This window comes from Astyanax mexicanus, chromosome 7 (assembly GCF_023375975.1).
Source record: "Astyanax mexicanus isolate ESR-SI-001 chromosome 7, AstMex3_surface, whole genome shotgun sequence".
Classification (NCBI taxonomy): Eukaryota; Metazoa; Chordata; class Actinopteri; order Characiformes; family Acestrorhamphidae; genus Astyanax; species Astyanax mexicanus.
Window position 1 is genome coordinate 39439959 of NC_064414.1, and position 288358 is coordinate 39728316.

The 288358-nt window shown below is 38.9% G+C and overlaps 6 protein-coding genes across 10 annotated transcripts in view; 4 read left to right on the forward strand and 2 right to left on the reverse strand.

The window, feature by feature from the left end:
• Positions 1-1145: 1145 nt before the first annotated feature.
• Positions 1146-10475, reverse strand: LOC103045242 (L-threonine ammonia-lyase). The gene is made up of 11 exons (XM_007248505.4): positions 10200-10475; positions 8209-8563; positions 7602-7718; positions 5821-6062; positions 5431-5596; positions 4750-4849; positions 4495-4570; positions 4229-4354; positions 3125-3292; positions 2022-2079; positions 1146-1819 (listed from the first exon to the last, which is right to left on the reverse strand). The coding sequence occupies exons 1-11, from the start codon at positions 10301-10303 to the stop codon at positions 1721-1723; spliced, it is 1611 nt and encodes a 536-aa protein (XP_007248567.2). The 5' UTR covers positions 10304-10475; the 3' UTR covers positions 1146-1720.
• Positions 10476-14545: 4070 nt separating this feature from the next.
• Positions 14546-27181, forward strand: LOC103045848 (uncharacterized). The gene is made up of 4 exons (XM_015605672.3): positions 14546-14714; positions 15379-15464; positions 24892-24983; positions 26289-27181. Exons 2-4 carry the CDS (start codon positions 15404-15406, stop codon positions 26439-26441), a joined length of 306 nt encoding a protein of 101 aa, XP_015461158.1. The 5' UTR covers positions 14546-14714; positions 15379-15403; the 3' UTR covers positions 26442-27181.
• Positions 26708-146692, reverse strand: LOC103046448 (serine/threonine-protein kinase 32C). Its single transcript, XM_015605671.3, has 12 exons — positions 146207-146692; positions 111425-111480; positions 77212-77363; positions 55287-55460; positions 46174-46211; positions 45470-45559; positions 42915-43018; positions 41768-41884; positions 34684-34809; positions 34312-34440; positions 31924-31991; positions 26708-29159 (listed from the first exon to the last, which is right to left on the reverse strand). Exons 1-12 carry the CDS (start codon positions 146286-146288, stop codon positions 28955-28957), a joined length of 1341 nt encoding a protein of 446 aa, XP_015461157.3. The 5' UTR covers positions 146289-146692; the 3' UTR covers positions 26708-28954.
• Positions 146693-148889: 2197 nt separating this feature from the next.
• LOC103046151 (leucine-rich repeat-containing protein 27) lies at positions 148890-158817 on the forward strand. Its single transcript, XM_007248507.4, has 10 exons — positions 148890-149408; positions 150923-151053; positions 151213-151271; positions 151807-151962; positions 152984-153224; positions 154239-154367; positions 156151-156256; positions 157393-157502; positions 157885-158011; positions 158204-158817. Exons 1-10 carry the CDS (start codon positions 149211-149213, stop codon positions 158300-158302), a joined length of 1356 nt encoding a protein of 451 aa, XP_007248569.3. The 5' UTR covers positions 148890-149210; the 3' UTR covers positions 158303-158817.
• A 967-nt stretch (positions 158818-159784) lies between these two features.
• pwwp2b (PWWP domain containing 2B) lies at positions 159785-198338 on the forward strand. 4 transcript variants are annotated; one of them, XM_049481644.1, is made up of 3 exons: positions 159785-160412; positions 163277-164924; positions 198031-198338. In XM_049481644.1, the coding sequence occupies exons 1-2, from the start codon at positions 160102-160104 to the stop codon at positions 164922-164924; spliced, it is 1959 nt and encodes a 652-aa protein (XP_049337601.1). In that variant the 5' UTR covers positions 159785-160101; the 3' UTR covers positions 198031-198338. The 4 variants fall into 4 exon arrangements, with proteins under 4 accessions (XP_049337601.1, XP_049337602.1, XP_049337600.1 ...); XM_049481645.1 differs by lacking the exon at positions 198031-198338 and adding an exon at positions 191836-191859; XM_049481643.1 differs by lacking the exon at positions 198031-198338 and adding an exon at positions 166889-167294.
• A 32613-nt stretch (positions 198339-230951) lies between these two features.
• The window catches only part of LOC103037390 (inositol polyphosphate-5-phosphatase A), a 210562-nt gene continuing 153155 nt past the window's right edge, over positions 230952-288358 (forward strand). The window contains exons 1-2 of one of the 2 annotated variants that reach the window (XM_022684630.2): positions 230952-231488; positions 287110-287151. In XM_022684630.2, the coding sequence (XP_022540351.2) occupies positions 231414-231488; positions 287110-287151 (117 nt within the window). In that variant the 5' untranslated portion in view covers positions 230952-231413. The remainder of the gene's footprint in view (positions 231489-287109; positions 287152-288358) is intronic. The other variant, XM_022684631.2, reaches the window with a different exon arrangement.

Here is a 288358-nt window from a genome sequence, read left to right on the forward strand (position 1 = left end):
AACTAAACCAGGATCTGGAGCTGAGCAGCTGAGCCCTAATGATTGAGTGTTTGCAGCTGTGACTGCAGCTCCAGAGACCCATCTAGCGGTTAGATAAGGTGCTACAGCCCCTGTGACTCGCTGTTAGTTCTAGGGGGCGGAGCCACAGGGGCTATTGGCTCCAGCTGAAATCTGATTGGCCCCCTGAAGTGCCCCTGTCCTGTCACTCATTTGTCCTTTGCCTGAGAGCAATGATCAGATTATTGGTGGATGCAAGTCTATGCCCAAACACTAGTGGCACTAATGAGATAAATAAGAATGTCCAGCATGATTAAAGCTTATATAGGATAGCTTTGTTATAGCTTAGTGCTTTGTTACTGCTGCCCCTGCGAGTTGTAGTGAAATAAAACCGCAAAACAACATTAAAATAAATATCAATGTTTCATTCTGAGAGAAAAAATAAAAACATTTTTATTTTATTAACACAGTTTTTACTTTATTAACCATCAACTGTTGCTTTACAAGAGCATAAAAATGTAACCATACCATGATATTTTTTAGCATTGTTTGCGAATTTTTAAAATCAAAGCACCTTTCATTAATATTTATTGTTTTATTATTGCTCTCTTATCTTTATTGCTCTTGTATAGTGATAAACCAGAGGACACTGTGCTATTTTAAGGTGGTTTCACACCCTGCGTGTTTGCTTGTGGGTGTAACTAAGTGTGGATGTGGCTGAAGGGGACAGAATGACCTTAACTAATGGACTTAAAGGATTAGCCAGCACTAATCACCTGTCTCACCCAACGGCTCTTTTCTGGTCCTCACTCAAGAGCATATCATCCAGTCTGCAACACTTACATTCGGCTATCAATCCATCTTCACACTCACCTCTCTCAGCGGCAGAAGATCAGAACATGGGTCGTTTTAGGCTGTAATGCAGCTCAGAACTGGTGTGCAGTCACCCGGATAGGAGCCAAAGTATGTTTAATGGGTGGAATGATGAATGGAACAGATGATAAAAAGTGATGGAAGATGTTGGCGGGGGGCTGTAGGGCAGCAGTGAGCGGGTCTATTTATCAGACAGAATTAAGGGGTCATTGTGGAGTGAGTGAGCGTCGTAAGCGTATTATTGTTAGGACAAAATACACAGTCAGAACACAGTCTTTCAGAATAAAACAGTATATTATCTCAATACTACAGCTACAGCTAGGTTCAACAACAACCGTACACTGTTATGAACACATATTTACAAGTGGTCCAATGTATCAGTCAGTATTCACTGGCATAGTATTATGACACTGTCTAATTGATTTAAATGTTGATACACATTTTTGTACCAATGCAACTGAATACAATATATGGAACAGTCAATGATTAGTATTAATACTTCCCAAAAAGTCCATACATCAGAGCAGTGCTTGAATGATTTATTGAATTCAATCATTATCCAAAAGGGGGAATTAATAAATTTGCTCCTTTCTACAGTTTCTATCACTGTACTGACTGAAACAACTGTAAGTAAACACTGACAGATATTGAACATTAATTTCTTACAGCAAAGAGTTCATTCTTCGTATCATTGAGTCTTTATCAGTGAGTGTTTGTGTATGAGTGTGTGTGTGTGTATGTATGTATGTATGTCTGTAGGAGGCATGTACAATATGTTATACAAGTGTATGTGTCTGTGTGCGTGTGTTTGTGTGTGTGCAAGATCAACATGGCAGTAGTCTTGCTGAGTTCACCGGTCCAGCCAGCGCAGTGTGGGATAGCGGTCAGACAGCGTCCGGCGGAGCTGGCAGTTCTGAGTCTTATCCCTGGTCTCCACAACACACTCAACCTGTTCAAACATGGCAACATAACACAACCTGAGCCAAAAACCTCTCAGACAAAGCCAACTCCAGCATTAAAAAACCAAGAATCTGCTGTTCACTTCTACAAAGTGATTAATTCATTTAGATAACGAGTCATTACGTAAGAACACTAGAAACAGTCCTGACATCTACATTACACAACCCAGACAGGGGGAGGCCATTTCTCACCTGTGCTTTGAAGAGTTCTGCTTTGTCACTGTACCGACTGTGGCAAACATCCAGCAGCCTGAGGAGGAGAGAGGAAATGGGTAAATGTCAGGGAAGAAAGGTGGAGGATGACACTCACAGCTGATTCCCAAGTCTCTCAGAGCTAATCAATAGCGCCTTTGTAATCATGAATACAAAATAAAGTACAGTGTTTCTGTGTTGTTCCTACATTCTGCTTTTTATATGTTATTTACCTCTATACTCTGCGTATTATTTAACAAAAATAGTCATAGTTCATTTTACATGACCAATTCCAAATCTATCTTTATAATTATTAGAAATTAATTGGCTATTTCTTTTTGCCCATTACAGAAGTAGTAGTAGTAGTAGTAGTACTGGAGAAGTATTAAGGAATTAATTTTGAATTTTCTTTGTTTCTCTGTGCCATTATTTTGCCTTTTAATAAGATCAGTGAAGACTGGCCCCCAAGTTTAACAAAAGTGTATACAAAAGTCAAGGATATTAGAACCTTACAATAATGTTTTAGATTTGATTTAACTGTCTGAATGCAATGCTAATAAACACACAAGTGTACAACTTTGTGGGCCTTTGATAAGCAATCCCTGCATTAACAATGTTAACAGTTAGCTTTGGGCCATGCACTTCTCTAGCATATAAACTATCTAATAAAGCTATAATTGGCACATAACCACTGATCTGCATTAATTTGCAATGAATCAGAGATGGAGCATGACATATCTGAATCTTCTCATGACTGTGATGAGCTTTAAACATGGAAGATGGGCTGTCTCATTAGAGCATGAGCGACTGTCACTGAAACAAAGATGTGATTACGGGCCTTACATAAAGAAAGGCTACCCTTCTCTTTGGAAAATGTCTAATGGGATATCATTACACAGTGTAATTCATGCCATACATAAATTTCCAATAGCCCTCTGGTGTGATATAAAATGGCTTGCCAGTGATGGAGTATCTCCTGCTCTAAATGCCCTCTTGCTTTGTGTAGACTACAAATACTTTGCACTGAGATCACTGTGCACTTCCGTTGTAATTGGGATTATCAGTAAAACAGGCCAAACACACTTTATCTCTTTCCAATTCACCTGACATCCTCCCTGGCGAGCATGTCCAGTAGTTTAGCCATGTCTCCTGGCCAGTCTCCCAGCTGAACAGTGAAACGGCTGACACGGTCGTCCAACACCAGAGCTCTGTCCACACACTGCCTCACCAGGTCCAGCTCCATGTTAGCACTGCTCACTAGCACAGCTACCCTGTAGAGATAAGTACATATCCAGTCTTAGAACAATAGATAACCATGCATTCTTTATTTATCTACAAAATATGTACAGATTAATTTGAAGTTAAAGGCAAAATATTGAATACTTAAACATTATGCAAATTCTGCAGACATACACCCTATCCTTTTAGTAGTTTTGGTGGTTGGTGCAGCAAAGTTGGCAACAACACTGTGTTTCACATGCCTTTCTTGTAGCAGAGTCAGGTTTAATTTTCCTGGCTGGGCCTGCACCATCCTACACCATTGGCCGAAACTCCAAACGCTACATTACAATTGATTTATATTTATCTGCTCTAGAGGGTCATATTGTATTAGCCATACTTCTCTACAGGGACTAGACAAGCTGTAGCTGTGTGTGCATTTGCACAATTGTGTTAGCAATAAATACAACTTTTACTAAATGATACTGGTACCCACAAATACTTGGACATATAGTGTAACTTGGTATTAGAACTAAAATGCATTCTATTATAAAGTATTTTAGTGTCTCAGCCCTGAACACTGCTTCAGCTATTCAACACTAAACAAAAGTAAGCTTTAAATTCAACCTGAAATCGCTGAAATTGCTGTTAGTTAGGTGTAAAAAGAAAAAGTCAAGATTTTTTCCTCCCTGAGACTGCAATTTGTATCATGCTACACTTCTTAAAAATTACAATTTATTAATGTTATTTTTATTATTTTGACAATTTTGTTAACAATTCCACTTTCTTACACCACAACAATTACTACAAAATGGCTAAAGCAACCATTGTTGTTATTTTAAAAGCCTTTTTTTCTATAAAACAATAACATGTTACACAATAACATGTTACCCTGAGCAAAAGAACTTTAATTGACTGGCTTCTAAAAGCCCAACAGGTAGTAAAGTTAGTGAGTCGAATAGTGAACGGAGATGATGATTTCAGCTCACCTTTTACCCTTTAGCTCTGGCAGCTGGCCAGCCAAGATGGCCGCCAATCCCATGGCTCCTTCAGTGTCTACAGTTGTGTGCTCATACTCCTGAAACCTCAGCATGGCCACCAAGGAGTCCTCCTCTCTATGGTGAGAACAAAATCACTGATTATGTCCTCTAACCAGAAACCTGTCAGCCAGCTAATCTAATATTAATAATGACGTTAAGCAGGCTATTGCTCCTGAGCTCTGACATCTCTTAAACAGCTGTGAAAAATGATATACCTGACAGAGATTACTTTATCCACCAGTTTCTTGGCCAGCTTGAAAGTGTGTGTTCCCAAAGAGTGCTGCACCAAATCTGCAAAAACAAAGCAGGCACATTTCAACCTCACGTCAAAGCTGTGTCTAAATATAAAACAACCCACCGTAGCTGGATAAGGATGCCAGGATAACGTTCATGCAATATTTGGGACACAATGTGACAAGTCAGTGTGGGATAAACTGGGGGTGGATGCTAAATGTAGATAGGTGCATTACCTCCATAGAGTTTTCTATTTGGGTTGCAGTAGAGATCCTTGATTGGAGAGTCTGTTTTAAAGGACTGGAGCAGAAGAGGAAACTCCTCTGGTTCAACACCCTTTTTGAAAGAAAAAAAAAAACAATTATCAGTTATATATTGTGCTATGTATATAATGTTGAAAAACAATTTAAGGTGGCTGTTTGCTACATTAGAACTGTAACTTAACTGTAATATAATCTAACATAATGTCACTTATAGTAATTTTGAACTTAAAACTAAATTGCTACAGCTAAAATATTTCCACAATGTAAATTAAAGCCCAATATAAATTAGTTTATTTACACAGATTAGCCGCAACATTAGCACCACCTGTCTACCAATGAGTAGGTCTCTCTGGTGGCACTAAAACAGCTTTGAACTGTCAAGGAAACAAAAGACCTCTGAAGGTGTTCTGTGGTATATGGCACCAACACAATAGGGTGCCATATAGGATTGTGAGCCTTAAGTGCTCATAATCCTGTTGCCATTTCATTGGTTGTCCTTCCTTGGCCCATATTTGGATCCTTTGGGCATCCAACACAAAAAACACCTAGTTGTTTTAATGTTATGTCTGATTAATGTTTGATATACAGGTTTATGTGTATTTAGACAACTATATATAAAGTAAATAAAGTAATTAATTCCTCACTGGAACCTACTATGACTGAGATGCGAGGATTGAGATGTTTGATGGCGGCCGCAGTGGCAGCCAGCACTGCGCACTGTCCCCCAGCAGGCACAATGACTGCATCCAGCTTGGGCACCTGCTCATAGATCTCAATGCCTACTGTACCCAGACCTGCCAGGTATACTGCACTGTCGTCCCTGCAAGGCAGAGAGGAGGACAGATGGAGATACATGGTGGATGGTTTAATGCATGGATGAACAAAACAAAAAGTGTACTGTGGTACTGTGTACACTGAAGGCATTTGGATGTTGTATATTACACAATTGTTACATGTGGATGCAGGCATGTTTATAATGTGTATTAGTAATGTGTGTGTGCATGCAGGTATGCAGGTGTATGAGGAAAACAGTAATGCACTCACTCCTCCAGGCACAGGTAGCCGTTTTCCCTGGCCAGGTGGCGAGCATGGTTCTGAGAGTCACGTGCCGTGCTGCCGTAAGAGATCACCATCGCGCCATAGTCCCGGTACATGCGCAGCCGCGGAGGAGAGCTGTATGCAGGCATTATAACAAAGACTGGAATCCTCAGCTCCACTGCATGATAGGCCACTGCCATGGAGAAGTTACAGTCTGTGGCCACGATCACACCTTTCTTCTGCTGATCCTGTCACACATGCACACACAAAACATACAGAGCTCTTTTTATAAGCCATAATTTTTTCCTGTGATTTCAAACCTATTAATAGTGTTCCACTCTAACACTCAAATTCCAGTTAAACAGGTTTAACCGTTACTTTTTTTTTCTAAGTCTATGATTCATAACAACTGAACTCTTTATATATTTAGTAATGTCAGGCTAATATATATTCAGATCTTAATGTGGGACAGTGTGGACAGATGAACAGTACAGACACTTTTTACTATTTGGCATAAAGGGACCAGGAATTAGGAGAGTCAAACTCTACAAGAGATCCAATCAGAAACACACAGGGCTAAAACACACACAAAACATTGACTCATTCATTTAGACAATTATTATTTCAAAGCTGACAAAGGCTGTTTAACAAGGCATAAATGTAATATGAATCTAATTTTCAGTAGAGATGGGACTGATTCTATCTAATATCGGTATTAGGTCCAATATTAACATAATTAACATATCAGATATCAGACAGACACAACCAATCCACTTACCGATTAGCAGTCTGCAGCATGGGACAGATCTGTATTCCAGTTCTACATCATACACATGCAGCAGTTCCAGCCTCAAAATAACCAGCTTTTGTTGCTTAGACAAATGTTTGGAGATATTTTAGTGCAGAAACGTTGAAGAGCAGCACAGTCACTTATAATGTGAGTGAAGCCAGCAGGCCTGGGGGCTGGAGGTAAGACTCAAATTAATCAAGCACCTATAGACATTTTCTGTGAAATTATCAGGAGTTTAGCTAACAACATCTCAGCAGCTTTAGTCTGTAACTGAGTCAGTTAGCTTAGTGAAATTAGCGGTTGTTTCGAATGAAACGATGTTTGGAGATATTTTAGTCTAAAAAGCAGAAAAACAACAGTAAGCTGAGGGGAGGAGGTACAGCTGTCATATAAATTACCCATTCAAGCACCTACAGAGACAAATGTTCTTTCATGCTTTCCAGAATCTTGCTAATGTTAAGCAAATGGGGCAGTGCAGAGTGCTGGCTGCCACTGCAACCGCCTTCAAACACCTCAACCCTCGCTTCTCTTATCTTATTTCACAGCTTGTTGCATTTACATTTACAGCCCATATTGTGTTATAATAAAGTTATATAGAATGCCTTTAAATTCAGTGTATTTGTATATTTGCTCTCTTAATAAGAAGTGCTGTGTGCTTTATTACAGCATCATGATGTGACCTTAAGCACAACACCAACAATATGAATATTGCTATAAAAAATTATAATGTTAAATAAGTAAAATAAACAAACACTACTAATATGAAAAGAAGAGCCATTGTTTCAAAATTTGTATTGGTAATAGAAGTTGTGTTCTGGAAACGGATTGGATCAGCCCATCACTAATTTTAAGTCATTTCTAAAAAGTGCAAAATAACATGTAAATAAGGGGAGCACCAGGTTTGTTTGATCCACCATAAGCACAATATATATTTAATGTAAAATAGTAATTATCAAAATGATACGCAAATATTTTGAGCACAGTATTAACCTGTTACCTGTTTCAGTGTGGAGAGCAGATACAGAACTCCTCTTTCCTTCAGAGATCCTGTGTAGTGGAGGTGTTCTTTCTTCAGGTAAATCTCCATGCCGTATAGTTTGGAGAGTCTGGAATACTGAAAGGCAGAGGTAGAACCAGGTTTGGACTGCAGTGAAGCTGGATGATAGATTGCCTATTTTAGACCACTGAGTGTTATCTTACTGAATAGTTCTCATTCTTTCTAAACTCAATCTCCTCAAGATATTTTGGTTTCTGTCCCTGTATTCCCAGCAAGACAACCAGGCAAACAAAACCCCAGGCTAAACTCCTCCTGGGCCTCCTGAGAAAACAATAAAATGTAAGCTTTGAAGTAACTTTTTTTCCTTAGTAAATCAAACTTTACAACACAATACATTTTTGAAACAGCAGATGCTGGCTTCTCTTTATGTTTACACTGTGCTACTATGTTTAGATAAAACTTTGGGTGTTGGAAGGATATTGTTTGGCTGTTGATTTTGGGCTAATACTTGCTATTTCAGGCTGGAGAATATTCTGTCAGAATGTTTGTGTAGAGACTGACTGATATCGGTGGCCAGATCCCAGAATAACGGTTTAGATGAACATACTGTGCAGGGAGTCTTCTGAATTCCTGCTTGCTGTATTTTTAATGTCGCTGTACTGATGTCCTCAAACCGGAGGTACTCCACAGGAGGTCTGGCTGATGGCTTGTACTCCTTGCTCCTCTTGACAGAAGGTTTGGGTGGAGCCATTAGTTGGACCTCAGGTCCTCCTACAACCCTGGTCTCAAATGTCTTCACATCCCCATTCAGATACTCCTCAGCACCAAAGTCTCTGAGACGCTCTGGACAAATGAGGGTAGGTCGACGGCCAACAGCTCCATTGGCGATGGGGCCGTCTTTATGGTATTGCCCATCAGGAGTTGAGTGTTTCTTTTTGGTGCTGCTTAAACGTTGCTCTTCACTGTTGTAGAAAAAAAATACACAAAAAGATATATTATTCTTTTGCTTTCCTTTCCATAAATGTATTTTCTTTGCATGCTTACATACACTGTACATACACTTCTCTGTAGAGAAATTAGCAAATGTGCAAGAAATATAAAAATAATTTAGCTTTTTCTTAGAACCTCTCCTTAAATGAGATTAGATTAATCTGTGAAAAGTCTGCCAAGAGATGTAAGCCTGAAGAAAGTGATCTATGGTGACAATGAGAAGAAGAGAGAATCCCATCACTGATGCCTGCCAGATGCCTTGGCTGAATCACCAAAGCCAATGACTGAGGGTAAGCTAAGCATGTGCTATGTAGATTATGTCGTCTTTGCTTTGCCTTATCCTTGTGTAAAATAGCAGATACCCCACTCTGGAGCCTCTTTATCAAATACCTGTGTAGCTTTGTAATGAAAAACAGCTGAAGAAAAAAGTTACTGGGGTAATTGGGTTCAATGTTTACTTGACTCAGTTTGACTGGTTGAATTAGACTGACGGTGCATAATATGAATATATACAAGATTAATACTGCAGGACTACTGAATGGTACACATTAAACTTGCCAGTGTTAGATCAACACTGAGTCCTAAACATTGGTAATTTAACATTTAAGATTGTACTGTGTATTGTGTAAATAAAGTGTGCAGTAAGTGCTATAACCAAATATGGGTTATATGCTTTGGTCATGTGCTCACAAAAAAAACGAATCCTTCACAATTCCTAATCCACTCAAGATCTCAGTTTGGCTCTGTTGCCCAGCCTTTCTAAGCTCTAATAATATACCAGCCTAGATTTGTTCTCAGAGGTGACCTCTTACCCCATTCCAACTAGCCTGACAGTCATACCCAATGCTCCGCCAGTGCTATACTTTTAATATTTACTCATTGTTATTTTCTTAAACTTGTTTTTCTTTGTATGATTTACTTTCAACTACCATCTTACCCTTCTGTGATAACTCTATTTACCGTGGCAGGAAGAGGAGGATGAAGGAGAGGAACAAACGGAGGAGGAAGCATATTACTGTGTGGAATTCAGGCAGGAGTGTCCTCCTCCTGGGAGCATTAAGGAGGTGCGAGGATGAAGGTACAATAGGGAGAGCTGGAGAACCTTGAGGTGGAGGAGGTGCAGATGCAGGAGGAGGGTCAGAAGAAGCTTTAGACTTTGAAACAAAAGATGCCTCAGAAGATATCTTCTTTAGGGTCCCAGCATTAGATCGTTCAGCTTTGTCTGAACTGGTTTGAGAGTTACAGTTTGTAGGTTGAAGCTTTTTGATGGATAACCTCTCTACTGCATTGGTAGATGGTAATGATGGAGGATCTTTTGAAGATATTTGGGAGGCAGAGGCTACTGTGGAGGGAGCAACCTTCCTAGAAGTTTGAGTCCTAGGAAGCTTTGGGGAAGACACAGCTGAATGGTTGGAATGAGCCAGGGTAGGACAAGCAGCAGGAAAAGGGGTTTGAGCAACTACACAGTCTTTAGAGGAGGTGCTAGGTTCAGAGGAATGTTCCAAAGCCATTACATTATCTGAGCTGACACTTGTTGACTCAAGAAGACACTTGGTATTTTTCACATTAAGAGATTCTTTAGGGATTTGAGATTCAGACTCCTCCCACCTTTGCCAGAAGGGATCGTACTCCTCGTTGTCACTGTATCTCCTTCGAGGTGGCGTTCCCTCCCCCGTGTAGTTTGCGTAGAAAAACTGGGCCGCAAAGTTCATCCTGGATCTTGGGTTGGTGCTCTAGGCAAGTTCCAGGATCTCCTTTAGTAAAGAGTTCCCTCTCCTGTAAATAGGAATGTGTTCAGCCTGCACAAGAGAAAGAACTAGAGTCCTGTTCTCCTCCACCTCTACTTCACACAGACGTACTGCAGAACCCTGGCTTGCCTTGTGAGGCTATTTAAGGAGGGATTACCCCAGACAAATGCCAGCCTCTTTCCCAGCCTCCCCACCCCTCCTGGCCAAGCCCTGAACTCTATTCCTGTCCCATACCTGGTTTAAACTGCCCTGTGACGTGGGCTAATCAGACGCTCTAACGGGATAGATGGAGACTTAGTGCTTATCTAAGAAACAATCAGCCCGGGCCTTGGGTCTGGGAGGCAGACTGGGCGATCACGGGGAGAGGCCACTGTACCCCAGGACCTGTGTGGCTGACCATCAGGCCAGGCCAAATCCTCTTCAACCAGGATCAGATGTGAGGAGTCACCTCTACTCCGAGCTCTCTGACCACACCAATTACTCAAAGTCCAGAGTGATTTGAAATTACTGGATGGTGTTTGTTTATATAGTTTGTAGTGTTATTGTTTTTAGCTTTTTTTTTTACTAAAAACTTTTTGTAAAATCAATGATATGTTAATCAGTTAAGATAGCAAAGCTCCAGAGGCAGGAAGCTGTGGGTTCCATTCTTGCTCTGATCACTGTCTGATTGGTGTTCTCCCGTGTCTGCACAGGTTTTCTCTGGGTACTCTGATTTTGTCCCACCTCCAAAACAAACACGTGGTAGGTGAACTGGCCATGATAAATTGCCCCCTAGGTGGGAGTGTGTGAGTGATCTTTAGTATATTTCAGGGAAAAGAATACTGGTGTCCTGTCCAGTGTGTATTCCTACCTTGCATACAATAACCCAGCTCTGGTCATGCAACCACGACAATGGAAAAGTGGATGTGAAGATGAATGGATTTCTATTCAAAGAAATGCAAACTGGTTGTTTCAGTTACTTAGGCTATTTCTGGGCTGAGTACCACACGCCGAGTCTGAGTTGCATCAGCCCAGCAATGGTTTAAATCTAGGCCCGATTCTGGCCTCAAGTGCTAGGCTCAGAAACTGGCAGAGTGTTGCCTGTACTAACACCTCTGTTTACAGAGTATAATACAGCAACTGGCCCAAGCCACATATGCCAACACACCGGTGGCTGTTAGCTGGGTATGATAATCTGATTGTGAAGTCCAGGGAGAGTTGAGGAGAATGGATAAAGTTCAGTCAACAGTGTTTATTTGCAACACCCACAGCTTAAGTATGTTCCTAACAGCACAGAAATAAGGCAAGCATTATGGTTCTTGGGATCACACAGGACAGTAAGAGTGGACAGCCAGCTTAAGCCCTTCTGAGCAGTCAAGACACGTCACTGGCCAAAGAACTGAGCTGAGGTGTGACCCTGAGGGTGAGTTTTTTCCACATAAAAAACTGTAGGTTTAAACATTTACATTTACATTTACATTTACGGTATTTAGCAGACACCCTTATCCAGAGCGACTTACAACAGTGCTTCAAAGTTACTTAAGATATCCAAAGCTAGTTTGTAGACTAGGATCAAGAGATACATAGAGCTTAGTCATGTTAAGAACTCTAGGAACCTTTTTTTTTTAATTTTTTTTAATTTTTTTTTTTTTTTATTTTATTTTAATTTAGTTTAGGAACTCTTTGAAAAGATGTGTCTTCAGTCGACGTTTGAAGACCGTGAGTGACTCTGCTGTTCTGACATCCAGTGGAAGTTCATTCCACCACCTTGGTGCCAGCACAGAGAAGAGTCTGGATGTCTGTTTTCTGTGTGTTTTGAGTGATGGAGGTTCGAGCCGAGCCGTACTGGAAGCTCTAAGAGCTCTTGGTGCAGATCTGGCTTTGACCATCGCCATCAGGTATGAAGGTGCTGGTCCGTTTTTTGCCTTGTAGGCCAGCGTCAGGGTTTTGAATCGGATGCGGGCGGCAACAGGAAGCCAGTGGAGGGAACGCAGCAAAGGAGTCACATGACTGAACTTCGGAAGATTGAAGACGAGTCGTGCTGCCGCGTTCTGAATTAACTGTAGTGGTTTGGTGGCTCGCAGTGGAAGACCAGCCAGTAGAGAGTTGCAGTAGTCAAGTCTTGAGATGACAAGAGACTGCACAAGCACCTGAGTGGCATCCTGAGACAGAAACGGTCGAATTCTTCGGATGTTGTACAGGAGAAATCTGCATGACCGAGTCAGATTTGCAATATGGCTCGAGAACGATAACTGGTCATCCATTACTACACCGAGGCTTCTTGCTTCTGCCGATGGAGTGACCAGTGAGTTCTCGAAGGAGATGGAGAGATTGTTGTGAGGGCTTGTAGTTCCTGGGATGAACAGAAGGTCAGTCTTGCTGGGGTTGAGTTTTAGGTGATGATATAAACAATAAACAATTTCAGTCTCAAATAGCCAACTGCTCTGAATCTCCATTCTTTCAGCTGTTTTATCTGCTCTGGAAAACTTTTCATTTGCTGGCGGGTTCGAAAGCTCTCTGGCCTTACTACAATTCCATTTCCCGCACAGGCTGCTGGTGGGGTTCCCCATCCTCCTCTTCCTCTTTATCTGTGTCCCTTTTGCAACCACACACTGCAGGTGTGAGGTGTGTATGAGGACAAGGAGATGAGCACACAGCAAGTGTCCACATGATTGTGTGTGTGTGTACACTCAGATTAAACAGGCTCAGGTAGGGAAGCAGCTCATCCACAATTTTATGACTCTAAGGCTATTTTTTTGCTTGCTGAATAGGCATGCATGGATTGTCCCTGTATCAACTGCTGTGTGTTACAAATTGTGCCATCAAAACCACTGTCGTCTTTTACTGACCCGGCAACACAAATAATGGCATAATATGAATTTTTAGGCTAAACATTACAAACATTTAAGTTCCACGAGGCATGCACACTGTTCTGTACCTTTTTAGTGACCCTTTCCTTCCTCTGCTTATCCTTTCTGCCTTTCAGGATTATGGGAGCAGACAGTGCTTGACCAGTAGACCATGCCAAGTACTGTCGGCCTAATATAGATGGACATGTTTACACTGCAAACTCTCTCTCTTGCAGGTGCTCACTCTCTCTTCCTTTTTCTCTCAGTGTGTTCATTAGCTGAAATAAACAGAAGAAAAAAGAAAACGTTATTAAAATGACACACAAAACCATGAATCCCCATTTTTGCTGTTTTGCACTTTTGGACAGAATGTAAGCGGTGTGCCATATCCTATCTCACACAATAATATGGTCGATTTTTGTAACAATAAAAAAAAAACATACATTGTGATAATTATGCTACTCTGTCTTAAAGCAGTCTACTTTGTAAGGTGTAAGTGTATTTTTTGCATAATTGTTTGGTTGCTGTTTATATGCAGAATATTTAGTGCATAAATATAGTGATACATTTTATGTAAAATGTATTTTTTGTATTCAAAATCAGAATCTTATCTTACAAAATAGACAAAAGATTGCATCGTTGTTTCTACTGAATGTTAGAAACTTAAAATTTAATGCTGAACGGGCCAATAGAAATGCTCCAAAATTAATTGGGATAAAATCCCTTTACAGTGACTTTCATGTTGTTTATGCCCATATTTGGGGTTTTGTGTGTATTTATTTTGTCTCATTTACCACTCTGTGCTTCGTCTACAGTAACCACCTACTGTCCTGTGGCACACAGGTCCACTGAGAACACAACTCATATGACTGATCAACACGAACTAACTCCAAAAAGACCCAGTTAACCATTTTACACAAGAAGTGCGCTTGCTCTATGAGCCTCAGCGGATGACTACTGTGGTCAATGAGAGCAGGGAATACAGACACCACGCCACGCCACGCCACGCCACAACATACTGACATGTTGGATCTTTGACTTATGGATAAATCTGTCAAACAATCTTGTATTTTTTAATATTACAATGCAAACAACAAACATACTCCAGTGTTCAAAATTGTGCAGCACTAGTACTGATCGCATGGCTATGTTCAATTTATTAGATTACTACTTGCTCCAAGCAAACATATGCTTACACACACGCATGCATGCACTACTTGCATGTGCATACTTCCTGAGGTTTGCTGGCTTGGCTTCAGCTCTGTTTCAATTCTGCTGGAGAAAAAAAAATAGTCCCACCCCACAGGCCCACTGCTCAACTTCACACACACCCAGCCCCCCCACCCATCTCTCTCTCTCTTTTTTTCTCACTCTCTGTCACTCTCTCGCTTTGCCCTCCTCCAAAAAGAGACCACTCTTGTCCTGCGCTGAGTGTTTTCATTAGGAAAAGAGGCAAAACGCAGAGTGAAAAAGAGAGAGACAGAAAAGCAGTGACTGAGGAGGGAAAGAGAGTCACGAACAGCTAGAAGCCCACCACAAGTTTTAAGGTAAACTCATCTCACTTCCTCTACTTTTCCTTCATGTGTGCATGAATTACTTTCCTGTTCTGACTGTGTGTTGAAGAACCTCAGAAGTTTACAGAGCTCCGATTTTTAATCTGGCTCTGGATTAGTGTATAGACACACTGTATGCCTGAACACTAATACACATACAGTTATATTAAAATCTGGGCATCTAAGGTAAATTATATGTGTTGGATCCCATGATTTTGTCTCTTTTTTCACTTGTATGTTTATGTTTATGTACGGGCAGTTCTAGCCAGACACTGCCAGTCACAATCATTTATCATGATTCCCTATGCCATAAGACATACTACCAGTAAGCATGTGACATTAAGAAATACCTACTATAAGGTTTTGCTCAAACTCTGATAATTCATAAGTACACTGGACAGTGTTCAGAGTCACTCACAAGGTAACATCTCACAATTTATACAGTGTTTGCAAACGGCTATCCCATTAATGTCAGTGTATTTGTAAGATATTCAAAAAAAAAAAACTAATCTGACCAGTGTTTCCAAGCTTTTGCATAACTCTATACACATAGCTGTGTTCAGTTGTGTTTTTGTGTATTTACTGTATAGTCTGCTGTATTTGTGCTGTATTTTGTCTGTCAAACAAACAACCAAACAACCCTCTTCTTTCCCTGTAGCTGGATTTTGTATCAGCTCTGAGTCATGGCCCAGTGCTCCACCTGCATCAGCCTCTTACTGCTCCTGATTGGTCAGATTTCTGCAGGTAGGCACTCATAAAGTGTGAAGTGGAGAATGTGGGCTTTCGAAATCTATATAGGCAAATTTGGACTCACCAAGTCACATATCTAAACAGCCTGCAATTCTGACTCTCTGTGAAGAAGATTTCCAGAAGAGTGATTTGTGTAAAAACAAGAGAAAAGAATCAAGAAATACTGTAGTAATACTGGAGTGAATATTAGATTCATGAAATTTAATAACGTGTGTGTGCGTTTTACGGAGCTGGAACATCTGGTTCTGATTTGGCTCTGCTTAGCTCGGTTCTGAATGACAGGGCAGTGTAAGCTCACAGTGGACATGCACATTTCATGCATGATATACCATAGTTAACTTCAGCCATTATAGAGCATTTACACCTAGCAACCAAGCAAACTGAGCTAAGATATTCTCTGCAGGGCTAAAGCTTGTGTAGCTTGAGTAGTTCTGGTGACTTCACTGGCAGAGAAATTTGAAATAATTACGGGAATGTTTTTGTGTGTGATCTCATTTCCTAAGAATGGAGAAATATTCTCATTCACTCCCAAATACAGAAAGGCTCCCTCTGTCTCTTTCTTACGCTCTCTAAATTTTTTCCTGCTCTTGCTGTCTCTTTGCACTTCTATTGATCTGGGAAATACTCCACCAAGCACAGTTAACTGAGGTTAACAAACACATTACAGTTACACACATTTTCCACTGGCCTGCTCAGACCCACTATTATTCAACAGCAAAGAGAGACTGAAGCCCAATTCTGTTCTCCTTTATTTTACTAACCCCAATCTGAGGCGGACTCTGTGTACTGCATTATGGTGCTGTCGCTACTCCAGGGGCCTCCAGCTGTTGAATAATGGGTTTGTGAGTGTGTGAGATGAGTGGGGCATATTTTTCAGTTGTAACTTGTTGCCTTTGTGTATGATTATTTCTCCGGGTGATGTCACAGCCGGTCCAAAACTCACACATCATTACCAACTGCATTTTACGTGGCCAAACACACTCACACATTGCTTGTCTAAACTGTGCTGTTGTTTTTGACACACACTCACAAGAAATATACAAAACACTTATTTAAAAAACTGATCTGCTTTAGTACTACAACTTTTGTTGTAATTTAGAACTACCCACTGCTGTAATTTCTGGTCCACATCAGGGCAGCAGGCCTGAGTCATTGTGCTACATCATTGTGCAACAATTGGGGGCCCCTTGTGTCGCAGTGTTGGCTGGCTCCCAACTAACTCACACAGGCAGCACAGACTAAGAGTTGCTATAGAATCCACACTAAAATCGTATACAAAACAACATAATTTACCAATGAAACGTAAAGAGAATTAGTGCCACCAACCTAATATAAGGTAGGTCTCAATTGTGCCACCAAAACAGATCTTATCATTTGAGGCATGGATTCCACACAACCTTTGAAGGCACCCTGTAGTATCTTGCAAGATCAGTTTTATTTGTTGGTTTTTGTTTATTTGTAGTTTTTTTTTTGTCACATTGCAGATTTCATGGTGGCTAATCGTGCTTTCAGCCGCTTAAAAAAAGATTAACCCAATTAATTGCATGCTCTGTAATTAATTCATTCATACACATTCATCATTAAATATTTTTAAAACGGAGAGTTCAATTAAATGTTAACTGAGAATGAAGTGAGTAAAAGAATAACTGGCATAGACTTAATGAAATTCAGTCAAGATAGATAGACAGATGAGGTAAATACTGTATCTTTCTCACAGTCCTAGATCAATTTCTATAGATACTTAAACGTGACACAACAATTATTGTAGATGCTCACACATGCCTGAGAAAATTTTCAGGTGATTTTAGACTACTCAACCACACTCTAGAGTAACTACACTCTAGCACAGCTGAAATATGTTTGTGTAATTATAAAATATATCAGCCCTGATTAAAATGTTTGAAAATGAGATGGTATTATTAAATATTAACAGAATTTAGACATTTCATTATATTTTGATCAATTTTTTTCTTAGTAACAAACAAATATTATTTTAAGTCAATAGTAATTAATTTTAGTACATATCTTTTCATTTATATTTTCTGCCCTGGGGCTCTTATTTTGAAAGCAGAAACAGCAGATTAGCCTATCAGCTAACCGGTGATGCCAGCTGTTCCCAAGCTGAATTAATGGCTGGTGTTTGATAACAGATGGATGGCACTGTGCTGGTTAGATTGTTAGGTTCTGGGGTTTGGTATTATACATGGTTTATGGTTATACGTCACTCCAGTCTTTAGTTACTGACCTCAGAAAACCAGAATGCAGCTAGTGGCTCAATGCTAGGTAGAACTCAGCAGTAAGGAATTAGGTTGCACTGCTTTGCCTTATTTCCCTATTAGTTGTAATACTTTAGAGAACTTTAGCTATAGTAACTAAAGCTAGGAATTAGAGAGGCTTTAGCATTACTGGATGGTGACGGGGTGCTATTGGTTACTTTGAAATATTTACTGTAAACATGTAAACAAGGAAAAAATTACATTTATAGGACTTCAGACTGGGGGCTTCATGCCTGTTCCTCAACCCAACAAAGCAGTTATTTTATAACTCCACTTCATGCAGCTCAGTTCAATCAATTACTGGATTAGTGAGCTGCAGCTGTTCTCTCTCTGAACATGACAGGTTTTTATCTCGCTTAATAAAAGTTGTTTCCCAGCTAAAATGAAGATTTTATATAAGCTGCTAATGGAACTTAATGTTGGGGTAATGTTGAGGTAAATGTAGAAAGTGTGCCCAACAAAACAAAACAAAAAAACAATACAATGCTTAATAACTACAAAACTAATTGGAAATGATCTTACTAAGACTTGTATGTTTAAAATCAAGCTAGTGGGTGAAACTAACTGGCTTTACCCACATAGACCTTCTGATCAGTGAATTAAATAGAATTTTTAAGCTGCGTTTTATTATATCATCTTTTTAATTTAATTTTCTGGATGCTTAATATGAACAAATGGCCTGTCATACAAATGTGTTTCATAGTTTATGTCCACTTAGACTTTAGGTTTCTGCTGTTAATTCTTTGTTAGCTTTTAGCTTTGCTACAGTTCTCTACCACAAGCCTGAGTCCAGCAGAGACAGTGGCTGACCATACTAACATTCTGTCTGAACCCACAGACCTCAGCCAACTGTGTCCACATGTGCTTCCATGTCTTTGCAACAAATACAAGACAAGCCAAAACACTGTTTACCCAAACCCAAAAATCCAAAAGAAAAAGTTTCCCTGTTCCATGTGTTCACACTGAGCAGGCCTCAACAGACTGCACAGATAAGAATAGCTATAAATGGTTACTTTTAGAGAAGAATAGTGCTGCGTCCTTCATTTATCTTTGTGATTTCATTGGATTTGGTCCTGGATATCTTTGGCTCGCTTATTGAAGGACTAATGGTGCTTAAGTTGCACCCTGGGACGGCAGCGTAGGAGTAACAGCAGGGATAAATCACAGGCGAAATCCTTCACGGGACACCGGGGAGCAGAGACTCTTGGCTGGAGAAACGTAAACCTCTCTTATCGGGTCATGTTTCTGACCCGCACCGCACAGATGACTATTAATGTGAGGAGAACAAAATTGCTTATGCGTGACGCTCTGAGGTGGAGGTTGTCATTGTGTGTTTTCAGTCTATTTTCCTCTGCTTAAATCTTATGGTTAAGCATTGCAATGCAGCACAGTGAGATGATATTACATCATCCTGAGCTTTGAGCACAGGGAGATCTGTATATGTTGCCTTAAATTGAGTCCGTTCATTGTGTCCAAAATTTTTTATATAAAAAAAAAAGGTTTTGACAGCTAACAAATGCATACTATGTTATTCAATGGTCAGGAGCCCACAGGACCACCACAGAGTAGCTATTATTTGGCGAGTGGGTCATTCATACTTAGCACTGCAGTGTCACTAGCATAGTGCTGTATGAGGTGTTAGTGTGTGTGGTGTGCTGGTAAAGTTTTTAAATACAGTGTCCTCTCACTGTCCTCCACTCTATTATACACTCCACCCTAGCTGCTCCACCTTGTAGATGTAAAGTCAGAAATAGAAGCTCTGATCTGAGCTGTTGCTGTCCAGTTTGTGGTGGTCATCTCCTAGCCCTACATCAATGTGCACAGGATGCTGTGTGCTGACTAGTTCTGGCTAGTGGTCTATTCTGAATCTAGCAGTGAAGTTGTAAGGTGTTTAAAAACTCCAGCAGCACTGCTGTATTTGACCCACTCATACCATACTCATACTCATACCACTCATACTAACACTCAAGGCCACGCCAGTGTTACCGCAGTGCTGAGTATAATCTGCCACACAAATAATAGCTGCTCTGTGGTGGTCCTGTGGGGTCTTGACCATTAAAGAATAGGGAGAAAGGAGGAAAATAAAGTTTGTAATGAAAGAACTACAAAGTGCTCTTATATTCTCATTGAAGGTGAAAAACTACCAGAAGAATGGTTGTAAAAATAAGGTACATAGCAAAGAAGCACTGTATACATGCTTATAAGGCCTTATAAGGGCTCCTGTTATGCACACTTTCAAAGTTCAGGAAGGGAGAGACAGCAGTGTTTTCAGGTCACACGTGAGTAAGACACACTTGTGTATGTTTTTATCTCAGTGTGAGTGAAGTGGGTTAATGTGGAGCAGTCTTAGCTCTGCTGAACAGTGATGTCATGGAAACCATCAGCAGTGAGGCCGGTGTCTGGTTCAGTAAACACTGCCCTCCTGCTGTGTTTACAAGGGAAAACCTGCAGCAGTGTTGATCAAACACACAGGTTACCATCAGCAAACACTTCACACAGCATCAGATTCTGATACTCAGATCCATCAAAGCCTGAGACTGAAACTGGAGCAGGTCTTAAAAAGTCTCAATAATCTGGCACCACCCAGTCTAAAGCATTCTTACTGCATGAGTAAACTGCTTAGCCGGACGTTGCTCAGCTGTGTGTGTTGAGGGGATTTGGCTATGCAAGCCACACCCAAATCTCTGCTCATTTTTATGTGTGTAAGTAATGACCAGGAAGAAAAGAACATCAGGTTTTAATTTTATGATTTTTTTTATCTTACTTACACAAGATATCCCACAGGCTTTTAATGTGTGAGACAGGAGATGGAGGAGAGAGTTGGATGGAGGATGACACAGTCAGTCAGTGATGACAGTTGACATGAACCGGGAAATCTACAGTGACAGGCCTTAATGAACAGAAAAAATATCAAGAGCTTTGTTTGCAAGAAGAGCAAATATAGAGCATGTTCCAAAATCAGCAACGTGGATTATTGTCCAAACATTTTTGGCCACTCCTTCTTATGAATGCATATAGACACTTAGACACATATGCGCAAATGCATACAGTTGTCTAGTCCCTATTGAGAATTACTGCCAATAGAATCAGATCTCTAAAAAAGATAAATATCTGCAGGCACCATGTCTATTGCCAGGGGTGAGGTAGACAGTATAATGTCCCCCAATATTTAACTGTGTTCTGGAATAATGATGCTTAACCGAACACTTTTGGGATGATTTGGGTGGTTGGAATAAGATTGCGTGGTAACCATACAACATCCTAAAATCACTACCACCCTTGTCACTAAAGGCCATACACTTTTTTTTCCTCAGCAATTCTTCAAAATCCAGAGTCTAGTAGAAAGTCTGCCCTGAATAGTAGTTAATACCATTACTCCTGTTACTCCAACAAAAAGAAGCAAAAAGAAGGTGTACATAAATTCTGCATTTTCATCAGAATATTATAGTTTGAAGGTTGTCTTACCTTTGAATGGCTGGTGTAATCATTCTTGCCAAAAATAGCTGCGCTAATGATTTTCCCTGACATTTCCTGTGTGTTTAATATCAGTGCCGGAACATAAACTGAATGAATTATAGCTGACCACCCAGACATACCTTATTAGAAGAACACTGCAGAGCTTGTAGTTTAGGATCCAAACTCACTAAACCCCTTTAAAAAAAGTATATAATTAGGAAATACATATTTGGTGTATACAGAGTTTTCACATAGTGTAGCTTCATACTGGAGCTGTGAATTGTGTCACACTTTAAAAGTCTAAGTGTCAGTATACAGCCATAACTGGCTATAGTTTGGCAAAAACATAGATGCATGTTGCAACTGGGCCAAAATGTCGTTTGGCAACTAAAACTGGGCCATATTTGCTACATATTTTAAATCATGGTCAGATGCTAATGTGTGCAAAATGTAGACAACAGTTTCACTGCTGTTTCCAAGGCATAGGACACCTAAAAATCTAAATCTGTCAATATTTTTTTGGCCTGTAAATAAACACTGCTCATCTTTTAAAATAATTATTAAAAAAAATAAACATAAACTGAATTTTAAGGTTAAACATCAGAGTATTGATTGCATGATGCATGAATACTTGGGCATCTGCTTTTCTTTTAAAATTTGATATGCAAGTTAGTTTTGCTTACAATATTGTTTTATTAAAAATACTATAATCACAAACGTCTGTAAACGTAATATTGGTGTCTTTTTTGTTAGTAAATTGAATTTCCCCATACATGCAGATAACCTGATTTAGACTAGAACACTAGAACTACTCATATATGAGCATATATAATTAACTTATATATAATTCCTCATTACTAATGGCACATTTTCAATTCCACCTTAAAATGGCACACACGTTAGGTTACATTAATCCTGTAGTAGATGGTAAGCAGATATTTCTGCTTATGTTGTGCAAAAGTCACAAACAGTCTACATATGAATGTTCTGTTCCACCTTAAAAGCTGAAGACGTTAAATTCAAGGCCACAGCAGCATTTAAGGTGGAATAGTAAATTCAAGCAGTCTAAAATCTTCATGTGAGTGATTTACTGAATAATGGCAATAATGTGTGTTTAAGAAAACTAGATAACAGATATGTGAACGTAGTGCAGGTGCTACCTTAATGAAGACCCATTCCCAGGACTTTTCTCTCCTCTGTGTTTTGTCGGCGGTGTTTATGTTACTGTCAGCGTGCAGCGCGTGGGGGCTGTAGGTGAAGAAACAGGCTGTGTCCCTATAAGCCTCTGTGTGCCTCGTTAACACCGCGCGCCCTTGTAGAAGTCTTTAGAGTGGAGCAGTGCAGTCAGCAGGGAGTGATTTGGGACGGGGTTGTTAACGCGTGGCGTGGACTCGGGACATGAGCTCGTCAATTACGTTTTGCCTCAACCAAATAAATTCTTCCTCTTAGCCGTCAATCACATTTTGCATTGACCAATTGCAGAGTAGATCAACCTATCCATCATTTATTTTACATCAGCCAATCAAGATGTTGTTTTTTAACACCGAAATTAGATTCTGGTTGTTTTACCTGTGTTTTTACCTAGGTAGGCTTCTTATGCTTATACTTTACACGAATCTTCGTAATTATTCAGCATAATTAGAAGAGAAAATGTACATTTGAATGTGTCAAGCAAATGTTAAGCAATAAATCTCAGCTAAGATATAGCTGTGCATTCTTACATTGACCAGCAATTTCTATCTGGTAAACATGTATGGCTTAATGAAAGTTTAAATCCCCTCTTTTTTACATTGCATCTGCTAAAAAATATTATATATACAGCGTGGCCAAGTTAATAATGTTCTCTTGATCTGAAAAGGCGACATTTAAGGCACTTCCGCTTACATGAGAAATACCTAACGCCTTTTTCCAAATTCCTTTAAACAATTGGCTGATGCACAAGATGACAGACAGGTACTTCACACTGGATTGGCCAATGCACAAAATGATTGACAGTGTCCCCGCCCATTCTTTAGGCCCATTGGTTCGCCGAGCTGCAGTCGGAGTTGCCAGGTTCGCTGTTTTCTCGCCAAATTGGGCTTGTTTGAAAATTCAGTCGAAAATTCAGGGGTGGCTTGGTGTGTTTTTTTGGGCTACTTTTAAAAATTACCACGGACACCAAAACAACAAAAAAGTGGGTGTATATATATATATATTTTTTTTTATGTAAATAGTTCATTGTGTTGTTCTTGACTTGGAAAGAAATGGTTTAAAAGAACTAAAACAACACTAATGTTACCATATTATTCATGACTTAAAGATAAATAGCAATACTGATAATAAATCTACCCTACGGTGGCCGAGAAAGCCCAACGCAGTGCAAATTGAAAAGCGCTGCAAAAGCACAAAACACATCCATCAAAATTACAACACAGGCGCAGCAAATAGAAAAACGCGCTGCAACTAGAAAAACGCGCTGCAAATAGAAAAACGCGCTGCAAATAGAAAAACGCGCTGCAAATAGAAAAACGCGCTGCAAATAGAAAAACGCGCTGCAACTAGAAAAACGCGCTGCAAATAGAACCACAACACAACGGAAGTGAGTCACAACAGAATTTTCCCGGGGGACCTTAAAAGATACTGTACCAGCTAAGCTGCGTCTTCAGTAACGTCTCGGACTTCACTATGTGTACAAAGGACAATAAGTGGCAAACAAGGCGTTTTGTGAAGCAGAACTTTTAATAATATGCACACAACCGTGGTAATCACAGGTAATAAACATAACTTACTTTTCAGAAGCTTGTTTGCCACTTATTGTCCTTTGTATACAGCTGGTACAGCATCTTTTAAGGTCCCCCGGGAAAATTCCGTTGTGTTGTGACTCACTTCCGTTGTGTTGTGGTTCTATTTGCAGCGCGTTTTTCTATTTGCAGCGCGTTTTTCTATTTGTTGCGCCTGTGTTGTAATTTTGATGGATGTGTTTTGTGTGCTTTTGCAGCGCTTTTCAATTTGCACTGCGCTGGGCTTTCTCGGCCACCGTATAAATCCCTTATAAACAAAATACAAATTCGTACACTCATAGATGTTTTGCAATTTGCTTCAAACGTGTGACAGACATATATTTTGGGCTAGTTTAAGTTTCTGAAGGGTGGGGTTTTTTTTACTTTGGGCTGGATATTTCTGTTCGCCATGGCAACCCTGGCTGCAGTTACACATACTACTCTGTGTGAAAAACTGAATAGCAGCAGCTCTAAAGAAACGCACTAAGAAACTAAACGTTACAAAAGAGTAACCTTTAGTTACTTTACCAACGTTGTCAGTATGTTAGTTAAAAATATTTGACATTTTGACATCCTGAGATTATATAGTATTATGCACATCAGATTATAATGGAAACTTGTCTACAACAATGCTGGACAGTACTGTGTACAACTGATTTAATAAGACACAAGTAGACTGAAGTGCCAATATACTGTCTAATACTATACTGCTTTTATTGCTGCTGATGACATCTTTGATTCTGAATTCGAGGTTGGAGACCTGTGGGAGCATCTCAGTTTAAATTTCCTCCTTAGAACCTGAAAATACCAACTGGAAGGCAGCACTACAGTAGCTTCAGTGTAAAACTAGCAAAAATGCACATCTAGCACATAAATAGGGGTAATGAGAAACATTTAAGATGTTTAACAGCTGATGGTTTTGTACTGCAGAGACTCAGTCTGATCCAGCACGAAGAGACTCCATCACAGCAACCTGCAAGGACCAAAACTCACTCAGCAACAGACTGGATGCAGTGGAAAAGGTAACCCTCCCTCTCCATTTCTGTCACAACATGTAGATCTCTGGTGAAATTCTAACTGCCCTGAACAGTGTGAAGATTTTACTGCATTGCTGACATTTTACTGCAGTCAGTCCCAGGGCAGGATGAGGGATCAGGTGTTGGCTGCAGGCCTTAATTATTTTTTCTCTGGGCAGCAACACTGACTGATACCCTCAGGTCTCTATCAGCAATTAGTGGCTCTTAGCTAAATTAAACTCTGTTAGAGCAACCATGGGAAAACTCAGTGCCTGTGAACCATTCCCCCAGCACTTCTCCTTACCTCTTATTGGGGTAATCATCCTCTAGCATACATTTGGGCAAGTTGTAGTATTGTTACCATTGACTGTAGATGGGCTTGGACAGTGCAACATCTCTCCACAGGTCTAGTGCCTCTGCTGACTGGTTGCAGTGTTACATGTAGCTCTGACCATCAGCATATGCTTCAATGATAAAGCCAATCTTTAATTTAATTTTTCTCTTATATAAACCACCATATGTCCATCTCCAGTGTCTAATTCCAATACTTACTGTACTGATGTTGTAAGAAGGTGAGGTTACACATAGAAATTAAGTGATTAAGACAGCCTTGTCTGGAACAAACCTGCAGGACCTTTTTGTTCAATACAGGGATCAAATGTCAACCAACTAGCCCCTTAATCCTAACATTATTGATAATGTGGAGTTGTGTTGGTAGTTGCATTAACAGACACTGTACAAAGTTTTTTTTTCGTTGCATTTTTTTCTCTAGAAAGTTTGGTGTTAAGTGTGAAATGTCCTGTGATCTTAGAAGTTGTTAGCCAGCCACCTAACTAAGCTAGCTAATGGTGTGCTGACTTTCTCACAGCTTGTGGATTAATCTGGATCACAGTAGCTTAATGTTTTATACAGTTCATTGCTGTAATCCACCATGCTGCATCTACCGCTAGGACATTATCTAATAAACAGGGAAATACATTTGCACGCTTTTTTTAAAGCCCAAACTGCTTTAATGTTTTTTACATTCTCTAAATTAGGTTTTATTCACCACAGAATTACTTCAGATTTGTATTCAAATTTGATTTTTCCCCCTCTGTGGCCTTCTTTTTCTGTCATCTGTCCTTTATGTTTCCTTTTTTCATATATAAAAAAATCACTCCACCCTTCCTCTTCCCCGGCATTGCTTCTTCCTTCCTCTTGTTATTTGTATTTTTTTCTGCTGTATTCTATTGTTAATCACTCACTGTAATCTAATCTAGGAGCTCTGTTCTTCATCTGTCTGATGTTCTGTCTCTGTGTGTTTCTCTTCAGCGGGTGGAGGACACAGTGCAGAAGCTGGAGGAGGAGCTGGCCGGCCTGCTGGATGCTATTGAGGGCCCTGAGTGGAGCTTTCTATTGAACTCTAACAATGTTGGACCTACAGTGCACATCCTAGAGGAGAGCAATCCCAAACCACAGCCATGAGACTCTCTCTCTCAGATTGAGAGAGAGAAAACAGAGAGAAGACAGGAGGACTAGAATATTGCTGAGTTCTTTGCCATGAGCTAGATATCTTAGAAATCACATTCCCCATAATCTCAATTGTATTACAAAATATTATACCCATTTATCTGTGAAATGGTCTGCTCTCCACCTCCCCCTACTGTCCACACAGGCGTGCACCTTAGATCACCTACCAAGCACAGATTCCAGATGCATGCAGCTGTTGTATTATAAATCAGACAGAGACAGAGCACTTAAACATTTTATTAATATTTTCAGTATCATCAAAACAACCTATGGGATGCCAAAAGTTAAATAGAATCTATTCATACGTATCATGCCGTCCACATTTATTTGGAGACGATGCTTTGCTTTGTACAGTCAAACATCTTCAATTGATAAAGCAGTCCTAGAGAATGGAAAACAGAGCAGTGATGGCACTGGCGGAAGAGCCGCTTAAGAGTAATAAAGTTTTCATGTCAGTGGCGACGAGGTGAAGACCGAGCCACGCAGCTACGAACGTGTGCCCTTCCGCAGGATACCAATGTAATTAGTGGTACATGCAGAAATTGAGATGTATGCAGTATGCTATGGCCTCAGTGTCATCAAATTACAGTGTTTCTTTTCCATCTATGCTCACTTGAGGCTAATAGTATGTTTAATTATTTCAGAAACATTCCATGTTTTCACTTACCACAATAAATGCTTGTTTACAAATGTTACATTGGTCCTACGCACTACTTACACACTCACTAACTCGCGCACCCTCACACACTCCCATTATCAATTAGACAAAAGCAGACAGACAGACAATCAGACAGACAGACATACGCACACATACGTTAGACAAGTACAAACATCCACAGGCACTCATTTTTTATTTAGAAATGGCTATGCAAATGGTACAAAAGCTTTGGCGTTTTGCCTACAAGTTGTGCCTGCACACTTGGAAACAGAAGATCGAGGTCACCGTATGAAGGCATGGCTTCACACAACAGCCTCTTATTATAGTTTTGTTTTTTCATCTCCATCTGTTTATTCTTTATACTTTAACTTTAAGTTAGTTAGGTAAGCGCACCCACATAAAACTGTGGAGAAAAGGTTCTGCTTTTAGCTATGTACATGTTTTACAGAGTTAAACAATACAATTTAAGGTGGAGAATGCTACATGTTCCCACATGTCACAACTGAGATAGATGGCACCACCTTAAAACAACCACTATCATATTCATAAAGTACGCAAACAATGCTACTCTAAAGAAAAGCCCCGTTCTTGTCCACTAGGGGGAGTGCTTAAGCCACATCAACGCAGAACAACAGTCCCCAAATGTAACACAGAAAACTTACTGTCAAATACCTTAATCAAATAGCATAATTAAATGGTGTCCTATAGAGGTAAATTTAAGCCTACTCCCCTGGTGGAGTGAATATCAACAGTAGTTCATAAGCAGCAGGAATGGAAGGGTGCTGGAGTACATACTGAAAGCACACTGTGGTGTGACGTGTGACCTACACTGACCCCTCCAGAAACAAACGAACATCTTAATAAACTCTTTAACAGTCAGAGGGAGAAACACAAACCGACTTGGCAACAGGTCAGCAGTGAGCAGAGTTCTGGCCAGAAGCAGCTAGCTTAATAAGACAGAGAGTTACGAAAAAAACGAATCATCCACGTTAACACTATCCACGTTAACAGATACTGACGTAAGTAAGACATAAGAAAGTGACTCTTCAGTTAGAAAGTCACTCTTGAGGTTAGACTCCTTGGATATAATTACTTAAACAAGAATCTGCATTCAACGTTTGCTCGCGACAAAGCATGGACTTCTTTAGCACACATTTGAGAGACGGGACAATTATCAGTTGGTCAACTTTCCAGGTGCCAAGCGATTTATCCTCCTACCTGTCCAAGGACTATTGCCTCTATAGAAACAAACTGAATGCAAAACCATTAGTACCGTAAATGGCAGCCCCCTTTCAGGGGCAGGAGCTGAAAGAGCAAACAAAGCTAGTCTAAAGTTCAGAGAGCTTTCACCTATTCAATAATTAACTGCTCTCTCCACAGAAAACAGCGTTTGCTCATCCTCGATCTGCTGCCCTTGTCACATGAACACGAACACTCCTACAGCAGAGCTCTATTGCTCTGGGTGTCGTCATGCGTTTCTCAGGCAGCATCTGTGCGGTTTGTTACCTCTAAAATGTCTACTTTACATCATGCTGTACAGTTATGTTGCATAGAAGTTTGAGCTTACTCTAGGGGCCATGTAGAAAGAGACATAAAGAGAGAAAGAAGAGGCCGTGTTGCTGATCGTACAGGCATAACCCAAAACTGTACTGTGTTAAATGCTACTGGGAAGGAGTATGGAGCAGTGTGTGGCTCTAACTCGGCCAGCTCTCCGTGCTGCGTGCAGTCAGAGGGCCGCACTGAGGGCTTTATAGGCATGGTGAGCGTGCTGACGCCTGAGAGACCAGCAGGAGGTGCTGTGCCCGGGGCGCTAGGAGCTGCCTGGAGAGGAGCAGACCGAGCCGCACATGCTCAGCTTGGAGGTCTCGGGTTCGGCCTCGGTTTCCTCGTCCTCCGTGCCGCCCTCTGCCTCTTCACCCTCCCTGTCAGGGTCCCCGTCCCCTTCTCCCTCTCCCTCTCCCTCGGCTCCTTCCCCTTCTCCCCCCATGCAGCCTTCCTCCTGTCTCCTCTTCAACCTGCACACACAGATAAACAATACGTTTTGGTACAATCTGTAAAAAATACTGCAGACATGTGCACTTTACAGTGTAAGCATGGATTAGTGCAAAATAGTGTTTCTGTTACACAAGCATTGGAGTCTTACAAGACCCTGACCACCTTAAAAATAGGGAGGTCATTTAAAAGAGGTCAGATCACAGCGAGTCTCTAAGGCACTTATTATACAATTTACAATAGTGCTAATTTGTACTGCATCACTTAAAATGCATATTAATACCAGGTATAAACAGCAGCCTAAAAAACGATTATCACAATATTTATGTTCTAACAGCTGGGAATTATCAGTTACATCACCAACCATGTGGAAAGATGTGCATTCATGCGACGCCGCGCTGGCAGGTTCATAGCAGTTCTGTCCTTTTAACAGTGTACAAAAACACAATCTCATCAATCTCAGATGCTCTGCTCACAGAGGTACACAGACCCACTGAATATCTGAATCTGATCACTTAATCTCAGTTGGCTTTATGTGCCTTTTTAATGTTATGTTTTCTGTTAGTCTAAATAGGAAAATTCTTGTAAAGCAAACATATTTTACAATACAATTAATCTAATATTTATTATCAGTGAATGTTTCTACATGCACTCAATAATACAATTGGATTGTAGTGAATTGGTAGCATACTTTAATTTCTTAGATCGGATAATGGCCTAGACCGCTAGATTTTAGCTCAGTAATCAGATTTATCAGCACTTCTCATTGTTTTCGCAGTCTTGATTGAGACCCGAATTTGACAGTAAAGTGCAGAATAGAAATCTTATTACTGTCTGACTCATGTATACCAGCTTATCTGATTTATTAATCTCATTCAAATAAAAAATCTGATTAAAAATATGTAAATGTGTTGATTTGAATACTGCCAAAATCTGAGGTTCTACGGTTCTACGGTTTATGGTCATGTGGTCATGTGATCAGAATGTTTTAGGAGTTTTTTTTTTTTTTTTAATTGTCCACACAAACATTTTCCTCGAGATTTTAAACTAAATTCAGCCTAGCTGCATTTCTACATTTCTGTTTTGGGAATAAAAAAGGTTGGATCAGTGTGGATGGCAGTCAGAAAACTTGGCAAAGTAATGTAATTTTTGTATTATTGTAAAAGTCAGATTTTATGCTGGACAAACACGAAAAAGTACTAAAAGCTTCACTTTGTAAAGAAGCGACAGCATGTCTCAGTCTGGGAACTCCACAGCAGATACTGTGTGAGACAAATTTGCTCTATTACAGCCTAATGGCTACTGCCATCACAATCCTTTGTCACACAATATTATATAATTAGCTTTTAAATGTTTAAACAGAAAATTAGGCCTATTCAGTTCTCTCTCAGTATAATTTCCCAACATGGCCTACCATCACCTCTCCTGTATCAGCACCGATACCGGCTTACATCACCCAGTTCTAAATGTAACACACACATTGTGAGCTGTGCAAGCATGAAAAAGCCTGGCACATCCACAAATACTTGTGTGTACAAACAACCTGAGCAGCCAAAGCGGGATGAATGCACCTGAGATCCCAGCACTAACTCACACACACTCACGGAGAGACAGTGGAAAATGTGTTTGGCAATGCTGTGGCACAGACTTGCGTGCCAGGGATAAAGAGCCATAAATAATGTGGTAGAGCTAAAAATAGGACTAGAAACACGAAACACATAATTTACGGCTGAGAGAGAGGGGGATTGAGGGAGGGCACATTATGCAGCGAATACAGACACTGCTAAATTATAAATGAGGTAATAATTTAGAGCAGGGACAAACCAATATCCTCTCCCTCAGAGGAGAAGGCCATACTGTAACAGCTTCCCCTGCCAGTAAACATCAGCTAAGCTAAAGCACAACTCGAGACTAAGCATGCTGCTGGAATTTATTTATAGTGTAATTATAAAGGGATACCTTTATATAGAAGAGAGGCTAAGCTATAGGAGGAGACATAATGAGTACAACACACAAACACACACACAAACTGTCTTTAAACTATGATAGGAAGTACTTAAAAAAATATTATGTTTTAGTCTTTAGAGCAGAGCTGCTTTTAAACTCTTTGAATGAAAGAAATTCAGTTTTTTACCTGTGGAACATTTAGTGGACACTTTTATCCAAAACGACCAGTTTCATCTATTTTCTTTGTTGGAGATGTATCATATGATGTAGACATGTGTCATTGCTTGAATTACTCAGTCACAAACTAATATCTCCTATGAATGTAAACTTTTCCATTAATGGCTGATACTCAAATGCAAAGCGTCTTACATGTGAATCATTAAAAAAAAGGTCAGTGAACATAGTGTTAGAAGTCTTGTTCAAGGGTCCTTATGCTGAGTTCACACTACACAAATTCAGGCCAAATTTTCCAGGCACTGTCTGTTTTTGGAAATGGCTGACAGAGGCCTTGGATAAGGTTTGTGCTGTGGACCAGTGATGTAGTGTTCAAATCACAAACACTTAACAGTCCTGATTACAAGACAACAGTACAATGATTTGACTACTTTAAAAGTCATATAATGTGAACTTGGCGTTAATGGTATAGCTTTATGTGTTTGGCCCAGCCAAATAACCAAACTCTAGTGTGGTACATAAAAGATGGCATTATTATTATTATTGCTATCAGTTTACCTATTTGCTTCTCAAAGTTAGAATATGATCATGCAGCTCACAGTGAAAAGCTTTGTATCTGGTCTGAAAGGGTTAATATGTACACAGTGTTTCTCAGTGTTTGCTCACTTTTCTCTGTTGAAGATCATGAACTCTTGCTGTACGACTTCAAGGCACTCCTGTAGATAGTCGTTCTCCTGCAAAAAGCACAGAAAATGTCGTAGGTCGTACAGTATATACACCATATACACCGCCCAAAACCAATCAGCACTTCCCAGTTTACAGAAACTCTCTCTCTCTCTGCCCCTGTGTTTGGCCCGCTTTGGTTCAGACTGGACACTGTTATTGTGGTTGGCTTGCCTTCGCTCGTATTGGATGCTCCGGGCGGCCCAAAAATAGTGCCTCATATTTCCAAAAGCGCTGGAGGGCTTGACAACAGTACTGAAAGCTTCATAATTTAATCATCCAGGTAATAAAGGAGGAGGAAGCTCTAGCTCCCGAGGCTGAGGAGCCTCTTGTTAGTGAAGCTAGAACTCCTGTACTCCTGCATTAGCTCATGAATCAGGGACAACATTGGAAAAGACTACATTTAATAACACATATCTGCATAAGCAGCCAGCAGAGCAGAAAGCTTTGTAATCTAGGTTTGTCTGAAAAAAAAAAAAAACACACAGGGTTAAAAGTTTAAAAGCAGTCCAATTTAAACTCAAAAGTTCTCCTATCTTAAAAAAAAACATATTTTAGTTTTCCATCTGAGTTGTTTGAGTTGAGCTGATTGAAATTTTTATTAAACGAGCTACAGCTAAATTAGTAGAAATCATTTGCAGGATTTGTTGCATGTATCCTGCAGTCTTACTCACAAGAGAACACCTCATAATGTATATAGGTGACATCCTACAGCCATCCCCTGAGGTAACACTTGATCAGTTGCTTTACTGTTATTTCATGGTGTTAGCATGTCACTGTAATTCTAAATCTCAGCACGGGCTCAGCACTCTACTGTCAAAAAAGTCCTTAACTAAAGATGCAAATAAATAGCTAAGAAGTTGTGGGATATAATAAAAAAGTAATTTTAGCTGAAGCACATTTACAATGCTGTTTTTTGCAACACATTAAAATACAGATGTGAAAATGTTAGTTAGGAGAATGTTTGACAAAACGAAGTAACACAAACTAAAATCTGCTTTTAAAGTTTATACAGTGAAAGTACACTCAGGGTAAGTGAACCTGCACGTCTTTGCTCAAGGACAGAACAATAAAACTGAAAAAGAAAAATACTTTCTCAGACAGGAGAAAAACATAAATAATGAATGAATACATGTCATTTTCTGCCTTCAAACTGGGATAGAGGATGTGAGACTGCAGAGCAATGCTTCTAGTGCAATAAATCTGAAAAACTCAGTTATGTGCAAGAGAATATATCTGTAGAGTAATGAGACTGGAATCTAGTATTAATACAATAATCACAAATCCTTGTGGTCACACACTTTATTCAAGTTGGGGTCAAACTTGGTGCCGTAATTATTTTGCATTAAAAAAATAATAACATTACAGCTCTAATTACAGCTCTAATTTCAAAAGTGCATTGCATTAATGTTAAAGTTTTTTTGGATTTAGGGCAATTGAGAATGGGTAATTGCTCTGAGCATGTGGAGGAATCATTGTAAACATGGCAGGTGTGATGTGGTCTCCTTTCAGAGCGGATGAATCCGAGTTTCCCCTTCTGAAGTCTCCATTGCTCTTCCAGCTGCTCACGTTCAGTAAAACCGAGCCAGATCCTCTTTCAGAGGCTGTAAATGTGACGTAAGTACGTAAAGACGCGTGACGTGGCCAGGAGAACTCTTGCAAATGTGACCCAATACTCCAGTTTTGGGTTACCATTAAACACAGTATTTTATCCCTTCTCCATTCAGAAATGCTTCTGCTTTTAGTTTAGAAAATAAAAAATACGGAATGCCACTTTAAATAAATTCATTGTCCATTTTCAAATGGATTTTATTAATACATTTACATTTCATTTGGGATCAAATATGATTCCTCTACCCACATGGAAAATAGATATATCATCACTGTCCATGAAAAAACAAGTAACTCTATTTTTGTAGATTTTTAGTTTACTACAAAATTTGAACTCACAAACTGTCCCTTACACTGTGCAAAAATTTCTGGACCAAAAGAAACACTTCAAAATGACCTGAAATAAACTCTTTTTACATGAACTTCTATTGAATGTTTAGAAGGTTTTTTCTCTCTCTACTTGTTTTTCATTGGACAGCGATGATATGGGAATGTATTTCTTTATGAGTGAAATTCATTTCAAATATACAATATTTTAAACTTTTTTTGCTATTATCATTATTTTTCTATGTAGGCTTATTCTATATCATTGCTCAGAACATTGCTCAGAGTGTGTGGTGCTTTTTCCTTTAGTTAGTTTGAATATGACACTCAGGTACTTGAGGTTAGAAGAACATATACAACATAGAGAAGAAAAGCTCAGAGGTGAAGCTAACTCACAGACTGGGAATCCTTGCTGTTGTCTCTGGATCTGTTCTTGGCTAGACGCTTTTTCTTCTTATGCAACGGGCGAGATTCTAAAATCATCTCTTCCAGCTCAAAGGTAGGGTCACAATGCAGACGGCCTTTCTGTTTCCACCCACACACACAACAAACACACAGCAAACACACAGCAAACAATGCTGAACAATAAGGAACACACTCAGCTGTTCTGTAACCATTAATCCATAACCCATGAAGAATGGGTACACATGATGTGGCATTTATCTTCGTGTGTTCTTTTACTAATCTGTGCAAGCACAGCATGTATCTTGTTTACACTGAGTGTGTATGTGTATGTGTAATGTGCTGATGTGTTTAATCGGCTCCTACATTGGGAACAAATCCAGCCTCCGTCTTTTTCTCGTAGACGGCGTCCCAGTTGACATCTGAGAGGTAGGGGGCTGTCTGCATGTGAGCCAGACTGCTGAAGCGGTGCTCTGGGTTTACTGTCAGCAGCTGAAAAACAAACACACAAGCTTCTATTCACTCCACTTCTCTGTTTCATGCTGCTCCTACTCATACATAAACAGATTCACACTGATGCATAGCCCACATGTATATATGTACATATGAAAATACAGATAGCACATGTTTAGACCTTGTTGTAATAAAACATGAAGCATTTATATTCATGAGATACAAACCAGGTCCTAGATTTGTTTAGCTTATGTCAAAAAATGTATTTAATAAATATGTGTGGTTGGTGTGGTGCAGTAGACTACAACACTGCATGCCAGTGAGCTACTACAGCATATGGGAGACTGGGGTTAAATTCCCAATCTGGGTGAATTTATTGCTCTATACCAATAAGAGTCCATGGGCAAGACTCCTAACAGTACATTGGGACCCCTCTATAATAGAAATAAACTTGTAAGCCGCTCTGGATAAGATCATCAGCGGAATGCTGTAAATGTAACTGTACCATATTACATTTTTGGTCATACTTTGGAAAAATACTTTTGATGAATACATTTGTAAAATACATTTAAAATTAATTTGTATAATACACATAAACATACATTTTACCCATTTCCATACAGTACCTTTCAAAAGTTAGACACACCTTTAATTCAGTTGTTTTCATTATTTAAGTTTCTGCATTATAGATTAATACTACAGTATGAAGTAAAGCATTTTTATTTTATTTTATTTAGGAAACAAAAAAGTGCTAAACAAACCGATATGTTTTATTATGTTTTATTATTTTAATTATTTAAAGTGGCACCTCTTGCTTAGATGGCAGATTTGGCTGCATTTTCTCAGCCAGCTTAATAAGATAGAACCACCTGGAATTCAGGCTTTCAGTTAACAGCTGTGCTGAATTTGTCAAGAGTTAATTACTTAAATTTCTTGCCCTTTTAATGTTAGTTTGATAGCATCAGTTTTGAAGTTGTGAAGAGGCAGATTTACAGGTATACAGTGGCAAAAACTACTCAGCTAAATAAAGAAAAATAGAAAAAGAAATGAAGGTCAGTCAATCTGAAAAAAAAAGAAGATTAAAAGTATGTTCATGTGCAGTTGCTAAGACTTTATGGTGAAACTGGTTCTCATCAGAAATGCTTCAGTAGAGGAAGAACACGAGTTACCTCTGTTGTACAGGATAAGTTCATCAGAGTTACCAGCCTCAGAACCTGCAAGTTAACAGCTCCCCAGATAAGAGCAATTTGAGTATTTTGGTTTGTTTAACACTTTAAGTTAATACATGATTCCTTATGTGTTCCTTTATAGTCTTAATGAAATGTGTCCTAACTTTTGACTGATATTGTATTTGGGAAAATATGTTTTTGCAATATGTTTTTGTACTATCCTCCCGTATAAGTGCATGCTGATGGCTTAAGCCAAAGTCACTAAATCCATTTCCCCACACTTCTTATCAGGAAATACACCATCATCACAGCAAACTGTTTTGAATGCCGTTTATGAGAGGTCTATGAATAGCAAGTGTACACTTCATACAGGGGGTAAAACATGCAAACATGCAAATAATTCTTGTTTATGGATGAGCAGACATGAAGAGCATCCTCTTCTGCTGCATGCAGGTAATGCAATTTGAGTTTGCTGTTAATCATGGTATTAGTGCAGCTCTTTAATTGTGTTTTTTGTGAAAACTTGTATCGCATTAACAATTTAAAAAAATCGGACCTCCCTATTAGGTAGAAATACAGTATAAAGTACACACACATATACGCATAAACATACACTCCTCATCTATTCGAGCCAAATTCAGAAAATATTCAGTGAAAACTGCACAAAGCTACACATGACGTGAAATTTAAATTTAGTTCATGCTATTTTTCAGGGCCACTGGTTAGATTACCTGTGTTTACAGGCCTGTCCTTGGACTGCACCTCTATTTGTGCATGGTTTCTTTTTCTAGTATATAAATTGCTTTGTAAATACAACACACAGAAATGTTGCAAAGCTCTTTCTTTTCTTTCCAATGATCCTATCCTTGTATTCTTTGTATTCTTAAGTAGATGAACCAGCATTCCTTTAACCTCTATTTCACCCTGCTACCACACAATTAGACTGCATTAGAAGTGTTTTATGCGGTATGCTGTTGCACACTGTGATGTACTGCTTGTATAATGGTCTATAAGTCTGTGCCAAGATGTATGTATGTGCATGAGGTGCAGATTTAAGTGGATTGTGAACTCAGGTGGGTTGTGTGCGGGCACAGATATGCTGCACCTGCTTCAATGCAGACAATATGACATCACAGCACAAATTGCTGCACATTTTCCATCTGTGGAGGCCTAGAGCTCCGTCTCTTAGGCATTCCACCAAAACAACCCCATCCTTTTACCTTCAAACAGCAGCTGCTTATATAATTCTGCATCTTTCCATCCGAATGTCAGATATACCGAGGAGAATACATACCATCCTGTAGAGGGTTGGAGACAGGTGTTGTGTGGTTAGTGGAGCTGCAGCACCATTGGCTTATATAAATGCCAGGTGGAGCCTGAACATGCAAAGCATTTCTAACAAAATCTTTGTGAATTTAAATTAATTTGATAAACCTCACTAATAGGAAGCTGAAGACACCTACACTCACTCCCCTTAGTGTGAACAGATTATTAAGAAATTTAATAGGCTAACTAGCAGACGTGTGTACTCAATTCCCCAGCTCAAGTCGCAAATTTGATTACTCGCAATTAACTTAATTGACTTAATAAAATAAAATAAAAAACTTGCAACTCAACTTTGACTTTACTTTCTGCCTTAAAACTCGAAAATACTTGACAAGTCTATTATTTAGCACAATTTATAGAATAGAATCACATAACTGAATAATTTTGCATTGATTGCATGATGCTATATAACTGTAAATAAATTAAATTAATATTAAATACTGAAATGGCCCTGCATTTGGTGATTTGACTAGGACTTTGACTTGCATGATTTGTCTTGGTATTCAACTACACATACAGATGATTACTGTCAAACCTTAGCCTGTGTCTGTATTTTTTCCTCTTTTGGTTCCATGAGCTCCTGTCCTCTGTTTTCCTGCCTCTTTAAGAACATGCCCTTGTCTGTGCCTGTGTACAAATACCCCTTGTGTTCCTTTCTTCGTGGTTGTGCTTATGGTTTAACTGTGTCTTGGTCTACCCTGCTTTATGGTGTGATTTCTGTTAGTTTTAGCCTCAGTGGTGATTGAAATTTGTAAAACCTTTAGAATGGTCTCTGTTTCTGCATAAATGCTTTAGTAAAATAATAGTCTTTTAAATATTAAGCAGATCAGGAATATAATCTTGGCCCAGACTAGACTAGTAGCACCACTTCACAAATTTATTCTGCTGCTCAATGGACGCAAGTAAAGTGATTTTATAATTCGATAAATGTGCTCTGCTCTCTTGGTTCTGGTTAAAACTCTTGCAGCAGTGTTTTATATCAGCTGGAGCTTTTTAATGTTCTCTTTGGGCAATTTAGTTAAAACAGCATTACAGTGATCAAACCTGCTGCAGGTAACAGCCGGCATGAACCTTTGATTCTGTTTGGTTTTAGATGATAAAAGGCTGTTTTGGTCACTGTTTTGATCTGACCGGTGAGGGTGAATAGAGAGATTTCAGATTGGGTCTTTAGTGTTCAGAGCCCTGGGCTAAAGTGTGCAGTCATAGTAAGTTGTTTCTCTCTGTTGACAAGTACAATCATTTATATTTTGTACTTATTTAATGGGTAAAAAACAAAGCTAATTCCAACAAATCTATAGAGCCATAATCATCCAGTCAGGGAATTGTATATGTCTGTGTCAACTGCATAATTATAATAAGCAATTGTGTTGTATTGGAGGACCTGGTCTAACAGGAGAATATATAAATTGAACTAATGTGGCCCAAAAATTGATCCTTGGAGGATTTTGCATGAAAACTAATGATTGGAAAGAAGCTGCAGCCTTCTAATTAAGACATAATCCAATTTAGGACTGCTCCAGATTGTCCTACGCATTTTTCCAGCCTGACTAGGTGTATTCTGTATCACACAGGGATGAGAAATATAGCAATGTGTTATTATAGCTTGTTATAAAATACATCACAATACACTTCTGAGCATAATGTGGATATCAGCACTTAATGGATTAAGGTCATGACAATACATTGTCATTGTCAATATTATTTCACTATGCAAAAAGTGCATTGTTGAGGTGTGAAATGCATTATTTATTATATACAATGTGATTGCTTTGTTGAAATACCAAAGGTTGCAAAAAAGTGCACTAATCAACAATCATTTTCAATATGTTAATGTCATCCCCTACACTTCTCCAACCCTAGACTATGTTTAAAATATTGCATAAGTATTGAACTATGAACCCTGTATTGCAAATCGCATTTTTTATTATTGTTATTTAAATGTATTTAATTGAACTATTGTTGTTTAGGTGCATGTCTAATAAATAAATCAGGCTTTGGCAGATACCAGAAGAATGCAACCTATTGCACTGGATTGTGTACTGTTGAGTAAAGGTTTGGAGGAGGAGGGATAATAAATAATCTGGGATGTTATTTAGGGTTTGGGCTCTGCACCTTAGCTCTAGTAAAGGATCAAATTCAAGATGCAATCATTTTGCGAAGGTCTGTTTGCTCTGTGACTATATTCCATAAATAAATCCCTGTGCACAAAGCAAGGTACCATATTTTTCGCACTATAAGGCGTACTTAAAATCCTTAGATTTGCCAAAAATCTTTTAATCCAGTGCACCTTATGTATGAATTTTACCGCTCAGGTTGTAAGGAGCAGTAAAGCCACTCTGCTGACGTACAGCATTAAAAAGGAGTTTTCAGTTTAGTTTCTCCAGCACCGAGACTGAAGCAGTATTAGCATTAGCCGCTAACCACGCTAAGCGCTAGAGGTGAGTATATCAGACTGTAGTGTGCGTGTTTATCCTGTTAAAACAAGCTATATGGGACAAACCGCTAGCTAAAATTGCCCTGGATTACCAGAACACTCAGGGTTCTTCAGTGTAGCGCTGTTAGGCAGTATTAGCCGCTACACCAGCTAGCTCAAGCAGCAAGTTGCTAATGATAATTCTGTTCTAGTTGAAATCTGGAAATCTAAACTTACTGTAAATAAACGGAAGCGCTTTACTCACCCAAATAAACAGTTTTCAGAAAAGAAATCTGTGTAGATTAACATCCAGTGCTCGTTTGACTTTTTTTTTAAGAGTTACAGTTTTGTTTACTAATGCTGAATAATGTGCAACTTACATATGAAAATCAACCAGACGTTGATTGATAGTGCGCCTTAATCTGGCCGCCTTATAGTGCGAAAAATACAGTATATAAAAATGTGTCTGGAGTTTAGTGTGAGGAAACTCCTGTCCTCCTTTCTATGGTTCTATGGTCTTACAATTAATGACAAATGCTTTTTGGAATGTGTCCAACAAGCTAACAGAGGTGTTCACCCAGGTAAAATCTGCAGCATATACAGTAGAGCTTGGTTATAAACCTCATCCTATAAATGGATTTAGAGCTTCTCTCTCAGGATTACAAGACTTGCTTTGGTATGCAAATACCAAAACTCACTTCTTGCCACTCCACAGCCATTAAATCCAATCTGTCTACAGTCATTTGTCCATAGGGGGCACTGTCGAGCTGGTATTAGTGAGGCATCAGTTTTCAGGGCCAATTAGTTTTAAATAAGTGCAATGGAGTGATGAAGCTCAGAGATAACATGGGCTCATCTGTCTGGGGAGTGATTATAAAAAGTTATTCTGTTATTAAGAGTCTGATAGACTTATAAAAGGATGACAGCTGTCCGGGCTTATCGAGAGACTGTGTCACATGCCAACGATTTGGAGACAGGATCCCCTGCTCGTCTGTTGGGATGTTCTCGGTTGTCAGGGAAACCATATCTGTGGAATTTTTGGCCACGGCGGTGTGGTATTATCTGCTGACGACTGGGTCTGTCTCCGCCGAGTCCAGACAGCAGTAATCGATCTGAGCACGCACGGACGAAACAAATGAACGTCCCAGTCGAGTGTCAGGACGGACCCGGTCAAGGAATACAAGGGTGTGGCTTAGATTTCAGTGGTGTATGGATTTGCGTGTGTGAGTTTGTGTGGGCGGGTGAGAGAAAGAGAGAGAGACAGAGAGATACTGCTAGTATACACCTTGCCCTTATTACTGACCTCTTCAGCTCAATCGACATCTTCTCTGTACATCTGACCTCTTCTATGATGACCTCGTCTCCTTTCTCACTCATTATTTTTCTCTGTCTGTTCTTTATCTCTTTTTTTCTTCTCATCCATTCACTCGCTATCCTCCATGAACTCCTATTCTCTGTAGGTTTCTGCTCACAGTTGGCCTTAACGGTGCCTTTTGCCCTTTCGAAGTCTGGCCACATTCCACTTATTCCCCTCCAATTATATATCAGTCTTCCATCCCTCCATTCCCTCTCCTTCTCTCTCTCTCACTGCCTGACTCCTACATTCCCTCATTACATCCCTCCTTCGTTCTCTCTCTCTCTCTCTCTCTCTCTCTCTCTCTCTCTCTCTGAGAGTTTCAAACCCACTCGTTGTGTTCTACGCCCTCCACTCAGTTCTCATTCTCCTCCTCCTCCTTCCTCAGCTCTAATTATTTTCCTCTTTTTCCTTTTCCTCTCCACTCTTAGATGTTCCTGCTCCCCTTCTTCTTTTTCTCGTTTTTATTCCCTTTATTCTTTTATACAGCCTCATTCTCTTCATATTTGGCCTAATAATCTGTGTGAATTTTCTCCACTTTTACTTTTTGATGCTTTTTATTCTATATGCACACATCCTTAAGTCCCAAACATGTACTACCATACCTTAAGTCTCAAATAATTGCTATATAAGTCCCTGTCTCTTTCCTTCCCTCTTTCTTCTTTCTTCCTTTCCTCCCCCATTCACAGACACATGGAGCACAGATTTCTTTCATTCTTTCTCTCTTTCACTCACCTTGCGCAGCAGGGAGACGAGGTCTTTATGCCAGGAGGAGCAGTACTGCACACTGACTGTGCTGAAAAGCTGCAGCAGAGACTCCACTGAGTTACTGGCATGGATGTCATATGGCCTCTAAAAAGGATAGAGAGAGTAAGAGAGATAGAAAGAGAAAGAAAAAAATCACCTTACTGTTGGAGAAATTACACAAACAGCACAATGGAATACAGTTTCCCTGGCCTATTATCAATGCTATCTGACACATTCAGTGAGAGTTTGAATGCACTGTAAACAATCATACTCCTTTCCATAAATACAAAAATACAACACTTACGTAACAGACTGCATGTAAATGTATGTATAGTTTAATCACAACTTTATTCACAAATGTTTTGTTTTGTTTAGGACTTGTTCTCCTTCTTAAGACCTAATCAAGTAATAGTGTATATTTAAATGTAAATAATAACAAAAAATAAGTTAGATTTAGATTAGTGGTGTCAGTTGCTTTAAAACAATAGCAAAATATTTTGTGATTAATCAAGGTTGATTGTATTTTTGAGAGGGAGACAATAACAAATACTGAAGCCTGATATGCCTTGCAAACAGACTAGAGCCGTTTTTACTACAGAGACAGACAGACAGAGGGAAAGAGAGAAGAACAACAGAGGGGTAGATAGTGTTAGATGAGATTTAATCCATATTTTAGCATAAATACACAGTACTCTACATACTCTCTGAACTTGATAGTAGCATCACTGTGTTAACATCCCTTAATAAAACCCTGAATACATCATCAGACTGTAAACTTGTTAATGTGATTTTTTTTTTTACATTTGACCAAATTAATAACATGCAGTAAAGCATTGACAGCACTAATAATATATAATATATCAATAATATATTGATATTACCACTAATCATATTAACTGTTCTATAATTTTGTGCATTTTTTTAAAATGAAAACTGATTCCCAGTTAAGCTATTTGAATTTAACCAAACTGAACAAAAAGAGCAAAAGCAAGATAGTGGGAAAGAGAAAAAAATTAAGAAAAGAGTCATTAAAAGATCAAACATATCTCCCCGCAATATAATGTGAATAAAATGGGTGTAATAGGTCCATATATCTCCAGTGACATGACCTCACTGAATGCAAGCAAACACTCACCCAACCACGCAGGACCTCAAAAATAGTCACCCCAAGTGACCACCAGTCTACTTCAAATGCATAGCCAGTGCCCCCACTCACAAACGACTGGAAAATCTCAGGAGCTGTGAAGGACAAAAGTACAAAGTCTCAGTAAAACAGAAACTATAAATGTTTCATTTCACCCTGCATATAATAGTTAATACACTGTAAAACCAGACTTTACTTAATACCAGACACTAATCCAATCCAAACGTACACACACGTCAAGCCAGATATTTCCTGTGCGGCTCCTGCAAAGCCTCCATCCGACACACTTGACTGAGAGACGAATTTATATTCTGGAAGATTTGTAGGGAATGCCCTACAAAACTTGAATATTGAGTTGAATTCATGAAGAATGTGTCTCTTGGTAACAAAATATCTGTGAGAAAGCTGGCGGAAGCATAAAAAATTCCTAAATCAAGTGTGGAAATGTACTGAAGCAGTGAAAAGAGAGAAGAAGTGTCTCTTCAGAGAAAAATCTAATAAGAAAAATAATCTAATAAGCCTGACTGAGCTTCAGTTATGCAAACTGACCAAGTGTCAGCCAAGCAGAAATCAACAAAACAGAATACTAAACTGAATGAATACAAATTGCTGTTTTTCACACTAAAGCCCATTTTTTAATAATCAATGTATTTCTGAATGTAATTTAAATTCCACAACAGTAAGCTACTTGGATTTGCCAAAAGTCATGGGATAACAGTATGTCAATTCATTGAGAGTTGTTACCTAAGGGAATGTAATGAGGTATTATCTAGTTTGAGTAAAGGCTGATAGTGGCTGCCAGATGTATTGGACATTCCATTTTCCTAAGTTTTCAAAGTGTCGGCATTTAATCTCCCACCATACATACTGTACAGACAGCACCGTAGGTGGTAATGACCATGACATCTGGCTCAAATTGTCTTGTCTGTGTGAACAGACAAGCAATTCTGGCAGAAATCACATCCACATTAAATGCAGGAGCCCCCACACACATATTCCACACACAGGTCAGTGCAATATTTTTAGCTTCAATGGAACATGAAAAAAAAGGCATAGGAAACAATGCTATTCCCATGTCTCATGACATTTGGCATATTGTGAACAAAACAGAAAGATACTTCACAAATCCATAACTAAACTATGCAAAAATAAAGAACTTTGCCTGTGTGTTGCAACATGTTTCTGACGCATCCAGAGTGAAGTAACAGGTGTCACTGAAGGTCTCCTTTGTACTGCATTAAGCAGGTATGGTAGGCAAATTTCTTTACCTACCTATCTTAAGTTTTTTGCTTAATAGAGATGAATATCAGTTTGAATACTAAGCTGGTTGTTAATGTTCTAATGCACAGAGATAATAAATAAACGCAATTATTTCCTGTACATGTGTTTTCTGGGTGGTTATATTTCAGAATAGTGTGTAGAATTACTACTGGTATAATTTCAAGAGGCAAAAATAGAACAGAACAACCTAGTCAACACAAGCTAATTCCAGTTTTTAACCCTCTGGGGCTGCCGAATGCGACGGTGCATTAAATTGTATGCTTCTGTGACTATCTGCAATTATACAGCACAGAAATATGGTTCAAACCTAATCTGAATCTGTAGAGTCTGCCCTTTTAAATGCATTTTAATATGAGATCATCCGTGACTCACATCCGGAGTTACAAGGCTATGGAATTCAACAGTTAGACATGGTTTGAGGAAGAAGCTGAGGGTCTCAAATGCACTGTATTATCGCAAAAATATGAACAGACACATTGATTTTAAGGTATAAACATGTTCATGATTTGTTTTTTTGCGTACAGTACAGGCCAATAAAAAGAATGGGTTCATTAACTTAATCGACGTAATGTAAAGATCTTGTGATACTGTGATATATGTGGAAAACATTCAGGCATTACATTTCATCAATACCACCCAGCACTAATCTGTGCAGACTAGGGCTGCACGATATTGGAAACATTTTAAATAGCAAATGTTGTTTTTGTAATGATATATATTGTGATATTAAACAATGCAGGGTCCATGACGTCACCAGCCCCACCCCCATTTGCGCGTTGTCTCGCGTCTGGACCAATCGAGAGCTGAGTCAGTGAGCAGTGTCAAAACCCGAGAAAACAGCTAAACAAAAGTAATCTGCCTTTTAATCAGTTATTTAAATGGCTTTTTAAAATGTAAATAAGAGCATATTTCTGGGATTAAAGCGTGATTTCAGCTGTAACTGGAAATATCTGTGCAAAACTGTGCTGAACTGAGGTGCACAGCTTTCGATGCATGCATTTACAAGCACGTGCACAGCCATGTGAATGGAGGCCATGCGGTTACCTCATGATTACTCCTGCAAACCCACCCCCCCACCCCTCATGCAGCAACAGCCTGTCACTTTCACAGACACAGAGACAGTGCTGTGTATCACCTTCTTGTGTCAAGAATCAAAACATTGCAGCATGAAGTGTTTGATTTAATCACGATGGCGATGCTTAAACGATATATCGTGCAGCACTAGTGCAGACAGCCTGGGCAGCAGCTGTGAGATGTGCTCTTACCCATATATGGCTTGGTTCCAGCTAAAGCTGTGGCTCTCTCTCCATCCTTGATGATAGTAGCGATGTTGAAGTCTGTCAGGTGGGCATGACCTGTGTGACAAAACCCATGAAAAACATCTCCTGTGGAACAGCCACACTATCAGCAACTGAGGACTGGCTTAATCCCGAGTGACTCTACTACATCCAGTGAATTGTGCAGGTTCATGTCTCCGACACAGACGGACACAGCTCTCCGGTAATGGCTTTAACGCATTAAAAAGCACGCCTGACATCTCAACTCTGTAGTGAACCATTCATTGAGATGGTCAGAGACTAGAGAATCAGAGGCTTTATTCCTGAGTGCTCAGAGACTAAGAGCACAATGCTATGAGAGAAAAAACAGCTAAATAAACCCCAGTGAATAAATTCTGAACACCTGTGGACATTCAATGAAAAAACACAGCGTGTTGAGGAGAGTTTTAGTAGAGCAGCTTGTCCTTGAGCCTGGGTTTGTCTTTGAAGTATTATGGGGTGTCCGACACTGAGACCGGCTTACTGCATGGAGACAGACTGTGTTACCGTGGCAATGCCTGCCAGCCTGCGGGATCACATCTCCTACATGTCACCTTGGACCACTTCCATATGTCTGCTGAGAGGCTATGGAATCATAGTGAATATAGACACACTAACGCATGCACATGTACACGTGAGTGCAGAGTCCTTACCTTGTTCATCCAGCAAGATATTGTCTGGTTTAATATCCCTGTAGAGGAGACAAAAATCATCATGTATACACATGAATTTACACCTTGACTTTTTTAGTATTTTACAAGGATTAACAGCATTTAGATTTTATATGATGCAGTAGTATAAATCAATACAACACATTCACATTGTTTTAGTCTATTAAATTAACTCACAGTTCAATACTTCATATAGCAATATGTTTAATGTCAGTCAAATATTAGTGATGAAGTCATTTAACCATGATGTCATTTAACTATATCGAAATAAGGTACTGCCAATAGAATAGGAATCTCAGCAGCAGATATGATGTGAGCTGGAGTGAAATAAACATGCAAAAAACAAACAAAAAACAGCTTTGAGCTGTGGAGCAGTGGAACTGTGTTCTCTGGAATGATGGTGATCCACCCTATACGTTTGAGATGAGTTTGGGAGTTGAGATGATTTAGAGTAACAATGATCCAACATCCTAATCTCACTGATGCTCTTGCCACTAATTGCAATCAAATCCTTACATCCTTAATGCTCCAAAATCTAGTAGAAAGACTATCATCCAATAATAGCAAACTCTTGATTTCAGAAACAAAACGGTAAGCAAGCAGGTGCCCCAATACCTTTATCCTCATAACTGTATTTACTGTATACATCCAAGAACAAGTTAAAATTTTTAACCCATGCATTCTATACCACCATTAAGGCGAGTGTATTCTCATGTTAAGCACAGTAAAATGGAAGACCATGAAGAATTGGAGCTTCCTGTGTGCTAGTACTAGTGATATTTAAAGTATGTGTGATAGTGACAGTCTATCACTTTTTCCTACAAGCAAACACTCAAGTTTAGAAGAGTTAATTGTGGGACTGTACAATATATGCTAAACCAAAGAACAATAGTTTAATTAATCTGACTAATGAAAGCAGGATGTAAGGGGTTAATCCGAGAAAAAAAAATGTATGTGTTATTTAATTTATGTTAGTTTTCCTGCTGGGAAAGGGTGGTTTGTGACACACTCAATAACAATGTAACAACAGTCACTGAAGCTATTTACATATTAAAAACATGCAGAAGCAATGAAACATGAAATGAAAGAAAACGAGCAGATTAAATAGCTAATGGTAACATTTTGACTTCAAAGGGTTAAATCATTTATAATTCATGGCAATTCACTTTCATTCAGCGTTGGGAACAGCAGCATTAAAGACCAAACTATTCCTTTAAGAAAACTGCCAGAAACGCACTGATAACAATCCTATTTAAACAGTCTTTGGAAGCTGTAATAGAGAAGAAAGGAATGTGATGAAATGTCAGAAGTCCTGGGGGTTTCCATATCTCTGATCTCTTCTACTGTCACTGAATAAGGCTTGGTTTAAAGCTGTCATATGAAGACGAAGAGACATGAAAGTTCTGCTATTTGGGCGAGGGTCTATTCTACACTGTACTGTCAGTTACTGTAGAGCGTCTTTGGTTTCTGCTCGGCACCACAAGTTCTGACACCAAAAGGCTTCTGTATAGGTACAAACAGCTGACAGTGAGCTTCTACCTGCGTACAATTGTCTGGTGTGAGAATATCAGAGGGTCTGGGGGTCTGTGTGTGTGTCTGTCTGTGTGTGTGTGTGTCTGTCTGTGTGTGTGTGTGTGTGTCTGTCTGTGTGTGTGTGTGTGTGTGCAGTGTTATAAAATTAAACCGCCTTGTTGCCCTTTTCTGGTGTGAATGTTCAGCTCTCAGGGGGCATTCATGGATTTCTCCACGCCTGCTAATTGCCTAGGACACACATACATGCCTTCAGCACACACACCAGTGCCTCACTGTGGGGTCTCTCGCACAAATACTCACACACACTCACACACAGACACACACACACCAGTGCCTCACTGTTTACAGCCAACAGCCCCCATCATGCTCCAACACACACACCACTTCCCCCACAGCTAATTAACACAAAGAGCCCACACTGCTGATGGTCATCCAAGATGATTGGATTAATGCACAACACTCATGTTCTCCTGTTCCTACTGCCTGCGATATACTGACTGTTACATATACATACACAGAATAGATATGATAGAATAGATTTTATTTAACATGAAAATGGTCAAAAGTACATTTTAGAATGAGTAAATAAACAAAAACAGAAAAGTTATGACATGAATAAAAAACATATACGTTCAGGATTCTACTTAACACAAAGTTCTTCCAGAGTTTCTTAGTAAAAGCCCTAAAGATACTATGATTCTACATAGAATCATGACAAATCAAATAACAATTCAGAGGCACGAAGGATTCTCTGGATTGGAAAAGCTTGGTTCCTTGTATTATTGATTTGTTAGAGATTCTATATTCACGAAACCTGTGTCTGAGTCAAAGAACACCATTTTATTAGAGTCTTAGAGTGTATTTACATGTAAGAGACAAAACCCTTGGAACAAAATGTTTTTTAGCCTCATGCTTTCCACTGAAGCTTGTGTTCAGATGACTCTTTATTGCTTTTGCCTTTTCAGATAAGTTGAACCAATTGCTGACACATATAATAAAAATACCTAGAATAAAAAAACATGAAACATTGTTGGCACCACGCCAGCACTTAGCTGCGGAGCAGTGGAACTGTGTTCTTTAGGGATGATGGTGCTCCAACCAATGCTTCTGGGATGAGTTGGGGCGCCAATGTGCCCTGAGGAAAGCACCAGATCCCCAGCTCTAACACATCAGCTAACATCCCAATGGAAGTGATGAGGGCCACCCACAGAGAGCAGGGCCAATTGCTCTGTCTCAGGGTCCAGCTGCTGACAATGTTTTGTTGTTTGTTTTTTTTATCAACACACATATGATACTTTTTTATATTTTAATACACAATTACTAAACATACTGTACAACAGCAAAATATTATATAGTGATAAGGGCACATTTTATGTCATGTTTTTATTTTTGTCTCCACAGTACATTTAATTTAGCACAGTATATATAGCTCTCCCTCTCTCTCCCTCTCTCTCTCTCTCCCTCTCTCTATGTAATGTTTGCCATGTCCCTAAATGTCAAAGGATTTTCTGGCACATCAGAAATCTGAAAGCAGTAAATTGTCCAAAGCGAAATACCCCTAATCCCTTAACACCACTGAGTTGGAAAGAAAGGAGGGAAAAAAATACCCCTTCTTAATTTCATTCTTTCAGGATTTCTTTGCTTGGGCTAATTTTACCTCCTTGGGCAACATGATGACATGGCAGTAGGACTGTTGCTAGGAGACACTTCTCCCCTAGTTGGTGCAACAAAATAATTGCACGGTGCGGCCGCTCTCCTGTCAGGAATCCAGGGTGTGGAACCGGCTGGCGCTGCCAGAGTCGGCACAGTGGATTCCACAGGGCCGGCCTCAGTCCAGCCAGGCCAGCTCCCAGCAGAGCCAATGATGTCCATGAAGAGGAATACTAACGACAGTGAGAAACCTAACCACCCTAACTAATCCGCTGCTCATGAATCCTGGGTGGCATTAGAGGTTGTAGAAAAACAAGCGAATCACACGCTGCATAAATAAAATCAATATAAATGATCAATCCCGCGTGTGATGTGGATCTGAGAGTACCGGTTTCTGGAACGACCTAATGTGCACAGGCTGCAAAATGTATCTTTTGAGGCAGCGTATGAAAGGTCATAATGACAGCAGCGGCAGGCTTTGCCTGGGGCTTGAGTCACAACTTTACATATCAGCGAATCCCTGAGGATGACGCATGCATTGGCAAATCGCTGAGTGACAACTCTGACAGAGCAGATGCCTCATTCCACAGAGTTTAACACAACTAACAGGTCATCATTACACAGCACTGGTTTAGTGAACACTGATTTCAGGACTGGGCCAGTGCTACATTGTGCCTTTAGAAATAACACTTAAAAATACGTCAGCAAAAAATACAGATGAGCCGTTCACGAACCAGTTGATTTGCTCATATCAGTCACTGTTTATAACTCAGAGTAACTAGAAAACAACAGGAATATATAAAAAAAATACTCACATGTAACAAGTGTCTGTATAGAAAAATATATAATTTGCTGTAACATGATAGAATAGTATAGTAAGAGAAAACAATCTGTCACAGCTTAGCCCATGTCTGCCTTGTGTTTCTCCCTCATTTGGTCTCTTGTGCTCCTGCCCCTCTGTTTACCTGTCATGTTTCCCAGCCATGTGCTTCTGTTGTGTTTTGGTCCTGTCTCCACCCTAGCCCCACCCTGTCATCAGTGATTTGTAACCCCGCCCCCTCTTGATTGATCCTCAGGTGTTTCCAGTTTCCTGTTCCCTCCTCATGTATATAAGCCCCTTTGTTTCAAGCCTTCTTTGTCTAGTCTTTTGTTAGTTTGTTTGCTGTCCGTGATCAGGTTTGTTTCATGTCTCTTGATGTTTGTTAGCTTCCTGTTTTCAAGTTTAGTGTTTTGTAGTTTTGTATTCAGTGTAACTTTGGTTTATTTTGTTTGTTTGTTTGTTAATTTGTTTTAGTTTGTTAATTTAAATAAATATAATTATTCTGCACTTACGTCCATCCCCTCACTTCTGTAACACAATCTATGTTAAAGCATATGGAAAAAAAGATTAGAAATTCACTCTGCTAAAATATGTCTATCACTTCAATTACAGCCTTATAAACATGTCAGAGTAAAATGCAATGTTTGTAGTGACCTACTGTCAGGTTGGAGTAGGGAGGAGATGTGGAGAGCGAACGCAAATGCGAGTATTTATTAAAATGAACACAAACAAACAAAAAAAACAAACCAAAAACTGAAGAAACAGGAAACACAACAAGTATATAGAGAAATGATAACAATGGGCCCACAAAATCTGGCCGATGATAAACGTTCAATCACAGACGAGGGAGACAGGAACAAAGGGAACTATTTATACATACAGAAGGGGACAGGAAACAGGAAACACCTGACAACAGGTAACAAGGGGGCGGAGCTTACTCAAAGCAAAAGTTTAATTCGGTTAAACAGGCTTTACCATGGAATATCAAAAACAAATGAATATAGTCCCAGCTTAGGGCTTTCTCTAGATCTATATTACATTTACATAACCTAATAACTAATCAAGCATGCACATACACTTACAAACCTATTTACATATGCATACACAACCACCCACACACCCACAAACCCATCCAGGCACACCGCACTGCTTCTTAAGAACTCCAGCGATTATAATTTACTGCATGTTTGCTTTAAAAGTGGCTTTAATGGAGGAGTTTAATAGTTGCTCTCAACTGTGGCCCCGGCGGAGTCTCTGCAATATCTAAAGCTGAGCCTGGACCTTCAGCTCCACTCAGCACTTTCTCTACTTGCACTCCACCTCACAATAGAGGAGATGGATGAGAGTAATTACAGTCCCAGACATCTACAGCGTCTTTGCAAAATGAAGAGTAAAAAACGGTGGAGGGAACAGGACCTCAGCTGGAGCCTCGCTTCAGTATAACATCCCTAATGACGGGTGACACTAATTATAAAATCAGCCTGAGCGCCGTAATTGACCTTCTGTGGCCTTAGGAAGAATATGGCTCCTTGGATTTTAAACTAGTTTACTTAGAGAGGAAATACAATAGAGGAGATATAAATGTGTGTGTGTGTGTGTGTGTGTGTTTGTGTGTCTGTTTGCCAGAAGGCAAAAGAGTACCAGGAAAGCCACCAGTGAAAAATGCTGTTAGAGAATGGAGCTGAAAGTTTGATTAGAAGTTGATGATGAGTCATTTAAGCTTTCGGGTCCAGGTTATTTGTCTCTGGTTTGTGTGAGGGGTATAAGTTGTGTGCGTGTGTGTGTATGTGTGTGTGTGTGGCCACCGTGGAGTGTGCTGCAGGGTCAGACAAGGAACTAGATGGGGAGAGGCTGTAATAAAGAATAGGTGGAGCATGAAAGAACACATACAGATTGTCAAGTCAGCTGCTGAGTAATGAATATTGAGCCATAAAAAAACTCCGTAACAAATCAAAATTAATTTCTGTAAGCAGAAGCTTGTACTTACTGTGACATTCACATTGTAAATGGGATGTTTTTAAATTATGAATATAGCAATAGAAATGATCTGAAATGTCTTTACACAAAAGGTAATGATTATATGTAGAACTTTTTGAAAGTATAATTGTCTCTTCTTCTGGTTAAAGAAGTCCATTGTTGTAAAGATCACACTTTAAGCACTTCCTAAACAAAAACATGCATTCACATGCATTCACACATGCATTTGTTGATAAGTGTCAAAGAAGGCTAGGAACTCTTTTTTAATATTATATTAGGTCTCTTTGCTTGATCATCTGTTTTAAGCACAGGTTCGAGGATACACTAGACAGTCAGTATAGATTTTTGAGTTGTTCACACTGTCTGATTCCTTGTGTCTCATACATTATAGAGGGCACTGTATGCACATATTTGACAATCAGCCTCTAACAGTCACTTGTTTTAAACTCTGAGTAAATAACAGCAAGGGTAAAGTACAGTAAGCGAATGACATTTAGCTTTATGGCATTTAAAGCTTTACTGTTCACTCTCTAGCTAGTGCAAATAGGCTGGAGTCCAAAGACACCTCTAAGCTTAACCACAGTACATCCCCTATACTGTGCTTGAATGTCAAAAACATCAAAGTAAGACATTTAAGTGAAACTACAATTCTTTAATAACTGTAGAATTAAATGAAACACCAAGGGTTGGTTTCTCAGAAAGGGATAAAGCCTAGTATTGGACTACACAGCTTTTTGAATGGATATTTTAAGTTGGTATAAGGAAAGTATAGTCTATGATTAGGCTTAACCCCTCTCCGTAAACCAACTCTAAATAAATCAAACATCATATAAGAGATATGCGATAGGCAAGACAATAAAGGATATACTGAATCTATACTTTACTGCTATCATAAAAATATCAACATTTAACAGAAATGTGCTTATTTCCATATAATTAATCTCTTTTACATCTATTCACCCCTCACTGTACAAAAACTCCAAGACTAAACTCAGCACATTATATAATTTATGCCTGAAATAAGAAATCATGCTAGATAAACCAAAAGATAAAAGGCATATGCTGTGCTAAGGCTGTTTTCCATTTTTTTTTTTTGCAAAAATAGTGCATGTTTACTGAAATTCACACAGAGTAATGCAGTTATCAGAGGCTGATAAAAAGTAGCATTTTCCTATGATAAAAATAAATATCTGGGATACCTCCATTTATTTGTTCAATTTACAAAATTAATTAACTTATTGAGTATGTGTCTTTGCAAAAATAGGGCACACACAATATGCACAGTGAACAGGGTCACAGTGCAAAGATTTAGTCAATTTAGAAATTCTTCCTAAAATATTATGAGGTTATATGTTTTAATTAAAATAAAATAAAAAACTTCTATAAAGAACAATACCCATAACAAACTCACTATTTTTAATTATTTTTAAAAAATTATTTTGTTTTTTATTTCTAATTTTGTCCCATTTTCCACACAATTCACAAGGTCAATTATCCAACACACTCATTAGGACTTCCCTCATCACTAGTGATGCCCCAACTCCAGGAGGGTGAAGACTAAATTCTAACTGCTGCTGATGCATCATTGCTGCAATAATATAATTTAAAGTCTTTTTTTTCATTTTACAAAATAAAAAAGTGTCAGAACTTTCACTGACGCAAAACTGAGGATGCTCAACTCTCTCCCTTCTTTTCTTCCCCTCCAGCCTTAATCCATCTCAAGCTTTTATACCTCTATAAAAGCGTATAAACTATTGTATATACAGGTTTTGTTTATACTTGTACTGTCAATCCCTCTTTAATCCACCCATCACTATTGCACTATTGTGTCTCTTGTCTCAAGTATGTCTATATCTGTGACCTTGTTGTATTGTAGTTACATTTAGTGTCTCTCATTTTTTTGCAGGGGTTGGACAATGAAACTGAAACACCTGGTTTTAGACCACAATAATTTAATGTCCTGACGGACAGTTCTGGTGGAAACAGGACAGTTGAGGTGCACATTAAATTCTGACGTGATTTGAGCAGCCGTGGTTTTATGTTTTTTGGATACAATCCGGGTTTAGCACTTGAACATCCCTTTCAGACAGCTTCCTCTTACAGCGTCCACAGTTAATCCTGTTGGATGTGGTTGGTACTTCTTGATGGTATGTTGACATTACCCTGGATACGTGGCTCTTGATACATCACAAAGACTTGCTGTCTTGCTCACAGATGCGCCAGCAAGACGTGCACCAACAATTTGACCTCTTTTGAGCACACATAATGTTGTGTGCATTGCAATATTTTGAGCAAAACTGTGCTCTTACCGTGATAATTGAACCTTCACACTCTGCTCTTACTGGTGCAATGTGCAATTAATGAAGATTGGCCACCAGGCTGCTCCAATTTAGCCATGAAACCTCCCACACTAAAATGACAGGTGTTTCAGTTTCATTGTCCCTGTATTATTTCTATTTTTATTTTGCTGCACTTGCTGTAATGTATAGGAAGGACAGTAAAGTAAATTCAGTCCTCTGTGTGTACTGTACATACTGACAATAAACTACCTGACTGGGATTGAGAATGTGTAGTACGCAAACAAATAACATGATGCAATCAGACAGGACAAAAATCACTGAGAAACTCTGGTATTGATTACATGACACCCCCTCCTAGTGTAAAACAGAATTCCCTTCAAATAAAGCTAATGTATTTGTTAACTGCTTTCTTGTGAGGTTATGCCGTATTCTGAAGTCAAGAAGTACAAGTATCTAAGATGTATCTCTGCTAGTTGCTGCATGATGAATATTTAACAATATTATGTAATAATAATTTCTTTCAGTAGTCAGAAACACATTGTTTGTACTGCCAGAAGCTGCCAAGTAATCTGATCATTTTATACAGCCTTCAAATATACTACAGCTAGTATTGCTCACTTTTGTTAAAGTGAAAATAATATACCTGTCAGATTTTCCCATCAGCCGTAACCAGAACTTTCAAAACACACACATTTTAGTGTACGGCTGTATACAGTGTGTGTGTGTGCATGAATGCATAAAGCAGTTGGAAACAAGCTGACAGCATACTATGTCATACTATGTAATTTATATTACACTGTAGATCATATACACACCTGTGTATGATGTGCTGGCTCTGCAGGTAGTCCAGTGCCAGGGTCATCTCACACAGGTAGACTTTGACCGCCTCCTCCGTGAACTGGACGTTCTGCTGTAAGTGATAGCGCAGATCTCCTCCCAGCAGCAGGTCAACTACCATGAACATGTCCTCCTCGTCCTGGAACGAGTACCTGGGACACAGGGGTCAGAGGTCAAAGAGCTCAGTCACACCTGACAGGAACTGCAGGTAACTGGCCAACATAAGCCGTGCACTAAACACCATGCACTGCAGTCTGCATGCAACACTACATACAGTACATACACGCAGTACACAGTACATGCTGCAGTCATTGCTCCAAAACGAGCAATTTACTGAAATCCTTCTGTGTGATTAGGGTGTGAGACATGTGTGTCATGTGTGTGTTTGCTTGTGTTTGTTGTGTCTTGTTTGTTTTGTCATCATCTCCGACCTTTCTTTATGAAATCAAAAATGGAAATTAAATCTGCAGAGATGATCAGAAATGATGATAAAGCTCCAATCTTTTAATTAGAAGCGACTAAATGCTTATATTCACATGTCAATCATGATTACACAGATATTAATCAAACCCTTCACTCCCACAACGTCCACACAGCACACAACACATCTCCCTTTCAGCTTCTTCAGCAGCACAGGAACATGGTGAACTGTTTAATTCTTAAAAATAAAATAATGTGTTCAGCAGCTGCGATAAGTTCTTTTTCATTTTGTGGAATCCATCCTGTTTTCAGTTTCAGCTTTATAAAAAGATGGCTTAAATTTTTTATCCAGGATTTGCTGGTATTTTGTGGAATTTGTTTTTTCATCAATTTCGTGGAAACACCATCCCAAAGCATGATAAATCAGCCTCCATGCTTTAAAGCGTTCTTTTCATAAACTCAAATTTTTCTTTTTTGTCCAAAGGCACTTTGTTGCTGGTAATGGCAAAATAGTTCTACTTCTCTTCATGAAAGTGACTTTGAGGACATTTCAGCACACAGCATGAGGTTTCGTGACAAAGATACAGTTAACGTTCTGTGTTATGGCTTTTTTATGAAGTGTAAGTTTTAGCAGGCAATGCTGCACAATAGAAAAGTGCACCTGGGTGTCTTATGTGTTAAATGTCTGACCTGCATCCATTCAATACATTGTCAAAATAGATAATTTAGTGCATTTAAGACGGCAGTAGGATGGGGGTGATGTGGGAGCTCATTGATTGGTGGTGTCTCTGAAATCAGACACCCACTGTAGTTGCAAATTAAACAACATGCTAAGTAGACAAAGCAGCCTAAAAGATGTGCCTCATTTGATTTCATGCTCTCAAATATGTGGATTTCTCTTATAAACATGAGTGATTTGAACCTGAGTTAGTTAATCCACAACCTGTGCTGTGGTACTCAGCCCGTTAGCTAACTTATCTATGTCTAGTTGACAGGCTGTGCATCCAAACACAACATAATCTCTCCAATTTAGCCTTTCTGTTACTCTCAACAGCAGTATTGATCATCAATACTCAAAGTCAGTTTGTCATCAGCAGCTGCATTGTGCTGTCTGATAGTCAGTGAAGTCATATCTGGGTTTTGATTTGTCTTTCTTTTAAGCATACTAGTCATTCTGTCAGAGACTTTTCTTGGTCTTCCAGATCTAATGTTGACCTCAACAGTTCTCCTATGGTGGCATTTTTTTTTTTCATTTTCACCCTAAAAACACATGGCTATTATCTTATATATGTCCTTCGTCCTTGTGGACATATATTATTGTTTCCAAACTTTAGACAGCTGCTTATAAAGGCTGCTTATAAAGAATTTTCACACTGGGACACACTGATGATTTAGATTTTAGAAGTTATAAACCATAAATGTGCATTGTTCAAGTAATATGCAGTAAATAATAGTCCAGTTATCTATGGATCCTTTTTTTTACACAAAATATCACTATGTTCTCTTATTTTTCTATCTTCACACTACTAAAAAAGGAAATTAGTTCCCTGAGGCCTCTCATGACCTCTCTATCACTGGACACATGCCCTTTTTCTCACCCACAATATTGTTTGGCAGGACTAAACAGTATTATGCATGTGTGTGGCTAAGTGTGTCCCTATCTCTGTCTGTCCGTGTGGGTGTGAGGGCTCTCCTACTGGGCAAATCCAGAGCTCATTTCCTGTTACGAAAGATGAGAGGTCTGAGAGTGTGGCGGCAATCAGAACATCTATAAAACACATCAGCTACACACAGCCAGCCACTGTCGCAATACTGACCCCATCAAATACATCAGATGCACACAGCCAGGCTCCATCATAATGCTGACCATGACAGCCCACACAGCTCTTCTCCACACCCGAGCTCTTTCATCAAAGCTGTGGCCACGGGAAAGAAAAAGGACAACAGTGAATGACAGGAGCCCTATTGTGGAGGGAAACTGATGGGGTGGAATTAAATGACATAAAAAGAATAATTTATCCTCATGCTTTCAGAAGCTCTCATCTGTCAAACTGTTTCTTTTCCTTGGGAGGTCGCACCATTATTCTTCCAAAATCAAGGACATTAATATTCAGTTTGTCCCACTTCAGTGACAGCCTGTACTATTGGATATATATTATATATTGCTAGGCAATTTGAGCTCATCAAATTGCCCAGCATCAAATCATCAGAAAAGACAGACATATCGATTGTTTTTGGTGCAAGCTGCTTAAAGTGTTCAGTTGGCTCAATGTTTGTATGTGTTTCTACATCTCCAGTTCTTCCAGGCATGTTCAATCATTTTTAATAAACCACTGCAGTGTTTGTTTGTGTATAGATTGAGACCACCTCATCTTAAGCTGGACTTTAAGCAAAATGCATATTTTTTGGGCTGTAGGAATCGCACACAGAATACACGGTACAGGCAGTCAATGAATGCAACGCAGAACCTGGAAAGTGTAGCTGTAGCACTGTTGGCACTAGCAATTCGCTAATTTTAGCCTGAGAAGTTTATCTCTGAGCACACGGGATGAGTATGGATACTGGAAACAGTGAACCCAAGGGTGGAAAAGGACACACAGGAGCTAGAGGACCCGCCTGTTGCTTTTAAATCAACTGTGTGGAAATACTTTGAGTTCCGTGTGGAACTTCAGCGTGATGCAAAGCCATTGTAATGTGCACGCAGAAGTATAAACTCTCGCTGAGACGTGTAGGCTACAGCATAAGTTTGATGCAGAAGTATAAATTGGGTTTAACATGGTAACGCAAATTTGACGGCATCATCCAGACCTACCAATAACCAGAACTAAAAAAAAGTAACTTCATATTTTTTTCACCAACCTCACCGAAAACGTACTGGGGTACTGGGGTTTATACCGTGGTTGAACCGAATCATGAATTCTCTGTACCATTGTGCAGAATCATGTAACTACACATAAAGTACTCATAGATAATGAGCAAAGTGTTAACAGTATTATCTATTAGTTCTGGACCACAAACAAACCACTTCGGCTCATTGAAAAGTCCAGGATAGAGTTCCATCCCTCCAGAGAACACAGTTCCAATACCCAGTCCAGTGCTGAGGGTGGTTTTTCATAGGGCACAGAGCCATGGGCTCATGTGTGGATGCTTCAGAGCATGTTGTTCTATTGACGATGCTTTTCAATGAAGATTATACAAGCTCTCCATGTTGAACTGATTCCCTGTGCGAGCAGTGGGTGCACAGTAGTAGAGCAGCTGAATTCACTAATTAAATGGGCTTTCTGGACACAGTATATGAGCTGGAGTGGATATTCACCCTGCAGCAAGTCCAACATGGTATTTGCTATGGTCTAGCCCTTCATCAGTGGCCAGTTTCTGCCACAGAGCTGCTCTTGGCTGGATATATTTTGGGTAGTGGACCATTTTCTATCTAGAGTGTAAAAAACCCAGGAACTATGCCTACCCTGATATGTCCATGATACCATGCCATTATCACATCAGTGTCCCTGCAGTCCAGATAGCAATATATTAAATAATATCTGACTAATATCCTGTTTGTGAAGACTGACTAGTGATGGCTGAGGGTAGCTGACCAATTGTGCTTGACAACAGATGGTCTACAGTAGGGGTAATCAGTTCCGGTCATGGAGTTTTTATTCCACACTCACACAGCAGTTTCGCATTCAAAAGTCTAATATTTATGAAAGCAAAAACGGAAAAAACAAGCAAATATGGCCTGTCCCGATAACTATTCTTTGTTTGGATGAAATATTGTAATGAATCATATTATTCTTATTTTAAGACCATTTTGTGCCATTGTTCTACCCTGTACATTATACCCATATAATTCTTGTTTAGACCAGAAGTAAAAAGTAGGAAGTCTATGGGTGCATTCTAATTGCTAATACAAATCACTAATATTATCTAGTTTGAGTATGAAATAAGCCGTACAAGTAAAAGTTAAAAAATGACTCAAAAATCCATGACACATACTTAGAACTGGTTAATTTTTGAGTGTGGATATGATAGACACTATTATCCCACAATGCAATGCGAAATGGAAAAGGAGAATCTGCTCATTTTTGGAACAATATTTGAAAAAAAAAAAAAAAACACATAATGATGAAAGTGCAGTGTTGTCACACTTCCTGGACCTATTTCTTCCACTTCGGACTGCATTACCCAAAGTCCCACTCCCTCTTACACTACAGTCACAGCCCCCTCTTCAACCAACCATGAACAGCTTCCACGCTTATTAGCCCTATCCAGACGGGATTAGTTTCCCAGGGGGTCCTGGGGTAATTTTCTCTTTTATGGGGGTCCTCTTTGATTTTATTCCCATCCGGAACAAACATGTACGTGTTTTATTAGACGTCTTCTGAGAAAAATACAGGCTGAATTATCTACTGTTTTTCACTGAACTTTTTCACTGTGGTCGTCCATATCTCCGAGTTTCATTACCTCGTGTTTAATAAAATAGCTATTTGTATAGTGCCACACACCGTAATTACACTTCGGGCACGTGTTTCCACAGAGATCCATGTAAACACAACAGCGAGTGGAAATGGAGGAGCTACTGAATGCGATGTCACATGACCGAGAAAGCCAAAAAACTCACTGGTCCTCCTGCTTTTTCATTTGCAGTCCAGGTGCAGGAGTTTTATCACTAGTAGAGTAGAAGTGGTTAATGATAATGAAGATAATGGTTTTAGTCCCCTGACTTTTTATTTCCCTGCAGCTGTGAATAATTAGCGATTCCTTTCACCTGTACCTGATTGTCCGAGTATGTATTTAAGGCCTGTTTGTTTCACTTGCCTTTTGAAAGGTATTGCCAAAAATTCTGTCAAGCATACTAAGCATTTATATCTGTGTTTGGATTTTGTGTATCTTTGACCCTTTTCTGTTTTTTTGGCTTGACCCTTGCACCTTGCACCCTTGCAGTTATTGCTGTTTTTTGCTTGTTTGTTTGTTTGTTTTTTTCTACCGTGTCTCTGCCTGATTCCTATGTGCATGTTTTTACTGTTAGAGTTTTTGACCTGGCCTGGCTTTTTGACCACTATTTTGGATTAGCCATCATATTTTAATCCTGTTTGCTGGTTTTACATTTGCGAACGTCAGGTTTGTCCTGAGAATCTGAGAACGTAACAAACTGTGTCGAATTGCAGTGATATGTGTTGGCATATCAATGCTTGATTACTCCATGTAAGTACATAACTGGTTAGTTCATTAATATGTTGTGTACACACCTGCCAATCATGCAATACTAAGGTTAGTGTATAGTATGTACCTTATAGTATTAGTATTAGAATAGTACACAAATTGGGACGCAGCCTAAGTGGGTGCTTTATGATGCTCAATAAGACAATCAATGAGTCACATTTTCACACAGTGCGAGTCAGACGTGTTTCCTAGTAATGAATCAAGCCTAGTCCTAAAATATGTTGTCCTATCAATCCAGGGCTAGGCTTAACCCCTGTCTGGAAAACTTCCCTAGTGAGTCTACAATAATTTAAGGAGCTAAAGGCTATCCTCTGATTTCAGTGTCACGTTTACAAATTACAACACTGTATGCCCTTTTAGAAAACAAAGTTTTTTTTTCAAACTTAATAAAGTGTAAACCTGTTTAAATATATTAAATTGACCAAATCTATATAAAATAAAACCACTGTTTTTAGACAGATATGACAAAACTTTATAGAATCACCTTGCTAACAAAAATATAATGGGAATAATGAGGGCAGCAAAAATATATGGATCATGTCTGTATATTGGATGATAAGATAAGATAATAACACAATTATCATGACAGGCCTAAAACAAATGACTAAATAAACTAAAAAAAATCTAATTAAATGGCAAACATGAAATCTAAAATCTGACCATCTCAAGACTCCAGTACAGGTTATTACTCCAGTACACTTGATTCAACTTATCAGTGTGATTTCCAGAACCCCCCTGTAAAAACACAGCAATGATTCTTAAAGTGTGATCATCATCACACTGACCACTCTCTATCTCTCTCTCTCGAGACTAGTTAAGATGATCTTAGAAAGTTAAGATGCTTTAAGGCCCTGTTAATTACTAGGCTTCACAGAAGTATTAGAACAAATAAATCTGGACTCTAGCCCTTCAGAAGGGGAACTGATGACCCCTGGGCTTCAGTCCATAATTGTTCACCTACACAGTGAACCTATAAGATCCATACGTGGACTTTTATAAATTGGCCAGTGAGTAGACGTACATGCTAGTGATTCTATTAAAGTTGACTATGTGTGTAATTGCAGGATTCTGGCTCTTGAAGGCTGACGTCCAGGCTCTTGATCCTGTGTGATCTAATTAAAGGATGCTGGTCCCGTGTGGCAGGCTGATCTCTCTCCTAAGATTCTGCTCATTAGCCAGTCACGTTTCAGCGTGGATCAGCTCTGAGATGAGAACTGAATTACGTAAAGTCCTTTCCCTTGCTCTGATTACCACATTGCACATATCAAAGACATTTTAACATTCACTGAAACACAGAAACCAGTGAGAGACTGAAAGAATACTATCAAATGCTTTACTATAAGATTCTGTCCCATAAGATTTACCTATACTGGCGTTATACAGTACAGTATATATTATGCAGTATATATCATACTACTGCAAACTTTAAAATAAAGGGGCTTAAAATGGTCATTTGAGCAATGTCATAAAAGAAACAATCCTGGAAACATAACATAGTTACATGAGTAGGCTAAACTCTGGGCTTATTTCAAGATTTCTTTAGCTATTATAAATGATTCAGTATCTACTATAAATGATTCAACAACTAGTATATACTACAACTGACTGAGTAACTACTTAACAAATTCAATGAATATATGCTTAATGCTATGAATCAGAGGTTCTTAACCTCTTTTATTTTTAAAGGTTCTTCACACTTGCACCCTATTACTATCATGATTCTCTGTAGAGAAGGCCTGTCACAATAATTACATTATCAATTTATTGTACAATAAATGAGCATGAATGTAATAATATTTGATAATCGTGATATTGTCTATTGTGCGTATTTGTATGTTAGTTCACACACACACATATATATATATATATATATATATATATATACACACACACACACATATATATATATATATATATATATATATATATATATATATATATATATACATATATATATAACAGTGAACAGCATTTTAGCCAATTCTGCTTCAAAAACTGACCAATGCTTCAATAACTGTGACTCCCGTACACAAACTGTGAACTGCAGTTGGCGAAGAAAAAAAAGTGTCATTCCCAAACTATGATTTATTCCAATTTTGTTGTTTTTAAAAGGGTATAATTGCTTTTTTACGCTATTGTCATTATTTCAGTTGTGCTTAATAATCTTAAAATGATTCTTAAAAAAATATGTTTCACAATCATTTCTGCTACAATATATAATCCAAAAAATCTTATTGTGACAGGCCTACTGTAGAGCTAAGAGTGATTATTTTCTGGCATCCCTCAAAGAATCATTTGAAGTATCTTTATTTTTAGTAATGCAACTTTGTATTTTCTTTAATTCATATATATATTTAAATGTTTTTTTGCAGCATGGTCTGTTGCTGGTTTGCACAAATACAGAACCTTTTTAGAGAGAATTTAAAGATTTTATTGTGTGTAGCTGTTTTTAGGCATCAATTACTGAACTGCTTCCTCTCTGCTCCTCGGCGGAGGTGCACGTTCTTGCTGTCAAGCCACCCACGTAGAGGAAGCCAGCTAAGCCATAATGAACAGCTATACTCCAGAATGAAGCAACAACACAAGCACTTTCCAAGTCTGGGAAAGTGAACATGATGCATATTTTTACTGAAAAAAACCCACAAAAATATCACAAATAACACATTTATAAGCTTTCCTCAACCCTTTGATACAGCACACTCATTAGCATGTATGAACTATATGCCACTTGTTTTAAAAATATAAAATATATTTTCTTTTGTTTGGTTGGTCTGTTGTTCACCGCTGTATTCCAGTCTGATATCAGCATGACAGGCATTTTAGAAGTCATTACACTCTCTGTACATTTGACGCATAAATGAGTCATTATCCGTAAAGCTCAATTCTGCTGATGTGCAGCACATTTCCTCCGGGCCGTGACAACAACTGCTAAACCGCTCCAGCTCTATTGTCTCTCTTCTAATGCCGAATGCAATTCTCAAATCTGGGTGACATTTGAGCAGCTTTCAGTGTCACTCACACACATTTTTCTTGCTCAGCGAAAATACACACAACTCCCAGATCATAGAAACACACACACACACACACACACACACACACAGGTCTTGCGGCAAAAGGCCGCAGTCAGACACTCACCTGAGACTCAAAGTCATCTGAATGAGAGTATGAAATGTTAAAAGCACATTCATGTAAATCACAAGAGGAAAAACAATAAAAGAACTGATGACTTTCATTGACTTTTATCTAAAATATCCTCACAAGAACCTAAATCTACTGCACACATTAATTTTACACATTTATCATATTTATCATAGCAAACACATTACTGTATTTAATCATAAGAGCTAGTTTAATCCAAACCTAAGGTGGTCCACCCACACACGCTATTTTGTTCAACAAAAGGTAATCTTACAATGTCAGAAATTTACTTTATATAGCTCTGGAAAAAAAGAGACCACATCAGTTTCTGAATCAGTTTCTCTGATTTAGCTTTTTATAGCTATATGTTTGAATAAAATGAACATTATTTTAAATTTTATAAACTACTGACAACATTTCTCCCAAATTCCCAATAAGAATATTGTAATTTAGAGCATGTATTTGCAAAAAATGAGAAATGGCTGAAATAACAAAAAAGATACAGAGCTTTCAAACCTTTCAGATAATACAAAGAAAACAAGATAACTGTTCAGATGAAACAATGAATGGGCACAAGCAATTATTTTGGTATTACCAACCGTATCTCCCTGTGGTCTCCATGTGAGTCATTATATTATTCCACTTTGTTTCATGTGAGTGCAGTAAATTAGTGTATCATTAGTGTAAAAGCAGCAGCAGCGACAGACATTATTCACTCCAACATAGATATATATTATATATTATATTTGTAATACCCATCAGTGTCAAACTAACGCAGTCTGAGAAGCTATAACACTGTCACTGAGTGATGTTTAATCTGCCTGCACTGGCAGTATATCTGCTCCACAGCAGTGTTATAATGAGCTCTTTAGGTGTTGATTTAGCGCTGCTGATTTTACAGTGCTGCTAAATTTGGGACAGAGTTGAAGCTGGGTTTATATTAGGGCTTTTACTGCATTCTTAAGGGTGCTAGGAATGCAGTACCTTCGTGAAAGTCGGTGTACAACACCCTGAGGTGCGCTTCAAGGACAAATGAGCCCATCTGAGACTGACCTTCCCCTTCAGCACAACTCAAACAGACAATCTCAACTACTCCTGCCCTCTCTCGCATTCAGGCTGAAATTCCAAAGTCCCAAAGTTTAGAGATAAGTGGGCTAAACAGGGACAGTGTGGGTCTTGGGGGACGCTGGAGTGACCCTCGAAGGTCATGTTCTAGGCCAGGCTTGAGGGACAGTGAGGCCTGAGGAGGAAGAGGGCAGAATGGCTCTTCTCCAGCCAAAGAGACATAGAGACATAGAGAGGAAGAGAGAGATAGATAGATAGTTAGATAGAGAAAGAGAGAAAGAGGGAGGGAGGAAGAAGAAGGTTACTAGCTTGGAAAGAGTTTGAAAGGCAGGCTGAAATAATCAGGCTATGATGACAAATGAGCCAAGGGAAGCCGAGGAAGTGAGAGAGAACGAGGGAAAGTGGGAGAGAGAGGATGGGAGGGAAAGAGAGAGAGAGAGAGAGAGAGAGAGAGGGCACTGAATTCGCCTGAAAATTTTCGCAGTGCCCCAGATAACAGTCCAGAGAAAGCTTGGCAGTGACCATGTGAGCAACTCCATCTAAAGGCATATATACACACACACACACACATAGTACCAGGTCTTTGGTTATTCCCATCACAATACAGTAGGATCGCTCTGCCACTCCTCTTTCTGTCCCCAAGCCAGTCTCCTCTCCTTCCCTCCTTTCTTCCCTCATTCCCTCCCTCCCTCCCTCCCTCCCTCCTTCCACTGGCCTTATTTCACAAGGTGCACTTCCAAAGCAGTGTCCTGGATGAACTTCAAAAAACTAAACTATCTGCTGCAAAGTTAGCGAGTCCTGTAGAATTGGGAGCAGCGTTCTCTAAGGAGTGGCCGAGCTTCGCCTCGCTGACCGGCTCAGGTGCACACACACAGACACACACACACACACACAAACACATGCTGATAAAGAAAGATGGAGGCTTGTGTCAGCACAAACTGGAGCTGCTCTGAAGGTCCGCTGCCTTTGTGATTGGCGAGGGAAGTAATCTATCTGTTTGCACTGAGCCACGCTTTCACCCTCTGTCTAGCAAACCCCACAGCCCGGCCTTATCAATACCCCTTTCAGCACAGACCCTGACATACTTGGATTGAGTGAGAATATGTTTGTGTCTGTGTTGATGTGTGTGTGTAAATGTGCATGTGTGTGTACTGTATATATATATGTGTGTGTGTGTGTGTGTGGGTGAGTGTGAATGTCTGAGAGGACACACATGCTGAGAAATTCAGTGTGAACGCCACTGATGACTCACCCCGAGAGAACGTTAAACCCTCTTAAAGGAGAGTTTTACAGTGCGACACACACACAAACACACAACACACACACTATGGATGCATTTCTATGGTTAATAAGATTATACATAACAGCACTAGTTTCATGTCCCATTACTTTTGCCATGTCCCACTGACAATGCAGACTTGTGGTGTATGATAAATATGAGCATGGGGTCTTTATCATAAAGTGGATGCATGCCCATTCTGAAGAATGAGGAATGTTAAATTGTAATTGCTATTTATAGGTAAATGTTTGAGTAAAATGAACATTGTTGTTTTATTCTACAAACTATCGACATTTCTCCCAAATTCCCATCAAAATATTGTCATTTAGAGCATTTATTTGCAGATAATCAGAAACAAAACTATGCAAAGAAAACAAGTTCACATTCATAAAGATTTAAGCGTTCAGAAATCAATATTTGGTGCAATAACTCTGTTGTTAATCACAGTTTTCATGCATATTGGCATGTTCTCCTCCACCAGTCTTACACACTGCTTTTGGTTAACTTTATGCCACTCCTGGTGCAAAAATTCAAGCCGTTCAGCTTGGTTTGATGGCTTGTGATCATTTATCTTCCTCTTGATTATATTCCAGAGGTTTTTAATCTGGTAGGATCAAAGAAACTCATAATTTGTAAGTGCTCTCTTATTTTTTTCCAGATCTACTGCCAGGCATGGACTAGAGAGGTATAAAGGCCCCAAGAATTGAGATGTGGAGCAGTGGAAGTGTGTTTTTTTAGGGAACTTTTGGGATGAGTTGGAGATCATCTAATATCAAGCCTAAAGTAATGTTTTAGTAGTAATTCTAACAGCAATTTTCCAAAATATAATATTTTTGTGTATAGTAATAAAGTACAAACAAACCAGCCAATTTTTTATCACGTAAATGCAGCACTTGATTTGAGTGGAATGTAAGTGAAATCCATTCCCCCAGTACAATATAACAACAAATCTCTTTCTCCTATTTTAAATCAACAATTCTTATCTTTTACTTGGGTTAAATCAGTGGACTTGATATGATTGGGCCCAACAGGTCAAGGCCCTCCCATTTTTCTAAATTAATGGCCATCTTAATTGACTAATCAAGACTTTTTATCATGTATACATTAAGTGTTCTGATGTTTGTCTATGCTAAACCCAACTATTATTGAGTGGGGATCCATTGAGCCCCCACCTTCCTGTACAATTCTTGTAGATTTGGCCCCCAGCAAAGTTATTGATTACATCAGAAGCAAAACCCTGTGACCATGCAGCCTGCGATACAGGCCTGCTCTATCAGACCTGCTCTACTATGACTTATATCCTCATCTGGCAGTAAATTCATTTCTGCTGATAGGAACAGAGTGCCTACTCTGCAGGTTCCAGCTCCAGCCATTAGCTTCCTGGCACCATAAACCATTCCAGTATTCACGTGGAGATGCCTAACCGATGCTGCGTAGTTAAGTATTGCGTTTTCGGCTATGTGGACATCAAAGCTTAAAATGCCATACACACCTAATTCAATACCTGCGTGTGATGAATAGGTTTATTATGCTCGATGGAGGGTCCTATGTTTTCAACTTAACAAGCTGTTTTAGAACAAACGACGGCTCCCTGTCACGTCTCCGAGCGCAGTGAATGGATGCAGTAATTATAGCTTTCGGCACACTTGACATTTTCAGAGCTTTACGGCATGCCGTTTCCTGCGGAGGAAAACAGAGACAGCCGACTCTGCCTGGCTGGAGCATAATGAAGCTCCTCCGAGGTAAAACCATGGAAGCTCTTCAAAGCAGTGCTTCAGGACAGCCGAGGGAAGAAATCAAGCTATCAAAAGCATTGAGGAAAGAGCAAATCCCCCTCATGCTAAACAGCCCAAATCAGCCGACGTGCTGTTTAGCGGAAACACGTTCAGTACCCACACACTGTTACTAAACATGCCCTGGCGGTGTGAACTTCTACACAAAAAAATCAAGATTTCTAAGTGGCACTTAGGGTGTTACGTTAATTTAGATGTATAGTTTCTTGGAGAAACCTTTGATTTGTATACTTAGAAAGTTTACATGACATTAAGTTTCGTTAATCTCAGAAAAAGGCTCCTCACACATCTCACACATCTCGATAATTGGTTATGTATTGGTTCCTCAATGGCACTGCTTCAAAATAATTTCTCGCACTTTTATGTGTAACTGTTTAACAAAAGTGCACTACTTCTGCTTTCCAACTACTTTGCCACCCAACAAAGCTGCGTGTTTTATTGTGCTTGGATAAAAACGTCCAACACTCCACCACCTACATAAGAGTGGGTGCATTACCCATGAAGTTTTAGTTATTAAGCTGCAGAAATAATAAAAGCTTGTTGCAATTTTACATTAAATTATTTCTTATGTGTATCATTAAGGTTGAGATGGAATACAAGTATGGAGTTATGTACAAAACACCTATGAAATATATATATATATATTATATTATAAAAAGGATAATTTTAGGATACATTTACTGTTTAAAGTTTTAGACATGTCTTGTTTGTCTTTAACTATAATTCTAAAATATAAATAAATATTATGTACTTTTACCTATATGAAAAAAGCTGTATGTCAAACACTTATCAGAGAAGGTCAACAAACAACTTATTTCTATAAGCAGTACCATAACATCCACAGCATGAACCGACTGATAAATGAATGTGCTGATCTGTTATTTATCTCAGTGTTTCTGAGCTCAACTAAAAAGTATGTGTAGACTGATCAATCACTGTGCTGATCAGTTAAAAAAGCATGAGTCAAAGCTTATTCCTTTCAGATAGTTGGGACTTCTTACATCATAATATGATCAGATCAGACACTTGATCCTCTTAGAAACGTAAATATTTCTGGAAACTGATAAAATAGGCGCACAAAAACAACAGCAATTAAATGCTGTGTTTATTAAGCTAGCAGTTTCCTATGATCCTATTTTAGTTGTAACTGTGCTGCCATTAGATGTGTCAGGTGGAAATTCAGGGAAAAGCCTCTTTTTTCTTCATATCTGACAGGCAAGGACAACTAAATACGTATGACACACACACACACACACACACACACACTTCTTTTTCAGTCTCTGTCATTCTTGATGTTGATTCTAATCAAGGCTGATAGTCTCTTAACCCGACTTCTAAAATGAATAGGACAGGGTTATGCAGGACGCTCGACTGAAACTGCTGTGAATCTATTTCATATTGTCTGAGGTTACAGAAAATTCCATTTCCACACATCCTGAACTGAATACATTTCTATATTTCTAATCCCACAGGATTTTCCTCGCTGTCCACTCTCCTTCTCAGAAGAGCTTTATTGCCCATATACTGCTGGATACAGAGAAGAAATAAGTTCCACCAGTATAACAACTGCTGTCTTTCTACATTGTAGGAAAGTACTGAAATGATCCCAACAACACAATAAGTTTTATTGTTAGGAACAAAAAAATTAAAGTTTTGAAATTTACATATTGCTTGCAGCAAAGATAAGCTGTGATCCGCATCTGATTATACCGTAATTAGTTCCAAACCCATGATGTGATTGGCTGAGAAACACTCTAAGTGTTCCAATACTGTACTATTACAGCACTGTGACTAAAGTTTTACTGCATCAAATACACTCGTAACACAGAAATGAAGCCATCACTTACAGGACAAACCAGAAGAAGCATGAGCTGTTGCACTATTTAAGATAGAAATGATAATTTGAACAGATTAAAATGTGGGCAAATTTTAATTAAATAAAGTTCAGTTTCACATAAAAGTATATTTTTAGTATTTATTGGCTTTGGCAGTGTGTGAGGTATGATATAACCTAATGTTTTCAAGATTTCTGGTAATCCAAATAGATGGGTGCCAATATTTCACTTTATCTCTTTATTGCATTCCTTCTTGTATATTATTGCTTAAGTCTTTAGTTTAATTTACGGATTTGTCTTGATGTTTTAAACATATGTGAATGTATTCATTACCAGCAAGCCTACAGCACAATACCTAGGAAAATATTTCTGTCTAAAGCTCCACTTAAACTTTACTTAATGTGAGACTCAGTATCAGCTGACAGCTCTTTAGCAACTCAGCCATTCTGAACGGAGCAATATGTTCACCTCATAAAGTGAATACCAGTAACAGGCAGGAATTCTTATATAAGGTAACTCAATGCTCAGCTCTGGATGGCTGACTTTTTCTGTCAAGCCAGCACTCCAATATTTGACAGTTTTGTATTGCAGTCAACTAATGATTACATAAAGTTAAACCTCGTAAAATGAGGTGATATAACTGTTAGAGATTTTCCTTCAGCTGAAACACAGTGTCTTACATCTTCTTTTGAACAGAATATTATGCCTTGGCTACATTCACCCTCAGATTTAGAGCCATTGTTTTATAGAGAAGAAAATGATAAGATTGTCCACTTCTGATCCATCAACACACCCAGGGAAGGGGAGGGGGGCGGTAGGGGGCAAGGAAGAGTGAAGGGGGACGGGGAGGGTGAGGGGGGCGGGGAGGGTGAGGGGGGCGGGGAGGGTAGGTTTGTTTGCTGTTTGTTTTTTGTTTTTTTGTGTTGTTGACTCATTGTAAAACTAACAAAAACTCAAAACTAATAAAAAATTTATCACAAAAATGATTGTCACTTCTGCTCAATGTGAGGTGCACAGTGTGGATGACAGCGCCAAATATACAAGTTAAGTACAAGTACTTAAAAAAAAAAAAAAACTCTGACTGTAAGCACTGATGGATGATTGTTATCATACAGCTCACAAAGTGGGACTGGCAGTGAGTCATGGGTTGTAAAGCTCCAGCTTTTATCAAAAAATGAACCCGTCTGTTATCAAAAATGTCCCTGTGGCCAAATGAACAGATATTTAAAGTACTTTCACACAGCCAGCACATTCTACTGATTTTCAATTTAGAGTTTTTGCATGAACTCAGTTGGAAAGCCTTTTAATATGAGTTAACAGAACAATAATCTCAATATTCTGAAATACTGTTAACTTTAAAAGACATTTTAAAACAGATACTTTTAAAAACAATTTAAGTTTACAGTATGGCCTGTGGAAACTCCATGGGTCATAACAGCCATAAAGTATAAGTTCATAAGTTCATGTTTTTTATGAAAAAGAGCACATACTCTACATTTAACAGAAAATCGTCCACGGTTTAGAGAACACTGTGCCCACTGTTTACCTTACTGCAGTTTCTATTTTTTTTTTTTTAGGAAAGTTTTTAATAGTTTCAGTTTTTTTTCACAGAAACCTGCAGGCAGACTCTTGTGGGGTCAATACCAGGCTAAAGTGACTCAAATTTGGTCCGAATATTACACAGATTTGATTTTTTACAGCTGTGTGGACATGTCTAATCCAATCTTTTCAGATCGGATATTTATTCACTTTGTGGATATGTGTTATGAATGTAAATGATCAGACTTTGATCAGATCAGATTTCACTTGTCTTTTATCTTGTACACATGTGCTGTGTTGTGCCAAATTCTGTCTTTCTGACACAATCTGACTGTCTTTTACCTGCAGGTTTGTCACAGAGCAACATGGGCACAACATATTTTGCTTGACTTAATATTTATCACAACAAAATAAAGAATATTGCTTAAGCCATTCCTGATTCTGCCGTGTGTGGGTAAGAATCTCTGTTCGCTCTCTGTTTTCCCTTTTATTCTGGCAATAAGCACAGGGTACAGGGAAGAACAGGGAATGGCAACCATCCATTCTCACGCCATGCTATACTGTAAAACTGGTTACCACTGCATCCCAAGGGGGTTGCAAAGGAAATGACCACATTTACCCAAAGAATGGTTCGCAACCACTCTAGATGCACACCCCAGCTCCGGACCATCTGCACTGCATCTGCTCCATGCTTTAAGCCACTGCCTTGGCAACCACACACTTTGGCATTTTTTGATAAGCTATAAAAATGACTCATTATTTTTTCATTGAATTATTATTTTTTTTTGTTGCATCAAACTGCGACATCCATACTCTGATGCTTCAGTTCCAAAACGCATAGCATCACACTGAAGCATCACACCGCTAGGATATGGTGCATTATAACACTTCCCACAACCACGTTAGCAGGAACACAGCAGTGTCCCCAGACTACTATAATACCAAGCAGCCCTGCAGCTACACAATGAGGCTAGCCTGATTGATACACTCTTTAAAAAAGTCTAAAAGTCTCTACTTTCTTTTTACAGCTCTGAGTGTATCTCTCTAGCTATCTCTCTCTTTTCTCTCTCTCCTCCCTCCTCATCTTGCTCTCTCTCTCAGTGTCTGGCAGGATCCCAGAAACAAACTGTCTGGCAGATGTTCAGGTCTAAAAGGCCCTGACGTCTTCTTCTCTGTTCCATTAGCAGAAACTTTGCTGATTTGTGCTCAGTCTTACTGCTCCTCCACGGTTCTGCGTTTTTCTGACAGCAGCAACAGCTGCGTGTGGAGCAGGAGGCGATTGGATGGTGGTCACTCGTGCGGCTAACGCCTTCTTTCCATCCAGCCTCACGTCTGGTCAGCGTGGGGAGAGACAGGTGGACGTTTGATTACAGCCTGACGGACGCCGCTAAGCGCTGATGCTGACGGCTTTTTTTTTCATCCTGTGCGGCTGAGACAGCTCTGTGCATATGGTTTTATGCGAGCAGGGCTGCATCCCAAACAGAGAGGGTGAAAATGATTGAAATGAGCGCTGCTCAAACGACACACACAAACAGATGGGAACTTCCCTACAGCTGTCACACTGGCGTATTGGAGAGAGATGGGGGCGTGTGAACGTTGAAATATTCATGGAACTTTCATATTACTCACTCCTATGAGGCAGACAGGTGTATATGTGTGTGTGTGTGTATGTGTGCTGATCTCCAGGGCACAATAATATGCTGTCTGGATCCTGCACATCTCAGTAGCTTCTTCATGCTCATGTCTTGCTGTAGGAACAGCTGCCATTAGAGAGATCTTTCAAAGCGGCCTCTGGAGTTTTAATGGATGAAAAACTTAAGAAGAAGAGAAGTGTAGCTTGTAAATTGAGCATCCTGGGAAAAGGTAGACATGTTTTGTACTGTGGAGGAATTACTCTATCATGCTTTCAACGTGAAGCATCACACAGCACTGGGAAACTGGAAATCATCTACCTGGTAGCAACACTTCAAACACCAAAGAACTAAATAGTCCACTGTTTCTCAACCTGATGGCCATCTACATCAGTTGTAACATTCAGCTGATTAACAAATTTAATCTGAGGTGTTCCCTGAGCTCCCACTCACTCAACACTCACTCACTCGACACTCATTTTAGTGCCAGTCTTTTCAACAAAATTAAGGATGACCATTCTTATTAGGGGTGGGCCCTAAAATAATATCACGATATTTCGTGGTATTTGACCGATAACGATACTTTTGGCGATATGAGAAAAAACACTGAATTTAAAAATAAGAATACACTACTGCAAAACAATTCTAATTAAATTGTATTATTGCATCCGATATGATATGGCACACCCCTTATATTAAATAATATAAGACTTTTATCAGATTTGTAACAGATTTGTAACATGTCACGATACTAATAATGCACTCCATATATCTCCATATATCCAGGATTAAAGTAAAATAAATGATACTGGACAGATTTAATCTGTCTCAATTAGATATATCATAGAAAATGTGAATTTTTCTTTTGCTAAAAACAGCAAAAAAAGTATTATTCTGCCGTGATAATTAGGGGTGGGTGATATGGCACAATAATTCAGGGTATAATATCACTCACGATAATCAAAAATGTTGGCGATATTATTGCATACGATACAATATGGCAAACCCCTAATTCTTACTGATAAAATGTTATCATGATTCAATCTAATTTCTCAGTATCCTATTAAAATATCTAATAACAGACAGATCCTAACAGACATTATTCCCACAGCTATCAATGTTGGCTCATTATTTAACTGCTTCTTATTGAGTTTTTTTAGTTCTGGGCTGTTCTCTTTTCTGAGCTGTTTGGAGATGTCAGTGTTTGCCACCTTGGTTCCCTGTTTATTTTTTATTATTGGATATTAATAATGTTGCAGAACTCTTGTGAGTGTACTCATGCCCGTGGAACTGGGTTTTATGTTGACCCAAATAAAGCCAGTTCATGCTCACAGCCTGTCTCCAACCCCCTCCTGTTACAGACAGTCTGTACAGCACAGGTTGTGCTGCTGCTCTAGAGTGTCTCTATTAACTAGTGTACAGTTAGCTTATAAAATGTATCATTTATAGCTGTCCTGGGTAGGAACAAACAAAATATATTGCATCAAATGATTTTGTTAGTATAATTTACAATACTTTCTACAGGATTAATCACCACTAACCAATGCATATTTGCTCCAGGAAGCTAGTGGTACAAGTGATGAAATTATTCACTGTTATAACCATTTTAAATATAGTTTTTCAGTCTGTTTCAGTGAATATATGAATACTTTATTTCCAGTAAATGGTTGCTCTATGATAAAACAGAGGTTACTTGTTAACCCTGAGTTATTTGCATTGAAAATATTCCCAATTCTCATTAATAAGGCTACATAATTGTAATTGAGCACGCATACACACCCAAAACCCTTACAAATGATTAAATTACTAAATAAATTAGTTTTTTTAATTAATCAACTTATTAAAAAAGCATTCTAATATCCAACAAAAGTACTTTTTACATGCTTACATGCTGCTTCATAATCTCTATTTTTATATCCCTTAATAATCCCTTACAGTTGTCATCATTGTTTTATGTGTTTCATATTTTCTTAATTTTGAACCTCAGAAATAACAAAATTACAATGTTTACTAGACAAATACTTATGAAATAGAAATATGTACTGACAGGAAACAGGTTTCGCGCTAAAACTACTGCAGTAAAGAGACTTGTACTGATGTAGCAGATATACATAGGGATGCACTGAAATGAATAGTTTTGGCTGAAACCAAACAAAATGAAACAATTAGCCAAAGGCTGAATATATAAAGGTTTTCATTCAATTTGCCACTTGTTTCAGATAAATCAGATAAATTCAGATAAATCAAAACAACATATTTACTGAATTCTGAAAATTCTTCAGATCCCTGCTGGTTGTGATTTGAACGTGTAATCAGAAACGTTATTGTTTGGTATAAATCACGTGTTCAAGTGAACACCATTTTCAGCCTCATAAATTAACTTTCCAAAAATATATATACATCCCTAATAAACATTGTTGAAAATGCTATATTAATTTAGTGTGATATTATTTTAAAGCATTATTTGAAGGTAATTACCCAATAAACACACCTGTTAATCACTGCAGACTGTGTGTTATAAGGGACAGAACTACAGCAGCCACTGTGCTGGAAGCTGACCAGAAACCGGAAGAAAACCGAGAACAAAAATAGTATACAGCACCTTCACTTCAATTCACAGTGTGTGTGTGTGTGTGTGTGTGTGTGTGTGTGTGTGTGTGTAGTACAGAAGCACAACTACTCAGGAGAGATAAGCACTAGCATTAGTCTGACGTTGCTGTGCAGCAGTTTGCATAAAGCAGGCAAGTCACTTCCCTAACCTCATCTACAGAGCATCGTCTGCAGCGGACAGCAGAGTAATGAACTGTGCATGTGTGTTCATTTGTGTGTGTGTGTTCCTGTGTATTTGCGCCTGTATGAGATGAAGATATATGAAAAGACATGTGCAGTGTGGATCTCAGTCTCTATGGCAACAATGTGAGACGACCTGGAAGTAAAACAGAAGAGATGACTTGCACATGTGACCAGTGCGCACACACACACACACACACACACACACACAAACACACACACACACACACTCACACACACACAGAGATGCACAGAATGTAATCCCAGCTCCAGAAGTTGCTCTAAGTGATGTAGGATTATTGATGCTGATATGGGTAATATTTATGTACAGGAATATTAGATTTAAGAGTGAAGAAGAACTGTGGTGTACATCATCTGTACTGATGCTTTTCCTAATGTATGTCCTCACATTACAGACACACACACACACCTACTAATCACAAAACCACAAACACTGCCAACACACCTGGACTCTCAAAATACACAGGGCATGCAAACGGAGCACACTGTATTATGAAAACAGACAAGAGTAGAGAAAGAAAAAAAGGTCACGAGACAGGAAATAAGAATAAAAATAAAGGAAGAAGAATAAAAATAAAGAGTAAAAGAAAGTAAGAAAGGGAAGAAAGATACTAAGAAAGAGAGCATGAAAGAGAAAAAGAAAAGGACTGATTTAAAAAAAAAAAAGTTAGAAAGGAAAGAGAAAAAGTGAAAGAAAGAGGAAGACAGGTTAAGAAAGACAATGAGAGAGATTGAGAAGGAAGAGAGGGCAAGAAAGAGAAGAGAGAGAGAGAGAAGAGGAAAAAGACAGAAAGAGAAAGAGAAGACAAAAAGAGGATACTTAAAAGGCAGAGGGACAAAAAGAGCAAAACTGAGAAAAGAAACAGTAAGAAAGAGAGAGAAAGAAAAAAGATTGAGAAAGGTATAAAAAAGGGAGAGAATGAAATGAGTAATAAATTACGAAACAGAGAAAAGTGAATGACAAATATATAAAGAGATAAAACATCTGAAAATGAGAGACACTGAGATAGTGAGAAAGAAAATGTAAAGAAATGTTGAGTGTTGTTATACGATGGTCGTAAAGGGTGATCAATCAGGCATGCATTAAGCGGTGCGCTCTGATTGGACAGTAAGCAGCGTGTGCAGCGTGCAGAACACAAACAAGGAAGAAGTGAAAAACACAGGATAGTCACCAGAGGTTGACTAAAAAAACATGTTCAATGTCCTGTAGGATCTCTAGCTCTCTAAAGACGTTTCGGACCTCATCTCGCTCTATGCACTGCTGCTTGTTCATGTACTTCATGGCGTACATCTTCTCCGTGTCCCGCTTCTGCACGATACACACCTGCGGAAGAGAGAACACACACACACACACACAGAGTGAGGAACGTCAGGACGTCTTAAGCAGCATTAATCCAGTGTTTCCTGATTACATGTACAAAACAACCAGGATCACGTGTGTGTATCTGTGTATCTGCAGAAGATAAGCAGATTTCTCTGTAAGACAGCTGCAGAACTGCAGAACTTTAGTCACGCTCCTTTTTCTAAAGCATCCGTCCTTCTGTGCCAACAATTACATCATCAGTGTCCTCTTAAGAGAAGCATTATAAATCTACTGTCACATTATCCACAGCGTCTGCAGTCTGTTATGTAACACAATCACAAGCTCTTTCTGCGCCAGCCTCTATTCTTTATTCAAAGCTTAGGAATGTGTCAATTTAGCCTCCAGTCTCTGAGAGACCTGTGGCTGCTGCTCATTTCTTTTTTTCATGATTTTCAATCTGAACTTCGGCAATGACTTTTTGAGTTATCGACACCACTGGGATTTTGAAATTATATTGCTTTTTATATTCAAAATTTCTTCATTTTGTTGCACTTTATTTAAATGTCAGAGCTGAGAACATTGATCCTGAAATATTTAATCTACTGAACATTTCTCCCAGACTTTTTATTGCTGGGACAAATGAATCAGGGACGACGCACTGGCATACGACACACATTACGTGGCATACTCCAATAACAGTAAAATTAATTCACAGCGTAGTCTGTATCAGCCTGGACTATAGTGATAATGTTACATGTATGCATTGCTACTCTAATATACACTGACCTGGCACACTGACATGTCCCATGACTTTTGCCATGTACCATGGAAGCTCCAAAACTTTTTTGCCAGATTTTACCAGTCAGTCATGATCATTATCACTCAATGCACTGTCAACTGTGGGTGGGAATGCCTTCTATGATGTATTACTGGTACACATGTGACCCTATGGATCGAGAAGGAACTTTTAATATAAAATGTCAATTTATCCAGCTCCCACTATCAGGCCTCAATTTAATTACAATAATTCACATCAACTTGCCATGAACACACTGGCCAGTGTTCAACCTCACTAACAAGATATACAGGGGTGGGTGTTCCCAAGCTGTACCCTGAGGTAACATTTAATGTCCCGTGACTTTTGGCATGACAGAGTTCTAGTTTACATCTATGTATAATCCACATCTAACTTATATAATTCACTTACATATGTACTGTATTTTTTGCACTAAGGCGCACTTAAAATCCTTTAATTTTCCCAAAATTTGACAGTATGTTTTATAGTCATTATGTATGAATTCTACCAGTAGAGCATTATACAGGAGTTTCAGTTTAGTTCTTCATCACCAAGGCTAGCGTAGCATTAGCATTAGCCGCTAACTGCTTTTTCCCCATTCAGAGGTGAGTATTATCAGCCTGCAGCCTTCTGCTAACACGGCTAGCACTGCTGAAACTAACCGCACTAGCTCCTTCACCCTTCAGAGGTGAGGATATCAGACTGTAGCCTGCATTTCCCGCATTAAAACAAGCTACACGGGATGAACCATTAGGTAATATCGCACTGGCTTACCAAAACAATCAGGGTTCCTCAGTGTAGCTCTGTCAGGCGGCATTAGCCGCTAAACGCTAGCAGTTAGCCACTAATGCTAATGGTCTAGCCTTAGTGCTTGAGAAATTCGGGAATCTAAGGTTACTGTAAATAAATAGAAGCGCTTTACTCACCCAAATAAACAGTTTTCAGGACAGAAGTTTGTGTAGATTAACATCCAGTGCTCTTTTGACTTTAAAAGAATGTTTTTCTTTTACAGTTTTTTTTTACTTAGCTTAGCTTTACTTAACTTAGTAAGCTACCCCCCTGCACAACCCATATTATATAGTATTAGAAGTCCCTTTTAGTGTATTTTAAAATGCGTTTTAAAGCATTTTACTTCATGCATGAAAATAGACTAGAAAATAGACATTCCTTGATAGTGTGCCTTACAATACGTTGTGCCTTATAGTGCAAAAAATATAAATAATACTAATAATAAATACTACTTTAAACTATTTACTAATTTGTGTAGCGCACAATGTTGAAAAACATGTAAAAAAAAATACACACACAGCTTGTTTTGTCCTTACAGAGACGTACTGCCAGTAGAATAGTACTCTCAAGAGCAGATACACATACAGTAAATCTATTGGCATCGTGCCTAGTGCCAGGTGTGCACTTAACGGTTATAGAGCCTCTGATATAGTTTTTTTGTTGTTGCTGTGAACATATTGTACAATCACAGGTGTTTGAGTGGGTGTTTGGATGGAATAAGACATTTACTTTATCCAATAAACAACAGCATTAGTTTAAAATTAACCACATAGGCAATTCAATATGTTATTATTCAACATGAAATGGTTCCTGTGTTTCGAAAGGATGGTATTTCTAAATCATATTAAAATATCTAGCAACATTACTGTCAGTATGATATGGCTGAATCCTGCAGCACTAGCCAGAAAAAAACACATTTAAACTTGAATTTGCTAAAGTGATAATTAATGTGTAATTTATGAACAGCATATCTAGGTAAATCATTTTTCCAATCTCACATACTGCAAAAATCCACAAATATTACACTTTTGACTTTCTCTCTAGTATCATTCAGCCCCAGGCTACAGTTTTCATTATACTCCCAGAATGGCTGCACTGGAATCGTGCCACGCTGAAATGTGGTCTTGGATTACAAATCTGGTCTTGGATCAGCGTTTTCTGGCAACTTCATCCAGGAGCTTCCGAGACAGACTACAGCCATTCCCCAAGATCAGCAGAAGGCCGTGACTGGACACTGATTATATTTCGGCGTGGCGTGAATCCAACATCCTCTTGATTAAAGTGCAATGAAGACTATGCGCTTCTATGAAAAAAGCAATGATGCACATTATATGGATTAAAGCAATGTTCCATCTGCTATTTCATTGTTTCTTCTGAAATTAAGAGGATTGAATTGACATGATTGACATGTTGTCAGTTGAACAGTTTTGTTTCTAGGTTTTGTGCTGAATTCTGCCTCCTTTTGAGCTCACACTACAGAATAAATACAGAATATTTTTCATTTCTGCTTATAAATAATCAAATGTACCCATACTGCCTCAGACAACATTGTATCTTTTTCTTCTTTTATTGTTTTTTTGTGTAATGTTTGGCTTCCTCAACTTCTTAGAGTCTGAGCAACTAACAAAATGTTTTCACACTGCAAAGAAACTGAACCATGATTTAGTGGATCTGAACCCATATCACTTCATATCACATCTCTTTTGATTTGAATCTGTTGGTTTAGGACACCTTTTACACCCGCTATTTTGCTTGGAACTAAACTGACAGGGCTGAAGGTCGGTTCCCTTCAGATCTAACATGACATCTTCTCCACACAGGCTAACAGCGCAGAAAAACAACAACTGAAGCTTTACAGCAGCGTGTCTTTAAAAGCGAGTCCGTTGTGGGTTGCGTCTCTGGCATGAAAACAACAGAGACGATTGTCAAACAGTTACATAATAACAGTGAACATAAGGGCTGAAAATCCTTACACACAACCTGCATGATTTATTATTTGGCGGCGTTCTCAGGAACCTCCAACTCAAGCTTCTTCCACACACGAGGCTTGTTTAATAACCTCCTCTCTCTCCTTAGAGGACTTCTTATTTTCATTTTTCATATTTGTCTCATATTTTCATTTCCTTTCTTCCCTTTAGTCACTTTGTCTCCTGCTCTTTCAAGTCATCTGCAGGTTCTGGGTATTCAAGCACTTCTCAGCCTAGCTTTTTCCTTGATGTCTGAACGACTTTCTCACACACTCAGTGGAGCTCACTGAACAGAACAGAAACTATACAGTATAGTCAGAGCACACTGCAGATTCACTGTAGCAAACAATCCACACTATCGTATTTCACACACGCCTGTGTGTGTGTGTGTGTGTTTGTGTGTGTGTGTGAACAGTACTGGATCAATCCCTGACTGGCTACAGAGCTGGCTGGTAACCTGAGATACAGAGTAGAGTAAAACAGAGGCAGACTCCTCCGCTGTTTGTATGAATCCTTTTCAATAGACTTGTTTATCATGAAAAATGTCATTTTCTTCACTTGTTTTTACTTAATTCTTTCGTCTTTTTCTATTGTTTACTAAGAGATTATAGTCTGCTTCACTTCATGTAATATGTCTGAAAGTCTGAATAAAAAAAAAGAAGTGTTTTTAATTTGTCACCATTTTTATGACAGGAATAGGCCGGTCATCAAACTGTTTTATTTTGAATGATAAATTGTCCCAAAAACTGTTGCGATGATTAAAACTACTGATAAAATTAATCATTAGTCATTTTAGGGCCATTTTATATAGTGGAAATACAATAGTAAAATATTGTAATTACACTATTTTGAAGCACAATGTACTTCAAATAGTTATGAGTGTTCAGACATTGGAATTGGAAAATTAATTAAGTAATTAATAAATGTTTAAACAAAAATATAATACACAAAGTTGGCATACTGGTGCAGACTAGCTTTTTCATATTAACCCACTTTTGTTTACTGATTCACTTTGGATCACAGAACTCTTAACTATTTAGAAAAAATAGCTGTTTTTAAGTCATAAATAATTTCAAATCAATCACACAAAAAATAGATAAACTTATGAACTTATAAACCCTGAGCTTAGCCCCGCCCCTCTCTCCCGCGCCCTACCCCATATTTACAGAGCAGAAATATAAATATAAAAGTGTCTTCAGTGTGACACAAAAACAAACTCACTGAATTTAACTCACACAGTCTCAGTCAGTCACTCACCTCCTCCACAGTGTCTGCCTCTTTGTAAAAAGCTATTCAACAATTTGTCTGTAACAGGTTTGAAAATAAAGAAAACTTAAGAAAGCAAAAAAAATGTTAATAAAATAAAAAAACTGCTCTTATAATAACATTTAACAACAGGGCAAAAAACTGATTTATGTAATTTACGTAAAAATAAAGTTATTTTGAGACGTGACTGCCTATTTAAAAAGCAGTGGAGTTCATTTGTATCATTTCTAACATATTTAGAGTGTTTTTTTACTCATTTTTTCTCTTTCACAATGTTAATCCTTTACAGCTTCAAAAACATGTATTATTCAAACTAGTCGATGACGTCATTTAGCGACTTTCAGGAGATTTTAGTAGGGAAAAAAAAAATTAATCGAAAATCTGATTTTTTTTTTTTTAAATCGAAGAATTTTTTTTGGGCCATATCGCCCAGCTCTAAATCTGCTTTTAGTAAAGATAAGTTAATTTAATACATTTTACAGTAGCTCTGGCTGAGTTTTAATTAGAAAACCAGCAAAATCCAACACTGCAGTTCTGACAGCCTAAAACCCTTTGCTGAAAAAAACAAAAGGGGCAATACAGAAGTCTGCAAAAATATTTAATGCTGTGTGATACATCAATAATGTAATTATCACCAGAGCCTACAGGCCTAGACTGTAAAACAATTTTATTCCTTGGTCTGAGGCACTTTTACCACCTGCAATTTAGGCACAGATCAAAGAAGGAAAGTCATGAAAAAACCTTAAACTATGTTTCAGCCCTACACTGGGTCTATTCAGCTCAGATTTGTCTGGCTAGCCTCTGTTAGAAACATTAAATCCAATCAGAGCAAGGTGGCAGAAAGATGTGCTGCACAGTGGCTCCTTCTCTGAAGAGTGTCATGGAAATTTGTTTTTGTAAGGTTAAACGAGAGTAAAGTGTTTTATGAGGTTTAAACTCACTAAGAGGATCCTTCAAACCTCTTGTGCCAGTAAAACAAGACAAAACAACCATTTACAGAGAGAGAGAGAGAGAGAGAGAGAGATAGAGGGGGAGAGCGATCAGAGTGGATTGGATTGGTGGTGATAGCTCAGGTCTCCTCATTAAGGCCAGGCAGATGGCCTCTTCACTGCATTAGAGCAGGAGCGACAGCAGGAAATCTATTACTACCGCAAAAACACAGCAGCTAATTGCCTCCTTCCTCTTCTCATCTCGCAGGAGCAGACAGGCAGAGCCGCGGCGTGAGTCAGAGAGCGGTGTGTTTTCTGCCTCTCGTACTTTCTCAAACCCATTACTCAGTCTTCCTCTCTCGTTCTGCTCTTTTCCCTCTCATCTCTTCACTCAGGGACCACCCCTTCCTCACACTCTCTCTTTCTCTCCTCAACTCTCCTGTTGTTCTTTACCTCCTCCTCCTCCTTCTCCTCCTCCTCCACTCTGTTCCTCTCCTCTCCCTCTTTTCCCTGCCCAATCACGAGCTGTCTGCTCTTGTTTCTCGGAGCTCTTTTCCCTTTTTTACGTTTTCAAATGGTTCTATCTCTCTATGTCTGTCTTTTTTCCGTTTCCTATTCTATGTTTCTTTTTTGTCTGGTAAAGTCTAGTATGGCCATTCGTCCCTCTCTCTCAATGGATGTATCTTCTCCTACCACTTATCCTTATACAGGTCTGGTGGGGTTAGTTCATGCTTTACTAACTACACAGATTTCATATTAGATTTATAATAGTATTTATAATAGAGCAGGGCTAATTTCAATAGATATATTATATATTGCTAAAACACATGAGCAGGTAATGAAGCAAAACAAATGCTGATCAATATCTTAACACTGTTAGTTGTATATTATAATAGTAAAAGTATGTGCAGTATTTTCTTATATTGTATTTAGTGCATTCAGTTAACATTCACTATTCACTTTTGATCTAGGCTGCACTCCCCAAAATTGTTTGCAATATAATTGTAGTTGTTCAAGTTTTACGTAGTTCTTAGTTTTCTACACCTCTGATTTACATAGGATGAATTAAGGGGATTGCAATTAATAGAGCAAATTAAGCAAACAAATGATGAGGCAAAAAATTCTTTAATACTGTAGATTCTTGCTTTGATTTTGTGGTTTCACATCTAGGCCTAAGAAAAAATATTTTGTTTTTGTTTCGTCCCTTCACAAGAAAATAAACCCCGTATAGATAAATGGTCCTTTTTGACTTTATGTCCCAATCACCATTAATTCAGTCTATATTAACATGAATTAATAATCAATTAGTATTTAAATTACTGGTGTCCAAGCCTATTTTTAGGCACACAGTTAACCATTCATGTGTCAGTAGAGAAAATTGGCATACTGACTGCGCATATGGAATTTTTCCTTGCACTTGAACTAAGGATGTTCATAGTGGGAGGCTGTAACTCTACCCAGTACATCATGAAACATAAAGCTGAAATTTATGTTCATGCATGGGACATTCCAGCTAAATAATGCGAGCTAGTAGACTTCATTTTTTTCATAGAACATTTAGCAGCTTCTGTCTTTTTTTGAGGTAGAACTGCACATGAACTTTAAGTTAAGCAGTGAGTCACAAATAGGACAGAATACTCTTGAATTAACAAAGGAGTTTAATTCCTATGTTTATTATGAATATTTTGGAGAAAACCTTATAATTTTAATTAACAGTGTATTGTTCTGAACTCGTTGTGAACTAGTTGTAAATCAGTTTTCTAAATTCACACTTTACACAGTACAACAAAAAAATATAGCATTTATAAGTGCACAGTCTGCTGTTCTAGAAAACAAAGCACATCATGAAATGTCACCAACTACTCAACTAAGCTCAAATCCTACAATTTAATCACTACAAGTTTGATTCCCATATTATGACTTACTCCTAGTAGTCTTAATATTAATGATTAATATTAATAATATCAATGAGTAATTGCTCTTGCATTGATTCATCATTCTTCTCTATTGGTCTCTGAAATTTCAGAAACTACCACAGTGCCTCAGATTATTCCAGCTCATCTTTCAGCCTTTATACACGGGAAAGCTTCAGTCCAGCAGGAGGCAGAGCATTCAGACTTCCAGCTCCCTGATCTCCTGATGAGACCTACTTTCCTCACTGCTGCAATCTAGAGTACCTAGAGACCCACTCCACCCCTCACACTGCAGCTCTGAGAACTAAAACTGGCCTTGAGATCTTTAGCATCACTTCCAGTCCTGTAGGCCTGCAGTTCTGACATTTCCCTGCTAAACCCGGCGAGTTGAATCAGGTGCATTTGAGCAGGGCATTCACCGCACTGTACTGGACAACGATGCGTCAGGAGCAGGACTGATGACCTCTACTCTACCAGTCCCTGTTGATTACAATCACAGGAACAGTTCCTACATAGAACAGACCTCGTTAAGAACCTCTCCACTCAGGCCTGAAAGGGGAGCAGCTGCAGCCTGACCAGAAGAGCATGACCCGAGGAGAGAAGCAGTTACACTGAAATGGTTCACTTCCCAAACAGCTCCTGAACGGCAAAACTGCAATCTGCAAAACTGTTTACGCCAGTTCATGGCATCATTTCCAGAAGCTAATCTAATATTCATTTTGCATGGCAGCTTATAACACAGTTTGGATGGAAATGACCCACACTATTTTCCAGACATACATTTGGAGCCAATAATAAAAATATATTCATTTGATATCCAAGTCCTTCATAGTCATATAGCGGCTTAATCTAGCATGCAGTAGTGCTACAGCTACATTAATCTACCATGCAGGAGCACTAAACTGCAGGCTACAGAATGGATTAAAATGACTCACCATTTGAGGCGCTGCCTGGCCCAGCAGTGATTTAGCAATCTCTCAAGCAATTCACCCCAGACAAAAACAACGGCGTATGATTTTCACCTCCTCTAACACAGATAAACACCTCACTTACAGGCTTAAACCTTCTAAGAGGATACAGAGAGTTACGCTCAGCAAAGAGGTCTCATCAGTTTACAGATAATAGGGGGGTGCTCAAAATGACGCCTAAAAGCACAGTTTGGAATATTATTGGGTACACTCAGAGCTTTAGGGTTGGAAAAAGGATGGCCTGTATTTTGCTGATCCATTCTAATGAATTTTAGCTTCTGCTCCAGACTCTAATCTTGACCTAAGGCTACTTCCACACTTTTACAGATATTTTTTTTTACCGTTTATCTAGACGAAAGCGCAATCCTTGGGTCCTTAAAACTGAGCTTTTAAAAAATGATCTCTAAAGTGTAGAAAAACAAACACCTTTATAGTCTTCCCGTGTGGACAGGAAAAACAGAACTACATAAAGTATAAAAACTTATAGTACTTAAAGATAGCTTGGTTTTAGGCTTACATTCATTACATATGAATAAAGGTAAATGCAGTTCTATTACAAATCTGTAGCTTCATGACTTACTACAGAGTGCACTACTTAAGGAGTGTGTGATTTGATATTAAAATTTAAAATGTTAAAACAGTTTTGTAATTGCCTTGATTTAATGTCTTTCTTTGTGAGGTACTATTGTCCCATGTTCAAGCAAGCATTTGTGTCTATGTGTGGTAACTTTCTGTTAAAAAAAAGGATATGTGTGGACAAATGTCCTCATTCTTGCATAATGGAGCTGTTAAAATTAACACGCCTACACAATATACATCTATACATTGGGCACTATATACAACACACACACTCCATGTTTTTGGACTGTGAGAGGAAACCCACATGGACACAGGTAGAATATGAAAACTCCACCCAGATAGGGAATTGAGCCCAAGATCCCAGCGCTGGTGGTGAAAGGACTAATCATCAAACCACCAATACCAATGCTAATGGCAATTCTAATGTTAGTTAAAGTAGCAGTCCGTATTATTTTGTATCTAAGCTGAAGGCAGATGCATTTCTGAGCGGAGAAGGGACAAAATATTGTGTTTAATGGTACTAATATGCTGGAACAACCATCCCTGCTAAACCTAATATATTCATTCTAAAAATTGGGATGTTAGGTCGCTTTTCGAGGGAGTTCTTCTGGCCACGTCACACGTCTTTACTTACTTACATCACATGTACAGCCTCTAAAAGAGGATCCGGCTCAGTTTTACTGAATGCGAGCAGCTGGTGGAGCAATGGAGACTTCAGAAGGGGAAACTCAGAGCTCAGTAGCTCATGTACTCATTGTAAACCAAATTGTGTAAACCGAAGTGAAGATTCTGACTAAGTGTGCTCTCTCTCTCTCTCTCTCTTACTGAACATAACCTGGAATCGGACTCATCTGCTCTGAAAGGAGACCACATCACACCCACCCAGTTTAAAATGATTCGTCCAAATGCTCGGCGCAATTACCCATTCTCAGCAGAGAGAGCCCTAAATCCCCCAAATTCCCAAAGTTTACAGACATCAGCTTTAACACCATGAAATTGGAAACATCTGGAAACTAAGGTGCCTTCAAATTGTCCACAACCTTATTTGGCCCTTTTCAGGGGTTCACAGCATCAAAATAAACATCATCAGAACTGTGATAAATGATCACAGCCTAATTTGCTGTGGCTGGAGTGTGTGGCTGAGCATATGGGCACCCTATTAAGAGGGCAGAGATGTTTAACTAGACTCATTCACAGCAGCAGCAGCAGTGTGAAAATTTTATATTCTTATTAGTGCGCTCATTGTTTTTGTTTCATTTTTCTGACAGGCAGATGGATGGACATTGAGCCACGTCTCTCTGGGTGGATAATAGACACCAAAGAGCGAGTAATTAATTCCAAACAGTTATCACCAAAATGCTAATGAACAGAGCCCGGTCCAGAGCATTAGGCTCCTGCTGGAGGTGTTTCACTCTCAAACATTCATTATGAAAACCTGCTTCTCAGCCCTAACCACAGATTAAATGGGACGCTAAAAGGTCAAGTGTTTCAAAAGTAGAGCTCTGTCCTGCTGTTTTACTGATTGGGTACAAAGGATGTTGCCAGTGCACACACTGCTGGGTGGCTAATGATGACATTCTGGCAAGCGAAAGCAATGAAACCCTGCCAGTCAGCAGTCTAGCCGGAGGTGAGTAAAGCAGCATAAAAGCATACTCAGGTAGATGTAGTCTTAGGCTACTTTAATTAGATAGTGTCTTAAACAGAAGTAAACGTAGCCTAGCAAAAATATAAAAGTCCCACATTTCTACATTTGTAATGCAATTTCATTATTACATTATTATTTTTCAACTTAAGTCACACAGACTATGAAGGAACACATAAAGAATCATGTAGTAACTTAAAATACTCTGTGAAGCATTTAGGTGGCTCTTATCTGGGGTGCTGTTAACTTGCAGTTTTTTGTGGCTGGTAATTCTAATTAACTTATCCTGTGCGACAGAGGTGGCTCTTCCTCTTCCTTTCCTGGAGTGTTTCTGAAGAGAGCTAATTTCATGAAAACATTTCTGATGGTCTCTTTGACTGCACTTGAGTATACTTTCAAAGTTCTTGGTATTTTTCAGGTTGACTAACCTTCATTTCTTAAAGTATTTTTTGTCTTTACTTGTTAAGTATGTGTTGAGTAGTTCTTGCCATAATATGGATTAGAACATTACTCAAACTTTACCTCTTTACAACACAACTGATGCTCTCAAACACATTAAAAGGGCCAGAAATTCAAATGATTAACTCTTGACAAGTTTAGCACAGCTGTTAACTGAAAGCCTGAATTCCAGGTGCCTCTACCTCATAAAGCTGACTGAGAAAATCCAGCCAAGATGTGCAAAACTGTCATCTAAGCAAGAGGTGCTACTTTGAAGAATCTAAAATATAAAACATATTTTGATTTTTAAATGCAATTCTAACCACAGTCAAATGTGGTTTTGATTGAATTAGCAAAAATCTGATTTCATGTGGTTTCTGTCTGTTCAAACAACCAAAATGTCAATCTGGATACAGTCTAGATATGCCAAAAATCTGATCTGTGCTAACAGTCTAAATATAGAACAATAGACCCAGATTGGGCAAAATAGCCTTATCAGGACATCCCTAGAAAAATATAATGATCTGAAGAAATCCATTAAAATCCATCAAAAACATGTTTGAGTAAAGGTATTTACTACCCACCTCGACAGCACAAGAATTTCAAATCTGGAAGCACCATATTGTGTGTGTATTTTGCTACCACTGGGACAATGCTGACACTACGTTAACTGATCTGAAGCCAGCTGCACAACACACCTGCTTATCTTCCCCAAAGAGGGACTGGGTGGCAGGAGAGCCGTCGGCTCAGGCTGATCGATCCGTCCTCTTTTCACAGAACCATGAACCAGTCTCTACTGCACGCTAAACGCTGCCAGCTGTAACGTCCACACACTTGACTGACTGTTAGAGACGAAGAAAGTGAATGTGATAACAAGACTTCCCCACCTGAACCCATTTCCAATCGCCTGTGACTGGCTTTTAACTATTGACTTTTTAAAAAACTTCACAGAAGCTTTCATTTCTCCTGACAGCACTGAGTCAGTGTGTGCAGAATACCAACAACCAACACTTATCCATGACCCTGCCAGAGAAAAGCAGCTGAGGAATCCGTTATTCAACTCACACAAGAACTCATATTCACCAGTCATGGCCAGGAGGCCGACCGTAAAAGCTATTAGCAGGCTGAAATCCGGAACAAATGGAAACTTAATCATAGCACTGCTGATATAACTTTAATTCAATGCTGTAATTAGGGCTAAAACATTCAATTACATTCAGTATATACAGTATCAAACGATTTATTGACCAACAGTGTTGGGAGTAACGGCGTTAAAACTAACGGCGTTACTAACGCCGTTACTTTTTTCAGTAACGAGTAATCTAACTAATTACTCTGACTGTAACTATAACGCCGTTACCATTTCCGACACCCCGTTACTGCACGTTACTTTAGCCGCACTTTTTTTTACTTCGCTTTGCCCTGGTTAACCCCTCCTCTGTCCGGTGAACTTGAGCTTCTGGCCGCTGTGCCTGTGGTTTGGCGTGGTGAAGTGAGGCACAATTGTGACGATTTGCGTGCTCTAATTAATTCAGTGATTGCCGTGGACAGCCCAAGTTCCGAATTAAGGACTTTAAGCTCTTTTTAGCTGCTCCGGTTTTTGTGGTGCTGCTGCTTTCTCTTGTAGAGAAAGCTCCTAATAGCTCCTATTTTTTATTGTATATAAAGCTTTGATGTGATAATCACAATGTTGCTAAGTAACCAATTATTATTGTTCACTACAGCGAACGAAATAGCGAAAACTGAAAGTGAAAAACTAATAAACTAATAAAAAAGGTAATTAAAAGGAAAAAACGTAACTATCTCGAACTGTATTTTGTGTTTATAAAACTAACTAAAACGAACTGAAATTACTGATAGAATACCCTCATTTTCGTGTTTAATTTATTTATAAGCGCTGTTGTACAGCGGAGTTGTACAGCGGGCGGTGTTGTGCCGAGCGCGCGGCACTCGTGGTCCGTTAGTTCTTGTGTAAAGCGCTCGCGCTAGCAAGCCCACCCTAAAAACTTACTGAACAGAAAAAATAAAAACAACATAAAATTAAACTATAATAATAATGAAAAATGTAATCACGTAGCTCTGGGCGCACGTGAACGCCTCCGCGTTTGACTTGCAGCATTGTGTGTAGCTGTTCTTAAAAATCATTTAAATTAAATAATAGTTCTATGCTTTTATGTTACAGTGTTAATTAACATAATTCTGATTATATTTCGCTCATTCAATCAGCCCGAAAACAGACAGTTTATGGGGCGGATCGGGTCCGGCTCATAATGACAGTTCATGGTTCAGGCTTGGGCAGAACGTGCACGGGCTAGGGCTGGGTCGGGTCGGATTTTTTGCACCCGATCTAAGCTCTATTCCCTTTTGGTGAAGCTGTTATATTAATACCATTTTAACGGTCATTAGATTGTTGTTTTTGTCCGTTATTTTGTTTTGTTTATATATACATATTTCCTTTGAGTGTGGCTTGGTTTGTTTAATTTCATCCCCAGACGCGTTTTTCATTTTTTTCAGTTTTTTTCAGTATTACAAGTTCATTTTCTTTGGTTCTGTGGAGAATTTCGTTTTGTTTTTTTGAAATTCGTTAGATTATATTTTTGTCAACATTTTGGGTTTATTTTCGTTTGTTATTTTTCTAATAATAATAGTAAATGCATAATTGATTTCCTTTTTTTGACGGGCGAATAATAAAAAGTAACGCGATAGTTACTTTTACTGGTAACTAATTACTTTTATAGTGGAGTAACTCCGTTAGTAACTCAGTTACTTTTTTGGAGAAGTAACGAGTAACTATAACTAATTACTTTTTCAAAGTAACGTGACCAACACTGTTGACCAATATAACAACTATAACAAGCAATCAGAGACCAAATGACAAAAACTTTAGCTCAGTTGAAGCACATTAAACCAACACAAATTAGTACCCTAAGAACTGCTTCAGTGCCAGTCTCTTTAACTCTATAGGAGGGACAGATCACCATCCTTTCAAAACATATTCCCTGTACTGGTGATCTGATGATGGTGGAAGGGAGTGCTGTCCAACACATCTGCATGAAATATCACACAGGTGTTCAAATGAGTTGAGATCTTGTGACTGCAAAGGTCACAGCATATGATTTACATCTTTTCCATAATCATCAAACCACTCACGGATCCCCTCTACCCTGTGGAAGGGGCGCATGCAGCCTGGAAGAGATTCAGCATCAAATGTGCTTTATTTGTTTTTATTTTTTTATTTTCTATACAATAAAATCGTGCATCCTGCCTTTTGGAATCAAGTCCTATGGACTGAAGGAGTTCAAACCGACAAAAAACAATGGTAGTTTGGAGAAGAAAAAGTGCTGAATTTCATGAAAAGAAAGAATTCTTGAGCTGTTAAGCATGAAGGTGGAAACATCATGCTTTTATTTTGATTTCACTGGTAGAAGAATGGGTTAATGAATGGATTAATTTATGTGGCAGCACATTCTGATACATAATGGATAATGCATGTAGTGGCTAAGGATGACTAGTGATGCATTAAATATTTGGCAACTGAAAAAATCCGTCCAAAAAGGGCAAAAACAGCATAATTTATACCACTTAACGTAGGATTTTTAGCAGCCAATTAAATAAATTGAAATAAAGTGTTCTACATTAATTATCACACCCAGAAGGAGTTTACCATGTTTGACTCACCTGTTACTTGAGTAGCATGATGAAGTAGCATGCTAAAGTAAATTTACGACTAAAATTGCTAAAATTGGTAGCTAAATGTATCATGACAAAAGCACTACTGAATTAAATTCATGATAAGAATAACACTGTGTGTACTTTGTTGGTATGTCTTTTAGAATATTAAAATGCTACAAATTTAAAATTTTAATTTTGATACCGCTTTGTTCAATTTCACCTTAGAATTTAAATTTTGTTGCATCACTAATGTAAGATCAAGAATCTCACAAACCAAAAGGTTTGTAACTAAGTATTGATAATCACTGTCAATTAACTGTTAATTAGTTAAGATAAATATGATCAATGCCATTTGTAAATGAATACCTAAGTATTCAAGACTTATTTCTTAGAGAAATAATACCTATTATTTCCTTCATAACATGCCACAGTGCCTCACAATGTATGCATATCCCAGAATAACCTGTCAGGTCTTTTATTTAGAAATCAGAGCTCATTTGCAAGAGTTTCTGCAGAACACATCCAGGCCTGTCAAGCCTCTCTGAGAAATGGTGACACAACTGAACAATAAAAATATTCTTTATCTGCTCTGACAGGTGCAATGCATTACCTAGCTCAATTTGACACATCGATTCCATCAATAACACCTAGCGGTGTCTTCCTCTCGCTCTCGCTCTCGCTCACTCTCTCTCACTCTCACCTTTGGCCTCCATGTTTTATGCATATGTTCACAGCTCTTGAACACATACGGAATTATTAAATGGGCCTAGGAATGGAGAAATATATTGCAGAGGGAAAGGAAAAGACAGCTAAAAAAATAAATGTAACAATCCCAAGCCCTATACTTCCACAAACTTCAATCCCACTACTACAACAGTATAGAACTGTAGAGTCATTAAACACCTCAACTTTCCTTTAAAAAAGTAAGAAGACATACAAATAGCACTGATCAGCCTTTTGAAAGAGAAAGTATAGAAATAAAATGTTACTAAATCTTCAGCACACAAGTACAAAGAGAAGAGAGTCCTCTAAGGTGCCACGTTTTTTAGCTTTTTACTTCAAAGCTTCTCTTTCACAGCTGCCTCTCTCTCAGCCTCTGAAAGCAGCGGCTTGGCTTGTGAAGATTGACTGGGTAAAAGCATGTAAAGGCAGTGAATACGTTTCCCAGCCATTTACAGGTCAGCCTGTTACTCTCTGTCAAAACAGCTTAAAGACCTTCAACTCTTCAAACACTGTTTTATATGAACATTAATATTTAACACAGCACAATAGGGGAAAGACAGACAGGAAGGCAGAAAGAGGGAGAGAGAGACAGAGTGAGAGTGACAGAGAATGAGAGACAGTGACAAAGACAGACAAAGAAAGCTTGAGAGAGAGGGAGAGAGACAGACAGAGTCAAGAAGAAGGAAATAAGAGAGTGTGAGAATTCATGGATGGATGGATGGATGGATGGATAAATGGATGAATAAATGGATGGATGGGTGGGCAGATGGATGAGTGGATAGGTTGATAGACAGAAAGATAGACCAAGCGAGAATAAAGTTGGATGGACAGACATAGATAGGTGGACATAGATGGATTAATATAAAAATAGTGAGAAAGAAACATACAAAAGGATACTGAGATGAATGCATAATAAAAATAGCTAGATGGGTATGTATAGACAGATGAATGGATGGATGGATGGATGGATGGATGGGTGGGCAGATAGATGGGTTGATATTTTGATAGACAGAAGGATAGACTAAAGTAGAATAAAGTTGGATGGACAGACATATGAATTAATGTAAAAATAGTGAGACAGAAACATACAAATAGATACTGAGATGGATGCATAACAGAAGTAGCTAGATGGGTAGGTACAGACAGATGGATGGATGGATGGATGGACTAATGGATGGACATAAAGAGAGAGAGATAATTAGAAGGATGGATGGATGGATGGATGGGTAGATGAATGCAAGGGACTGATAGATGAACAGAGATAGACAGATGGATAGATACATATAGACAGACAGATGGATGGTGGATTGATGGTTGAAGGAATGGATTGAAGATAGGGATGGCAAGATGAATAAATGAATTAATGCACAAATAGATGAGGGATAGACAGATGCAGAGTTAGATAGAGACAAAGAGAGAGAGAGATAAACAGAAAGACAAATTGCCTGCCGTCCAAATTACATTAAGCCCACAAGTGCAATTGCATTATGTTAAATGAACGAGCTCCTCCTGTATTTTGTAATGAGAGAAGAACAGACACTGAATCAGTGATAATAACATCCTCTCTCACATATATGAGCTCCACTCAGGGCGCCCCCACTTTTTACACACATCACCCCGATGTTAACATGTAATTAAATGAAAATAAAGCAAGACATGAGAATCTTAATGGTGGAACATGTGTCCATTAATCTCTGTGACAGGTTACACAGCGTGATCCTCCACGTTCTCCAAGTATTAAACACAGCGTTACACATTATTATGCATGAACACAAAATGCTTATTAACGTAAGAGCGGTTTTTGGGATGTACTTTCATGTTATGCTTCAAAGCGTGGCTGTCATGGTTATGAATGAGCGGGCCGCAGTGTTCGGAGGGGCTGATGGCTGTTTTAAGCCCTCCCTATCCCCTCGGTTCCGCTATACTTAGCAGCACTATCCATTGTTGTCACAACGCGCTCCTCGTGGGACGGCCCGGCCCGCTGAAGGAAAGCGAGCGCGGCGTGTTAAATCTAGTGGAGTCAGAAAGCGAAAGGATTTCTTTTCTGGGTCATGGAACTTGCTGAGTGGAGCAACAGCCTCCGTGAGCTGTAAAGAAACAAAACATGAGATGTGGGAATATGACCTAACTGCTCTGCAACTACAGCTGCTTCGGAAATACTTCACGCCACATCAATCCGGAGTGATCTGACCGGACAGTTTAGCCCGTATTCTCACTCTCGGTGACTCTAAATTAATAAGAGCTGAGTAAGACAGGAAGACTAATTGTTGTGGAATGCATTACACACACTCACGCTCAAGCAAACACACTCACTCAGATGTGGCGAGTAATGAGAAATCCAAATACGTTTTCAAACCCCAATAAGCTTGTCAGCTGAAAAGAGAAATAATTTCCTCTTATTTAATTTGTTTTTTCCCCCAACGGCCTACTCTACATCTTCGGTGACAGGCGGGAGGAAATGAAAGTGTTTCTGGGACTCAGATGCCATTTGCAAAGCAGTGAGGCACAGTATCCAGCCACAGTCACATAAACACACAGTTCCAATATTAATAAGAAAACAAGACACAGCCTCCAAAAACAGTTACAAAATCGCCCAAAGACAAGGAGATCATATAAAGAAGAATATAAAATATTCAGAATTCTGCAGGCTTTGCCTTTGTGTAACCACAGTGATGCGTTCTGAATACCTAATGCTGCATGACATCTTAGTAAAATCGCAAAAGAACAGTTACATCAGTTATTTACTCATATATTCTACTTCTGAAGCTTTAAAATGTGTACAGGTTGTAAACTATGTTGGTTGTAACTACGCTGTTATGTTTTGATCTTCAGAATATTTTTTTCCAAATAAAACCAGTGGTGATTTAGGGACTCAAGGGGTTGTCCAAGGCAATTTTAGAGGGTCCAAGGTCTGTGGAAACATGTAATTACCAAAAATGACCCAGACAGGTTTTGGCTTAGAAACAAAGTAGATATTAGATGGTACTGGTAATTCAACAGAGGCTATTTTTTTTTTACAAACGCATGAACACAAGAATTAGAGAGAATTACTTCACCCATGTTTTAAATAGGGGTGTACAATATTGAAAAAATATAATAATATTTGTTGTCTGATATGCTGTATACCATGTACAGTAATTGGGTAAAATGGTCTAAAGGACCAACCAGTAGTTACGCAAGCAGATGCTGGGCAAAAGCTAACCAGCCAACATACTACAAACTCTTTAGTTAAAACATTGTTTCAAGAGAGTACAGGGAGGACAGCAAGACTAAACAAAAGACATGCACTAAATTCCTTTCTCTCAGATGAGAGGAGTTTGTTTCAGTTGTTTAAATACATAAAAGTGTGTATAAGTACAGGTAAAAAGGGTGATTAAAAGTTATGCTGAATTCCATTTCAACTGGAGTGTTGGGGTTTTCTAGTTTCAAGTAGGAAATTTTAAATGGAACACCCCACACAAGTTCTACTCATCAGAATTATTACACAACCTTTCTATCTCCTGCTTTTTTCCTTTCTTTCTTTTCTGTTTTCTCTCTGTTATCTCTTTTACATGTATGAAGATACCCTGTTCCTGTTGTTCCCAGCCTGGCTCTCCACTGCCCGCTGTGTTGTACTCTGGCTCTGCAACCCTGCACTGATCAACATTAACACACTCAGTATCTGTTTCTATATTAGCCATAGCTCTATAGTTGCATATCACATTTTTATATTCATAAATTATTACCTTTTATTTTAGCTAAAGTTCACATTAATTCTCTGTTCTGTTGTTTTGTTCTGTTGTTTGTTTGTTGTTTGTTACTTGTTTGTACTAAGCAGTTCAACCCGAGTAGGATGGGTTCCTCGGACTGAGTCTTGGTTCCTTCCAAGGTTTCTTCCTCTTAAAGGGAGTTTTTCCTTGCCACTGAGTCACCATAAAATTGGCATCTCCGCTGTGCTGCTCATAAGAGGCGTGGACCTGTTTTTCTTTGTAAAAAGCGCTATAAAAATAAAATTGAATTGAATCGAAAAGTTGGACTGCCTACTAAGAAAGCTGAGAGAGCCTGACCAAAACTGAGATTAAAATCCAAGATGGCTGCACCGCACTTTAACATTAGTAAAAAATCAGTGCTTTTACACAGTTTATTATCACTTCTATCAATTATGTATATCTCATTAAATTAGTCGTACACATAGTACTGTCTAACTTCTATGGTGTTTAGATGCTCAAAATACAATAATATAATATAAATAGTTGTTATCTACTACTATTGCTAACAATGCTACAAATGATAACACTGGATGTAGAAAGAGGGAAGTAGCCATAAAACACTGTTTAACAATTACCAAAATTACCAAAAACCAAAACCAGTTCTAGTAAACTCCGACTTTAGCTAATGATTTTTACAAATATTTAAAATAGCATACCGGTCCACTTATCTAAATGTTTCACTGGAACTAGGGGTGGGTGATATGGCTCTAAAATAATATCACGATATTTCAGGGTATTTTTGTGATAACGATATACTTGGCGATATAGGAAAACTAAAATAATTAATTAATTTCAGGAATATAGTATAAAAGTATCACAGAATAATCATAATGTGGCACAGTAAATAATATAGCATAAGATAATATAAAGCAGCAAATAATATTGCAGAATATTTAGTGCATGCATATAAACTGCAAACTAAAACAATTATACAATAAATACACTTAAAGCTTCACAGTTAATAATAGACTACTTTTAAGACAGAACAGCCTTATTATCACGATATGGATTTTTAATATCACGATATTTCTGTGCCATGATATATTGTATACAATATAATATTGCCCACCCCTAACTGGAACACCATCAACTCAGGTGTGACATAATTCCCAGCTCTGAAATCAGACATGTGAGGTAAATGGAATGCAGCGTAATGCAATATTCAGTGCATATTGCATGTGAATTTCTCCCATACAACATGAAAGAAACAGCATGCATAATGCTAAAACTATGTTCGTGGACGTGTTCAGAAAATCAGGTCAAACAAGCTTGCTGTTTACTCTTATCAGCGCACAAATGGAGGGAGCTGTAGACCCACAGGTTGCCTACGGCCATAGAGCAACATATTTCTCCAGGGGAACTTCCTCAGCCACTATCTCTTGTTTGGAACTGACAGCAAACCGCCTGCAAGTCTCAAAGGTTCGATTAGACATCTCTGGCAAGAGCAAAGACTCCTTTCTCCTGATGCTTCCGGAAAAGGAGAAACACTACGGGGTACGTCTGTTGATATGCTGGTGAAGCTTTGGACCAGAGGTGTCAAACTCCAGCCCTGAACACTGTATCTGATTCAACTAGGGATCCACCAAAATGAAAATGCTTGTCCGGAACCAAAATGGAACAAAATAAAACATATGACAGAAGGCTGAATACCAAATATCTAACACATTTTTTGCAGGTTTTTATTCATTTTGCCACGTTTTCAGAATAAAATAGAAATGAAAAAGTCTAAATGTATTTCTATTTTGCTTTTTTTTAATTAAGTAATTAGGTAAATATTTATTGAATATATTTACTTCAGCAGTGCAATTCTAATTGTAAATGTGCTTCAGAAGTGCCATTCTAATCATAAATATACCTCAGCAGTGCCACACACGTCTTTTAGTTATTTTTAATAGCTCTCCATGCCGGCTCTCTCCCTCAGTCCCTGTATTGTACATAGCAGCACGACTGGGGGTGGGAGTACGGGCCTGTTGCCACTGACTAACAAATTCTTGCATGATCTGCGTATGACAACTCAGCTAGAGGACAAACCTATTCACATAATCAGTTGGACACTACTAGTGTTAAATAATATGTATCATTTAGATTTATACAACTACTGTGGTGGAGTCAGCTCTCCTTCTTTCAGAATGTCTGCCATTGTTTTCCAGAACGTCCCAACAATAAAAGTCTCAAACTCAAATGATTCAGGATGGCTCATCTAATATCAAATATCCTACATAACTCTTGATACGTGATGACTGATGGGATGACAAATGTATTGTCTTTATCACTCATTCTGATATTCCATCGGAGAATGTTGCTGTAATTCTAAAACAATGGCAAGCACTGCTTACAAAATGCATTATTTATTGAATTCAGATTTTTTTAAAATAAAGACAAAGAGCATCTTCACATCTCGTTTGAAAGCTGTTCTAAAAGCACAAATGATGAAACTCTGCCAGTAGCAAACCACAACTGTTGAAATTAGGCATTTTAAGTTTAAGTAATATAAAAATATAATAAAAAAACATGATAATTCTAAGACAAAAATACAATTAAGCTATTTAATTTATGCCTCAATGACAAAAAGTGAAGAAATGATTAAAAAAATAAAAAAACAGGTTTGTGGTTCAGATTTTCATCTAGTTTTTTTACACTCACTATGTGTTAAGCCTTTAGTATAGGTCATAAATATCAGAGTTAAGTCAAAAATAAAGAAAGAAACTATAAAACAATAACAATGCTAATTTTATCTTTAAATTGTATGATGCTGTACACTATTGTCCGTTCTATTGTAAATGCAGTCTTCAGTAAAGAGATGCTGCACAGACTTGCCACAGCTGTTTTCCATTCCTAACCTGGTTAGAGCACATCTCATATTTACAGTCTGTGACGTATCTGGGACTTTCAGGTACTCAAGAGTAATGTTTGTTTCCCTCACAATGCTGCTTCCACCCATTAGAAATCAAACGTGATTAAATCCTCTGTCACTTCCTAATTATGTTGGTGGGTAATCCAATAAGTTAGGTCTTCAGTCCAGCTCCTAATGTCTTTACTGGTGTGAGAGATTACCTTGATGTACCTACCTAGATCCCAAAGGGAAAAAAGCAAGCATGATGATACTGTTTATAGGGTCCCCGTCATATTTTTCTTGTATTTAGTTTATCCATTTTTATATGACCATTTTATGTCTATTTCTCCCTACTTTGAAAAGCAAAGTATCAATCACGGTTAATATGAATTCTCCCTATCACTACTCTAAGATGGTGAAGACTTGCACATGCCTCCTTCCATATGAAGTCAGAAACCCATTCTTTTTTAACTAGAACTGATCTGGGTAGCCAGTGCATTTGGAAGGTGCCTTTTCTGACCAACATCACACTGGGACTGATGTGGGGATAGAGTGTCATATATCCACCCCTGCGAGTGCTTCAGCTGCTATAGGCAAGCAGCATGATCCGAGATCCAGAGATCATAGTGACAGCGCCTCAGTCCACTAGACATTTACTACATCTAGTTATCCCTTATGCTGCATGTTGGAGTTCAAAAAGCAGCTCAACATCCCTTCAAGCAGCACATGGTCTACTCCAGCAGGCATTTTCACAATATCAATGCAATAGCTGGGGTGGGGTTGGCTAGTTGTGAATCTAGTTGTGAATAACTGTTAGTTGTGTGCAGAATGGAGCTCTTAGCTGCAGCTAGGCTAAGATCATTCAGTGCTCATGTCACTCCTTGCAAAATGTTACTGTTTCATTTACCGCTGGGGATGTGCTGCCAACTTTGCTTGCAGTAGAGCAGTTTTCACCTGCAGCCTCATTATAGAATTGTGATTGTCACCACAGTCTCGTGTAACCCTCCATGTACACAGCAAGTGATAAAATTGCTCAACATTGCCCATGCAGCAGGTGATGAGTGGCTGGCAGATGGGTACACCAGGAAGCAGGCAGGCTGCGTAATGGACTTAACTGTGGTCAAGCAAACCAGAATAAACAAACAAAGCCTACAGAATTCAATTTTTCACTAAATGTCCACAATCTTAACATATCTGTTTGAAAACGGTTCAAACAGTAAACTGGTACATGTTCATTTACTCAAAATCTCAAAATATGTTTTTAACACATAAGCAGGATCTGAGCACAAATCACCCTGAAAAAATAGACTACAGAAAAAAATAAGGACCTTAATAATAAAAGTATTTATTCCCTTTTAGATAGAAGAGAGCTTATGATGTAGATTGAGGGTGAAGCAGAAATAAAAGACGATATAATGGTTCTGAAGAAATAGTATTTTGATAAGTAGTGGCCGGTGTGCTATTTATATGCATAAATCCGATTGGGTCACTGAATTTCCCCAAATTACACTGTTACGGTAACTAACTACTGACTTATTGGAAATGGATGCTGTTCAGTTTTTTTGTTTTTGTCATGCACATATGGCAATTAGGGGTCGGTATCGTCACTGATATCCCAGTTTGATTCGATTCCAATTCACAAGGTCCCGATTTGATTCACAATCGATTCATTAAGGGAAATTTTAGTTACAATAAAAATTGTAGTTTGAATATGACCATTGTAACTATCCAAGGAACACTTAAACTTTCATTATTAAAAATATTAGTGTTTATATAATATAAACTTAACACAATAGTAACATTCTTTTTTTAATATAATTTAATGTAGCTTAGTTAATTGTGACACCGTGCTTCACATCTCTATACAGGTCTGGAATGGCAACTTTAATCAAATGTTTACACATGGATAAAATATAACATGGTTCCAAAACAATAAAAAGGCTTCAGAAGCCATCGTTTTCAACAACGCTGTATGAACATATTTGCAATTAAAAGTGTGTAATTTAACCAGACTCCCTAGTTTAGATGTGATACTACACCCCGGCCAGAGGGCGGTGCTCGAAAAAGAATGGTCTCACAAGATAAAATGCGAGACGTTCAAACTGTATACATATAAAGGGAAAATAGGCTAATTCTAAAGATCAAGTCGGGTTTATATGAATCGATATCGAATCATTTTAACTGAAGATCAATTAAAATTTAAAAATCTTTTTTTGTTACACACCACTAATGGCAATCTATAACTTTCTCTTATTTTAAGACCATCTGCCATATAATTTACAATATAAAGTAATTAAGTAATGTGAAAAGATCTAAATACATTCACAAATTTAAATGCAGTATACACATTCATATACTATCTGGCTAAAGGTACTGAGACAACTGCCCATTCCTTATTTATTCTAAACATATCTATATATTTTTATTCTAAAAAACGGCATTTACTGTACATGGAAGGCTTTCAAGTAGTTTAAATTTGATCATTTTGATAGGTACACACAGTCGGCAATACTGAGGTGAGCAAAAAATATTTTTTTCCAAAAATAGTATGTTTAGTTCAGCAAAAAATATGCTAACCTAATCTAGGTCTATTCTAACTGGCATCTTATTTTCCTGTTTTTTTAAGGCCTGAAGTCTTGGTGTGAGATGCTGTTCTTACTCAATGTTTGGGAATAAACATTATTTTTAAATTTTTATTTTACATTGATATTTCATGGCAGCTTCTATAATCCATCCCTAAGCCTTGAATTCCTCCACCTTTTACTGCCTCTTATTCCAGCAATGGCTTTATTCCATTCTTCATATCGAAGCTGATAGGAATCTCATGCTGCTCAGTGAGCAATCTTTTCCGCTGCTCTGTTTCTTCCCGAGTCACGGTGAGCTCACGCCGGCCGCTCTGAGGAGGAGGAAGACTATTAATCTGACCCGCCCTGCTTCTTCAGCCTGGCCACACTCAGAAAGACATGTCACCGCTGTCTGGCCGGTCTGATCTGATCCTGAGAGGCCTGAAAGAGCACAGGCAAGTCCCGGCTGTGGACGTCTCGGCAGGAAACACATCATGGCCCATCCATCGCAGCGGGGCGTGCACACACACATACACACACACGCGGCCGTGTGATCAGCTGCGGATGATGGCTGAGGGAAGGGGAGAGGAGGGCTCAGCAGGAGAGAAAGAGGCTAAAAAACACCACGCATGCTGAGAGCAGCCCTTTTAACACTGCAGGATAACATGGCAACCTACACTGCTTCCTGTGCATACACACTCGCACACACACAAAGGGACATACAAATTTGGGAACAACCAAAATTAATATTTGATCACAAGCACTGATACACATGTTATACAGTGATAAAATTTCTGATAACTTACCATGATAGCCAATATAAACAATGACACAGATCATTAAATTGTGACGGTAATAAAGGTTTTGATTTTCTAATGTGTCTAAAGTCTAGTGTCTAGGGAAATCCCACTTTTCTGGATCCCTAAAAGGTCTTACATTTATCAAGGCCTTAAATTGTCTTGAAATGTATTTTAGATCTAAAACTTGCCAGATAATAAAATCTTAGATTTTTTTTTTTTCAAAATATTTTTATATGTTGGCTCACTATTTTAATGGTAGACTGAATTAAGGAAAACTGTAGCTGTGGTGAAGTTTATTTAAAACAAAAACAGGTTGGATATCCACAATTTTCAGTGTAGAAACAGTTCCATTCAAGTTTGTGCAAAACTGTGAATTAATGTGGCTTAGTGTACAGTCTGTAAACTATAAAACTTGAAAATATTGGTGTTGTGTGATTTTTGTCATTTTGTTTTTTGCAAAACTGGTCTTAATTGTGCATCTGAGAAGTTTTAAAATTCTCATATTTTACTACCCCAGCATAAGAGAAGCTAAAATATCACTTTTGATTAAATCTTAAGGTAATTTTTGACAGAGGAGTTGAGAAGTAAAGAGTACACAAGTCCTACACAATTCCTGCTGAAGCCAATGTACCAGAAGAATCTTAATATCAGCTTGCAGATTCATTAGGTACAAAATATTGCAATATTCTGTTTTGCAATGTTATATAGGTTCTCAGACACAGTATTGATTTGTATTTAATATTTTAAACGTAAAAATTTGTTTAGATTTAAAATCAGAACGCAGTTAGCAGTGCTGTACTCTGTCTACAGATCTCACTGTTCTGACTGCATAAAAAGTAAAGTTCTCATTTACCCAAATCATTTTAAGCAGCTTCAGCAGGCTCACACTCCTCCCCTGGTCTCTGCTGGCACTGCATGTCGGTGCGCTGCTGTACACAAGGCAGGGAATATGGGAGAGAGTCTCCAGAAAGTGGACAAGAAAAGCAATATATAAACACATGTAAACTATTTAATTTATTTAGTGGTTAAAAAGTGGATGAATGAAAACCTGCAAAAAATGTTTTCGTTTTTGGTCAAACGTTTTCATTTCGGTGCATTTGTAAATTATGTGATATATGTTATATTTGTAAAATATAAGTTACTTCTAAATTTTTATTTAAAAGTGCAATCATTTGTGGGGGTTTCAAGTGGTCCAGTGGGCTAAGTGCTGACACTATGATCAGGAGATCGTCGGTCCAAATCCTGTTAATGTAGCTCGCCATCAGCTGCCGGAGCCCTGAGAGAGTACAATTGACTTTGTTCTCTCCGGGTGGGTAGATGGCCCTCTCCCCACATCACTCGAAAGGGGGATGTTGCTCAGCACAAGGCGTCTGTGAGCTGATGTATCGAAACCAAGTCGCTGTGCTTACCTCCGAGTGCGCTGTGATGCTACTATGCAATGCTGCATCAACAGCAGTTGGAAAAGAGGCGGTGGCTGACTTCACATGTGTCGGAGGAGGCATGTGCTAGTTTTCACCCTCCTGATGTTGGAGTATCACTAGTGTCCTAATGAGTGTGTTGGGTAATTGGGGATAAATAAAGTGGGGATAATTGGGGAGAAAATGGGAAAAAAATATAAATAAAATGAGATAAAAAATGCTATGTATCATATCACCAGGGTCTTTCCAATACACAGCCCTATCAGTCAGGGTTTCAGTCATAATACAAACATACAAGCATTCAGCTGCATCCACACACAGCCTGTTCAGCTTTAGATTTAATGCACAGAAGGCAGATGTAAGCTGGTTTCCTCCCGAACACACACCCACACCCACACCCACACCCACACACACACACACACTCACAAATCACACTGATCACACATGTTAACATAATATGATTCTCTCATACAAGAGAGCGCATTAGATTATTGGTACATAGCCTCACATACATATAAATCACATGCCCACACATGTCAGACACACAACACACACAAACACACACAGGGCATAATCAGCAGAGGTTGTGTCCTCTAATGACACCTGTCCCGTGTGTGTGTTGTGTTCAGCCCCCCCGCTGTGGAAGGCCCGGGCTCAGAGATGAGCTCTTTCACAGGCTGCTCTCTCTCTCAGCTGGAGCGCTCCTCTGCTCTGCTCAGTGTTCCTCCGCTCTACACTGCTGGCTGGGGGTCTCTCTGACAGACCACTCTCTCTCTCTACAAGGACATCATACATTATTCAGCCGAGCTCCATCCACACTGATCACCACAGCGCAAACACTCGTGTTCAGACCGTCCCCCTGCATGTGAGATTTGGCCTTGTATGAAAAGTTTGAGTTAATAGCAGCATTGTGTTACAAGCTTCTCATCATTAATCATCCTCTCTCTCTTTCCTTTTATTTTACTCCTTCTACCTGTCTCTCTGCCTTTTACATTTCTTTCTCTCTCACACACACACTTTCTTTTACTGCTTCTCCTTATCTCTCTGCCTTTTACATTTCTCTCTCTCTCTCTCTGTTTCTCTAACGCACTTTCTTTTTCTGCTTCTACCTGTCTCTCTGCTTTTTACTTTTCTTTCTCTCTCACACACACATTTTCTTTTACTGCTTCTACCTGTCTCTCTGCCTTTTACTTTTCTTTCTCTCTCTCTCACACACACACACTTTCTTTTACTGCTTCTCCCTATCTCTCAACCTTTTACATTTCTCTCTCTCTCTCTCTCTCTGTTTCTCTAACACACTTTTTCTGCTTCTCCCTGTCTCTCTGCCTTTTACTTATCTTTCTCTCTCTCACACACACACACACACTTTCTTTTACTGCTTCTCCTTATCTCTCTGCCTTTTACATTTCTCTCTCTCTCTCTCTCTCTCTCTCTCTCTCTCTCTCTCTCTCTCTCTCTCTCTCTCTGTCTCTCTAACTCACTTGCTTTTACTGCTTCTCCCTATCTCTCTACCTTTTACATTTCTCTCTCTCTCTCTCTGTTTCTCTAACGCACTTTCTTTTACTGCTTCTCCCTATCTCTCTACCTTTTACATTTCTCTCTCTCTGTTTCTCTAACGCACTTTCTTTTTCTGCTTCTACCTGTCTCTCTGCCTTTTACTTTTCTTTCTCTCTCATACACACATTTTCTTTTACTGCTTCTACCTGTCTCTCTGCCTTTTACTTTTCTTTCTCTCTCTCACACACACACACACACTTTCTTTTACTGCTTCTCCCTATCTCTCTACCTTTTACATTTCTCTCTCTCTCTCTCTCTCTCTCTCTCTCTGTGTCTCTCTAACCCACTTGCTTTTACTGCTTCTCCCTATCTCTCTGCCTTTTACATTTCTCTCTCTCTGTCTCTCTAAAGCACTTTTCCTGCTTCTCCCTGTCTCTCTGCCTTTTACTTTTCTTTCTCTCACAAACACACACACACACACTTTCTTTTACCGCTTCTCCTTATCTCTCTGCCTTTTACTTTCTCTCTCTCTCTTTCTCTCTCTCTGTCTCTCTAACGCACTTTCTTTTTCTGCTTCTCCCTGTCTCTCTGCCTTTTTTGTCTTGGGATTCTGTTATGCAGGCCAGTTTTGCCCAGTCTCTTTTTTATAGGAGTCATGAATGCTAAAATAAACTGAGGCAGGTGAGGTCTGCAGTTCTTTGGATGTTGTTGTGGGGTCTTTTGTGACCTCTTGGATGAGATTTTTGCTTTGCTGTTGAGGTCATTTAGGCTGGCCTCTCCTGGGAAGGTTCACCACTGCTCCACTGGATACTGGCATGACTGGCATCTAGTTTTTGAGTACCTTTTGATCTACTTCGCTTTCTCCTTGGGGGGTAAAACATAACTTTTTTTATAATCTTTCTTAATAGTAAAAACTTTTAATTTTAAAACTACATTTTGCATTTATGTGTTTTTATTTAAATGTATTTGATGATCTGAAACACAAGGTGACAAACATGCAAAAAATAAGAAAACATAAAGGGGGCAAACACTTTTCACACCACTGTAAATCTCTCATTTGTTTTTATGCCATGTTTATGCCTAGTTATTTTTATTTTTTCTCTTCTATCTCTCTCTTAATCTCTGAGTTTGACTCAATTTTACATCTCTTTTCCACTTTTACTGTTCTGTCCATTACCTTGCTTCCTCTGCTTTCCTGTCTTTCTCTCTCATTTTCTCTTACTCTCCTTTCTCTTTTTCAATCTCTTATTTTACTTCTGGTCCTCTTTCTTTCTCTGTGTCTCTTTTTTTACATCTTTTATTATTTTTGTCTCTCACTTTTTCTTGTGCTCTCTGTCCCTCTGACTCTCTTTTTCATTTTTTTCTTTCTGTCTCTCTCTCTGTTTATCTCTCTATTCCAGTAATCCTAACAGAGTGGCTGAGTAGAAGAGGGGACCCACAAAAGGCCACAGGGCCGTTTAGCAGGATTTTAATGGCTTGTTGCTATTGTGAAGAAAAGAGTAGACGCGGGCCGCCAGGAGGAAGGAGGAAGAAGCTGTGATGAGGAAAATTAACATACATTCAAATGGTAATGTATTCCATCGTGGTTGCCGGTGCGTCATTCGAAAAGAGCCACTTGTTTCCTAAAAGATTTTGCACGAGAGCGAAGAAATAGAGCAGAGAGAGAGAGAGAGAGAAGAGGAGGAGGAAAATATGAAATATTGCCTGATAAAATGAAGGAGCAACAGAATCAGTCACATTACTGCAGTACAGCAGGGCTCAGGACCCGTCAGAGAAGCAAAATTAGTCATAAAACCACAGCGCTGCATACATTAGCACTGCAAAAAGAAACCAGCACGAAATAGAAACCAGTGGGTCAGGAGCAAAAATGGCCTTTTCAAAACAACATAATGAACCTGACATTTTCAATCTAAAGTAATTATATCATAACAAAGCAGAGGTTGCTGTTCCGTGATCTTTGGCTCTGTGTCTTTTTTTTTTTTTTGGTACCTTGGTATTATGAACACTGACTGGGAAAGGGCAGCCTGAACTATGAAAACTTACTGAGGACAGTCGATTCAGCCATAAGTAAAGTTAAACAGTGCAAAACCGTGAGATTATTGAGTCAGTTAGGGAGAGTTTTTAAGAGCAAATCTTTGGAATTTTTTACTGAGTTACTGAGCACAATTCTAAATAGAGTTGTTAGTTTGAGAAGGAGATTCCCAAATTGAGTTGTTTTTCTGAGCTGGATTTCTCACTGATAATTGTTGAGAGGCCGAGATCACTCATTAGATCAAGCAAGTACTGCTGCTGTTTTCTATTATATGTGTATGAATTCTGAAATTTATTCTGAGCCTCTGTTTTGAAGCCTAGAATAGTGGGTTAATTGCGAAGCTGACAGTTGGGCGTGGCCAGGTTAAATCCACAATGCTGTTAGACACAGCAGAAGGCCTTGGCAGTAGTCGAACATTTAACTGTAATGCCAACAGCCAGTCTAAGCTATGTTGCAAAAAAAAAAATCTTAAAATTAATTTCAATTTTTTATCCCATTTTCTCCAAATTTACACAGCCAATTACCCAACCCACTCATTAGATCTCCCTTCATCACTAGTGTTTCCCCAACACAAGGAGGGTGAAGACTAGCACACGCCTCCTCCGATACATGTGAAGTCAGCCACCGCCTCTTTTCGCACTGTTGCTGATATAGCATTGCCGAGTAGTAGCACAGCACACTCGGAGGAAAGCACAGCGACTCAGTTCTAATACATCAGCTCACAGGCGCCTTGTGCTGACCAACATTACCTTAGGAGGAATGAGGAGAGAGCACCATCTACCCACCCAGAGAGAGCAAGGCCAATTGTGCTCTCTCAGGGCTCCAGGAGCTGACGGCAAGCTGCATGAACAGGATTTGTATTACTTTTATGGCTTTATACAGCAAGTCTTACAGTTTGCTAAGATTTCCTGCAGATCAATTCAGGAAAAACCAAAAAGAGCTGGTGGTGGACTTCTGCAGGTCCAAACATTCACCTCCGGTGAGTGTGAACATCCAGGCATTGGACATTGAGATAGTGAAGTCCTACAGCTACCTGGGTGTTCACCTCAACACAGTGGCACTCTACAGGATCAGGTCAGAGCTGACATCAGCCATCTTTTTTGGATTGGTCTGCTGGAGCAGCAGCATCTCTACTGCTGACAGGAAGAGACTGAACAAGATAATCAGGAAGTCCAGCTCTGTCCTGGGGTGTCATCTTGACCCAGTGGAGGAGGTGGGAGACAGAAGAATGAGAACTAAGTTTAAACCCATGTTGGAGAACATGTCCCACTCCATGCCCCACTCTCTGACAGCACTGAGCACCTCCATCAGTGGCAGGCTGCTGCTGCTGCTTCACCTGAGATGTGTAAAGGAGAGATACTGAAAGCCCTTTCTTTCGCCCGCTGTCAGACTGTATAACAGTATTACTATCTTTAACTATGTGCAAAAAAACTGTTCACTTGTTGCTGCTGCAGTGATCTACAATGTGCACATCTGTCACCATCACTATGTGCAATAATACTAATTATTTACTATTTATTTGCTGTTTATTTACTATTAACCTATGTGTAATATCATTCATACATAACGGGGGACCATGTTTCCTCTTATTTTACTTTTTCTTGATTCATATATTTTTAATATGTTGATATTCTCTTGTATTTCTTTTCTTGCATACAGTATATATATTTTATATATTGTTTGTATATTTCCTGACACTTCTTATGCTCTGTCCTCTGTGCTGCTGTAACTTAGCAAATTTCCCCACTGTGGCATTAATAAAGAATTATCTTATCCTAAGGTCTGTGCAGCATTTCTGAAGGTTATTCTGAGCCTGTGTTATTAAGCCTAAAATAGCAGGTTAGCCACGTTACTAATAGCCGGGCTTAAATTTTGAGTTATACCTCCCAGATCTAGTTCACGGTGTGATAACCATGCATTTTCTTACCCTCGTCATAAGTGAAAATAACTGATACGATTCCCATTTGAGAGTTTGCATCCCATTAGTGAGAAATGCTCTCTTTCATTTGCATTTGACAAAACACTGCACAGTGCACAGACGCACCGGGACGCACTCTGAATGTATACAGCACAACAGCACACTCAATCATTAGCCACTTTCATATTCATTGTACAACAGAACTCCTCTTCGCCCGCCGAGACGCACTCGCAAACACACTTAGAGCTCGGCGAAAAAGGCAAAAAGCAAAAATACCCTCCATTAAATTAATTAACCATTATGGCTCAGATTAATGAAAAATCCACATGTAATTACATAAAGCCCACTTAAGCGGGCCATCTCTCAGCGTCCTCATTCAGATAACAAGAGCACCGAGGTAATTAGACACTGGAATTCCCAGCGAGCCGAGCCGGGGTGACGTTTTCCATCTAACTTGCCGTACCTACATCTAAGGTGAAGGTGAGAATAGAGACTTGATCGTGAGAGACTCCTTCCCAAATCACCTTCTGCCCCCTTCCATTTTTAAGTGACACTGAGCACTGAGTAATAATGTGTACTTTGTTTCAGCTTGTACTGTTCAATAATTTATAATGATAAAATTCCAGTGGTGCATCAATCAAAACATTCTACCACAGACTAATAAATAGTGATTTATATGAGCTGTTATTTTCCCAATAAAACATTAAAATAAGATCATTGTTACCTACAGATTGGGTCTGTTGAGTGGAAAGGGTGTCAATTTATTGGAGAAGGTTGTATTCACAGCAATGGCATAGACATTAGGTTAACGTCATCGTCAAAAGGTTTACTGCTTCATAACATAAGCATCTATTTACTAAAGTGACAAAAGTGCAGTGTTCTTCTATAAACCTCCAAAGATATTCCATCAGGAGCATTTGTCTGGCTTTTTGTCAGATTGGGAAGCAACTGGAAATGACAAATGACTAAGTTTGGGAAAACTGTTTCAAAACATTTGCTGTGTGTGTGTGTGTAAGCAAGAATGTTTTTGCTCCCTTTGCCAGACTTTTATTTAATTTATGTACAACAAATATACTAAAAACAGCACAAACATGATTAAGCTTATTTTTTAGCTCAATTAAGTGTTGAATGAATGAACTGGGTAGTAAGGAAGTCGAGTTGTATATTCACTTAATTTGGAGGAGCCGGAATTAAGTCAAATCCAAGTTAAGTTGTTAGTTTGTAATAAGCAAATCAGAGTCAGCTTTTTAGTAATTTATGGCTAATTTTAAGTAGAAGTGTTTATAAAAAATATTTCTGAGATGAGATATCTGAGTTATGTTGTTAATAAGTTAAGGGCAAATCTGAATTGATTTTCTAATCTGTTCAAATGAATTCTTAGCTGAGTTAACAGTCTTTGTCGAGTTCATAGATTATTAAGAAAAACATATTTTTTAAACATATTTTAACTCTGAGATGCAAGTCAGATAAGGCAAATCTCAGAAAAGGCAAGTCTGTCTGTATTATACACATATATATTCCCAACCCACTTATAAACTGGTGAGTTCTTGGTGTGTGTGTGTGGGAATAAGCTAGGTATAGATTCTTACCTTCCCAAAACTGCCCTTGCCAATGGCTCGGAGAATCTGGAAGTGATCAAAATTCACTGCAAAGAAAGAAAGAAAAGATGGTGGCCAGTTATTAATACGCATAATGTTTGTAATTGTTATGCTTCATTAGTGACAGCATATTTATTACAAAAGAGCAAAAACTATATGACTATATTTATGATTCATTAGTGATAGCACAGTTATATTATTCAACATAAAGACTGCATTGATTATTTAATAGCGAGTCAATAAAGCAGTGTTTGAAAAGTACAGAGAGTAGTAAAGGTGTGAGGCTGTGAATGCTTTTAGAAAAAGCTCTGTTTGATTTTGTAAGCACTGCTCTGTGCTTTGCCCCATTAGGTCTTGGAGACAGGAGGATGAGTCAGACACTTTTGGTAAGACCTTCACAAACATTAGAGTAATCATAAAGACGGATGAGACCAAGTGGCCTCCTGTGCACACACTCCACATCGGCCTCAAGGCGCTCCGTGCTGACCTCTTCTGAATGCATGAGGAGGCTTGAAATGTTCCACTGATTCTGTCTCTTCCACTGAGTCATAATGAATGAGGCACTTGTCTTAAGTGCATACTTCTCTCTTACCCCCAAACCCCCCCTCCCTTTTCACGAATCCTCAAACTGCTCTTATTGTTAATATAATAAGATGTGATATGTTGTCTGTTTTTCAGACCCTATGCTCGCTGCACTTCTGTGCTCCTGCTCACAGAAGACATGATTAAGTTGCTTCTCCACTCGCCTCAAAAAAAGCCTGCATTACTGATGATAAGGCTCGACAACAAAGCAGATGTACCACAATTGTGCATGGCCTGTGTGCATTTCCTTTAATCTTGGAGGTCACTGTCATTCAGCAGCCATTCTCTATAAATCGATGCTTCATATTAGAAAAGTCCAGCATCAAGGGAAGCAGAGAAAAAACACACAGTGGAAATACTCATCGATCTGACCTTTTCTCTTTCTCTGTCAACACCGTCAGTACTTTCTTTCTTTCATTTCTGGAGCAAGTAAAAGTGAATGTCAAAGTACGCAGCAGCATTATTCCTCAAACCATTGCGTCTGCATGAAATGAATAATGCTTCACTGCATTAGAGCAATATTCTAGCATTTTATGCTAAATTTTATCTTCAGAATCTTTACCAGGCAGTCGATTACCAAAAAAAACCTCAAAGGACACATATAATACAAACCGATTGGCAAAAGAAACATACATAAAACTCAAGCCAACAGGCAGCGTTAGTAATTTACTACACAGACATACACTGAAGCCAATGATCAGCTGATTTAATACAGACACATATCAACGGAAGTCAACGGATACCTGCTTTAAGCTTCAGTACAGAAACATACATAAAACAAATCATTGGACAGCTGCTTTAGTACAAAACCAAAAATATAACAAGAAACTGGACAGCTAATTTAACACTGGCTAAATAGTTTTTTATTTTTAAGTGTGTTTTAAGTTGACAGAATATTTTCGTTGTTTATTTAAATACAGAGAAGTTGTCAAAAGTGTTGTATGTGGTAACTGACCGTACTTCAGATGCTGCAGAGTTTAGTTAGAAAAATACCTTTATTCCTATAAGTCCCCAAATATGGATGTATCAAAAAACAAAATATATATAAAAAATTCTTAACTAATAGATTACTCCAACGAATGTATTCAACTTAACATTAAACTGCAGAGAGCTGAGTCACATGCATTATACAGTAAACATAAAACATTTGCTAGTTTTACTTAAAAATATTAGGCAACAAAAAAGCTTTTGGTCATTTTACTACAACTGTAAAGTTGTCATTACTTAATAATATATACTTTTTTAAATGTTGCCCTATATTTGCCCTAGATAAGTATAAATAATAAATGTTTTTACTAAACAAAAAAATCATAAAAGTCTGAGTTTCACTAAATGCCCTTACTATTAAAAAATATGCTTCTTTTTTTAAGTACAATTAAGTTGTTTCTATTGTAAGATAAATAAAAGTAAGAATTTATACTACTGCTACAACTACTGACTACTACTGATATAAAAAAGTTCTATAGCAGGGTAGTTCATCATATACATTAGTAAACACACAAATAAGATTAAAAATAAACAATTTATTTAAAAACAAAAAAACTTGTCAGTGTGCTGAGACCCACAATCCAAATAATATCTGCTATGAGACAGAGAGCATCTCATTAAGTGTGCAGAAAAGTGGCATTAGCAACCCGCTAGCTAGTGTTAGGCTAGTGCTGTTAGCGGCGCTGACGACCAGAGCGCAGGTTGATGCCAGGCTAACGGTCAGCTGCTAAACTTATCAGGCAACTAGCCGGCGAGCTAGCTTGAACAAATGAGCCATTTGAACTTGTGAAATCCTACAGTTTCAGCTAGCTAGCTAGATAACTAACTGCCTGATAAATTCAGCAACATTTATTGTATTTTTCCTAGCTAGCTAGCTAGCCAGTTTTAAGGAGGTAATGTATTGGTGGTTTAATACTTGCCTACTTCCAAGAAACATCTGTAAACTGTTTTGTAAACATAATTCTGAATATACTTTAGCAACCTGTCTAGAAAAAACAATTTGTACTACACAGTTGCCTGACACACTGTCTCACACACTGACAGTTAAGTCAGTATGCTCGCACCCTTGTAATCCTTTTTTCTTCAGTGTCGTGTCCCACGTGGGGTCCCAAACAATCTTTAAATATTTTGTTAGGCTGCTCAGTTCTGTCATGTTGATGTTACTAAAAATTGATATGCAAAGTTTTTGCAAATTTCTAAACAAAATACACACAAAATATTATGATGTATATATTAATTTAATTAAGCACAGTTTTAAAGGTATAATTTTAGGTAAAATATTCTTATTATGACGAGCAAAAAATACTTAGCTCAAGTCTCGTTACTCATATGCGATGTTTCTACAAATTTCTAAACAACAAAAGACAAAAACAATTATGGGCTGTACTTGCTGTTTTAATTAAGCAAAATCAACAATTAATGATTTTAAGTAAAATCTTCTCCTTTCAATCAGCAAAGTTTACTGGGCTCAAAAGTAGTATTATACAGAGAATATGACTCTCTGAGAGATGACCCAGGCCATTATCACTAAAACTAAAATTAAACTGGACTAAATGTTCCAGGCATTCAGGTCAAAATGTACTTTAGTGTCCATCATTGTAATAATTTAGGCTTTATTAGTAATAGACTTTTCCAGCAGTGTTCTAGAAAAGTTTCTGTGTGACATAACGAGTAGACTGGCCACTACGGCATGAATTATTACATCCTATCTTTCTGCCTCTGTCTGGCTTCCTCTTTGTTGTGCAGATGGACTCTCTGTTTCATTTAGAAAGCTTTCATCCACGAAGGAACACAGATATGTAGAAAATGAAAAAAGAGCTTTTGCAGATAGCAGTTATCAGCACATTGTAGACACGGCTAATGTGGACCTGTGTGTTTTTGGAGGGAACAGATAGCAGCGCATGATCTAATCTTTCCCTATTCATTAAGCTAGTGTTTCTATCTAGTGAAAAGTGAGACGCTTTTTGAATCGTCTTCAGAGAAACTGCAGCCCTAATTTTGCTCCTCTTCAGTTTGTTTTTGGCACTTCCACCCAAAACAAACTTACAAGATATTTGCGAAAGCTTTTGAAACTCAGGCAATTAAATAAAGTGCGGAGGAAGTTTATGCTGTGCTTATAAAAAGAAAGTTGCTAGAATTTTTGTGTTTTGCATGAAGTCTGTATTTAGAGTTATTTTTTAATAAAAGCCTGAGACTGTCAGCTACAAATGTGCAGACAATAAATAAAGGCAAGTTAGGAACTCACAACCTAAATATATAAATATATATATAAATGAATTGCCAGTCAGACCCAGAGTGTTATTTAATTTAAATAATATTTATTTTGCATGTATGTGCATAGGGTCAGTTAGAGTAGATGGGACTGATTCTGGTGCTTTATTGCCCAACAGCTACAGCAAACCTCTACAATATGCCCATGATTTCTGTGTGTGCCATAACATCTGGCACACATATGGCCAACGTGACGCTGTAAATGCTGTCTGGCAAATCTGTTAAAATAGCTTCAGACATGCAACCGTATACACACAGTATTATAGGCTTTGGTATCATGTTTCTCTTTATCATGCTAAAAACAAGGCAATGGTATCCTCAAAGATATAGAATGTTGTTTAAAGGTACTATATATGATTCTTTTTTGTCACTAGATGTCACACTAGAGCACTAGCATCTCAGACCAAAACAAGCATCGACAATGACCAGAAATAGAAGGGAACAACACCAAAGGGGGTGTGCTATTCAATTTCCTCTTATGTGTATACAATACACTACATCGTTGATAGATGTAGACTAGATGTAGATAAATTAGATGTTTGCTAATACATGAATATTTATAATGTATCACCTTTAACATCCAATTTTGCACCTCAAATCAGTTTTAAAGGTTACGTAACATATATTTTCCCAGTAAAAAAGATATATTTTTGTTATTTTGAACTTAATCTGTAGAATTATAAAACAATATATTTAATGCAACTGATTTCCTTGATGGTACAACCTTACAGACTTGAGGGGTACCACCCTTGTGACACTTTGGCATTTTTTACTGTGTGTACACTGAGTGTACACAGTTGCATTCAACGCACTGCAGCATTTCAAGAGGTAAATAATTGGCATGCATGGAGAAATGCCTGTGGCAGAACTGAATCAATTAAGGTGGACATTGTCAGTGTATCTAAATGTATCATTGGCAATGTGTTTGAGAAGTTTCATAAATTAATGTTGCATAACACATGCTGTATACTGATCACTTCCATTGTTTTTCTTTTAAATATCTATCTCTAACCAGCATATAGATTTAAGCTGAATGTGCAAGGTCTGAAGGCCTAGCATATTATTAATGATCTTTTTATGAACCTGTCTCTAACAAACCTGCAGGTCCTGCTGAGTCAGCTCTGCTGTTATAACAGAGAGAGAGAGAGAGAGAGAGAAAGAGAGGAAGTCTGGACTGAATGGGCTGCAGTGGTTATTGGCATGACTCCTACAGGGCTAAAGCCAGTGGTGTAAGAATGAAGGCATATTTTCCACTGGGCTGCTAATGGCTCTCAGCAGAAAGTGCTTACAATTGAAGCCAACAAGGGAATTTATCACAGTGAAATAAATGTAAATATGACATTTTCTCAGGAAATCTATCCGATCTATTACAAGTTCGGAGATCGAGATGAACTAACGCTAAGAAACACATTAATTCAAACCATACACATTAATAAGACTGACTAATATCCCCTTTCTCTGTTTAATACCATATATACTGTACATTATTTCTCATTTAACATTTAAGTGATTACTGCTACTAATTAAACCAGTCTTTCTGTCCTGAGGAAAAATAGAACATGTCAGGTTCTGGAAGAGTTATTTGAATAATTCTGTAATAGTGTGTAGTGTGGGTTGTTAAAATGTGTTGGGCTTCATCACTGCGGACAGCCTATTAGCTTCAGAGAGTTTAACAGCTCCCCTGATATCAGGATTTTTCAGTGAATTCATGTTATTTAATGAACACTACAGAGACCTTGTTACTTTCAGTGGCGCTGCATTCAGAGCCTTGTTTGGAAGCCCAGTATGTCTTCATACCTTGAAACTTGCAAATTCTTAGGTTTAATAGCTTACTGATTGCACAAAACTACTTAATAGCAAACTTCTTTTTATTAAATTCTTAATGAATATTTATTCGACATAATGTAATTTTACTTTTAATCCTGAGCTGTGGACCTAGTGTATTACATATTTTGAAGTAACTTATACTTTCAAAGAACCCAAGGACACTTTACAATCAACACATTACACAATCCTTTACACTCAGCACTCAACCATCACACACACACACACACACACACAGCCGTAAGAAGCAGAAGCTCTCAACCGTGAGTGCCAATCCATATCTGTCCATCCACTTACTCTGTATTTAATTGTCTTTGTTGCTAGTGTGGCTGTTTTTTATGAACCTAAATCTTACATGCCCGTGTACAAATGACATTCTACTCTGTGCAAAATTAACAGCACAAAATGAGCAAAAGCTATTGATCAATGTATGAAAAATGTTTTTGGCCGCACTAAAAAAAAACCCTAATCATTAGCCTCAGCTGCCATCTGCTTGACGCATGGACCTATTTGGAGACTAACAACCAGCAAGCTTGAGGGGGAAAGCCCACAGCTTGAGAGGCGCACAGAGGAAGTCATTAGTAACTATCCTGGGCCGGAGATGTCGAAGCCTGTTCTGCCCTCCAGATTATTCTGACTAATGATAATGGTCACACTGGGTCATTCTGACCCCCTTTTTCACAGTGTACAACACACACACACACACACACATAACCCACAGCCCACTGGGCAGAAAGCAGGTCTCAGGTCGACCAGGAGAAAAGCATCCATTCTTCTTATCTTCACCTTATTTTTTATCTGAGGCATTAGCCCACACGGTGCAGCTAGAGCAGGCCCTGAAAACCAGGCGACTGCATGATTTACTGTGTTAGAAAACTCGGGAGTCTTCTGTCATGTTTTGGGGTTAAGATTCATGCTATATTTTGGCTTGGCAGAGAAAAACACAAAGTTCTAACAGACTTACGAGTAGCATGTTTCATAAGAGTGCGAGGGACTGTAAATATCAGGCGTATTATCTCCTGATTCCTTCCTTCTCCGTGCCATATGCCTCCCGTTAGAGACCTGAAAGAGCAATCTGGCTGGGAGAGAAAGCACACGGCTCCAGCGGCGTGCAGCTTCTAATGACTTCTTTATCTCCTGTTTATTCCTCATCTCTGGCAGACGCTTCAAACCTAAGACATTTAAAAAGCAAGGCATCTCTGGAAGCTGGAACAAATCAGAACACTCTCTAATGTCTTCCTGCCAACGCTGATGAATGTTCCCTTCCAGAAAGCGCAGCTCACTTAAAACATACGGTGATGCAGTGCTCTAGGAAACAAGACTCAGGGAGGATATGCTTCATCCAAATTTGCCTCACCTGTCTGACTAAAGCACCCACAGGAGAAATTAGGCCCAGGCAAAATGCCAGCAGAGAAGCTGCACACCATGGCACTGCTTTCCGTGCTCTCAATTTACTGACTTACTTTAAATGAAACAAACTTAACTTACAATAAAAACTAAGCAGATTACACTCTATACACCTACCAGCCATAACATTACATCACTGTCCATTTTATCAGCTCTACTGACCAGACAGGAGCACTCTGTAGTTCTGTAATTAAATATTCTAGCCTATTTGTTTCTTGGCATACCCTGTTATCCTTCCTTCACTTTGTTCTTTCATCACAGAGCAGGTATTATTTGGGAAATTAGAACCGGTATGCATTTTTCACATACTGTCATACTGCTTGAGGCGTTGTGGAGCACGGTGTAGAACAGCACCGTCAAAGAAGCACATACAGCTCGGTAGCTATTGCTAGCTAGCTAATTTTGGAGTCAAACGCTCGTCTCGCTCTGTCCTGCCTAGAGGGAAATGAAAAGCACTGCAACAGAGATCCTGCTGCTGTTCCTCACTGTATGGGTGTTTTTTTATCCGAGCAAAACAAAAAGTAATGATAGCCATTTTAAATATATCAATACTGTAGCTTACAGGATAGTTTTAATCCACATTGAATTGAATGTATTTTTTAATTGGAGAAAGAAGAAAATTTTAATACTGTAATGCATCTAATGGCTTCAATAACAACATATTGTAAATTAATTTTAAACCTAAGTCTTACTTGTGCAATAGAGCTTTTAAGAAATGTCTCTTTTACATATTTAAACATTGGGCATTTTTAGTCCATTTATAGTGTTTATGGAATTATTTAAAACATTTAGTTTTCTAAAGGAAACAGTGTTAAAGTTGTTTGCATATCTCTTTTTGAAATCTATTGTTTACATTCTTCAGCTGTTTTTCTGCTAATGTAGAATATATGATTCTTTCATATATTGTGTCATTTTGTGGGACAAAGTAAACCAAGAAGTAATCAAAGCCTTCATTTAAACCCTTGTATTTTATATTATATATACTCCTAACAGTACAGTAAGTCCCAAACCTATATAAAAGCCCATTTTGTTATTTATAATATTAATAATAATAATAATAATAATAATAATAATAATAATAATAACAGTGTTTAAAAAACAGTGTTTAAAAACTCCAGCAGCCCTGTTGTGTCTAACCCACTCATACCCGCAAGGAAACATTCACAGTGCAAGCTAGAAAAGGTAAGTGAACCACTGTGTTATTGTCTACTAAAAGAGTTTACGTGTTTCTATTTAAGAGATTAATTTAGACATGTGGATATCACTGTTGCTTTGTTCATTCAATAAAGGCACACAAATTATAGCTGCTCTGTGGTGGTCCTGTGGTTTCCTGATCATTAAAGAACAGGGTGGAAGGAGGTTAACAAGGTAGGCAGAGGAGCAGATGTACTACAGTCTGTTTACTGAATATTATTATAATCAATTATAATATTCTAAAATGTGTGCAGATGAACTTGCCACATACACAATGATCTTACATTGCTTTAAAAGCATTAAAAACCTACATATTTCTATAAAACGTATGCTTTCAGATGCAGGGGAAAAAACAATGATGTTTATGTCCTGGTCATAATAAATCCAATCATATCCTTCTAGTTACATAGACTGTTGTTTTAAAATAAAGATAATAAAATGTTTTTGCATTTAGAATATCTTCTTACTCTATGCACTAGCAGACAGAAAGCAATACTATTAACAAATAGTACCCCCATCCTCTGCTACTAATCCCACCCTCTAAATGCTAAGCTAGCACAGAGACCCTCTATAATACCACACTTTGCCTAAAACAATGATATGGAAGCAAAATATGTTATCATTTCTAAACTGGAAATATCAGTAAATGCATATGACAGCCATGTTGCTACAGTGATCTAAAATCAGTTATGACATTATTCTTATGGGAAATAGAAAAGTTTACATACATACATATTAGTGTTTTTTTATAATGCAGTCTGCACAGAAAATAACAATTTGTTTCTAGGGTCAAATGTTTAAAAAGATGCACTGTGTATCCTTTTGTTCTTTTCCAAGCAGTTAAAAAGAATACTCTTTGTCACAGAGCAAGTGTTCACTGGGAGGCGCAGTCATATTTGCTATTAATTATGCATACAGGGATGATGTAATTTTCATAAGCTCTTCGTTATTAATCACAATCACGAGCACAAATGCCCCCCAGACACAAACAGTGCTGCGCCGATGCATGCTGGGTAATCTGAACGCAGCGACTCGTGAAAATTTAGGTTGGCTCACATGGATTTGAGGATGGTCGGAAGCTTAGACAAACACTGACAGAGCAATATCAGGCGTCCTCCAAGTAAAATCTGCTGCAGCCAAAGGCTTAATCTACACTAATCTATCTGTAACACACTTTTATATGAATAACCGCACTACGGACAGTCAATGGTGCACTGAATGCATGCGCCATAGCTAAATCACTGTGTTTGGATGCACAGGACCTCACAGGGAAGCCACCGGATTTTCCTGGATGAAATTCTTGTCACGCACATGTCTTTTTTCTGTGACCCGTGATCTTCTTTTGAGATATGATTCAGAGTATTTATTTGGCTCAGGATGGACCTTTCTTGCAGGATGGCGAGGCAAACGAGCAGGCAGATAGCGAGGGTGGTAAGATACGCTCCTCTATAAATCACAGAACAAAAGACAGCCCAGCGTCTGCCCTTTTCCCTCCAGAGGAAATATCTAAGCGGTTAAAGCATCTCATGATAATCAAGAGAGCAGTCATCCTTTAGAAACAGGCCACCCGCTGTCTCAAATAGATGCTTTTATCATCTAACCAACCTTCAAGGGCAGAAAAGTCCAAAAACGTTACAAGCAGCCCTAAACCTGTCTGGCCTTAAATACACAATAAAAAAGTTCAGCCCAAAATATTTAAGGTGGCAATAATACACTTACTGAGCACTTTATTAGGAACATCAGGTTCTGTTTCTGTCAGCTAATAACAGAAAGCTGAGGCTGCAGTGGACACAGGTTTACGAAAACTGGACAACTGTTGCCTGCTCTAAAGAATCTCTGTTTTTCATGCCGACAGATTGTACCTGATATAAATCCAGTGGAACACAATTTGGTAAAATAGGAGATTGGGAGATTCATAGAAAGAAAGTGTTTCTAGATCTGCAAACATTCCAAGTTTTTGGGATTTTTGGAAATGTGCATTAAAAAATCTGTAAAGGAAAAGGCCAGAAAATCTAAATAACAACACATCATATAAAGTTTCTTTGCCTAAATGTAGTGGACAGAATCACTCTACCTACTGTAATTTTACTGGTAGATATTTGTAAAGACAAACTGCAAAGCAACTTTTTCTGATCAGCTGATGGTCCAGATTAATACTCAAAAGGTTAAAGGTTTCAACATTTCATAAAAGGTTTTAACATTTCATTAGAAAAGTAAAGATGATGAGTTGTATCAGCTATCACTGACAGAAGCAATGCCAGCTCAAAAAACACATACATACTAAATTAATGTGGTTTCAAAACAACAATCCTTCTGTAAATGTAAGCTGTTTGAGGCCCATGATTCAAATTAGTTGCTGATTATCGATCAGTGATTTATCAGTGATTATGGAGGTGGACCAATTTTAAATCTGATTTGACTAATGTTAATCTTTAGAGGCTGTAGTTCTGGTGTTCAGTCTGACACAGTCTGTTTGCCCTATTCCTCTTCCACCCATATTCCCTTCATCTTTGTCAAAGCACCTTGTCCATGTTTGCCAGACGCTGTCAGAATTTTCTGGACTAAATCCTATTTTATATTAAATACTCCAGCAGTTTTATGACCCGTACATCCGCAGTTCAGGCGCTGCCTATTTGATCTCTTTGAAACTCTGTAATTACCTGACACTGCTTTGAAAATAAGAGCTGGTCTACCTATTAGACCTCTTTCACAGTTGACACACATAGTTAAAGGCATTTAACCTCACATGACTCACCTGTAATATATGTATGTATTACAAAGGCAGCTGCCCAGGTGAGCCATAATAGGTTATACATACTATTTGCCTTTATATATTTGGCTTTATTTCATATTCAGTATATGAACAAAAATATTTTTATCTTGTTTAATTGGAGTCACTGTCCGGGAAAGGCTTTTTTTGAGGCGTTTGAAGGATTTTGGGGCATTGCTGTGAGGACCCCAACTCCTCAACTCATCCCAAATGTATTGGACGGAGCACCATCATTGCAGAGAAGACAGTTTCACTGCTCCACTGATCAATGCTAGGGGGCTTTTTACCCCACTAGTCCACATCTGGCATTAAACATGGTGTCATTAAGCTCATTAAAGAATCACACACCCATACACACACTACACAGCAAACAGGGAAAAACTGACGAAGCATAATTCAAATGAAAGTTGTGTTTTTGGGCATCTAAGTAAACAGCTGTGATCAGTGAGCAGGCTGACAGTGCTGTAGTATTGAAGAATAATAATGCTAACGAACAAAAACACAACAAGGGAAAGCTAGAAGTACAAGAATAAAACAACAGAGAAACTAATGAGGCCAACAAACCAGAACTCTAACAATGCAAGGCGATGACCAAAGGGAGGAATGAGCTATAAATACACAGAAAACTAACATGCACAGCTGGTGGCAAAGATTAATGGGTGAAGCTGTATACAAACAGTGCACAGGTGAGGGCGATGACAAGAGGGCGGGGCTAGGAGCAAACAGAAGAAACAAAGTATTGCTGCTGTTGTTTCATAGTTTATTTGTTGGTAATAAATGTCAATTTGAAATGTTATAGCAGCAAGAAGTTGTGTAAATGTTGCCACAGTCAGTGGCGCAAAAAGTGGGTATGCAGCCTATGCACTAGAAGAAGCGCCCCAATAGATTTCCTCTCCGGAGAAACAGCCAATCAGCTTGCTTGTTTTGCGGAGCGCGGTGGGCAAGTAATGACAGGACAATTGACAGGACGTTGTAAAACGTAGCTCTCTTTTGATAAAATATTTTGTTGACTACCTTGTGGGTACACTAGCCACTAGCTATAGTGGAATTTTCTATTACCACTCCATTAAGAAACATGGAATATTTAATGCTTCGTTAACTCTGCAGGACACACACTGAAAGCAACATTAATGTAGCTTGAACCTGGGCCCCATCTGGCACTTACAAGTGGCCCACATACCATTTGGAATGATGGCCCAGAGGTGCACCAGATGTGGCTGCCAGAAATGGCCTAAACTAGATCTAGTAGATGAGTGGTGGGCCTGTTCTGAGAGCGATGGTTAAGCAAGGCAGATCTGTAACAATGTAACATCTGTAAAAATATAATAGCATTGATTATCAATTTAGGTTAAAATTTAAGTATGATCCTTTTAATATCAGTTATGCTAAATATTTAAGGATGCACCTTATTCAGCAACAGAAATTATTCATCTGAAAATGGCCAAAAACTTTTGGCAAAAAGCAAAATTAAAAAACTTTTTGATCAACTACATCAGAGTGCCCCAAAAAATACAATGTCTAATCACTTAAGTTAAACTGAGTATCAAGTAAACAGATTTGAAAACTTAAAACCACATGTAACTAGAAATGAAATGTGAGTGACTGGTCTAGAAGGACACACCAGGTAACTCTTTACTTCAGAAACCAAGGCTGCATTTCTCAACTGCATTCAAAAGCTCCGATAAAGCAGGACAGCCTTCAGTGACATAATATTCAAAAATGCAGTGTTCCTAGGCTCCATCCTTGAGTTTGAGAAACTGCTCTTGTCTCTTTAGAAGAGAAGGAATAAAGGAAGGGATTATTAAACTTTAATGTACGTTAATGTCACAATACTTTATTCCAAGTCACTCTGGACCATTTCTACTGGCCCATTCATCACAAAGTCTTCATACAATAAGAAAAGCAGCTGGCATTTCTTTAAACTGGTTTAAAGAACTAAAAGCGAAAGGAAAAAAGTATAGGAGGTTTTAATATGACAGTGACAAAGTGTCAGTTGCCATATTTCAGAAATGTCAGAGATTGAAGAGCCCTCAAACTGCTTTTATTTTCTCTGCAAGGATTAAAAACCCACATTCATATGCATGGATGGATGTTCACACAGGCAGAGTATACTGCTAAAACCAGATCCTGACAATTTCAAGCAAAATAAAAAGGAACACTGACAGGCTTCCTCTCAGCCCCACTCACTAGTGCAATATCTCAACATCTGACGGCAATAAAAATCTTTAAATGCAAGAGTAAAGCTATCTTCGCTGCTATACCCTGGAGGTATATAGCACTAAGCAGTCAGTGCACTTATACGGATGACATCAATCATAGCCTGCTACAGTGCAGCAGAATAAAACGATAAAGCATATGTTGCAAAATGGTTTGAGGAAGCGAGCCTTTCCAGTCAAGCCTTTGAGACAAAACAAATCAATGGCTTTATTGAGTTTTCTAAGGGTTTTTTTTATAACCCAACTAATTAGATCTCTGGCCAAGCCAATTGATTAACCTCAACAAACAGTAGCTGTCAATGACGCTATTTTTAAAAGTCCTTCCAAGGAAGCCAAAGCAAGAAAAAGCCTCCCATGGTTTTCCAGCCCTAAATCTATACGTCTGACACCTCTGTGTACTCAAATTACTATCATCACTGCAGCAGCTTGCATTGTTTTCTCTCTGTGTGCTGAAGGTCTAATACAGTTTAATGGTTGGCTTTCAAACCTCCGTCTCTTCTGAATATGGATGAGGACACACACACACACAGTCCACTGTCACTGAGACTTTGCCTATTTTCTCTCCGCATTTTTAATGACGCTTTGGAATTGAAATGTCAGCAGGAACAGAGGGAACGCCAGCACCCTGGCATTAAAACACACATGGTAGTTCTAGGTACCATGACAATGCCTTGGAGAGCTGGAGACACCATGTTTAGTGCTCATATGTACCATGTGTTGTTTTCTGTGCTCATTTTCCCTCTAATTAATTGTTATCTGTGGAGGCATTAATTGATCTCTCCGTTTTAAAGGAGGGACATCATTGACGGTGTTCTGAGACACAGAGGAACCAAAGAAGACCAAACAGCTTCAGATTTCCCACACCGACTCTTATCGATCAGAAAATTTGTCTGACTACTTCCTTTCCTTGCTCACCAAATATTATAGCTGGAGGCTGGTGTGTGCACCGCTGAGCTCAGTGATGAATGCATTGATGAGTGAATTTGCATGGATGCTGTTTCTTTCCATATTAGAACATTGACATTTATGGCATTTGGCTGGTGGTGGTAATAAAGAGACGCAACCAGTTTAAACTGAGAAAATCTGACACGCTCTTTGTGTGTATGTACCACACTGTGCATGGAGAACTGAAAAAGAGAAAACAACTGCCTGAGGATGTGTGAACCAAAATAAAAGTGGAAAAAATCTGGATAATTACGAAAAATCTCAAGGCTATAGGTTTATCTCCATAGATTTTAATGTTCCTGTGTTAACTGGGTCCAACATAATTAAACGTTTACAGCCCATGACACTCTATCTAACAGAAGACAAACAATGATGGACATTTTCAACAAAGGATGGTTGGAGTTACAGTGTTTTGAAATAATGGATTAAACCTTTTTCTCTGCATTCTGAGTCCTGGTCATGTAGCTTGCCATCAGCTACCGGAGCCCTGAGAGAGCACAATTGGACTTGTTCTCTACGGTTGGGTAGATGGCTCTCTTTCCCCTCATCACTCCTTGCATGATGTCCATCAGCACAAGGCATCTGTGAGCTGATGTATCGTAACTGAGTCGCTGCGCTTTCCTCCGAGCACACTGTGATGCTACTCGCCAATGCTATAGCAACAGCAGTTTGAAAAGAGGTGGTGGCTGACTTTACATGTGCCGAAGGAGCCATGTGCTAGGCTTTAACCTCCTTGTGTTGTGGCATCACATGTGATGGGGGATATACAGCTGAGTAGCAGCTGAATGGGTGGGACACTTGGCCTAGCTAAAGTGGGAGAAAAAATGGGCGGCCTATGACACTTTTCAGTTCTTTGAAATAATACAGGTGAAAATCATTTATCATGTAGGCACTGCTACAGACTAGTGTGTGTGTGTGTGGGTGTGTGTGTTTCTTCTGGTTGCTTCCAGCACTCATCCACATCCCATCAGACAGAGTATCAATTAGAAATTTCCCACTATTTTTCCAAAGGATCTCCTAACAAGATAGAGACCTCAGCGGTCATTAAGTCAGTTTGACTGTGTGTGTGTGCCTCTGAGAGATAGAGAGAGTCAGAAAGAGAGAGAGGAAAAGTGTGTGTGAGAGAGAGAGAGAGTGTGAGTGAAAGCACGCCTGATTTCTCAGTGTGCGCTCTTCCCTTGATGGCTCATGCATTGCATGGCTGATTGCATTAGAATGGGCCGGTGTTGTGGGAGTGGGGGAATCGATAAAGGGCGGCCGGCAGATGGGCCTGCCTTTGAAGAGGCTGCAGGGCCTGGGCTGGAGCTGGCAGCCTTGCTGCATCGATTTCTCCACTCAGCCTAGTAGTGGCCGGTTATTTTAGCGGCTACGAAGCACGCGAGCACAATCACAGAAGGAGCGCTCTATAATCAGGTTTCACTACTGCTCTGCTCTGTACCAGTCAAAAGTTTGGACACACCCTCTCATTCAATGTTTTACTTATTTCTTTATTTAATTTCTTTTCTACATTGTAGATTAGACGTGACAAAGGGACACATATGGAATTACAAAGTAAACAGTAAAAAAGTGTTTGTCTTCCACAATCCCCTGATCTAAACCTGATCAACTGAAATGGTGATATGAGCTGGAGCTTCACAGTGTGAAGAAAAACAGCAACTATTTTTCAGCACCTCTAGGAACTCCTTTAAGATGCTGAGAAAACTATTCCAGGGTTCCTCTACCTCATGAAGGCACTGAGAAAACAACAAGCTTCTGCAGATCTTTCCTTAAAGCTAAATATGGCTACTTAAAAGAATATAAAATATAAAGTATAATCTGGTTTGTTTAACACTTTTTGTTTACAGAATAATTCCAAGTGTGTTCCCGTGTTAGCTTTAATGACTTCAATGTTAATTTTTTTTAGTCACGTCTGGCGCTAAAAGCACTCCTGTTTCCTTCGCATTCAGCTCTTCCTGCACTCTTCAGTCACTGGACTACACTACCCAGAACACACCACACATGGACTACACTTGCACACATGATCACATGACTCTGCATGGGGCACTTCCAGAAAGCAATCTGTGTAATTAGGCTCACCTGTTTTCCCCTGTATATATACCCCTTCAGCTCTCATTCTCATTGGTTAGCATTGTTTTGTTCGTCCTGCATTATAACATGTTTCCATGCTCTGTTTGTTTACGACTATTTTTCCGTGTACCCCGATTCTGCCTATGTTGCTGTTTGCCTGTGTTCTGCCCTTGGACTGTCTCTAGGTTATGGTATGTCATTCCCTGTTGGATCCTGTTTACCGACATTGACCCTGCTTGCTCTGACCACCCTTTGTATCGCCCCTTTTCTTAATAAAGCTGTTTTTACGCATCTGCGTTGTCCTGAGTCCTGCCTGATCATGACAATTTACTGCATTATGCTAATTTTGCAATACAGAGCAACGCAATGTCAATAACCAAAAGTAATGGTATTGAATCAAAGAATTCTCAGCCTGTGAACATCATATGAATTGAGGTAAACTTCTTGAGAGTTCCCAATCCACACCCTGTTTTTTTCAGGAAGTCGGATGTGTTTTATGTTACAGGAAGGTAAGAAAGTGAGCAGAGAATCTGATGTTATTACAGGATGAACTATTCTAGAAAAGCTGTCAAACCACCAGATGGTCTTTAGACTCATCTCAGCAGGTCTAATAGAACTTTTAATAACATCATTAACTTCAGCACTAACACAAGTGTCACAATCCGCCGTTCAGCTGGCTAATGGCTGACAGGAATTCTGCCTCTGCCCACAGAAGTGGCGTGTGCTTGGCACTGTCTCTGTGGGACACGGTGGCAGTGCTGGTGTGGTGGGCTGCTGGGCGCATGTGTTGTGTGTGTGTGTGTGTGTGTGTTCTCTTCCTCACCAGAGAAGGAGTCATCACACTCTCTCACCCACAACCCTTCACTTTCAGTCTCTCACACAGATCCCTGTTCACAGCTGTTGGGAAACTCAGCACACACACAGGTGTGAAAAAAGAGTGTGAGAGTTGCTGTGTGAGTGTGTGCTTCTAGAACGTTATCGTCATGGCACACAACCCACTAGCGTGTTCAGCTAGTAGATTATGCCAGGAATGTTCTTCATCATCCCACTTTAAACTCTCGTTACTGTCTCCTTACTGAGACTTATAATAAAGCAATAATCCAGTCACAATTTTTAGAATCACTCTTAGAGCTCTACCTGATTCAGAATTGTGTCAGTCAAACCAGATTTGGACATTTAATATTAATTAGTTCTTATTTTGTCCCTTCTATAATTATCTAGCAATCAGAATTCCCTGTGCTTGAGTTCCAGTGCTGATTCTCATCACATGCACAGAAATGTATTTTGGTGCATTTAAAATCAGAAAAACGAGACGCTACAAATAGAGCGAACGTACGTATGTTTGAAATAAGCTTGTGTAGCCACTTTAACTATTTTAAACATTAAAATCGATTTATAAATGAATAACCAATTAAAATAGTTTCAAATAAGTACTGCATGCTTCACAATAACTAATATCCGTTCTTCAACAGGATAACCCGGCAACTTTACTTCTCATTAAATTTTAATAATTGCGCTAAATAAATAAATAAATATCTGTGATTTAGGTTTTAAAACATTGAAGACAAAAAAGCAAATGCCATTTTTTGTTTTTGTGGACCAAAAACAAGTCATAGGTCTAAAATGAAAGACTGAAGTGATTTGCTGTGTTGAATGTTGCAAAATGATATAGCACTGCATTTTGTTAAGTGCTATAAAAGTAGCCTCCAGACTTTTTTCAGAGATATCATTATTACATTTTTTTTAATAATACCTTGACTGCCCAATGGTTTGGTTGAATCGTGCTGTAACACGGTTCAGGCCCCTCCCCACTCCCCACTGACCTGCACTCACACTGCATTTAAATAGTCATCACTCACTACTGTTGTGACGAATATAGCACCCCCGCCATAAAAAGCGCCCTCTTTTGGAAGAAAAAACGGAGATTATCACAAAATATGAGCTAAAATTTCCTGTTAACTCAGTCACAGTTACATAGTGACATAGCGTGCACTCCCGAGAGGGGGTGCTTTTTCTGGTGGGGGTGCATCACTGACATCATCTTGTTTGTGCTTGGGCACGAATAGTGCTCACACTGCGTGTGTACCGTGTCCGAGTCCAAGTGAGCCAATCAGAGCGATTCCACTAGCCGAATGAGTCGTGCATTGGGAGGTAAACATGCCCTGGCATGGTACAGATTGCTTAGTGTGAGTACACACTATGAATCTACTGAGCCTACTGACAGCTTTGTAACTGAAAATTTGACTTATCTACTTTTAGAACTTTTGTGGAAGATTCTAATTCAAAACTACATACACTATAGGTTGGTTTCCTGTACGGGCAAGACAATTCCATGACTTATCCTAGAAAATCTCCATTTAAATTGCTGTGTAGTCCAAGACTAAACTGGGAAGTCAGGATGAGGTGGGGTGATAGGGCTTAACTGTGTGCCTTTGACTTTGTTGTGAAGCTATTGTTTTAAACGAGTGTATTGCAGTAAGCTTTTGCTGCTGCAATCAGATTTAGTATTTTGGCCCACACCAGGGTGTACACTCAGCTACAAATTGGATTGCAACCCAATGCGAACTGTTCCTTCTTCTGAGGCAGCTATAATACAACATTACCACGCTAACCTCATGTCCCTCTAAAGTATACCACCAGCTAGAACAGTATTGCTGAGCCGCTGGCCGGCAGCAGCAGCAGCAGCAGTGCATCATTTATTTATTATGTTTACATGCTGGCTCTGCTGCCAGGGGAGCGCCCAACCCCCCGGCCCGACATCCTGACCAGCATTAACTCTCTGCTCATCTCCCATCTGATCTAATGTCACTACAGGTCATAACCTGTGACTGTTGTAAATGTGCCAAAGGCGGCGATAAGAGTGTGGTCATCATTAAAGGACAAATGAAGGCCAGAGGTTAAGAGACATGTGACAGCTTGGTCATTATGTCATTTGTCAAATTCTGCCTCTCTCCGCCACTTGGTTTGATGGTCGCTGTCCTTCTGGTGAGTGATGGGAAGGGTATATGCTCTCATCATGAAAGTCATGGCCAAGTTGGGCTTTCAGTAATTTCATTGAACCAGTTATTTCTATGGCAGAAAACCACTATGTCTCAACACTCATTTTCCATCTTATGAATATACAGTACATATATACTCACATATATACACATACCTCTTCAAAGTCAAAGTCAAAGTCAAAGTGTTTTTTATTGTAATTTCAGCTATATACAGAGTACACAGTGAAACGAAACAACGTTCCTCCAAGGACCATGGTGCACATTAACACAGTGTAGACAGAACAATAGTGCAACAGTACAAAAGTGCAGACAGACAATACAACACAATACAGACAAAGAATAATAAATGACAAGACAGTGTGCAAATTTTGCAGTGTGCAAAAAAAGACCAGGTGAGGTAGTAATTACTCTATTACACAGTGTGCAATAGAGTCCAGTGAGGTAGTAGGGTTTTTAGTGCTTTCCATTTTCTGGGGTAAGTGGGGTAAGAGTGTGTGTGCATGTACAGAAAAACCATCAGTTCAGTCTCTGCAGTTAAGGAGTCTGATGGCTTGGGGGTAGAAGCTGTTGCAGAATCTGGTCGTGCTGGACCGGATGCTGCGGTACCTTCTTCCCGAAGGCAGGAGGGAGAACAGTTAGTGTGAGGGATGGGTGGGGTCATTCACAATGCTGGTTGCTTTGCGGATGCTGCGGGTGGTGTAAATGTCCGTGATGGAGGGGAGAGAGACGCCGATGATCCTCTCAGCTGTCCTCACAATACGCTGGAGGGTCTTGCGGTCAGAGACGGTGCAGGTCCCAAACCAGGCAGTGATGCAGCTGCTCAGGATGCTCTCAATGGTCCCTCTATAGAAGAGTGTGAGGATGGGTGGAGGGAGACGGGCCTTTCTCAGCTTCCGGAGGAAGTAGAGACGCTGGTTAAAAAGGTCCCACAGCAATTGCAAAATCCACTATCAATCATTCAAATAGTGATACAAGTATAGTCCATAGAGAGGTGTGGCCAATTCACCAAGGTCTGGAAGAAGACCCAAACTGTCATCCTGAGCTGAAAGTAAATTGATTTAGATGGTCACGACCAACTAAAGAACGCTCAAGGCACAGACCTGCCATGAACTGGAAGCTGTTAGAACACCTGTGTCACTGTCTACAGTCAAAATCAACATGGAGTAAAAAACTACCATCCCAGAAACCAAATCTACACAAAAAATTTAGCTTAAAATATTTAAGCTCAACTGAGGTTTCCAGTCAACCACACAGACATATCGATTTCTTGCTGGAACGCTTCACAATTTGGTCACAATGACTAGAGAAATGTTTGGAGGAGTAGAGGGGATGCATTTAACGCGAGACACTGTACTGTAACTGTCAAGCATGGTGGTGGGAGTATCATTACACAAATTACACAAAGCACAACCTCAGAATTCTTTATAACCATTTTAAAGCATCAGCTAGATAGTTGAACCTTGGACACAACTGTATGTTCCAACAAGGCAGTGCCCCCAAATGGTCCCACACATAAACTCTCCAACAAATATCCAACCAGAATGAATAATCTTTATCTTTATTGCTGTTAAAGCAAAACTAAAATTTAGTTAGGCTGAGCTCTGTAGGGTCTCTCAAGTGGCCCAGCAATCCAAACATTGCCCCTATCATCGAGAGATAACAAGTTCAGTCCATAGAGATGCCACAACTTTCCATGGTCAGAAGTCCCAAGGAGAAGTAGTGGGTTTGCACTCTCCCCATCACGCAGATAGGTGCCACTGAATGTGGGTGTCTGTTAGCTGACACTGTAGAAGTAGCATATGTTCCTGTCCAATGATATTTTGTCAGTGACATTTTGAAAATATGACTTCACTCTCTCAGTTTGGTAGCACTGTATGATGGGGTGGGAATAGGTCATGAGAGAGAGAAAGAAAGCTCCTGTCATGTTATATGAGCCGTGCGTGGCTCAGGGGACTGTTATAGAGAGGCTACAACACCGTTGGTTTATTTTCAGTGTGTAAGAGGTGAAAAGTCCACAGCAGACTGAATAATGCAGCTGTGTAGCAAAGGCAGCAGGGCTACAACACTGAAACCCTGCCCAGCCCTGCAAAAAAAACAATTAACAACCTCATCTGTGCAGAGAAAGAGGTGAGTAGGCCACAGGACCAGGCTCCTTGCGTCCCTCTGCGCCAGATTCATCTCAGCTGCTGATGGTGATGCTTTTCAATCAGTGCGTCTGATGTGGAGGCAATTAAAGCACGGTAATTACACTTATTCCACAAGCTCTCTCATCAGCCACTGAAGGCAAATGAGCACTGTCATCATGCTAAGTGTACTGATGAAAAATATTAATGTTCCGTCAATGAGGTAACTAACAGATGGAGAAAACGGGACAGAGAGACTGTGAGAGTAGCAGACAGGAAGAAATGGAAGCAAAGAAAGCAAAGTGAGAGAGCTAGAGCAAAATGTCTAACTAGTAACAGCAGTGATAACTGAAAGTGTGAAAAGCAGTGCATAATCACGCTTTTATCAAATGTATATTCTTCTTCCTCTTCTTCCTCAAAATGTAACACCATTTTACTTCCAGACATTTTAGTCCAAGTTAGGCTTTTACTGCATAGATACACATATTCTACCCATGTGAATGAATTGGGTCCAGACCAGAAGTTTACACACGTACTAGTAAATGGGGAACCACATGACTTGAGACACAACATTAACCATACTGGATACTATACACCTACCTTACAATCATCTACTGCTGTCTATCAGCCTTTCCCCCATGGCTGACAGATGTTTTTCTCAACTAGCTACATGCAGCACATAAAGTTGAAACCAGCTATGTTGTTTTTGTTTTTTTGCTTTTTCCATAATATTGAATGGGATTTTCCCACTAAACTTTGAACTTTAAAGGAAAACTGAAGAGATTAGGAATAGAGCAAAGGTAAAATGTGATTACTTTATTTGAGTTGACTAGTGCCCTGTGAAATGGCAAGTAAACTCTAAGCAATACTAGAGTAACCTTCTAGCATTATCATAGCAATCAACCAGAAACCCCATTGTAATTACCCAGCATCAACCTAGCAACACATACAGTTTCACACTTCTGACCACATAACAGCCTAGCAACTGCCTAAAACTTTCAATCAATACCACCTTTTCATTTGTCTTTGCTTGACATCAATGTATTAAACTGTAATTGCAAAAGGTTCATTACATACCTCTGTATGTAAATGGTTATGTAATTTTGTTTAAACAGTATGCTAAACTGACAGTGTAAACATCAACTTTTAAGGCCTCACTCTCCACCTGTTCAAATCTGTTGTGTTGAAGGCTTGATACATAATAGAAGCGCTTAAACACATTCATTGAAAGAACTGATTGAATCAACATGCTGACTAATTCAGTCAGTGAAGCATGAAAAAATATCCATTAACAAGCTTTAGCTGCAAGCACCAAATACCTAATGTCCCCCACCCCCTCCATATTAATACATACAGAGAAGGCTGTAAGTAATTGGACACTGACATCATTTTAGCTGGTTTGGCACTGCGCTGAAAAACTGATCTGAAATTAAACAATGAGAATGAATAAAGTGGAGAAAATCTGATTTAACTTAACTTCATTTAACTATGGCCGTTGCTGGAGATCCATAATGTTATTATATTTTACACAGATTTCCTTGTTGTAGAGACGTATACTTGACCAAAAGGAGGCAAAATAAACATTAATTAATGTCATGTATCAAGTATAAGTGAAAGCAAGTGAAATCATCAGTAATATCACATGACTCAGTGTAGCTGCTGTTTGCAAATCACACTGACAAGTATTGACAGCTTCAATTTAATCTGTAAATGACACACCAAAGACAAACAACCCTACCCACAATACACTCAGAAAGCATAGTCATGTAACTTTCCACAGAAACAAACAAAAAAAAAATCTCAGTTGCATACTTTATCATGGTACAATACAGTATACAGAGAGAAGGGGTCCAATATGGATGGTCATCTACATACTAAATAAGGTTAGGGACACCCTTCTGTTGTTTAACTCAATTTAAACACCACCAGCAGTTCTTTTCTGAAGCCCCTAGTTAATTGGCAAATGCACTGGCTAGGACTGTAGGTAGTGTAATTTGTGAGCCTGACCTCTTGTCAAAGCAGCCTCGCAGGAATGCATTAGAAAATTTCTGCCTTGACCTGAAGATCACTGCATGAATTTCATTATAAGATAATGGGCCTGCAGCAGCACACTGATTTAATGAACCTAGGAAAAAAAGAGGGAAAAAGCTGCATTGTTTGAATAACAAGTAGAGTGATTGTTGTGTATAAAATTAATGTGTTTCAGGGTTTCAAAGGGATGGAGGAATTGATTAGATTCTAATGACAGTCTCTATGATATAGAGTGTGTTCCAAAAATATGTTCTAAAAGTTATATTGTATTAATGATCATCTTGAAGCAACATTAAGTTGCAACCTTATCTTTTTAATAATAATTTTGCTGCTCCACTGATGGTAATAGGGAGAATGGTGTCTCTTTTATTGCCACTCCAGGGTCTACAGTAGAGCTAAGTGGTCTACACAATTGTGCGTCTGTGTGTCTGCATCACTCAGCAGTTTCACTGCAAAGACAGGAATGTGTAGGTGGAAACACAAGGCTCAACAAACCAATCACAGTTTATACGCCTGATGTGCTTTGACCATGTCTTTGTTGACGAGTGAAAATTAAAGAAGCATGTGAACTGCCACAGTCGACTAATCTTAAACAGGATTTTAGATATGTACCATTTTTTTCACTATAAAATTACACTTACAATCCTTTAATTTTCCCAAAAACCGTTAGTATGCCTTCTAATCCAGTGTGCCTTATTTATGAATTTTACTAGTCAGGTTGTAGAAGCAGTAAAGAGCGGTAAGGAGCAGAAAAGCCACTCTGCTAAAGTACAGCATTATAAAGGAGCTTGAGTTTAGCATTAGCATTAGCTGCTAATCACACTAAGCACTAGCTCTTTCGCCATTTAGAGGTGAGTATTATTGGCCTGTAGTCTGCTGCTAACCTCGGCTGACACTGCTGGAGCAGCATTAGCATTAGCTGCTAACCGTGCTAAGCGCTATCTTATTCACCGTTCAGAAGTGAGTATTAACGGCCTGTAGTCTGCATATTTACCATGTTAAAACAAGCTACGTGAACACTCAGGGCTCCTTAGTGTAGCGCTGTCGGGCGGCATTAGTGGAAATCTGCTAATCTAAGCTTACTGTAAATAAACTAAAGCACTTTACTCAAACAAATAAACAATTTTAATAAGAGAAATCTGTGTAGATTTACATTCAGAGCTCGTTTGACTTTAAAAGATTTTATTTTTTTTTAAGAATTACAGATTTGTTTACTTAACTTAGCTTAGCTTTACAGGTCTCGCCACCCAGAGACAAGATCTGCTGAATTAGAAGGAAAACCTAGCAACACCCCTGTTCCTTACTAGTGTCGCAAAATGTGCCTTATAAGCCGGCGCTCTTTGTGTATGAAAATAGAACAAAAAATAGACATTTATTGATTGAACAGTACAGGCCAAAAGTTTGGACACACCTTCTCATTCAATGCGTTTTCTTTATTTTCATGACTATTTACATTGTAGATTCTCACTAAAGGCATCAAAACTATGAATGAACACATGTGGAGTTTTATACTTAAGAAAAAAGGTGAAATAACTAAAAGAAAATGATTTTATAGTTTCTTTAAAATAGCCACCCTTTGCTCTGTTTACTGCATTGCACACTCTCTCAATGAGCTTCAAGAGGTGGTCACCTGAAAAGTTTTTCCAACAGTCTTGAAGGAGTTCCCAGAGGTGTTTAGCACTTGTTGGCCCCTTTGCCTTCACTCTGTGGTCCAGCTCACCCCAAACCATCTGAATTGGGTTCAGGTCCGGTGATTGTGGAGGCCAGGTCATTTTTGTTAAGTACATAAAACTCCACGTGTTCATTCATAGTTTGGATGCCTTCAGTGAGAATCTACAATGTAAATAGTTATAAAAATAAAGAAAACGCATTAAATGAGAAAGTGTGTCCAAACTTTTGGCCTGTACTGTGCATGGACTGCGTATATCTGTGTATATATTCATGTCCACCGACAGAAATACGCAGTTAAAAAGACATAAGCATATACTCACTTTTTTAAAAAGCAAACTTTTTTTGCGTGTGCTGCTGGTTCACATAATGGGCTGTGCAGTCTCAGAGCAGTGTGTGCGGTGGTAGAGGTGGGAGAGGAGTGTGAAGAGCTGGAGACAGAAACACTGCCAGAGGCCAACAGAAAGAGCGCAGCAAAGCACGGACACGAGAGAGGAGGGAAAAACAACACGCTGGGAAAGAATGCTCGCTCTCTATCACTCATTCTCCCTCTCTCACTCACTCATTCTCTCCCTCTGCATGTGTGCGCCTGTGCGTTTGTGTGTGTGAAAAGATGATCTAACAAAAACAAAGTCAGACAAAGACTAATTAATATGAGAGAGAGAGGAGAGAGAGAGGGAAAGAGAGAGATGTGATTGTGAAGGTGTGAAAAAAAAAATGAGATGCTAACATTCTCACCTCCCACCCACAGGGCAGACACACATCACCTGCACTTACTGGACACAAATGCATCTCTTGGGTAAATGCACATACAGTGCTATAGTGCTAGGTGCCACCTGGTATTCCAGGTGGTTGCTAAGGTGTTATTAAGGCTACGTTCCAAAGAGTCAAAACAGAGGGATTTTCCAGAATCCAATCGTATGTAACACTAATGCATTGTTCGTGTAGTAGTGTGAACAACAAAAAAATAAAATTATATTTTCAATTCTGATTTGGGCCACTGGTTTACAAAATCGATTCATATATAATTTTCAGCAGTGCGTCTCTGTCTAAAAGGCCAGATCAGAATTCATGCATCTCTTACATCAAAAAGAAAGGAAAAGGGCTACAAGCACAGGGCAAAAAAGGCGTGAGTACACAATGAAAATGGACAGCAGCAGTGAGATCAAGGATTCATAAGTAGAAAAACAAAGTAAGAGAGCTTTTTGGACTTTGGACATGTCTCTGTTCCTAATATATTAGAAGACTTGCGTCGCAACTGCGTGGTATTTCTTACTAAATGGTCAAACACAGCTACAGGCTGCAGGTGCAGCGTCAAAGTAAAATAAAAAGCCCTAAAACCTGAGCATGTCTGAAAATCATGCCATTTTTACAGCTAGCTTGAATGCATTTGTGGTAATAAGCCCAGCTGTCAACCTGAATTTATTTATAGCATCTGTGATGCAAAGAATGAAACCGAAACTTAACTTGAAGTGTTGCTCTTTTGTGCATGTGCATCATTTTCATCATTAACAGCATTAACTTTTTAGATCAGGGGTGTCCAAACGTTTTTTGTTGGGGGCCAGAAGGAGAAATATATTTGAAGACCACACTCTGTAATAAAACAAATAATGAAATATACCACTTTAAATAATACTTTTTTCCTGATTATTTTATTACACACCATTTTACTTGAACTTTCTAATCTTTATCTTTGACAGTGTTGTGTAAATTAAGATTTTTCAAATTGATGTTTAATTTCATGATTTCTCTTAATATAAACCGTCTTAATTATGGCAACTTCAAGACTCTTTGGCCCGTTTTTCTGTGCTAGAAATGCGCACCCTCTCCGCTTTTAGACTCTTAGCCCCGTTTTTCTGCGCTAGAAATGCGCACTCTCTCCGCTTTTAGACTTTTTGGCCCGTTATTCTGCGCTAGAAATGCGCACCCTCTCCGCTTTTAGACTCTTTGGCCTGTTTTTCTGCGCTAAAAATGCGCACTCTCTCCGCTTTTTGACTCTTTGGCCTGTTTTTCTGCGCTAGAAATGCGCACTCTCTCCACTTTTAGACTCTTTGCCCCGTTTTTCTGCGCTAGAAATGCGCACCCTCTCCGCTTTTAGACTCTTTGGCCCGTTTTTCTGCGCTAGAAATGCCCACTCTCTCTGCTTTTAGACTCTTTGCCCCGTTTTTCTGCACTAGAAATGCGCACCCTCTCCACTTTTAGACTCTTTGGCCTGTTTTTCTGCGCTAGAAATGCGCACCCTCTCCGCTTTTAGACTCTTTGGCCCGTTTTTCTGCGCTAGAAATGCCCACTCTCTCTGCTTTTAGACTCTTTGCCCCGTTTTTCTGCGCTAGAAATGCGCACCCTCTCCGCTTTTAGACTCTTTGGCCTGTTTTTCTGAGCTATAAATGAGCACCCTCTCCGCTTTTAGACTCTTTGCCCCGTTTTTCTGCGCTAGAAATGCGCACCCTCTCCGCTTTTAGACTCTTTGGTCTGATTTTCTGCGCTAGAAATGTGCACCCTCTCCGCTTTTAGACTCTTCGCCCCGTTTTTCTGCGCTAGAAATGCGCACCCTCTCCGCTTTTAGACTCTTTGGTCCGTTTTTCTGCGCTAGAAATGCGCACTCTCTCCACTTTTAGACTCTTTTGCCCAGTTTTTCTGCGCTAGAAATGCTAACCCTCTCCACTTTTAGACTCTTTTGCCCAGTTTTTCTGCGCTAGAAATGCACACCGACTCCGACTCTTTGGCTCGTTTCTGACACCTAGCGTTCAAACTTTGAATCTCACATTATAAAAACCTGTTTAACAGCGGGCCAACTTTCATTCTATTTCTAAAATACCTCGCGGGCCGCTCCAAAAAAGGAAAAGGGTCGCAAATGGCCCGCGGGCCGTAGTTTGGACACCCCTGGTTTAGATAAATCTGACATTCTTGGTCAGAAAATCAAATTGAGGCCATTTCTACTGGCTGTGTAAACCTAGCTAAGGTTTCTAAGGTGTTGTCAGGTGGTTGATATAGAGTTGCTTAGTGGTTGTCTTAGTGTTGCTACTTGGTTGCGCCTTATAAATAACTGGACGCTGACACATTTTCTGTCGTTTTGTCTGGGTGCTCCAATTTCTAACCATCATGGTGGCCTGATTTACTGCTAATGGCACTTCTTTTGCCCTGATGTTAAGTGACAAAGAAAAAAGACTCCACAAATGTCTCCTCTACTCTCAACCCTAGACCTTATGTTACCCCTCTAATGAACGAACAAATGATGCAACAGCAAGTAACTAGCAAGCATCTAACTGTCTGGATACTTTTTGTAAAAATAATTGCTGAATAAAATGAGGCTGGATACAATAAACTTCTCAGACAACGTGGATGTCCATGCCCTCAAATGAACCTGTTTCATTTCATTTCAAATGTGCTGGATAAAATGTGTCCATTTACATGTAGACTATCTAGGTCTCGCTGTTTCTCCCTCCCTTCACAAACCTTAATGTGTCATTACAAGAAAAATTGCATTCTCTCTGAACACTGGGTTTAGCTGACTCTATAATACGGAACTTTACGCTGCTGTACAGGCTCTCCATTCTGCTTTCCACAGATGCTCTTACCTCTACTCTCACACAAAGCTCTATAAGGGACTCTCTTCATGAATGCTATTTGGAGCCAGCACAGTGGCCTAGCCAAAGACGACAGATGTAGCCATGAGGTAAAAAGACAGAGAGAAAGAGGGAATGAGAATGGTAGAGGAATGGAGGGAACAACTGCTTAGATCAGTATTTCTCAGGGCTGAGCAAACATTTTTGCTTTATACTTGCTTCAAACACTTATCAGCCATAACATAAAAAACACCTGCCTACAACTAAATGTTCACTTGCTGCCTAATACTGTATGTATATGTTTTTTATGATCAGGTGATTTTGGAGAGGACACAGACTCATTTTGGCTATATCCAGGAAAAAGATAGTTGTGTAATTTGCAGAGGTGGAAAGTAATGAATTACATTTACTCACATTATTTTATGAGTAATTTGTAATTTTTAAAGAAGTTTTTAAAATAGGAAATTTTACTTTTACTCACGACATTTTGACACAAGTAATTTACTTCACTACGTTGGAAAACTCATCGTTACTGAGTAAAAAAAAAATGCTGTGAAAAAAAACAATTGTCAGAATGAAAAAAAATGTGCTCGCGTGGAATAACGAGGCAATAACATCCACATGCAATGCAAAATGTGCCCCGCCGGACAGAGCTGTCAGCTTTCAAAACTTCCACATCAAACCTGCGAAAGCATGTGGTGGTAAGTATTTTTATCATTAAACAATCTGCTTGAATGTAAAAAAAAAAACATGTAAATAGCAGTTAAAGCATAGCAATGGCAAGTTAAAAATAATAATGAACTGTAAAACTAAAAAAATACAGTTTATAGTCAGGTTTATGACCATAACCTTTAACAAAAAAGAAAAAAAATTGATCATAGAAACCTATGCCACTTGTTCTTAAAAATGTTTTATGCGGTGGTCAACAAATACTGCCTGAAAGGTCCAAATTATTATGAGGAATAATAGTTCATTTAAAACTATTTAATTTATGATTTGTTGTACTTTTTACATCAAATAACTAAAAGTAACTATGTAACTTTTACTCAAAGTACATTTTAAATTGAGTACTTTTTTTACTTTTACTCGAACAGATTTTTAGATGGGTACTTTTACTTTTACTTGAGTAGAGTTTTAGCAAATTAAAGGTACTTTTACTTATTACAAATTTTCAGTACTTTTTCCACCTCTGGTAATTTGTGACCCCGTGTTGAAGATAAGTTGTATTAATTGTGAACCACAACCACTAAAATTCCCAATTACTTCCAAACTAATCCTGAGGTTGTGTAGTGTGAAGACTCTCAAAATTGTGTTGTGTGTCGTGTGCATTAGTTTGGAAGCACATTTCTGTTTGGTGCACATCCAAAAAATGAACACAGCGCGTACAAGAGGTGAAAACACCCCAAAACATTAGTGGCAGTGTAGGCATTTAGCAACTCTTATATGACGGACAGTTTTGAATAAAGGCTACCCTTGTCCTTATCGCCATAGTGGGAGCTCCCAGTGGAAGCCTCCAGTTACATGTGTACCATGTAAGCAGGCATGTGAACAGTTGTCTACATGAACGCATGGCCAAACAGCAAATACACTGCCTGGTTAAAAAAAGGCTCTGTGAAACTGTTTCAATAAGATTCTACAATGTGCAAGATTTATTTCAATCCAGCGCTGCATTATTTTTCACCAAGATCTTGCAGCATTGATGATGGTAGAGTCTGACCACTGCACAAAGCTTTCTCCAGCACATCAAAAGATTCTCAATGAGGTTAAGATCTGGACTCCATGTTGGCCAATCCATGTGTGAAAATGATGATCTCATGCTCCCTGAACCACTCTTTCACAATTCCATCCCCTTGAATCCTGGCATTGTCATCTTCTATTGATGGAATAACCTGGTCTGTATTCAGTATATTCAGGTAGTCAGCTGACCTCATGCTTTCAGCACATACTGTTGCTGAACCTACACCTGAACAACAGCAGCAACAGCAAATCATTTGCTCAGTTAAATCCAGGTGGCGACTTGTTTTTTGGCCAGGCAGTGTGTGTTTCTTTAGCTTTGGAATAAGCCATTAAGTACACTAAGTACCTGCTTTACAAACCTGGTGGTGGAGGCCCTGCACATTTTTGTGCCTTTCCTGCTTTACTACAGTCAATTTAACCCAATAATTTTAAAGTTAATAAGTTCAACACTTGAATCAGGTGTGTTAAGATCACTAAATAGTTTAGAGTCATGAGCCTCCAGGACTAGATTTGAAACTATTAAATACATGTGTACCAGCTATTGGCTGGCCAGCCCTTAGGACTAGTTTAAGAACCACTTGATTATGTTGCGTTTTGCATTTTCTTTCCCACAAACTCCATCTATTTATGGCATGAGAAATGCTACTGCATACTTTTCTAGCTTATTTTCAACAGTGACCTTCCACAACTCTAAACAAAGGCTCAGATATAGTCTCAATGATCTCTGTTCTCTTATAGTGTCACTCCTCAGTGGAAACCAGGCCACCGCTAATGGACCATACTGCGGCACAGCAGCAGCGAGGTCATCAAGTGTTTATAACTCAGTGATTTGTCCGGAACAGTTCGGGGGAAAGATCCTTTTCATAAACAAGCAGTACAAAACACAGCCCGAAGCCTCTATGTCTAAAGCAAACAATCTGTTGAATTAGCCATTTGACAGCTCCAACAGTACATCAGCCTGACAACTGGATTATGGCTGAGCCCTATCTGCCAGGCACTGCCGCTATTATGGACTAATTTGAGCCACACTCCACCTCCAAAAGGCCAAAGGCAGATGCTCTTACGAAACCAGGCAACCCCTGTCTCTCAGCATAAGCAGCACAAACCTAATGACCAAGCCCACACATGCACCTTAATGCATAAACCTTAGCCTTAAATGCTGTGTAATCTTTTGACCACCTGCTTGTTTTGCCCTTTTTCATGTACGGAACATGAGGCGTAATCGTTTTTTTGCCTGTACAGCATCAAAGTAAGTGGAAATAGGGCTGTAATATGGCACGGGTAAAATCAGCACTAGCCTTGCAGCTCAGCAGACTATCCCACCTGTTATGCAATTTTTACTGCATGCTGCTGCTCTCAGAACCTTGTGGATTGGCCTGAGGGCATCTTGGTTAGTTCATGTCCTCTCTGTACAACCGTCAGGACCAGCGCTGGATGTTTCTAGACTGTTTCTGCTTGTCTATTTCCAGTGTTTGAAAGCTGAAACACTTGGTGAGGGCACATGATGTTTCCCAGGCCATGGGTGGATAGGGGTGATGTTTCTGGCTAATTTGTGAGCTAAAGCAGATCTTATGCAACAAAGCAAATCAGCTCAACAATCTGTGACTAGAAACGGTGGTTTTATTCCGCCTTTAAGAATGTTGATCTTTAGATCCTCAAGAAGCTCCTTCAGGCTATATTTATTAATCTGCTTAGACCAAGATGCAGAACAAATTGTCAATGAAACCCTGGGATTTGTTTTGGTCCAAATCTTGGCTGCTTGCTTCGGCATGCATACATGAACAGTGGCTTTTCTTGTCACAGGCAATATAAGTGCATGCTTATCTGTACCTACAAGGTAGTTAACAGCTTTATCCACAGCGCATTATACATTTTTAAATAACAGGAAAAAATAACGGGAACTGGGTCCATACTGTATCTAAATGGGTCATTAAATCTTTCTCCCCATGTAGCCTCCGTCTGGATGTTTCTCTCTCCAGTCACGTCAGATGATCAAAAATCTACAGTGATCTGACCTCGTTTTCAAGGCTTTGGAGACAAAATCTGCTTTTTTACCCCTCCGGATGCAAGGATACGGCTTGTTGGGAATGCGGCACGACTCATTACATTCAGAACCTGAATCTTACATTTTCCTTGAATACAGGAAGGAGACTTTCATTCAGTCACAATTTAAATATGCTCTTGCAGAATGATCAATCTTCATGTTCCCCAAGTCCCCATTATTTCTGCAGATTTACCTAATCCCTCTTAATGAATCAATTAGCTGCAAGATAATTCCACCGGCATACACTGTAATATAATATATGCTTACAAGATAAACGCAGTTTACTTCTAATAAGTGGTTCTACATGGAAATCAAAGGGGGTAGAAATGAAACCTGAGCCACATTATGTAATGTAGTAGTGTAGCCACCCTCTGGTAGAAAGGACCGTGAAAAATAAGACAGCTAGCTAAGCAGTTCTACTCTGTGTGCAGTACACAAGGGCAATGAGCATCTTTTTATTCAGACTATGATCACCACAGTCAGAGAGGCTGAGGAAAACGCATGCATTTGCAAAGCAGCAGCAAAACTGGCTCAAGTTACAGACTTTAGAACTGTTCTTATATACGATCAATGTTTCATGGAAAGGTCTTTCCAGAAGACACAAAAATGTGCATATATTAGAAATAAGTATGCGGTACAGTTTACAGAATGTAAATAAATAGATTATTGCACTAAAATGGAATTAGACTATGTCTTTCAGAAATGTATAAACCTAAGGTTGTAAGGACTTGGACAAAAAAACGCATCAAGTGAAGAATAACATTAAATCATTTTATAAAATCTGAAAGCCATTTATTGACTATTTTTTGATATTTCACGGGAGCAGATTAAATATATATGCAAAAAGGCACTCTAGATGCATTTTTGTTCACCAAAGGGCAACAGTTCAAATGTACCATCAATGTTACAACAAGATCCTTCAGGTCCAATTGTGTAAGAGAAAAGTAGAGGGAAATAAAACAACTAAAGAGAAATTTATTAAAAATATATCCGTTAACTAGGGATGCACTGAAGGGAAACTCTTTGACCGAAACCAAAGCATTTAGGCAGAAGGTCAACTACCTAATAGAGAATATATTTTTTTCTCATGTTCTTGTTTTGCTATTTTTCACAATTACATAAATTAAGTAGCCTAAAATTATTTATGTCTTGCAATTACAAAATGAAAAATCTGAAAAAAAAAAAAAAAGTAATTGAACACCCATCCCTACTGGTTGCGATTTGATCACATCATCAAAAACTTTTTCTTTGTTCAATATAAATTACTCAGTTTTTTACACTGAAAATGTTTTTTCCTTGCCATTAACAGATTAATTATTCTGTGCATCCCTGCAAATATACCCTCAAGGGTCTGTTTTCAGTCCAACAATCCTGAGCATTTGTTTTCTTTTCCTACTTTTAAGGTACGCAGTTGGACCTAACGGACTGTGTGGTACGTTTGAGGATACATTTTAACTGTTTATAAGTTGCTAAATAAAACATAGCTTAAAATATCTTTATCACAGTGTACACATAACTAAGGGTACTGAACACACACCTTTGAGGGTATCACCCCAGTGACTGGAGGTGCATTTCCCCAGTGACAGGAGTGGTACCACTACAGTGACAGAGGAGCAAAAGCCCAGTGACAGGAGGAGCATTCCCCCAGTGACAGGAGGGGTACCACCGCACTGACAAGAGGAGCAGTACCACAGTAACAGGAGAGGTACCACCGCAGTGATGGTAGGAGTATTACCCCAGTGACAGGAGGAGTATTACCCTAGCGACAGGAGGGGTACCACCGCAGTGACAGGAGGATTATTACCCCATTGACAGGAGGGGTGGCACCTCAGTGACAGGAGGAGCATTACCCCAGAACAAGTAGGGGTACCACCCCAGTGACAGGAGGAGCATTACACCAGTGACAGTAGGGGTACAACCCCAGTGACAAGAGGGGTACCACCACAGTGACAAAAGGAGCATTACCCCAGTGACAGGAGGAGTACCACCGCAGTGACAGGAGGAGTATTACACCTGTGACAGTTTTGTACCATTGTTAAAGATGTGGAATGTATGTTTTTATAGTGCAAAAACATGTCTAAATAAAAAGCGAGTGTACTTTTGTTTGTTACTTGTGTCTGTAGAGTTGTGTATAGTTGTGTTTGAATTGTGTGCGTTGGTAAAATGTGTAAAATTGCAGGTCACGACCTGATTATTCCTCTCAGTTCAACACAAAGTGAACACACTGACCACGAGCCGCTTCAGAGAACTTCAAAGAGTTCACGTGCTGAGTGAAGCAGCCAGGCTGTACACTGACAGGACACTGAGGGGATCTGATGGAGTTCAGGCTGCACTTCACTCACCATCCTCTTTCTCGTCGAAGACCGGTCTCTTGGAGGAGCTGTTGGCGCCCATCCTCTTCTTCCACTTGCCCCAGTGAAACATTGATGCTCAGATGGCATTCCTCGCCTCGTGCGCGACTCGCTGTGCTTTGATGCCGCTACGCCCCGAGCGCGAGCATGTCGAGAATCACGCCCTTTTCCCGCACTTTGGCTACTCTAGCAGCGACACGCAAATAACAGCCCGGGGAGAGCTGCGGAGAGAAAACTGGAGCTACGGAGGAGCTGAACAGGAATGAAGTGCAGCGCTCTCTCTCTCTATCTTCCTCTCTCTGCCTCTTTTCTCGTCTCTTTGGCTGTGCTCTGGAAGCTCGTGCTTAGCCCGCGCTGTGTGACGCGAGTGAAGCTACTCTCTCTCTCTTTCTCTCTCTCTTTCTCTCTCTCTCTCTCTCTTTCCCTCTAGCTCTCTCTCTCTCTCACACACTCACCCACCCTTCTCACACCCCCTGCTGATACTGGAGAGAGACTTTAACCTAGTTCATCCTCCTGCTTAGGCTGCATCACCGTGAGTCCACTAAAGGGGGGTAGGGGGCAGCAGATCACTGCATCACTACTCCCACTCCATCATCCTGCTTCACTTTCTATTTTAAACCCCAAAACCCACAAATATGCACAGTAACATGTAAGAAAGAAAAACAATCATGACAACTTTAGAAGAGAAAAATAGAGAAATAAAACTAATACTACTAACTATAACAGTAATTCTGGAGACAATCAGTAATATTGGAGACAATTTTACCCATTTTCTCCCCATTGGGAAACCCAATTATCCCTGTTCATGTAAACTACCCATCATACATATATATATATATATATATATATATATATATATATATATATATATATATATGTATGTGTGTGTGTGTGTGTGTGTGTATATATCAAATTAATATGTATGTGTAAAAAAGGCCTTCAAAGCAAATATATATATATTATATACAACTCTGGAAAAATAAGATAATGCTCTCTGAAACCGTTTCTCTAATGTTTCTATAACTTTAAGTAAAATGTTTTATTCTATAAACTACAGACAACATTTCTCCCAAATTCCAAATAAAAATATTGTTATTTATAGCATTTATTTGCAGAAAATAAGAAATGGAGCTTTTAGACTTCAAATAATGCAAAGATAACAAGTTCATATTCATAAAGTTTTAAGACTTAAGAAATCAATATTTGGTGAAATAATCCTGCTTTTCTTGTCATTTTCACCTCCATCAGTCTTACACACTGCTTTTTGATAACTTTATGCCACTTCTGGTGCAAAATTTCAAGCAGTACAGCTTGATTTGATGGCTTGTGATCCATCTTATTCTTGATTATTTTCCAGAGGTTTTCAATTTGGGAAAAAACAAAGAAACTTTCATTTTAAGTGGTCTCTTATTTTTTTCTCAGAGCTGTATAATCATGTGTATATACAGTCAAAAGTTTGGACACCCCTTTTCATTTAGTGTTTTTTTTTCTCCATAAGTAACACATATGGAATCATGTTGAAACTTACATTAAACCAGAATACTCTGTGAAGCATTTAGGTGGGCTCTTATCTGGGTAATGAGTCTGGTTATTCTAAAGAACCATTCATCATTTCATCACTACGTCTTTGCTACCGCACTTAAGGGTATTAAAGGTTCTTCAAACCTTTGACACAGTGTTTAAAGACGTCAGCAGCACTAATTTGTCTGTTCCACTCGCACCAGCATAACACACACTACCACCTCATAGACAACTGTTGTTTGGAACAGCACAATTATGCTATTAATCCATACAATTGCATTAATCTGGGTTTGATACTGAACACAGAAGAACATTTTCAATATTTATTACAAATTTTAGTGGTTTTATCAATTTCAAACTGTTTAGCTTATTTTAATGAAGAATAAAGTCTAACTATAACTCTTGCTACATTTCTCTGTAATGTTAGTCAGGTGATTATAGTAAAATGTTTATAAAAATGTATTACTTTGGCACTGACATTAGAAATGGGACAGGGCTGTTAGATTATTTTCTTATATTAATCAGTCTGTAGTTGGGAGAAGGGTTGGCGAGAGAGGTGCTGGGCAGAGGGAGGGCAGGGTTGCCAGGTCCAAAAAATATGCAGCCCAAACTCAGTCTAAAACCCGTCCTTTGAGCTTAAACTAGTCCAAAACATCTGCCTGTGGCACGTTTGAAGCAAATGGCTTGTACGACTTAATATTTTGTTTATAAGTGATTATATTATTTTATAACAGTTTTATATCCCAGTTAAGAACATTTAATAGCAACATAATTAGCAAAAAAACTGACCTTGTTACATTACTTTAAAACTGACTCTTTTCTGTTCTTGCCTGAACTCTCTCTCTCTCTCTCTCTCTCTCTCTCTCTCTCTCTCTCTCACACACAATCTCTCCACTCCCCCCTTCTCTCTCTTTCCATCTCCACATCTTCACACACACCCCTCCCCTCTCTCCCCTTTTCCCGCTGTCCTCCCTTAATTTTTAAAAGTAGCCCGAAAAACGCACCCTCCCCCTTAAATTTTCACCCGCGACTGTTTTTTGGCGGGAAAACCGCGAACCTGGCAACTCTGAAAGGGAGAGGGGTGTCTGTAATGGGCGTGTCTTGTCAGACCCTCCCACAAATTATTCACAATAGAAACCATTCGCCCTTTTTGGGTCCCGTCGCTGCCCGTAGTTTTCGTTTCAGTTTCATGCGTCTTCACCATAGTAACCGTCCACAACATTACTGCAGCAGAAGCGCGTGGAGCCTGAAACCGATTTAACTCTGTATTTAAATCGATTTTAACCGTTTAGGAGTTTTGTTGGTTTGTTGTCGACCTGCAGTTATTGAATAGTCATCGTTGGCGAGGAAAAAGCTCTGTAAATAACCTCCTCTCAGCCTTCATTCCTTTTTATTTCAGCTACAAACATCAGCTGAAACACATCCAGACCACTAGCGGCTGTGGGGATGTGTACAGATAGTATATGAAAGCAGCATGAAAGCCCTTGAAGAAGACATGAGTGACCTCCACCTGAGTCTGGACTGTGGTGACAGTGTGGAGAAATGGCCCAGCAGGATCTCTCTCAGTCAGCAGGAGGACTCCAGTCAATATCTCAAATCCCACACTCTTCATCTGAGCAGACAGAGCCTGAACCTCCTACCAGACCACGCTTTAAAACACACTCAACTCCAGGTATGACTTTTCAAAGACTGTACAGCTCTGTAAAAAAATGTTTAGTTTCTTTTATTTTACCTAATTGAAAACCTTTAAAATATAATCAAGAGGAAGATGGATGATCACAAGCCATCAAACCAAGCTGAATTGCTTGAATGTTTTGCACCAGGAGTGGCAAAAGCAGTGTGTAAGACTGGTGGAGGAGAACATGCCAAGATGCATGAAAACTGTGATTAAAAAACAGGGTTATTCCACCAAATATGGATTTCTGAACTCTCAAAACTTTATGAATATGTACTTGTTTTCTTTACGTGATTTGAGGTCTGAAAACTCTGCATATTTCTTGTTATTTCAGCCGTTTTTCATTTTCTGCAAATAAATGCTCTAAATGACAATATTTTTTTTGGAATTTAGGAGAAATGTCTGTAATTTATAGAATAAAATAACAATGTTTATTTTACTCAAACATATACTTATAAATAGCAAAATCAGAGAAACTGATTCAGAAACTGAAGTGCTCTCTTAATAGGATTGGGTTAGGGATGTGTAACAATGTTGAAATACTGGTATTATTATCAGCATGTTAGTAGTTCAAAACATTTTAGACACACCTCCTGTCATTCAGTGTGTTTTCTTTCTTTTAATATTTTCTTTACATTGTAAATTTAATATTGAAGACACAGATAGATATTGATCTACACATTGATCTATGACTTTTTAAAGACTGTACAGCTCTGGAAAAAGCTTTTTGTTTACATAATTATCCTATATACAAACAAAAAAATATTTCTTTTATACTTTAGATTTTTCTAAGTAGCACATTTATCTTTGAGGACAGATCTGCACACTCTGGGGTTTCTCAGTACCTTCACGAGGGAGAGTCACCTGGAGTTGTTTTCTCAGGGTCTTGAAATATTATGAGCACTATTAGGACAAAAAGTTAAAACAGCAACACACAGACGTGTTCCAAAGGGTCCTGTCAACTGTTCTATTCTAAAAATGTAACATTTTTAACTATTGTCGTTATTTCTGTATTTGTCCTGTTTGAATGAACAAGATGTACTTTATATGTTCATGAGTAGTTAAAGACAAGCAGCAAAATGATGCAACTAATACATAAACTTGCATTAAGCTGGGTCTAAGAAAATATTACTCAGTTTTATACGGGACTCAGAAGAACATGGCTAAACAACTAAGCAAAGAATGACTGAAAACGCTAAACTTGATTTATTGTGCAAGTTTACTTCTAACTCTTTACAAATAAATGCAACATTTCTCTGTGATGCTGGTCAAGTGATTGTAGTCAAATGTTTTATGAAGGTTTATTACTTGGCATTGGCACTGACAGACATGTACATACATATACACATACAATGAAAATATTTACTCAGAATTTCCATAATAGTGCATCCATAATTGTTAACAGCTTTATATCTGTGATCGTGTTTTCATCGATTTCATAGTTTTCACCATAGTATGTACATTTTCTCTCATTCTACACTGATACTATATTTCTTCATTTCTTTAAGCAGAATTTATATCTTGAGGGCAACAAGATATCTAATCTTCCAGAAAATATGTTCAGCAGCTTACCATGTTTGGTTTGGTTGGATCTGAGACACAACCAGCTCGCCTGTCTTCCTGCTGGTATCGGCCAACACAGGTAAAAACACAGCTCCTAAAACTACTTTTAATGAGCTATTTAGCTAAAAAGCATTCCTGACTGGAAACACCAATAAACCACCAATCATCCATTGACCACTTCCACATTCTGTATGATTATCCTTGATAATGATTGCGTTAATATTCCGTTTTTTATTAGATGCTTGAAAACATTGCTGCTGGAGGGTAACCCTATTACAGAACTTCCAAAAGAATTGGGTTAGTGCTAACGTCACTTCTCTGGTTTTCATCTGTTTTACCTTGGAAAAATGATACTGTTTATTGTTATGTGTCTTACTATTTTTAATGCATGACACACACACTGTTGACAAATAAACGTTTTCTATTTGTTTTTCTCCGATTCATTTTACAATGTTTTTCCCGTAAAAAGTGACCCTTATATTATCATAATGAATGACAGGAATAATGTTTATTGAGTGTTATTTTATTTTACAAGAAAATCAATTAAATTAAATAATGATCTGCTTTTTTGTATGCTAATTTTAACCAAATTAACAGTAAAATAAAAAGTATTCTTCAATTACAGCAGCAGCTATTCCTGTAATTTTACAAAATAATGAACTTTGTTATGCTGATATATGACTTTCAAATATGTTTTTGTTGGGTGCTGCAGTCAGACTGCAGTCAGTCAGATTTTAGAACGGGAAAAATTGGTTTTATAAATATAGAAAATGTAAAACTCCCTCATTTAGAATTCAGCTCTTGTCTGTTGTTCTCTGGATTTTCTTTGCAGGTAATGTGATCACGCTGAGAGCCCTGAATCTGAGGAATTGTCCCATCTCCTTCCCGCCGCAGGACGTCCTGCAGCAAGGTCTAGCTCACATCATGCAGTTCCTGCGGCGCAGATCCGTGGCTGAGCGGCCCCTGCGAGGGAGCCAGCCAAATGAAGGTGAACATACCTGTGTATGTGTGTGTGCGCGCGTGCGTGCGTGTGAGCGCTTGTGCACGTGTTTGCATCTAAAAGTGTGTGTACGTTGTCCCTTACCATCTGTGGCTTCGCATAAAAAGGACGGCCTGCCTCAAAAATAGCTCCTTGCCCTGGTTCTGCTTCAGTGATGTGACTTCTGTTCCCTTGGAGACGGCACGTGCGGCTGGGCCGGCTTTGGCGCAGCGCGACCCTGTAATATTTTTAGCTGGATGAAAATGATCGATAACCCCTGGCACTCCCCTCTGTCCCTCTGTGGGGTGGTGTTATCTGATGGTAAGCAGGCTCGCCAGTGCTAAACACATCCCTAAACTAATTATATGTTGCAAAGGAAAGATGCTGAGGTCACAGTTTGTTTAAAAAATCTGAGGCCAATTCCAATGAGAGGAGCTGCTGGAGCTGTATAGACAATTATCGATTTACTGCTGAGCAAATACTTGGCAAGCTCAGTGGGAAGGCTAGCGGCTGTCTTTTTTTTATAATTTCTAGTTTTGTCCCATTTTCTTATCAATTTCGAAGAATAATTACACCACACACACACATTAAGACCTTCCCAATCACTAGTAATGCCCCTGTCACATGACGATGACCTTTTTTCCAATTTAGAGGAAAGCACAGCTCCCCAGCTCCCCAGCTAACAGATGCCTGTGCTGACCGTCAATGGGGAGAGAGATACCCACCCTGAGAGAACAAGAGGAATTGTTCTGACACCTCAGACACCTCAGAGCCTCAGCTGCTGTCTTTTTATTAGATTGTATGACTGTATGTCATGCAGCTTTCTGATTCAATAACTGTCCATTGTAGTGCAGAATTACAGTCCTACAGGTCTTTCACCTCACGTTTTGAAGGCAGCAGAATAAAAGGTGTCATGCTGGAGTCAAGCACGGCCCTCCGGTGACCCAAGAGGTCATGTCATGCCAGTTTCCTTTTTGTGTCTGCATACATTTGCATACTAAAGTCTCATTCCTGCCCTGCTCACTTCCAGTCTCAGGCACCATGCCTGCTGTGGAGAGGCTGGCGTTGTCGGAAGTCGTCCAGTCCAGCGTGGACCTGACTGAGGAGGCAGATGACAGCGAGCTTCAACGCTTCGAGGAGCTCCGGCAGCGAATGATCCAGATGGAGAGGGCAGATCTAGGCTACCACACACCTGCTAGTCAGACGCCATGCCGCCTCAGAGCAGCAGGGGGCGACAGATCACACAGAACTCATTCCCTGTCCAGTGGAAGGTAACTGAAATAGAGTTAGTTAAAAGGTTTACAAGATGAAAGGCCATTAAACAGGATGTCTGTTGATCTGTAAACTTCTGGAATGTCTTAAATTAATTTATCTGGAACAAAAATGACTTTTTTTGAGTTTTCTTAAAATGTCTTAAATCTGTTGCCCAAAGGTCTTTAAAAAAAATTTTGATTTCCGTGCATTGCACTGTCATGTTCTCGTCCGGTTTTGCATCTCTCTGGTCTGTTCCTGTGTATATTTACCCTCTGCACATGCCCTGTGTGTATCCCGTGTCTCTGCCCTTGTCTTCTGTGTGCTTACCTGTTTGTTTGTAGCTCCGCCCCCTTGTTACCCGGTCCCAGGTGTTTCCCGTCAGTCAGGTCCCATAGTCCTGTGTTTTTTTTTTTGTACTCCATGTTACTTTTTGCTTCAATTTTTCAGTTGTTTGTTTATTTTGTGTTTTTTCAATAAATACTCATAAGTTACAGTACTGATTTAACTAAGCAACTATAACTAATATATATAATTCTATTTATGGTTCAGAGTGGTGTTATTTTTAGGTAGGTTAAATACTCTCTTTTAGCTAGTTTAGCAATACTGTAGGCAAGGGAAAACATGGGAGGCATGGGGTGCAAATTTCATGAAAATAATTGGATAACCCCAATGTTGCCCCAATTAGACCCTATTTTCATGAATAGAGCAAGCTCATAGTTAAGTCTAAAGTTTTGTCTCTGAGCAGCTTTACTTCTTAAATATATTTTCCTCATATCTGCAGATACCCTGTAAGTAGTCATAGTTTGATTCAACCTGGCTACTAACATGATTAACAGTGACTTGAACCAATGCTCAACCCACAAACTTACATAATGTTATCTGATGAAAGAATGCTGTACAATATATTGCTGTTCATTTTTATTCATAATATACACATAATAATACACACTTGAGTGCTAGAGAGCAATACATATTATGCTGTAATAGCTATAGAGTGAAACTACTAATGATTATACAATGTTTCATTACAGGGAGGTACAAGGAAGGTTCCCAGAGCTGCCTTCATCTGATGAGAGGAACTGGAACAGATCAGAAGAGAGGAGTTTAGCTGCCCTGAAAGCGATGAACGAACAGCAAGCCTTGCTGGAACAAAGAAGAAAGTGAGAAAGTAAAACGTGCCTTGTGTTGATTTAATTATAAAAACAACAACTTTATATAATACTTCATACAACTTCTAATAATCAGTTTTTTGCATCCTCTCTGTGATGTAGTATTGGCAATAGTTAATACTATATTAATGTGAATGTTTCCATTTTTCAAACCATCCTCATGGGCCCCCACAGATTTCACAATTTATCTGTAGCCCAATTTGTAACACAAAAGAATAAATCAGAAATGTGGACCATCTGATGCTCCCTGAGGATCCTGACAATGTAGACAATCAGGCAAGACTAAAAAACTCCTTGCAGTGTAGAAGCTGTAAAGAGTAACTCAGCATTTTTGATTGGCTTTTTATCTCAGAGGCACTCTGGTTTGATGGTTAGCACTTTTGCCTCTCAGCTCTGGGGCTCAAGACAATACCTGGGTGAACCGTCCATGTCCTCTCTATGGCTGTGGGAGTTTCCTCTGGGGACTTGGGTTTTCTCCTACAGTCTAAAAACATGAAGGTCAGGTAAATTGGTTACTCTAAATTGCCTTGGTGAATGTGTTTGTGTGTGTGTGCATGTGTGTGTAAGAGAATATGCCTTTATGTTCACATATGGTATAACACTCTTCCTGGGTAAACCCCATAAGCCAAATGCAGTCTTTAATGTGGATGGGAATTTCTGGTTAAATCTGACCAAAATTAAGTATAAAAATGGTATGGATGGTCTAAAGCGCTGCTACTATGATCGGCAGATCGCTGGTTCGCATCCTGGTCATGTAGCTAGCCATCAGCTGCCGGTGCCCTAAGAGAGCACAATTGGCTTTGCTCTCTCTGGGTGGGTAAATGGCGCTCCCTTCCCACATCACTCCAAAGGGTGATGTCGCTCAGCACAAGGTGTCTTTGAGCTGAGGTATCAGAACCGAGTCGCTGCGCTTTTCTTCTGAGCGCACTGTGATGCCACTCGGCGATACTACATCAGCAACAGTTGGAAAAGAGGCGGTGGCTTCACATGTATGGGAAGAGGCATGTGCTGGTCTTCACCCTCCATGTGTTGTGGCATTACTTGTGATAACAGAGTATACAGCTGACTAGTAGCTGAATGGGTGGGACAATTGGCCTAGCTAAATTGGGAGAAAAAAAAATGTTATGAATAGACAATTTCCAAGCACTAAACTAATGTACATCCTAAACCCTGTATGTAGGTTTAAATTCAATTCTTCACACTCATACTGTGCTGCTCAGAATTGTAATTTTAAAAGGCCCTAAAATAGAACCTCGTGGAACTTGCTATATATGCTAAACTGTTTTCAGAATTAAGATTATTAAGTGTTTAAAAAGGTTAAGTTACACCATACATGTTTTTTTGCTGTTCATAATAAAATCAGGGTCACACAATGAAGAAGCAGAACTGAGTCATGCTCCTTGCGCAGTGGCGTGTCTGACAGAGGAGAGCTTATTGCAGCCTTGTTGGGCGTTTACCTCTAGCCCTTGATGTATCTCACTCTGGCAGACAGAGCTTTTAGCTAATAGCTCAGATCCAGGCAGGGATTTGATCTTACGTGATGAATCTGATGGTGCAGTTTCAGACAGCAGGGCTGTGTAGTGTCAAATGAGATGAAGCGCAAACAGGAGAGGGAGCATAATATTATGGCCACCAGTGCATAAAGAAATGATGCACCAACTTTAAATTTGATTGCAAGCCTCACAAACTTAGCATCCTTATGCATAACTACTGTGTGTATACCAGTATACATTTTAATAGCATATTTTTATGTGTGGGTGTGTGTATGTTTCAGAGATGAAGATCTCTTGCGGGAGTGGAGAAAACAGGCCAGGATTCTGCAGGAGCAGAAAATATTGGAACAGAAGGAGGTCAGACAGGAGAGGCAGAAAAGAGAAGAGGTAGAGACACATTCTGGTATCTCTGCTAAGTCAGTGTACATCTAATGTGAGCTAAACACAAGTGGACAGTGAGACACATGGCAGATTGAACAGACAATTTGTGTGAAGATTTCTTCACCAATTCATCAATTACATGTTACAAAACCAAATTCTAAAATAGTTTCTCTAAATAATTACTATGCATTAAGTGGCATTGCCTATTTTACTTGTGTGTAATTTAAAGCAACAGTTCTTAAGATTTTTAAAATGAAAGCAGAGTGTGGAGGGGACAAAACTTTACAATGAATTGCATCAGTGTGCTTCTGCTACCATTCCTGCAAAGCCATATATATTAATTCTAAAAACAGGTTGTCTGGTAGGTCCCAGGATCTTTTTCTAGGTATAACAACATTTCCTAGCTACCTGAGCAATCCTGGTGCTGCTAATGGCACTGATACAAGAGCTACTGCGAACATTGAGATATCAGAACAGCAAACTCAGACTTTGTCTGTTCATTCACACATAGATAAACCAAAGAAACACAGAATTAGAACTGATAACAGCTGGTAAGCTAAAGGAGAACACAATAGTCCTTGCTAAAATCACTCATTTACTCAGAAAAGACCCGGCATCACATAAAAAACACATATCTGACTGATCAAACAAGCATTATTAGTAGGGTCAAATCCAGCTTTGCAAGAAACTATAGTTCTTCTATCACTTCCTCTGTGCTGTGAGAAATGACTCGCACCATAACACCTCCCAACTCATACAGGTGTAAAAGTTCTCAAGTCACCCCCTTGAGAACCCCTATCCTGATCAGGATACTTTTATCCCATTTTGGCATGTAAGCGTTAATATGCATGGTAACAAATAGCCGTGTCAATTTAGTTCCATTAATTTTGTTGTGGTTTTGTATAAAACCCTGCCTGTACTGATTCTTTTATTGATCAGTGAAAAATGATGTTGGTCAACTGAAAGAAGCATGACCTTTTATCTATGATCTTATGTTTTTTCTCATACCACTTACATTGATAAATTATACATTGATAAATTTTCTTTGTGACTACATTAGAGATGATACTAGTGCACATTTTAAATTATTTTAATATCATTTTTCTCACCTCTTTTTCTTTATTTTTTCCCCAAACATAAAGAATACCCCATATGCCACTGACTCTTCATGTAAGGAGGGAGACAATGGTGCCTCTGACAGTGGTGCCCAGACAACCCCCCAGAGGTCACACATGGATACAGATGAGGCCAGGTACACACAATCAATTATTCTTAATTACTCCAAAAAAGCCAAAAAACGAAAACTGCAATTATGGGTGTAAAGACAGTCTATTAGTATTGGTTGTGCTCATTTTTTAGACAGAGCCAGAAAAAAAAATTAAAACTTGAAAAATGCTGACCTCTAGTGGTCAGAATTATGAATGACAAATATTAAGTTGTGCTGATAGATTTAGTTTATGGGTTGTTTTTCTTACCTTGAAATAACTTCCATAAACATCCATCTAAAATCCATCTGTTCAAGTAATACAACAATACTGTATTATTAAACATAAATTGATATTAAATCTTGTACTGCTGGTTGTTCAAGTATGTAATGTTCGTTTAACTATATTATGTGGCGTGTATGTCTAAAGAGTGGCACGCGACCGAGAGCTGGAGCAGCGCATCAAAGATCATGTTCAGATGATGAAGGAAAGACGCAGAAGGCCCCGAGGACCCCCTGGTGAGGAGATCCAGGCAGCAGCTCAGGAGATGGAGCAGGTAAGAATCTGAGCTGGGACACAAAGATCTATGAGCTCCCTGATTGACTCTAACGTTTGTGTTGAAAAAAAAAGAAGATCTGAGTATAAATTTTTATTTTAACATTGATATTATTCTTTTTTATTTTCTTCTTTTATTGTATACTTTGACAAAGCTGTGCATTTGAAGAGTTTCTCATTTTCTGTTTGTAAGGTAAAACAGTTGCAGTTGGAGCTTGCAGAAAGAAAACGACTGAGAGACCTTGAGTATCGATTGACCGCCTTCACTGCAGACAGCTTTCAAACTTCATGATAAATAACCCAGCCAACATGCTCATGTGCTTCCACAGGGGTGAAGCTTTGGTTAAGTGGACTCCAGGTGGGCATGGAGTGGATTTGTATGTGTGTGTTTGTGATTTTACTGAGACCTAGTTGTGCTTCCCAAATGGGCTTTATCATTACAGCACAAGAAAATATCACATGGGTCCCATCTAGGCCTCATGTGCAGACTACAACCCAGATGGGGCCCATTTTTAACACATTTGGGTCCCATCATTAACCCTTCTGGTTCTCAGTTGGGCTACTCATACAGACCCCACATGTGCCTGTTATCTGGAAACAAGCTTCCAGCTGTGCTGCTATCTGGACAAACCTTACAATTACAGTCCAACACAATAGCAACTATTATATTGTATTGGTTTGGGTTTTTTTGTCCCTTATTACACAAATTGCACATGCAATATTTAATTTAAAGATTTGATAAAAAAAAATCTACACTGGCAATCATGTATGACCTTTCCTATGTTTATAAAGAAATTTACCATTTGACCACAGTGTGGCGCTTTTTCCATTGTAATCCATCACCCTCTCTAAAGCCATGCGAATAATGCCAAGCTTTAGGAGGCAGCCATTTTAAGATTAGGGCCTAGTTAGGCTGTTGCTGCAAAGAAATCAGAAGAAAACGACATAGAACTACAGCATATCATTTTATACATGTGTGATTAAATGCAGTGTTCACACGTTTTTGGAAAATGTTCCACATATTCATTAACATCCGTATTTTACCCTACTCACAGCTAAGGTCATCCAGTCATGCACTGGACAGCAGCACATTGAATTGGCCTGCAGCAAAGGCTTACCCAGGCTTTGTGTATAGGTCATTTTATTTCCCTCAATTTAGAAATAGATTTAAAATTAGTGATCAGTCCCTGTAGCAGTCTTATTATGCTTATTTTTATTTTATAGATATTTTAATCCTAGTCTATTTGCTGTAAGCCTAATGTTACATAAACCAACTTGTGTTCTATTATAAGGAGAGCTGGGTAGTCCAGATCCAGAAATAGTTCTCTAATTTGTTTTAACTTGCATGACCTGGAGAAAAACACACACTTTACACAGAAAACCATCTTTTAGACACATCAAAAAATCTAGCAAGCTGCAGTCACAGTCCTTCTTTCTTTCCTTCACCTTTTTATAAATTAAGTTGATGATCACAAACTCCTAACTGCATAATAGCCTCAAAGTATGGATGCAGTGAACAATGTAGTACCATGCAGTTTTTGGGACTGCATGTCCATTATGTGAAATTGACTGAACCTGCTGTAAAGGACAATCTTTAAAAAGACAAAGACAACGTGTGGTGCCATTGATTAATTAAATGTTTTTGGTATTTATTTGATAACTTTGTTGTGAAAGATAGCTGGGTTGTAAGATTTCAGGATGGTGTGTCTGGAGAATTTTCTAACAAGATAAGCTGTTAAACTAGATGTGTGTTACAGCAGAAGTAAAAATACAGAGCTTTTTTCTTGAAGCACAGGGTGTTTTAAAAAAAAAACAGGGATCCATCAGTAGGGCTCATATATCACATTAAAATGTATGTAAACTCAAATAAACGGCCGTGCAGTGCTATCTGGTGGGCAAAATGCCTTGATGTAAATCACTGCTGGGAGTGGGACCCAAGCAAGCAGCTCAAAGGCGGTGAGAAGGGCTCAGTGTAAACATGTGCGAAAAAGTGCTGGGTGGAAACCGGGCTGGCAGAATGTGAATAGAAGCGGAGAGTCGGCGTTTTCACTTCTCCTCTCTCGCCTTTCTTTGTGATGTCACCGCTGCTGGATGCTCTGTAATTGCCCCGGTGGGGCTGATGGCGTCATTCCGTGCCCCTGTGTAGCTTCCCGTGCTTTGCTGGGAGAAGGGGATCAGGAGCTGAGGCCGACGCGAGCGCCTCCTGCGGCCGAGATCGAGCAGCGCCAAGCCGGACACGCCGGACACCTCGACTCGGGGAGCATGGAGGCCGTGGCGGAGGAGCTGCGGGCCGGCTCCCGGATTCCGGTGACCATCGAACAAATAGTCAACGACACGCTGGTGGTCACGCTCACGTACCGGGAGAGGAACTACACGGGCATTTTGCTCGAATGCAGCAAAAAGTGAGTTGCATTTTTATTGAGTTTATATTTAAAACGCGTGCAGAACAGAGGCTAGCTGGTTAGCTAGAATCGCGGGCCTACAGTTGCTAAGCTATCTAGCTTATCTAGCCTGGCTAACGTTAGCTAAACTAAGCTAAGCTAAGCTAGCCAGCATGAAGAAGAGGCCAGTCAGTGAGACAAGCAGGCCTTTCATTTGTACAAATCCAGCTAAGGATTTACAGGGTAAAACGCCTTAATGACATAAAAACACACGGATACTACTCGAAAATCAGTATATAAACAAATATCAACTGAGGTTTTGCTTGTCATAATGGCATTTCTTACAAATAATAGCTAGGTTAATTGAATACCTGCCAGCTAAGGTTGAGTGCTCTCCAGTTAGCCACATATCTTTACTACTGTAGCCTAGCTAGTTACATAAACACAGTCATAAATCAGCCAGGTTACATCCATACACTCTGTCTTGTAAGCTAATTGTGGTTGTCTTCACCTTAAATGTCTAAAATATGTGTTTATCAGCTCATTTTCATTGTACAGAAATGCTAGCCATTATTCTCAAGGGAAGGACAGTCTCTCATTGTTGTAGCTTGTTGTTGCTAACTCAAACTGTAATGGCCAGGTTAGTTAACTAACTTATTGTTTGTACAGTATTGCTGCCTGCTTTTCCCTTACTTGTCATGGAGATCTGTTTGTTTTTGTGCCATGAAACATCTTTTCACTGGAAACCTCCTATCAGACACATGTCTAGCAAACTGGCTTTACAGTCCTACCTCCCCTCTTCATTTTTTATTAGGCTGTTAACCAAAAGCTCCAAACTGCATAATAGACTGGAAGTGTCGATTATTAAGTGATAGTGGCAGTGCAGTACAATGCAGTTGTTTGGGACTGTTCTATTACATGTCTAATATGTTTAATATACTGACCCTGCCAACCTTTTTAAAATACAAAGACAAGTGGGGTATCCTTGATTAAGTCACTATTTTTGCATTCATTAATCTTGTTGTTAGATTATAGGATTGCAGGATGGTGTGTCTGGAGAATATTCTAGCTCTCATGCTGACTGACTGGATGTGTGTTACAGTTGAAGTACAGTGCTCTTTAAAAAGCACAGAGTGTATTTTTAGCAGGGCTACACCAGAATCCTACTAGGTTTTCCTTAAGGGCTTTCTCTCTCTCTCACACACTTACTTACACACACACACTCACAGGTGATCACTTCTTGTGAGACCTTATTCTAGAAGTATCTTTAAGTAGTTGCTGATTTAGGACCAGTGTCTTCTTTCATTTACCATAAGCTGATTGACAGTCATGGCCTATAGCCTAGAACTGCACTCCTGTTTGAAGAATGCTCTAACTTTTTCTGTTGTGGCAATGTGATGTTTTTTTTTTTTTTTTTTTTTTTTTACGATTATCATTCCTGTGCCACCCTTAATATGCTGATGTTTGTCATTTCCTGTATCTTAATAACTGATTACAGTGCTGTGTCTTTGAATGCCAGTGCTGAGTCATTGCCGCTTAAGTGCTCTGCTTCCGTACTTGGCCAAATCCTGGACTTCTTGTACAGTCTTTGTACCCCTTAGTCAATGTTAACTTTGTGCAAGTTATAAATTTGTTTACTCGGTGCATCACCAGCAGACTGGCATTCTGCCCCAATGGCTTTATGACCTCCAAAATTAGAAAAAAAAGAAATTGTACTGCTGTAGAATAAGTTGAATGCTAATGCAGTAACTTGTAGCCTGTATATTTAGCCACATGCCTGTAATAATAATTATACCTATTGCTGTTTGCCTGGAGACTCGTAGGGCAGGGTTTCCTCTTATCAAATGTCTCCAAGGGCAATGCAGGGGGGGACACAGTCTTGTAGGGTTTAATTAATAATCCCCATACAATCAAATATCAGGCAGGGTGTGAAAACAATCAAATCTCCTGACTCTCGCTGCCTCCCTGGTGGCTGATGGGATTGTTTTTGTTCAGTGACAGAGGGGGTGGGAGGGGTGTTCTGTGGCAGGCCTGTTGGCCTCTTTGTCTGCTGTCTCTGACAGAGCCTAGCCATGCAGCTTGCTGCCTAGGCCACAGCCGAACTTGAGCGGCTATGACAAAATTGTCCAAGCTACTCATCCAAACACGTCAGTATCGTGCTTCACAAAGATAGCATTTGAATTTATTTTTGGATCACTTTACCACGCATACACTTGAGGTCAGTCTTCTGTTTAACAAAGACAATAGTGCATTTTATCATGGTTCTGCATGCTTTACCCCTGTGCTCTGTAAAATGACTGTGTGGTGCCTCAGGTAGTGAAAAGACTTGTGGGTATTACTTTGGGTTTTTTTTTTTTTTAAACTGCACTCTGAAATGTTTTATCTTTACAACCCAGTTGTCAGAACTCAATGTTCATACTAGTCTTGAATATTAAAAGCTTTAGATTTGCTCAAAGACAGGAAGAATTGGTTTTGTTCCAGCTCATTGAAAGCTCTGGCAGAGCCGGTCTAAAAGCAATCATCCCAAGATCAAAGTTGCCAGGGGTAGTGCTTTACCTGGAATTTTTGTTCCATGAAGCTCTAAAATTGTCCCACTCCCTGTTGCGAAACTGCTCGAGAGTAAACTGGAGCCACACAAAGGAAGTTAAAAGCTCTATAATTATTTTTGGTAGTGCTGGCTCAGGCTCTAAAACTCTACATAAATAATTCAGTTCTTATGTCTGTAAAGGATAATGTATTTTTAAAATCTGTATTTATATTTGGCCATAATGACTAATTTCTACCTGAGTGGATTCATGCTTATTTGGTCCTGTGTAAAGATTTGGTGTTAATTAAAAAAAAAACAGTTCAGTAGCCTTACAGTTTTTCTCTTTTGTTCTGTGTAGGACTGGTTTGTTCTGCCTGCCAGATGTCGTAGGAAAGACAGAAGAACCTTTCACATCCAAACAGGAGTGTGAAGTTCTGAACGAGGAGCCATGCTCCAAACCTCCTATTCAGCCAGCACAGCGACCAAAGGATGAGAACACAGAGCCTGAAAAGACTCCATGTGCCCCCATCCCAGTCCCGGTGCTGCCAGGCCAGACTACCTACCCCCCGTACTTTGAGGGTGCACCTTTCCCTCAGCCTATGTGGGTGCGTCACACATACAACCAATGGGTGCCCCAGCCTCCACCCAGGCCGATCAAAAGAAAGAAGAGGCGGTCTCGGGAGCCGGGGCGAATGACCATGAGTACCATCAGACTGCGACCGAGGCAGGTCCTTTGTGAGAAGTGTAAGAACACAGTAACCAGCGATGAAGACAGTAAAGACGGGTCCACAGTGGCAAAGACGTCCAGGAAGGAGAACGCACCACAGGGGGAAGAACATACCAAGGAAGCCCATCTCAAAGGGCAAAGGAAGGAAGATGGTGACACTACAAAGGAATCCAAGAGGCGGGAAGATGCACCAGGCTATGAGAGCAAGAGGTTCAGAAAAGAGAGGAAAGAGGATGATAAGTTCACATGTAGTGACATAGTACCACACAGTCCTGTAATAAAGATATCCTACAGCACTCCACAAGGGAAAGGGGAAGTTATGAAAATCCCATCCAGAGTGCACGGTTCAGTAAAACCCTTCTGCCCCAAGCAGCTGATGCAGAATGGGGAGCACGACAGCAGTCGTGAGCCCAAGAAAGAGCTGCGATCCCCAATGAACTCCATTAGAACTGGCCTCACAGTGTCCATTCCCAAGCTCAAACTCCCAAAGCTGTCTGATCAGGACATCCCCTCACCGAAGATCCGGTTAAGGTCCCGTGGAGATGGGGAGGAGCGTGTATCTGTGTATGAGGCAGAATTAGTGGCGGATCCTCGACGAAAGAGTCCCCGGGTCCCTGCACCAGACCTGCCAAAAGACTCTGGGGAGGAAAAGAACCCGCTGGAGCTTTGGTCAGGTAGTTCGGGAGAGGAGGGTGAGCGACATGGTGATCTTACTCTGCTCATCAACTTCCGCAAGCGGAAGGCCGACTCATCCAGCCTGTCCGTATGCAGCAGTGACAGCCTAGATGAATCCAAGTCCTTTAGCTCGGACGGCACCTCTCCTGAGCTGTGTGACTTAGCACCTGGTGACGTCTCGTCATCCTCATCAACACGCGAGAGCCAAGGCAAGACGGTCCCGCCACTGACCGTGCGTCTGCACACGCGCAGCATGAGCAAATGCCTAACGGAGGAAGGACATGCAGTGACCGTGGGAGATGTTGTGTGGGGGAAGATCCATGGTTTCCCTTGGTGGCCGGCACGTGTCCTCAGCATCAACGGAAGCCGGAGGGATGAGGGCGAAATGGACGCTCCCTGGCCTGAGGCCAAGGTGTCCTGGTTTGGCTCACCAACCACCTCACAATTGTCTGTGGCCAAGCTCTCGCCCTTTCGTGAATTCTTTAGGCTACGCTTTAACCGCAGGAAGAAGGGAATGTATCGCCGTGCCATCATCGAGGCGGCCAAAGCTGTGGGCCACATGAGCACTGAGATCGCTTCCCTGCTCTCACACTGCGAGACATAGGTAAGAGCTCTGGAAAAAAAACTATTGTTCTACTCTTAGTATGACAAATTCCCTACACTTGCATATGTAAAAAATAAAAATAAGATATGTTCTTCCTTTACCTTAAATGTAGTCATGCACCCAAGATGTGACTGGTATTTAAAATGTGGTTCTTAAGTTGTTGTCTTTTGGTGTTGTTGAAGATATCGTATCCTGGTTTCAAGTAATGCTTGCAAATAGTGACCAGTTCAAACTACCACTAAAGCTGCAAACCTTGCACCACATTGAGTTGTGCATTTGCTTACCAAATTAATATGCTTATTTGATTTCTGGCACAGAATGACCTACCATACCTTACCTACCATACAATGAGATCTGAGTGTGTGTCTGGTGTCTTTGTTGGTCGAATAGATTACTCAAAGGTGCAAATGTATAAATCGTTAAGCAATATTCTTTGAGGGATGACTAGTTACATATTTACGAAATGTCGCAGGAGAACCATTGAACTGTAGGACATGAATTTAGAAGTCAAAAGCCCTTTGTAGTTAACTAGTCTAAGTCAAGATTGAAAAGTTATGTGCTGTGCAACAGATCACTTTGAATTCAATTCAATTTTATTTATATAGCGCTTTCTACAACAAATGTTGTCACAAAGCAGCTTTACAGAGAAACAGATCCAAGCCTCTTATGAGCAAGCGCCACAGTGATGCCAACAGAGGCAAGAAAAAAACAATAGAGAGATAATAAGGAGCTACAGCTAATGTAGAAACAGTTATGAGTATAAGTAGGTGATGGGCACTTTGGATGCTGATTTTCTTTGCATTGTCAACAGTTTATGGATCAATCCTCCTAGCATTTCAGGGTGCATTTACACTGCTTTTTTTGGTCTCATCCTTGAGACTTTTAAGCCGAACCAAAATAGCAAGCCTCACAGGTGCCACGAATCACAGTGAACTGAACTATGATTTGGTTCGTCTGCAGAGTAAAAACTTTACCTTTTTTAGTTGGTTCAACATTTTGGACTAGTTACCAGTTAAGGCAAGCTTATTCATTAAGCAACAGAATAAGTAACTGGTGTAAGCAGGGCTGTAACTCTCATTTACTTACACATGAAAAGCCAAGTCTCTCAACAGACACCGCTGTCCAACGAAAACTCTTCTACAAACCTGTAAATGTCAAGTATGGGGTGGTGCAGCAAATGTAGGTGATGACAGGATGTAGTTCTTTACTGCACTCACTAAACTGTAGTGTGAAACAAAAAAACTGCACTAAGTTTATACTATGTAAGAAACACATAATCCCTGGTTTGGGCTTTAATTTCATTAGTTCATTAGTCCATTTTCAATTGCTTAATTTACTGGCCAATCTCATGCATGAACTTTCAGATGTTGAATGTAGTCAAGTACGATTTGTTTTAGCTAGCTATGTATTGGATGGCAAGCATCACTAGCTACAATTCTCCAACATGTACCTTCAGTTTAAGCCAAGACCAAGTTGTTTTTAGTCACATGATACACTTGTGTTGATGACATAGTGACATTTAGTGGTATGTCCATATTATTTTCTGCTCTCTGTTACCAGAAATGGCTTGGCTGTTAAATAGTGCACTTTACAGTAGTTAAGAATGACTGTTTCAGTTCTGTTGTTACCTTCCTTTCATTCCCTGTTTTACTGATTACTGTCCTATAGTTCAGCATTCTGGCATTGTGTGGTCATTTCCTTTTGTCATTGGATATCTGAATATAAACCATAGATTTCTATCTGTTTAAGTGTGCTGTAGAAATGCTTTACAACTTGTGATCAGTTTATGGAGCTGCTTTTTTGTGGAATATGTCTTGTTTATTGAAGTTCTATTCCTAGTGATGTTAAATATTGTCTTAATGTGTCAGGCTCTTCCTGCTGCAGTTTTGTGGTCTGCTGAGTTGCTCTTTAGCCATTTCTTTTCATTTTTTAAGTGGACTGCAAATGTGTTTGGTCTTTTTAAGGCTGTGGGCTGTGAGGTGGATGATCCTGCAATTTCAACTGTCCAGGCAGATATCATGCAATCCTCTCCCCAACAATGTGCTGAATTTGCCCATTTTGTTTTGTTTCGCTACCTCAAAGTGGAAAAACTGGACAGGTCTGTTTAATGCAGTTAAGCTAATATCAACAGTTGTGAGCCTGAGATTTTAGCCATATATGGAATTATCAGACTTGAATGCTTTTAACAGCTTAACCTGCAGAAGAAGAGCTATAGATCTGAAACATATGTCATTTTTACTGCTTTCATAATGATCTGTAATGAAAGCAGTAAAACAGATTTTCAGAATCTGTTAAAATGAGTTGTACTCTTTAATTGGTTTAAGCTTATGTATGTTAACAGTGAATGTTAATTTACTGTACAAATATGGTGTCATGTTATAACATATAAGTTAACTGTTTTTAGACTCTGATTTCGCTTATTTGAAGGCAGTGCAATTTAGTTCAACAATATATTTAATGATTATACTTAATACCTGGAAATAAATAAAAGAGAACCCTTTTAAAAGTTGTAAGGAGTAGGAGATTTTTTATTTATTTTAATCTGAAGGTTTTTACTTTCTTTATTTCTTTCTTTCTTTGTTTTTGAAGGAATAGCAAAAAAAAAAATTGTCGTATTTTTTGGATGACTGACTGGGTTTTAGGAGAAGTTAAAAACAGTTCAAGTTTTATTATTCACAAATAGCCAAGGGAAATCAGTAGGTAGAGTAACAGAAGCTGCCTCAGAGGAGGAGCTAATGAGCTAGGGGAGTCAGCAGATATGCTAAATGCTATTGAGATTTGTTGGCACTACAGCCTTATGTGTTTGCGTGTTTTATTTTAATTTGGTGAAGTCCTACTATTATATTATCTTCAAAATACATTTAACTTTTAGAAATATAATCCTGGAGTACGTTTAAGTTTTAATTCAGTAGGTAGAGTAACAGAAGCTGCCTCAGAGGAGCTAATGAGCTAGCAAAGCGTACCAATATGCTAGCTGCTGTTGAGGACTTCTCTTCTTCTACAGATTTAAATGTACTCTTTAGTGGCTGATGAGCCAATTATACATTTTCACTGGTTCACTGAGAAGTTAGCATCATTATAGTAGTTAAAATCTGTGCTAAAGCTCCAGAGCCAGCACCAGCAGTGCTATCTGTGCCTTGTCGTTTATGTTCTTATCAGTGTTTTCTTGGCTGTGTTCTTGCATCAGAAGAGACTCTTCTTTTGTAGCAGCACTTTGATGTAACACAATAACTCACAAATAAGAGCACAATGTACAGTCTACAGTGCTGTTAAAACCTAAAGAAAGCCCTTAATGGAATTCTTGTATATCATTATTGGCCTGAAGGTAACAAAAACCTGATCAGATTAGATTAGATTTCCTGTCAGAGGGCTTCTCAGTAGGTTTGTGTGGCAGTTTTGCTCTGTCCCTTAAATGTAATATAAGATGTTATGTTTGAGCCTTGTTCAGTGTAAAAGCTGCTTGTATGGTTGGGGGGGAGCTGTTTGTTATTGTTAAGAAAATTGCTAAATTAAACTATCATTTTTCTATTTGGTTCATACGAATTTTAAAGTCTGTACTCGGTTTTGACTCCCTTAAAAATTAATGCAAGACAAAAAAATATTTTGCATATTTTCTAGCTCTAAATGAATATTGAGAACAGTGTTTTTTCATTAACATTATATTATTTATAGATTTATATAAGGATTTTCTTGTATGTTCGACCAAAAGCCTGCTTGTTGACTGAAATGTCTGTTTTGTCTCAGGAGAGGAGGTGAAAGGCTGAAGCCTAGCTGGGATTCAGGAGCCCGCGCTCCCCTCCTGTGATTCCCTCCAGGGATGGAGAGCACTTGCGGTTGCCACGGATATTATGAGGGAAGGTGCATTTTTTTTTTTTTTTTTTCCTTTTTTTTTTCCTCCTCTCTCTCTTCTCACCCACCTGGAAGGAGAAAATGGCCTCCCAGCGAAGCAGGCAGGAGCACCTGGGGAAACTCCACCTGTCTTTTCATCTTACTTTTTTTCCCCCTTGGACTTTTGTTTTAGAGAAACACGTAGCTTGACACTAAATCCGAATGTATTTATTGCCAGCGAAGCACAGGCACACCTCGCTACAGTCTCGTACGATCCCACTGCTGCTGTTTTCTTTGAGTGAAGGGTTCCTGCCTGTCAGCGGAGTGACTAGCTAATAAATTCTCCTTGGAGACCATCAACAAGCCTGCACTAGTGGAATTCTCTTCGTCCACTCGAGCAGGAAACGGACAAAGTGCAAACTGATGGACGCTTGTGTGATACTACATGACATACATGTCTTACTCTAAGGTCTCTTTCCTAATTTTTTCTTATTTCTTCAAAAGCTGAAAATGTGAAACACAATTTTTTTTCTATCCTCTGCATCTAGAGATCGCTGTGTAGGTCTTAAACATGCAGTATGCCATCATTCTGAGTTATGTTCTCAACTGAGGGATGGGTTTCTTCAGATGGTCACTGTTCCCTTGAAGAAATGTAACTACTCCATTTTTTGTTTTGTTTTTATTTTCCACTTTTATTATTATTATTATTGTTGTTGTTATTATTATTATTATGATTAATATTATATTGTTTTGATGCTCTTGATCTGAGGGCCCTTTGGAACTGTCATGGGTTATTTGAGATCCACAGAGTTTCATATGTACTTGCTTTAACTATTTAATGTGTCATGTAAAGAAAAGCACTTTATCTGTACCTTCGGTGGCCTGCTGGACACTCGTAGATCGAACACTAATTTAGAGTTTTTGCGGCTCTGGACAGCGGGTGACCTCTCTGCAGCCCTCTGACTCTGACCACCACACCCGGCGCCTTGAAAGTGACTTCTTTTCTATTATGTTGGACATGGACGAGAAAATGAGCCGCTTTCAGGAACTAGTTGTGTACACTGTATTATTATTAATATTATTATTATTATTATTATTATTATTGTTGCATCTAGTCAGGTTTGTCTCCTACATTCATTCTCCTGTCCGTAGTCATCACCTCCACCTCCACCACCTTCCTCCTAAAAAAGGTTCCCCTGGAGAAATGGACAGAAGTGTAAACTCCTATGCATCATTTCTTTATTAAAGCTTTAAAAAAACGAGAAAAACAAACAACAGGAAAAAAGTAGCGCTGCCGTGCTAAAGGTTACTATGAATTTAACACCAGTGTCCTCATTTCAAACACTGAGCAGAAAGCAGAATTGAAAGAGCTGCACTACTGTGTGGTATTGATGCAGGTTTTTTTTTTTTAACTGTGATCAGAAGAGAAAGAGTCATTCTAGTCAGCAATTGACCTTTAGGGCCTTGAGAATTTCAAGAGGCACTTCTATAGTGTGAGGAAAGGAGGTGGGGGAAGGGAAGCCAAACCCAAGCAGAGGTGTATTTTAAGCTCACTGCAAAGTGCAAAGCCTCTTGCCACTGCCTTTCAGTGGTACCTTTACTTCCTGTTCATGGATTACATGGATTTGTTTTTTTCCATCTCTTTCCCAAATGGTTTTGATGGAGGACAGACCACAGGGCTGAGATGAAGCATTGTGGATGTGTGTGTGTCTGTGTGTGTGTATGTATGTGCGTGTATGAATGTGTGTGTGTCTGTGTGTCTGTGTGTATGTGTGCGCCAGTACAACAACTCATGGTCGCTGTCCTCTGATCAGTGGTCTTTTTTACATGGTGTACATAAAAATAAAATATACAAGCAATAATCCTGCTTCTGACTTTCTGTTCATCAACTGTATCCCACTTAGTAGTGGTTATTTATGCTGCCAAATATTATCTTATGACATTTATGCAAATAAATCTTTGTAGCAACTTTTGTTTTATATTACCCCCTGCCACTTTCATATTAGGAGATGGGCTGCTGCTAACTGATTAAGCAAGGATTTCTATAGTTTCTATGGTTTTATATACAGCTCTGGAAAAATAAATAAAGAGACCACTTAAAAATGATGAGTTTCTTTCATTTTAACAAATTGAAAACCTCTGGAATATAATCAAGAGGATGATGGATGATCACAAGCCATCAAACCAAACTGAACTGCTTAGATTTTTGCATTAAGAGTGGCATAAAGTTATCCAAAAGCAGTGTGTAAGACACATGCAAAGATGCATGAAAACTGTGATCAAAAACCAGGATTATTCCACCAAATATTGATTTCTGAACTCTTAAAACTTAATGAATATGAACTTGTTTTCTTTGCATTATTTGAGCTCTGAAAGCTCTGCATCTTTTTCGTTATGTCAGCCATTTCTCATTTTCTGCAAATAAATGCACTAAATACAATATTTTTATTTGCAATTTGGGAGAAATGTTGTCCATGGTTTATAGAATAAAACAACAATGTTCATTTTACTCAAACATAAACCCATAAATAGCAAAATCAGAGAAACTGAAGTGGTCTCTTAATTTTCCCAGAGCTGTAAATTTGTTCATAGTTCACATATGAAAGTTATTAAAATGTTGTATACAAACTTACATGCTGCATGTCATGGCGCAGGAACTAGTATCATCTCATGAAAGTTAAAGATAGCACCTCACAGCTCATACAGATGTGTGCACTGCCATGATGTCTCCTGAGATAAAGATATACTGATCCTTTAACACACTGCAAACCCATGACTTTTGGCATGCCTGTATATGTTATGAAAAACAAAGCACCTCAGACTATGGTCTATACTACAGAATATTTCCTGATGCCACAACATATAAAATGTATTCTTTTTAAATGTTTAAATACTCCTTTAAGACACTATTTGGCTGTTCCACTTCATTTACATTGGTTTTGGCAGTGGGCCAAACTGTTTTTAACTTGACCCAGTCATGGTATTTCCTAAAGAGGCATCAAAAGTCCGAGCAGCCTTAAAATACTGCCCTCTGGCCTTGGTTTCGGTTCAGGGTCGTTAAACATTTGGCTGCATGACCTTCTTTGGTCAAATTTAGCCAGGCTGTATTTCAGTATTTTATATTCCGAGTGTGAGAAAGAGCGAGGTGAGAATCCTTACCAGCAGACTTTACTTTTCCCCCCACAGTATTTTCTGCTGATACAATAGTAGTCTCGTGCTGGTGGGTGTGGATGTCTTTTTTTTATTTCTGTTTTTTTGTGCTGACATTAAACCAGACGTGCAGTGTCAGTAACTATGCTGGAATGCTTATCAGTTGCTCCACATTAGTCTGAGACTGCTAGGCTGACTAGGCTAAACCTCTATAGACAGCTCAGTGCCACGGTTGTAGTCTGACTTGAATATTTAATTTAGCAAAGCTAGCCTGAATAAATATGGTCCAGATCAGCATTGCCCAGGCTATTTGAGAGAACTTCGGTAATATTGATGGTTGAATCTTTCTACTGACCTAAACAAAGAAATGTTATCGTATTTTTATTTTATTTTGCATACTGTCTTGATTCAGGCCCTGTCAATGTTTAGCTGGATATTTAAAATATAAAATATATATGTCCATGTTTTGTCCTCCTGTCCACATTAAAAGGCTGGTTTTGGTTACTAAAAAACTGAAACTTTTAAAAATGCTTTTCAATGTGGAGATTTTTGGAAACATTGGTGAACCAAAAAAATGTAACATATTGTTTTTGGCTCAAATCTAAAAATCTCAAATAGCTCATTGGCCCTATTAAGTGAACTACATGAAAATAACACTAGATTCCAGATTTCTGCATATTAACTACGGTAAGTATGTAATATATTCTTTTACAAAAAATATAATGTTATGGCTGATTTTAGAATCTGTAATTTCATGACTTGTGACACAACATAGAGTTAAAAACCTCTGTTTTTATTACTTTTTCATTATTTTCTAGAACAAATTAGTTTTTTAGGCTTTGTATGCAATTAATGAGATTGAGTTATGGAGACCTGCTATTTGAGCAGTGAGAAAAATCTTGAATATACAGGATGTAAAAGACACTTTTATTTAGAAAAAAATATGGCAGCTTTTAAGATGACGGCCATGTTCCGAACATAACCTAAAAGATCCTCTTACCTATTACTTGCTGGAATATTCAGAGATGCCATTTTCCACCTTTTGCTTTGTTTTCCTTTTGTTTGTGAAATAAAAGGATGTCCTGTGACTTTTAAATCTTGTATCTATGCAAGTAAATGTACTTAGTGCAGTCCCCAGGAGTTCTTATAACCTGAAAACAGTCAGTTCAGTGTGTATCTGTTTATTTGAGCCAGTTTGTAGGGAAATCTGTTTTTTATGTTAGAGCTCAGAAAGGGTAGTAAAAGAACTAGCGCTTAGCACTATTAGCAGCTAATGCTAGCCAGATTTAGCGGCAGGCTACAGTCCGATAATATTCACCTCTGAATGGCAAAAAGGCTAGTGCTAATCTAATCTAATCTAATGCTAATACTGCTCCAGCCTCTGTGCCTCTGTGCTCAGGACTGAAACTCCTTTATAACGCTGTTCTCCAGTGGAGTGGCTTTACTGCTCTTTACAACCTGACTAGTAAAATTCATATGTAGGGATCACCTGATTATAAGGCGCACTGACAGTTTTTTGGGAAAATGAAAGGATTTGTGCACCTTATAGTGCAAAAACTAAATACTAGAATTTGACATACAGTAGAAAACAATGTACTAATAAATGCCTTGCTCTGAACCTGCTGGCTCGTTGATGTTAAACATGAGCCATCAGAAATGCATGTTGCATAATCACTGCCGCTGAGATTGGCTTTCCTCTAAGCAATGAGAGTGAGTGAAACCTGACACTGAATGTCTCCCCCAGCTCTCACATCCCTAAGACAGCACCATGAGCCCCATCTCCCCTGCTGACAGCCTGAGCCATCTGCTGTGTGGAATAGCAGGGGAGGCAGATCTGATTAAATCAAGCTTAATGTTCCTCTCCCATGCCTGCTCTCCCCAGGTGCTGCACTCGCTTCCTAGGAGTGCATCTTCCCCACTGTTGATACATAAACACCTTCTGCTGGAGACACACCCATTACCCCCCCCCCCCCCCCCCCCCCCCAGCCTACTATACAGTTCCTGGCACCAGGGCTGGCACACAGCTGGGTGTGTTCACCCACAAATTAGGCCCCATAACCACACATACATATACATACAGCGCCATCTGCATGCCTACCATTTTTTGCTGCCTACACATTTCTATGAAAAGCAAATGGCCTTAAAGGAACAGTACAACAGAAATGCTTCCATATAGACATTCTGATACTCTGCAATATAATATTATGATGTGAATTTTTATCAGGTTGCTGCGTTCACACAAAAAACTTTGTAATTCCAAAATGTCAGCTTTCTTTTTGTAGCTTTCATTTTGGAGCATTTCTATTGGGTTTTCATAGCATTTGCTCTCCTCCCTGCAGCAGACTACAGTATACATTTCATAACTGTGAGAAATTGATCACTATTAGTCTTTTGTCGTCAGCCAGGCCAAACATGTCAATGCTTAATCCAAAAACAATAAAATCTAGAGCTAATTTCTGCTAGCTTCCTCTTGATTGAATACAGCGCTAAGCTAACAACAAAAATTTAAAGCTAATTCAGGACTCTGAATAAAGGAACAGACAAATGGAGAGTCAGACAGAATATATCACCAGGGGCAAACAACAGCAGAAGGGATATAACATATCAGAGTACAGTTCAGAGGTAAAAAAAAAAAAAAAAAACATGTATGCGAAAAACAAATTAATACTCAGCAGAGCAAAGTTGCAAAATGAGTCCCTTTTATAGACCAAGAGGCCTAATACTCAGGTGAATGACTTCCTGGTAGAGGCATGTGGTGTGTCCTGTGATCGTGAGTGAGTGTAATTTCAGTGTGAGGTGCATCCTGGGCAGTGGAGTCCGGAGGCTGCAGATCGCAGGTAGAGCTGAACGAGAAAGGGATAGACATAATAATTTGAGTGCAATTTGAAAGTGGTACAAATAGGATCTCCCAGTTTCCAACATAATGCAAATGCAGCATTAGTCTTTTTCACAGTCCTGTATTACACATGTAGTTTCTTAACAGCCTATTAAAAACTTGTTATTGAGGTATTGTGTATTAATAATACGTTCTCATAGCATCTGTCAATTTAAAATAACTTTTTTTAATTAGGGACACAGATTCAGAAAGAAGCAGAAGTGCTTTTTAATAAAATACAGCAACAAATAAATTATGAAACATCCTTAGTTGTGTGTGTGGGCAGCCCAATAGTTTAAATTTTATATTTCTCTAAACTGTTGTTTTAACATATTTTAGTTTGGACCTATGTTTGTGTGTGTACTGCTTCAGGAAGGACGTATAGGCAGAGCCTAGCTGGAGCATGCAGTCCAATTACTGCCAGTCGGCTTGCATGCAGGCAGCAGCTGTAATTAAGCCTGATGAAGAACAGGCCTCACTGAACCCACAGCACTCCCCCACTCGGCACCACGAAATGAAACACATAGTAAAACGACACAGAAGCTTGAGCTTCATTCAGAACTGAGAGGCTTGTTCATACAGTACTGCACATCAAAGGCCTGATTACATGTCAAGTGCTTGGTAAGAGGGCTGTGTAGTAATAAAAGGATTTCAGGGCTTTAAGGCTAAAATCAGCACCATCGTGATCCACTTATGCAGATGAAACTGTGAGCTACTGGAGCTTTTTTTTTTTACTCTAAAGCCAACTTAGGAGACTTTCTTCCTGTGGTGTGGATTTGTTTTCTGGCCTCTTATCTGAGTGAGTTCCTCATAGGAACCCTGTGAACCTAATGAACCCAGTGTGTGTGTGTGTGTGTGTGTGTGTGTGTCAGTGTGTGTTTTACAGTTGGAATGGAACGGAAACAAACCAGTGAAAATGTTCCATATATTTAATACTAGATTTTGTTTTCCTGCTGTAAAGATTTCATTGTATTCAGCAAGAAGATTGTTGGTGAGTTCAGGATAGATGTCAGATAATTCCCTGACTCATCCTCCTGAAAGTGGAGTACCATTATCTTTCCAGAGACCACAATTCCACTGATCTACAGCTTAATGCTGGGGTGCTTTGTACCCTTCTACTACATTCCTTAAGTCTTAAATTAGGCATGGCGTCTACACTCAAAGGTTCAATTCAAAGGTTAAGAAAACTCAACATTTCAAGGCAACTTACTGCAGTAGATTTTTTTTTTAGACCAACTCAAACTTTTAGTTTTAGTTTTGAAGAAACCGACCACCAGTTATGACAACTAGAAATCTTTAGTTTAGATAATTAATATTTCATATGAATATTCTAATGTTTAGTCTCACCCATTCAAAATTCACTTGTGTTTTACTTGGCCTAATTTTAGTTCCAGGAAATATGTAGGATCAGAATAAGTTACTTTAATGACAATTTTTTCATTAATTAAATTAATGTAGTGGGTCCAACACTATATTTTATGTTAATTTAAGTGAGTAACTGTAAAATTATGACTATTACATATCTGTATTTATTGTTATATAAGCTTGCAGTAATGCGAAGGTGACCAGCTAGACCCAACCAACATATAAAACCAAGTAACCTGCTCTTTTAGCCTTCAACAATGAGGCCAGGCAGTCAATTTACACATGTGTAAATCCCAAGAGAAGGCAGCAGCTTGTGGAGAATGACTACACACTCATGGTGAGTGAGAGGTGGGAGGACCCACCCAATATGCAAAAAGCGTGACCAACATCAGATAAAAACCCCTTCAGAAATACTTAGTAGACCCCGTTTAACTAAAGAGTCAAACTGAGCATGTGCAGTAGTACTTGGCTTGGCCTCAAATAGGGTTTAACTACAAGTTGTACATTTTGCCAACATAGATTTTTTTACTCAGATCAACTTTTAATAAGAAAGTTAGTTGAGGCATTAAGTTTGGTACAGTTTACAGTGCAACTTAATATTTTTTGTTCAGCTGACTTTAATCACATTAAGGAGAACAATTTAAAGTTTTTTTTTAAGTGTATAGGTATATGTTTGTCTCCAGAGAGTCCTATATTATTGGCAATACTTCTCAACAGGGAATAAAAAACAAGCTGTGTGTGAATTTGCAGCAACAGGTGTCAGCAACAGGTGCAACTTAGCAAGGTAGCCGAATGCAGCCATTGGAGGTGGTGGTGTCCACAAACATTTAGTCGTGTAGTGTAAATAATAGGCTTCTGCGATAACATTCAGTGAGAGGCTTTAGTGGCTTCTTTGGATCAGCTGTTAAACAACATATACATTTAGAATATGAATTTGAGAATTTGAGAGTTTCTGTTGGAACTGTTGGAAGTGGCCCATGATACAAAATACATCACTGAAGTTTGTTCTCCACCTATCATTACATATTTGATTACAACTGGGTTCAATTGTTGAGTACTCTAAACTAGATTTGTTTTTTGTTTGTTTTTTTTTTCTTACATTTTTCTATACAAATTAACTTTTGACTGATCTACACTGCATATCTAATAGTATAGTAGTAGCAGGCATTTTGAGGCATTTCAAAACGTTTTACATGTACTTTTGTCAGTTTTATAGGTTGAAAGCATTTTATAAAGTAATTGGTTAAGGATATAATGTATATGCTGTCCTGTAAAAAATTGGTAGGAGGAAAATGCCTCATGCCCCACCTCCCTTTCTTCTAAAATCTTATAAATACAATCTCTTACTCACATGTGTACGTCAAGCCGTTGCACCCCTCCATCACCACATCTCATCTCTTTTAACTCTGTTATCTTTTCTTTTCAACTCCACTTATCAGAGAGGGGTGGACTGAACTCCAGCTCAAAAACCTTCCTGATAAATCTCCCCACTTTTTCTGTCTCTTCAAAATAATCACTAGCTGATAGCATGTTCAGTATTAGCAAACAACAGTAGTTAGATACATTCAGTTTTTTTATTGTTAGAAGTCATCAGCAAGCGATTTTTCACCAGTCCAAAAAAATCTTGCACCGGGAAGCAAGGAGCTAAGAAGCATCCAATGGGTGCACACATTAGCAGTGCTGCCAAACTTACAGAATCTATAAAGAACCATGTTGTTGGAGCTTATCTTGTAAAGTTCAAGAAGCAGACTCTGGACACCAACCACTTCTCAGCTGATTCGTGACAGCTGGAGTTTGATAGATATTGTTTGATTGTTTTTTGCTGAACCATCATTCTAACTCTCTAGATCAGCATTCTTGGCACCCTTGTCTTTGTGTCCTCATGTTCTTGGTAGTGTGCAGGAAATAGCTTCTCTCTGCATTATTCCAGTGTATCAGTAAAGAAGGGTGTAGTCTTGGCAGAGTTCCAGTCCTTTGAACGAATCTCTTCCTTTCTTCTCTCTGTCTTCTTCACATGTCCCCAAGATATCCAGCAAGAGGGGTTTGTTGATGTGGAATATCGATCTGGCTGTTTGGATCATTGAGGCTTTATCGAGGACCTCTCAGCTTGCCTCTGGAGTCCAGTGGCAGAGAGGCTTGTCCCTCTGTGGGCCCTGATGCAGTATTGATCGTTTTCCCCAACACTGCACATGCTTTCTGCAGATGAGGCATGCAGGAATAGTCAATACATTCATTAGGGTTTTGTATTTTTCCTTAATATTTCATTATAGGGTAGAGAAATGAACATCATTAAAATTCTTTGTATATTCTATAACATTTAGCTAACAAGTTGGTCTTAGAAGTGCTCTATAATAATCAACCTAAATAATGTTATTTTCCTAAAATAATTGATGTTATTTATAATAATAATTTATATGTTATTTTCCTAAAATAACATATTTTCCTACAATAATTTCTTAAAATAAGGTTTGTGTTCAGGTAAAACTAGAATTGAGCAAAACGATGACTGCAACTCATAAATAGGCAATAGGCATACTGTAATCTTCCAGCCTTAAGTTATTTTGTGATTAAAAACACACTAGCAACATAAAATAGAGACCATTATAAATAAAAGACTGTATATTTTTCTATGAAAATGATGTATATATTTTTAGTGTTGTTGGACAATACATGAACGTCATTGGAAAATATATGTTGCATTTGAAGTAGATAGTATGATGCTTTTAATGTACATTTCTCAAGATATTTAATGTACTTTTCTCACCAACACAACATAACAGTCCCTGGTCCTGGAATTGCTGATGAGAGTTAGAATGGTTATATTTGTCTTTTGTCCAGACAACACTGTGTCCACCTTTTTACACATGTTTCCAACATGTGTGATGGTCTGTCCCAAACACCTTTCAGCCAAAGAAAGTCAGCGCCGCTTCTGAACATGGTTAACATAAGACAGTATGAGATTCCACAGTATGATCTGAAGATCCTATGCTCATATTTGCTCATCAAAGACACCTTTTGTGGATGCTCCTTTTATACCAAATCATGATTCCAATCACCAAATGTTGGAAATCCCATAATTATTTAGTTTTTACCTCGTTATTACCACACGTTTGCCCCATTGCAACATTTGTGGAATGTGTTGCAGGCCTTTATCTTTGTACAAGAAACAATAGTGCATGTTAGTCACCACACCGCACTGTTATCCTGCACTAGTGAGTACGATGAGGAGGAATGCAGTGTGGTGCTGTATTATGTTAGAGGAAATAGTGAGGGATGAAACTGTACAATGCTGTGCTTCTGATAATACCATATATGTACAGACACTAAGTTTAGCTTTGTTTTGAAGTGAATGGGAATTTCACAGCTGCTTAAATGTTTGTTGAAAGAGGCTTAAGACAAGACATTCTTAATCTTGGTCTCTTCTGTAAACTGATTGAGTTTTTCACTGGATTGGGTGCATTTTGTCATGGCCTCCAACTTAGAATAGAATAAATATAATTTTAATTAATTTATAATAATTTGGGTGATTATTGAAATACTGTGTTTTTCGAACTTTAAAAATGACTTTAAAATGAAGTTAAATAGCAACTTTATTTTGGTTATTCATCATATTCATAAGACTTCAGACTACATAGAAATCATATTTTACCTGCCTAATTACTTTTTCACTCATTTCTTGTCATTCATGCATCATCCCTGTTATGACAAGCTGTATGATAGGGTGGACAATTTTAGCAAACATTTTGAGCTTCTGTAAATATTTTAATTCCTGTGGCATTTTACCACGACAGGGTGAACAGCTTAATTTTTACCTCAGCTAAATAAACAGACAACTTAAGTTATATTAAGTGAAAAGAATTTTATTAATTACTGAACATTCAAGGATTCAAGGATTCAAGGAGATTTTATTGTCATTCGCATCACATGTGGTACATGAGGTGGAACGAAATTGTGATCTCACGATCCAGTTTTACACCCAAAGAGCTGTTAATAAAAGAAATAGAATATACAAAATAGATAGATAAATATCCCAAAGAATAAAAGATAAATAAATAGAGAGTAGAAAGGTTCAGCAACATGAAGTCCAGAGTGCAAGTGTGCTATAGCAGCATGATAATGTGAATTAGAGCAGTGGAGATAAAGTGTCTCAGTGCAAGTAAAGTGACCATGTTGGTAAACAGTAAACAGTAATTTGTCCTTGGTGTCAGTGCAGTGTGTTGTTAAGTGGAGTTTAAGAGTCTTACAGCTTCCGGAATGAAGCTGTTTCTGAGTCTTGTTGTTTTGCACTTAATGCTCCGCAGCCTCCGGCCTGAGGGGAGTGGGACAAAAAGTGCGTGTGCTGGGTGGGTGGGATCCTTCCTGATGCAGCTGGCCCTTTTCCTCCAATGTGCAGGGGGAGGTGGGCATGCTTGCCCCTTCTGAAGTCCACAATCATCTCCTTTGTCTTTTTTACATTGATGCAGAGGTTGTTTTCTCTGCACCAATCCTCCAGGTGTTCCACCTCCTGCCTGTAGCTGGACTCATCTCTGTTCGTGATGCATCCAACCACTGCCGTGTCATCCGCAAACTTCACAATATGACAGCCTGGATGGAGAGGTGAGCAGTCATATGTGAGCAGTGTGAACAGGAGGGGGCTCAGCACACAGCCCTGAGGGGAGCCAGTGCTGAGGATTATGGAGGGGGAGGAGATGTTGTGAATCCTCACAGACTGCGGCCTGTTGGTCAGGAAGTCTAGGACCCAGTTGCACAGGGAAGAGCTCAGTCCAAGTGAGGAGAGTTTGGTTATCAGTGTCTTAGGAATCATGGTGTTGAAACAGATGTGAAGTCCACAAAGAGCATCTGAACGTAGGAATCCTTCTGCTCCAGGTGGGTGAGGGCAGTGTGGACCACGGAGGAAATGGCATCCTCTGTCTTTTAGCACCTGTCAGTCTTTTAGCACCTGTCCGGGGATGTTGTCCGGGTTGGCAGCTTTCCGGGGGTTAATCCTCCTCAGCGTCCTCTTACTTCTTCTGGTGTCACGCTGAGGGGCTCCTCTCCTGGTGAGTGTGGGAGTCTGGTGCTGGGGGGGGTGTCAGGGTTCTCAAAGCGGGCGTAGAACGTGTTGAGAGCCTCAGGCAGGGATGGGTCTTTGGAGCTTTGTGCAACGTTAGATTTGTAGTCCGTGATGCACTTGATGCCCCTCCACATGCTCTGTGGATCCTGGGAGGAAAAGTGTCCCTGGATTTTCTGAGCATATGCAGCTTTTGCCCTCTTAACTCCAGCAGTCAGCTCTCTTCTAGCCCTCCTGAGTTCATCCGAGTCTCCAGATCTGAAGGCAGCATCCCTGGCTTTCAGCAGGGAACGCACCTCTGCGTTCAGCCAGGGCTTCTGGTTTGGGTAGGAAGTCACAGTCTTGGTAGTAGTGACATCCTCCACACACTTGCTGATGTACCCGAGAACAGCAGATGTGTATTCCTCCAGATCCAGCTCCCCCTCACACTCAGCAGCCTCCCTGAAGACCTGCCAGTCTGTGCAGCCGAAGCAGTCCTGCAGCACAGCGGCGCTGTCACTGGGCCACACCGTGATGGTTTTCTGTGTGGGTTTTGAGCGTCGCAGTGGGGGGTGGTATGCGGGGACCAGCATGATGGAGATGTGGTCCGATAGCCTGAGGTGGGGGCGGGGGAAGGCTTTGTAAGCGTCTTTCACAGAGGAGTAAACACGGTCCAGCGTGTTATTACCTCGCGTTGGAATGTTCACGTGTTGGTAAAACCTCGGCAGCGTGTTCTTCAGTTCTACGTGGTTAAAATCCCCCGCTACCACGTAGAACGCGTCCGGATGCTTGTTCTGAAGTGAGCTGATGTTGTCATAAAGCTCCTTCAGCGCGTTGTTAGCATTAGCATCCGGTGCTATGTAAACAGCAATCACGAACACCGCCAAAAACTCACGAGGCAGATAGTGAGGACGACACTTTACAGTCAGCTGTTCTGTCGCCTCGGAGCAGTGGCTGTTTACCAACACGCAGTTTGTGCACCAACCTTTGTTTATGTAGACGCACAAGCCGCCCCCCCGGGTTTTCCCGGATAGCTGGCTGCGGTCCGCTCGGAAGAGCTGCCGGCCGGCGAGCTGGAAGGCTGAGTCTGGCATGGTCTGGTTCAGCCAGGTTTCCGTGAGACAAATCACAGCGCAGTTCCTCATCTCCTCAGAAACATTCATCCTCAGCCGCAGCAGGTCCAGCTTGTTATCCAAAGAGCGGACGTTAGAGAGGAAAAGCGACGGAATCGGGGGTCGGTTAGCATTAGCCTTTAGCCTGGCTAGCACCCCAGCGCGTTTTCCTCTCTTCTGACGCCGCTCGCACCGCCTCCTCCTCTTGCCCTTTGTCTGCAGCGATCCGCTCCCCCACGCCGGAGCGCGGAGGAGCTGCAGCTCGCCCAGCGTAGCTCGGATATTATTGTCCATAGTTGCTGTTTTACTGACCAAACTGTCCTTAATCCTCAGAAGTTCGGTTCTGCTGTAACTCACATGCGTGGGGCGCGTAAAGTTGGGTTCAGAACCGACTTAAAAACAGCTCAAAATAGGGTGTTCGCTAGGAGCGTGAGAAGCCGCTGCACTACTGCGCGCCGCCATCTTGCTTCGCCAACATGCAGCAAGTCTTAGTCTCTATAAATAATAATAAATAGTAATAATAAAACAGTATGTGTCACGTCTGGTGCTGTTAGCTCCTCTGTCCCTTCCACACCCAGCTCTAACGGAGGTTCTCAGGTCAACAACTACATTACCCAGAATGCACCACCCGCTGACATCGCGCACTCACCTGATCACGTGACACCTCACCTGCTTCCTCCAGGAAGTCCTGAATACTGATTACTGGCACTATAAAAGAGCACTCCACACAAACACCCACGCCGCGTATTGTAGGTTCTCCTCTTTACAAAGCGTTACTTTATCTCTTGTCTCAGTTTATCTTGTATATGACCTTGCTTTTGTTTTCTCAACGCCGATTATTGCCTTTGCCTCTGATATTGGATTGTTTGTGTATTACCTGGACTGTGTTTTCACTACTGCCTCTTGGATTACCTCTGACATTAGATATCTCGTGTATGAACTCTGGACTGTCTCTCGTTTATGGTATGGTTTTGTCTACATTGCTCTGGTTTCTGGTGATTACCCATTTTCTGTATCAACCACGTCTTACATCTGTTTATTTTTATAATAAACGTATTGTTTTATCAGTATCTGCACGTGTCTGCAATTCTGTACAAACCATGACAGAATACGCGGCCGTACAAGATCAGATAGCAGATACTGAGGCTATTAGATCTGGTTTAGCCAACCAGGGGAGGCTACTCGGTCAGCACCAGCAAACGCTCGCTAGTGTGACCCGAGCTGTTTCTGAGCTAGCCAGCCAACAAGCTACACAGCAGCAACAGCTTTCGGAACTGCTAGCTCACCTCAGAGGCTTAACTGAGCCTAGCCCTAGCCCGTTAGCTGCCCCCCGTTTGCCCAATGCTATTTCATCTGTGCCTGGTTTTTCTGTCTCTAAACCGGAGATTTTTGATGGGGATCCGGAAAAATGCAGCGGTTTTCTTTTGCAATGCTCCGTGTTTTTTAGTAATTCACTGCCCACAACCGATAATGCTAAGATCGGTTTTATTATCTCCCGGCTTTCTGGTAAGGCACTTGAGTGGGCTACAGCTATTTGGGAGGAAGATTCTGGGGCTAGCTACACTGATTTTTTGGCTATTTTTCGCTCGGTTTTTGATCATTCTCATTATGGACAGTCTAATGGAGAACTTTTGCTGGCTCTCAAGCAAGGTCAGAAGCTGGTGGCTTCCTACGCTTTGGAGTTCCGCACTCTTGCAGCTGGTAGTGGTTGGAATAATGCAGCTTTGATTAACGTATTCAGATGCGGACTCAACCCAGACATACAGAGGGAGTTAGCCTGCAGAGATGATTCGCTAACTTTGGATCAGCTCATCTCACTGTCGATCCGTTTGGATCAACTTCTCTCGCGCCGCCCCAAGACCAGCTCTCGCACTCAGCACACTCCTGTGACTCTGCCCCGCACCTCCACACCAGAGAAAGCTGTGCTGTCTGCCCCAGAGCCCATGGACATCCAGAAAACCCGGCTAACTCCAGAGGAGCGACAGCGCCGGATCCAGCTTCGTTTGCGCCTTTATTGTGGGGAAGCCGGTCATTCCAAGGCTGAGTGTGGTCTCCTGACCCGACCTGTGAAAGCTCCAGCCCTGGGACAGCACGTGGAGTGCTCTCCACGCGCTAACGTGGTACGTAAGCAAAACACAATTTTTCGTTCTCAATGTTTCTCGTTACCTGTGAATATTATGTTGCCTGATGGTATGCTCTCTGTCCCAGCGCTTGTAGACTCCGGGTCGGAAGGGAACTTCATCAGTCTGGACCTGGTTAAGGAGCATAACATACCCACCAGAGAACTTCTGCGTCCGTTATCCATTCATGCTGTGGACGGGAAGACTGTGCGCTCCAAACCGGTCACACTTCAGACGCTACCCATCACCCTACAAGCCAGCGCTCTTCATTTTGAAGAACTGCCACTTTTCATGCTTCCCAGCACCGAGCATCCTGTGATCCTGGGCATGCCATGGCTCAAGACCCATGATCCCACCCTCTCCTGGCGTGATGGGGATATCATGGTTTGGTCTTCTCACTGTCATAAGAACTGTTTAGCTTTAGACAGCCTTATTATTCAGTCCACTTCTGTGGAGAGCCCTGAAGTTTCTGATTCCCCTGTTATTCCCACTGAGTATTCTGATTTTTTCGAAGTATTTAGCAAAGATAACGCTACTAAGTTGCCTCCTTATCGCCCCTGTGACTGTGCTATCGATCTAGTGGAGGGTGCCACTTTACCCAAAGCTAGGGTCTACCCCCTTACTCTCAATGAGGAGAAGGCTATGGCAGCCTACGTCTCTGAGGCTTTAGCTCAGGGTTTCATTCGCCCGTCTAAGTCTCCTGTCGGTTCGGGTTTTTTCTTTGTTAAGAAAAAGGACGGGGGACTGAGACCCTGTATTGATTACAGAGGTTTAAATGCTATCACTAAGAAGTTTGCTTACCCATTGCCCCTCATTCCTTGTGCTCTTGAGCAGTTGCGTAATGCCTCCTATTTCACCAAGCTCGATCTGCGTAGTGCGTATAATTTGATCCGCATTAGGGAGGGGGACGAGTGGAAAACTGCGTTTACTACCACCAATGGCCACTACGAATACTTGGTTATGAGCTATGGTCTCGCTAACGCCAGTATTTCAGTCATTTATGAATGACATCTTCAGGGACATGATTGGAAAGCATGTCACTCTTTTTATAGATGACATTTTCATTTATTCCCCCGATCTAGAATCTCATGTTCAGCACGTTCGTTCGGTTCTTCAAAGACTGTTGGAGAACAATCTCTATGCTAAAGCCGAGAAATGCGAATTCCACCTTCAGAGAGTCGCATTTCTCGGCTATGTCATCAGCTCCCAGGGAGTTCTCATGGATTTACATTTACATTTTCGGTATTTAGCAGACGCCCTTATCCAGAGCGACTTACAACAGTGCTTCAAAGTTACTTAAGATATCCAAAGCTAGTTTGTAGACTGGGATCAAGAGATACATAGAACTTAATCATGTTTAGAACCTTTTTTTTTTTTAGTTTAGGAACTCTTTAAAAAGATGTGTTTTCAGTCGACGTTTGAAGACGGCGAGTGACTCTGCTGTTCTGACATCCAGTGGAAGTTCATTCCACCACCTTGGTGCCAGCACAGAGAAGAGTCTGGATGTCTGTTTTCTGTGTGTTTTGAGTGATGGAGGTTCAAGCCGAGCCGTACTGGAAGCTCTAAGAGCTCTTGGTGCAGATCTGGCTTTGACCATCGCCATCAAGTATGAAGGAGCTGGTCCGTTTTTGGCTTTGTAGGCCAGAGTTAGGGTTTTGAATCGGATGCGGGAGGCAACAGGAAGCCAGTGGAGGGAACGCAGCAAAGGAGTCACATGACTGAACTTCGGAAGATTGAAGACGAGTCGTGCTGCAGCATTCTGAATTAATTGTAGTGGTTTGGTGGCTCTCAGTGGAAGACCAGCCAGTAGAGAGTTGCAGTAGTCAAGTCTTGAGATGACAAGAGACTGCACAAGCACCTGAGTGGCTTCCTGAGACAGAAACGGTCGAATTCTTCGGATGTTGTACAGGAGAAATCTGCATGACCGAGTCAGATTTGCAATATGGCTCGAGAATGATAACTGGTCATCCATTACTACACCAAGGCTTCGTGCTTCTGCCGATGGAGTGACCAGTGAGTTGTCGAAAGAGATGGAGAGATTGTTGTGAAGGCTCGTAGTTCCTGGGATGAACAGAAGGTCAGTCTTGCTGGGGTTGAGTTTTAGGTGATGAGAACTCATCCACATCGAGACATCACTGAGACATGCTGAGATGCGGGATGAAACCTGAGTGTCGGAAGGAGGAAAAGAAAGGATTAGTTGAGTGTCATCCGCATAGCAGTGGTATGAGAATCCATGAGAAGATATTATTTCACCCAGAGAGCGAGTATAGAGTGAGAAAAGAAGAGGACCCAGCACCAAGCCTTGTGGAACCCCAGTGGAGAGTCTGCATGGGGCAGATGTTGCCCCTTGCCAAGTTACCTGGTAGGAATGGTCCTCCAGGTACGATGCAAACCACTGCCATGCAGAGCCAGTGATTCCAAGGCTGGTGAGGATGGAAAGGAGAATGACTCTAAGGTAGACGCCGTAACTAGTTGGCCAGTTCCCCAATCCATCAAAGACCTCCAACGTTTCTTAGGGTTTGCAAATTTTTACAGACGTTTCATACGTAACTTCAGCAGTATAGCTGCCCCGCTTACAGCGCTCACTAAGAATGCCACCAAAGTTCTTAAGTGGTCCCCTGAAGCTGACCAAGCGTTCCAGAAGTTAAGCTTTTAACTTCTGGAACGCTTGGTCAGCTTCAGGGGACCACTTAAGAACTTTGGTGGCCTTCGTCTCTGCCCCCGTTCTCATGCATCCGAAACCTGAACTACCCTTTGTAGTAGAGGTGCACGCTTCTAATACTGGCATAGGAGCAGTTCTCTCCCAACGCAGCGGTTCACCGCCTAAACTACATCCCATAGCCTTTTTCTCACAAAAAATGTCACCAGCAGAGCGTAACTATGGGATAGGGGATAGAGAGCTGCTGGCTGTCAAACTTGCTCTAGAGGAGTGGCGTCACTGGCTGGAAGGGGCTGCACATCCATTCACCGTTCTAACTGATCACAAGAACTTGGAATATCTCCGTACAGCTAAACGCCTAAATCCCCGTCAAGCTCGTTGGTCATTGTTTTTCTCTCGCTTCAATTTTTCTATCTCGTTTCGACCAGGTAACCGTAATACTAAGGCTGATGCCTTATCCCGAGTTTTCAGTTCCCAAGACGACACATGCCACGCTTCCGAGTCTGAATACATTCTGCCATCCACAGTTAGAGTAGCAGCTATTAGATGGGAAATTGATGATCTCATTCAACAGAGTCTAGCTAACACACAACCTCCGGAGGGCTGTCCTTCTCACAAGATATATGTACCCGAACGATTTCGTGATCAACTCATTGGCTGGGCACATGCTGCCCTTACTTCTGGTCACCCCGGTGTTACACGTACGCTACAACTGATCTCAGCTCGTTATTGGTGGGAAACCATGCGAGCTGACATACAAGCTTTCGTAGTTTCATGTTCTGTCTGTGCACAATGCAAAACACCCAAAACCCTTCCAGCTGGTAAACTATGTCCTCTGCCTGTTCCTGAAAGACCATGGTCTCACATTGCCGTAGATTTTGTTACTGATCTACCTGAATCAGAAGGGTACACTACTATTCTAGCAGTTGTGGACAGATTTTCTAGGGGGGTTAAATTATCCCCTTTCCTGCACTACCTAATGCTCTTCAGACAGCTCAGGCTATTTATACTCACATTTTCAGACATTTTGGTGTCCCAGAGGACATTCTTTCAGATAGAGGCCCACAATTTACCTCCAGAGTTTGGAAATCTTTCTTTGAACACTTAGGTGTCCACGTCAGTCTCACTTCTGGGTTTCATCCCACTAGTAATGGGCAATGCGAGAGGGTAAATCAGGAATTAGGAAAATTTCTGAGGTTATATTGTTTTAAACACCCTACTAATTGGTCTCAGTACCTCATTGGGGCTGAAATAGCCCAAAACTCTCTCATCAACTCCACATCTGGTCTCACTCCATTTTAGTGCATTCTGGGTTACCAGCCTCCGTTGGCTCCTTGGACAGCGTCGTCCACTGAGATACCTGCTGTTGATGACTGGATGAAGCGGAGTGAGCAGGTGTGGGAGGAGACGCATCAACAGATTTCGGAGGTTTTACGCAAGTATAAGGAGCAGTCCGACAGACACCGTGGTACCACCCCCCAATACCAACCCGGAGACAGGGTGTGGTTGTCGACCTGGGACTTGAGGTTTAAGGGGGCCTGTAAGAAACTGCTGCCTAGGTATATTGGCCCATTTAAGGTTTTGTCTCAGATTAACGAGGTGACTTATAAGATTGAGTTGCCTGCTCAGTACAGAGTGCATAACTCGTTTCATGTCTCTCTGCTCAAGCCTCTTGTCCCAGGTCCGCTTGCTGAGGGTGTTCCTGATGACGTGGAGGGGGAGGATTCGTCTACCTATGCGGTTCGAGAGGTGCTGGATTCACGCAGGCGTGGCGGTGTGCTCCAGTTCCTCATAGACTGGGAGGGTTACGGCCCTGAGGAGTGTTGCTGGGTTGCCGCCAGTGACGTGCTGGATCCTGCTCTACTGGCCGAATTTCATGCACGTCACCCTGGTAAGCCTGCTCCTAGACCCCGTGGGCGTCCCAAGTGATCACTCTCTTCTTCGGCTCCGGTGCGTCGGGGTTCCCAGTCTCGCAACCCCCGCCTGTCCGGCACCTCTGTGGCTACGCCTGTTCCTCCCGCCGGTACTCCCTGCCCGTCGGGTGGACGTCGTCGTGGTCGTCCCCGTTCCGGCTCCGTTCCGACTCCCTAGGGGGGAGGTACTGTCACGTCTGGTGCTGTTAGCTCCTCTCTTGGATTACCTCTGGCATTGGATCTCTCGTGTATGAACTCTGGACTGTCTCTCGTTTATGGTATGGTTTTGTCTACATTGCTCTGGTTATTGGTGATTACCCATTTTCTGTATCAACCACGTCTTACATCTGTTTATTTTTATAATAAACGTATTGTTTTATCAGTATCTGCACGTGTCTGCAATTCTGTACAAACCATGACAGTATGCAAATTGTGATATCACTGATGTTAATAGTTACTGTCTAAGGGATGGTTATAAAATATATATATTTTAAAAATTGTCTCTCTTAAAATAATAATAATTTAACTTAAGGACGTGGCACTGCAGACATGGCAAAACAAATTTCATCAAAGAAATCTGTACACAATGCATAAAAGTGCTTTAACTACTTAACAGGTCAGGATTTTTGTCAATTGTCTGCCTGACATTATACCACTAAATCTTGAGGATTTATAAACAGCTTTCATGTTTAATAAGGAACATTACTGAAAAGCATGATTGTAATTGTAATTGAAAATATAAAAATATTTAAGTAAATTTGCTAATGTCAAAATATAATGAATAAAATCATAAAATTGTCTCTTTTCTGAATTTCATTTTGAAATTAATATTTTCCTGAATACAAATCAAACAGTTGATATCCTCCAAACCTTTAGTTTCATTATGTTTGTCTAGTTTTACGTCTATTTTCAAACATGCAGAATTTGGGTTGATTCCTGTTATTGATCTGGAATTATTAAGTGGAGTAGAGAGTGAACAGGCAGCTTCTCCAAGTGTCCTGTAAAAGGTTTCAAAGCCCTCAAATTTTTTGAATAAAAAAAATGATTTATTTTACTTCAGAAAAAAAAGGGTTTTGTATCACCTAGACCTGTAGCCTGTATACGGGACAAGGCATTTTAAAGAGTTAAAGTGAAGGTTAACGTTCTTCTACATTTATTTAATGTGTTAAGTCAGAGTTAATCTTAAGTATTTTATTGTTACACAGTGTTTATATAAAACACTGCATTTACAGCTTACAGTTTGGTTCAAAGTGTCTCGTCATGCTACAAATGAAAAGCAATAAATTGAGCACTTTTTCCCAGGGAAAATGTTTCCTGTTACAGAGTGATGAACTTTCTTCACACACTATTCTATATAAACCACAGTCACCAACTCTATGGGTAATATTTCCATTCCAGTGTTTCCTGCTAAACGCACACTGTCAACCTGTTTCAGCATGTATCATAAATCATTATTTGCAAATTACATCCAGCCTAATGAGCTGAACACACCCAGGCACATTCTGAAGGTTCTAAAGTTCATCAGTGATTTATTTAATACTAAGTGATTTATGATGTGTGTTTAGTGGATGAGACAGTGGATACACCACTGTTCTTGTTTTTTTTATTTTACTTGATATGGTTTTGTCACACCTATCGCCTCTGGTGTGTCAGCTCTGCCTTCACTTGCTGCTGACAACAAGCTCATACCCACAAACTCCACTTCCCATAATGCCCTGGACTCTCTTCAAACACACCACTGACCACATGCCACTGTCCAGGTCTAACTCACCTGATTTTGAATGACCTACACCTGTTCTTCTATGTAAATATACTTAGTTTCACATGATTTGGGCTCTGTCCGAACAGCAAAAAAAAAAAGCGTTTTTCATAGTTATCATGTTTTTCCTTGTTTACAATTTTTGTCTTACCTTTGTCATTGATTGCTTTCTACTGGCCCTAAACTAAACCTGGTATGTTTATGATTTTGTATGTTTGCCTTTTGTGGCCAGCCCTGCCTGTTTTTTTACTTTTCTTTTGGATTTGCCTTTAAAAAAAAACTCTTTATTGTATTCACACTTATTTCATCCTTGCTCAGTCATAACAGGTTTAGTAACACTGCTGACCTCCATCCATCAGTGCAGGGTTTGATTTTCTGCTCAATTGAGAATTTAGCATCATATGTAATTCCGGATTAGAACATCTACCAAATGTAGAAACCCAGCTGACATTTCAGCGTTTATTCACGGTTGAATCAACATTTAATTATGTTTTGATTTTGAAATATGATTCAATGTTAATATTATGATTTTGTTTTAACGTTTTACTTTCAACATGTAATAAACTACAGATTATGTTCCCTTTTCATTTTATGTTCAACACTCTTAAAACATGTTGTTATTTGAGGGTTTTGTAATACAATGGTTCTATATTTAACATTAATGATGTTAATCATGTGCAAGCTGGGAAATGTAGGCTACATAGTCTAGGCCTGTAACAATCAATGCATCACAAACAATACATGGACCAAACCTAACTATTTTTGCTGACCTTATCAATGCCAATTTTTGATATTCGCTATGTTGATATTTATTTTTTTTATATTCCAATTCCAATATCTAAATATTTGTAATAATTCAAAGTTCGAAAAGTGATGTGTTATTGTGTTATGCTATTATATACTATATTCTATATGCTTCTGTGTGTTAAAATGGTCTTAAAGTATAAATAATATTGTTTATTGCTATAACTTTTAGGACAATATCCCGTCCAGTAAATGAGTAATTGTGACAGGCTTAAACTTGCCCTTTTAAAATTATGCAAACTTTATTATTCTCAGACTATTTATTCATCGGTCTTTTTATCTGTCTGTTCTGGTCAGGGTCACAGTGAATCCAGAGCTTACCAAGAAAAAAAACAACTCTGAAGAGGGTACCAGTCTATTACAGGGTAACACACACACACACACACAAAGGGGTAATTTTAGCATACGCAATTTATTTGCTTTAGGGAAATAGGAGGACCCCCATAGGAACATTATAACTAGGAAAACACACGAAACACCTCTCACACAAAGTGACCAGAGTGAGGATTGAACACACCTCCCCCAGGTCTCTGGAGTCATGAACCATGGTTACTGTCCCACCCTTATTAGCAGACTAACGGTAAGTAAACAAATTAACCTCAGTAAGGATGATTACAAATGCAGCTGTAGCGAAAACTGTATGATGTTACCTTGGTGTTCTTTTAATGAGGTCTTTGGCAGAGTCCTATTCTATTGGTAATTCTTTTTTAAAGAGGCACATCTGTGTCAGCTATGGGTGAATTTGTTGTTGTGTATGAGAAACCTGGACTGCTATAGAATTTCCCCAACTGCTGGTGTGATGATCTGAGGAGCCATGGCGTGTGACAGTTATTTCTAGCATGGGTGTGGTAGTGGGGGGAAAAGTGGACGTGACTACTGACATAGAGAGAATTTGTTGCTACGCCCCTGATGTCTAGAAATGATGCAAGGGACACTAGCAACTTAGCTAACATATTGTTTGCCCTGTAAGAGGCACCAGATTATAAGGCACACTATCAATGAACGTCTATTTTCTAGTCTATTTTCATAAACAAGCCACACCGGATTATAAGACGCATTATGTGACACTAATAAAGAACAGGGGTGTCGCCATGTTTTATTTCTAATTCAGCAGGTCTCGCCACTCGGTGATGGTGGGGGGAAACTAAGTTAAGTAAAGCTAAGCTGAGTAAACAAAACAGTAAATCTTAAAAAATATATTCTAAAGTCAAACAAGCGTTGGATGTTAATGTAGACAGATTTCCCCCCTGAAAACTGTTTATTTTTATGAGTAAAGTGCTTCTGTTTATTTAAAGAAAGCCTAGATTTCCAGATTTCCACTAAGGCTGAATGCAGCATTATTCACATAAGCGTTAGCCATGGTTAGTGCTAGTAAATGCTGCCCGACAGCACAACATTGAGGAACTCTGAGTGTTCCGGTAAGCCAGGGATATATTAGCTAGTGGTTCATCCCATGTAACTTGTTTTAACATGGTAAATGTCCAGTCCAATAATACTCACCTCTGAATGGCGAAAGAGCTAGAGTAGTTAGCAGCTAATGCCAATGCCGCTCCAGCAGTGCACGCCACACTTGCCAACTCTCGTAGAGCCAATCAGAAAATAGATCGCTCTGTTGTTAGGCAGACCTAATCAAAGAGGGTGGAGTTTCAGCCAGAGTGTCAGGCGCAAAGAACTGTCTGATTCGAAAGTTGTCAGATTATCAATTGCCTAATATTTTGTACATAGTAGCTAATTTTGTAGAACCTGTTTTTGCATATTTGTGTATGATAAATATATTTACTCATATACATTAGGGCTACCCTGTTGTACAGTGATAGCTTAAGCTCCACCACATGTTTTTCATTGCATGAATGTCCTGACACGTTGTGTAAATGAACAGGGTGTGTTTTTAAACAGGGTCTCTAACACAACTTTATTAAACAGATAAATGTGCTACGTACATAAATGGGGGAGAGTGCTAACCGCTAATTCTGCTGATTTGCTAATTCTGCTGATTGCTGGGGGAAAAAGAGGATCATTATACTCATCAAGAGAGCGTGGCAAATGTAACTCACAATTTCTTGATGATGGGGGCAACAATTAGACAGCTTAGCTTGGCTCAGCTTAGCTTGTGTCATCTATATAACGCAATAATTCCAAGACTGGTGTGTATCTAGTTCATCAAGGGGGAAGTTGTTGCATATGGGTGTTGGCTGGGGAAATTACACAACAGCTGAGGTGAAGTCTTGGCGTGTTTGAGTGTGCATATATTTGGGGTGGGGGGTATCTATCACCTTTGCAAATAAACACCTCAACAGCTCTGGTGACAGGAAGTAATGAGTGATGCCTCCTGAGACAGCTGGGTGAACAATGCCACAACTGCAGCCCACTCCAAGTGTCTTTGGGCCGTTTTTGTGGATGTTTGTGAGAGTGTGAGAGTGTGTGAGAGTGTGTGTGCAGAGATATACAACTCTCTATATGTGTTCAGAGAGTTGTGCACTCTCTGAACACATATAGACCCATCCCCCACCTCCGTGAAGGCAGACTCCCTCCTCCGCACTCACAGAAAAAAAAAGTGGTTCAAATATTAACATAGGCCGACAGATTGAGTAAACACTGGACCCTCGCAGACTGGGCTGTTTCCGAAAGCAGCCTCTGAGGGTCATCCCGGTTCAGTTTCAGTTCACCAAGCAGCCAGGCTCCTCCCGGCCCGCTGCATTGTCCTGCGGTTGAGCTGAGAATGTGTGTTTAGTGTGGAGTTTTAAATGCTGAATGCTCAGTGCAGGCCTGCATCCTTAGGCCACACACAACATCTGTCAGTGTGTTAAAGAGAAAGAGTGAAGGCTGCCCAGCCCCCCCACCACTCTCCACACTCCCCTCTCCCCCAGGGTGTCACTCCGGCTCTTTGGGGGGATGGGAAGCTCTCCTTTGGGAGACTGAGTTGAATGGCGTGCTTTAAAATCTCCTTTTGTCAGCTAGCTCACGTATAGATCCAGTCGATTTTATAAACGCTCAGTATGTTTCTATTCCAGCCTGACATTTTCCTGCATACCTTCTGGAGGTCAACCCACGATCGTTATCAGGCCCCCTTATTAAAAAATTTGAAAGTGTGGTCTTCATTAGTAAGACTAGGCCTTCATTTCAGAATGTTTCTGTATCATCTTTCTTTATAATTTGTCTTTTTTTCTGTATCTTTTACGTAGTGATATTGATGTTGGCACTGTTCCTGTGTTGTTTCAGCTTTTAATGTTAAAATACTTTCACTTTAAATAACATGAGGCACTAACTGTATTATGAAAAAGCTTCCTTTGCAATTTCAGTGGGTATCATTTTTTGTCAACAGGAGAAAAAAAATAAGAGCATAATGATAAAGGCATTACAGATTTGGGTCTCTTTTAAAAAAAAAGTGTTTGACTGTGCTTTGTAGAGCAGTGTGTCATTCCATAGCAAAGGCAGAATTGAAGCACTCATCACTAGGCCTCAAATTTATCACTAAAGATGATACAGTTGCAGCCCATTGCACTCCAAGTACAGTATCTTGTTCATGGAGGCTGAAGTCTAGATGTGAAGTCTAGGCATTTCATTGATTTGAACTCCAGCTTCTCTCAGCCAATGCACACACCCTCTCACAGTCTGTTAACTGGGCAAAAGTGAGTCACTGAGGCTTGTCTAGCAGTCAATGATCTCTCACCTAGAGGTATGCTACCTTACATGACCTTTGAGAAACCTTGACACTGGAAGCAGTTAAATCCTCACAGCAATGCTCAATTTTACCCTTGTTTTCTGAAGAAACAATGAATAAGCAGGTTTCCCAATATTTTTTCAAAATTATACGTAGCACAATATACAGCTCTGGGAAAAAATTAGTTTCTTAGATTTTTCCAAATTGAAAACTTCTGGAATATAAATCAGGTGAAAGATGCCACAAGCCATCAAACCAAGCTGAGCTGCTTGAATTTTTGCACCAGGAGTGGCATAAAGTTATCCAAAATCAGTGTGTAAGACTGGTGGAGGAGAACATGCCAAGATGCATGAAAACTGTGATTAAAAACCAGGGTTATTCCATCAAATATTGATTTCTGAACTCTTAAAACTTCAAGAATATGAGAGAATATGAGAGAAATATTGTCTGTAGTTTATAGAATAAAACCACAATGTTTATTTTACTCAAACATATACTTATATATATAGCAAAATCAAAGAAACTGATTTAGAAACTGAAGTGGTCTCTTCATTTTTTCCAGAGCTCTACAGTACTATACAGCAGTTCTCATTCTCATTGGATACTCTATTTTTATGCATATCTGATATGTATATTTGATTTATATATATCTTTCCATTTGATAGATGGGCATTTTCATAAATATAACATGGTATACAATAACAAACTTTCTTATACAACACATATTCTAAAAAGGTATTTTAAAACCTTTTACATATGAAGTTTCTTAAACCTTTAAAAACCTTTAGAAAACCTTTCACACTTACAGATCTCTGGTATCTCTAAATCACTGCTCAAAGAACCTCTTTTGGTACTCTTTGTTTTTCCAGAGTGTAATTTTATTTGACCCACAAGGAAGTCCATAATGGAGAAGGATTTCTGGTTACTGGTGTTATTTGAGTTCCAGATGAACACCTACATACAGTATATAATTCAGTAAATCACCCCTCTCCCGCTTTGAAAAAAGAAAAAGAGAAGATTGATGTCAGATGGGGTTGGCAATCTTCCTAATTCCCAATGCAGCCAACGATCACACAGAGGTCTTTTTCATTTAGCTGTGCTCAGTTGCTTTACATTAAATTGAAGCATGTGTAGACTCCCGTGGCTTTATGTGACCCAGCTGAATCCCCTGAATGTGCTCACACTAATGAGTCACAGTGATACTGCTGCAGTATTTTTCCATGATAGAAAATGTGTGGCAGTTGTGGTTGTAATACAGTCCGTGTCTGCTGCTGTAGTCATATGGTTTACAGGAAGGATCAACGTGATGGTAAAAAAGTAAAGTTCAGCACTTGGATTGTGGATTAAGGAGTTGGTAGTGCTGGCTATTTGTTGGCTAAGGTGAAGCTGCAGTATAAAGCATGATGCAAGCCACACACAGGCTCATAAATGGAGACCTGTTGCTAGAGAAGCCATTTTCAACAACACAGCTAATAACATGTTTATTCTCCAATTAAAAGCACTTGAGGGAATTGAGAGTACACTTACAAGCTCAGATTTATTCCTATAATTCTGTGGCCTCATGCTAACTGAGATATTCTGATGCCATTGCCAAGATAACGTATCCTTCCACAGCACACATACTGTATCACCGTGTTGGCTCTGTTTCACTTTGGACATAATAAAAACTAAGTAAAATGTAGGTGGTTTACAATAAAACAGCACTGTTTATGGTGCCTATCAAAAGGAGCTGACAGAGGAGACTCAAGAACAGATTAACTAGTCTTTGTTCAGCTAGCTAAAGCAACACTATGCAAGAATTAGCATGTCTAGCTGCCCCAGCATTTGGCAAGTGTAATTGTTTAATTGTTTAACAAGAGCTGAGTGATACAGATCTATCACTGAAAGTGAAAGAAGCATGTGGACTGAGGCAGTAGTAATTTGTTTTTTTACATTTATTCGGTATGAATATAATTTAATCTGTGTTTTTCCACCCAGTTTTCAGACGTACCACGCTGCAAAAACTCATTTTAGGGGAGGTATCACCTATCATAACCCCCCAATAACAAAGCAACAAAGCCAGTAGTTAACATTAGCCATACCAGTGAAAGAATTGCACCATTAAATGACTATTAAATGACCACAATCATTTACATTAATTTGTCAACCATGGGCAATACAGGGAAATTTTATCTCCTATTTATATATTTTACTGAAATACACTGTAAAAGAGAGAGAATGAAAATTCCACCCACAGAGGTAGGTGATAGGAGTACTGTAAAAAAAAAAAAAGATCAACCAGGGTGCTCTCTTTGTCATACTCTTGCTATGTCTGTTACTATTATGTCTCACTTGATTGTTCTAAAAAAATTGTGCAACAAGCCCAATATGAAATGTCCTGATTTCCAGCAAATTATGATCTGTGGGTCTCAAGGAGCTACTTTTAATATATGGGTGAATTCCGCAAGTCATGGGAAAGGTGGGTTCTCTGGCTTCTTCCTATGTATATAGTGTTGGAACCAGCATGCAAAGCCTGGAATGAACATTTTTTAAAGATTATTTCCCTTATTGTGATTCATTGGAGCACTACAATGTTTTTGAAGGTGTTATTTTAAGATAAAAATGCTACATATTGTTTATAAGTATGTTTAGCCAGCACCAACCAACTCTCCACATTAGCACGCTATGATTAGGTATAGTATAATTAATATAATTAATTAATGTAGTGCAGGAGAGTATAGTGCTGTGTATAAATTGTTGTTGCTCCTCACTCTTTAGACCATATCTGTATGGCTGTGTGGAAGGGTGGTGTGATAGTTCTGACTCTTACCCCGTGTCCTGTCTTGGCTCAGCTCTAGGGGGATTTCTGAAGGCGGAGATGAAGAGAAGCCCTCAAAGAGCAGGAAATCCAGTGGAAAATCACATCCTCCACACCCCGCATCAACATTAGCCGTAAACGTCAGCTAAGCTGCAACGCTCTCTCCATCACACTCAGACCAGTTGCTTCCATGAACTCTCACATGCCAGCATGCATACAGGAACATTTACAGAGCATACGCAATAAGGTTTGCAATGTTGAAGAGCATTAATTAGCAATGTTTTATTTATTATTTAAAAGAAGATGCTTAGCTGATTTATATGATGTCATTTGTAACATAAAACAGCCCACAAGAGAGTGTTAATATAAATTATAAAAAATTCAACTTATTTAGATTTCATTATCTTGGTTACGAAATTCAAACATGTTTAAAGTACCAGAGACCTGGACCTGGATATTTTTTTATGCACCACATTTAAAAGGACCCTAACTTCCTGATTTTAGGTGACTCCAACTTCAGCCCAAATTTCAAAAATGCTAAAAAAGTGAGGGGTTAGTTTGGGAGGGGCTCTGGGTGATGTATGGGTTTAGAGCTGGGGCAGGAGGGAGAGCTGATTGGCTAAGCTGCAGCAGCAGCAGTGTGCCTCTAATAGCGGTGAGACACAGATGGTTGGACATCAGCAGGGGGCGGTACTATTGATTAATTGATTGATCTGCAAATTGTGATGTGTCTGCGTACTTTGGTACGCAGACACATCACAATTTGCAGATCAATCAATTAATCAATAGTACCGCCCCCTGCTGATGTCCAACCTAACCCCTCACAAACTAAGCAGATGTGTGTGTGTGGAACCCAAAACACCAAACTCCAACCCCAATTCTCTGTACTGTGACACTGCACGAATGAGCATGACTAAAACTATATATACAAGTTCAAACACTAAAACAATGGTGTAGTAATTTCTGTATAATATATACACTCATCGTAAAAAAAAGTTGTACCCAGAAGTGACAGGAATGAATCTTGCCACTAAATGTGTCCGTGTACTTTGGTACGAGGACACATCATCCTCACCTATAGCACAGTTGAACCCGAGAGGGCACTGCAGAGGCGGAAACTACCACAATAAAAGTGTTTTTTGAAGGTTAGGAAATGTATTATTTCAAAGGAATATATTTTAGCTATTAATAGAAAATATATGGTTTAAGATTTAGTGGCAAGATTCATTCCTGTCACTTCTGGGTACAACTTTTTTTTACGATGAGTGTATATATTATACAGAAATTACTACACCATTGTTTTAGTGTTTGAACTTGTATATATAGTTTTAGTCATGCTCATTCGTGCAGTGTCACAGTACAGAGAATTGGGGTTGGAGTTTGGTGTTTTGGGTTCCACACACACACATCTGCTCCAGCTGGTCTGTGCTCCTTTTATTTAGGCAACAGAGCGGAACAAAGCTCAGCCGCACATCAAAACCTGCCAGACAATAGCAGCGCTGCGGCCTCACTATGGCAACTGCCTGCACCACACTCACCAGGTAGCCAAATCCACTAGGCCTAGCCGCATAACACCATCAGCACCGTTTAATCAGCCCTCATGTTTAAGGTCTGATGAGTGTAATTGAAGTGACATATCAGCAAATCAGCCATTTGAAACTGGCGTTTGTTGACTGAGAGCTTCCCTAAAGGCAGATGATTGCTCAGAGTGGCTTTCAATACATTTTTAAAGAGTGTCGTAAAAAGGCTAATTATTTAATACCTTGGTACAACAGGATATTGTGTAATTAAGCAGCACCAACCACCAAACTAGTTGGTGGCAAAACTAAATTATTTTTTTTCCTTTGGCAGATTTCCAAAGAAGCTGATATTCTTTTATTGATAGCAGAATATGAACAGATCATGAAGTGTCCAATTTACAGGGCACAGCTTGGGAATACTCACACATCTGTATATCTTTTGAGGTGTTATCTTGTGAATAGTGTTAAATACTGCTCATAGAAATGTGAAGTGAAGCCAAACTTTTCTCCTACATCCAGATAGTTCCCCAATCGTGAAACAAACTACTTTCCACTGTCAGAGCAAGAGCGTACTTTGCTTCCTTTAACCATAGAACACTAACATTAAAATTAGTAACGCCAACACTAATGTTGGGTATACACTGTATGACAAGTTTTGGAACACTTCTTTAATTTTACAACATACAACATCACATCAAATTAAAAAGGTACCATGGATGACCCTATAAAAGGCAGAAAAATCAGGTAATCCTTCACAGGTAATGTCCTAACCAAAAAAAATAATGCTGCTGGTAACTTGGTCTTTAGTCCACCTATTCCTGGGACATGTGAGCGTCTGATTTAAACGCACAAGCACTAACATCAGGTAAATTACACCCATAAAATATGTTACTCTCTATCACTAATGTCAGATAAAAATCACCTGAACGCATGCCTCATAGATAAGAAACATAGATGGAAGGAGGGAATCAATCATAACATTAATGACATCAATGAGCGTCCTGAAACTCTCCAAAGTCCCATGGAACTCAGACAGCAGCAACACTATGAAAATCACATGAAAAACTCCTGAAGACAGAGCTCTTCAAAGAGCACTTACTCTCCTAACACCTCTAACTAACTAACTAACTAACTAACTAACTACTTCTAATCTTCTAATTTCCTACTCCTCCTTTCCTCCTCCATCCTACTATTCCCCTTGGCCTCCTTCAGGCCCTGCCAAAAATGTTTTTGCCTTGAACTATGTCCTCTTTTGCTAAATGTTCATCAGCATTTGTAAGTCGTTTTGGATAAAAGCGTTCGCTAAATGTAATGTAATGAATTAGATAATGGGTGCCAGATGATTGGAAGATTATTTACCTAATTCTGAAATTGTGTGGACATGTAACGTTCCTCGATCCACAGTGTCAAATGTGTTCAAGAAATAAGTCATAAAGGCATTACCACCCACAGTAGATGGCATACCGGTAACATAAGAAACTGCAGTGGCATATACTGTACATTATATACTGCACTTATATACATTGTAAGTGTTGAATACTGTAAAAGAGTGAAATGTACACTGGAAAAATGATGAGTAAAATTTACTTAAAAAACGTTTCGCAACTTTCTACATTAGCTTTTTTTTAAAGTAAATTTAATTATAGATAAATTTAAGTAATTCAACTCGGTTTTAAGACTTAAATGTTACACAGAGTAAATAAGTGAACTGAACTTCTGTCAATCCTTTCTTTTAGTAAACTTTACTGAATTGCATCTGCATACAGCATTGCCTAATTACAATTACTTAATTTATACAATACTACTCAAAAAATGTATGATACATAATACATTATAATTCCTCAACACATGGATGACATGTAATACATTCTTTTTAGTATACTAAAAAGAATGTATTACATGCCATCCATGTGCTGAGACAGTGAGACTTGGTCTGTTTACAAAATTAATTAATAAAATATATAAAAAAATATATATGAAATATGAAAAATAAAAACATTGAGTAATATTGTAATACCTAAAGATTACTAAAAGAAAGGATTATAATAAATTAAGTAAAGTTTACTAAAAGAAAGGATTGACTGAAGTTCAGTTCACTTATTTGCTCTATGTAACATTTAAGTCTTGAAACTGAGTTGAAGCTACTTAAATGTATTTGAAATTAAATTGACTTAAAAAGCAAATGCAGAAAGTTGCGAAAAGTAAATTTTACTCATCATTTTTTTCAGTGTGCACTTATATACATTATGCGTGTTGAAGACTGTAACATGGTGAAATGTACACTGCAATATAAATGTCAGCAAGGTGAGAATTAATGTCTATAGCCTTCATTCAACTCGCCAAATGCCCTGAAATTCTTGGCCAAAATCTTGTAGTAGACATTCAGTTTAAAGCTGTCGTGAGCTGTGATTGGTGGTAATTGTGATATATAACGCAGCTGTCCGGAGGCTGTCTGTCACCCACATTCTCTATCTAACACACTGCCTCACACTGTGTACGGAGGGTCCAGCTGTCCCTTCTGTGAGATGTAAGTGTAATGTCTCCCATGCTGAGTCAAGCCTGGGAAAGCTCCTGCTGCTCCACTAATGCCTGACCATTATCATCTTATCCCTGCTGGAGCTTACTGTGGCCATAGCACTGACCTGGACCACACATGCATCTCATTCATGTCAAATATGACTTTTTTTGATTGATGAATTGATTTGTAGTTGAATGAATGAATGGATTGACTTATTGACTGAGGAGATAATGATGCTTGCATTGCAGTTTAGAGCAAATGTGCAAATATTTAGAACATGCAGTGGTGCTGTGTTAGAGAAGCCTCATCTGCCCCATATTTTTTATATGTAGGAAAAACATCTGGAAAAATGCTATGAAATTTGTTTTGGCATTATTGTATAACGTAAGCGATACTTAACCTTAAACTGCATTTATGGAACAAGAATGAATTTTGGCAATAGATTCTGCCCAAATATCATCCGGTATTGGAACACCTTACTATCCCATGCAGACTTAATTCCACTAATGGATGGAGTGCATTGTGCAAAAATCTTTTTTTTATTTTTATTTTTTTATTTTTTTTATATAATTTTATTTCAAATTTTTCCCATTTTCTCCCCAATTTACACGGCCAATTATCCATCCCACTCATTAGGACTCCCCCTATCACTAGCGATAGCCCAACACACCAGGAGGGTGAAGACTAGCACATGCCTCCTCCGATACATGTGAAGTCAGCCACCGCTTCTTTTCAAGCTGCTGCTGATGCAGCATTACCGAGCTTGGAGGAAAACGCAGCGGTTCGGCTCCGGTACATTAGCTCACAGACGCCGTGTTCTGCAGACATCACCCTAGGAGTGATGTGGAGAGAGAGCACCATCTACCCATCCGGAGGGAGCAGGGCCAATTTTGCTCCCTCTGACGCCGGCAGCTCGATGGCAAAGCTGCATGAGCTGGGATTCGAACCTGCGACCTCCCGCTCATAGTGGCAGAGCTTTAGACTCTTTAGAAACTGGAAATCTTAAGATCGGAGTCTTTATATTGTTCCCACAAAGATTCTAAAGCATCTCGGAATGGCTGTTTGTGTTTTTTTCTATATTTGTCAGTTTTTTTATCCGCTGCCAGACAACTTAACAGTTCCTTGCTATTTGAGATATTTGAAGAAAGCATGCAATGATGATCACGAGCTGTTTTCACATATAAACTCAAGGTCCAGACATTAGCCGCAGCTGCCCTTTCCCTCATGTAGTGTGCAGATGGAGATTTTCAGTGTCAGATATGTTCTCACTACAGGAAATGTTCAGCATGGTTTAGGCAAAGGATTGTGTCTGAGTATTGCATGCAGGAGACACTGCATGACGCAAATAGTATTCTGCGAAAATAGCATGAAATCTTTAGCCACATTCCATTTCACTAGCGCTCGTCCTTCTGTGAGCCAATTTATTTTGAAAGATTTTTTAAACAGAAGTTTGTATCTGATAAACCTAAAATCTTAGAGACTATATATAATTAAAGAGAATTTTAAATATGAAATAAAGCGATGTCCCCTCACCGTGCAATTGGTATAATCTACTTTCTCTCCACTTTGCCCCATGCTGATGATCATAGGGGCACACATATATGTGCACACAGTCAAACAGCACTATTTATGCTGCTATTGTTTGATGCTTTTATAATCTAGCAAGCTCACTTTCCACTGTTTTAACTGGAATGAACTATCTTCTGATCTGCTGAAATAATGTTTAGAATAGAAGTATCACACAAGTCCCCTGTACATAATAGTTTGTCTGTCTGATTTGAATCTAAATGATTCTATTTCTTCTGATATGACCCACTTACCACTTCTAGGAATTTGCTCAATTTCTTATACAGTCTGTTTTTTTTTTTTAATGAGGGGTTGTGCTGTGGCCGGTAAAACTCTGGTTCTGCTGTCTCTTCTGCTTCACAGTCAGAAACACTGACTTAAACTGTGAAATAAAGTTTGTATATGACTTTTTGCCAGAAAATGCCACTTGCAACCATATATAGGCTTTGATGCTTTATTTCACTGTTCAGGACTGTATTTATATCAGTGCTGATGATTCTGCATTTGAACTTTTAAACTTTTACCTACAGAAACCTTTATTCTTTCACAGGGAAGTGGAGCAGAGTGTGCTGAACAGCGTCTGAGTCATATCACTCAGTTGATTATGGGCTATTGACTCAGGTACGGAAGGAAATGCTTTGGCAGGGAGTCATCTGTCTTTTGCCAGCATTCGCTTTTTACATTGCACACACACACACACACACACACACACACAAATCAACACATTTTAACACACAGACACGCACACACTTTTATTTGTCTCCTGTGCTTCTCACATAAGACAAAAGCTTCATTCTGACTCTGATGTGAGATTGTTCATGCTTAGTTAAACTTAGTGAAACAAGAAGATAAAGCAGCTAACCCATCCCCATACTGAGTTACATATAAGTAAAGTTAGTGAAGCAAAACCAAATGTATCAATTTATACAGAAACTTCCTGCAATAACTCAATAACCAGGAGCCTCAGGCAGACCCATTCTTACATTCCTCACCTCTCTGAGCTACATCACAAACAGACATTTTATTACATAAAATTACTAGAGATCAAAATGTGTGATACTTAAGACATGGCTTTACAGTAGTTTTCAGATAGGATAGGAAAACTGTTCATGGCCAGTATTTTACATTTTTTTTGGTTTACCACTATGTCACAATTATTGATTATGATTATCAACATCAGAAAGGCACAAATAGGTTTACTGGTGGTTTTAGATATACAGCTCTGGAAAAACTTCAGTTTCTGAATCAGTTTCTCTGATTTTACTATTTATAGGTATATGTTTGAGTAAAATGAACATTGTTGTTTTATTCTATACAATACGGACAACAATTCTTTAAAAAAAATATTGTCATTTAGAGCATTTATTTGCAGAAAATGAGAAATGGCTGAAATAACAACAAAAAGATGCAGAGCTTTCAAACCTCAAATAATGCAAAACAAAAAAACAAGTTCATATTCATAAAGTTTTAAAAGTTTAGAAATCAATATTTGGTGGAATAACCCTGGTTTTTCCAGAGTTGTATGTATAAAGTGGCTGTACTGGGGCCATATCCATCATGAGCCCTATTCCCTGTCACAAAAAACTGTAAAAACAAACTTAGATTCAGAATGTTTCTAACAAACAAACAAACAAACAAACAAACAAATAAATAAATAAACCAAGACTGTATTATTTTAGATTTTTTGTGTGTGTGTGAAATTCTTTATTTAGTAATAACTCAGACAGTGTGTATTGTTTTTCAGGTAGTTCCAGTAAGTAAACCTAAAAGATTGGAATAAGCTTGAATTTTAATGTCATTTTCTGAGTTCCCAAATAAATGCCTTTACAATTGATAACGTAGGAATCATTTTAATAGATTTAATAGTTAGATTAATAGATTAAGATTTACATGGACGGTGCACCTTAATCAACATTTCTATAAAAAAGGACCACTGTAGACCCTGCTCTTAAAAGTAGATAAAACACATACACACAATGACACACACACACATACAAGATATAATAACTTGCAAAATATAATAAATAAAGTATGATGCCTGCAGTTTAATGGATTTTTATACCCTTTTTTTATTATTTTAGCAAAGATTTTTATTTAAAAAAACAATGGCTTAAAAATAGCTAAATGTAGTCTGTTCCATTATACCCACAGGCAGCTCATTCTTTTGAACTTTCTGGAAGAATCTACAGGTGCTAAATCAACAGAGCAGAATGAAACTGCAACTAAAACAACAATTTATATCTCAGAAAAATGACAAATGAAACAGATGACAATATAGTAAATTTTTTCGAACTACATAAAGATACTTTTAATAACATTTAACTGAGTAAATGTAACTTTACCACCCACTGCTGATCTCTATTCAATTTAAGGCTGTATATATATTGTAAGGACACTGTAAACCTAACGCAGTAAAACACAGGGATAGAGAAGTGAAACAGGAGAGTGCTACCGCGCATCTGGAACAATACACCGGCAATCTCAGCTCATTTCCTTGACACAAGTCAGAAGTGCGTCTTAAGCGGAGGCGGCCGGAAAAAGCCCAGCCCTTCAATTTGTCTCGAGGGCCTGGATGAGATTTTTGTGGCTTTTCTACAATTTCTTCTTATTTCTGATGATGTATAAATGTGCTCACATACAGTATATTTGCAAAACCAGCAGGAGTATGTTGATGTATTCACAATTTAGACAGGAAGGCATGTAACACCGATTTGTTTTATGGTTCTGGACAATATATTATGTATTTCAGTATTCCAGTATTTTTTTTTGTTATTGCAAACCATAGAAAAGTGATGAGCTGTTTCCTGGTATTTTGCTGTAAGTAGATTCTGACCATGTACAGTGCTCTAATGAGAGGCTGCCAGATTTTAGAGGCTATATAAACACATGGCAGGGTGGTATGGCCTTCACTGTGGTATGCACTGAGTTCTAATGTTCCGTCATGTTTCTCCTGTTATGGCCTGTGCTGTGCTGTGAAGAGAAGAATATAATGTACACACGTAAGTGGAAAAAGAAGCCATCGTTAAGATTAATACCTATTAAAACATAACTATAAATAGTCTAACACTATATACTAATTAAAAGTCTTATAAAGGCATTAGATGCTTTACTAGTCCACAACCCCCACATTCTGTAAGACTTACAAAAAGAGGATATGTATGACTTGTACACATATTGCTAAAAAAATAAATCAGGCAGCTGTTCTTTTCAGTGTGTCTACATGACATGATGATTGGACCAATGGAAATGCTCAAAAAGGACATAGAATAAAACATTTTTACATTGACAACCATTAGGAGAAATTTGAGGGAGGGGAACAAGTGGTCCAGCAGTCTAAAGCGCTGCCACCTTGATCAGGAGATCCCTGGTTTGAGTCCCGGTCATGCTGCTTGCCATCAGCTGCCAGAGCCCTGAGAGAGCTTAATCGGCCTTGCTCTCTCTCTGGGTGGGTAGATGGTGCTCTTTCTCATCATCACTTCAAATGGTGATGTCAATCAGCACAAGGCGTCTCTGCGCTTTCGTCCAAACACACTGGCTACTCGGCAATGCTGCTAAAAGTTGTGTATCACTCTAATTGATTTTCAAATATAATAACTTGTCCACAGAGGCTTTTATGAATGGAAAATTTCCCAGTCAATTTTTCTTACACCTAGTAAATGTGTCAGGATTAGGTAAACCCCCAACATTTGATCAGGAGAGAAAATAAGAGGGTGAATAACTTAAATTGAAGGGCTTATTTTCCTATGTTAACATATGCATATGCATATTGTATATTGTATATCTTATTGTCACTATTGGATGGAACCTTGTAGCTTAAAAATTGCACATTTTTAAGAGAAGACCTAACTGTGGAAATCATTGTGAAATTAGTTTATTCCAAAGTAATTTTGGAGCATTTCTATTAATGTTATTATAAGGACATTCTCATACAATATAAAGAACAGCTGCTAGATTTCAATTAAAATAGAATACATAATACTGTATGTATTGTCCGTTAAATTCATCTATTAATGAATCTAATAAACCTGCTGAAAATATATAACATATAATCAAATCAATGTGATAAGATTACATTACTCATATACTAATATAGATACTCCTAAAATCACAGATTTTGTATGATGTAATCTTTGGCCTGTAATTGATGGCCTGTTTGATTGGCTGTTGAATCTCCTCTCTGAAATGTAAATGGCCTCTTAAATAAGCAGGTGAAGAATTAAAAGGCGGGATTTTTTTAAGCTTTTCTCATCACTCTGTGCAGTGTGTGAGGCATGTCGTTTGTCCCCTGCTGTCCCCCTGGGGTTGTCCTGTGTGATTGGATGGCGTGGGTTGGTGACAGCAGTGTTAATTCTCTCTAATCCACAGCTCCAAGCTCTCACTCCCACCACCTAAAGCCCTGCCAATCAGCCACTGATCATCACAGGGTCCAGGGCCTTCAGGGCAGATTTAAAGCCCATATTGGCTGAAGTGTGGAAATAAAATAAAAAAAGTTAACAAATGTGTTAATTAACATTCTGATGAACAGATTTTCTGTGTGATTTCATGAATCCTAAGAGTCACAACTATGTAACTGCCAGCTCATTAAGAAACAAGTAATTGTGAGTATAAATCTTGAGTTCATGGTTTAGAGTGTTAGGCACAATCCCATTGCTTATTTTACCCCATACCACTTGCTCACCCTTCACCTTAAAACTGATTTAAGGGTAAGTGGTGGAAATCCTCCCTCTAAGAAATAAAACAACCCTTCAAGATACGAATTAACTAACTAAATAAATAAATAAGTTAAAAGATTGCTTCATTAGCATTGTAGGTGACCATGCCAGTCTGTAGTGATAGCAGAGGAGTTTAGAGGAAGGAACCTCACTAAATTTACGTCATCGTATCTCTTCATAAAGGATGGAGGAACACAATTATTCATTATCATTCAATCCTAATTCCTCTGTGATAGAGAGCTAAAGTTAGCTGTCTGCTAGATTTTCTTAAAATGTTCTAATTCCACCTTAAATCATGCAGCAGCCTCAGGTGACAGAGTGTAACTTTTGCACCATTTAAGGTGCAAAATGGGAAATGTAGCTAGCTGGCTGCCCAGACATACCAATAGCAATTTTCATTCTTGTTATGAAGAAAAGGATCATAATACATTGAAACTGCATTAAACGAAGGTAATTTTTAGTTACTGTTAATCTCAAGATGTTAAGCGTTACAACAACTCCCATTTATATTTTCAACCAAGAGCTGATCATCTAATTTATATAGACTCTGGTTTTATAAAAAAAAAAACAAAGAAACCACAAACAATAAAAGAAATGCATTATTTGCAAATGATTTAAATGTGTATAAACTTGAATGTGTATGGTAACTGTATTTACAATCTACATCAAACTCTTGAATGAGGAAATGAGAAAATGTGTTTTTCATGACCTGCGTCTTTTAAGTTACCCATTTAAAATACAGTGTATTGTAACTGTTTGAATATAATATGATTATTATAGAATCATTGTAGGACTTCTGGTAGTGTTCACAGTACTTTAAAATATTCTTCCATAGTTCTTTTTACTGTGGATCACAACAGTAAGCTGACTGAAGCTGTCTGAATGAGACGGAGCATGTAGAATGACCTCTGTCTGTGTAAATAAGGCTAATAAAGTTCCAGCTGTGATCAGAGTGTTGTGTTCTCATACCTTGTTGTTCTAGCAGTTTGGCACTACTCTTATTGTACTGTTATACTCTCCGCCTACACTCTCTGTACTCTCCACACTGAAACAGGACACTCACAGTAACACAGGATCTTTGATCTTGCTTTAATGGCTGTCTCAGGCTGCTCAGAGGTGTGATGAAGGAACCTCTGGCTTTAGCTTCTGACGTGATTTAGAGAGAGATACTCTCATATGCTTGCGCTTCTTTTTGGCTTGTGCTAAAGCCAGATCAGTGGGGAATCTGCTCACATGGAGTCGAGTCAGCTCTGAGTGCAGGATCTATCCTTCAAATCAGTGTGATAGTGCACCTATATATGGTCTTTATTGTGCTGGCTTGCTGTTGGCACTAGCTGTTTGTGAGTTTTCTGTATTGTGAAAAAAATGAAAAAGTGCTTGTACTCATTATATTCTCTTTGAACATACTGTACTTTGTGGTACTCAGTCATGTGTGTGTGCGTGTGAGAAAGGGAGAGAGTGTGTGGTGTGTGTGGTGTGTGTGTGCAGGCAGATTCTTGTGAGTATGAGTAGTAGCATCACAATGCCAGCCAGTGTCATAAATATGGAGTGATTAATCTGAAAGAGAGGTAGTGCAAGTGTGTGTGTGTGTGTGTGTATTTGTGTGTATTTGTGTGTGTGTGTGTCCGTGAGGATTTGTTCTCTCCACAGATTAAGAGCTGTTGATGTGTGAGTCATCTGTCGCCTAGTCTCCTCTTTGTAAAACATAAGAAGATCTCCACTGTGACTTTCATCTCCGCCATTCTGACACTGAGAGCTGGCCTCTCTCTGCCCTCTACTGATTTGGGAACTTTACTGTGAGGATTTGATTGCATTCAGCAACAACAGGTCAGTTAGTAGGGTCAGCATGGTGAATTATCACATCCTGATTTGAGCCCAGTGATTCAGGGTAGTCTCCAAACCCTCCGTGATCCTGCCTGGGATGAAGGAGAGAAGAACATGGATAAGGATGATCAAATACTGTGTCATTATCGTAGCAGTATGTCTTTAGTGTCACGCTATATTACAATAATGACATGCGACAGTAATTAAGTAATTAAATCTCCATTCCTGGAAAAAAGTCTTAGATGTGCTTAACTACATTGAAAGCTACCATGCAATAAATCATGGCTGTCAAAACCCTCTATCTCCATTTTTGACTCAATTTTCATTTTGTTTCAAAATGATTTAGAATTTGGAGTTATGGTTAGGTTCACACCGCAACCAACCAAAGATCAGAGGCGGAGTCAGACTTACAGTATCTACACATTAAGTAGGCATATTGGATTTTTCCACTAGACATCTTTTTAGATTTCATTCCAATTACAGCAACAGAGCTAAGCTTTTTCCATATTGTCGCTGTCCAATGAACAACAAAACAGCAACTTTACAAGAAATAGATAAAACCTTCAATGGATGTCAAGCTAAAAATATTTTTTTAGGTTATTTTGGAGAATTTCTATTGGTCCATTCATCAAGATTTTTTTTCTCCCAAATTTACACAGCCAATTACCCAACCCACTTATTAGGACTCCCCATATCACTAGTGGTGCCCCAACACCAGAGGATAAATACTAGCACATGTCTCTTCTGATACATGTGAAGTCAGCCACCGCCTCTTTTCAAACTGCTGCTGATGTAGCATCACAGAGTAGCATCACAGTGCTAGAGGAAAGTACAGCCACACAGTTCTGATACATCAGCTCACAGACGCCTTGTGCTATGTGAGGAGAGAGCGCCATCTACCCACCCAGAGAGAGCCAGGCCAATTGTACTTTTTCAGGGCTCCGGTAGCTGATGGCAAGCAGCATGAACAGGATTTCGAACCAGCAATCTCCTGATCATAGTGGCAGCACTTAGCCTGCTGGAACAATTGGAGCCCCTATTCATCAAGAACTTTTAACACAGTATAAAGGACAGTTCGTGTGTTCAAATTACTGCATGCAGTAAACTAAAAATGGACAAAAATGTTACAGTGACGATTTGCTCTGTTGGCTGAAAAAATAAAGTTGCTACAATCCAATTTAACTCCTTAAGCCCTGCACTCTGTCCAGGCCAAAAAATAAATGCGACGAGAGGGTCTTTGTAGTCGACCTTTGACCCAAAGAAGATGCCCAGGATTGTATTGACATATAATTTCTTTTTTTCATTAAACAGTTTTAATTACTCAAATACTAACTGTCGGCATTGTCCCATGTGTCCCTTTTTATCATATTTTGTACTGTAGATGGTGGGATACAAAGAGTTTTTAAAAAAGAGTTTTCCAAATCATATATTGAGAAACATTTTATGAATTTGTGATAGTTTTTCACAGATAAGTAAACCTCTAGGAGACACTTTGCCTTTCTAAAATACTCTTTTTACATTGAGTAATGTGAATTAGTTGCACATTTCTCCTATTACTGCTGTTGTTTATTAGTGCTGTATACTTTTCCAGCCTTTTGTTGCCCTGTCTCATCTTGATGGAGTTGACATAAATGGGTTAACGTTTTTTATGAAATGGTAAAATGATGTGTTTTATGTTTTGTTCTGAATAAGATATGGGCATATGAACAATACAAATTTATTTCAATGTATTTGCATTTTACCTGCATCACAACAATTTTAGAATTTGGGTTGTACATACATAAAAATGTTATCTCTACCATTAACCCATCTGTGAAGAGAGCACACAAGCACACACACAGGTCACAGCAATACCCTGGTAACAGAATAAAATGTAAGAGATACAGAGTGTTTGTGTGATACGTGAAAGATATAAGTTCATATTAAATGAATCAAACAATTTAATCAAACTTACAATTTTCAGGCCTGTGTGTGCTGCACAGCTCCAGGGGTCTTAGATTGTGGGTATGATCTATGCCCTGGTCCGTGACTGTAAGGAGTTTGTAGTGTTTTTGGAGTGTCTTACTGTTTCTTTGAGCCAATAAAAGAAACACTGGATTATTAGATGGCCGCAAGTTTTGGACATAAATGATTGGTTTCCCGGACAGGGATTAAGCCTAGTCATGCACATTATTTATTTTCAATGGATCTCTATTAAAATACTGTGTAGTCCAAGACTAGGCCTAATCCCTGCCTATAGGAACCTGTAGCATAGTGTATACTAGTATATAAAAACATAGTATAATTCCCTCTTCCATTCATAATAAATGCTTTTAAACTTGCCTGCAGCACGAATTCTGTTACATAAACCATTCATTCACTAAAAAATAACCAAATCCCACAAACACACATTCCAGCTCACTGCTTTAGAATGCTTCATTAGATTCCTCTAAATTGTCTTCAAGGTCACGTAGAAGAAGAATAAATGGAGTAACCTATGATGCTCCTTTAATTAAATTAGACATTTTTTTCCATTTTAATACTATTAAAGGATTATTTATACTTTTCTCTTCATGAGTTTTCCACTTCCACTTTAAACACACAGATGCTCTTAAAGCTCTTTGTTCCAATTTAGTCATGTGAGTGTTTCCTGCTTGTGAGTCCACATTGTCCAGTTATTTTTACAGTGGGTTTACAGGAACAGTGGTGAGCGTGTGTGTGTGTACGTGCCTGATTGTGTGTGTGTGTGTGTGTAATGAGTCACACTGTAGGTGATGGTAATCTGATGTGTACTGTGGTTAATCAGAGGGACATGGTCTCAGAGCAGAGTCAGAACACAGCAGGCAGTAAGGTGTGAAATGTGTGCTGGTTTTATAACATCTTGTATTCGTGTGTCTTTATCATTTCAGTTTCTTAAAAATTCTTATTAACTGAATATTTGATTTGGCCTTGATTTGATAGGTTTACCTGGTTGTATTGCAATTACAACAGATATACTCTTACTGCACTCTAGTGTTGCATCCAGGATGAATTTACAGTGCTCTACATGTGTCTACTTGAACGCTCTGTCCCAATGCTGCCATCTTGTGGTCAAATACTTACACTACCAGAGTTACATTACATTTTTTAGTTTATTGTTATGTATAAGTAAAGACGCTACACTCTATCGTATAAGTAAAAAGTATAAGTAAAATCTACACTCTATCGTAATTACATAGTTATAGTCCACTCTGTGATTTTTTTTGTTTTTTAGCTGTTAAGATAATTAGTGCATACCTGTCAAGTCTCCCGTTTTGGCCGGGAAACTACCGTATTTTACTCCTCTTTCCCGCTGTCCTCCCGTATTAGTATTTTCCCGTAAATTTCCCGTATTATATTAAAATAAAAAAATATATATTATTGAGGAGACATGGCACTGACCGCTCTGTGTCTCTTAACCAATCGTGGAGCCGGTTCAAGGAGAAAGTCCCGCCTTTCAGGAGAAACAGCCAATCAGCTTGCAAAGGAGGGTCAGTGTGAGGAAGCCCCCCGTCGCAGTTGGAGCTGCTGATGTTAAAACAGATCTGGATATACAGCGATTTTTCTTAAAGAAAGGTAACGGTAGGCTAATCATGGAAACTGTGATGAGATTTTTCTGATAGCTGCTTAAAAATACTCGTCTCCGAAATAAAACACACAGATTAAACCTTTTAAAATAAACAAATTTACAGCTTCTGACTCAGTTTAACTAGAAATGTGGAGAGGACCGAAATTAACTGAACTGATCAGGGGTGGAGTGATCAAAAGAAAGAAGTATTAATTAAAAATGATTAATTGTGTAGGCCCCTTAGGACAATTTTTTACTGATGAAACATATCTGGTCCATGTCCTTTTAGTAAAAGCTCATGATACTATGTTTAGGTCACCAACAGTCATTTTGCAGAATTTGTGCACCCTTTGTTCAATTTTAAATCCATTAAATAAATAAAAAATATATCATATAAAAGAGTGCATTTATTACAAAAAAGACATGAAATCTTAATTTTTTTTAAAAAGAAAAGGATTTTTAATTTGGCTGTATTAAAAGAATGACATATGTAGGAATGTCCACAACATTTCAGATTCTTATAATCTGATTGTAGTGTGTAAGTGGTTCACTTGTGGTTATTTTAGATTTTTTGTAAACCTGTCTTAAAATGTAAGGGATACTGAACCTTCGTTGGGCTGGTGGGACGGCTTTAAGCGTACAGAGGAAAATATCTCTTATTTTTTAATCTAAAACTTGACAGGTATGAATTAGTGAAGCAAATAAATCATATTTAGAACTATTCTCTTCAAAGCAGGGTTATGCTAAATTCAAAATTACAGAATTTAATTCAATTTAATAAAAAAAACAGCAATTAAATCCACCCTACAGGATGTTTAATTGCAATTTAGAGGAATTTGATACTTTTAACATAGATTTTTTTCTTCCAAATGGAAGTACAGACACTGACGTTATGCATACATTCCCTTTTTTGTTGAATAATTAGCAATATCTTCATTTTAAAACAATTAAATGAAACATTTTCTGGTAAATGTCATTATCATTTAATAAAGTACTTTACAGGGTAATACTGTTGCTTTTACTGGTCAACAGTTCCTTAAATGGTCTAAATGTTTAGAGAAATATTTTGTAGACTTGGATAAAGTAAGGCATTCTGGGAAAGTAAGTGCTGCCCTTTTTTCCCACAATTTGAACATTTTAATTTTCTGCTTTATTGAGTGTGTTTTTTTATGTTAAACTGTGTTTTATACAATAATATCTGAATGAAATGTATGTTCTAATCGTTTATAATATATGTTTTAAAGCTTTGTTGGTAAATACATCTTAATTATGTATTAATAATTTCTTTTCATTCTAATTACTGCAATTCAAGTTTGAATTGCAAGTCTGCTTCTTGTTTGCATTTCCAATTCGATTCAGAATTTTGTACAACCCTACTTCAAGGAACCCAAGAAACGCACAGAGTGGAGCTCAGATTGATTGGTAAGAGTGTTGTATGTGAAAATTAATATCTAACATCTACTTTCTAACCTATATTTCCACACACTCCTGCAGTAGTTAAATCTTGAGCTGAAAATTAAGGACCGGACCAGCTCCTCCGTAGCCTTCCTAGGGAAAAGAGCATCCTGTTTATGTATCCTGCTATTATTTATGTATTTTGTATTTATATATTATTTTCCTGTCAGCACAAAACAGCTTAGTATGTTAATATTTAGTGTACTAACTTGATTATCCTGCGCTGTTAGCTTGTGGAATATTAATATTGTGGAATATGCATTTGGGGCTCAAAGGACAAACCTGCATTACAGAGAGATACTGGCTACATCATACCAAGCCATCCAGAATTTCACTATGGCTTATATAGTATCTACAGATGTGCAGCTTCCTCTAACATGATCTAATCATCTGCAGTGTAAAAAATGTGGTGGTTTTCTTTCATTGTACTAACAAGAAACATTTCCTGTAAAAAAAAACATTTAAATAATTTGAAAGAATGTTTATTAATTCCATTTTAAAAACATTTCATTCCATTGTATGTGTTAAGTTATATCACCTTGTTCTCTTAATATTAAAAAGAAGAGTAAATGTTGATATTTAAAGATGTCCTATTTTTTCACATGACTGTATCCACTTTCGTTATACAAACCTCAGGGCACACAAGACCGACTGACCATTTTTGGACTTTTGGAGGTTAGACTCTAAAAGTGGACAGCATACTCATTTTCCACAAAAACATTTTGCCTTTCACAGCAGATCTTCTGAATGTTCTGTGTGTGATGTTGTGAGAATTAAAGTGTTTTTGTGAGCTTTCCTCAGGGCAGACATGCTTTCCTGACATGTTTACAAGTATGTTTCATTGTTTTGTTGTCTATAATAATGAATGAAAATGTCTAAGAGAAAGAGATCCAGACAGAGAAAGAGTGTGTGTGTGTGTGTGCATGTGTGTGTGTGTGTGTGTGTTTGTGTGTGCATGACCAAAATAAGTGGCAGAGCAAATGTCCATCTGTCACAAGATGGAACAATCTCCTGATTTTCTGTTTCTCAGTCGGGGCCAAGAGTTCACACTGATTAAAGCTAAAGAGAGTCAGAGAGGCCTAAATAAAGAGTCTGAATAAAGATCTGAGCTCTTTAGTCACAACTAATAACTTTTTCAACCAATAGTTTTATTTCAACAGTTTTATACGAATTTATATTAAAAAGCAAATAACGACATGTTTAAGAAGAGAACCTTTTTTTAGTTTTTGCAAACTAACTCCTTAAATAGCATCATGACAACACAAAGAAGGAACCATGGAAGAACCCATTTTTACAGACACTGGTCTGTTTCTTACAAGCCAACCAGTGAAAACCTTTTTTTACATTTGATACCACAAACACTTGTTTAGTATTAACTGTAGGCTAAATGTATGCAGTTCACATCATGTGTTGTATCACCGTCCCTAAGGGTATAAAGGAATATAAAGGAATGTTGAGTCCCACGTGTTGGTCTTATGCATGAGAATGTATGTGTGTGTGATATTCAGAGTAATAATGAAGCCTGTGTGCTCTAATAGCGTAGAACAATCTGTGGTTACAGAACGTGTTGCTCTGATATTTGACGCTAGTCCTGCAGTCCTGATTACACAGCCTGTACCAGGAATATATTTCCCCGGGTGAAATCGTGTGACCATGCAGATAGAAGCTTATCTCTTTTCTGACATTTCCCCCTAACGTTCCCATCTGATCCAAATGACATCAAGCATGAGACCAGGCACCACAAGATGTTCCTCTTCTCACCATGCAGAAAGAAAGGCTGTTTTAGCTCTTCTTCAGCTATACCCCCAACTCCCCAATAATTAATACAAAGAAAACAAGTGGCCAATAAGCACACTGAGAGTCTGAGATCTTCTATATGGCAACTAAAAACTCCTTAGCACTGCTATAGTATATTGTGTATTAGGACTGAGGAGTCAAATCAAGTCAAATTTATTTATATATCGCTTTTTACAACTGATGTTGTCACAAAGCAGCTTTACAGGACAGAGAATCAGGAAGTACTAAAGCCCAATCCCATTTCACCCCTTGGCCCTACCATTTACCCCTACCCTTCTTTTCAAGTGTAACTCTTAGGGCTGAAATCCTCCCCCTAAGAATTGGGACAACTCCTCATGCTCCCTATACCTTACCAGGAGCGCTAAAGTTCAGTAACCTAGCTGCTGCTAACTTTAGGGCATCGTATGTCTTCAGAAAGGGGGAGGTGGTGCAGAAATTAATCATTATTATCCATTCCTTAATTCCTCTGTGATGGGAAACTGAAATTCGATTTGATTAGCTTTTATTTTATTCTATTTTTCTGTTCCACCTTAAATGCTGCAGTCCCATGCTCTCTGTTGCATCATTTATGGTTGAACGGAAAAATTAGATTAGCTAGCTAGCTACTGAGACTACTAGCAATCTTTATGCTTGTTATGAAGAATTCTGCCATAAAACATTGAAACTACACATTAAACTATGGTAATATAGTGCTAATCTTTGGTCCCTTGTGCTGTCACCTTTCCAGTGACTCTCATACTCCTCTGTTTGAAGTGTGCCTCTGAAAAATCTCTGTTTAAAAAAATAACAAGCCCTATGCCTTCCCCCTACCCCTCCAGCCTAACTAGAATCGGGACACTCATATCCTTTGACGTGTAAGTGCAAAACAGAGGGGTAGGGGTAAGGGGTGAAATGGGATTGGGCCTTAGTCTCACATACAGTATAAGGGGACCATTCTACCACTGTCCAGGCAGCTTTGTCAATAGTACAGGGTCAGTATTTACACGACATATCAAAATCTTTAGTATAAAATCGGTGGGAGTATTTCCCCTTATGTGGACCCTTTAAACTGATGAGGCAAAACATTAAGACCATCTGCCTAATATGCTGGTCATCTCTGTGCCACCTAAACAGCTTATTTTACAAAACCTTTAAAAGCAAATATGCTATCTGTCATCAAGAGCTTTGCTTCTAACTAAGACCCTACTAACTGCTGTCAGTTTTGAAGTGGATCTGTTGTGTGTCTGATAGAGATCCATGCAATCTTCTTTCTTTTCACCACAAGGTCCAGTTCAGTTGCTAAAATGTGCCCACTGTATATAGTTTTAACAGAGGAAAGTTATAGCATGGGCACTCTGACTGATCTGCCGCATTAGGATGTGATGCACTGTGTCATGAGATATTCCTCTCAATTTTAAAGACTTTTAATACAGTAGCCCATTTATTAGTTATGCCTAGAAGGAATAGTGCTCAATAGTCACATTGATGAGTCTTGGGCACCCAACACCCAATCACCAGTATTTGATTTATCTGTTCACAAACAACTGTTGGTGATTTTTTTTACCCCAGTTAACCAGGAGCACACAAGTCTTTAAGTTGCTCAAGTCTTCATGGCTGACCATTTTATCTTCATCCAACATGTTAAATATAAAAACATTTGATTTACTCTCTAACATATATACAATACATTCACATATGCCATTGTTGCAGAATATTCAACATTATTTACTTCATCAATGAGTGGTGTTAATGTTTTGGCTCATCAGTATAAAACCTACAGTACAATGACGGTTTATTTTCACATTCACCTCTAGAGGGCAGAAGTCTCAGTTCTGAAGTGATGCAGTTTACACCATGTCTCATAATGTCTTTCTAGGTTCTTTCTAGTTGGGCAAACTAGGCCTTTCAGTCAATACCGCCTGATTTTAATTTTTATCAGATCAGATCAGATCAGTCTAGTTTAGTTCATGTAGAATATAAAAACCTTTTCATCCAAAGTCAATTTTAAATTTTATTAATAAAAAATAATAAAAAAAAATGTCAGACCTACATATCTACCACAGAATAGCACGGAAGAATGATGAGGTTAAACTTAGATGTGTCAGATTTAAATTGACATTGTTGCCATTTGATGTGAGATGTTTTTTTTACTGCAGATTAATGCTTGAAAGGAAATATCCTGACTTAATCTAACAGGCAAATTAGATTAATTAGAGAAGGTGACAGGTATGAAAATAAGTACATAGCTTTACTTACAATAAAATTGTATACCCTACCAGTTACTATGGTGCAAACCAACATACACTGGCTCAACACCATGCCAAGCCCTCAAAAACCTCCAGTAGAATTGCTCATTTGCTTTTTGACACTGTGTGACATAAACAGCAGCAGCAGAAGCAGTAGTAGTAGTGTCCTTAATAGCCTAACAGCAACAGCATGCCAGGAGCAAATATCTAGTTGCTGAGATATTCTGAACGTATTAGTGTAGCTGTGTTCATTAAAACAGCATTAGCGTCATGCTAATGTACGCGCAGCTCTACATTTCTGACTAAATCTGATTTAGGCCACAGTTGTCACCTTCACAATCAAAAATAACCGACACGTCTCCCATAAGAATGCCACGGTCTAAATTAACTGTATGAGTGGGGGGTGTATGTGTGTGTGTGGAGGGGGGTCTACTCCTGTGAGAGGGTGGAAATAGGACAGCTACTCTGAGGGCTATACGGTGGGCCTGCCCACAGGAATACAGAAATATGTCTGTGATTTAAGGCCACTTCCGGAGCGGGAGAGAGAGAGAGAGGGAGAGAGAGAGAGAGAGGAGCTTTGTGGACGGCCCAAATTGGAATCATATGCAGGGTTAATTGGTGCCTGTGGTGTCAGAAAATAGAGCCACAGATTGTTTCATTTCTACAGGAGGGGCCTGAGGGTGGAGAGGGAGACAGACTACTTTCAGATCAACCTGCTTTCTGGCTCTCAAGTGATGTTTCCGCTGTGCATTTATAGTAATTCCCCACTAGATCACTTTCTCTTCCTCTCTCTCTCTCTCTCTCTCTTTCTCTTCTGCTTGCCTGTCTTCCTCTCTGTCACTATGCCCTTCGCTCTTTCTCTCTCTCCCTCTGTCATTCTGCATGCCTGTCTTACTCTCTGTCTCTATGCCTTTCTGTCTCACTCTTGTTTACTATAATTACTGTCTACACCTTTTATCTTTCATCGCTTTCTCTCTCTCTCTCTCTCTGATTCAGCTTGCCTGTCTACCCTCTCTGTCACTATGCCTCTCTCTCTTTCTCTGTAATTCTGCATGCCTCTCTCACTCTCTGTCACTTGTCTCTTGTTAACTATAACTACTGTCTTTCATCCTTTCTCTTCTCTCTTTCTTTCTCTCTCTGATTCTGCTTGACTGTCTCCCTCTCTGTCACTATGCCTTTCTGTCTCACTCTCTCACTCTGCCTGTCTCTCTTGTTTACTATTTTTACTGTCTACCTCTTTCGTCCTTTCCCTTCCCTCTGTCTGTCTCTCTCTCTCTCCCTCTGTATCTCTCTCTCTTTTCCCTCTTTTTTATCTCTGAGGGTCTATCTCCCCCCCCCCCCCTGTTGAAAGAAACAGCATGGCCAGCTCAAGCTGGTAAATCTAGTTAAGATGGTTCACCAAATTAGAGTTTGACCAGCATAGTTTTGAGTTTAGTTGAGTTTAATATTTGGATTGCATGACCCACAGGACCCGCATATAGAAACATGACCAAAACCAAATCCTTTCTTTCCCTTTGCCTGCTTCTCTATTTCCTTTCCCTTTGTCTGTCTCTCTATTTAACTATATTGCTTTCATTTTACATCTCCCTTTCTCTCATTTTATCTGATCCATTTTCTCTTTCTTTCTTTCTTTCTTTCTTTCTTTCTTTCTTTCTTTCTTTCTTTCTCTATGCCCATGTGTCTCTCTGTCTCTCTTTCCATCCTCTCCCGCTTTCCTTTTGCTTGTCTGCCTGTCTCTCTCTCTCTCTTTCTCTATTCCGTTTTCTATTTCACTGTGTTCCATTTTCTATCTTTTTTCTCATTCTTTCTTTTTTCTTTCTATCTCCATAACTCTTAATCGGAGTTAAAGACAGAGAGGAGGTTGTGTGTCTCTCTGGACGGCTCAGTGGGGAGCGGTGTGAGGAGAAGACGCTGAAACAAAGAGGCCAGTGAGTGTTGGAGGGCAGAGCTCCGGCAGGGCAAAGGGACAAATACATACAAAAATCATTTTTCCATGTAGCAACAAGAGGCCAGCCCAGAGCAGTAACACACACACACTCACTTACACACACCCACACCCCCCCCCCCACACACACACAAACCCGTGCCTGAACAAAGACTCATTCCTGGCTTCACGAGAACTCACATCCTGATTTGTAGAGCAGAAGTGTGTTTGTTTTTCCAATGCACTGTATAGAGTGTGTGTAATAAAGAGGCTGGGTGCAGTAATACCCAAATTTAGCACAAAGCTAAACACAGCCAGACAGACTCTTAAGTGTATATAAGAAGAAATGTAACATGTCACTCACTGTCACACAGTAACCTTCTATCTCCGAAATGGCAAGGAGAAGGAAAAAACACTTGGAGCGTTTCTAATGGTCCATTCATCTTAAAAAACTGCCAGATTCACAATATGTACACTAAAATTGAGATACAAAGGGAAGTAAGTGTGCAATACCCAGTGCAGTAACTCTAGTCTGAGAAAGAAGAAGATTAGCAAGGACTCTTTAAAAAAAAGCTGAATCACAAGTTTTCTTGGGAGTGTAAAAAAAGGCCGTCATAATTTGAAGGTTTTCTATTTTTGGCAGGGTGATTTTGAGCAGCGCCGAGAGAAGGGTCAAAGTTCACATTTTTGCTCCCAGACTGGAATTCCTCCATCATTTTTTCCATTACCCAGAGTGTTGGGGGAGGGCTTAGAGCCCCAGTCACAGCCTGCTATCAGCCAATGGAGGAGAGAAGTTCAAACACACACACACATACACATACACATACACACACACAAACTCTTTCCCCCTGCCCCCTCCTCCATGTGTTTCCCAGTGGGATATCCTGTTCAGGGCCAGTAGTGTAGTATTTGCACCATTTGCAGGAGAGTTGATGGAACACATTACCTGAGACTGTTATCAGACGGTACACAAAGAGAGCCTGCCTTTATTTTTAGGTTCATTTCCACCAGCTCACTTGTGTTTATCCCGCTCTCTTTCCAAGCACAGTTCAGGCAAAGCCATGTTACACAAGTAACAAGGAAAAGAAAAGGTTATCTAAAATAAATAGTAGATATGTTCACTCTGCACACTCACCCACTTGTTGAATGATTTGTCTTGCCTGTTTCCCTCTGGGTCTGACAATACACAGTGATGTTGTTCATGGAACTGGTAACTTTAGCTGAGTTCTGATTTAGCTAAGGAACCCCTCCAGCTCGTTATTCTGGTAAACAGTTTTTAACTGTGACTCATAAACTGATATTAATACATATGTTCACAGTTTATGTTCTACACTGTGAAGCCACAATATTGTTTTCTTAGTTACCACACTAAAATAAAGCCTAAAGTTCTCCAGAAATGTTAGCTAGCACAGTGTTAGAGCACTCTATACATTTTACAGGGCTCATACAAACTGGGCAGTTAATATATTATAGCTCTGGCAGAAGCTATGATAATGTAATAATGCTTCATTTTAAAAGAAGTGCACACAGAAGGCCAAATATTTAAATTGTTCTATTATTTAATCGTAAATTAACTATTTAAACAATGTTAAAAACAACTAAGCTTATGAAATGGTTAGAGTAATACATGCATAAATGAAGTAAATGAACAGTTAACATATAATTCTCATGGCCAGCTCCCTCTGTAGTTCGTCAGGAATTCCTAGGCATTCCTAGTGTTGACTTTGCATTTGGTAACTAACCATGGGAGTTCTCAACAGATGGTCGAAAGAGGTGAAGGAGGTCATCATTAGGTTAAAAAAGCACTGATGAGCTTGGGAACACTAAAAGGCAAAGAAAATCATGAAAGTAAAGTACACAATCTAGTAGTTCTTTCTCTGTTAAAGTAAAGACAAAACATCTTCATAACATCTTGTCATGTCAAGAACACTTGGAGTAGGTAGGCGTAACACTGTCAATGTCTACAATCCAGAGATGCCATAAATAATCTCCTGAGAGCTCTCAGTAGTGTGCATCTTGAGGGTAAACCTGTATTTATTTTACATTTACTTCAAGATGCAAACCCCTGATAACTGTTACGCGGGAGACGGAGGGATGGACGTAAGTGCAAATATTTTATTTAAACAAACAAGATAAAATGAAACAGTAAACAAAACACGGGTAACGCAAACAACTACAAAAAAAAAAAACAAGGCAGGGAGAATATAAAACTAGAACAAAGACTAAGAAACACAGACTACTAAACCAAGACTAGGATACATACGGACAGCAAGGATACGAGGATACAAAAGGTACAAGGATACAAAGGATACAAAAGACTCGACACTGAACATTCTAAAAGAGGGGCTTAAATACAAGAGGACAGTGAGAAACACCTGGGTTTGGATGACGAGGGGGCGGGGTAACAGACAGGACACAGGTGAGAACACTAATAGCTAGGGCAGGGCTGGGGCGGAGCTATGGTGGAGACAGGTACAAAAACAACAACACAAGCACATGGCTGGGAACACTTGACAGGAAAACAGAGGGGCAGGAGCACAAGAGACCAAACGAGGGAGAAACAGAAGACAGACATGGGCTAAGGTGTTACAATAACATTTACGAGCAGAAGGGCAAAATTAGTTTGCTAGAAAAGGTCTTTAAAAGCCTGCCCCACCCTGGAACGAGATTCTTTGCACAGGTGAAACCAAGATCAAAATTGTAAATGGAGAATGAAAGACTGCAAAAATGCCACATAATCTGTTTGTAGGTACTGTTATTGCATGGGCATGTATGGATACCACTGGAACTGGATCAGTAGTGTCTATTGGTAAGAGCATGAATTCTGAAATGTATAGAGAAATACTTCCAGACATGTCTCACATATCCTCACCCTTAAAACTAGAGACCTTCAGGGTTGTGTCCTGAGCCTCTTTCTATATATAAACTGTACACAGATCTACTGCCTGGCCACTTCCAGCTCTGTCATCATTGTCATGTTTGCTGACAACATTTTTATACTTATATGGCAAGATTATATAAATCACTGGAGTTTGAGTAAAACCTAATAGTGGGTACCAGATAGATGGGACATTCCGTTTCCAAAGCTGTGTAGGCACTGAAATTTCTTCAACCAACAGTGTCACATACGTACAGGTAATATGCCACAGAAGGCATTACCACTTACAGTGGACAGTGCAGTAGATGGTAATGATCGATTTAGCTATTTTATTGTGTATACTTTTGTAAAAAGTGAATAGAAGTTGAAGCAATGGATTCAACTGGCTTTTTTCAATTCTCAGTGGCTTTTAATTGCTTGCAAAAGACAATAGGACTTTTATAAGAGACCAATATTCCTTGAACAACCAGGATTTCCTCAGTTTACTAGTAAAAGTGTAGAACAGTTTGAAGCATTTTAATACTGTATATGAATGGCTTATTTTCAGTCTTAAATGGTCTTCTCGCCGAGAGCCTAAAAGAAAGGCTGGGCGATTGGCTTACACAGCCACACACACACACACACACACATGGATTGCACTGCCAGGCACAGCTGTGGGCACTCTATACCTTGCTGCAGAGTGATAATCTCCTTCTCTCCTTTGCAGAATCTCAATAAGGTGTGTGGTAAGCGTTAGTGCCTTCTCTATTAGAATGGCCATCCCGCTGCGGAGAGCACTGCATCCTACACTCAACAACCTACTTCCATTTATCTCACAACATTTTGTAAAGAAGCACAAGCAGCACACTCCATATGCCCTTAAGAAGCATACATGTTGGTCCAACTATATTACAGCAGCATGAGATGTCAGAGTACTTGACAATAAGCACTCAAACTAGCAGAAATTTACAAAAGACACTTCAGATGTACAAATAATGTAAACAAAAGGGAAGTATAAATGCTCAGAGGAATTACTGTAAATGTTTGAAATGGTTTACCAGATGACATCACACATGCTCCTTAATGACCACTGTTTTGGTCTAAAGTATTTTTATCCATTGGCTATTTTTAGGACTGTGTGTTTCTGTATTGTACTGCTTAAGAGCTATGGATTCTAGTGTTACTGGGTCTTTGTGTGTAAATGAGATTGGTGCAATTGAAGGGTGGTAGGATACTCTTCATTAATTTGTAAATTTGTATGTCCATAACTCCCATAAGCCAGGGCAGTAATGCCCCATGGACAGGCTGCCAGTCCAACACATGGTACCATTATGTAACTATTCACTCACTTACACTCAGGGGGCAATTTACCATAGCTAAAAAAGTGTACTAAATAATTACAAATAAACATATTCATAATTGTTTTGTAATGCAAAATATATTTATGTTTAATTCACTGAAATCAATCCATTTTGACACTGGGTAAATAATTGTTAGTAACATTTAAGCCTCTAAATGTTTTTCGGGAGGAAAAATATAATTTAATTAAAAAATATAATTTTCATGAGCTTTGGATTCCCTGTGGATATATCAAATTAAATAGGTTTTGACTTTTGATAACATGCTGATCATTTGAATCAGGTGCTCCACCAGACCCACTGCTTCATCATGATTCATTTTAACAATAAAAATGGTCTTACTGCAGAAGGCAACGATTAATCAAATACGGTTTTAATATATTTACAACAAGACTGTAGTAAGAATTAAAACAGCTTTGCACATATACATATTTGTATTTTGTATTTGTGACTAACTTGTACGCTTTATTGTTTTGACGTAGCTATAAATATGTCATGTATAATTATATTGATGATAAGCAAGAAAGTAAATAAGTCAAAAAAAAATTTGGTATAGTATGGTATGGAAACGTGTAATAACCAATTATTTGTTTTGTTGCCTGAGAGCAATGGGTTATATAAAATAATATATTGAAATGTCTATTTTTAGGTTTGAAGTGGGTAAGACTGAAGTTTAATAAAAAAAAAAAAACAACCAAAAAAACAATGAAGCTGTGTGCTGCAAAAATGCTAACAAACAACTAAAATGAAAAACTATGGAGTGACAGACTTTTGGATCAATGAAAACGCGGAAGGGGCGGAACTATTGGCCTGATTGGCTGATTTTACAGCGCGAGCTCTGTCACTATAATCAAACGCGCTTACAAAGCGACCTTTAGGAGCCGTTTGAATTTTGACTGGATATAGTCGCAAATGCTTACACATAATATACACACTTACTGCTGACATTGTGTGTTTATTTGAAATATTGACTAACAAGCAAACAAAATATTAGATTTCTTTTTATTACTGAGATCACTGTGACTGATATTAACCAGTTTAACACCAAACCCAAACCCTGGTTACGGCAAGAGAATATACTGCAGTTTAAAGGGTGAGTGAGACATAACTTACTAGGTTAGCCAGTTAGCATTAACTGTGTAATATTAGAGCAGAGTTGTGAGCTAAAACTCAGAAAACACTGTTAAAGGTTTTTTTTTTGTTACTTTTGCGTTGGTTTTTAGTATGAATGAATACCCTGTGAGCCAGTTTTTGTGGAAAAATTGCTTCTGCGCTCCTGTTTTTAGGCTGTTTTAGTTTAGTGGAGGAGTGTGCAGGAAAAAAAGTGGATTTCGTCTCTTACTCATGAATATTCATGACATGCAAATGTGTGGCCACTGATTGGCAAACAGCACTGTGATGTTCTACCATAAATCCTAATTTACTGATTCACTCCTTTTTCTGACTGTTTTCATTTATTGGCTAATGCAGGCAATGGAGGTAAAAGAGACATATGTAGCTCAGAGTGAACTACTGTATTTCAAATGACATATTTAAATAAAAAAATAAAAATGGAATAGAATCTTGACTGCAGGTTCCCATTATTGTACTTCTTCTACGCCTACTTTGAAGCTTGATTTTTTTTTGTTTATTATAATAATAAACATATAAAAGTTTAGTCAAACATTCGACTAACACCCATTTTTAAACAACGCTATATGGTCAGTGTCCCACGTCGATTTTAAATAAATACGTAATCATTTTTTAACCATCTTTTTGAGAACAATTAAAAATGTTAAACTGTTAAAAGAACAACTGTCAGTACACAGACACCAATTACAGTCCAGACCAGACCAGAATGTATGTTAACTTTTAGTGAGGTAATTCTGAGCTACTAGTGTACATTAAATGTTGATTGCAAGTCACATGCTTGTTTCTGTTAGGGCTGTCTGAGATTTTTCTTGAGCCCATGAGTCACTGTTTGTACTAGAAGGCAGGAAAGAGCATTGACAGAGACAGTAGAGATTTGTAGAGATAAGTTGCTGAACAGGTAGGCAAAGGTATTTTTGATGGGAGCATATGAATTCCTGAAAAGACCTACTGTTCTCTGTACTGTGCTAAACAAGCTCAGTGAGGTCTGTGGTGTAGAAATGTTTTGTAAAAAAAAAAAAAAAGATTATCACAATTTCTACATAGTCCCTCAATTATTACAGGCTCAAAAGTAATTAGAAATTGGATGAAATGCAGTTTATTAGCTAAGTATGACCTGTTCCCTCGCTAGGAAATAAAACGTTGAGTTGACCCAGAACACACAGTAAATGTAACTGAGGTGCAGTCACCTGACATCAACCCAATTTTTATTTTTAGAAGACAAAAAAAGAAGTAAGAACTAAGTGAAGCTGCACTAAAGCCCAACAAAGCAAGGGAGAAAAATCTGCGTTTGGTGGTGTCTATAGGTTACAGATTTCAGACAGCCATTGACTGCAAAGGATTGCCATCTAAGTATTAAACATTACCTATAGATCTATCCAACTATCTATACATCTGTCATCTTATCTGATTCTTTCTGGTCAGGGTCACGGTGGGTCATTGGCTGCAAGGCAGAAATACTCTGTATACAGGGCATCACTCCAGCACAAGGTAAAGTAATGATCCTATTACCGGTACTTGTTTGTTCATTGTCAAATTATTCACACTTTCCCATCCTGGAAAGGAGCTATTTGTCCTGTGACTGATGTTACAGCTTTTAAAGAGGCTTTTGCTGTCACTTTTTGTACAGCTCTGGTACAGGGAAAATTCAGGTATTACAGGGCCAACACATGTATTTTAATATTCCATGAATAATAAAGCCATTATTTTACTCAATTTCAGACTAAGAGATATATTATTTGGAGTTATTAGAATTAAATTTATTTCAATTAAACTAATCTGTTTGCCATGTTTCCTTTTGGACGCATAGACTGATTCTGTTTCCCATTACAAGTTACTGTATTAACTAATACAGTACAATCAATCAATCAATCAATCAATCAGTAAGAGAATAAATTATATAAAGCAGATTTTAGTACTGTAGCTAGTCAGATAACCCAAGTCAGACTTTAATCTGAAGGACACTGGACAGTAATTACTTGTTCCTGCTTATTGGAAAATCCTGTTTAAAATACTACAGAGGGGGAACTGGCCAGCTACTCTTATCTAAACCTTTTATGGTCAGTTATCATAATGTACCATAAATTTATATTTTTATGTTATGAAGATGCATGATGCATGCATACAAGCTGTAAACATTTAAAAAATATACAAAATACACTGCTATAATCGTGGAAAATGTTTTTTTTTTCCCATAAATTGCGACAATATTATTGTGTTTGGAACAATATGGCACATCTCTAACTGAGACACAGTGGTAATAAGTTGACAAAGATAATTTATAAGTAAAAAGTGATGATATAGAACAACAGAGAAACATCTGCTGGTCACTACAAGCACCATATAGCCTAATGCATAAAACGCAAGCACTGTGACAGAGACAACCTCTTACTCATCAATTACACAATTCAGGGCCTTCATCACTATAGCAACCCTCTTTAAATATAACAGACTGGATTCATATGGCTAAAGATGGTCTGTGTGTAGCATGTTCCACTGTTGTTCTGCTTACGTGACAGACCCTGCAAATAGTGTTCATAGTATGACCTAAACGCTGAAGGACAGTGAGACTGGCTCTAAAGTGGAACTCCATCCTGGAAAAAATGCAAGGGCCATAGGACTGGGTGATATTGTAAAAAAAATCAAATCTCCATATTCTTTAATTATTATTTTAATTACAACTGTTTTTTTGTAGATGTGCCATAACAGCATTATTTAGAGCTATCAAATATTCAACTACAGTTTCTTTTACATTTATGCTTAAGGGAGTCAAAACCACAATAAAACTTATATTAAACCAATATAAAATATATATTTAAGAATAGCAAGCAGCTCACCTTAACCTTACAAGCACCTTTTACTCTGAGCCTGATGCAAAAATAACTTGTCTTTATTCAAGTGCAAAATATAAAAATCACTTTACTTGTTTCTTGAAGGAAGCACACGTCTATCTACTGAGATTTTATCTGGCAGGTTCTATATGTAAAGATGTTGAGTAACCCATAGGGAGGACAAATGGGCTTTTGCACTGTGACTGCTCACTGTTATCACATTTAATAAGGATTTTTGCTGTTTAAAACAGTACATATAGCTCTTCATAAGGCAGATTCAGTTAATACAGTTACATCTATAAGGTAATACTGAACCTGTTTGTCAAAGCCCCTGAATGATAAAACCATTAGTTTACTCAATGTCCCACTATGAGCTATTGTTATAGATCTAATAGAAGTTAATTCAATTTCATTAAATTGCTTTATTCGCCATGTTTCCTTTTGTACGTCATAGACTCTGAAGGATAGGCATTCTTTAATTCAGTTTCCTGTTGCAAGCTACTATATTAAATAAACTCAGTTACAACAGTTATGGATAACTGAATATTATTAGTCTGTTTATCATGTTTCCCTTTGCACATCTCACAGGATGTGAATGCCCAAGTGATTAAGGTTCGCATATACAGTTACTGTGTATTGTGGAAAAGTCAACACTACACTGTTTTATTTACATTGCTTTATAATATAAAATGTCAACCCTGCCTAAATACACCTTTAATACACCTTTCCAAACTGTCAAAATAACATGCAAGTAGGATACAAAAATAAGAGACAACTTAAAAAATTACCAAATTAAAAACTTCTGGAATAGAATCAAGAGGAAGCTGGATGACCACAAGCCATCAAACCAAGCGGAACTGCTTGCATTTTTGCACCAGGAGTGGCATAAATGATCCAAAATCAGTGTGTAAGAGTGGTGGAGGAGAACATGCCAAGATACATGGAACGTTGATTAAAAAAACAGGCTTATTCCACGAAATATTGATTTTTACTCTTAAAACTTTATGAATATGAACTTGTTTTCTTTGCATTGTTTGAGGTCTAAAAGCTCTGCACACTTTTTTTTTGTTTCAGCCATTTCTCATTTTCTGCAAATAAATACTATAAATGACAATATTTTTATTTGGAATTTGAGGTATATGGAGAAATAATAGACATTTAAATGTTAATTTTACTCAAACATGTACCTATAAATAGCAAAATCAGACAAACTGAAGTAGTCTCTTAATGTTTTTTTCAGAGCTGTATATAGTTTGGGTTTAAAATAAGTTGATGTGTTGGCCCCTCTAATGCAATCTATTTAAAGAGCAACATTTTATTTTCTCATTCAGAAAGAAAACACTATAGTTAGCATCAGGTGAAATTATAATAATAAAAGAGAGTTTCTTAAAGTGTCCACTTGTGCCTGGAACTTTACCAGGACCCCACTTAAACTGAAGTGCATATATTTAGATGTATTGGATGAATTAAAAACTTGGTTTGTTTGCTAATTGTTAATTAAATATTGGATAATTTAGTTACGTTTCAGGATTTATCGTCAGATTACTGGATTACAGCGCTGATAGCTTCATTATGTGATTTAAAATCGGGTTTCCTCAACACTGCTAATAAAGTGTGCGTGGCCCTTTTAAGAGCTGCATCTTCCCCTCGGCTGCGTGACGTCAGGACGGTGCAGGACTCGAGCCCATCCTCCTGAGCGAGCTGAGCGCGGCCGTGGCCGAGAGGCGCTGACGGGCGAGAGAGAGAAGCTCCAGTTAACCGCTGCCAGCCGCCGAGCACACACTCCGCGCTGAGATGAAGCACGGTCCGGCGCGCGCTTTGGATTAAAGACAAGCGGAAACTTTTCTGTAGATTTGTTTTAAAGCATGGCCGTACCCGAGACAGAGTAGATAGAGTAGAGTAGAGGCGCACATCAGCAGCAGTCGCACGGACCCGTCTCCTCCGCTCGCTGCAGCTAGATGCACACACACGGCCAGTTATGAACCAGAGCCGACTGCAGCACTTCCACACAGCAGCGAGCCGTTTAAACCGAGCAGCCTCGAGAGACGCCTGACTTTCCCTCTCCCCGCGCGCGCGTTCCTCCGTCTCCAGTCGCGAGCAAGCGGTCTCAGGTCCTGCAGTAGTTAATTAACTAGCTATGGCGGGGAAAGTGACATCGCAAGGCACGGGAATACTGCTGGCCACAGCCAACGTTGGATCTCTCTTCGAGGATGTAAGTTGCTCTTAACCCTCGTCTCTTTCGCTCCCAGCTTTTGCTTACTTTACTCTGTTGTTTTGGAGCCTGGCGGCGCGTGCCTGGTCCAGTCAGCGCGAGCGAGGGAGAGCGAGAGCCAGCTCTCTCAGCTGATCCACATGCTCGCTGTAAGACTGAGTGAGTGTATATGGGAACATGTAGGTTATATGTGTGTGAGTGGAGGCGTTTGTTTTGTAGGGTAGCCTGGAGCTGAGCTGAGCAGAGCTGGGGCTCCTAAGTCTCAGAGCTTGGGCCCACTCAAGCAAAATTGGTATTTTAAACTTCTCTAACATTTTTCTAACTTTTGAAAAGTTTTACCAGTGAAGCTTTGGTCACTGTGGGCTGGATCACTCAAGTGCTGCAGCTTTCAGGAGGGGCTGCTATTAGCTTTCCCTCAAAATTAACCAATGCTTCAGTTTACAAGACGGATTCCTATAAAAATTATTGACTCTGAACATGTTTGCCAAAAATGTAATCTCTCAGATATTTGTAAAATATGTATATGTGAGTGAATATGTTTGTTTTGTAGGGTAGCCTGGAGCAGACTTAAGCTGGGCAGAGTTGACCGTGGCATTAGCTGGGGCTCCTAAGCCTCAAAGCTTGGGCCTACTCAAAAACTTAAAAAAAGTTTTAGTAGTGAAGCCGTGGTCACCATGTGCTGGACCACTCTAGTGCTGCAGCTTTCAGGAGGGGCTGCTGTTAGCTCCCCTCATTCACATCTGCAGGATGGATTTGTTAGCAGTAACATCAGAAGCCAGAAATGAGGAAGGTTTAGTAATTTGTGATTATTGTTTATACAGCTTCAATTAAATAATTTTTCATTACCTTTGCATATTTCTGCTTTGCAAGCTGGAAGGTGTTTGTTTTGTAGAGTAGCTTGGAGCTGAGCTGAGCTGAGAGTGGCTGAGCTGGGGTTCCTGAGCCTCAAAGCTTGGGCCCACTCAAGCAAAATTGCCATTTTAAGCTGACTTTTTTCCCCTAACTTTTAGTTGTGAAGCCGTGGTCACTGTGTGCTGGAGCCTATCCCAGCAGGCATCGGGCGGAAGGCAGGATACACCCTGGACAGGCCGCCAATCCATCGCAGGGCACAATTAAAATCTTCTCTTTGCATATTCCTGCTGTTCAAGCTGGGGTTAAAATGCTGTGGCTCTCTGGAGCAAAGAGACATAGTGGTAGATCCGTTGGACCCACTGAGACACCCCATTAACTAATGCTTCAGTTTACAAGACTGATCTCTATAAAAACTATTGACTCTGACCATATTTTCCAAAAGTCTATTTAGTCTTTTTATAGATACTTGTAAAATGTGTATGTGTGCGTGGAGGCGTTTGTTTTGTTGAGTAGCTTGGAGCTGAGCTGGTGCTCATGAGACTTGGAGCCTTGGCTCATGTTTGTTCAAATTTTCATTACAGGCTTCTTTAACATGTTTAGTGATTTGTTCTTATTTTTTGTACAACCTTCAATTTAATTCTTCTCTTTGAAAATTCTTGCGTTGCAAGCTAGGGATAAGAAATGCTGTGGCACCATGGAGCAAAGAGACATAAGAGTCTTGCTCATGAGACCCAATAGTGGTAGATCAGTTGGACCCACTGAGACACCCCATTAACTAGTGCTTCAGTATTTCTAAAATGTGTATGTGTGCATGGAGGCGTTTGTTTTGTTGGGTAGCTTGTAGCTGACCTGGTGCTCCTGAGACTCAGAGCCTTGGTCCACGTTTGTTAAAATTTTCATTTTATGCTTCTCTTACATTTTTCTAACTTTTAGTTAGAAAAGTTGTAGTAGTAAAGATGTGGTCTCTGTGTGCTGGAACACACTATAGCTGCAGCTTTCAGGAGAGGATTCTGTTAGCTCCCATCATTCACATCTGGCTTCTAATAACTAATCCTGCAGAAGTGAATGTTCAGTAATTTATGCTTATTGTTTATACACCTTGAATTAAGTTCTTCTCTTTGCATATTCCTGCTGTGCAAACTGGGGTCAAAGCACAGGGTCAGCCATGCTGTGGCACCCTGGAGCAGAGAGACATAAGGACATAAGGTGGGGGCGTTTGTTTTGTAGGGTAGCTTGGGGCTAAACTGGTGCTCCTGAGACTTGGAGCCTTGGCCCACCATTGTCGATTTCCAGTTTATTAAGCTTTTCTAACAGTTTTCTAACTTTTTTAAGTTTTAGTACTTAAGCTGTGATCACTCTGCTGGCTGAAGTTAGGAGGCCTTTAAAGAAATGTGAGAAACCTAATGTAGAACCTTTAGCCCCTCATCCATACCTGGTAGTAGATGTACAAGGCAGTCCTTTTTTTTGCATGTCCGAGGGTCAGAGGATGGAGTCAGCCATGTTGTGACCCCATGAGCAGAGAAAAATGAGGATCTTGATCAGAGGCCCAGCAGTGGCAGATTAATGGACCATATTGAACCCACAATCCTGTGATCAATAGCCTCAGAAGTTGGGCCCATTCTAGTTTCTAATGTTTTCTAACTTTTGCAAAGTTTTAGTTGTAAAGTGTTGGTTATCGTTGTGACCTGGGGTAGCCTAGTGCTACAACCTGCTGGAAACTTGAGGAACCTAATTCATGCTAGGTTCATCATACACATCTTAACAGTCTTTGTATAAGGCCAAATATTTAAGCCAGAAATGAGGAATGCGCATTCTTTTTTTTTTTTTATCATTTTTACTTCTTCTATGAAATTCTTCTGTTTCCATATTTTATCTCAAAAAGGCCGGGGTCAAAGCCCTGGGTCAGCCATACTGCAGCACCCATGGAGTTTGTTAATTTGTTTAAAGGCCTTACTTAGGGGTCTAAAATTGGCAGCTTTGTGGATCCAGGTATCAATCCCACAGCTCTGTGGTTTATAAACCAGTGCTTTAACAACAGAGCCCTGCCGACCTAGACCCTGTTGTATTGAACCCTCAATCCTGTGATCAGTAAACCAGCACTTTAACAACTAAACCACCTGCCAAACCTGAGATCCTTGACTTGCAAGTCTGATGCCTTTTAGCTGAATTGACCCTCAGACTGTTTCCAAAAACCTCCAAATTCTTTTAGATGCTTGTAGAATATGTATGTATGGAGCTGTACATTTTGTAGGGTAGCCTGAATCTGAGCTTAGCCACACAGGCAAACTTACCATTTTAAGTTTTCTAACATGGACTTCTAAAAAGTTTGTAGTAAAGCTGTGGCCACTGTGCTGACTGGAGTAGTAGTAATCCAGATTATTGTAATCTTCTGGTTATGAGACGGATGCCCTAGAACAGTATTGACCCTGACAGTGTTGTCCAAAAACCTTTGAAATCTCTCAAATGTTTTGTAAATTGTAGAGCAAGTATATAGTTATAAACAGGTTACTCTACAGGTTACAGTGTCTTAGCTCTTTAAAGCATTTTGGAAACAAAGGCCTGATTAATCAAATATTTTTGGTCTGCATTTACATTTGTTTTGTCTTCATTTTCGACTGTAAATCCATTAAGTTATCAGCTCTGGACCTGAAAGGCTGGTGCCCACCCCAAACAGTTTGATAATATTACGTTTTAATACATCTGCTGTAGCATGACTTTTACGCTTATTGTCTAAAACAAAAAATAAATCAGGAGTCTGTGTGCTTGTAAATCACAAAAAAGACTGGAATTGATTAGTACTGTCCTAATTGATTCATATTGTTGTTGTCACAAAAAAACTTTGTATCTTCACTTTGGCACCTTGGTTGTTTTCTTTATATTATGTCAGAATGAATGGACCAATATAAATAGTACAAATTGATTGGATTGCCATATTTGGGAAGTATACATTTAGAAGTACTGGATAAAATAGAATGCCAAGCTGGGTGAAAGGCAGGTACCAGGCTTGTTTGTTATTACAATACAAGCTGGCTGTGAGATGAAAGGAATCAAATTATTACCTACATGCACTGATAGAAAAGTGTCATTACTCCAGAGGGAGATGATGAAAGAAAAATGCAAGGCTGACCTATTATTTGGTGTAAAGTCATCAAAACCTGTTTTGAACGATGATACAAGTGACACTTCTACAAGTAAATGTACTACAAAAAGATTGATTCCATAGAGGAACCACTTTTGATTCGGGTAAGAAGTATGATTGTATAGATATGTGATAGTAAATAACTTTTTTTAAAGGCTTGAAGAACCTTCTCTTGATATAAAAGTTCTTTGCAGATTTAAAGATTGTTCACATTTATAGTGGTTTATTGAATTAAATGGGGTTCTTCAATGGCATCAATCAAATAATCTTTTGGAACACCTTTTTTTAACTTTATTTTTTTAGAGTTTATGTTAAAGTAAATTATTGATTTATTGATTATACGTTATTGCCAAGTTGCCATATGTTTGCATCTAATGGTTCATTTTAAAAACCCTGCAGACCTGTTCCCATAGGCTGATATCTATCATCATATCTGCTTCTATTAATCTGACTGTAAATGTGTAGCAGTTGTTCTGCTGTGTACTGTGATTAATAAACCCCCTATGGGATCTGCTGCAGTTGTAAGGATTAATGTTTTATTGAATTCTGCTCGGCATTCAGTATTTTTACAAGGGAGTACATATATTTTGTGTATATATTTTTTGCTACATATATTTTAGAATGGGCCTGTCATTGCTGATCAAAAAATCTAAGAGGAAACACTTTTCTGCTCAGACTTCTATCAGATTCCCACTCCTTCCGTGATGGGATTTTCTAAAAATGTTCTTAAAACGTCTGCCTGAGAGTTATACATACAAGCACCCTGTATCGCTTTCAAATGTTGTGTAAACAGAGTGTAAGTGGCAGAACTTTCCCTCTCCTCCCCGTGTGAACTTTTAGTCCCAAACATAGAGGACACCCCCCTCCACCCTCCAACCCACCCTGGCTATAAATAGGGCTGCTGTCATGGCTGCTGAACTTTGGATGTCTTATAGATATCCCTGTTTTTCCTCAGACCATTTACAAGTGACTGTGGCTTGAAAAAGTGTGGTGTATTCATGGGTTATTCGTAACTTGTACTTTAATGTATGGCTGTTAGAATGCACAGTTAGTTAAGCTAAAACATTTTGTGTGTCCACATGTTGCAGGCCTGAAGTGAATGGGATGTTTGGCCAGCCCATGTTCACACCCAGCTGTGGTCAGGATTAAAAGCTGTCTTAAGGACACATCTGTATACAGTAAAAAAATCAGATAGTAGAAGAACATGTTTATTTTCTTATTTACAGTATAGCAGTAAAATCAAGGCTCTATGAAAATTCTTTAGTCTTTTTAGTCTATTTATTGGCAGTTTAACACATTCTTGGTTGATCTTATGTACATGATTAAAACGTATGAGGCTTCAAATGGTTCTTTGAGCGTTACCATAGAAAAACCATCCCTGGTTCCACAAAGAACCATGTTTGTAAAAGAGATAGTGTTATTTTAAATGGTAAAGAACATTATTTAAAGGTTCTTAGTACTTTAAAAGGGTCTTTACTAAAAAGTTTCGTTAAGACTATATTCAAATAACATTTTGAGGCATGTTTATTTTGAAGGCTATATCCTGGTGTGTGTGTGTGCATGTGTGTGTGCTTGCCTTGAGGAAGTCCAGTGTTTACAGGTCTAAATCTACTACTAATCAGTCCTATATTGACCAGAATTGGCTGGTGTTTCTTTGAACAGATCAATACAGGGACTGAGGTGCACAAAGAAGTAATCAACCAGACCTATGCAGTTCTGGCTGGGGAAACCTAGCAGAGAAACCCTTTTGCCAAGCCAGCATCTGATATACATATCAGTAACCTAACTGATAGACAACACATTGTGATCACTGACTGCTTATCTGTTGTGTATGCATTATATTGTTAGTGTTTTACAGACACAATTACAGATCCTGCTGAGATAAAATGTGTAAACTCATGTTCAACACTGTCTGAGATTTCCACACAGTGCTTTATATGTAGTTAGGTAGCTTGGTTTTTGAGAGCAGGATTGGTATTTTACAGCTCTGATTATTTACATTCATTTTACGTTTATAAAGTTCTACATGTGTCTAGGGGTGTGCCATATCATATCGTATGCGATAATATCGCCAACATTTTTGAATATCGTGAACGATATTAAACCCTGACATATCGTGCCATATCACTCATCCCTAATTATCACATCAGGAGGAGACTTTTTTGCTGTTTTTAGCAAAAGAAAAATTCACACTGTTCTCATTTCCCATTATATATCTACTGGAGACAGATTATATCTGTCCAGTATCATTCATTTTACTGCAGCACTGGATATATGGAGATAAATGTAGTGCGTTGTTAGTATTGTGTAGTAGTGTATTCTTGAAAAAAAAAAAAAAGGTTTTGTTATATCGTCAAGAGTATCTTTATCGCAAAAATACCATGAAATATCGTGATATTATTTTAGGGCCATATTGCCCACCCCTACACGTGTCTTATATTTTTCCTTGGTAACTATGAGTTATGTGAAAATGTGAACTGTATTCAGCAGGACTGATCCTGTGATGCCTATAAAGAATGAAATGCTTTTCAGAAAACTCTAAGTGTCTCACTTTATGAAAATCAGCTGATTTTAGCTGAGGCTGATATCTGGCCTGCAATAGCCTAAAAGCTGCTTTTGGCTTTTTGTCTGATAGTAGGAGTGAAAGGTCTCAGTCAGGATGAAGTTATATTTGCTACATACTCCTCAAAAGGCTGTCCAGACTGAGGTGTAGATTTTTTATCTGTGCATTCCTTAATGCCAAGAATAACAGAGAAGATGCACAAATGTGCTTTGAGAGCGTTCACTACGGACTGAATTAAAACATATTGTTTTGTTCCTTTAGTCTTTCAGGTTATTTTTCTGTTTATGTTTCTGGAATAAGGCTGTATTAGCTTCAGAGATAATTTACTTGAATCATTTAGCCAGAGGTTTAATGGAGTGTGCGTATTAGTTGCTAGAAGAAAAAGACTTATTTGAATTTTTTCTTGATTTCCCTCGATAGCTCATTAGCTCAGTCTGCTTGTGCCCTGTTTTTATAACGAGCTTAGCCAAACGCCAGCGGAGCTCTATATTTGCTCAACCCAAATAAATATTTTATTAAAAACTAGCCTGAAAGAAGGCCTTTTTCCATAAACATGTCCCAGCGCTGTTAGCCATGTACAACACGATGAATAACGCAATTGTGAAAGCTTCGCTCTTCACATGGCCATGCCAGTCCATCGTTTAAGCCACAGTGTGGAGCGCACAGAGTGTTCCAGCATGTGTAGTAGGGGATGTAGCTCTTAGGCCAACCATATACCGGTATTGGTAAACTTTGAATACACTTTTGAAATGTTAGTATTTGCAAGACTGCCTCTAAATTACTTTAGAGATTTTTGTTGCATCATATCCCAGTTGGAAATTTACATGAAGAGAAACTGTTAAACAATGGTGCAAAACTGAAAACTGAAGCAGACTTTGGCCATAGCAGCCCTTGTGAACAGTGGTTTGTTTGGGAGGTGGAATACTTCCCAAGAAAAAGGACTAGCAGAATGTGGACTTGATCCTGGTTAAATTAACAGGGACAGCTGCATTCTGTTTGGTTTTGGAGTGGAGTGCTCACCTGTTGGTTATTCACAATATCCATGTGAGCGTTAGCATGAACCAAGATGATGGATGGGAGTGTGCTGCTGCAACTCAAGCCATATTCACATAATTTTAGTCTGACATTTTCTGCGACTGAAACGTAATTTGGTGTAATGCTGGCATTAGATGTTAACTACTAGTATGAGATAGAATACAGCATTTAGTTTGGCAATTGTTTTAAAAGGCACGTTCAGGTGTTTTTTTTTAAAACAAATGCTTTAAAATAAAATGAGATGAGATGACGAACGGCTAATTGCAATGCTCATTCATTTGGTGGAGTTATTAAACAAAAAGGAAAAGTTAATGGTAAGAAAATCCAACTGGATTTGAACTGGAATTAATATATATAAGTGTAATTGTAAAAGTGCAGTGTCTTTGAGATTGATTACAGTTGGATGCAGATGAGGACACAATGTTTTCTATATAAGGGTATTTTTTTCTCAATGACTCAGAAGTGTGTTTTCTCTAGATCTAGAAGTTACTGGTGCTACTAGCTTAGTTAACGATAAAGCCACGCAACTTCTGCCTTCTTAATCGCAATCTGTCCTTGGAAATGTGTCCTTGGCATTTAGGCTTGTGTTTTCAGAGCGGCAAACAAGTTGTAAATATATTTACCATATGCAATTATAGGCCTGTAACTGTAGAAATTATAAATCTTTTCAGTATTATTGTTTTAATATGCTTAAAAATTAATAGATCATTGCACTTTAAAAAGGTGTAATTCTGTTACTATGCTGTGACATTAACATTTCATCATTGGCATACATTTGTCAGTGAGAATATCCTTTGTTGCAATCATTTTTGTGACAATATATTGTCACAAAATATAGTTATTTTGACCAGCCTTGTCATACTGTCACATTTTACAGTCCTGGTAAAACACAAGTTCTCAAGCATACTCATTTTTGTTCTGTAGTTTTTTTATGTTTTATGTTCCTATGATAAAACAACAAATATTCAGATAAAGGTTTGAGAAGTTGAGCACTGGCACATTGAACAGTTAACAGAGTACTTCAGAAGTTGTGTACATCTCTAGTGTAGGACATAAGACCCTTTTTTATACAAATGGGTTTCCAGACTTTCCATGTTTTAATTACCTGTCAATCACTTGGACAATCTTAAGAATAAAGTGTCACCATGGTAAATCTTCAGTCTTTGAAGTCTTTAAGTGTTGAAAAGAAGTGGTAATTGATCACTAACAATGGACATCAGCCCTGTTCCCATCTGGAGCTGAAGAGAGGCCCTGTGAGTGTCTGAGGCTGTGGATGTGTGATGGAAACTTTATGAAAGAAAGATGATGCTATTTTTATTAGCTCTTTGCTTCCCCCTCCCTGATCTCCTTGTCATAACGCAGAATTTAATTTCAAAGGAAATTCAATAAAGGAGATGATTTAAGCAGGCTTCTGAATGCTGCAGTAATCTGCATCTGTTCCCAAAGCGCCTTTTGCTTTTTTCTCTGGAGAGGCTGTAGATGGGTGTAAGAAATGTATTTTGTAAGACCTAGGTGATGGGGTTTGATTGAATTATTTGAACTGATCTCATCTCTGCTATGGCAGGGAAACTTTTCTCATCACACCAGTAACTAGGCCTGTAACGATAACAATATTTTGCAAACGATATGTTGTCCCTGAGATTATTGCGATAAACGATATTGTTGGCATTTTAAGACCTTTAAATAGCATTAATATAATGATTAAATAGTTGATTGTTTTGGATGTTGATTTTTCCATTTTTTTTTTTAAATTAAAGGTACGTTTTGAGATCACGCCCACAGTCACAATATATGTAACTGCCTTTTGTAAGTGCAAACACAATGGACGATATCACGATTATTAAAATGATTGAGGTTATGTTCATTTATTGTACGATAAGTCGATAATGTAATTACCTGACACGTCAGCAGACTTCTAAAACTATTAATAATTAATTTTCCTATCTTAGAAAAGAAATTTCTTTTTGCAATAGAGGTAGCATGACTAGTATTTTTCTAGTTTTTTTAAAAGTAGTTCACTTTCCTAGCAAGTCCTGAAGCAATAAAGAAATGGAGGTTACTACTTTTGGTTCTTTTACATTCGATTGTATTTCAAATAACAGGAAAACTTCCACAATTAGGATGTTTTAGGGTATGCTTTTAAAGATAAAATGAAATGTATTACAAAACACAGGACTTCTGAACGTGCATAGTCTCTCACAGTGGGTATTTTAACATGAAGCAGAAGTGATTGGAATGTTGTAATATTGCTTTACTTACTCATGCAATCAACACATACTTTTAGTGTCCTCACCGGTCCATAGTGCAAGATATTCATAAATCAGTATTAACTGAGACACTATCAGCTTTCATCTCTGGAAATGCTCACTTTTAGACCGCAGTACTGCATGGTAGTCATGCGATTGTGTAGCCTGTCTCAAAAAAAGTACATTGGTGCTACTTTTCTGCTTACCATTATACGACAGCTACTAGTCATTTAGACTTTGTGACTTCTATTGTACAGTTGATACATACTGGGGTCTAATTGGTTCTTAAAGCAGATCGGAAACACTGTGAAAACTGCTGTGAAACACTTTGGCTGGTATCATGCTTTTCATGAGGAGAGAACTTCAATAAAAGGGCCAAAGCCATGGTAGCTCATTAAAGGAGTTTTCCAAAACATGTCAGTCCTAATTGTTCTGTCTCACATGCTGCACTGACGCAAATAACATTTTAGCTGCCCTTCTCCAGAGACAGCGAAGCACGCAGTTCTGCAACAAACCTTAGCAGAATAATAATCCATTTACTGAAGCACTTCAGCTCTACTCAGAACCCCTTGACATCAAATCAATTCTCATCTAATAGTAAAGTGCTGTTCTTGGAGCTTTCCCACACTTTGACATTGAATTGTTTCAGAGCCGTTTGTTGGCGGATATTGTCTGCCACTGTTGGAGTGCCTGGCAGACCACATATTAATGTAAAAGCAGGAAGGCAAGGAAATGGACAGATATTTGTCTTTGATATTTCAAGGAGATGTCCCATTAAGACAAAATATAATTGACAATAGAATTAAAAAGATAATTAAATTTCTCTACAGATCAATGTTATTTTGATGACCAAATGTAAAGGGCTGAATTGCCATATTAGTTTGGTATTTAGATCATTTTATTTTACATAATGCTCTACAGATAGATCATCTCTCAATAGTCTCTGCTCTTAAACTCAAATAAGCAGTAGCATTATACAGCCATACAATACAAATATTAGTAATGTTGGTTAGAGTTTTTGGATAGGAAAAAATGCATCATACAGGATATATATTTTTTTCTAGCATTAGGCATGAATTGAATTCTGAATGTAGGGCACCATATTAACAGTAAAGTTGTGGTTGTGTTATGGTGTACACAGCATGTGGACGATTACTTGCTTCTGTAGCTACAGGCATCTCTGAATAGAGGCATCTCTGTGTTTGCTTTAGAAGAAGTTTGAATCCTGTATTAGTGTTTTTTCCCCATTTGTTTACCAATTAAACTAGGAATTCTCAATATCAATAGTTTGTGCTCCTAACAGTTGGCTTTTAAAAACACACTCTACTTACAAATTCCCAGAACTATTGATTTATACTAATGAAATGTGAAAACATGAAAGGCAACTTTTATGTTTGAAAATTGCAAATTTGGAACTGATCCATCCAATTGAGTTCATGCATATTCTGATTCATAATAAGAACTGCACTGGGGTCAGCATGAACTCAGACCAACATGAGTCTGCATTAGGGGTGTGCCATATCATATCTTACACGATAATATCGCCATTTTTTTTTTATATTGTGAACGATATTATACCCTGAAATATCGTGCCTTATCACCCACCCCTAATTATCACATCAGGGTGCTACTTTTTTGCTGTTTTTAGCAAAAGAAAAATTCACACCGTTTTCATTTCCCATTATATATCTACAAGAGACAGATTATATCTGTCCAGTATCATTTATTTTTTATTTAATACTGAATATAAGGAGATATGTAGAGTGCATTATTAGTGCCATGACATTTTGGATCATTGACTTCTATTACATCTGATAAATTTCTTTTTTTTTTAATATCTCAGTTAGGGGTGTGCCATATCATATGCAATAAGAAAATTTAATATTAATATTTTTTAAATTCCGTATTTTATCATATCGTCAAGAGTATCGTTATCGCGATAATACCATGAAATATCGTGATATTATTTTAGGGCCATATCGCCCACCCCTAGTCTGCATCAGCTGCTGCATTTACAAGAATTCTACAAGTTTCCTTTTTCAATAAAACCTGATCAGATGCAGTAATTAAAGCTTAGGCAGTGAAAATCCATATCTTTAACCAACACTATATCACTATGTGTGTGTACACACACGCACGCACACACACACACACACACTCACACACTTGCACGACACGACACACAAACTTTGGCTCAAAGTTTAGTGACCCAGGCCGGTGAGGTTTAGATAGTGGGTGAAGGAGAGACAATGAGCCCTTCGCCCCTCGGAACCAGATAAGGAAATGAGATAAGGTGGCATGCATCAATGCCTGGGTTTGATCCAAAGTCATAATTGTCCAGCTGGAGTGGGAATACACTGTCACACACACACATACTCGCACACCCTCTAAAGGCCCGTCCGGCACAGATAACCGTGTTTCCCTTACAGTGTGCATAAAACCAACAGCACATGAATTGATTTCTTTTATGCAGAGATCGATAACTTATCCAGTATAACCAACTTCCCCGCTTCTTTATCCTAGAGTTTAAGTTCATTTATAGCAGAAAAAAAGGTGTTTTGTTGAAGTTGATTCATCTTGGCATTGTAAATTGTACCAGTAGCCAAGATGGTACTAAAACCTTATTGTTGCTTTTGTTGTTTTAGGGTTATGACATCATAACCATTGCTCTAGCAATATATATGTGTAGATCAACATTTAATAAAGATAGTCACATTTAAGTGTGAGTCAGTTTGTGATGAATGAAATTTAGTTACTTATTATATATGTTTGGGTATATACTAAAATAAATATAAACATATAATGTATCAATATATCAGTGTGAGCTTGTATTCTGTTTCAGGGACATATTTGTTCACATATTTGTTTGTGTCTTGATTGTACTTGTCTGAAATCATTACTGGTATTTCAGTTGTACTGGGAGGAGTTTTGGATGTTGTTGGGATGTGTCTTGTCTGCACTGCTATAACTTGGTTTGAAAGTGTCTCAGACCACCTCCTAAAATGGGTTTGAGTGATCTAATGTGAGCAAAATATCAACATTTATTTCATAAACCTTTTTATTTAATACTTTTCGTTTGAACTTCTGATTGGTTTCAAAGATGTTAGCTGCTTTTTCTCAAGTTTCGAAATTATAATTGCTTTTATAAATACCTAATATACAGCTCTGGAAAAAAAAGAAACCACTTAAAAATTATGAATTTTTCTGATTTTACCAAATGGGTAACCTTTGGAATATAATCAAGAGAAAAATGGATGATCACAGACATCAAACCAAACTGAACTGCTTGGATTTTTGCATCAGGAGTGGCACAAAGTTTTTTAAAAGCAGTGTGTAAGACTGGTGGAGGAGATCATGCATGAAGATGCATGAAAACTGTGATTAAAAACAAGAGTTATTCCACCAAATATTGATTTCTGAACTCTTAAAACTTAATTAATATGAACTTGTTTTCTTTGCATTATTTGAGGTCTGAAAGCTCTGCATCTTTTTGTTATTTCAGCCATTTCTCATTTTCTGCAAATAAATGCTCTAAATGACAATATTTTATTTGGAATTTGGGACAAAATGTTGTCCATAGTTTATAGAATAGAAAAACAATGTTCATTTTACTTAAACATAAACCTATAAATAGCAAAATCAGAGAAACTGATTCAGAAACTGAAGTGGTCGCTTAATTTTTTCCAGAGCTGTATATACCAGAGAAGGACCAATTAGTGTTCTTGGGGCTGACTGCTGATCATTAGGGGTGTTCAAATGTGATGATATAACGCTGGTGGATAACCTGATATCAGTGTGAAACATGGTAAAAAAAAAAAAAAAGATCCTAAATAAGTTCATGCCCTTTAAAGTTTTTGGCACTTGGCTGTTTTTAAAACTAGAATAAGAAGTAGTTTGATGTGTGAATTCACTCTGGACCTCTACCTCACTCCGCCTCCAGTGGAGTAGATAGAATTAGTTTATAGAATAAAACAACAATGTTCATTTTACTCAAACATATACCTATAAATAGTGAAATCAGAGAAACTGATTCAGAAACTGAAATGGTTTCTTAATTTTAGCCAGAGCTACATACTTTATTTGTGCATGTTAGAACATATAAAACCTACTCTATTTTTACATTTGCATTTATTTAGTAGAAATTAGGTACATAAGGTGATTTTAAAAATGATTAAGATGACAAGTGCTTACAAACTGTTTGATGGTTGTGTCTCTCCTTTACTAGAAAGTACATCATGTCCCGGGGCAGATGAAAGCTTTTCTGCACGTCTCATAGTTTGCGCTGCTCTTCCCCTATGCTGTGCATTATATTTCCTCTGTATGTGTTCCATGTTAGGGCATGTTAGGAAACACCCTGCTCAGAGTCTTCTCAGAACCTCCTCCCTAAGTGCTGGAGTTTTTCCGGTATTTTCAGATGAAGAATGGTCCCAGCACTTCAGACATGCTTTAGTTTTACAGATACTGAGGTGTTCTTATTTATGATAAACAGACTGCATGGAGTGTATATACAATATACTAGAGTGTTTCAATGCACCTTCCCAGCAGACAGTGTTTCGGGTCAGTGCTGGCCCTGGCTACTCACTCTGATCCTTCAGTGCAGGCAGTCTGAGGTCTGTGAGGCTGCTTTCAGTGCGCTGCATGTACAGTTGTTTGATTGGCTGCTGCCCTGTCTTACAGCCTGACGTCTCTCTATGACCCCGGCACTGTAGAATCACTGAGTTTCATACTCTCCACCTGCTGCGCGTGTTCCTACATGCCGCCTTCATGGAATGTAAACATGTGGCACAAGTGAAAGACGTAAGACAGAGCTCATTAGAAAATAAGGGCTGGGCTGATCTCAGCCTAATACAAGCAGAGAGATGCACAGAGGGTGTTTTAGTGGTGTTTTTATTTATTGTTTGCTGCTTCCCAGTGTTGTGCCAGTTCACAGCTTTTCTGAACTAGTTCAGTTCATACATGCTCAAAGTGAACAGTTCACGTTCAAAGTTCACAATTTTAATTCTGAACTAGTTCAAAGTTCAGTTCATTTTGCTCCTGACACTGCAATTGTGGGTTTTTTACCAGGTGATGAAAATGTTCATAACGAGAATCGGTGTCTGGCTCCGTTCCATTACTTCAACTAGCCATTTTTTTTTTTAATTGCAGCGCTTTCTCTCACTCCCGTCATTGGTCTCTCTCTCTCTCTCTCTCTCTCTCTCTCTCTCTCTATAGTCTGAGGCCATCATGGAGGCTCCTGTACAAGGCCCCTCTGCCTAAACGCTCTGGAGACCTTCAGTGGAGGATTTTACACTGTATTTTACCCACCAATGCACATGTTTCTAAAATCACTCCAGATGTATCACCTTCATGTGTATCCTGGTAGTCTGTTGATACTGTTTTTCATGCTTTTACTTCATGTACCAGACTGACACCACTGATAAACTTATTGTGTGCAGTCCTCCAGGGGATGGGGCTGATGATGACCAAAATCATCTTTATCTTTGGCTGCAAATACTCAAGAGCCCAGGGTGCTAAATGTGTTTTTGTGAACTTTTTAATAGGACAGGCTAAACTAGCCATATGGAAAACTTTCAGACTGATGACGGAGGGAAGAGATGTAAACATAACAGAGCTGTTTAAAGCTCTGGTGGAGTCTCGAGTACGAGCTGAGTTTTTATTTTATCAGCGTACCCAAAATGAACTGGAATTTGAAAGAAAGTGGTGTATTGATGAGGGTTGTGTGATATTGGAGTATGGTGAACTACTATTTGCCTGGTAATGTGGTGTTTTCAAATTTTCAAATAAGGTGTAATTTTTTCCTTGGTTAATAAAGGGTTTTAAAAGTAAAAAAAAGTCTCTCTCTCTTTCTCTTTCTCTCTCTCTCTCTTTCTCTATCTCTCTTTCTCTCTCTCTCTCTCTTTCTCTTTCTCTCTCTCTTTCTCTCTCTCTCTCTCTCTCTCTCTCTCTCTCTCTCTTCTCTCTCTCTCTCTCTCTCTCTCTCTCTCTTTCTCTCTCTCTCTCTCTCTCTCTCTCTCTCTCTCTCTCTCTCTCTCTCTCTCTCTCTCTCTCTTTCTCGCTCTCCGCGCCGTTGCTAGTATGTTATTAACTAGCCAACGTTCATTTACAGTGATGTCTGCCGGTTATGACACATACTGTGAACTAATTCACATTCAATTTCTTTATTAAAAATGTGTTGCGTTCAGTTCAACCATCACGAAAAAATGAGCGTGTTCATTTAACGCATTCTTTTGAACTCGTTCACGCACAACACCGCTGCTTCCTAACCTGCGTTCACACTGTCAGATTATAAGTCAGTCACGTTTGCCTTTTGTGATATGTTTTTGCTCTGTCACTTCACCACTTGCTGCTTGTTGTTAAATTGTGGCTACAAATCTTGTACTCCCATAGGAAATGACTGGTCACTTGTTGCTCTGTTGACTGTTAGTGTGAAAAAGTTTGGTGGACAAGTTTGACCTAAGCATTCAAAATGAGATGTAGACAGAGCCCTGAAAATCAGAAAATCACCTCACAATGATAAAATTTGACAATGAATCATATAAAATAAGCAGTTATATTGTTTGAAACTCAAAACTGGCTAAGCAACAGGCACTAATCAGCAAGCCTCGTCATGTTTAAGTACTCTCTCTTACAGTGTTAGTGTAATTATTAGATTATGCAACATCAGGGATACAGTCATCACGTTATGCTTACAAAGTTTTAAGAAAACATTATACCCTGAAACATAAACCTAGTATTGTTCATTGGGATTAATCAGGGTCTGAGTGTATGGTGATACTACTCATAGTCTGGTAGTTTGTCGTATGTCATATCATACTGCAAAAAAATGAAAACAAAAAATTAACTGATTCCAGAGTTTCAGTGGCAGTTTTATTTTGTTTTGTATCTGGGCTTTGACCTGAGAATAGTCTAAAAATAGCTTGAATTTAACAGCATTAATGTCCTCCATTCTGCGGAGGGCACATGATCTGCAAAGCGATTTCGAGAAGGGTGTCCCAGTTTCAGAGGAAAAGGATAATCTGTTCTCCGTTGCATATAAGTGTGTTTTGATGTGTGTCACGTTCTTGTGATTCTGATTTTCAGAGAAAAGTGGGGGGAGTTTATTGTGTAGATACTGTCTTTTTGTTTTCCTCAGCTTGTTCTTGACCTTTTATCATTTGTTCTTGGCTCATAAATATAGAATGTTCTACACTATTAACTTGGTGAGAAGCAAATCTCATTTATTCTAATTATTAAATTGTTTATATCCAAGTTTCCTAAATATCGCAAATTGGCAGCTTTACAGAAACGGAAAAAAAACTTTCTGAACTTCAGTGAAAGTTAAGGTACAATTTTTTCATACTGGAGTACCTGGCAGACTGGCATGAGCCATATTAATTAGGTCCCTTAAAAAAACTAGTCAATATATGGTATATAATATCTTAAGGCTTCCCTATTGTTGAAGTGACATTGACTATTCTTAGCAGCCAATGCTGTTCTAACAAAACTAAGCATGTCTAAACTGTCCCTAGTGTAAATAGGTTGCAGTCTAAAGATACCTTTGAGCCAAGACACTGCCTGGTGTACCTGGGTTCTGTGCTGATGCTCCAAAAATAACCAGCAGATTTTAATGTCCAGGCAATACACGATAGTGGGACCCCATTTCATTTTTCTGAAGTTGCAACATGAATGGGTCTGGACGGGTTCTGGCAGTGTGTACGTGCTGAAAGGCTGTAGAGTGTTTGTATGTCTGTGTGATAGAGGGGACTGGACCCTGGAGCTTACTGTGCTCTATTTCCATCCTCCTCGCAGGCCTGTGGCCTTGTTTACTGCTCTTCAGAGACACTAGAAGCTCATCAGGGTCTTTTGTCACTTTATTTTATTATTTACATATCTTTCCTTTTTTCATCTTTTCTTAGTTTTTGAACTGTGGTCTGACCTTTCAGATATTTTTTTTTCCTGAATTCATTCAGTTGAGTTTTTCTCCACAGTTTTTTTTTTTTTTTTATTTCACTTGAATTGGGTCCTTTATATTTGGAGCACTTTTTTATCTTGCAATAGGAGTGTAATGGTGCGGTCTGGCCAAGTCATTAAAGCAAGCCTGGTGAACACATCTTTTCCATGGTTGTTTTGGAGAAATCCAGCGACACAGACTATACCAACTGAACCTGGAGATGGGGAGAGCCTGAAAACAATTTTGCTCGTTTTCTTGCAGGTGTTCAACAGGTGTCCTTAATTAGGCCAACAGCTTATGAAAGCTAATTTAAGCATTTAACCTTTACTAAATGCAGTAAATACGAAAGATCATTTTTTCCAGAGAGATCAGTTTTGACGTGTGTGTGTGTGTGTGTGCTTCAGTGGTCCTGGTTTCTCTCACCCATGGGAAGCATTAGCAGAACCATAACAGATCTCTTGGACCCACATCAGTTTTTCTGTGTTTGGCACAAGCAGGTGCCCATTTATGGCAAAGGTACAGTAGGATATACGACAATACATTAACTCTTGTGTGCCTCTATGATTGAGTGGTGTATGCACACACCCCCACACACTCGTATGTTGAAGAATATTCCAGTAATACTTGTGTTTCTACTACAGAAGATGAAGATGGGAGATGAGAGATAGCTTAGGGTAATACCTGTAGTCCTCCTGGCCACACTCACCTTAGCACAGTATCCCTTTCATCTCTGTTTTTGACTTGTGCTGAATTTAGGCCTGTGTGTGTGTGTTTGAGAGTGTGTGTGTGTGTTGGCTCTGGTAAACTCCCTGCCTGCTGTGTGGGAGGTGGTGCTGGGTGCTGGGCTACAGTGAAGCCCTCCGTTAGACTCGGCTGATTTTTTCTTTTTTACCAAGAGAGACTGAAATAGAACTGCAGCTGTGGAGACTGAGAGATGGAGAGAGCGTTCAAGGGAGAGTGAGAGAGATAGACTACTTGCTCCTTATTAGGGATAGATGTGATGGTTACCATTTTTAATGATACACTGCTGTATGGAATCCAGCAATATTCATGATTCCATTTTTTTTAATATAACTTATTGGAAATCATGGAGTTACAGCAGAAGTATATAGTCTAGTGCTACAGACTTCATTCAAAGCACAATTTTTACACAAGATGTTTACAAATCAATATGTCTGTTGATTATTCCACACAATATTTTGTAGTATTTCTGTGGCCATATAGAAGTGTAAGTACAGCAGTTGAATAGTACTTATTTACAGTTTTCTGACAATAAATATTAGCAGAGATGATAAGTTACATTTATCGCAAGTTTAAATCAGATTTTAAAGACCCTGAGTCCAAATTGATTCAGTATGAGGCTGAGACTTGAGATTCTGTTTGCAAGTGTTACACACAGAGTGTGTGTTCAGTCTTTGAGTGTGATTCCAGTCATGTCTCAGGGCAAATGGTTATCGTTGAGTCTCTGGGCTGCTGGTTTCAAGCCTCTCAGGTGTGAGCCCATATCAAGTCTTGAGTGTCTCTGACACGGGTTGAGATTGAGCTAGGTTTTTGAGTGTCTGTGAGTTTCTCTGAGTCTGTAAGATTCTGATAGTTCTGGTGAAGTTCAAGCAAAGGCTTGTGTGCAGTTCTGAGTTATGTTGAGTTTTCTGTTAAGTCTGAGTTGAGTCCTAAGTTTCTCAGGTAAGTGTTGAGTCTGATCTTTCTGGCATGAGATAAGTCTGAGTCTCTAATCTCTGTGGTGAGTCTGAGTTACTTGACATTACATTACATTACGTTTGGCAGATGCTTGTCCAAAGCGACTTACAATAGTCAAGTACAAAAATAATAGAAGTTAAAGGTAAAACATCTTTAGATAGGGCTTAAAGGAGGTCAAAGGGAAATAATGGGATAGAGGAGGGAAGGAGGAAATGAGGTTAGAAGTAGTTAGTGTGTTAGAGGTGTTAGGAGAGTAAGTGCTCTTTGAAGAGCTCTGTCTTCAGGAGTTTATTAAAGATGGCGAGAGATGCTCCTGATCTGGTAGTGGAAGGTAGTTTGTTCCACCATTGGGGAACTCTGTATGAGAACAGTCTGGATTGCTTTGTGTGAATGTTTGTTTGGCAAAGCGAGGCGACGTTCATTGGAGGAGCGCAGCGGCCGGGAGGTGGCGTAAGCACCTCCCTACAGTTAAACAGCTAGTCTTTGTGGCATAAGTCTAGTCTTAAATTGCACATCTGAGTCTGAATAAAACAGTCTCTAGAGTTTATTCAGAATATTAGACGAAAGGAGGAACATTCAGTCAGCTACAGTTAATTGGTGGTGAGCTGGAAGGCACCCCAAAATTTATAACAAGGTGGATGAGCTACAACAGCAGAAGAGTCCAAATCCGGTTCCACCTCTGTCAGCCAAGAGCAGATAACTGAGGCTGCAGTAGGCACAGGCTCTCCAAAACTGGACAGTTGAAGACTGGGAAAAATGTAGCCTGTTTTGATAATCCTCAATTCCTAATTGTAGGGTCAGTATTTGGTGCCAACAGCATGAATCCATGGAGCAAACTTGTCTTGTCTTTGTAGTTTAAGCTGATAAAGGTGGAAAAATCTGCATCTGTGCAACTGTGACTCAGTCATGTCCACATGGATCAGAAAGATTTTAAAAAGTTTATAAAATCCAAGCCGTAAATAGTTGAGGCTGTTTTAATAGCAAATGTATGCTCAATTTAGGATTTGGATAATGTTTCTAGTATAATCCTTATTAATGCTTGGTGCTACTTTATTATATGGGTGGAGAAATCATTACTTCATAGTATATGTAATGCACAACAAAGGAAAAATAAAGCTGTTTGTGATTCAGTCAGAGAGAGAAAAACTAAGAGTAGGAGAGAGAGAGACTGATATTTATTGGAGAATGGATGACGTGCTTACAATGAAAGGCCTAAACGAAAAAGGAAGAGGAGGGTAATATTTTTGACTACATTTTTTGACTCTTTCTCCATGCAGGCGCCGCATTTCATTAGCACATCATTAGAGTTCTGAGGGGCCACGTCCTCCACCTAAACTTATTTTGCCTCCCATTTCCTCTACCCATGCTGCTCCAGTGACGAATGGAAAGGTTTCAACTAATTTTGGAGCTGTGCCTAGAAAATGTCCAGAATTTCCATTAAATGCTAAAGGTACCTTGCAGTGTGGCAGAGTTCTGTTAGCACACACTTCTGCGATCACTCCTGCTGTGTTGCTGCCTGTCTCTGGCCTGCAGGCTGTCTGCCTTTGAAGGTTTAAAAAAGTTTATACAAAGTATATTGAGTCACTTTTGGCTTGGTTGATATTCTTTACTATAAGAATTACAGTAACTGTATTAAGGGCTGTCATTGTTGACTCTATTAGTAATTGAGTATTCGACCGATCATTTTGACTCCTTATTGAAATGTTTTAGTTTATTTCATTTATTTCTTTTTCAATTTTTTTCACTACCTAAGTTACACTGTGTTCTGTGTGCATGCTCTATATGGTCAGTGGAGCTGATAAAATGAGAAATTGGTATTCATTTTATGGCTGATCAGTATATGCTTTCTATTTTGAAGCAAAGCTATTTTTCAGAAGAACGAGGGTCTCTGTGTATTGTGTGCTTGCTTGTTTAGTTTTATAGCATTTCATGCAGTACATACAATATTTTTAATATTTTGTAATATTGAAGGTTAATTTAGTTTAAGCAGGTGTGGGTGGGACGGCAGACCAATCACAGCTGTTGCTGTCAGCAAGGCATAGTTATGTTTCTGGGGAGGTGAGTGTAAATTGGCCTTAAAACTTATTTGGCAATTATATGGCAAATACATTTTTAGCAGCATTTCAGCAGGTTTCTCCGTGGGTTTATTAATCTTCCATATTTCAAATTTCAATAGCTCCCCTGATTTGTCATTTTTGAACAGTTGAGGCTAACAATGAATCAGGTTTTTTGATAAAGACCTCCACTGACGTGTCAATTGATTTCATTTAGTTTTCATATCTTTACAGCATTAAAAAAAAATAATAATACTGTTTGTGTTTACTACTTATCAATAAAAAGAATGATGGTCCCATTTGTCCCTGGGTGTATGAATGACTCCTCATGTGCGCACTAGGGGTGGGCGATATGGCAAATAATATCACGATATTTCATGGTATTTTGGCGATAACGATACTCTTGATGATATGACAAAACACTGAATTAAAAAATGTATTTTAAGAATACACGACTGCAACAAAATGAAAATTACATTTTAAAGAGTGTGATTATTTTTATTTCTTTTGCTAAAAACAGTAAAAAAAAAAAAAAAAAGTAGTACCCTGGTGTGATAATTAGGGGTGGGTGATATGAGGCATTTCAGTGTATAATATTGTTCACGATATTTAAAAATGTTGGCGATATTATTGTGTACGATACGATATGGCACACCCCTAGTGCTCACTTTACTTATCTGTCAAAGCCAGTACCTCGTTGAATCCTTTCTTTGGCCTCGCTGTTTTGGTATAATTCTTTCTTGCCTCAGGCTTATCACTAGCTGTGGGCCTGAAGTCTAAAAAGCAGTTATCACTCACCTTCTAAACCTCTGTTTACCTGCCCTCTGCATTTTCCATAGCAGGGGTATTGGCTAGGCTCAGCTTCATCATGGAATAAAAGGGTTGTAAGCGTATGGGATGTAAAGTTGTTGAATGAATAGGGACAAATAAAGTGCAATTTGAGTTTTACATGCTTCAAATTTTTCCTGCCAACTACTGGGGCTTGTTAGTCAGGCCTAAGGTTATCGACACCACGCTGTTTACCGGTTACTGCATTTTCCATTTTCCACTTTGGAACAATACAGCAGCTGTACAGCCTCCTGTTTCTTCTCCCGGTGGCTATTTTTAACCCCAGCCAGTGGAGCTCCTCTGCTAAAGACATCCTTTCCACCAGAAGACCCTGGGCTTGCCCTCGGAGACACCCTTCCACCCTGTCACCCTGACTAATGACACAGACCCAGTCTCTATTTTAAGAACGATAGAAAAAAAGGAGCTTGTGCTTGGAATCATGTAGACTTGTTGTGTTGGTGTTTACACTGGCTGTTTGGATGTTTTTCTGAAATTCCCCCACCCCCCAACCAAGCATACATCTGTATTAAGTTGTACAATGGACTTTTCTCTATTTCTACAATTGCAGTCCTTTTTTTCTTTACACACAGGCCCCTATACATGCTTTTTTGTGTGTTGGATTAAAACGGCCTGGCTTTGTACATTCCAAAGAAGGGAGTTTCCCTCCGAGCTATGGTTCATTTTTCTCCTACTGTCAGCTCCCCCTGCAGCTGAGAAGCTCTGCTTTTTATTTAAGCATCTAAAATAATAGATAGAATATGTTAGCATAGGCTGTGTTCCCAGATCAGCTCTTACTTGCTCTAAGAAACATGCCAGAAAGTTTCAGACGATCTTGGGCATCATTCTCTGTATTTGTTTAATGATACTGAATAGATACTGAATAGACACTGAATCAGTTTTAGCAGTCCCTCCTGCTACTGAATCATTTATGGCACTTACACCATCTGTTCTAATATATTCCGTATTATTTTTAGTAGACTCTGAATAATTTATAGTACAATATATCTTTATAATACACAGTCATCGATATTAAATTATTTACAGTACATATGAAATAGTTTCTAGTAGATACTGAATCATTTAGAATAAATCATGAATAACTGAAATCAGTCCCTGTATCATTTAGCATAGATATTGACTTGAATAGATGCTAAATGATATTTTGTAGCAGCTACTGAATGAGTTATAGCAGTTATTGAATTACTGAAAAGTATTTTTTCTAGTAAATATGGAACCATGTATAATAGAATCATTTAGCTATGAAAAGGAATGATGTATAGACATTGCTGAATCATTTATAACAATACTTATTCATTTAAAGTAGATACAGACTTATTTTTTATAGCAGACACTGTATTATTAAGACTGAATTTTGTAATTTCATTTATATAGATGCTGATTTGTTGATACGGAAAGATTTAGCAGCATTTAGCAGTTGCTAAATGTTTTATAGAAGCTGAATTGTTTGGAATATATACTAAACAGTTTGTTATTCAGGTACTGATTAGGTACTGATTCATTGATACTGAATGATTTATAGCATTATATGACTCATTGAAATAATTATTCTGAAACAAAAACTCAACGTGTGTATCTTTTAATATAAAAGCATGTTTTTCATATAATTTATCACAATATTAATCTATCATATTGCCCATCCCTGCCACCTAGTGTACTGATGCCGCACTAGTTTGTGACTTAAGTCTTTAATTGAACTGTGCCTTATTGATTCTCAAGACAATTTAATGCTTTAATTTGTATTTGTTTAGTGCATTACACGTCTCCTAATGTTTGTGGGAACTACTTGTAAGGAATGCATTAACTATGTTATGTAGCACACATTGCTGACACAGATGTTCAAATGAACACATTCAATGTATCGAGCTACTGAAGAGAAGTACTGCCAATAGAATAGGACTCTCTAAAGCAGATATGACATTAGGCCCAGTGTCCGGTTTGTACAAAGTGCGGATAAAACCCCTCAGCATTGATCTGTGAAGGAGTGGAACAGTTTTCTATTGATATAACTGCATAAATTAGTGACCCAACACTTTTTTGTCCATGTACTGTAGTGTAGCATTTAATGCCTCCCTCTCTTCTGCTGCTCTTGGTCATTGCTGAGAAATTATATGGGACATGCTAGAAACTAGTTCTCTGCCTGTGAAATGGGGACAAAGCCCAGTTTCTCTAAATGTGTGCTCCCTTTCTAGACTGCATGATGCCACAGCGGCTTATCTGCGTTAACCATCCCACCTGCCAGCTTCTGTCCCTGCTCTTAGGGCCTAGTCTCTCTGAAGTGCTGCTCATACCATCTGCTACCCCGGTGCCTCCCCAGAGGCCCCCCTCCCCTACGGAAAGTGAGTGTTGAGGCCAGATGTGGAGGTAGTGATAGCCTGCCCTTTTAACTCCTTACTGAAGCATCAAAAGCCCTGAAGCAGATGGTGGGTCCTTGCCCTGGAGGGTTCAGTGCCTATGCAGTTTATAGGCAGTGTATGAAAGACACATGCCAGAAGTGGTAGTGACTCAGCGCTGCAAGGGTGAGTGTGTTCATCACAAGCACAATAAAAGTAGCTTCATATCAGGTGTTGTGGACGCTTCAGTGGTTCAGAACTTTGAAAATATGATATGCTCTTCACAGTTACAGATATCGTTATAAATATAACACAATTATAGTGTGATTCATTTGTGTTAGGCAAGACAATATTTTGCATCTTTTTTGAGAAATCATAATATCATCTGCAAAAAATCCAAGAAATAAAAATTTGTTCTATTCATTCAGTATAGTGGTTGGGTTTAAACACAACACTAAGTGAACCACTGTCTGCTACCAATTTTTCATGTTAATTATCAATTCATTTTTTGATATAAATAAAATGCCTGCTATGCTACTGAAAATAGTAGGGGTGTCACGATTCTCTAAATCCTCAATTCGATTTTATTTCTGATTTTAGGGTCACGATTCAATTCGATTCTTGTTTTTTTTTGTTTTTTTTTTTTACAGCAGAGAGGCCTATGCCAGTTTTAGATTAGTCTATGGTCAGTCATTGGTTTGATTCATCAAATTTACAATATCTTATTTCAAAAGGTGGGCTTAATATAAGTGGTGCAAAGTGATACAAGTGATCTGTAATACACCACAATAGACACTGATGGTCAAATTTAAATAATTTAATTAAGATATATATGTAGTGCCATCTAGTGGCTTTTTTGGTAGCAGCAGTGTGCACACAACAAAATAATAAAAAAAAATACAGGAACAGTCATGTACAAAACAATAGAACAATTAGAGCCTTAACAAACTGAACTCTATCCTACTATAACAGTTAAACTTGAAAAATAAGACTTTTTTTGGTCCCTGAAAATGACATGTTTTTTTCTTTAACAAAGATATATTATTAACTTTATCTGAGAGAAAGATGCTCCTTAAGGTACCAACACTATTAACATATTTGAGGCTAGACAAAACGACTGTTATTTTTATATTTTCAAGTTTTTCTTTAAGAAGATGAGAATGTCCACGTTCTCTAGAGAAAGGACTGCTCTTTGAGCTACAGTGTGGTGCGCCATTTGCGGGAGGAATCGTCGATCCTCTTTTTTTTAATATATAATTTTATTTCTGATTTTTCCCCATTTTCTCCCAATTTGGATATCCGATTGTCCCACCATCACCAGTGACGCCCGTGACCCTTGGAGGATGTGGATGAGCACTCGGCGCCCCTCCGATCCTCTTTTTGACTTCGATGCACGAGACCATGACATAATTTCGATCGAGTTCGATGAAATATCAAAACCTTGACACCCCTAGGAAATAGGTAATAGAAAAAGAAATCAGTAAATAATATTACAATGCTTTGATGTGCTTGTGAAGCATTATATCCACTATGGATGTCCCATTGACTAAATTGGGGCTGATCTGCTATTGTGTATCTGCTATTTTAATTCAAATCCATTTCTGAGTATTTCTTTTATCTGTGGTGTTTTATATATAGGTGTTATTGCCCAGCCAGCAGTAATGAGGAGAGTTCTCAGCAGGTAAAAAAGAGTTTAGTATAAGTGTGCTATGTGGAACTGCTATTTTACAAAGGAGCATGTAATGTATTATTTATACAAGGATTGGAGATCAGATCGGTATCCACCGAAGCTCAGTATTAATTACTTCAGGACATGCAAAATAACCTGATCACAATATCCCACATCCCAGAGCATGTATAACATATGGGAGGCAACACAGCAAATTTCACCCCACTGTTTTATTAAATAGGTGAATAGTAATGACACTGTTAGGCCAGCAAAGGGCTCAGCTGCACTTTGTAGAATGTGAGGAGAGAGAGCCTGTGTGTCTGTGTAATTTCAGGGGGTGTTTTTGCAGCTAGACAGATGGAGAATGTGTTTTCTCTCTGCCTCTCTGAATGTAAATACCAAAAGCTCATGGAAGCAAAGCACTACCAGATTTTTACAAGCTTTGGCACATGCTCAGGCCTAAATGAGACATCCATCTTGTAAAAGGCGTGTAGAACAAAGCTACATTATGCTACGTTGCTGATCAGTTTTGTTTACAGAGCCTGAGCTCTGTGTTATTAGATTTGCTCCATGTTTAGCAGTGTCACAGGTGGGTAAATGTCATTGCCATCAAGCAGCAGGCCCAGTGGTGGCCCTGGCATCTGTGTTGCTTAATGCAAGCGGCTCCCACAGTAGCAGGTACTGTAGCCTGACTGCCCTTTCCACTAATTTTCACACCAGAGAAAAAGATATTAAACAGATATTCACTTCATTACAGATCAGTTTAGCTTAGAATAATTTATTTAGACCAGCTGTACAGAAACCAGGAGTGATTATGGCAGCAAGAAAATTAAGTCCATTAGAGCAAGAGGAACCAAGACGCCAAAGCGGGAACAGATCCTTCTCAGGTCGACACTGAAAAGCTCCACAGATAACAAACCACAATTAAATAAATGCTCATATAGAGATAAATAATTGAGTTCCAGGTAGCTGGTAATACTTGGAATTAAGCAATATAATAATTTGTTTTTCAACATATTTTGTTATATAGTTTGTTATTGTCATCAATAACATGCTGCAGACCAGATTACAGATACTGTCAGTATAGAGCACTGACAAACTGCTAGTTTTACTACAGAGAGCCCCATCTGTCTTGTTTAAATGCATATACAGAAGCAAATTTGATCATTTTTAAATGGTTTTTAACTAATCATAGCCTAGCCATAATTGTACTTGTGTCAAAAAAAGGCAAAAACCACTATGCAGTACTTAAGCAGAACGTATTAAGTACACACCTCTAATTCTTGGAACATGGAGAACTGAGAACTGCAAGAGTTTTTTTTTGTCAGATAATAATGCAATGTAAGACATAATGTTATAATTTTTTATTAAAGAATGAAATAAGCTAACTGTACAGTGATGTATAATACAGTGTATAATACAATACAGTGATGTATGCTAATATTGACTTCTTTATTACAGGTTGTCTTTTTAGCCCATGGCTCCTGATTGTTAGGACAAAGTTTAAGGAGAATTTATAATTCTTTTTTTTTTATTGGACAGCGCTAAAATGCATTATTATGACTTTCAGAAGAACTATGTTTGTGGTTTTCAGAAGCTTTTGACTAAAGGGTGCATAGAAGTATGTGGACAGTAGTGCTGGGTGGTATACCGAAGGGGAAATTAAAACCGTTATGCATTTTTCACATTCCACCATAGCGTCAGAGGTGCTGTGAAGCGCTGTGTAGAAGAAGCGTACTGTTACAGCTCACTAACTAATTCTAGCTAAGTAGCATAACAAGCTAACACACTGGAGTGTGACGGTAGCTTAGCCCTGTCCTGCCTGGGGGGAAATGAGAACAGCACTTTATCTGAGGAGCTTCTGCTGCTGCTCCTCAGTGTTTTTTTTTTGTTTTCGAGTAAAATAGAAAAACAGCAGCAAAAAGCAATTATTCACTCAAAGAGATACTGTGAGATACTGAAATACCGTGAGATACTGTGAAACCCATCAGAATCTTGGAAAATATTGTGATATACATTTTTGGTAATACCGCCCAGCACTAGTGGACAGTGGTGGTTAGATTGCATAAAAGGGAGTGTAAATGAGCCCTAAATTAGAAACCAAGATGCATTTCTTCCCTAAATTTTTGGATACAGAAAACGCTATGGGTCGGTTTTCCAGAAAGGAATTAAGTCTAGTTGTAGGCTATATTTTCCTTTCAGTGAAAAATCTCCATTCACAATGCTGTGTAATCCAGGACTAGGCTTTATTCCTGTTTGGAAAGCTGCCCTATTGTGTTTACACATGTGTTAAATGTGTATGAGCTGCATCTCTGACCACCCTCAACTGTTGTTTGAGTGATGCAAACTTTCTGATAGTAATCCAATCACAATGCTACCTGGGGGTGTTTACATCCTGGCTTATATATTGCAACGTATGTTCGGGCCAGGTGTGAACAGGTTCTCAGAGCTCTGGTCTATCTCTCCAGGTGCCCAGAACTTATATATAGTACAGTAGAATTTTGAGCTGTGAGTTTTTTGACCATTTTCTAGTTAATTTTAAAGTTATGGAAACGAGGTTGAACATGGTCACAGATTAACGTCATGGAGATTTGGTTTTCAGTTTCAGTGCTCGATAATGCTGTTAGGATTTGGGAAGTGGATGTTGGCACTTATCCTAAGTGAGAAAACACAACACTTTTCAATCTGTGAGGTAGAATTTGTGGGATCAAGGATGTTGAGAAACATTGGGGGGGAAATGAGAGATGGTGGATTTGCAGATCTGCAAATGTGGGGGATTTGGTGTTGAGTGCAGCCTTAACTAACAGTTTCAATGATTTTAGCAGACATGCTGTGAAACAATTTTACTATCAGTGTTTTTTACAGTATGTGTTATTAAACACGTTTTGCAGACCTGTTTTCATCTTTTACTTGAATGGCAGTGTTTCATAGTGCTTGTTTTCTGTATTTGGTCTGTGCTGATGGTGTTTGATGTACAAGCAGAAAGATTATTAACTCTTGTTGTTTCGTATCATTGCAGCAGCCCCTCATCTTGCACGAGCTCTAAGTCGGAAAGTGGAAAGTGGTTGCAGTGGTTTGGAGCATTTGCCTCAGTTCCTTGTTGTGTGTGTAAGTGTGTGTGTGTGTGTGTGTGTAAGTGTGTGTGAGTTGGGAAAAGAGAAAGAGACACACAGAGGAGGGAAGTGGCATAGTGTAGTGATGTGTGGGTAATGTGGGGGGTGTCCATTCACTCATCTGGTACTCAGAGATTAGACAGCACTTTGTCCTTCAATTCCTGTTTATGCCTGTCTAGCAGTGGTTAGTGTACACTCCACATCCTTTGTGTGTGTGAGTGTGTGAGTGTAATCTTTTTTTTTATACAGTTATTCAACAAAAATGACCTCTTGATGAGCAGCCTATCACAGTTCATTTCATTTTTTTGTACGCCTAAAAAGTTCAATATATAATCTTCACAACTCATGTATTATAGTTTTTTTGCGGAACTTAAAATTAAACCTAATTGTGTTCTATACAATCAGAAAGTATTCCAGAATTATTGCAATTCAAACCCTGTTTTAGTACTAAACTGAAAAAGAGTAGGGGCTTAAGGTATGCTTGTAGCCACAGTGAAATGTTCCAATAAATCAGTTATCAATTCTAAAGGTTGTATAATTTTTTTTAACCTCAGATGTGATAATGGCATCATTGTGCTTCTTTTTTTTCAAACCAGATTTTTACCTTTTTTTGTTTAAAACAAATCATAATTGTTTTAACAAATTTGTTTTAGATTTATTTTTTCTGAAACCATTTATGAGCTTGTTATTTAATGTTTTGCTAAGTGCAGAGTTTTATACTGTTGTGACATCTAATTATTGGAAATGATTGAGGCTAGCTGAACTATATATGTGTCTATTTCATTTTTGTTCCTCTCTAATTTCCCGTCCCATTCTCTCCAGTGACTTAATATTCTGTCAGGAAAATGTGGTTAGGGGACAGTGACAGATGAAAAATAAAGATTGACACAATTAAAGAGTAGAAGGAGGCAGGCAGGCTGTGTGTAAAATTAATCATATTTTCTGTAATGTGTTGTGCCATTCTGCAATATCCTAAAACAGTCTGAGAGAAAGATCTGGGTGATTTGATATCTACATATTATTCTGTCTTTGCTTATTTTTTTAGTGGTCATTGTGTGTTGTGCTGTCATGAGTGGATCTGACACAGTAGTGCTGCTGGAGTTTTTAAACACATCAATGTTACTGTTGGACTGGGAATTGTCCACCAGCAGCATCCTGTGGGCAGCGACCTGTGGGCACTAATAATTATTTTTAGGGGTGTGACGAGACACTAATCTCACGAGACGACACGAGACACGATATTGGGTTCACGAGAACGAGACGAGACGAGATGAGATTTAAAAATAAAATTTTAAAGAAAATGTCAAAAATTAAAATGAATAAAACTAGAGTTTTATTTGACAAAATCATATAACGCACAATTAACAGACTGGTTTCTCTCACACATTGATTTTATAGGAAATAGAAATAAAAATAAGATTTAAAAAATACAACATTTCTAGGTCTTATTTAGAGCAATATAAATATAAAGTGTAAAACTTATATAAAGTGCAAACTACAACCAGTCATATAAAGCCTTTGGTTTGTGTTTTTTTCTCCTAAATCTCTTGTAATTTAACAATGCATAACCATAACCAGTCATATTAAGACTAGGGTTTATGTTTTTCTCCTAAATCTCTTGTAATTTAACTATTCATAACCATAACCAGTCATATTAAGACTATGCTTGAAGTGCAAACAGAGACAGAACATTTTTTTTAAATACAGTACAGAGCTAAGGGATTAGTACAACTGCCAATGAAACAGTCACGTGTAGGATTTATTTACAGTATTCACATATGGTTTGTTTTTTTGTTGGTCACTCTGTTACTGTTTATTGTTTCCACTGGAGCCAAAATGCAGCCAGACATACAAGTTAAAAGTAGCAGAAGCATCCTCTATGCCAGGAGTAAGTTATTTAATTAGAATTCAGTATGGTCCAGTTCTCGTTTCTCCGCCCGTTTTCGGGGTCCCTATCTCCTTATAAAGGCGTTTTTTCACGACACGGGTTCGCTCCCGCGTGAGGAGGGGTGTGTTTATTTATTTATTTTTTCCTTACCGCGTCTGCACAGATCTGATTGACTGAAGAGCGCGTTTGGTGATCTTACCCCACACGTGATTGGTCTGTGATTTACCGTGCCCGCAAGCGTGTATACAATGAAATCCTTCTCAGTAGGTTTGGGTCCGCATTGGACAACGTTTGGGTCCGGACAACGGACCGCGGTCCGCCCATTAGTGACCTCTACTCTATGCAAATACCCAAATTTTCCTCTTCTGCTGAGAGCTGCTCTCTGCTCAGTATATTATTTATATTTATTTTATAGTGAAAAGTAGCTCCTCAGCTACCCGCTGTATCGCTACTGGGTTGCCAGATCCCTCTTAAAAAGTCCACACTAAACTAATTTTTTTCTTCCCGCGAGACAGGTTTAAGCTTGACGAGAAATATCGTCATGTTTAATCTCGCGAGATATCGTGCCACGAGATCTCGTCACACCCCTAATTATTTTGTTTCTGACTTTACATCTACATGGTGGAGGTGCAGCTAGGTGAGGGTGTCTAATAGAGTGGATAGTGAGTGGGCACAGTGTTCAAAAACTCCAGCACCACTGCTGTGCATGATGAACGTATGCCAACACAACACCTGCTAACATCTCATACCACCACTATGTCAGTGTTACTGCAGTGCAGAGAATGACCACCACCCCATGTTCTCACCACATATGTAGTTTCTTCTGTCCCTTTCTGTGCAAGATCTTTCCCAGCAGTAAGCTATCAGCATTGTGGCCAATATGATGTAGTGTAATTCAGTGCCAGAGCTGCCCTAAACACCATGCCTTGTTCCCATAGAAATGCCTCTTGGGCTCATACCTGTTTTGGATTGGGGAATGAAGTTGTTGTTAGTGTTGGGGAAATTCCAAGCAGTGCAGTGTGGAAGAGTCCGCTTCAGTGTACCAACACCCTGTGAGAAACTAGGGCACGATTAGACATATAAAAAAACCCACACATTAATCCAGGAGTTTGAGTTCAACGCAGTAATTTTAGTGGCAGTCAAACAAATGAAGACCTGGATATAAAAGCCAACAGCTTTTCCAGTTACGTGAAGTTTTATAAGGGTTGTAAATAGCCAGCGAGGCACAAGGCAAGCTAGGCAATCTAGCCATTATGTCTGAGGATTTTATAATGCAGAGTTAATTCCATGCCAAACAATAACTTTGGTCACATACAGGGCTGGATAAACCTCACGGGTCTCAGCCAGCCAGTCTGGCAGAGTGCATCTTTTCCCTGTGGCCACTCCAGGCTCTGACCACACTCTCGTTTCTGCACTTTGTTCTGGTTTCAGACCTCTCCACTACTTCAGGGTTTCCTGACTGTGGTTTGTCCCACTTTCCTGGAGAAATCGACTGCATTAGCACTTCGAGCTAAGTGTTTCAGCCCATTATTGATTTGCTGTAAAGTGAGGGGAAGACGGGAAGTGGGTAGATGCGTCTCTGAAATCAGTGAAAATCAGGCTGGTTAATGAGTTGCCTTAAGCAATTGAGGTTTCTTACCAATGAGATTTAAGCATTTCCCCGCAGAGGAAGTGAAGTTCTGTAACTCTTTCTTCTCTGTGTAAAAGACTTAAGCAGTTGAAAAGCATACATTTTGAAATATAGTTCTCTGTATAGTAGACATTTAATTGCTTAGAATCGCATTAGCGTTATTATAAATTAAAACAAATGAAAGCAATCAGTAATGATTTTTATGGTTGAATTCATTTTGATTATGAATTAAAGCCCTTTTTGAACAGATAATTCTACATAGGCAGATGGGGGATGTAATTATTACCAGAGATTTTAATGTGTTTGTAAGGTCTACATGCTTCCATATCAGTTATGATTTCATAAATATAAACTCATGTTATAACTGTCAGTGTTGCTTGTCTGTTCGCATGGACAAATCAACCCAGGTGCTGCTGGTCACAATCATTACCGTCCTCTGTGCTGTCCACTTACATAATTCTGGTGCATATGTGACACCAAGGAATAACATCAAGGAATGTTAAATGCCCATAACTTTGACGTGATTGTGCTATTAGTGTAATCATCAACTGTTAGATTCCTAAAAAAAGTGGCTACTATTTTTCTTTTTTTTTATCATTTATGTTTTTATTGTCATACACAATCATACATGTCATAATGGGACATTTGAATCTTTGTGTGCATATGTGCGCAGACACATATTTTTGTACCCCATATATATATATGTGGTATATCAATCCATGCATTAAGAGTTGAACACTCCTGTGATAGCCACTTTCTGGTAAGAGTTTTCTTGGCAGCCACCAGCAATAAATTCATTAGATATTTATCCCTTTTCTCCCACTTACTTTCTAAGGAAATTTTGCATTCAAATATCTCTTGTAAGGCTTCATGTATCCTCTTCCCGTAGTCTTTATTATATGGAAATGGGTAGCGTTTAAATTTCCACAGTTCCTCCAACACACTGGGGGGTTATAATAATGGTCATTCTGAGAGGGTGTAACAAAATATCTTATCAGGTTTTTCCACCAAAACTCTCTCCAATACTGGGACCTACTGCAGTGGCTACAATTTTCATTTAACAAATGTCTCCATTTCCGAAAAAGCCTTGAGGGAAGCCATGTTTTAATTGTATTTTTTAAAGAATGCCTTGTTTGATTGATCAGTGCTTTGTTAATCTAAACCAGTGGTGCTGAAGTGGGCAGGGTAGAAAGTTGCCAGTCAGGTTGTGTTTTGCTGTGTATGTACGCTGCGTCCTGGTGATGGTTAGGAGAGTTACTGTGTTACTTTTCCTTATAGCCCCAGATGTTAGTTAAAAACTTGTTACCTTCTGTTTTATTTACTGCAAACCATAGCAAGACATCTTTTTCAGTTGACATCTTCTTTTTTTGTAGAACTGTTCTGGATGCTCTTGGCAGCAAAGTCCACATTTACTCTACTGTAGAGCAAGACTATCTTTCTCCCATTCTCTCATCCTCTGTCATTCTCTCTCTCTCTACTACTACACAGGAAAAGCCCAATTACATAGATATCACCCCTACTCTGAAAATGTGATAGCCTGTGAAATGTCTTCCGTGTCTCTGAGGCAATGTTTGTCCCGCTGCGGAGCAAACAGGATGCCGTGCTGGGGAGAGGGACAGGAGATAAGAGAGAAGAGAAGAAAGAGAGGAAGATGTGTGGATGGCTTGTAGGATGAGTTTGGAGAATCCGGACGGAAGGGCAGAGTTGAAACAGTGCATGGTCTGCAGAACGCTGCATTTGGGTTACTGTATCAGGACAGCTGACTGAGAAATGAGGAGTTGTCTGAGTCTTAAAGGAAGCATGAAGTCGTTCTCCTGTTGGGGTGTAACGTCTCTCATAACCATTTCCTGTTTACCACCTCCTCTACAGTGTATTTGTAGGTATTCGTATTCTTTTCAGTATAGGGGGAAGACCTGTACCTGTGTGTGTGGCCAGGCTGGGCTGGTCTTTGGAAGGAATTGTTCTAGAACCTTTCACAAAGTGAGCTGTGGTAAAAACTGTAAATGAGCCACTGGAAGTATTTCTTTTACCTTTGTAGATTATTTATTACCAAACTGCTGCTGGATGAAAAAAAAAAAGACCCTGACATTTAAGTTTCTCTCTCTCTAGCTCTCTCACTCTACCTCTAACTTGCCCTTTCTCTGTACATTTTGCTGGGGAATGTAGGGATAATTGAACATGATGGGGTTATCAGCCTGAACAGCCCAATGATTCTGTGATGTGAAGAACATGGAGGGAGATTTGGCCTCTGATTTAAAAAATGTGTTTCAAATTTTTCTGTAATTTGTTCTATTCCATGTTTAATTTGTTCTTTACTATAGTAAATGCTGCTTAAAACATACTAATCTTATCATTGATCTGCCTGTTTCCATCCAACACATGCTAAAACATCCTTCCTTTGATTAAATAAATGTTTATTTTAAAACCTAATAGCCAATCACACTTTCTGTGTTTGTTAATGCAGAAGCATAAATAGCTGGCTGATCCTTCTGTCTCTACTTGCATTTAATTTGGATTGGATGATTCACAGTAAAGTGCATTGTATATGCAAGTGAATTCACTTACTACTTCTAGTATATGCTCATATGTGGGCTCATTGTTTTATTGCTTTAATGAGTGAAAACTTGAAATGAGCAAAATTCAATATAGAGAAATACAGCAGTTGACCACTTCTACAGTTAAATGTCAGAGCTTGGCTGGCAAGAAAAATGTTTTTGACATTTTTGTGGAGAAGGTTCTCTCTCGCTCTTGCTTGCTTGTGGTCTTTCTCGTGTATGATTTCTAAATGAGCACTTGCTCATCTCCAATCTCTTATTGGCTGTCTGAAGGGTTCTAAAATTGGTAAAAGTGGAGCAACTTTTTAATGTAAATCTTCACCGACCTGATTCTCTGTACGCCAGGCTTATGAATAATGCACACCCGGCCTGGATAGCCCTTTTCTGATAAATTCAAGCTTCTCTAAACTTTTCACAAACTTTCTTCAGAAGCATTTCCCAGGTCTCTCTGTGTGTTATCTATAATTGGCTGCAGAATGTAGCCTGTTCGGTGTTTTAAAAGTTGATGAAAATGTTTTATCCTTTAAATATGAGTAAGACAAAGTAGACATGCTGAGGGTTGGTGCAGCTATGTGCATAAAGCTTTGGCCTCAGCCCTGGCTGGCTTGTGAATTGGTGCAGTCTATGTTTAAGGTTCTGTTTCAGTTAAGAGTCTGTTGAGCCAACAAAATAAATACAAACCAGGGAAACTGAAGAAAACAGAACTGTTTAAATTAAATAGTCAAGTGTGACTTTAGGTAACGGTAATCACTAGTGTAGGGTGGTCATAATTAGGTTATTAACTTACTGTGCAATTTATTAACCTGACCTTATTTTTGATGACCTCAATATATTGTGTTGGTTTTACTAGGGATGATCGATGATATCGTAATTATAACCGTATTGTCTGATAATTGCTTTGATGTCTAGATTTTTAAAACCAAGGACTAAGTGATTTTGGCCAAGCTACTACAATAAGCCAACAGTGGCCATATTAATTTAAAATTAATAGATATATAGATAGAATAGATTTTTTTTCTCAGAATTTTTCCCATTTTCTTTAATTTAGCCAGGCCATTTGCCACACCCATTCAGATGCTGGTCATCTGTATATTACCCATCACTAGTGATGGCGCAACACAAGGAAGGTGAAGGCTAGCACATGCCTCCTCCGATACATGTGAAGTCAGCCACCGGCTCTTTTTGATCTGTTGATGCATCATTTTCAAAGAACCAGCTCGCTTGGAGGAAAGCGCAGCAGCTCTGTTCCTATACATCAGCTCACAGACGCCTTGTGCTGATCGACATCATCCTAGGAGTGATGAGGTGAGAGAGGGCCATCTACCCACCCAGAGAGAGCAAGGCTAGTTGTGCTCTCATAGGGCTCTGGCAGCTGATGGTGAGCTGCATGACCGGGATTCAAACCAGCGATCTCCCGATTATAGTGGCAGCGATTTAGACCACTGGACCACTCAGCACTTTCCAAAATGATTTTAGTTAAGCACATTTCATATATGTTTTTACGAGTTAATTGAAAAAGAGAACCAGTTAAATGAATGTGAAACCAAAAAACGAATGTCATGTCATTTTTTTCCATACAGCTGTTTAAAAGCAAACATGCAGGATATATAAATGTTATGTTTTTTTATTATTATTATTAATAGCCTAGTCTCTCTGCAAGTAGTAAATGTTTATATCTACATCGACCCAGAATTCACACATCAGTGCAGTTCTTTTTTATTCAGAGAGGAAAGCCCATGTGATTAAGCCTGTATATTGGCATTGTTTAAAAATAGTGTTTTTATTTTATTGCAGTCTCATTTAGGACATTGGAACATTGGTACAGTTTTAGTGTCGGAATATTCTTGAAGTGTTTCCGTCATTTTATTGTTGCCTGATTTACATCAGTAGTGTAATTTTCCATAGGAAAGAGCTGCTCCGTAGGATGCATTTTTGCATCACTTCTCACACTCTTCTTAAACTCTCTGTTTTTAAGATAAGAAATTGAAAGATATGAGCTGTACAGGGCTAGAGTAGTAATGTTCGCCTTAGCAGTCGTTTGTTTACCTGAAGACTTGTACAACTGAACCCAGAAGTTAATGTTAGCTAGCTAGGTTTATCTATCTTAACATCTTTCTGCCTCTGGTCTCCACTTCCTGTAGATCTTGTTTTAAATGGAAAGCCATTGGCTACGTTTTGTAATTTCATGGCATTTCATAATATTCTGAAGTAGCGACAGGCAATGATTTTGCAGCACTGGTTATAACAAAATGTTATTCGCTCTCAAAGGATGTAAATTCATATGCAATTAGATAATCAGAATATTGGTTGAATAAAATGGGCTTTAAAGTCAAGTTGGATCAAAGTGAAATGTCTAAAATCTGCTACAGAATGTGTAATTTTTCTGTGGTGCTTTCACAAGAAGAACGTATTTAACACCTGCAGCTGTGTGCAGCAGTGCTTGTGACATGTTTGAAACCATGCATATCTATCAGAGCTTATCTCTCTTTACTGCAGCTCAGAATAGTCACACCATCAGTCATGCTGCTGGAGGGGAATGAGTTTCTGATGAATAGGAAAATAAAATTGTCCCTGACCCAAACGTTCCTCTGACAGTCTAACTATGGAGTCCTGTACAGGTCCGCTGGGGCCTCGTGAGAGCACAAGTGACCCCTCTGAAAGCTGAATATGTCCAAAGTTGGAGAAATCGCCATCACTGTTTTTCAGGCAGGCAGTGAATTTTCCAGATGGAGAATGGAAGTGGGAATGGGGGTCTGCATCTTACGCAAACTCAAACTTTCACTTTTTTCATTTTTCATAACTGTCTTCTAAGCATGGTTATGTTCATGGGAACAGAATATTGTGTCCTTTTGAAATCAAGTGATTTATTGGGAAGGGTATGGTAGGGTGAGCACTGGCTTGCCTAGGTTAGGATTTGAATTGTACTTTTGGAGAGCGGAGCTGTTCGCAGTTAGGGCTGGCCGAAATATGGAGATTGAAAAAAATATTGATGTATTTTTATACAAGAAGATACAATATTGAGCAAATACACTGCTAAACACTGTGTTTTACAGCATATACATATATGATCAGAAAAAAGAAAAAAGTGCCTTTGTGTTATATCTAGAGTTAAAAAAAAATATTAATGTAAATGTTACTTTCATCTATTTGTTACTTTATTTTTATTTATAAGGGTCTGTTTAATATTTAGCAGGGTGGTTGTACTTTATTTGTTTTATTTATTTAGGATATTCAAATATTTTTATAGTGGAAGCCCAATGTCTGTTCCTAATAATAAAAAATGGTGTAATAGTATTATTATGCTAGCATATTATTACTGTGGCAGTCTTAAAGCTCCTTTGGGAGCTCAGAAGTAGAATTTTTTTTTCTATAGTGACGCTTTAAAATGACAATACTATCATTTATCGCAATAATTTCTGGGACAATATATCGTCCTGAAAATTTTGTTATCATAACAGGCCTATGTATGACCATGCTCCCTTAGTAACCAAACATGAAATTGAACACTTTTATTATGCTATCCACAGTTTATTACAATAATAATAAAAATCTTGTCATATTGCTGACCTCGGGTTGTGTGCATGTGTGTGTACGTTCTTTCCATGTCTCTGAGCTGTAGGAGCAGGGATCAGGGCTTTGTCCTGTTCTTCCGGCTCTGAAATTCCTTCATCGGGGATTTCCTGCTTCCTTCTCCCTTATCTGCTCTGCCCAAGAACAACTCCCTTCAGTGAGCAACATCTTTTCAGAACCTGTTTCAGAGTGGACTGCTCTCCTCTCATGGTGTGCTGTGTTTTAGGTATGATAGCAGGAAAGAGTCTTAGTGAAGCCAGCCCTCATCAGTTCAGCACTGACGTATGGATTCGCTACATTTTCACTATGGAATTGAGGAGAGCCAGTCCGATCGGTGAATCTCACTGTCTGTGAAGGTCAAAGGCCATAAATTCCTATAAATTCTGAAATTAAAAATGCACTTAATTTAATTTAATCCTAGTTTAATTTAGTTTAATTTCTCTCCCCCTCTCCTTTTTCTCTTGTGGTTTACAACTTGTTCAGTTATTATTATTGTTATTATTATTGTTATTATTATTATTATTATTATTATTATTATTATTATTATTATTATTATTATTATTAATTTTCTTTTTTCTATGTATTAATTTTTTTTCTCTTCCACCTTTTCTCCACTATCCCCCACTTCTTATTTTTTATTAATATATATATTTGTTATTATTATTATTATTATTATTGTTATTATTATTTTTCCCCTTTTTTCTATTATTATTATTATTATATATGTCTTTTTTCTAATATATATATATATATATATATATATATATATATATATATATATATATATATATATATATATATATATATTTTTTTTTTTTTTCTTCTCACAATGCCCACAGTACCAAAAAACTTTGTATAAACACTAATAAACAATAAAGTTAAATTGGTCCTCCGAAGAGGGGGGGTGGTGGCGGGCAAAAAAAAAAAATTAGTTTAATCCACAAACATTTTCACTGACCTACTTCTTGTTACATTTGATTTATGATGACCAACAAAATGTGTTTTATGCCAATGAAAAGGAGTTTTTCCCATGTTTTAGCTATTTTCTGCCCTGCTTGCCCGTCTAAGTTGCATTATTTCAAATTTGCTGAGAGGCCAGCTGATAATAACTGTACTTTAACTGTAAGCAACATTTATGCGAGAATTGGAATTTGTTTGCTCTAGTACTTTCCAGTACTATCAATCACCCTTGAAGCTCCCTCTAATGGTCAGCTGTGAACATGCATGTGATGATGATGATGATGATGATGATGATGATGAGACGTAGAACTAGCATCTAAAGTTAAAGAAGCATGTGGACTAATGGGTTATATTAGAGTACAGTATATTAGAGTAGATTAATTTGACAGGTTTTCACATAAATGTGACTCTCCTTTAATCCTAAATTCATTATTCAGGTATTAACCCTAATGCAGAAACTATTAAGAATAATTAGGTAACTAGGATCTGTAAAACTAATATTATTAGTTTCAGAATTGTACTTTTGAGACTGATGAACTAAAGTGTGGACAGGTGGAAACTTCATAGATGCTTTAATGCATGCAGCACATTTTCTAAAGTCATTCGGTCTATTGATTTGGAATGCTTTGTGTACAAACAGTAGTACATGTACCACAGTTTGAGAACCATGGCATTAGAAAGCCGACCCCACAAGCATATGCTGTCCTCAAACTTGTGAATGTTTTGTTGTAACAGGATTAGAAAGGCACTTGGAGGTTTCTCTGTGTTTCAGTGGTCAGTAAGGCTGTCCTCTGTCTGCTCCATTGAAGCCAAATAACTGTGTCAAGTAACCACAGGGATTAGCTAAAGTCTGAACTGTGAGCGTGAAGTCTTGCCCTTTTTTAGCTCAGCTCAGTGTGAGGAAGCACTGTGTTGCAGCTGAACGGGAGCTGTGAGGAGACCGTGGCCAGTAGGGGTGGGCGATATGGCCCTAAAATAATATCACAATATTTAATGGTATTTTCGCGATAACGATACTCTTGGCGATATAAATTAATGATTTTTTTTCAAGAATACACTACTGCAACAAAATGAAGTTTTTATTTTATTATTGCATACGATTTATGTCACAACTTGATTTTGATCAGATTTGTAACAGAAGTCAATGATCCAGAATGTCATGATACTAATAATGCACTCCAAATATCTCCATATATCCAGTATTAAAGTAAATAAACAATATTGGACAGATATAATCTGTCTCTAGTAGATATATAATGGAAAATGAGAACAGTGTGAATTTTTCTTTTGCTAAAAAAAAAAAAAAGTAGTACCCTGATGTGATAATTAGGGGTGGGTGATATGGCCCGATATTTTTGGGGTATTATATCGTTCACGATATTCAAAAATGTTGGCGATATTATCGCATACGATACGATATGGCACACCCCTAGTGGTCAGTACTGGCTTCTGGGTTTTTGCATAGAATGATTCCAGATTAGCAGAGCATAGTTATGCTATTAAAATGGTGTGGTTGTACATTATAGTATACTGTGTTATTTTAATTAAAATGTTCTACTTTCTTCCATGTGAGAATACTGTATATTGTCCTAGCAACCACTGTAATCCTGAACTGGACATTTTCTAGAAATCCATGTCAGTCAGCGTTTCTAAATGCTTGTTTAAAGGAAAGAGAGCTAAGGAGGAAATGGTCAGGTTTGATTTTCTTCTCACATTCTGTCATGAAACACAAACCCTTTTTTCATACCCCTCACTCTGGGAGATTCACACCACCCCCCGCTTTAATCAACAGGATACACCCACAAATCCTCATGGCCCACACACCCATGCAATTGCTGCCACAGAGCTCGTAATGGTTTGTGTGACGTGATGCATTAGATCAGACATTTAGAGTTTATAATGTCTTAAACATCTAGTGGGGGTTCTCCTCTGTAGAGAGCAATGAACATAAGACAATTGCTTCAAATGCTTCATGGTATTTCACACATTCTGCACTGCACTGGATTATGTTGTTTAAGATGGTGAAATAAAGTTGACTGACCGTTTAATTACGATATTTCTACAGCATGAACTTCTCAAGACGAGATACTTAGTGTCATCAACAATTTCCACCTAAACAATCTATGCACTTTCTTATTTATATGAAATCACACACCGATAGGATCTTATTCAGCTGATATTCCTATATTAAAAGTGCGCCTGATCTAACCCATGCACTATGTTAGTGGTTGTAAATCCTGTCGCTCAGGGCGTTAAGACTGCCCACTGATTTGCTCTGCCTCTGTGGTGCTGGGAGTTGGGATTGGACATTGAGGCCTCTGCAGTTGAGTTACTGAAAAAAAAAAAAACACACCGTGCTTAATGAAAAACAATGTGCTACCACCTGTGTCTACCCTGTGTGTTTGCTAACGAGTAAATGTGTGTTTACTTTTCCATGCTTACTTCCTGGAGAGCACACCTGCAATTAGGCTAAGTGTGTTGTCATATCCTGTACTAATGATACTGAACACATTGTACTGATAGCGATCCCATTTTGTGTGTGTGTGTGTGTGTGTTTCAATTCTCTGATCCACTCTGACATGTTTTCCCCCTTGTCCTCCTGTGTCTCTGGAGGAGTGGGTCAAGTTCACTGATTAATTGTAGCTGCTCTCTGGGCCTCCATGGTCTTGGACTAATTAGTTCTATAATGAGTGACCCTTGCTGAGGATTACGTAACTGCCCGCCTCTCTGAAGGGCATTCCTGCTGGTATCACTCTCTGACAGTCAGTGCTGGTATAGATCCTGTTGTGATTGTCCTACAAGGAAAGAGACCAATCACAAATGTCTTTCTTTTTTCTCTCTCTCTCTCTCTCTCTCTCTCTCTCTCTCTCTCCAGTGTTGTCCTTGGTCTGTCAGTATTTTTAACTCTGCTTCTGTTCCCCAGAGACAAGATAGCCTCTTTTTTTTTGTGATTGGATGCTTACAGTCTGTCAGTGGCCTGTCTATGAAGGGCCTTCAGAGTAACAGTTGAGTGCATTTTTATGCTAAATAAATAGTGGCACTTGTTTCTGTTGGCTAGTTATCAGAGAAATAGAATGTAGATATTAAGATTTTATAATAGAAATTCCTGATTTAAAGCTCCACTAGGTAGGATTGAGATTTTGTGCTCTTGGGCTCCCCCTACAGTTTTAGAGTGTAATAAATGTTTTCAGGTGGATTCGTTTCGCTTTCTCGTTTTCTGGCTTTCACAGACATATTTGGTCTCTTTCCAGCTTCTGCCAGAGTGTCTGTATGTTAGTTTGTAAGGAATGAACCTGTAGTCCTTGTAGAACTGTTAGAACTAAAGGTCGGAAAGCAGGTCGCAGTTCTCGCGAGCGTTGGTCGCGGCCGCCTCGGAAAACGTACAAAGTCTGGTTTGACCTCAGAGGATCTCCGGCACAGACACGAGAGCACCGCTATTCCTCCTATTACACCTCAATGGAGCGCTGCAGTGAGTTTCAAGCTGTAATTTTACTACTTTAAAAAGATCACAAATCAGGGAAATCCTACCTAGTGCTGCTTTAAATTACATATTTAAAATAAATAATATATGTGGCCGTACTTTATCCTCTTTTCCCCTTTTCCTTAATTACCAGGAGCAGTCAGAACCACCTCATAGCAGCTATTATTTTTGTAGTCGGGCAGTGACTCTTACATGGTGTAAACACCTGTATCCACACACTGTCCACTCTATTAGACAATCCTACCAATCTGGTCCACCTTGTGGATGGAACATTCTAGAGATAGTAGTTCTAAAACTGTTGCTGCACAGTTTGTGTGTGTCATCCTTTATGCCCACAGGATGCTGCCCACAAGATGTGGTTGCTAGATATTTCTGGTGGGTGCACTGTTCTTATTCCAGTAGTGACACTGAGGTGTTTAAAAACTCCAGCAGCCCTTCTATATCTGATCCACTCATACCAGCCCATCCCCCACAACGACAGTGTCACTGCAGAGCTGCGCCAAGTACTATCTGCTCTGTAGTGTTCCTGTGGGGTCCTGACCATTAAAGAACAGGATGAAAGAGGATGATAATGTGCGCAGAGAACCGTCTATAGTTAAACTTAAGTCCTCTTAAATTTAACTGCTACATTTGACAGTGGGTGTATAAACAAGGAGGTGGTTCTTTTACTATGGCTGATGTGTGGATCTGTTGTGTTTTTAATCAGGGTTCTCTACCTCTATGCTGTGAAAGTTAAAGCTTTCAGCTCTGTCAGATTTTCTTTTTTTTTTTTTTGAGGAAAGCACGCACTCACAGTCTGCTGCTGCTGGATCTGTCAGGTTAAGGTGTGAAACTGTGACTGGAGGCTTTTCTCACTATACCTCTGATAGTGATACTACTTGATACTATGATAAACTGACTGCATAGTATGATAACTATTTCACTCTTCTCTTTACACACACTCCCATTTTCTTTCCAGTCCTCTTTCTCTTACCCTCTGCTCTTGGCTTTGTTTCTGCCCCCTCTGTTTACACAATGGCCTTTTGGGGTCGCCTGAGCGCTCAGGTAACCAGGCAACAGTTGGCAGGTACACTGTGTTAGAAGGTGATGGAGAGCTGGACACTTGGTTTTTGTGTTTTTCGCTCTCGCTGTGTCTGGCTGTAGGAGTGCAGAACTGGCCTTCAGTTATATACGGCTCTGGAAAAAAAAGAGACCACTTAAAAAGTTTCTTTGATTTTACCAAATTGAAAACCTCTGGAATACAATCAAGAGGAAGATGGATGATCACAAGCCATCAAACCAAACTGAACTGCTTGAATTTTTGCACCAGGAGTGGCATAAAGCTATCCAAAAGCAGTGTGTAAGACTGGTGGAAGAGAACATGCCAAGATGCATTAAAACTGTGATTTAAAAATCAGGGTTATTCCACTAAATGTTGATTTCTGAACTCTTAAAACTTTTTTTTTCATTGCATTATTTGAGGTCTGAAAGCTTTGCATTTTTTTTTATTTCAGCCATTTCTCATTTTCTGCAAATAAATGGTCTAAATAACAATATTTTTCTTTGGAATTGAGCATTTAGAAAAAATGTTGTCCATAGTTTATAGAATAGAAAAACAATGTTAATTTTACTTAAACATATAACTATAAATAGCAACATCAGAGAAACAGATTCAGAAACTGAAGTGGTCTGTTAATTTTTCCAAAGCTGTATATACTAGAGATGGACTGATTAGTGTTCTTGGGGCTAATTGCTGATTATTAGGGGTGTTCAAATGTTATAATATAACGCTGGTGGATAACCTGATATCAATGTGAAACATGGTAAAAAAAAAGATCCTAAATAAGTTCATGCCCTTCAAAGTTTTTGGCACTTGGCTGCGCTGCACTGTTTTTAAAACTAGAATAAGAAGTAGTTTGATGTGTGAATTCACTATGGACCTCTACCTCACTCCGCCTCCAGTGGAGCATTGTTTCACAAAAGCACAGTCTCTGCAGCACAAAGAACTCCCTCTGTTGCAGCATGCTTGTAATACAACTTGAGTTTTCTGTTATGTGCAATCTTATTGCTGCTCTTTTTATTATGTTTATCTTGAAAACTCATATCTCACAGCCTTACCGGTCATCTTTCAGCTTGATTGCCCAGTTGCTATCTTCAATTGAGGGCAAAGATATATGCCACAATATCTTTTTCAGGCAAGCTTAGTAGCTAACATATATAATAGTGCAGCACTTTTATAATGCACTGTGTATTTATGGTCTTCCACAGTGAAATATTGTTGAAAAACTTTGTTGAAACACTGTGGAACTCTGTTTGAGCTCCATCTAAGAGAGTTGTGAACTCCCACACAGAACCTCACAGTCGAGCTCACAGTGGAAACATCCAAAAATGCCTTCTTAGCCAGCGCTAAAAACTCCATTACTTTCAGCGTGATTTCTTTACCTTGTGATTTATGATCTGATATTATCCATATCACATTGCTGATTGATAATTTCAACTAATATTTACCTTATTATATTTACCTTATTATTATTATAATGCCAACTGAAGAACAAAATAAAAGCAGGTTTTATCTCAGTTTTTAGAGATAGAATGCGTCTTTTTAACAACTTTGACACATTGCAGTTGTTGGTTCCACAGCTCTATATGATATTACATAGTTATTAAGCCATTCACATGTTAGCTTTAAGTGACGTTTGTAATTCAGTCACGTCTGGTAACATTTTTCCCTTTTAGCTACAAATGCACAGATTGTATTTATAGTGGATCTCTATTAACCAGTAGCCTGCACTATATTGGTTGTTGGGTATCTGATGAAAGCAGGTGTTTTGCGACTAAACGGCCATTGAACCAACAATGACTTCCAGCTAAAACTCTCCTGGGGAAAGCATGTCTTGGTCATGCTAATTCTGTGGTCCTACACTCCACAGTCATGCAAGATGGCCTTTTCAATAGTATTTGGTCTTTCCTTCTGTTTGTCGGCCAAGCAGGTGTTTCAGGATGATACTGTTTGCCTTGGGGTCAGTTGTAGAAAGGAATTAAGCTGTGAGAAAACCCTTGCTGATTGACAATGGTAAGCAGAGCTTTTATCGCCTGGATTATTTGCACTTGCCATATTTCAACACCGATCAGTTTGAGCAGAGTTGGGAATGGCAGGTTGCTTACTTGCTAATAAAGGTGGGATCTGCACTTGTAACATTTGCAATTTTCATTAGTCTTAACACGTAGAGTACTGTATATTCTCATAGTGCCAAACAGTAGCAAGTCTACCATTGTGGTTCTGGGTAAATACATGTATTATTAAATTTCTAGTCACATCGTATAGTCCAGATGGTCACTCAATTACAAAACATATTTATATACAGTGCCAAGAAAAAGTATGTCACTCCTGTGGATCACAAAAAAATGTGATCTTGTAGATCTTAACTGAGCACACTCATTTAATCCTCAAAGTAGTAGTGTAAAAATAAGTGAACCTTTGAAATCAATAGTTTGTTGACCCCCACAGCAATTAACAATTTTTGATACATTTGTTCATTCATCTTTCCCTTTCCCTGTTTAGGCCCAAAGCAGGACCACCCTACTTTAGTGTTGGCATTATGTTTTCATGTGGATGTACAGTGGCTTTTTATGCCAGACCTAGTACAATTGTGGAGTGTCAATGTGCTCTAAACAAACTTCAAGCGGGTTGCTATGTTCCTTTAGTAATAATGTCCTGCAGTAGACACCCTTTAAGGTTTTTGGACTGTAGGTCCATTAACACTGATGCTAGCTTTTGCCAATGACTTTACCAATGTTTGTCTCTCTGTGTTGTTTCTTAAACTTATTGATGAGTCTTTATTGTGTTCTTGGGTCGATTTTTTTATTTTTTATTTTTTAAGATTTATTTCTATTTTTCTCCCATTTGTTCCTCTCCAGTTTTAGCTAGGCCGATTGTCCCACCCATTCAGCTGCTAGTCAGCTGTGTATCCACCATCACTAGTAATGCTGATGCAGCATTGTTGAATAGCCAGCACACTCAGAGGAAAGAGTAGCGACTCAGTTCCAATACATCAGCTTACAGACACATTGTGCTGATTGACATCACCCTAAGAGTGATGAGAGAGAGAAAAAAAAGTGCCATCTACCCACCCAGAGAGAGCAAGGCCAATTGTGCTCTCTCAGGGCTCCGGCAGCTGATGGCAAGCTGCTCTTAGGGTGATTTTGACTGGGGCTTACTTCTTAGCAGAGTAGCCACAGTCCCAAATTATCTCCATTTGTAGATAGTTTGCCTTACTGTAGACTGGTGAGTTACTAATGTCTTTGAAACCCTGTTGTAACCCTTTTTAGCAGGGTAAAAAATCAACTATTTTTGGTTATAATCTGAAAGCTCTTTTTGGCACAGCATGGCTCACATAAATGTCCTTCTTATGCGGAGCACACTCAAAAAGTTTGAGTGGTTTTTACAAATCAAATTAGCTCTAATGCACATCTCCAGACCAGCAATTAGCCACTTTGTCATTAACACAAGCGTTCACATACTTTTCCGATTAGCACTGTGAGTTTTTTTATGGTTGTCCTCATTAAAACATGAATGATCGTAAACTTTTCGAGTTATTATTTTAGGCATATTATATTTGTCAACATCCTTGACTTGGATGAAGGTCACATTTACATTTTATGACTGATTTATGCAGAAAACCGTGGAATTCCAAAGGTTTATTTCTTGTCATTTTATTAATATAATTACCAATGTTTAATTTTGTTTAAATTATTTTTTTAAATGTACTGTTTATGTCCTGGGTTTTGACTGAGAAGAGAGTGTAATACTTCAATCTAACACTCTTCTTTTCTCTTAAGTTTCACACTGATCAGGATCAGCAGGTACAGAGAACAGTTCTGCCATGAAGCAGCATGTATTCAGAAATGATACTAACTACTTATATCTCTCTCTCCCTCTCTGTTATTTATAGAGAGTAAAATTTGGCAGGTTCAAACCATAACAGATCCTCTGAACATGTTTTGGATTGTGCAATCCTAAGCTATTTATTGCCCTTTCACTGGATTGAGATTGCTGAGTGTGAAATGACAGCATTTTCAGTAGTTGTCTAAATTTGCTTTGTGACTCAGTTTTATAAATCAAAACTGAGTGTGTTTTTCCATCGCAGTTCTGTGGAACATGTTGATGTTGGATTTGTTGAAGTTGTTGTATTGATTTATTTCAGAGTACCTGGCTTTTAGAGCAGTTCTAACCACTGTCATATGTTTCAGATGTTGGAGCTGAAATTAAGTTGAGTTAAATCTCTAGTTCCCTGTGGCCTGTAAAAAAACTGGGGCAGATTGCGGGAGGAGAAAAGAGAGAAAATGAGACACAGAGAGGAGATGGCAGCCGAGTTGAGGAAGACCTCTCTGAGATGCAGACGTATTTTTAGCTGGTCTTCAGTGGACCCCCATCTCTAATTAGCTGCAAATTAACTTTTGCTCAGAATGAAGGTACGGCCCTATTTTTGTAGGCTACTCCAGAGAAAGTGAGGCCTACTTTATTACCTCTCCTTTCTGGAGATTTACAGAGTGGTGGGGGGAGAGTGACCCAACATTTAATTTTGAAGAGCTTATGAAGGTCACTGTTCCTATATACACTGACATGAACTAGTATCATGAACTAGACTGTCTTGTTTAATGACTAAAAAATGCTGCACTCACTTTTATGATATCTGTGTGGGACATTTTCTCTGTTCATTGACAATTCTTGCCTAGATGCCGGTCATAATTATTACCACATAATATTATTGTGGGTGGTAGGTAATGCTTTCTGTGTCATATTCTCTGTGCATGTGATATTGTAATATTACAAGTGGATCTTAGATCTTGTAATGTTACAAGTCCTGCCCAATTTCAGAAATGGAATATCATATATATATCTGGCAACCACAATAAGTCCTGGACTTGTACCTGTATGGGCGTTCCCAGGTCAGCTTTAAGGTAGAACCTCATGATCAATATACATAGAGCTATCCTAAATCTTTGGAATATTAGTGTGTAAATAGGAATACACAGCCATAACAGCACAACAGCACCATCTGCCTATTGTTGAGTATGCCCCCCTTTTTCTTTCCCCTTTTTTAATGCTTCTAGCTTATCAACCTTCAAGAAGTGACTTTTCACTTGCTCTCTAGTATAAATCACCCATTTACAGATGCCACTGTAGATGGAGAAAATCAAAGATTTTCACTTCACTTGTCAGTGGTGTTAATGTTATGGCTGATCAGTGCATAGTACAGAAAAAAATCATGCCTTTAAATTTCCCATATTGTCATCTAGAGGTGTGCCATATTGTATCGCATGCAATATCATCACCAACATTTTTGAATTTTGTGAACAATATTATACCCTGAAATATTGTGCCATATCACCCACCCCTAATTATCATATCAGGGTACTATTTATTATTATTATTATTTTTTTTTTATATTTTTTATATATATATTTTTTTTTTTTTAGTTTTAAGCAAATTAAGAAAAATTCTCACTTTTGTTAGTTTGTCATTTCTCACCATTAGACTAATGTAAATTGCTAGAAATTTGTGAGTTGTTAGAAAATGATGACAAAAAGAAATCTGTGTTTATCTGCGATTATTGTTATTGACCAAGACATTCAGATAATATTTGCTTTTTGTCGACAATTGCATTTCTACACAATTCTGTATGTATCCGTTACAAAATCTGAGTATCTGTTATCAAATGACATCAAAAGTGGCAATTACCAGACTCTAAGCCCTGAGCGTTAACTTGTTTTAAGCATTTTTGAGGTTTTAATTAAATAACTCCACAGCTGTTATCTTAGAACAATTAACAAAAGCATTTATGTTAACATCACTGAAATATGTTTCTGTTTTTTAGAAACACATCCTCATCGACTGTCCAGCCCATAACGATATAAGAAAACTTTACTATCAAGAAAATAACATGAAGGACCTTTTTGGAAAAAACCCACCAGGGGAGATTTTTTTATCGGATCCTAATCTTAAACATCAAATTTGACACATATGTAGTGACTTATGTAATCGTTGAATCAACTGTACTATATCTACACATATAAAACCAAGTGTATGCCACAAATAGCCTAATTTTGTGCTGGAGTGGCAATAAAACCCCAACAACCAACCAACCAACCATCAGTTTTTTGTGCTTAATTAATATATGCATTATTTTAATGATTCTCTGGCTGAATTATTAATTATAATTAAAAAAAACGCTTTGGGGCAGTTTTTTTTAACAATAAATAGCTAAATTGCAATTTAAAAAACACATTAAATACCTAAAGCTATTAATTCATAACCATACTTTTTTCTTTGCAGCATCTTTGTGGCCTCTGTGTGGCATTATCACATTATGCGCACAGTTACTTCTTTAAAACAGTGCAGTTAAATCACTTCTTCATATGTGCCTGGTGTAGCTTCTTTGTAAGCCACCCAGCTTTCTGTTGTTGATGGTCTTTAGGTTAGGGCTGGAAACAGTCACACTGCTAGCATTTTTATAATAGATTTAGCCACATTTTAGTAATTATTAGTTGTTATTAATTATTATCAGTATTACCAACTAAAACATTTCAGATTTTGCCAATTAAATATCTAAAATATTTAGCTGAATTTATGTCATGGATTTTTTTGGTTTTGTGGTTTGTATTACACTTTTTTCTTAATTTGCGAGCTGGTGTTTGTGGTTTATGTGGGTGATATGTTTTGGTATCTTGGTGCCTCAGCTGATTAAGTAAATGGGTAATTACTTAGATATCATTATTTGCCTGCATCTACATAGTGTATATTTTATCATGTCCATATTGCTTACCACATTCATGGTAGATAATTTGTTTATGATATGCAAATAGTTTAGCTGCATGAGTTATCTGTAGATAGGCTCCTGCATGTAGAAACTAATGCTAGAAAGATTTGTTTTGTTTGGTGGAGTTTTCTTGTTCTTGTTCTGTTTAGTGGCCCACTCGAAACAGTAATGTGGCAGTCACATAGACAGAGTGCTTAATGCAGGCAGATGGTGGTTTTGTTCTGCTCTTATGGTAGAAACCCTTTGGGCCTCATTTACTAACTGTTGTGAGCACAGGCCAAAAATCTTTGGATCTTCCTGAGAAGCTTTTGTGAGCACATTTGTTTGAGTAAATGAGTCTGCAGGTTTAGCTGTTCTTCTGAGTGTAATGAAAGATGTACTGCTCCTGATATCACTTTATAACTTAAAACAATTATGATATTCTCTGATTTCCAAATGAATCACACAAACAGTGAAAACAAACCAGAGTCTGGTTTCACTGGATTTAAATTGCAGGAGTGAAAGGTTTCATTTATGTGATGGCAGATTGTTCTGGACTTATTCTTTATTATTCTGAATTAATGTTTGAAAGTCTTGCATGTGTCTAAATCAAACATATGACTCCTTAGGATTGGGAAAGGTGATGCGGGCCTCTTGATGAAGACGATTCATCTTTCATTAAAGCCATGTGATAATTAATAGAACGCCTATTCTCTGTGATGTGTTATGGGTAAATGATGGTTTTGTTCCAAATGTTGTCATTATAAGGTATATTTTAAATCGAATTATGCTGCATTGATACACCCCTGCTAAAAGATTGTGGAAGATACTGTGGTGTTAAGTATCTTTAATGTACTTGAGGTTCTTGAACTTTTCAGACACTGAAAATAGCTTTTTGTGTTAGTTTGAAACGAGAGATCTTGTTCATTTGCTTTGAAGAGCTGAGGACTTTGGACAGTGTGTGTATATTTCACTTATACACACTGGGGGCTGTTAAGTGCAGCCACTATCCATTCTGAAGTCCTGGAAAAAAGCTTTAATCGTCTTTGTTAAAAAAAAAAAAAAAAGACTTGGCCATAGCTGCCCATTGTGAGCGAATGTCAGGATGAAAATGAACAAGTGAACATTGAACATTGGTGATTTGAGGATTTGAGCAGCAATTAATGTAAGGAAGTAGACTTGTAGTAATTCTGGCATGTACAAAACTGTATAGTTGGTTAAGCTGAGTGTGTAGTGTGTATTGTATGAATAAAATTTTGGATATTTTCTCTGTTTCCCTTATTCCCTTTTCTTTGTCCATGTAATTTGAGTGTAGGCAGTTAATGTCTTACTACTGGAGAAACTCATTTCTTTCATTTCTATTCTATATTATGGATTTTATAATTGATATTTGGTAGCTAAGTTTTATAGTAAGTATAATTGAAATAAATTGTGAAAACTTTATTGGTGTAGCAGTGGTCTTGACTTGATTGTCTTGTCTTGATTGGCAAGAAAAACGCACTGTCTACCACCAGTTTTTACATATAAACTATTCATTTAATTTTGATACTGTGGTTGTGAAAATTTAAACACTATTGCAAAACATAATATTTAAATACAGTATCGATATTTATTTATTTTCAATTTGGAAGAAATTCTACAGAAATCTGTGAAAAGCTGCATTATTAGATCATGTTTAAGTTCAGTCATGTTTAGAATTTTCTTTTCCTCCTTCTTTGAACTTTTCGTTTAAGGGTGCAAACTTTTCTTGTAACACTTGTAACTCCATGCGGTTCTGAAGCACACATTCACATTCTCGGTCTCAAGCAGCAAGACGTACACAAAGTGCAGGTGGAGCACCACTGCCTTTCATTGCCCTTCATTTTTAAACTACAGTCCATATTTAGTGTATTCCCAATTTTAACACTCACTCTCCTTCACTCCGTCCCTCCCACCCCCTCACAACAAGGTTCCTCATGTCCTTATATAGCCCTGTGCACTCTGCAGGGTGTGTGTGAGAGAGAGAGTGTATAAAGGCAGGGGCACCCATGGGAACAGTGTTGTCTTATTTTCTACTTCACTTTCCCTGTCTCTATATTTACCGCTCTACGTCTGTTTTTTTTTCTGCTGCTGGAAATAGTGTACCGGGTCAGGCCGGAATACTGCAGTGAGTAAAGCAGCGGCTTTCCTGACTTGTTCAGTCGAGGCTGCCCAGGACCGCTTCTTCGAACATGAGTTTATGTTTTGGGAATTGGTTGCTATGGGAACAGGTCTGCAGTCTTCTGGTTGTCTGGGATTCAGGGTTTAAGTTACTCAGGAATATTGAAGTGGTGGAGATACTGCATCTTTTTAATGACATCAGTCCAGCAGAACTCTATCTAACACTAACACTAAACTCAGACAGGTGCACAAACACACATCCATAAATCTTCTTCAGTGGTAGATTTCTAACAAGTTTTGGGACATCTGCTCATTCATTGTTTCTTGTGTAATGTAGGATTTATCAAGATCCTGCTTTTGCTCGAGTTTATCCCTGCTTTTGGTGCAGTAACTGTTTCTAATGTCCAAGGAAGACTTTTTGCATTTGTGGAAAGGATGTAGTTACATTTAGTGACAACTAAATTGTGTTAGAGTGGTCAGGATGCTGGATGATCATATCACCTCCACAACTCCCAAACTCAGCTCAAGTACAGGATGAAGCACCACCGTTCCAGTGAACACAGTTCCACTAACAGCAAAAGCTGGGCAATATATCAATATTTTATTGTATTGTGAAACATTTTTTATTGTATCAACAACATACTTTTTTAGGAATATCTTGGAATTATATTATCAGTGCATCACGAGAGAGTGTGAACAACATCAAGCATGTCCACTAATTCCTTGGACTTATTCTCAAGAAATTTATTTTAAAGAAATAGTTGACTGCATGTTCAAATATCATGGAACTCACCTGTTACTGGCACTCACTCCTGTTACTGGCACTCACTCCTGTTACTGGCACTCCTTTCTGTTACTTTTTATGTTTTGAGTAACAGGAATGAAAGTAATAGGAATGAGTTTTAGCATAGAATTAGCAAAAACATGAAAATAGCTAAATGTCGGAAAGCTAATACCATGAGGAACCTGAGCACATTCTAGTGATTTTCCCAAAATTTGTATTTTAAAAATAAACAAATAAAATCTAAGAATTATTTAGGTACCAGGAGTGAGTATTGAGATTGAGCTCCTCAGTCATAGTTACAATAAGATCAAATATACAGAAAAACAAAAGAGGGAACTTAATTTTGGTCTTCCCGTGATCTTCAGAAGAACCAACTGATGTAACTTCCTGTTATAGATGTGACTTGTAAAATGTTCCAGATTGTTCAGATGCGGTAATGTGTTGTGGTAACAGGAATAATTGAAACCCAGGGAAACAATTAAAATGTGTATTTTAACCTAAATATTATTGATTTGTTATGGAAAAAATATTTTAAAGCTTAGATTGTATTTGGACACACACAACAATGCAAAAACATCTCTGTAGGATTTTAATAATTATATTTTATAGTAAAGTTTGAAGTTGTAAAATGGGGACAGTTAACAAATGCTAGTAGTTTTTGGATATGTGTTCTTATTTGTGCTATTAGGTCAATGTGCAACACACTATGCTTAATAATACAATTTATTTTAAAGTTGTTTTGTGTGAACAATTATACATGTAATTCTCTGGGGACAGAAATGGCACCGATTCAACAGAATATGCCACATAATATTTTTATCATATCATCCAGCACCATCAGTCTAATAAATCCCATCAGCATGCAGTTAAATACACCAAGTGTGGTGGCTTTTATATTGTTTATATCAATATCAGAATTATATTGTGTCATCCTAAATGAAGAAGTATATTGTGATTGTAAAGCCTCCCCAAACGATTGATGCTACACTTTATGATCAGATATTTGTGGACATGCTTTCTAATTAAGGCATTCATCTATGTTAAGTTGTACAACTTGCTGACACATATGTGCAAATGTGCACACACAGCTTGTCTGGTCCCTATACAGAAGTGTTATATATTGTAAAGCAGATAAACTGTAACCTGTTGCCATGATGCCTAAGGCAAAGTATGGGCTAGAGTAATGCATCTACACCTGATTGCAATCCGATCCTTACAGCAATGCTCCAAATACTAGTAGCATCTAGTAGAAAGAAAGCCTTAATTATGGAAGAAATGATGAATGAGCAGGTGTCTCAATACTCTCTGTTGCTATTTCAAAAATTCCTCATTATCTTTCTCTCTCTTCTTTTTTTCAGCCAACAAACCTGCAGAAGACATGGCTGAGGGAATTCTATCAGGTAAGCTTTAAGCTAGCTGTTCCTAATATTCTGCCTTATAAGGGATGTTGAGCACCTGCAGTGGATGGAGCTTCCAGGCTTACTGGCCGGTAGCCTGAGCTGATCCCAGTGAAGTTGAAATTTCTTCTTGGCAGTGATGCAAGTTTCCACCGCTGGCTCTCTCTCATGACATCACCACTTTCTCCTCCAGGTGGTCTCAGCAGCTGAGCTGAGGGAAACGGCTCTACTGTGTGAAGGAGAGGAGTTTTATTCTTGTTTTGTTTTGTTTTGTTTTGTTTGAGTGAGTACAAGCTCAAAATCAGACACTGGTGTACTGGTCTACAGTAAGACTCTCTAATGCCTGACCTTACACAAAGCCTTGCTCGGATGGGTTTCAGATGCATTGTTCAAACGCAAGCATAACTTGTGTTTTGCGTGTCTTGTGAGACACATACACATACACACACACTCATACTCATACATATACTCTCGCACACCCTTTATATCTTACCTTTGATCTGGTAGCAAGCGTCTGAGAAACCGCAGCTTTTTCCACTGACTGCTGGGGGAAGTTGGTTGCAAAAGAGAATGGTGTGTGTGTGTTTGTGTGTGTGTGTGTGTGTGTGTGTGTGTGTAACAGTGTTTGTGTGTAACAGTGTGTGTGTGTGTGTAAGAATGTGTGTGTGAGTATGACAGAACAGCCTGATTATAGTACAGATTGCAGAAACGCCAAAAATGCTGAATGTGTCTTGATGTACTACAGTAGAAGCAAAGATTCAAATAATGAGGGCAATGAGACATCAGGAGACAGAAGTTGAACAGGATAGGTCAAATGAGAGTTAAAAAGTGTGTGTGTGTCTGTGTGTGTCTGTTTGTGTGTCTGTCTGTGTGTGTTTCTGTGTGTGTGTGTGTATCTGTCCGTCTGTGTGTCCGTCTGTGTGTCCGTCTGTGTGTCCGTCTGTGTGTCCGTCTGTGTGTCCGTCTGTGTGTGTCTGTGTGTGTCTGTGTGTGTGTGTGTGTGTGTGTGTGTGTGTGTGTGTGTCTGTCTGTGTGTCTGTCTGTGTGTCTGTCTGTGTGTCTGTCTGTGTGTCTGTCTGTGTGTCTGTCTGTGTGTCTGTCTGTCTGTGTGTCTCTGTCTGTGTGTGTGCCTGTGTGTGTCTGTATGCTTAAAATACAACAGCAGTATTTAGCAGGGCCTGGGTCCCAGTATGGCATGATGGAGAATAAG

Coding starts and splice junctions, on each gene's coding strand:
- LOC103045242 (XM_007248505.4), bottom strand. CDS start 10,303: ATGAACTTTGCGGCCCAGTTTTTCTACGCAAACTACACGGGGGAGGGA. Junction 2,080..3,124: donor CTCGCCAGGGAGGATGTCAG/GTGAATTGGAAA, acceptor TCTCCTCCTCAG/GCTGCTGGATGTTTGCCACA. Junction 1,820..2,021: donor CAGAACTCTTCAAAGCACAG/GTGAGAAATGGC, acceptor ATGTTTGAACAG/GTTGAGTGTGTTGTGGAGAC.
- LOC103045848 (XM_015605672.3), top strand. CDS start 15,404: ATGGCCCAGTGCTCCACCTGCATCAGCCTCTTACTGCTCCTGATTGGT. Junction 15,465..24,891: donor GATTGGTCAGATTTCTGCAG/GTAGGCACTCAT, acceptor TTTGTACTGCAG/AGACTCAGTCTGATCCAGCA. Junction 24,984..26,288: donor GACTGGATGCAGTGGAAAAG/GTAACCCTCCCT, acceptor GTTTCTCTTCAG/CGGGTGGAGGACACAGTGCA.
- LOC103046448 (XM_015605671.3), bottom strand. CDS start 146,288: ATGTTTCACTGGGGCAAGTGGAAGAAGAGGATGGGCGCCAACAGCTCC. Junction 111,481..146,206: donor CTTCGACGAGAAAGAGGATG/GTGAGTGAAGTG, acceptor CTTTCTTTGCAG/TGAATTTTGATCACTTCCAG. Junction 34,810..41,767: donor TCGTCTCCCTGCTGCGCAAG/GTGAGTGAAAGA, acceptor TTTGTTTTTCAG/CTGCTGACAGTAAACCCAGA.
- LOC103046151 (XM_007248507.4), top strand. CDS start 149,211: ATGAAAGCCCTTGAAGAAGACATGAGTGACCTCCACCTGAGTCTGGAC. Junction 157,503..157,884: donor ATGGATACAGATGAGGCCAG/GTACACACAATC, acceptor GTATGTCTAAAG/AGTGGCACGCGACCGAGAGC. Junction 158,012..158,203: donor CAGCTCAGGAGATGGAGCAG/GTAAGAATCTGA, acceptor TCTGTTTGTAAG/GTAAAACAGTTGCAGTTGGA.
- pwwp2b (XM_049481644.1), top strand. CDS start 160,102: ATGCTCTGTAATTGCCCCGGTGGGGCTGATGGCGTCATTCCGTGCCCC. Junction 160,413..163,276: donor TTGCTCGAATGCAGCAAAAA/GTGAGTTGCATT, acceptor TGTTCTGTGTAG/GACTGGTTTGTTCTGCCTGC.